The sequence below is a fragment of the Perca fluviatilis genome, chromosome 9, assembly GCF_010015445.1.
Source record: "Perca fluviatilis chromosome 9, GENO_Pfluv_1.0, whole genome shotgun sequence".
In the NCBI taxonomy this organism is placed as follows: domain Eukaryota; kingdom Metazoa; phylum Chordata; class Actinopteri; order Perciformes; family Percidae; genus Perca; species Perca fluviatilis.
In genome coordinates, this window is record NC_053120.1 from 18,847,733 (window position 1) to 19,136,090 (window position 288,358).

The 288,358-nt window shown below is 40.2% G+C and overlaps 9 protein-coding genes across 26 annotated transcripts; 5 read left to right on the forward strand and 4 right to left on the reverse strand.

Annotated features, from left to right (window-relative positions):
- Positions 1–504: 504 nt before the first annotated feature.
- On the forward strand, positions 505–10,162 carry LOC120566166 (profilin-2-like). 2 transcript variants are annotated; one of them, XM_039812453.1, is made up of 3 exons: positions 505–861; positions 5,675–5,867; positions 9,310–9,725. In XM_039812453.1, the coding sequence occupies exons 1-3, from the start codon at positions 733–735 to the stop codon at positions 9,405–9,407; spliced, it is 420 nt and encodes a 139-aa protein (XP_039668387.1). In that variant the 5' UTR covers positions 505–732; the 3' UTR covers positions 9,408–9,725. The 2 variants fall into 2 exon arrangements, with proteins under 2 accessions (XP_039668387.1, XP_039668386.1); XM_039812452.1 differs by lacking the exon at positions 9,310–9,725 and adding an exon at positions 9,732–10,162 and having other exon boundaries at positions 511–861.
- A 3,611-nt stretch (positions 10,163–13,773) lies between these two features.
- Positions 13,774–61,821, reverse strand: rnf13 (ring finger protein 13). Of its 2 annotated transcripts, none has more exons than XM_039812456.1 (10): positions 61,617–61,821; positions 56,370–56,523; positions 56,053–56,133; positions 44,331–44,453; positions 25,210–25,297; positions 23,976–24,066; positions 23,200–23,305; positions 22,520–22,613; positions 15,764–15,844; positions 13,774–14,204 (listed from the first exon to the last, which is right to left on the reverse strand). In XM_039812456.1, the coding sequence occupies exons 2-10, from the start codon at positions 56,481–56,483 to the stop codon at positions 13,834–13,836; spliced, it is 1,149 nt and encodes a 382-aa protein (XP_039668390.1). In that variant the 5' UTR covers positions 56,484–56,523; positions 61,617–61,821; the 3' UTR covers positions 13,774–13,833. The 2 variants fall into 2 exon arrangements, with proteins under 2 accessions (XP_039668390.1, XP_039668389.1); XM_039812455.1 differs by having other exon boundaries at positions 56,370–56,642.
- Positions 61,822–64,154: 2,333 nt separating this feature from the next.
- Positions 64,155–69,742, forward strand: LOC120565637 (protein ANKUB1-like). The gene is made up of 6 exons (XM_039811543.1): positions 64,155–64,260; positions 64,544–64,684; positions 67,492–67,708; positions 68,098–68,212; positions 68,330–69,196; positions 69,664–69,742. The coding sequence occupies exons 1-6, from the start codon at positions 64,171–64,173 to the stop codon at positions 69,740–69,742; spliced, it is 1,509 nt and encodes a 502-aa protein (XP_039667477.1). The 5' UTR covers positions 64,155–64,170.
- A 2,663-nt stretch (positions 69,743–72,405) lies between these two features.
- ppp1r2 (protein phosphatase 1, regulatory (inhibitor) subunit 2) lies at positions 72,406–98,082 on the forward strand. Its single transcript, XM_039812457.1, has 6 exons — positions 72,406–72,777; positions 86,619–86,726; positions 87,963–88,046; positions 91,013–91,116; positions 94,288–94,482; positions 95,426–98,082. The coding sequence occupies exons 1-6, from the start codon at positions 72,644–72,646 to the stop codon at positions 95,443–95,445; spliced, it is 645 nt and encodes a 214-aa protein (XP_039668391.1). The 5' UTR covers positions 72,406–72,643; the 3' UTR covers positions 95,446–98,082.
- A 4,385-nt stretch (positions 98,083–102,467) lies between these two features.
- LOC120565155 (arf-GAP with coiled-coil, ANK repeat and PH domain-containing protein 2-like) lies at positions 102,468–156,549 on the forward strand. Of its 9 annotated transcripts, none has more exons than XM_039810608.1 (26): positions 102,468–102,878; positions 119,953–120,010; positions 122,298–122,417; positions 123,036–123,089; positions 126,361–126,419; positions 127,638–127,821; positions 131,073–131,117; positions 131,199–131,294; positions 135,230–135,304; positions 136,950–136,961; positions 139,261–139,323; positions 142,551–142,663; positions 143,235–143,286; positions 144,065–144,165; positions 144,291–144,396; positions 144,696–144,904; positions 145,720–145,789; positions 145,919–146,013; positions 146,169–146,347; positions 147,315–147,416; positions 148,038–148,130; positions 150,129–150,361; positions 150,485–150,594; positions 150,692–150,802; positions 151,358–151,419; positions 155,358–156,549. In XM_039810608.1, the coding sequence occupies exons 1-26, from the start codon at positions 102,826–102,828 to the stop codon at positions 155,459–155,461; spliced, it is 2,559 nt and encodes an 852-aa protein (XP_039666542.1). In that variant the 5' UTR covers positions 102,468–102,825; the 3' UTR covers positions 155,462–156,549. The 9 variants fall into 9 exon arrangements, with proteins under 9 accessions (XP_039666542.1, XP_039666541.1, XP_039666547.1 ...); XM_039810607.1 differs by having other exon boundaries at positions 144,699–144,904; positions 146,169–146,356; XM_039810606.1 differs by having other exon boundaries at positions 102,826–102,878; positions 146,169–146,356.
- Positions 156,550–172,245: 15,696 nt separating this feature from the next.
- psmd1 (proteasome 26S subunit, non-ATPase 1) lies at positions 172,246–214,161 on the reverse strand. 2 transcript variants are annotated; one of them, XR_005640208.1, is made up of 26 exons: positions 213,980–214,161; positions 212,647–212,690; positions 212,301–212,374; positions 211,768–211,937; positions 210,355–210,563; positions 209,937–210,080; positions 208,610–208,836; positions 208,013–208,073; positions 207,762–207,890; positions 207,539–207,627; positions 207,350–207,428; positions 207,076–207,249; positions 206,695–206,806; positions 206,129–206,325; positions 205,617–205,712; positions 204,967–205,031; positions 189,416–189,530; positions 186,694–186,810; positions 184,974–185,076; positions 181,563–181,732; positions 179,384–179,476; positions 178,927–179,013; positions 176,532–176,732; positions 174,391–174,556; positions 174,234–174,294; positions 172,246–172,453 (listed from the first exon to the last, which is right to left on the reverse strand). XR_005640208.1 is itself a non-coding variant. In XM_039810838.1 (25 exons), exons 1-24 carry the CDS (start codon positions 213,993–213,995, stop codon positions 174,410–174,412), a joined length of 2,919 nt encoding a protein of 972 aa, XP_039666772.1. In that variant the 5' UTR covers positions 213,996–214,161; the 3' UTR covers positions 172,246–172,453; positions 174,391–174,409. The 2 variants fall into 2 exon arrangements, 1 of the variants encoding a protein (XP_039666772.1); XM_039810838.1 differs by lacking the exon at positions 174,234–174,294.
- On the forward strand, positions 196,278–204,236 carry htr2b (5-hydroxytryptamine (serotonin) receptor 2B, G protein-coupled). 5 transcript variants are annotated; one of them, XM_039810840.1, is made up of 5 exons: positions 196,278–196,760; positions 197,280–197,340; positions 197,441–197,817; positions 200,317–200,517; positions 201,597–204,236. In XM_039810840.1, exons 3-5 carry the CDS (start codon positions 197,556–197,558, stop codon positions 202,553–202,555), a joined length of 1,422 nt encoding a protein of 473 aa, XP_039666774.1. In that variant the 5' UTR covers positions 196,278–196,760; positions 197,280–197,340; positions 197,441–197,555; the 3' UTR covers positions 202,556–204,236. The 5 variants fall into 5 exon arrangements, with proteins under 5 accessions (XP_039666774.1, XP_039666776.1, XP_039666773.1 ...); XM_039810842.1 differs by having other exon boundaries at positions 197,280–197,310; XM_039810839.1 differs by having other exon boundaries at positions 196,278–196,590; positions 196,683–196,760; positions 197,280–197,817.
- A 981-nt stretch (positions 214,162–215,142) lies between the features above and the next one.
- On the reverse strand, positions 215,143–218,912 carry LOC120565857. Of its 3 annotated transcripts, XR_005640297.1 has the most exons (4): positions 218,057–218,912; positions 217,279–217,383; positions 216,201–216,275; positions 215,143–215,749 (listed from the first exon to the last, which is right to left on the reverse strand). XR_005640297.1 is itself a non-coding variant. In XM_039811915.1 (3 exons), the coding sequence occupies exons 1-3, from the start codon at positions 218,823–218,825 to the stop codon at positions 215,667–215,669; spliced, it is 957 nt and encodes a 318-aa protein (XP_039667849.1). In that variant the 5' UTR covers positions 218,826–218,912; the 3' UTR covers positions 215,143–215,666. The 3 variants fall into 3 exon arrangements, 2 of the variants coding, with proteins under 2 accessions (XP_039667849.1, XP_039667847.1); XM_039811915.1 differs by lacking the exon at positions 216,201–216,275; XM_039811913.1 differs by lacking the exons at positions 215,143–215,749; positions 216,201–216,275 and having other exon boundaries at positions 216,282–217,383.
- Positions 218,913–285,978: 67,066 nt separating this feature from the next.
- On the reverse strand, positions 285,979–287,577 carry her6 (hairy-related 6). The gene is made up of 4 exons (XM_039811916.1): positions 287,260–287,577; positions 286,990–287,085; positions 286,787–286,874; positions 285,979–286,614 (listed from the first exon to the last, which is right to left on the reverse strand). Exons 1-4 carry the CDS (start codon positions 287,365–287,367, stop codon positions 286,073–286,075), a joined length of 834 nt encoding a protein of 277 aa, XP_039667850.1. The 5' UTR covers positions 287,368–287,577; the 3' UTR covers positions 285,979–286,072.
- Between the last annotated feature and the right edge of the window lie 781 nt (positions 287,578–288,358).

A 288,358-nucleotide genomic window follows, 5' to 3' on the forward strand; every position in this document is an offset into this window, starting at 1 on the left:
AAAAAGAAAACATTCCAGCATAAATGGTATAGATTTGGGTAAGGCTGCTGATTGTGTCCATTTGCCCAGCAGATTAAAGTGGGGTATGAATCTTAAATTAACAGCTGGATAAAACTGCTGACATTAAGATATTGTAAATTACCAATGATTAAGTGCTTAACAAAAGGGGTTGGTAGCTAATGTGGCTTCTGTGATCATCATAAGTTAAAACAAACTAATGTGAATTATTCAACTATTTTTATTAAATTAATTTGTATTATACCTTGTAATGAAAGTAATTGCACCAGTTTACTTTGATATTTACATCAACCATGACATGACAGCTATTATATAGATTTAAATCTGTGTAAATGTACATTTTGATTGGTTTAACCTAAACAAAAAAAAGCTGAAACATATATTTGATGTAGAGGAGGAAAAATAGTCTGTCTTGCTTTTTGCCACCATATATTCATCCGCCGCGCAGCATATCATGCAATGAGGCAGTAGGGCGAACAACGACCTGGGCGGAGTGATTTTGTCAGGACTACACCCAAGCGCCTGTCCGATTGCAGCGGCTTCTCTTCGTTGTATAGACCAGAAGAAAGCCGGGACGTGACGGAGCCGGGGGGTTCTGCTTGCTGGAGACCACCAATAAATACAGCTTCTTCATTGCTTCTTCGTCGCTCAAGAGACGTTTGTGACCTAACTTGACCCTTCGTATTTTTTCATCTTAGAACTAATTTCACAAACATGTCCTGGCAAAGCTACGTGGACAACCTGATGGCTGATGGCAGCTGCCAGGACGCGGCCATTGTTGGTTACACGGACGCCAAATACGTCTGGGCATCGTTTGTCGGCGGTACTTTTGCCAACATTACGGTTAGTACGCTTTTTGTGTCAGCATCTAGGGTTACACGGAAGGAAAATGTACATTTTGCATACCGGTGCGTTTATCTGCAAAGCCAGGCCTGGTTGAATGAGGATAAGGCGAGCAGTGTGTGGTACACATGGTGTCCGGTGGTCACAATCAAGATGCTTTTCAACCTACCCCCAGTCTTTGTATCCATTTCCGGTAAATCTAACGCACTATGTGGTCACAGCGTTCATATTATTTTGTTTTTAGAAATAACGTTAGCCACCAGATCAGCGGAGGATAACCCCAGCCAGTGACCGGTACCGCGAACTCAAGCTAACGTTAAAAGAGCTAGCTAGCTAGCTAGCTAGCTTTAACTAGACGTGTTTGCTTGTGGTAACGTTACCGGTCAGATACAGATAAACAAGTCGGACAAGCATGGCCAATAATCTAATCCAAACCAGTAACGTTACCCAATAAAAAAATGGATTTTTTTCCTTTTGTGCTGCAAGGTAATGTCTTACTTATGTATTTAACACAGTTTATACCGCCACTACAGCTCGCGGTTAGCTCAAATCAGGCCGGTCATCCCCACTGGAAAATCATTATTAGCTAACGCTAATAGCGCAAAGTTGCCCATGCGTTCTCGACGCGCTGGCGTGCCGCTGGTCTTTTCGTTTTCCCCTATTCGGCATCTGTGAATCGCACTGCCGCTACCGCCCCTTATTTTTCCAAGATGGCGGATACACTCCCAGTTTCTTATGCTGCATTCAGTGCTGCTTTTCACGTCTAGGGAAGTCGGACTTTGGCGTGTTCATGAGTCGTAATGGTGGAAAAACGTGGACGCTACACAGATGTTCTAATGTATTGCTCAGATTGAATAAAGCGTTAATAGCAGTTTCCAGTAGTTATTTCCAGTTTGTAGCTTTATTTCAGTGCTTTTGTCCCAGACTTGTTGCTGGCCCATTACACTCCTAAAACCACTAAAATATTGCTTTACAAAACTTATCAGGGTTAATGCTAATAAATATGTTTTCGAACTGATCGAAGTCACTATACATAGACCGTAGCTAAGGTTGCAACCTAATACCATAGTACAAATTATGTGAGCAACAAATTGGTGTACTTGAACTAATAAAATGTCTTACCATTAACCCAACATTTATTTCAGTCTTTTAGACCTGAGTGCAGCGTTTATGTGAACCTAACTTGGCTAAACAATCCTCTCCGGTGCTTCTATGAGCCTCCATTTTGTCTGTTAAATAAATTATTAGTTCATTTTAAATACTTGTGTAACGTTAACGCTAGGTGTATGCATAGTGAGTCACAGTGTGACAAACGTTTCCTCGTCTTTACGAGCATGTTAGCTATGAAATGATAACCCATGCTACAGACCAGTGAAGTATGAACGAGTATGTGGCTCGGGCCAACGGGGCAGGGTGAAGTTATCTTTTGACGGCTTTAATTTAATAAACTGACACTATCGTGTTTCCTTGTCGGTGTGAAAAAGCTCATGTAAAGCTAGAGCTGCCTACTTGCCTGCTTAGCAACTTGCTACCACTGCTAGCCAGCCCGTTTTAGCACAGTGTTTTCTAGAATCCGCTGTATGAATGCAGAAAGCTGTCTTTAAACCAGAATATGTAAAAGTGCAGTGTAAGTTTGCGAAACCTAGCGTTGAACTCTCAATGGGGAAAGGCGGTGCATGTAATGAGCTGCCCGGGCCCCAACATGTAGCTAACTAGCCACGATGCTAACGCTAGCTGAGCCAGTAGAAATCCTTTGGAGTTTTCCTTTTTCTTCCTGAAGAGTTTCGTGTGTGCCATGACTGTGCAGTTCTGGAGTTACGGGGCGACGCCTTTTGTTCTGCATAATGGTTCAAAGAATAAACACGGTTTTATGAACATGTTTTAATAACTACAGTATTATGATGTACATTTTTGCACTTGTAAGCAATAGTGGTCACAAGAAGTGGAATTTTTGTTAATAGCCGGACCTTATTTATAATAGATTTCTCAGCATTAGGTTTCTGTCAGCTGCACTGGGCCTCTGTGATTTCAGGACTCGCCAGCCATAGTATAAGCTGTGTCTTAAAACAGTCGATGCACTTTTTGCATCTGTGGAGGGCTGGATATCCTTTTCTTAATACTGGAGTACAAACTACTGTCATTATCAACTTAGCACGGTGTAAAGTAAAAAAACAACAACAATGCTGTACTTTTCTGCTACAAATTCTTAGCCTGTCTGTCTTGTAACTCTTTATTTTATTGGCGTGGCTTATTCTGTTTATCGATTTTGAATTTTATGTATGGCTTAAATTGGTAGATGGCTAAGACGACAAATGGCATCCATTTTTGAAGTTTGAATTATTTTGGTAAATTTAAAGGCCAGTTTGTCAAACTAAAACTGAGAGAATCCTCAGTAATTAACCAGTATTGAATGGTAACCCGAGCCCTTAATTGTGAACAGTGCAGCCCAGTTTCTTAATTGAAATTCGTCATGCTGTACTTACCATCCTGGCCAGTTTCAGAAGCGGTCCCTTGCTGCGTTTTACAATAAGATATCCTTTCTAACTAAAAATGTAGTTAACTTCTTTTCTTGAATAATATTTGATTATATGAATGAGACTTCAAGGTCTTTTGTAATCAAAGATTTAATCATTTAGATTTGTGTTTCTAATTAGACCACTGTTGCTGCATATTCTATACTCAGACCCCATATGACTTGTGTAAATGTATATGTAAAAAAGGTTTTGGCTGACGTCAGCCTAGCCTCCCTCTCATCCACAGCTACTGTATACAGATGTGGCTGGCACTGATTTGACTAGATCTAAATGCTACGCTGTAAAGCTAGCACTAATGGATCTCAGTTTGCAGAGGGGCTGTACAGGACTCTCCCGGTGACCCCTGCAGGGACTGGCGCAGTGAGAAGCTGCTGCTGACGGGCACAGAGTGCTCAGCCTTCCGCTGGAGCCCTGTCCAGTGAACGTAGTCTGGATGGATGAAAAGTTATATTTAAATACGTTTTTGCTAATGTTAGATATTACGCGAACGTTGGCTTCTCTGTGTTGCCAGATCTCCCCTGAGTTTGGTCCTATACAGAAACTGGTCTCAAACTAAGTTAATTTTTTCTCCTGATGTGTAGGGTTGGGTATCGTTTGGTTTTTTTTCGGTTCCGGTGCTAAATCGATACTTTTAAAACGGTTCCGGTGCCTAAACGGTGCCTGAATCGGTACTTTTCAATAAAGTAAAAAAAAAAAATAAGGGTAGTAAACAACAGTCAGTGACTTGTTTATTGCTAAGGACATGGTCAAAATTAAAGATTTAATAATAATGTAATAACTATAACAATAACTTATTTCACCAGTAAATTGCTGTTGAACCCCAGATGGGAAAAGGGTGTTTTACAATTACTGTGAATGCACCACGAGGCTACCTGTTTTAAGTGAATGCACAGTCTGTGTTGTTTAATTCCAACGCGCCAAGTGAACGCACAGTCTGTGTTGTTTAATTCGACCATATAAACATACTGTATACTCTGGCGCACATGATAACGGTAGCCCGGCGCCTGCAGAGCAGACTGTTACATCCCGCTGTTGAAGTCCTCCACAGTGAAATACAGTCACACTTTACACTGTTTAACGTTAGCTGTCAGCATTTTACCGGTGTTTAATCCAGCTGCTAGCTAAAGGTAGGCCAACGTTACATGCTGTCAGGTGTAGTGTAAAGTCAAGCACCGAAATGAGGCACCGAAATTTTCGTTCTTATTCGGTCTCGTTACTACCGTTTACGTCGGCACCGGTTCCCTATTGGCACCGAGTTTCGGTACCCATCCCTACTGATGTGTCCTTCTGAAAAATGCCATTTTAGTGTCAGAATATTCTGAGATATGTTGCTTGCACTCAGGACCTGTCACTAGTCTCCTAAAGAGGCGTGGCCATGGCAGAGCCCATGTGACACAGATACAGGAAACTATTCTGAGTTGGGGCGTCTCAGTTCTAAACAGTCACAAAGTTTAACCACGTTACAATCGCTTTATTGGCATTGCCCTGACTCCCTGAAAAGCTGCAGAGGCTGCGTCGTTCTGCGCAGTCTTTCTGGCGATCCCCGTTCAATTTGAATCCAACATATAGACTGAAATGCATGTATTTTTAAAAACTGCATGGTTCTAAAACCCTTGATGCATCACCTCTTAAGGGCTCCTTAAAGTGGAGTTGTTTTATGCTGTGTAGGATTGTGGTCATGTGGTGACTATTGGGAGATTAACTAAGGGAACTGGCTCTGTTTACCTGGAAGTACAACTGGCTGTTCATGTTTTCATACTATTTAGTTTTTTTAGTTCTTTGATCATCAGTGTTTAAATCCTAACGGAACAGGAATCTGTTCATAAGAGCCTAAGATGTTTTTAATCAAAAATGATAATTATTTGAAATATTGTAAACATGTCTAATTTGGAAAATAGTTATTTAAAATATCTGTTGTGCCATACATTATGCAAAACTAAATACATTTTTATATATTTGTTGCATGAGTGATATTTAAATATTGATGTTAACCAGAAAATGCTGCATGTGCGTTACCCGCTTGCGTACAGGCATTTATTTTAAAGACAATTTCACAGCAAATTTAGTAGTTTGATTGGGGTGAAAAGTTTGTACTAACATGTCAACACTGCAAACAACTGCAAGTGTTAAGCCCTGACTAGGGTGTAATTACGCATAGTTATGAGCAATGAAAAATGCCCTCAAATCACCTCAAAGTAAAAACAGAAGGCTCAAAAGTCTGCCTGAATGAATGTACCCAAAGAGATGTACCTGACATTCTTGATTTTTGTGTCCCCCAGCCTGAAGAAATCGACGTGTTAATAGGAAAGGACCGGATGGCATTCTTCACCAGTGGGATGACCTTAGGCAATAAAAAGTGCTCCGTAATCAGAGACAGCCTCCTACTTGACGGCGACTGGACAATGGACATCCGGACAAAGAGTCAAGGAGGAGAACCAACATACAACATTTCTGTAGGCAAAGCCGGCAAAGGTGAGCACTACATCTAGTGTGAAACATTTTAGAGCTGCAGTGACAGTGTAGCCTGCTTTGATATAGTGACATTAGTTTAGCTACATTTATAAACTTCTGTGTTGTCTGTGCATGTGGGATAGATCTTGAATGCACCTTTCCTCAATATATGAAATACACAGGTATTAAAATGTATTGTGAGGAGAATGTCATTTGACTGGGATCTCTAGGAAATGCTCAGTTTAAGAGCTAAGGGGCAAGTTCATATCAGAGGTCCATTGGGTCAGGGTTAAACAGCAATTCCCTTAAAGTGCTCATATTGTGCATTTTTGGCTTTTTCCCTTTTATTGTTATATATATTTTTGTGCACATTATAGGTTTACAAAGTGAAAAAGCCCAAAGTCTACCCCAAAGGGACTTGGAAGTGTGATGTCTCACTCTGTAGCTAAAACGGAGAGCTCAACACACAGGGTGAAAAGAGGAGCTGCAGCAATGTGCAGTACAACATTTATTAAACCACATAAACCTATTCTGGTACAACCTCTAAATACAATTTATGAACCTGAAAATGAGCATAATATGAGCACTTTAAATTATGACCGTCGTCCATGCTAATAGTTCCGTCAATTATATCTGTATTGCAGTTTAATATAATTTGGATGATGTATATTTTGTTAGCATTGGTAAGGAAAACTAAACAGATTTACTAATAACAATCCTAAATTGATTACATGTTTCTCGCAGTTTCCCCTCTTTGGTATCTATTATGTGTAATATGTATTTATGTTGTAGGGGTGTGCATCTCTCCCTTATCAGACGATCCGATGCGTATCTAGGTACATGGGCTACGATACGATTCGGCGTCTATACATTTTAGCGATTCAGTTCGATGAATTGATTCAGTGTGATTTGATGAGATGCGATTTATTTCATATTTATCCATTTTAAAATAAGCCAATTCTATAAAAGCATTGCCAAACCTTCAAATTTATTTCGTAAAAAGGACCAGGCAATAGCAAAACTAGGACTTGATTATAGTATGCCTTTAACTTTAATTAGCTAGACACTTATAACCAAATAACATGCACATCTTAAATTCAACCCTCCTTGCTGCTGTAATCTTAGACAGTAACTCAAACCTACAGTACCAGTCAAAAGTTTGGACAGACTTTCTCAACTGGACTGTAGGTCCATGTTACAGTTCCATTGTGAGCATTCAAATGGTAGTCATACAGTATTACGAGAGTACACATGAGCACAACAATACTGTTGCGTGCCTTAGCATGCGGCTAGCGGACTTTAATGCTAATGTGGTATATTCTAGCTGAACATCTTAGAGCATATAAACGTCAATATAAACACACATCTATAGCTTTATACCAGTCTACTCATGTCACACCTGTCTCTCTCAGCGACATTGCACACAGCGCAGCAGCTTTTGTTGTCTTGACAGCAAAGCTTCAAATCGATTCGTGGAGTTGGGCTATCGGCCGGTTCTTGGTTCACTTAGATATCTGTGATAATACACCCCTGGTCTGTTGCCAAGAGGGATTTTGTTTGTCCTTGCTCCTGACCTATTCATTGCCCTCTTAGTCCAGATTTTCACTGAACGACCATGTATTAAAACAAGATCCATGATCAAACTTAAATTGAATTCCATTGTATCCTTACTTTGTGGAAAAGGTTGCACAATTAAAGTAGATGAAATTCCAATCCATATTGGGTAAACATGAATTATTTCATCCATCGAGTTCAGTCCAACTGAGGATCTATCAGTTGGCTGTAACTTCCACAAGCTAGATGCTTGTCAACCAGAAGAGCAGTCACAACTTAAAACAAATGTGTAAAATATTAACGTAATTAATGGGCAGTCATTGTTTATATGAAAACTCTGATGCATAAAATATGTGTAATCCTGAGAAGTAAAACCATAGACCTACAGATTTTACAACTGGCTTTAAATGCAATGTGACATTTTGGATGCGACAGTGCTTTACATTAGCAACGCTACATTTCCTAAATTGTTAAAAAAAAAAAATTGTATGATGCAAAACCGAAGTCAAGTTAAGCCCTTGTTTAGGGGCTTGCCTGAGAGTTGTGCCAGGTTTCATGTCCGCTGTATGGGCCCCAATGCCCTGTCCTCCCCACTGTTCCCAGACAGGTGAGACCAACTGGTTCCCATTCTCCACATGCTGGGCTAACTCTTTGGGCCAGGATTCACTAAAAACTGCATGCATCTTCCTCTTTCCTGGTTAACACACTCCTACCCTCAACCGTGTGAATCTGTTCCCCTGCTCATGTGCTTCCACTTGTTTCTGGTAAAATACTTATTCAGCCACTTCAGGGCTCTTAACATGTATTGAGGAGAGGTACCACAAGCATGCTGCTGTATCTGCACGTTAGTCATGGTTGTTAGTGTCCAGTAGAAGATTCACTTTCCTAGTCTTTGCTGCTGGCATGGTGTGTATTGATTACAGATGAAACGCAGCCTAGTTTCAAGTGGAGTGCAGGAAACTCGAGTACAGTCAGGGAGATGGAACACCAAGTCCCTTGCATTAATACCACACATTTAAACCATACCTGGTCGCTTATCTATTAAAAATGGCGATGAGAGGATTATACTCTGGCCATTGCTATTTCTTTTTATTTTATTTACTTTTTGAAAGATAATCTGTTATGAATCGATCAAACAAGATTTGGCTTAAACAGAATTTGATAAACTAACAGATTTTTCAGATGAGTAAAGACATTAATAAAAACTATTTTGCCCAGCTCTAGTGTACTACTTATGTATTTAATAAGGAAAAGAATACATTCATACAGTAGTTCACTTGATGCATGGTTGCTTTTTGGTTCAGGTTTTTCCAAAGAACTAGGATGCGGTGTTGGCTATCTAAACATCACCTTTACCAAATGTGTATAGCACAACTCCATTAGGTCGGGATCTATCAAACTATGACTCGGTTTGGCTCCAGTCCAGTACGGATTCTTACTGTGAGACCAGAGCATGATGTGGAAAATTTGCTCCTTTTTTTTTTTTTTTTTTTTTATCAATAGTTGATGACTGATCAAACATTGTTTTAAGTGTAAGTAGGTAGATGTTAAAGGAAAGTCTAAACGTAAACTACAGCGCTGAGCCTCTTTCAGCCTACACACTAGTGATGGTTAAGTAATCGGGCAAACAGCTTTGCATGCATCCTTCCCATTTACTCTCCCGCTGTACTCACTCTTGTCTTCCCAGTTGTAATGTGTGATGTCTTGTCTCACCACCAGCAGCACTGATAAGAAAATGAATGTTTAGGTTCGGTCCAGCCTTCAGACCAAAGCGCTGCCGTGGTTTTTGTGCCATTGTCCTCCTCTGTAGCTGTCGTGTCTGCCTGCTGCTTTTTGGCTCTGTGCTCTTCTCTTTTCACTGTGATCTCCACACCTTCTCTTAATGTCCCTTCTGTCTCTTTTCTTTCAGTCTTGGTCTTGGTAATGGGCAAAGAAGGGGTCCATGGAGGCGGATTGAATAAGAAGGCATACTCGATGGCAAAATACTTGAGGGATTCAGGGTTTTAGTTTTAACGTAGCTTATGTGGTGTAGTTGAGGGAGAGTAAAAAAAACTAACGAAAAGGAAAACAAAAAGCATAAAACTTTGAAAAAAAGACCAAAAAACCCCCCCAAAACAAATTACTGTCAAGCCCATGTTCCCCCCCCCCCTCAAAACAGCCCCATTAAACAAAATCCCAGGAGCTTTTCTAGCAAAGCGCAGGGTTCAGGCTCTGTCCTCAACAATGTAGCCCCACATTTAGCAAGGTGGCAATAAAAAGTGTGTTCTTTTCCAGTCCTGCTATCACCATGTCTGTTCATTTAATTTGTTGTTTTTCCTTTGTGTACTCCAGCATTGGTTTTTGTCATGGGGAAGGAAGGTGTCCACGGAGGACAGCTCAACAAGAAAGCATTTATGATGGCTGAATACCTGAGGAAGTCCGGATACTAAAGCAGCCTGTACCCAGCCACCTAGCAGCTCACCCTTGCCACCCTGTTGCTTTTCACACTACTTCCAGTCCTAGTTGGTAGTAACCTTTTTCTTTATTTTTTTTGCCTTCTCTCCTCCTCATTTGTTATCCCATATTTTGTTATCCTCTCAACTATCCTCAACACACTTTGTGCTGTGTACTCTTACCCCCTTAAGCACTATACGTTGATCCATAGCAATGATGAGCATGTTGCTTACATACAGGATGTCGTGACAAATCTGTAATTAACCAAGACCAGCAAAAGAATTCTGGCCAAACACTCGGGACAATAAAGGCTATAGTGTCAATTTGAAGTAGACCTTTCTTTCTTTTCCCTCTGTCATGGTGCCCATTACTTAATCCCTCCCAAACCCGATCTTACACACTCCCCTCCACAAGCAGCCGACGCCTTTTGGCGCACTTAAGCGGTAACCAAGCTCATCACGTCTTCCGGTTTAATTTCCCCCGTCATTTCCGGGAGGGGAGACCGTGTGCATATGTCGGTCCATTGCCCTTTGCCTCTCACACCCACCACTGTTCCCCCCCCCCCCCCTCCTGCCAAAATGTTCAGTTCCTCCCCTTTCCCTGTTTCCCCATCCTGTTTGCTCAAAGCAGGCGACACTACAAACCTCACAGGAGACTCATCTTCATCAAATGCTTGACACCAACCAACCAGTCCCCTAAACCCTCTCCTTTCAGATCCACTGCTCTGTCCTGAATACATTTTTATAAAATTTTTTTTTTTTCTTTTTTTTTCTCCTCCCCCCTTTTTCCCCCCCCCATCCCGATAAACCCCATGGACATTCCACCGTAACTATGGCTCAGGCACTTAATACTGTTTTTGTTTGCCAGCTCCTGTAATATATATTTTTTTCTTTTTTTTTTTTTTGAAAGGCTGCCATTTTCGGACAGTAGATATCCCAGCATATAACCATCTGGAGCTTGTCCAGTTTGATTTTTTTTTTTTTTTTTTATATAGGACCAAGTGTAGTCAAAGCTCTGGTGTTTATACAATTGCTCTAAATCATGTGAAGGATGACTGCTAACTTTTTCTGATGAAGGAAACACTAACCAGACAATAATGCTTACAATGGTTAAACATATGAAGCTACAGGGGAGGTAAGGGTGGGAGTATATGTAGAAAATTCTCACTGCATTGGTTTTTTTTTTTTTTTTTTTTTTTCTTTATTAAAAACAAACGACTGCATTTGTACAAACCCATGCTGTGTTGAACTACAAAACTGTGGAATGAATTGCCTTTTACTTTAGTCAGCTGAGCTCTGGGGGATAACACGGTCTGTCCACGCTCAGTACTGCTAACTGTAACGTCCAAATGACAAAAAACACTTTCAAAAAGTAGAAATGACACTCAATGGGAGGTGGGATTGGTTGGAACAAAGACTCTAATGGTTGTCTTGTTGAAATTGAACTGCAGAACCTGTGTATCCTGTGCCATAATAGAGAGATCTGTTGTAAGATGGATTTTACCCACTGTCCACTAAAGTCATTTTATTGGCACTTCTTTTTAGCTACAGCTCCACTGTTTAGGCCTTGTGGGATATGTGTACTCATAAAAAAACAGTTTCAAGTCCTGTTTGCTGATTTGTGTTAATTTCCTTTTTTCTCTCACTTTTTTTTTTTTTTTTCTTACATCTGGGATACAGTCTCTTTAATGCATCTGATTTCATATGCATAAAACCATGAAATGCCATAAATTGATTTATCACCTTGTTTACAGACAGATCAAATAAATTTATTCCAACCAGATATGTTTGCCGGTCCTCTTTATCACAGTGAACACTACCACACCTCTTTTAATTAGGGTTGGGCATTGTTTGGATATTAATGATTCTGATTCCAATATCGATTCTTTGAGTGTTGGAGTTGAAACGGGTCACATGCTTATTTCACAAATAACAGGAAAGTTCTATTTTGATTCAATGCAGATGGGGCTTTTTCAATGTAAAATAAAGCCACACTACAGCGCTGCTTACTGTGCTCCATGGCTGCTATGAAAACCAAAACTTGCAAATGTTAAATTTGGAACCCATGATCAGATTTGAAACCAAATCCTCCAAACGATTCCAATAAAGAAATTATTCCGATGGAATCCTAATTTTTTAAACCATTCCAAGTAGGAATCGGTTCTCGATGCCCAACCCTACTTTAAATGGAATACTTGCGTTCTTGCTAATAAGTCAGATGAAAAAATGGATACCACACTTACATAAAGTTACTGCTGGTTAGCTTAGCGTAAAGACTGTCTCTGTCCAAAAGGCAAGTCCTCTCGTGAAGTGGCTTTAGGCCTTTCATCAAATTAAAGAGAAAATGTTAAATTCCAGAAATTTGAGTTATTGGACAGGAAGTGTTGACATGATTTTGCACAGTAAAACCATGAACCATCTGAAATCTGGACTAAAAATGAACTGCAGTAAAGTTTTTTTTTTTTTTAGCCCATTCAGTAATCATGCTTCTTGAGACGGACCTTGGGACAAGAACATTTCTTATTCCTAAAGTTGCATTTCTTTAGTTCCGTTGTTTATTGCAGATTTAAGTACCAGTAATTGAAGTAGACTAACTGGTAGTGTTCTTTTTGAGAGTTTGATATAAAGGCCTTCGTATGGCATTTCAAATTCTTGACTTTAAACAGTAAACAATCTCAACCTAAGGGGTTATTCAGCAGCTGTTCTGAAGCTACCAATCATTTGTATCAGATAATCAGCTCAGTATGTGTAACAACTTTACTAGAGGAACTCGTATGTATGATTATTCCGACATCACATGAATGCAGCACACTTTCTTGCAATGTTAACGGAAGCGAAAAGTAATTTGTGTATCATCATTAACGTACATCATGAGTAAATTATACTTAGTGAACATGAAAAGTTGACTTGTAAAGTGTCATTTTACTTTTATTGAAGTGAATTCATATTAAGAGACATACATGAGCAGGAAAACACTAACAAGACAAAAAGCATCAACTGAAAAAGGCAACAGGTTTCATGAACAAAAAAAAAAAATAATCATGCCATGTTATGAAAAAAAAAAAAGCGCATTTACTATAAACTGTTTATTAAATGAGATAAAGTCAGTTAATGTGTATTACAAGGCCTATCAACCAATAACTGCTTGTGTTAAATGGAGCGATAGGTCTGGAGCAGCCACAAGAAGAATACCACAGGCAGCGCGGACATAGTGTCCAATAGAGTGTTTCTCCACACTGTATGCACACACGCGATGTAACGTTGCATCTTTGCTTCGAATGGGTTCCTCAAACTGCTTTGGCTTCAGTTTCTTTTAGTGTGAATCGTAACACAAACTGGCACAAAACAGGAGCACCTAGAAGGCTAGAAATAAATTGGCAAAACCACATTGCTGTGGCTTTAAATGTTTCTATACTTGCTGAATGTTAAGTTCCATTTTTTTTTTTACAAAAAGGATGCTGCATAGCGGTTGAAGGAGTGTCAGTGTAACTTGAACATGTATGTACAATAACGAAACTTTCCCATCATCTGAAACATGGAGGATAGAAGATAATTAAAGGGGAAAATGTAACTTATTGTGATCTATACTTTTATACACAGTACTTCTACTGAACAAGGGTGATCTTATGTGACTTCTGCATCTTATCTGTGTATCATCTTTTTTTTTTTTTTATAGTTTTATAGTTCATAGAGTACAGTATAAAACTCTACTGTACATCAGTGTCACCAGTCCTGTCAAATCTGCCAAGCGGCCCCTCAGATACGCTCACTGACTTCCTGTCACACAGTTGGAAACCATCGCTTTATCTGTAATAATCATGTTGAAAAATGAAATTTAGGATTTGTATTTGAACTTGTAGGGAGGATACATTACAATGTCTTGTAAGCGGTGACAGAAAAATTCGAAAGATGAATCTGTTTCGGGATTCCCTCCCCAACAAAAAAGTCTCTGCAGCTGTGAGGTTGGAGAGGGCGGGGGGGGTGGAGGGGTGGGGGGGTGCTCAAGCTCGGGGCAGGTCGTGCTCGTGGCCTTCAGAGCAGGGCTGCTGCATCTGCACCACCACAGTCTCTACGGTGACCTCTTCCTCGCTGTCGCTGCTGTCCAGCTCGTCGTCCTCGTAGTCCGAGGACTCCTGGTCCTGCTCGGAGCGCGACGCTCCTGACATGGTGCCAAAGGAGTGGGCGCTGGTGGAGGCCAGCGAGCGCAGCAGAGGGGTGCTCTCCGACACCTCCTCGTTCTCTTCAGGGCCGCTCTCCCCCTCCTCTGAGTCGGAGTCTGAGTCACCGTGCGAGGGGACCACTTTCTGCTTGCACACTGGACAGGTCTTCTTAGTTTTGGTCAGCCAGGGGTCCACACATTTACTGTGGTAGGCTACAGACAAGGGCACAATAAGCAGAAAAGGTTGATCATATTCTGATTGAACAGAAATTTAAGAACCCGTTTAAGCGTGAAAAGACCCCATGAAGGTCCCATGACATGGTGCTCTTTGGATGCTTTTATATAGACCTTAGTGGTCCCCTAATACTGTATCTGAAGTCTCTTTCCCAAAATTCAGCCTTGGTGCAGAATTACAGCCACTAGAGCCAGTCCCACAATGAGCAAGGTGGAGGGTGGGGGTGTGGCCTTGACCAACTGCCACTTTGCTCGTTTGAAAGCCATGATGTCTCTCTCTCATGGGTGGGCCAAATTCTCTGGGCGGGCAAAGCAGAGAAAGGGGAGGTAACCTTGCTCCTTATGACCTCATAAGGAGAAGATTCCAGCTCGGCCCATCTGAGCTTTCATTTTCTCAAAGGCAGAGCAGGATACCCAGGGCTCGGTTTACACCTATCGCCATTTCTACCCACTGGGGGACCATAGGCAGGCTGGGGGAACTCATATTAATGTTAAAAAACCTCATAAAGTGAAATTTTCATGCCATGGGACCTTTAATTTAATTTTCAACAAATCCAATGAAAGATCAAAACAATCAATTAATCTGACTACCAAATATTGCCTGTGTAGCCAAAGCCTGACGTAGCTTATTTCTCTGTACCACATGAGCACTCTAGTTTATTTTGAGTGGATCATAAACATACCATCTGTGGCTGAAAATAGTCCCCAAGAAATTCACTGTGCACTCCAGTTTGAGTTTGTTAACAACTTCAGTGACCAGCTGCTATGGAAAAAGATTGTTTTCCCCTAAACTAAAAATACATATCAGTGACCAGTTTTAAAAGATGCGTCTTAAGCACATACAGGGCCTTATCTTGCACTCGGCGCAGCGCAAATGCACGCGTGCCCATGGGCGTGCTGGTCTTACAGGGAGGTGTGTTCAGGTGAATACTTGGCGCATTGCTATCTTGAGGCAGCGGGAAGTGATCGCACCACTGACCAACAAAAACCTGGTCTAAAGTCAATAGTGCAGCATTTTGTTGTTATTTTAACGGCGCTTTAGTAAAATGTGCCTAGGCTCGTGCACATCGCGCGCAGACTATGCTTGTTGCACACACAGGGACGCGCAGCAGCACACAAACATGCAAAAGATAAAAAATAAAAATATTACGGTGTAAATCCGCCATCATAATAGCAATGCGCCATGGTACAAACGCGCCTGATGTTTAAAGGGAATGGGAGATGACACTGATTGGTTTGTTGCATGTTACGCCCAAAACACACCTATGATTAATTAAGACACTACAGTAAGTACAACCTTTTTGAACCACGCGCTCGGCGCACGGACCCTTTTTTCCGCCGTCAAACTAGCAAAAGTGGATTCGGACACGCCCTAAACGCACCTGCGCCGTGCCCTTAGATCGTTAAAATAGGGCCCATAGGCTTGTGGGATTTGGCATTTTCATGGGATTTATTGACAATGTCATGAAGGGAAAGCATTTCATCACTTTTGTCTTGGTGTGTCATGAGCCTAAAAGTGCAGAAGTGTTCAGACTCACCATGAGAACATGGCAGGACTCGGAGTTTATCACCTTCTTCATATTCGTCCAGGCAGATGGCGCACACATCATAGTTGTCCCCTGTGTCAAAAAGTAATTAAAAGTAATGCATGAAATGAGGGCTAATAACAGTAATTAGTTTCAGTAATTGCATGGCTCATCTTGGATTACATCACATTGTACTGTGTAGGTAAAAGTGAGAAGACAAGTGCCATAGGTTTGGGATATGAGGCCATTATTAGTCCACAGAAGATGAAATGGTTGTTTTTATGGTTTTCCTGAAGGTCAGTGGCATCAGGTCGGTCCATGACGTGTCAGGCAATTAGGAACTCCAGCTGCTTCATGGGTCTAATTTCCTTAAATTCTTTAAATTGTGTCACTTTTCCAAATATGTCCCGGCACTCACCCGTCCAATCCTCAGCCTGCAGGGAGAATAACTGCTAAACCGCCAGCACTGCATTTCTTGAACGTTGCAGGAGGTGCAAAGTCTTCCTGTGCACTAAAAGCTCAGGAATCTATCAACGCACTCCCTTTCAAATTCCTCAGCGTCCTTCTCATTTTCCTTCCCTTCCTCTTCCCTGCCCGGGCTGGAGGGAGGGGGGAGCAGGGCTGTGGGTCGGTGTGTTTATGTAAGCTCTAAATGAGCATGTTTTCCCCGACTGGGCTCTCTGTGTCTGTGCCAGGGCTGCATGTGACCGTATAAGGATGGGGAGTCACTCCACCTCGACCCCTCCCACCCCTGCTCCTCCTCTTCCTTTTCTCGGTGAGCGTCAGGAACTTCAACTCAAGGCGATGTTTATAACTTTGCTCCCTTTTCCTCTTCGCATCTTAAGCGCTGTTTCTTCCTCTCCCAAACATCTGCCTCGCTATCATCCCCATCTTTTTTTTTTACCGAACATTCATCCTTTTTTTTTTTTTATTTTTTTTTTTTCATAATCCAAAGCAAGGCTCCATATTTTCCTTTCTTCCTCACTCTCCCAGGCCAGTGCCGGACAGTCGGGGTGAGGGAGCGGGAACGTTTGTGCAGGCATGGATCCAGTATACACTCAGGAAATGCTGAACTGTGGCATTTACTGAGCTATTCTGAGTGAAGCAGACAGAAACGCGTCAGTGACTTTTTGAACCACAAACACCGTGAAAGATTATTATTTTTTTTCTTCTTACTGTTATAGTTCTGCCCACGATTTCTAAAAGGTAATAATAACACTGCCTGAATTAATACAGTAGGTGAGATCTGGCAATGCAGCAACATCACTACAAAAATAAATCAAAATAAATAGGAGCAAGAAACATGAGCGATCAGACCCCCAGGTTAGCCAAAGGTAATCTTTCCACACGGTCTTGTAAACAGCCATCACAGTTCACTGACTTTGGTTTAGTGTACTTGCAGCTCCCTGGGTCCAGGCCATTGTGTTGTGTAAAGCTTCAGGTTTGGATTTAGTTATTTTAAAACTTCATCTTTTCGAAAACCTCTCTCTTTCTCTCTCTCTGACTGTGCATCGGCGTCAATCACTGTGTTGCAAGAAGATACTCAATGTCCAGTGGGAAGAGCAAAGGAGAAAAGGTGTAGCCTGTGTTACATTAGCCTGGCGAGCTAACGCCAATAATACATGTGTACTTTCACTGAACCTGCCCAACAGGATGTTTGATAACTTCAACGTAATTCAAAAGATGTGTGCCTGTTGAGTGCGAAGCCTAAAAGAAAATGACTCAAACCAGCTCAGCGCTCTGTCCGGTGTCCAGTGAGAAACATGCAGCGCAGCGTTCTACAGCAGAACATAATTCACAGTCTGGTCCGCTTCTCATGGAACAAATTACACCATTCCTACTGATCAAAGAGCCGGCTGTGAACATTATCCACTCCTGATATTTAGAAGCTCCTACCAGAGATCAGCTTCAGTAATGTCATTACTGTGACCTGCACACGTGAGCTGAGATTCACTTTCATGAGTCTCACAGGTACAGAACATGTGTCAAGAGCAGCAAATGTTAAAAAAGAAAAACTGTCAGTTGACTGAATGCAATAATAATTAATAAAGTATGTTTTTTGTTTTTTTAGAGAGAATAAACCAAATATTGAAACCAGTATAAATTAAATGCATGCTCAGCAACAGCAGGACATACTGTATGTGAAAAAAATAAATAAAACCTTTTCTACCAAAGTGTTTGCAGAGGTGACAGAAACAAGTCTTAATATATTGTGTGCTTTTTTTGGTGTTTTGAGTTAAGTCCGCTTCGAAGAATTTCTCGAGGCCAATACAAAACATCATGTTTAGGCAATGTGTACACTTTTCAGATGCGGGGAATCCCTTACATTGACGTTTTGGGGCCAGTGTTACATCTTAAAAAAGGACTGGCGAGCCAGCGCAGCTCTTCTCCCCTCTTTTTTCATTAATAGGCCAGCCTGCCAGCATTCCTGGCTCTCGGAGAAACCACGCTGTCCTACTGAACTTCAGATGAGCAGTGAATGTGCGTAGCAGAGCGAGAGTGAGTGGGAGAATGAAGGAGAGCGTGACAGAAAATTGAGTATTAAAACTGCGCTTCTGCACAGTTCGACACTGGTTGAGCCAACCAGACAAGGGTTAGTACTGAGGCCAGTGAACTAAGAGACAGAAAGAGCTCCTCTGTACTGACATCAACATGCCTCACACACCGACCCTGAGACACTGCAGCTGCTCTGTTCTCTGTGTGTGTGTGTGTGTGTGTGTGTGTGTGTGTTTTTGTGTTGAAGGTGGAAGATGGAGGGAGGCATTAGAGGGATTCACACTGCAGTTAAGGGGTCAGAGGGAGAGTCCAGCATCTCTAATGAATGATCTAAAACAATCCCCCTCAGTTTCCTCAGCCTGTTTTAAGTTAACGGAGTGTGTGTGTGTGTGTGCGTTCACAGTTTGTGGCTTTAACGTCTGCTAGACGCCAGTTGCTGGCGAAACTCGCCACCCAGAGGGCCAAAACTCACTGTCAAACGTCAGGCTTTCAGCCTAAGTGGGGATGACGCAAGGCTCTGCAATAAAACCAGAGCGTAAGTCAAGTTAATGGCAGAGCGGCGCTGTATGCTGACAGCTGTGGCAGCTGGTATTACATAATCCTGTACATTGACACAGATCTTATTTTGCATGCTGCTGCTCAGACTGGTATTGTGTAAGAATTACACGGGTACCATGGTTTTCATTAAGGCATTGTGCACCATCCATAAAGACTGCCTTTGTGTTAGCTACTTTTCATTTCAGCCTGTGCACCCCCTTATCCATCCATGCAGGTCTGACATTATCCAATGCCTAATGCCTACCATCACCATCTCTGGCCCAAATGTATACAAGAACTGTCGGGTGGTTAAGTATTAAAGTTATAAATGAAATACATGCTCAACAACAGCAGAAGCAAGAAATATGTGAAAACAATGCGGAAAAAAAAACAACGCAATAAAAAAGCATGTCTGACCAAGTGTTTGCAGAGTTGATGGGTTTGATTGGTGGGCAGATACACTGCATTAGCAGATAGGCATCCTGCCAGCACACCAGCAGCCGAGGCAGTGGCAGATCAGCTGGTTAACATCTTCCTGAGGTGACATCACTGACTCAGAAAAGACATCACACCATGTTGCATTTATAAACTCTCCTGCCTCTAAAACGAACCTATGCAGTACAGGGGTATTCGAATGTTAGTTTGTAAAAAGAAGCACGAAAGTGATCTCGATTATGCCGCTTATTGGTTTCTGATCACGTTGTGATCTATGTTTTTGTATTGGCGGTTACTGCGCCCAGAAAACTAAAATTTAGACAAAGATGGCAGAGCCTTGGTGAAGCTGAGGAGGGACAAGCAAGCATCAATCAATACGGATGAGAGAAGCAAACTGAATTTTATTTTTATTTTTTTAAATGAAGCAGTACAGATATACATGACAAAAAGTGAAATAAGCTAATGAGTTCAGACATTTCAGACATTTGCACAACGGCTTCAACATGCAAAGTTGTGGATTGCAGCTTTAAAAGCAACACTAACACAGCATCACAGTGTTCCTGTTCACTATGGCTGCATCTGCTCAAAGCCCCCAGAGTCCAAGCTCAGCACTATCTGTTGCAGCAGAGTCCAGGGGCACTATTAGGCATACTTCCCACTCTGTACCGTACGCACGCACGCACGCACGCACGCATGCACGCACTCTGAACCCCATGTTCAGGCATGCTGCCCAAAAACTGGGGATGGGAATTATTATCATTATATATAACAGCAGCGAGTCTTAAGCGTTACAGTGACTTGTGTGGCACTGAGCGGCCTTAAACAAATGCTACAGCTAAAAAAATCCTTATGTGTCACAACATGGGGCGTATGAGGGGGGAAAAACAATCAGCATGCTGTTAACAATGACCACTATTCTAAAGAGCTACTGTAAGAGCAGCTTTGTGATTCTAGCTCTTCATTGTTAGCGTATATATGAACAGTGAGCCTCGGTTATATTATTGCCAGTCCATGTTTTGAAGAGGGATTTCGCTTCTATAACACTGTCGGACTCCAGATCAAGAGATATCATCTTTATTATTCGACACGTTCTTCTTCCTTGTCAAAACCTGGCGCCTACTTTACCCACAATGCAACGCAACCGCAAATGTTCAGACGCAGATTCGGGTGTGTTATGCTAGAGCCGCTAATGTAGCCTTGAGTCACTAGCTTTACGTAGAAATGTGGAGCAGGCTACAGAGGTCTGGTGAGCTCACTCCTTTCATTTATCATTTTTTAAACTTGTAGTCTTCAGACCCAGTTCATTTGATCAGACTTCGCGGCGCTACCTTACAAGGCTTTATGACTCTTTATTTCCACATATACAGTACTACTTCCTGAGACCTGTAAGCACTTACCCTTTAAGTGACTGTCGATGACCTTCTGGTATAAACACACAAAGTTATCAAAAACAAGTAATTGAAACCATGGTTATGTTTAGTAAAACCTTTTTGGCAACTAGTACATCAGCCATTATCCAGCTGTTGAGCTCATTTTTATGACACTGATTAAAAAAAAAAAAAAGAAGCTCTTCCTGTTATTAGAGGTCTTACTCTGACACTGTTGAACAATAAAGCGCATTGGACAACAGAGGCAGTGTCCCTACTGTTACAGCCCTCCCATGCTCAAACCTTTGCTAAGCTAGCCTTGCTCCAGAGTGCAGGGCTTAAAAGGTGATTAGGTAGAGATTTGGTGTCCCCTTCCTGTATCGCCAAGCACTCTGACTCAGCTACCGGGAGCGCAGACGCCGCCCCGGAGGCCGTTTCCTGGACATCTGAACTCCCTGTAGCGGCCAAGGTCGACTGTAGCGGTGCCTGGTGGAAACCCTGAGTCAGAGTGGGCACGGCCACCACAGCGCACAAACCACGGAGCCTGACGTGACAAAAAGATCTATCTGAGTAACACATGCTGCTTTTAGCTGGTGTGTTGCACGCGCATCTGTTTCTGCCAGGCGGGGAGGAGCAGCTTGACTCATAACCCCCTTAATTAGCAGCTTTGCAAGGGGTCTACTTATCATGCACCACCCGTAGTCTGTAAAGCTCCCCGGTGTTCCCCTGCACAGCTGATTGTAGTCACGGGCTTTCTAGTCTGCACAAAACAGCTGCCAGAGGAAACACAGCCAGCACAAAACCCTCTAAATACACAAACAAAACTTACTTGACCATAGCATAAAGCGGATTTGCATCGCAAAACAATGTTATAGCCTGTCTGACCCTTGTACCGAGACAGAGGGGAAGGCCAGAGGTAGAACTCTAAGAAAGCTTCAAAAGTTTCCACTTAAATGCTCAAATTCCCACAAAGATATAGTATTTACCTTATCTATCTTACTGTCCTTACATACCAGCAGCACATACTGTACATCCTCTCAACATGTCTGAGATAAAAAACAGAATACACCTAACTTTCATCCCCCGTCAGGCCTCTGGCATGACAGAGACTACATTCCAAACCTTCAGTCATGTGTCCAGTCACAACAGAGAGGAGCTCTAATCTGCCATGGAGGGCTTTGTGGAAAAATCAAGTCCATATTAATCCGATTAGCTCCAAGGTGCAGAGCTCCAGGGAGGAATGATGTGTCGTAATGTATTGATGACATCTCTCTTCTGGGCCAAATCATGTGAGAAAGACCAGCATGGTAGAGGAGGAAATAACAACCCTACAGACGCAAAGGTCAAAGTTGAGAGCCGAGATACAGCTGACAAAGACGAGGTGAACATTTTACTACTGAATTATTATAATTTTTTCCATATGTTGCTTCAGTTCAATGTGCCGTTTCAGGTTTGCTGTGGATGTGACTGAAGTGCGGATTTTCTTTTTGAAAGCCGGCGGGCAAAGTTTGCGCAGAAATGTAAGATTTTTCCCATCCTCACTGACCTTGTCATAAAACACATTTAAATGATCATACGATGCCTCCACGATGCTTTTTGTTTTGATGACGCATGCGGCGGTGTTACACTGGTGGCTGGTGTTGCCAGATTGGGTGTTTTTTCTGCTACATATTAAGACCTGTTTACGGTGTGCTTTAGCCGCGTTTTCACCTGAAAGGCTCTATAGAAATCTGGCACCCTATTGAACGAAGTTAAACTGAGAGAGCGTGCCGTTCACAGACACCATCACATTAACGTTCATCAGGCACTAATACGGTACGTTCAGTTCACGTTCGCCCAAAATATGAACAAGTTCATGAACTATCGTTCAATGAACGCATTCAGGCACAACACTGGTCACAGGTAATCAAGATGTTTGAGGATGCCTCCATACCTTTCTTGTACTTGTGGATGGGAAGTTTCTTTAGCTGATCTTTGCGCAGGCGGCTCCTCCGAGCCCGGTGTCGATCCTGGACAAACTTGGTGATCTAGGAACAACGGAAAAAGAATTTTAAAATCAGTACACAAAACACACAGACACACATACATCTTTCTTGTCCAGGTGCTGGGTTCGAAAAACTGTGACTGTGATTCCTGTCACATTTGGAAAAGTGTGATTTTTTTTTTGCCCAAATTGAATGCCAGATTTCAATCTGGTACCGGACGGAGAGCCAATCTAGACTCAAAATGTTTTCCTTTTGTAATTAAGTAGAAATGTTTTTTTTAAATTATTATTCTTTGGGCTTTTTTGGCCTTTATTTCATAGAAAAGCTGAAGACAGGAAAGGGGGAGAGACGGGGGGGAGGGGCTGACATGCAGCAAAGGGCCACGGGTCGGACTGGAACACGGGCTCTGCGGTAAGGGCTGAACCTTAGTACGTGGTGCGCACGCTCAACCAGGCGAGCTACCAGGGAGCCCCAAAAAGTAAAAAGCAGTGGTTGCAAGCCCTCAGGAGGAGGCAAAAATCCTTTAGAATACCAAGCCATGTTCAGTCATCAAATTTACATAATTACAATCAAGTAAAATGAAACTATGTGCCTTTAAATATGCTCTATAGTTCAAACGAAGATTTACCATAAAAACAACGATGAGGATGAGGCAGATTCCCACAATGATGAGAAAGGGGATCAGGTAATATTCCAGTGGCAGGCTGAAGTCTGGCATCAGGACCACATGTCCCCTAGAAAAACAAGCAGAGCCATTGTTGTTGGCATGTAATACAAACAGACACAGAGGCAGCATTTCATTACGGCTCATCATTTTGACTGCAACATTGTAGAGATTTATTTCATTGTTGTTCAAAAACTGCCGCGTGACATATAGAAGGTCCTCTATCAACATGATGCTGTTTCACAGTATTAGTTAATGGGGTCTGCTTCTTTTCACAGAACTCCCTCTACAGCAGAAATATCTCTGCACCAGTCAAATTTGTAACAGCCAACTTGGTCCACACTGACAAAACTCTGCCAATACCATGTTTGGTGTTCATTCCACTGCAAAAGACTTGGGAATAACACTCATGTATTTGGATGGTATCTGACAAGCGCACGCACACACACACACACACACACACACACACACAAAAAAAAAAAAAAACACACACACACACACACACACAAAAACACACACACACACACACACACACACACACACACACACACACACACACACACACACACACACAGCATTACTCTACAACATTATTAGATCAAACTCGTATGGGAGCAGCTGTACAGTTTTAGGTGAAAAAGCAGCCATCTCTTCACAATGTCACACTGAAAACCTGAGGAGAAAAACCTGCTTCTATTTATTATTGATGGGCAGAAAATGAGATTTGAGTTTAGACTTACCCCTTGTCATACGTGAAGTCTTCTTTCAGAGAGGTGGCAGTCACCTCGCTCACAAACATAGAGGGAATATCTATCTGCTTCATGACATCCACTAAAAAGGGAAACAAAAACAACTCTAAATACATTGTGTGACTGTATATTAATGCCTGAATCCGTTTCAAGCTGATTTTAAAAATCAAAGTCCTGTTAGAAAGACTTGTTTGTAGCACACTAAGAAACTAAAAGAACGTTCTTAAATTACCACTTACTTATAAGTTCCACTTACTTCCTTTCTTTGGAGGTTTAACCACATCAGTCTTCATTAACTGATAGAGTTTGCTTAAAGTTGTTTAACAAATGAAACTACCTGCAAATGAAGGCCATGAGATGTTTTTTATATGTTCTATAGCTGAAACAATTAGTCAAATAATCATTTGGTTGATCCAATAAAATTAATCAGCAACAATTGCCTAATCCTTAATTTTTTTTGCAAAAAATACCCCAAAAACCTCACTGGTTCCATGCGAGTATTTGCAGTTTTTTTTTAGTCTCTTACGTCATGTCAAAATAATAGTAATAAATAATATATTTGAGTTATTGACTATTGGTCAGTCAAAACAAGCTATTTTAAAATGTCAAATTGGGCTTTGGGAAAGGGTGATGGGCATTTTCTGACACAATATAGACCAAATAATGTAATCGGCAGATTTATTGATAATAAAATAATCCTTAGTTGTAGCCCTGGGTTGAACGCTCTAGGAGGTTAGTAACTGGACTGTGAGTTGACTTTTTGTTTTCCATTTCCAAAAGTCAAGTTTCACTCTTAAGTCTACCGATTACAAACATTTTGGCAATCTCAAAGAGTTTTAGTTGTTTCTGTCTGTAAAGCCCATGAGCTTCCAACCTAACTAATGATGCCGCTCATGTCCAACTTTGTGGAAGTATAAACATACTTTTAAGCTGAGAAGCTGTTTTACCATCGATTTCAGTTAAAGCATACTGACACCTTTAGTGAGCGGGAGAAATCCCTCGACAACTGGTATTACCCAGTGTATAAAACACCAGCGTGCGAGATCTACTCTTAAAAAACACTAACCAGGACAAGAAGCCTTGTGGATCATGTATGACTGTGGTGCACCCCAAAACAAAAGTACATCCTCTGTCAACAGAGACCAGGCATAACCAGGCAGCTATTCAAGATGCTTAATGCTTACATTATGTGTGACAGAAAAAAAAGAAAGAGGTGGTGACTTACGATCATTGGATCCCATGCTGATTAAGTCATCGGAGTCCACGTTGTGAACAATGGCTGCCTTGTACCCGGCTTTCTGGGCATTGAGGACCTGTGAGGAGACAAAACATTTACGCTACGATTATCAAATGGAGCCCCTTTGGTGCAAACACCTGGTGATTATTAGTAGAAACCGAAAAACAGCCTTAAGTGAAGGTGGTACGTGTGAAAACAGGGGTTGTGTGTCAGATAATGTGACCAAATCGGATTTCCACTATCTGACGGAGTGGCATCAAACCACATTAAACATGACATAGAAACCAGTTGTTGTTAGGAGGGAGAGCTCTCTCTATGATTCTGCTTGGAGGCTTTTAGTGATGGTTCAAATACACAAGTAAAGTCATCGTTGAAAAATCTGAAAGAAACAAGCTATTCATGAACATTAACCTTACAAATACCAGTACCACTTCCAGTTTAAGGATGCTCTCTACTGCCGATTGAACTAATTTATGACCTGTCCTTGCAAACTGAATGACAATAAATACTAGTTTTCTGCAGTAGCAGTCTGAAAGGACAGCAGAGACCACAGATAAAGGAATGGTAGCATTCAACATGTTTATAGCCTACAAAGTGTTTGCAAGAGACAAGATTGCATTTCACATATTATAGTAAGGTATGACAAATGCTGAAAGTCTGCACATTGGTTTGGCTCAATTAAAAATGAGCCATGTTGTTTTGTACATACAGTATATGTGGCTGTTTTAATGAGTATGATAATTTGATTTGAGGTATTTATAGGGGAAATAAGACACAAATCCAATATCAGAAGAATTGGAAGAAAAGTGTCAAAAAACTTTCAAGGACTAAGACAGCCAGCTGCAGTTACTGTAGACCATTTTCACCTAAACCTTTTAATCCGCAGCAGAGGGATCGTGTGCTGCATCATGGATGCACAGGAAACTGATGTAATGAGGATCTTCCATCTGCGAGGCTGTTTTTGTGGCTCTGACACAGCATAGAGGCTACAGTATCCTGTATAGCCATTGTTGTGGCTGATTTCTTACAACAGATGTGGTGGAGGAAATAGGATGTGACAATATAACCCTGGGATGAATCATTGTGGGCCCTATCTTGCACCCGGCGCAAAGCACGACTATTTTAAGACCAGAGCCCACGTCGTTTAAATCTTTGCGCCCGTGGGCGTGCTTGTCTTACAGGGACGTGTGTTCAGGTGAATTCTTGGTGTATTGCTGTAAAATGCGCCTAGACTCGTGAACAGCGCGAGCCTAGGCGCGCCCAAACAAGGACGCGCAGCAGCACACAAACATACAAAAGATAAAAAATGAAATTGTATTATTATATGATCTGCTCGCGCGCTTTCACGTCAAGCACGAGCAGATCAGTTTCTTCTCTCGTTCCTGCTCAGCAAATCCGCCATCATAATAGCAATGCGTCAAGGTACAAACGAGCCTGGCATTTAAAAGGGAATGGGAGATGACACTGATTGGTTTATTGCATGTTAAGCCCAAAACACACACAAAGTACAACTCTTTTGAACCACGCGCCCAGCACACGGACCCTTTTTTCCACTGTCAACTAGCAAAAGTGGATTTGGACACGCCCTAAACGCAAAATAGTTAAAATAGGGCCCTATGTGTTCTTACACACACAGAGATAGACTTTGGATAGTAAATGGTTCCTCTGAAATTGAGAGGGAAAACTATTTGCATCAGATCACGTTACTCATACTCATTACCAGAGCTGTATAGTAACAAAGTAGAACTACTTCACTACTCTACCTAAGTACTAAAAGGCTGTATCTGTACTCTACTGGAGTATTATTTTTTTCTCCTACTTCCACTTTTACTTGAGTACATATTTTCGATGAATGAAATACTTTTACTCCGATACATTTTTTATGTGCTGCATCGTTACTCGTTACTGTTGTGAATTCCTCACGTTACAGAGACTGTGTAGGTTACAGTGTGTGTAGTTACAGCTACGTTAGTTACGGCTACGTTAGTTACGTATGCTATTTACATAAGAAATCCCAGAGATCGCGTCATGTTTCTTTTCATTACGGTTGCCGTTCAGAAGTCAGAGACGATGTAAGTTTGTACTCTTTCTATTTAGCTGTTGTTGCAGCAGATTAATCTATTCCTGAGTTGTTTCAGTCTGCAGTGAGTCCTGAATGTTAACCGTTTGACCCTGTGATGTGAAGCTGCTAGTTTCTCTGGATGTGCTAGCTTGCTAACTTTCCTGTTCATCACACGTTACTAGCTAGTGTGCGATACGTTTTTTGGGGCTTTAATCGTTACTGTGCTGGAGAGGATGTTCATTTTACTTGCACAGTGTGATAATTGTACATTTTATTTCAGTATTTGTTCATATTTGTTATTTTAATATATTTAATATTCGTTAATTCCTTTGGCTACAGCCTTAGGCTAAACCTTTGAAATAATATAAACAATATGATATTCAAGGTTTTGACTGCTTTCTTTAATAACTAAATAACACAATACTTATACTTTTACTTTCAAGTACTTGAGTAGTAGATTTTAAAATAAACTACTTGCAATACTTAAGTACAAAAAATGTTGAATACTTTAGTACTTCTACTTAAGTGTGGTGCTTAAAGAGCACTTCTACTTAAGTCACTTTTTTGATAGAGCACTTGTACTTTTACTCAAGTATGGGTCTCTAGTACTTTATACACATCTGCTCATTACTAATAATACTTCTATCAAAGTTAGAAAAAAAACATATTCTAACTGTAATGCTGCCTACTGCAAAACTGAAACTAAACCATATTGTACTGTATATAATTACTGGATTTAATTTGTTAAAGACCGGTAAGAGTTCACACAACACGGCCAAATTAAAGAAAAATCAGCCCCAGATTTTAACATTGTACCTCACATTTATGGTGTATTTTATGGCCATAGCTAGAGAATATTAGCCTGTCAGACAGAAATGCTATTTTCTTTTACCTCATTATATTAGTGTCACATTGTGTTCATGATAGTCAATTTCTGTTAAAGAGAGGCCGTTACTTTAGTAGACTGCCGTCAATTTTCTGCCCCTATTTTTCTGGCTCCTCGCTACATCGCCATCCCATTCTTAAACCCACCTAGAAAGCTCTGACCGCCTCTTGGTCGTTTCTCCAACCAGGGAAACTTCTGTCAGCTAGCACAACACAAGACTTTTTTTGAATCGCTGAAAAGGATGCGGACAGTGTTTCAGACGTCTATAACCAGGCTAAGAGAACATGAAATGCAGTCAAGACACCGACCGTAAACATCACATTTGGGTTCCTCTGAATCAAAAAGCAATGGCTTCTTTTTAGAGCCGTCATTTGGCACCATTTCTGTAAAATGTTGAAAACTATTGGTGAAGCTGGTCAGGCAGCCTGAGATATTGTGGACACAAAAAAAACCAAAACAAACAGAAAACACTGAACATCACAGATTAATATTTAACAAAGTAAAGGAATCTATGATTTTCTTCCTTTAAACCACTTATACATGAAGCCACAGAGGAAATGCTGATGTTAATTATTACTCAGAGCATGTGCGGCCCTCCTGTGGTAAATTAACACCTGACCCAAAACCAGACAGTGAGACCATGATGAGAGGCAGTAAAGAGAATCAGACGAGCTTGGGTCTAGGGCTGGGCGATACGGAGAAAATCAAATATCACGATATTTTTGATCAAATACCTCGATATCGATACCTCGATATCGATACCTCAACGATATTGTAGTGTTGACTATTGGTGCTTTCACAAAATATTTACACAATGAGATTTTTGATAAATAATCATCAGTAATGTGGATATAATGACTAAATGGGTAAAGGCAAATAACAGAACAGTTACAACAGTCTGGTAAGTTCAGAAAATGACATAACTTTACGGTAATGCAGCCTTTAAAACCAGGAAAAGACACCACTTATGCCATATTACGATACTACGATATCCAAAATCTAAGACGATATCGATATATTATCGATATATTGCCCAGCTCTACTTGGGTGACACTCTGAAAGATATGAAAGTCATCTGCTGTTAAATAACAGAATGGGGACGCTCACACTAACCTGTGAAACCAGTGGTTATGTGAGTGCAGTGTGTGAGCCCTGCAGCTCGGCCACACCCATCTATAACAGCATTGTACTCTGTTGTGGTGCAAGGAAATCCAGTTAGACCTGTGATAGGTGACAATTCCATTTTGGCAAAAGGTGCTGTCGTGTGCATGACTATGTGTGCTTGTGTGTTACATGTGTTTAAACTGTTGCATGAACATGCCACCATGTCCACACTCTCATTAATCATAAACGTCCCCCAACCTCTTCAGAAAAAGTTAAGCCTTTCACTGCTGCATGTGATGGTTCAAATACACAAGTAAAGTCATCCTTGAAAAATCTGAAAGAAACAAGCTATTCACTAACATTAGCCTGACGAATACCAGTACCACTTCCAGTTTAAGGATGCTCTCTACTGCCGATTGAACTCATTTACGATCTGTCCTTGCAAACTGAATTCCCAGAAGGACAATAAATACTAGTTTTCTGCAGTAGCAGTCTGAAAGGACAGCAGAGACCACAGATAAAGGAATGGTAGCATTCAACATGTTTATAGCCTGTTTCCCTACAAAGTGTTTGCAAGAGACACGATGTTTGCATTTCACATATTATAGTGAGGTATGACAAATGCTGAAAGTCTGCACATTGGTTTGGCTCAATTAAAAATGAGCCATGTTGTTTTGGCACATACTTTCTTCTTTTTGGTTTGTAGCCAAATACTGGCTAATACTCACTCTTCCATTTTGGCAAAAGGTGTTGTCGTGTGCATGTCTACGAGTGCTTGTGTGTTAAATGTGTTTAAACTGTTGCATAAACATGCCACCATGTCCACACTCTCATTAATCATAGATGCCCCCCCCCCCAACCCTCTTCAGAAATAAAGTTAAGCCTTTCACTGCTGCATAAAAACAGATGCTACAGCTTCCACTGTAACCTGTGTGTGTGTGTGTGTGTGTGTGTGTGTGTGTGTGTGTGTGTGTGTGTGTGTGTGTGTGTGTGTGTGTGTGTGTGTGTATTGTGGCCTGCATGGTAGCTAATACAGAACAGCACTGTCTTTTGTCTGTTCCTTGTCATTGTGATTTTATGCACAGGCATACGTGAAGCAGCCGCAGCATTGTGATCCCATGTGTTTTCTTGTGAGGGTGTATTGTGTGGAGGTATCAATGGCTACTGTGTGCGTCTTGAAGCAGGCTGTCTGGATAAGTGACACACAAACACAAAATACTGGATCTGGATGTGTGTGTGTGTGTGTGTGTGTGTGTGTGTGTGTGTGTGTGTGTGTGTGTGTGTGTGTGTGTTTAAAGGAAGAAAAGTGAGCTACGTGTAGGAAGATCTGTGATTGTAAGACATCGTTAATGTGCATTCCACAAAGCAAACATACAATGTTACACTTAATCAATCAATCATTGTCACTTGAGCAAAATCAAACAGATCCTGACACTTAACACGTTGTGGTCAGTAAGTATAGTTAATAAATGGCGCCGTATCGGCCTACTAGGCCTTTGTTGTGTGACATGAAATACGATCTATGAAGTCCAATGAGAGTAACAGATGAATGCGTTTAAAGTCTTATCAGACCAAAAACCGGTTTGTAATTCTCACACACAATATTTTGACAGCAACTATTTTATCTTTCGTCACAACGATCACGAAGTAAAAGTAAAAATATGGCATTCACATTACAAAGTAATCTAGCGGGAATGTGTGCTTGCATGTGTGCGACTGGCCAACGCAGCGCCTAGGCGAATGCGGTCACATTGCAGCAAAAGTTGAGATTGGTTTAACTTTTTGCCAGAGCCCCCTGCATTGGCAGCCCCAAAACGCCCCCCGGACTGGCTCCATTTAAATAAATGAGAAGGCTGCGTTTTTTTCACGCAGGTTTCAAGTTGGTCTGAATGAGTACTTAGTCAACAACTTTGAAAATGAATATTTGATATGTTAAACCCCTCCATGTAGTATACATGGGATTTGGTATGTGCATGTAGTGTAGTTTGCTTCATATTCTGTCTCAACGTGATGGTCAGTCAGGTTGTTGGAACTCAAGTCATGCGAGTAGGAAACTACTGTAACAGCTGCCACAAGCCACATTTTGGCCAGCTGTGGATAACACGGGTCACTAGTGAACCAGTAAATTTCTCCTTCAACCAATCATGATTTGGAGGTCATGCTTTTCATAAAGATCTCCTACCCTACTGTTGTTAACTCTCAACAGACTGGCCTACAGTTTAGTTTAGTGTCTTTAATGGGGATTTTACAGTAAGCGTAAAGAGCCATTTTGGCTGTAGGCTATCTAGATACCAGTGTGTGGTGTGGTCTGTCTGCCTGGGATCTGCAGAGGAATTCAACCTCTACTGCTGGCTCACCCTTGTGTTTGCATGGGCAAAGATAAGGACATTCAATGCATTCCTGAGACTGAGAGTGAGGCAGAAAAAAAGAGACTGAGACAGAAAAAAAGCAAAAGCAGAAAGGGAATATGAGATGTGAAACCTCTAGAAAATAAAAATCAATCGAACACAAGCATGTGGCTATAGCACACGCAAGCTTACAACATGAACGCATTACTATGGGCTGCTCTTTTACCATCTGCAGACAATCATGCTGAGCTTTAAGTGCCATCCTCCATGTCAATTTAACAGCCTTCATTAAACCACTTAATTGTCGTTATCCCTGTGGGACCACACATAAAAAGCCTGCTGTTCTCCTTCAGCATCATATCCCTCTGTACACAGCCATTATGATGGTGTTATGAGAAAAATTGAAAAAAACATAAAAATTAAAAAAATTGTGTATTTTCTCTTGTATTTTTTCTTGGTTGAACCTCTAAACCTCTTTATTTACCAAAGAAAGTTGACAGAGCAACATTATGCTTCTCAGTACTTTTTTGTTTACATTTATACACATGGCAGCTGCCCTGTACAGCTATAGTGGAACAACACTGGATCAACTAGCGGCTAAGTGCTTTTCTCAAGCGCATCTGACTTCTTTTGTTGTTATGTGACGGCATAATTTGGCTCCAGAAACTTCTAGCTCTGTTTTCTCTTTTTCTGCCTTCCAAAGTCCACATCATTTCTCCCTTTTGTACCATCAGCCCTTGGATTCAAAACAAAGTGGAAGCATAATGACCATGTGATGCTCGTTTCTCTAGTAGCATCCTGTGGTGCGCTGGCCAAATTTTGACTTACATGCCTACAGCACAAACACTGTAAGTTTGAGGTTGACCAATTATGGATTCATAAAAAGGCAGATTGGACTCTACTGATTAGGCTGTTGTTTTTGGAGCCCTGCGAGTGAACTTGCTCCAGAAGCTTTTTGTCAGGGCGTTAAAAACAGTGTGACCTACAGTAAAAGCCCCAAGCAAAGGAAGAAAATTGCATCAAAATAATACTAACTGTGATATCATTTTTCTGGATAATGATAAAGAAATCAATATTGTGTCATAAAATGTCATGTCATGGTGTTTTTGTGAAGATACTTTAAAGCTATAGTGCGTAGTTTCTTTCTCCCCCATGAGGATTTCTAAGTAATGACAACAAAACTGTCGGTGCGTCCACATGATACGATCCTTCCGTGATTGTGCTATTTCATAAAAATTTAATTGACATTAGCATAGGCGCTTATTATTTCAGGTGAGGCAGGGCACCTCCACAATAAAACTTGATGTGGAAAATTATTTTTACATACTTTTCCCAATTCAACTAAGCATTACATTATAGGCAAAGTCACATCGTGGGGATGGTGAACACAAAAGTCAGCCAGTTTAGACAGTGACAGTGCACACTGCAGAAGCTTCTGATACAAACCTGCTGAACTCTGATTCTGCAATAAGTGCATTGAGGCCTTGAAGAGTTTGCCCTTCAGTAAGGAGGTTGCAGCTGTTTAAAAGGCCAACAGCGCTGCACTGTGTATCGAGCAGCTTCCTGTGTATGCGTGGGACTGAATGAATGTGAAGGAAGGTGTTGCTGAGAAAAAAAAAAACTTGTTCACTACCAACTGTATCGTTTTATTTTTTGTTTTTTTTAAAAGAGCATTTTAAAGTAGTTTTCCACTACAGGTCACTGAACTATTGATATTTGTGTGTGTGTGTGTGTGTGTGTGTGTGTGTGTGTGTGTGTGTGTGTGTGTGTGTGTGTGTGTGTGTGTGTGTGTGTGTGTGTGTCCTGACTCCTATTGGTCACAGTTGACTGGAGGTGTGTAAACGGTGCCACCTGGAGCTGCCAGACTCACTGGTGCTGTTTTTAACTATTTGATCCCAAAAAGAGTAGGACACGCTCTAAAAAGCGGTTTGCCATGAATATATTATGTTAAAAGCTTCTTACACAAACATGTTACACATAGATGACTTAAATAACAATTTGACATTATCTACCTAAAGAGATGATAAAAAATGTCTGCCTATGATGTTAAATATGCCTGCAGGTTATATCTGCCTTTTTACTCCTATACTTAATGTCTATGAGACTGGTGGTGTGGACAGAGTCTGCTGATAGAATCACTAATTATTGCTGCATCACCACTGTGTCTGTGTGTGTGTGTGTGTGCGCGCACACACTGCATCTTCACCCGTGTGTGTAACTGCTGCCAACACTGCACAGTCTCCTCATGCAGTGCTGCAGCTGAAACACATTGACTCGTCTTCTCTGCTTCTCCTCCTCTTACACCACCTGACATATTTTCGTCCACAAATCCTTATCGTTTTCTCTTCCTCTCATTTATCTATTGAAGCCACGGTCCTCTTTCCTCCTCCATCTTTTTTCCAATCTATTTTTCTTCCACACTCCTGCCCCGTGGAGCTCAGGCAGTATAAATGACCTGCTTGGAGCCTGTTGCAGTCACTGGCCTGCATTTGCATAGAGCAGACTTGACCTCCGCTTTGTGTAAATGAGTCAGAGTAGAACAGCACACCTTTATAGTTATAGCACACATTATAGTTGATGTTTTAAGTATATTGTGCGTTAGGATCATTGTTCCCATGTTTTGGCAAAAGTTTATCATTTTTTGGAATTTGGTTCACAGATATTACAATGATAACAAAATCATTATATGTTGACTTTCAATTATTTCTTTAAATTAGTCTTTTAAGCACATAAAGAAATTATTTTCGGAACTCCTTTCCATGACTTTACATTCGTTCTTAGGACATTATTATCATCGAGAACAAGTTGAAACAAATCAGTCTAATAAATCGTATTTATACTACCAAAACACACCTTCTGGGTCCTCATGGGAAAAAATTACAACACATGAGAAGCGCTTGAATTGCATATAGAAAAAAAGGCTGTTTGGAGGTCTGTAAAAGTACACCTCCACTGGTTCAAATTGCTCTAAACTGTATCAGATGTAGCTAAGCCCTGCTCTGCTCCTCTGCTGTTTGGACAGCAGCGCCCAATCAGGTCCTCATTTCCTCCTCTCTCCTCCTCCCTTAACTGTCTCTCTCTTCGGTCTCCCATTTTTTTCTCCCCTTATATTCACTTATTTCTCCTCCTATCTTCTCATTCAGCTTGATGTCTACTCATGTTCCTCTCTTCTCCCCCACCCCTTCTCTCTCTCTCTCTCCACAAGCTTTCTCCTCCCACCCTTTTTCCTTCTCTTGCCCCCCATCCTCTATTATTTCTTCTCCCCACTTTTCCTCTCCTCTCAGATCCCCTCCCTCCCAAACCTCCCCTTCTTTTGCTTCCTCTTCCCTAAGTACCTCTTCGCTAAATTTAACCTCTTCCTTCTCTCCTCTCTTTGCTCTGATTACCCTTGTTATATCAGCCCGACTGCCAACTTGTCCGCAATTCTGCCCAGCCCACTTCTTTAATATTTCCACCCTCCCGCCTTTATTCTTTCCCCTCCCCTCTTTGTCATCCATTCCCCCCTCCCTTCTCTCTCCTCAGTGTTTCAGAGGAATGCTGCACAGAGCAGAGCTGAGTTAGTTTCAAGGTCCAGACGGCTGATTAGATAGAGTTCAATAAAACTGCAAACTGCCGGGAGAGGCCATGTGTACTGATAACACTGTACAGCTGCAATTCATGAAACTCACTTCCCTGTGTGAGGGACTATATTTGCACAAAAGGTGTTATAAAGATTAACACATTTTAATGATGCTTCCCAGCGTCAATTTGTTATTCTTTAAAAAAAATTGTGTTACGTTTAAAAATGTATTCAAATGCTCTTTATTTTTATCATTTGTTGTGCTTTGGACAAAAGCATAAATGTTGTTTTGTAACTGTGAAGCACTTTGTAACCCTGGTTCTGGTACTGTATAAAGAAAGTTATACTTACTTAATTCCATGTGGAAGAATAGTATATGTAGCTAAATCAGCATTGTCTCTATGAGGCCGTTCTTCTTATATGGTCTTTTGATTTAAAAAAGAAAATGCCCAAAAGGTGAGGAAACATTTGTCCTCATGAGTAACTGGATAAACATTTTAAAGATACGTGTTTGGAGAAATTTACAAGAACAGAAACAATTTGATCTGTAATATAATAATGTATGTATGGGTATGCCCACTGTGTGTATTTGCCCTATAGGCCAAAGGGAGCAGGCTGAGCTGTTTGTTGCCACAACACATTGCAACAGACAGAACAGCTCAGAAAAACGACACAGCCACATGAGATATGGCTCTCTCTCTCTTTCTTTCTCTCTCTCTCTCTCACTCACACATACACACTCAAGCTAGTCATACATCCAGTCAGCCATAGTCATTCCCTGTCATAAGACTGAATGAGCGTGTGCAGGAAGCTAGATCATTGTTTGAATAAAGACGGAGGTGTGTGTGTGTGTGTGTGTGTGTGTGTGTGTGTGTGTGTGTGTGTGTGTGTGTGTGTGTGTGTGTGTGTGTGTGTGTGTGTGTGTGTGTGTGTGTGTGTGTGTGTGTGTGTGTCTTGGGGGCTGTGAGGTCACTGCAGCACAAACAGGCTGCACAATAAAATGCACTTACTGTAAGGCAGAGGTAGGAAGCAAGGTTAGATGGGAAATTACCGGCAACCACCAGAACAAACCCAGGCTGCAGCTGGTAAAAGCAAACTCACACTCAACCCTTTTACACTCACTCGGAAGCTGACTGGACAGATTATATTAGTACAGAGAAAACGAGGCCCTTATGACCCAACTAATCAAGATATTTTCAGACAATAGCTAGGATAAGCTGGGGGGACATTAAACTCAGTCTTTTTGCCACGTTTCTTTCTTCTTCCCTGGATCCCAGCAGCATTTCATTTGGAAGGATCGGCTGTCAATCAATGGCACTTTGTAGCCTGTCATGGACACAGATTACATCACTAAATGCACCATATTTTGCTTTCCACAGCCAATTTCCACTCAAGATGGGTGTAAACTGCACTGAAGAGAAAATTACAAAGATGAAGCAACTACAAACGTGATTAAAAGGCGTAAATATTAAAATATATGTTAGCAAGTCTGCCTAACCTGCCTGCTCAATGTCTGGACTCACAAGTCTGATTGACAGCCCGCCTCATGCTTGATTTTGATTTGAGGTTTTCTTCACCTCCTCCTGTTTGGAAAGATTAGCGACATATACCATGTCTGCATTTGTAGTAGAGATCCAGGTAACAATTAAAGAGGAAATCTCTTTTTTTTTTTTTTTTACAAGAATATATGTTCAAGTATACACGAGTAGTGTCCTTGGCCTTTATTACCTCACCTGAACCTGGCTTTTATTAGATACAAAAACTTATTTTGTTTCTAAGTATATTCTTTTATGGCTATGTTGTTATACTGACGGGGTTGATCATTTTACTGTTAATAATAAACTTCTCTGTGCTCTCTTTTACACTAAGTAATGACATCTCTGTTTTTTGATTATCTCAAACACATCATATGTAGTTTCTTGTTATATTGGCCTGGCTTGAGTCTGAATCACAACTGTACAGTGTTAAAGTAAATGTTTTTGAATGAGAGAATTGTTCAGTATGATCAGTATGATGCCTGATTTCTGCCCTGTCACATGAAGTTCACAGCTTCCTGAAAGGACAAAAAGCATTTATATCAGTCTGAACTGCCCTTGCCAGGCAATGTTTGGACTGTCTCGTAGCATGACCTACTGTAGGTTGCAGATGGGGAATTTTCCAGCAGCCAAAAAGCTGTCATCTCTACGAGCCACTGGGTGCTTTCACACAATACTCTGTTCACTACTAGCAGAAAACAAAACAGGGGGTGACCACTCCCTATATTGATTCATGCTCCTTTAAAGCTGCAATCAATATTTTTATAACAAGGTATCATAACAATGTGAATGGTGCCGCCTGTAGTGATAAACCTACAGAGAATTATCACCTGAATCTGCAGCTCCCCTTGGCTTCATGGAGCTTTATAGCCAGTTTCTGTTAATTGTTTAGATGTCCGTTTCACAACTTTACTATTTTGGTTCATTCTCATTGCAGCAGGCAGCTGTTTTCAGCGACAAAAAACTCTAAAAACCCACTGTACAATACCTGCTCTCTAAATACAGTACTGTAACTGAATCTAGACATTACCCGGAGGCGCTGTATGTGAAAACGCAAATGTCGAACCAGTTGGACCAGAAATTAGTACAAAGACATAGAGCAGCTCATTGTCTGGATAGCACGAGTGAGTACGTTGAAGGTGTTTCTATCATGCGGCTGGCGCGAAACCGGAAGAATACAAACATCTTAGGGTGAAGAAGAAGGGTGATTTACACAAAGACGCCAACGGAAATTTGTTACTGGAGAGACATCGAGATTCAGGAAGTTCTGTAAGTCAGGGCTGGCGCCGAAATCATCAGACAAACGGAAAGAGACTTGGTTGCTTATAGGGCTGAACGATTAATTGCATTTGCAATAATATCGCGATATGTTAAAAGGCAATTTCGTAATCGCAAACGCTGCGATTTGGTCACGTGACTCGCGAGAGCAAATCAGTCTGCACTCCGCAGAGAAAGCATCAACTTGGCACGCTAACGCCACCGTACCTTGAGCAGATTTCTGTCATTCAAACAACTCTGAGTTGTAGTTTAAAACTTTTACAGCCATTTTAATAAAATTAAGGGTTTTATTCGGTTTTGAGTCCATACATGCAGTTAATGGATACAGGCACGCAGAACTGAAGGCTCGGTTAGCAACAATTAGCCCCGATTAGCGGTGGCTCCAGTTAGCTAGCTCCGTTATAAAAATATGGAGTGGAGGAGACCGCTGCGGAGAGGGTAACGACCAGACTCTGATAAATGACGTTCAGGGAGCTTTCACAGCAGCGTGGCTGTGTTGTTTCAACGGTTATTAGTACAGTTAATCCCACGGCAAGACCAGCAGCAGCATGCTACTACTAACGTAACGATAGCCTCTCTGAGCAAGTGCAACGCTGACGCTGTCATGCACTTGGCACGCAACTTCATGAGGGGAGGGAGGGGCTTGAGGCAGCTCCTCTGTGTGCGCTGTAAAAAAAATTATAATAATACACCGTTGTATATACTATATTTTTACTGTCTAGTAAAGTTCAAAGACAGTGTTTAAAAAGTGCAATCCACATGTTTACATTTGTTTATTACAGTAAATAATAATTAAATAATCTAAATACTACCAAGTGTGGTAAAGCCACATATTTGTTTTTATATTTCTGCAATCTGCACATCAGTTTGTGTAATCTGTTTCTGACTTTCATATGAATGTTTACACCAGGATTGGTCAGTGCTCAATATACTACTGTGATTGAAGTAGTTAAATAAAAGATGTCATTCATATAAATTCATGCATCACCTAATTTCATCATCACATACAGGCCTGGCCTCCAGGTAAGAACAGTTTGTTTAATCTAATCTTGTGTTGTTCATACTATACAATGATTTATTGCTTGTATTTGTTGAATAATACAGAAGACATATTGAATCGCAATCGCTATATTTTTGAAAATAAATCGCAATTAGATTATTTTCAAAAATCGTTAAAGCCCTAGTTGCTTATGACCAAATTATGAAGCGGCTACGTGTAATCCACGTCATGTCCTGCCTTCTGCACGGTCTACCCAAGCGCAATAAGAGTATTTCCAGTTGGTGAAAATGCATCTGACACACACAATATCCTGTTGTGTGAAAGGGCAACTCATGTCCGGACCGGATTTTCCAGACATTGCCACATTAACATTGACATTGAGTTCACATGAGAAAACAGCTTTAAAAGGTAGATATTGCTGGGTACCAGCATTCATTGAGTCACTCTGATGACTTTATGACCCCTATCTATTTGTTTTTCTATATATGTTAGCATAAACAGGGCTTCTGCAGGTTTCAACAAGTCAAATTTAAGACTTTTTAAAGACCTTTTTTTAGACCTTTATGAATGAAATTTAAGACCTATATCACGACATTAAAGTACAAACAAAATGCAGAGTCACAAAAGTACTTGCAAAGTGAATAAATGTATTCAACTTGAATAAAAGCGACACGGAGTAATAATAATCTGTACATACGCAGCGAATTATATTTGGACTATCGAAAGAAAGAACTACACCACAAAATAAAAAAAGCATTTCAATTAACATTAGAGGAAGCGTAACATGGACGTAGGAAAATTAAGACCTGTTTAAAATGATTTAAGACCTAGAACACAATACTAATTTAAGACTTTTTAAGGCCTTTAGACTTTTTAAGACCCAGCAGAGAGACTTAATGAGTAATAGACAGCAACTATGTGAAAGAGAGGAACAATGTGGCTCCACAGAGCTCAACATATCTCAGTACATGTTACATAACTAGTACATTATGTCTGAATGTATATAGACCTGCAGAGTGAGTGAGAGAGAGAGTGTGTGTGTGTGTGTGTGTGTGTGTGTGTGTGTGTGTGTGTGTGTGTGTGTGTGTGTGTGTGTGTGTGTGTGTGTGTGTGTGTGTGTGTGTGTGTGTGTGTGTGTGTGTAAAATTGGAGGGCAGCAGCGGGACGGAGACATAGTCTGCAAAAAATCTTGCTTAGACGTAAGGGAGGCACGGGGGGTGTTCATGGGAGGGAGAGGGGAGGAAAAGGGTATCGAGTTTCCTGTCGTCGTCCCCCTTCTCCCAGAAAGGTCAGAAAGGTTACCAGTGAGCCCCCCCCACCACCACCTCAAAGATTCCCAGGGTACAGGAAGTGCAAACCCTGTCTCTCTGGAGATTTATTTTTTAAAAAGGAACAGCCATAGAGGAATGCTTTCCTCTTTCTTGCTCTCTCTCTCTCACACACACACACACACACACACACACACACACACACACACACACACACACACACACACACACACACACACACACACACACACACACACACACACACACACACACACAAAGAGTGAAGTGAGTGTGCCTATTAAGACCCCTTCACCCCTCCCCATCTCAAACACTCTCGACATTCGACCTTCTCTCTGTCATGGCTTATCACAATACACACACTACAGCTCTTACACACTCTCTCTCCCTCACACACACACACACACACACACACTCCACGGGTTTAGAAGCTAACACTTCACGGAAGGTTAAGTGGGTGAGTGTCCGTTTTATTGCCCATTACAGCCACAGATCCATTAAAACTCTGCGCTGTTGCACAGTGGATGCTAATGGCTAAATGCTATAGAGGAGGCTGCAGAGGGACAGAAAGAGATGGAAGGCAATGAAACAAAACAGCGAGCATGTTAGGGGGTGACAGCCCTGCAACACACACACACACACACACACACACACACACACGAGTGCGTCGTCTCAGTCTAGATGGAATCTATTATTCCTTTGTTTCCCCGCAGCTTCTGAAGGGAACTGACCCCGACTTAGAGGGAGGGAGGGAGGGAGTGCGTGAGAGAGAGGAATTCAAGGTAGACAGCTGAATGCTAGCGACAGTGTGCTAGCGACAGTGTGTGTGTGTGTGTGTGTGTGTGTGTGTGTGTGTGTGTGTGTGTGTGTGTGTGTGTGTGTGTGTGTGTGTGTGTGTGTGTGTGTGTGTGTGTGTGACAGAGAGAGAAAGAAAGACAAAAAGGGTTAAGCAACTGGAAGAGTGATGGAGGGACAACGACTGACAAATATAAGGGAGAAAGAGGGTAGGAAATCAAGGACAGGGAGTGAGGAGAGAGAGGGGGGAAAAAGTTGAGTTGAGAAATGAGTTAAAAGACATAAGAGAAGAGAGAAAGACACACTCCTCCTTAACACACAATCTTCAGTCAGTCTAGTTTCCAGCCTACTGTCAAACCCAGTTTATTGTAATACTTTTCAAAGTGTCTCTATTTAAAGCTAGTTTTTTTGCTATCATCACAACAAGTTTAAATATAGGCAGTAAACACATAGATAGGGAACCATATTTGCCACATTGAGTCAGCCCTGCTGCCAATATGTGCCGGTGGCCAACTGCAGTACTGCAACAAAAAAAAACTCCATGCAGGCCAAAAAGCATTATCCCTATAGATGGTCATTATAAAGACACACCTGTAAAACTGTTAAAAGGATACTTTTGTTTACAAACAAGGTGACACTTTACGTTGCCATTTTCTTTTGCCTTTGTCTGGATAGTCACAGTAGAGATATGGACAGGAAATGCAGGGAGAGAGGGGGGAGGGATGACAAACAAAACAGAGAAGAGGTGGAAGGTCGAGAAGGATCATTCTCTTTGCAACAGGAATCAACAGAGGACGTTAAACTATCATCCTGTTTTTTGTTTTTGCTTTAATTAGAAGTAGCTGTGAAACAACTCTACAACAATTACAGTAAAGTCTCAATCTAACCAGCAGCCGACTAATTAAATATTCAATGTGTGATTATATGAAAACAAAAAAAAACTAAAATCAATCTCTTTTTTTTTTTTTTTTATCTCTAAAGACGCAGATGTTTGGTATTTTTACTTGACAGCCAACTAACACAACTGATCAATTTGGCCTAAATGTCAAAACTTACTTTGAGGTGACGGTGATAAATCCATTATAGTGTTTATGTCCTTTTTATGACACAACTAGGGAAATGAGTGAAACAAGAAAACCAGAGTAAACTTGCTTAAAAACTGCTCCTTTGAGGGTTGCAAGAGGTTAAATGTCAAATCTGACATAGTTCAGAGAGACTGGTGTGTGTATTGTGTTTATGTCTGTCACACAGCTATGGAGTGGAGTCTGGTTACACTCAGCAAAGAGAACACCTCACTGCTCCTCTGTACTGACATCAACATGCCTCACACACCTACGGCTGAGACACTGCAGCTGCTCTGTTCTCTCTCTCTGTGTGTGTGTGTGTGTGTGTGTGTGTGTGTTTTTTTTTTTGTGTGTGTGTGTGTGTGTGTGTGTGTGTGTGTGTGTGTGTGTGTGTGTGTGTGTGTGTGTGTGTGTGTGTGTGTGTGTGTGTTACAGAAAGACCCTCTAAGGCTGTTAGACCAACAAAGAGAAAAAGCTAAGAAAACAGATTGAAATAGAGGGATTGACAGGAAATGTGAGAGTGAATGAATGGGGGGAGCAAGTACCAAGAAGGTACAGAGCAAAAAGGTAAGACTGAAAAGTATGAGAGTAAGAGGCGGAGAGAGAGATGCCAAGAGGCTGCATGCTTTCCTCTCTTTCACCCCATTATTCATTCTCGCTCTGTCTCTTAACCGTGGCTCTTTTCACCCCTCTCGCTCTACCTCAGTCCTTTCTATTCTTTCTGTTTTTTTACTCTGAATCTATGAAAAACTGGAGGTTTAAGATACATTTAGAAACCAATCTACCGCATGGGGTTTCCTGTATATAGACATTTTTATTTTCGTGCAAAAGTAAAAAAATTAAAGAGACCAAACAAAAAACTGGAAAAACTTAACTTTGAGTCATTATACTTCTGGCACAAATCATCCTTGGGAATTAGCAGAGGGTGCGGTATTAATAATAAAACTCAATAATTCACTAACCGCCAACTCTATTGCCAAATTTAGCAAGTGTTCAGACCAAAAGTGTGAAGTTTTTCTAATCACATGGGGAAAGGTAATGTGTTCGCTAACAATTCAGGAAGTCTGCATGTTGTGAAAAAAGTCTCTACAGTAAATTTCTTGAAATTCGGTAACAACAAATCATATCATCAAGGTCTACGAAAAAAAGAAAATATAAAATTTGCGCTTTATATTTTGTAGTCATCTTTAAGTTTGCTTACTTGGAACATGCAGGCACTGAAACTGCCTATGCCTCAGTTCTACTCAAAATCCTGGTTTAATTCACAGCCACTGTGGGCCACTTTGCATAAGTCAGTTAGGCTTTAACTAAGGTTAGATGCTTTAGTAGACTGCTTTTTTTATTGCCAGGTCAGATATACAGACACAACAATATTTTTACTCCATTTCTCCTTCATCTTCTCAACGTCTCTTCCTCTCTACTGTTGAACTTGGCTTACGCTGCCTTCACCATCCTCTGTGCACTGCACATGGCCCGATGATGCCTCACTTGAATAATGGAGATCAGCTCTCTCTCCATCTTTCAGCCGCTTATTTGGCAAACTGAACTTTTCAACTCCAAAACTGCAGCAGCAGAAGAGGAAGAAGAAAGAAACAAGTGGAGTGGGATAGATGCTCATGCAGGAAATTGTGTTTAGGGAAATGACCGCTTTCTGTTTTCCTTTCCCAACCAGACCTGATCTGATATTAACGTAGTGTGAGGCAACACATATTAGTACCTCACACACACTGTTTTGGCAACGTGCCCTTATAATTAAGAGCTGCTGAAATAAATTATGTTTCCAATTACTTCCAGGTGTTGCTGTGCACTAAATCAACAGCTTCCAAAAAAACTAGACTTTCACTAAACAAGCACTGGAAGCCTGTTAGTGAAATACATATAACACATTATTCACTGTAGTAAAAAAGATGTTTTGTTTTTTTTTAAAAAAAAAAAAAAAAAAAGAAAAAAAAAAAAAAAAAAAAAAAAAGGGGGGGGGGGGAGAAAGAGGGGGGGGGACCTAGTCAGGAAGGACTTCAATCTCTGACAATACCACACACACACACACACACACACACACACACACACACACACACACACACACACACACACACACACACACACACACACACACACACACACACACACACACACACACACACACACACACACACACACACACACACACACACACACACACACACACACACTACCTTGATGTCAAAGTTGCAGTCGAAGCGCTTGATGAGGACGATAAAGGCGCCAGTCAAGTTGTCCCTCGGAGGGGGCTCGATGGGCTCGCACGCATTTTCTGGTCGTGCCCCAATCAGGAAGCCCTGCAGGGAACGACATAATCAGACATGACATTGTGAGAGAAATACATAAGTGGCTTAAATCAAAGGTTTCCTCAGATGTCTAATAAGGAGTCATTTTCGAAAAGAAGATATTTATTATTTATAGAAAGCTCTTTCTAGCCCGCAGCTACACAGTTTTTCTGTGTACTGAAAAAACACACACAAAAAAAAGACCAGACATAATAATTACAAAAAAACAGTATATTGCTGACAAAGAAATTGCCTTGCTTCATTCATGACTTTTCTGCAGCTGCTCCTTCATCACTGCTTGTGTTCTCTAGTGTCAATAAATAAAAAGTGACACTGGGGCAGTCAGGGGTTACTGAAGGCCACTTTGACAGGGATTCATGTCCGCAGATTCAAAGCGACATAATGTTCACTTACTTTGTAACACCTCTGAGGTACCAATGGTCACATCGAAAGATCTGCTAGTTTTGTCAGTGTTTATGCTAATTTATGTTGACAGCTGTTGGACTGTAGGCAAGTCATGAGAATCTTTTTTTTTGTTCTTTCTTCAAATCACACGTTATGATGAGATAAATGACAGTGACTTAATAGCTATATGACAAGTCATCTGCACTGAGGAACAAGATCTTTTCTGTGTTTCTAAAAAAAACTTTTGCAAGCAAATCACAGTCCAAGATATGATCACACGGTTTTGTCAGATTTTAGAGACCGGCTTAGTGAGCCTGCATTCTGTTAAAATGGGCAAAACACAACACTTTAACATCCCAGGATCCAGTGTCAGCCCCCTGACCCAAAACCATGAGGAGCGCCATCTTTGTTCGCTGCTCCCAGATTAACAACATCTATCATAACCACAGATGAAAAATACACTTGAAAAAGATGCTGGGAAGCAGTTCTGCTGCCGCCCCAGATGTAACACTGGCAAATCAAACATAAATATAACATGGTAATGCATGCATAGTTAATACAGAACTTTCCAGTGCAGTGAAGAATATTACTGACACATAAAAATGATGTGTGTTTTTATAGGTCCATAGAAATCTGTGTGTTTTTGCATGGATCACATTAGCTTTTAAGATAGCTGGTGTTTTCAGTTTGTCAGGATCTCTCAGTTTGCCCTGAAAAACTCTGGCCCTTATATTTCCCCCTCTCTCTCTCTCTCTCTCTCTCTCTCTCTCTCTCTCTGTGGCTTCCTGTCTTAGTCCCATTAACAACAACAGCTTTTGAAGTCACTGATGAGACGGCGATAGTGAGAAGAGAGAGAACAAGAGAGAGCGTGAGAGAGAGCGTGAGAGAGAGAGAGGGTAAGAGAGAGGCTGACAGAGTGCTAAAGGGAAGGAGAACAAAGGCGGAAAACAGAAAAAGTTACAAATATGGAGGCAAAGTGAAACAGAGACCCGCCGAAATGCAGACAAATGAGGAAAGCCAGAAAAAAAAAACGGATGGAGAAAGACAAAAATAGAAAGGTGAAGGCAAAAAGAGGCAGATAAATATCAGCACAGACCCAGCGTAGATAAACAGAGAAGGGATGATGAAAGGAAAACACACAAGAGATGAGGAGGGAGGAACCAAATATGATGTACATTTCTAAACCTGCTTTTATGCAAGTGTAACTAACACCTGTCTGTCTGTCTGTCTGTCTGTCTGTCTCAGAGGCAAGGTGGTAGACAGGAAGTGTCGACGGCTATGGGACTCATGCCAGCCATTTTCAGCTCTTGCGCTCTTAAAGCCAACACTTAAAAAAACAGCTTGATATCAAGGAGAGTCAGCACTTTCTCTCACACACACATAAGGCGTGAGTGCATCTTTCCGGCTGCCACACTGACACGACTCTAAAACAGCAGCTGAGACACATATGGAAAATGACCACATTGACAAATCACATTTACTAACAAATCAGGCCACAACATAAGTGACAAAGTTGCTATTTGAATGCACTGCCCAGATGTAGTTCAACATTAATAAGACCGGACGTATGAAAGGTCAAGGGAAGTATGTGAAATGATCACATCAGGGAGGGGAAACGTGTGAGGAATCACCCATCACCCCCACCGCTGTTACCTCTGGGTGCCTCCTCCAGAGCCGCCCTGCCTTGCTACTAAATGACATCACTGTGCCACTGCCTCACATTCTTCCTCCTGACTTTAAAACCAGAGGCAAGAGCGCCCTCTGTTGAGTAGAAAAGAAATTACATTTAAAAAAAAAAGAGAGCATGGGAAAAACAGGAAATAAGTGGGGAAGGAGGGGAAATCCTGAAAACATAGACTGAAGGAGATGTATCTAAAATACTGCCTGTGCTCGGTTAGACTCCAAGCTGGGTGACATGGGGCTTTTTTGTCTTACAATATTCATATTTTTAATCATCCTGTAGTGCCCCATTTACTGTGAATAGGAGGTTCTACTGTCTGTATGCCAGGATGAATTCATGAATTTGAGAATTTTCTAAAACCAAAATCACTTGGACAAATTCCTGTGCATTCATTTTACTTGGGATATAAAGACCAAACTATAAACCAGATTCGCGAGAAGCCTTGCATTTAAAGATACCAAACTAAATTTAATTTTCCGTTGTTGCATTAGTCTTGCGCACAGAAAGGTGTCAACGTTTGGAGAAACACCTGGTGAGGAGAAATTACTCACCAAGCATGTTAAGTTGAATAGTGAAATATCATGGCACAATAGTGGTGTGCTGCGACACTTCAAACCGAATCTATGACTATAAAAGGCCCAGACACACCGACCAGACGGCCGACCCTCGGCAGAAAAGGCAGTTGGACTGATCAGTCTCCCCAAGTTGGTCAAAAAAGTACCTCGGAACACATCAAAGCGACGAGACGTAACAGCAGGCAGCACTAATCTGTATCGTCGCCCAAAAATGAAAACCGGCAGCTGATTGGACGAATGCATCACGTGGGTCTGGTTTCTCCGGAAATTCAAAGACAGACTGCCATGGCAGCTTGTTCAGAATATGATCTCATATTGTACTAAAATAGTTCACCAAAACATTTTTCTGAAAACATTTTAAGCGAGAAATAGGCCATGCAGTTGCTGAATCGGTCTTCATTTCAGATCGACAAAAGGTCAGTTTAAAAGATTTTCGCTCATTCCGCTCCCAGTTTCCGGATTAGCACTCTACCAATCAGATGGGTCATTTGAGTCCAACTGCTGGCAGTGCCCGCCCAGCCGATTATACATGTCAAATCAGCCAAAATGAAGGCCGACGGCCCCTCGGACGGACGACAGCACGGAATACATCGAACAGACTATTTTGAGATAAACAAAGTACTATAAATAAAATATTACAAGTTACTCCGATGTTAAGAAGTGGACACCACTAGAAAGCCTTGAGTGTAAAATCAAAGCTGGAGCTGGCTTTAGTTTGTCTTTTGGCTCTAATGGTTTAAGACTGGTATGGTGTAACTGCAGACTGAATTAGCTGTTAAAAGCTTAATGTTGGAGGAAACCATGTGGAAATCTCACTTGTTCTACTAATACAGTATGTGAGTGCTCAGAATCAACTCAGAGGGATTTTCTGTTGTTGGAGAATTTAAGAGTGAGGAGGGGGGGTGGGGACAATTCCAAATTACTGCACAGTGATCACACTTAATCCCATCACTAACAATCACACTATAGGGCTTGTTTGGGTTCAGATAGGGAGAAAAAACAACAACAGAGGAATTAATAACTGGCTCTAACCTGAGGCTAGGAGATTAAAGCTCATGTGACTCCACACTCACATTCATCGATGTTCAGATTACCTACTGTAACCTGTTTGAACCACTTCAACCCCTCTCCCCCTACCTTATGCACGACCACAACAGGAAGCAGGTGAAGCTACAGGCCTTGTTTTCAGACAGCACTTTTGCACACAGAATTCTATAATAATAATTATATTACATATGTGGGGTGTTTTTCTGGGTCACATTCTAGACTAGCCTGAACAAAATATGCCTGAAACTCCAACAGAACAGGAGACTGAGAGTAATGAATTAATGGACTCCATGCATGTCTACAGTGTTAACTAAACTCCATTAGCAGCGAATTTCGTGCAAAACACTACTTGCTTTTGAGACATCGCTACGTGTTTTACATATACATATATATATATACATATGCCGGAGGAAACCCAGCAGCTGATCCACTTTCGGGCTGAAAACGAGCAGTAATCATTTGTAATTCATTCCTGTTCATGTACCTGTACATTGTTGTTGGTTATGATACAGGACACTAATGAAAGAAATGGGGTTGGAGGGTTAAGGTTACTGGCCAACAGACATCAGACTGTGGTCTGGAATTTCAGTTTCAGTTTTTAGTTTGTGGTCTTGTGTGTCTTTTTAGTTTTATACATTTGAGTGCCTTTTTTATGTGTGTGTGACATGTATGTTATGGTTCTAATAGTTGATAATGGTTCTGTAATTTAATATATTTATTTTATATATTATTATAATATATTATATATTTATATAAATATTTTTGCCTGTTATGTTGATAACAGATTTTTGTTAACAAAGAAAGTGTTTCTGAACATCAATGAAATTCAAAAAAGTGATAACTGAAACAGATATACCACACACCATGCTGTGTGTATAGAAATATTTATTGCAAACCGACCTAAGTCTGTATGATGATGTAACCAAGTGGCGTCTCATTTCATAAGGGTATGTTTTCACCCCTACCCCTAGGGGTAAGACGAAGGGGTAGGGCTAAGGGGAAGGGGTAAGATGAGAAATGAGATTCAGCCTAAAGCAGCTACTTAGACACAATGACTTGCTGTAAGTTCATCACTGTAAACGTACAGCGAGTCATCTAGACACTGAGAGGAATTATCTGCTGTGAAACAGCTACGATTAGTTAATTACCATACATTTACCAGAGCCAGGCACAAGACACATGACTCATGCAGCTGCATTAAGTAACCCAGTAGTGCTTCATCTCCACAACCATTGATGAAACCTCATCTTCCTTTCAGAGTCAACATTTCAGCGCTTACGTGTTGACACAGCAGATGTGAGCATGTTTAAGCAGAGAACTGGCTTGATTATTATATAATCTTATATTTTACCAAAAGGATAAACAATGTTTGTTATTACACGTTTTGCCTAGAGCAAAACAGAAGTAGTTCTTAACATGGAGTCCGGGGACCTTCAATTTATTTCAATACATTTGAACATGGAAGTACATTCTTGACCTTGACAACAGTATGTTAGTAAAAAAAGTTTTATTTCCCATCTTGTTTTCTATTAATCATGGCATTTTATCCCTGTTTTTATGCTCATTCCATGTCTATTCTATTTCCTTTACTGTAAGGCACATTGTGCTGCATTTCTTGTGTGAATGGTGCTCAATAGCTAGCTCAACTAGCTGATGACGACCCATTACAAAGCTAAAAAAAATAAAAATAAAAAAATAACTTGTAAATCGACCTTTAAATTGAGATTGAGATTATTTTGTTACAATTTCATTCACTTAAATGTAAGCAGTAGGTTACACACAGACAGGCAGCCATTATCTCCCAATCACATCTTCAGGCAACTTTGAGTCCTCAGTTCACCTAAACTGTATGTGTTTGAATTGTGGGAGGAAACTGGAGCAAATGGAGCAAACAGGGGAAACAAGCAAAAATGTTTGATACATATAATTATCCACTCAATGTTCGCAGCCTCCTCAGTGCAACGTTTCCATATTTTGTTCAACGTGTAATAGTCGAGGCAAGATGTAACACGGGAGGGGGAGTGTTTCCTGTCACCTCTTTATACACCCACAATGTCAATCAAATGTATCTAGATTTCAATTAGAGGAAATAACTGTAGATGTTTGTGCAAAATTTTGCATTTCTCAACTGACAGGAGGAAGTCTATTCTGCTGCCTTAGTAAACTAACAAAATAAGTCAGCCACTCAGAAATATGTTGAAGCAGTTTTAGAAGTAGTGTTGTAGAAGTCCATATATTTTGTGATTTCTGGACAAGCACTAAGGTAGAAACCGGGCTTTAATGGTACACAAAAAGAAAACTTATGTTTTTATTTTTACATATTTTACAGGGCAAGTGTGTGCAATCAGAGACTTAACCACTGTTGCTGCTGCACCATCCAAACCACAAGTATTTCTTCTCAGACTAGAGCTCAGTCTATAATTGTGGAAGTGAAAGTGGGCATATAAATAGAATAAAAACAGAAAGCCTGAAAGCCAAGTTGTGTGTCGAGAGTTTGCTGAGAAAAGGTAACACGGCCATTTTAAGGGTATCGATTCTTGGCCATTCTTGTGACCAAGTTGTCATCAGTCGCCATTTGAAGTCAACAGTTTGATGTTGCCTAATTTATCACCAAACAATACTTCTTTACAGTGTCCATCCCATTCATTCAAATACTGACTGGGACATAAAGTGTAAAACCCTTTCTGTTTACTTAAATCTAAAGACACGGGGTGTAAAGTTTAATTTTAAACTGGAAAGTTGTGTTATGCTACTTTTGAACTCCACCTTGAGCTACAAAATCAAACTACTTACATCTGCACCTCATATATAAAACAAAAAATAGTTTCATACTGTGGGTGTACACAGGCTTGCACAAGCCTTGCTTTGAGACCCTGAGTTGACTGCAAACATTCCGGGCTGTGTAAGTGGAAACAGGGAGGGCTCTGTCTGAAGCCTCGTTTCCTGTGGGGAATCCTCAGAAGGGTAAACAGGCTCGTGCTGCCTTGTGATGCCAAAAGTTGCTCCAGGCATCATACATGTGCAGCGCTGCAAGGTCACATTTGAAGTGAATTTATCTTTTATAAATTACTTAGTTGTAAAATCGGCAGACATAATGAGGCCTTGCAGTTTTTCTTATGGCATATATGCAAATAGTAGGTGGAGACACATTACATGTATGTTAAAATAGGTTAATTATGTATTCCAATGATTTACTAAATGTCAACACAATCTGTGGGGGTCAATTCTTATCGGAACAACAGGTGCAAATAGTGCTTATATGTTTAAAAGGAGGTGGTTAAAAGAAAAAAAAAAGTGATTTCACTTTTGTTCTATAGATATCGTAATGGCATGAGACAAAGAGTGAGTGCACAAAAAAAAATATCTGAAGATATCTGCAGTGTATGCATTTCTGTGAATTTGTCAGTTACCAGAAAAGTATTATCGCTGTTTGACAAACACAGCAAAATCTTGTCCAGTAAGAAACAAGGGATGTTCTTCTCTAGTCCTTCTTAACCTGTGATGTGGATGGGTGTATTCTTACATTACAACCTTGTTGAGTGCCGCTTTAAATCACAGCTGATACAACTGTCTGCCGAGCTCACTCAGACCGACGCAGACATGGGCAGGGGAGAGGAGGGTAACTTTAAAATGGACAGACTGAGTTACGCCCCTAGGGACTAGGGCAGCATGTCTGCATGGGACACACCCACTCTGCCCCAGCTAGACAGCAGCTCTTGGCCCACCTTCCCGAAAAGCCCAGTCTGCACTGATTGGTCAGTTTGCCCACTCTGTTGTGATTGGTCAACCAAATTCAAACAAGTTACTGGGCGGGCTGTGCTTGTTCAGGCATCACTTATGGGCAGCACATGTGAAAAACTGTCCGGGCATTCTCAATCAGTGACATCACTAATTGAGGAATTTCAAACAGGAATGTGTGCGAGGCGTTTCAGGCAGTTGAGAAAAAGAGACACTAAGTCATTTTTCAGATTTCATAAAACAGAATCTTACATAAGATTGTGTTGAAACACACAGGGAGCACAGGACTGTCCGCCATAACCCCTTCTGTTCGCCTGGTGACACGTCATTCACAACAGCCTACCTATAGCAAGGCCCATATCAACCAATATGGATACATATACATGTAATACACTAAGTATGTCACAAAATGATTGCTTTTTTGTGCAAATGGGTATGTCTTGCTATAATTAACTTGAGTAAATTAATTAATTAATTAATTCTTGGAACCTCAAGTAACCTGTTGAAGTGTAAACCAGCCCACTTAAAACAAACCTCAAGAACAGCCTTTTTTCACCTTCGTAACATTGCCAAAATTAGGAACATCCTATCTCAAAACGATGCTGAAAAACTAGAGACTTAAGACTCTCCAGCTGATCTAGAACGCTGCAGCGCGTGTTCTGACAAGAACTAAGCAAAAAGATCATATTTCTCCTGTATTAGCTTCTCTGCATTGGCTTCCTGTAAAATCCAGGATTGAATTTAAAATCCTCCTCCTGACCTACAAGGCTATAAATGGTCAAGCACCATCGTATCTAGAAGAGCTCATAGTACCTTATTGCCCCACTAGAGCACTGCGCTCCCAGAATGCAGAGTTACTTGTGGTTCCGAGAGTCTCTAAAAGTAGAATGGGAGCCAGAGCCTTTAGCTATCAAGCTCCTCTCGAGTGGAACCAGTCTGGGTCCGGGGGGCAGACACCGTCACCACATTTAAAAGTAAACTTAAAACTCTCCTCTTTGATAAAGCTTATAGTTACGGAGTGAGGAGTTGCAGCGTTCGCCTAGACCAGTGGGGGAGGGTCTATAGCCGCAGACACGGCACCCCTTATCTTCTCTGCTTCTCTTCATAGTCGTTAGACTCATCTACCATATAATCAATGATATAATCAAAGTAGAGGGAGACAGGCCAGTACAGCCCAATCCGGTTGGGGAGAGTTCTAGCCAGACCAGGCTCCTCCAAATTTCGGTACCAGAGAGCGCGTAAGCGCAAGCTTATCTGTCCTCTCTGAAAAATGACAGAGAGCGGTGCTCTGACACAAACACACACACTCGCACACACGCAGAGCTGCAGACGACCCAAACTACGTCGGCTCTGCAGTTTTGTTGAAGTCAGTAAGTCACGGAAATGCCGATAAAGTGGTTTCAAGTGGGGTACAGTTTTTCATAACTTCACGCAGACAGCGTTTGCTGCGATATGATATTAATGGCAAGAAAAAAAGGGGTCGTGGTGCAGTTGACATTACACTTCCTCGGAGACGAGCAGCCAGGCACAACAGTGGTTTCTATGCCCTGGTGACTGACTGACAGGCTGAGGTTCTAAGGCAACTTTATTTCTACAGCACCTTTCAGCAACAAGGCAATTCAAAGTGCTTTACATGAAACATTAAAGAGCAATTAAAAACAGTCATGATGAAAATAAAACAGGCTAAAAAAAATATACAAATACAATAATAAACAAAATATTTTTTTTTTTTTACTGTCATGACAACGATGGGGCTGTCAGTTTACCTTATATGTTGCATCTTCAAAAGTGACACTGTAATTTCTGCATCTATTATTAAAGTATTTATTAGTAATACAGTGGAAATAAGTAGAAATGTGAATATTTGGTTAGCATGTTGATTTACGGTGTGTGCCCCTAAATTTTCTGGTTGTGCCCCTAAAATTTTCAGTTGGGGGCCACTGTGCTCCTAGTGAAAAAAGTTAGTCTGGAGCCCTGATCTGTGTGCTTCCATGTTCCAGAAATGCTTGTTACTAACCTAGCTCTGGGGAGCTTACGCCCCAGAGTCCATATGTATTCTTTACGCCAAGCAGGTTTCCTTGGATTAGGGTGGCCCCTAAATCATGGTTGCAGCCTGTCACCGTGGTCCTGCTGCGTGCCCTGCTACGTCCTGTGACGCCCTGCTATACCGTCCTACGTCCCGTGACACCCTGCAGTGCCCTGCTATGCCATGAACTACTACAACTACTATTTCTAGTCACTGATCCATTATCTTTATTGTGACTATTATTGCCACTGTTCATAACACCCCCAACCGGCACCGTCAGACACCGCCTACCAAGAGCCTGGGTCTGTCCGAGGTTTCGTCCTGAGAGGGAGTGTTACCTCGCCACTGTCGCACTGAATGCTTCCCCTTTACTGGGAATTACTGGAATTGTTGGGTCTTTGTAAATTATAGAGTGTGGTCTAGATCTACTCTATCTGTAAAGTGTCTTGAGATAACTCTTGTTATGAATTGATACTATAAATAAAATTTAATTAAAAGTGTGTTTTCTGGAATTCCAAAACTGTAAAATGACAGAATATATCTGATTGAAAAAACATTAACACTTCCCACGACTTTCTGTTTAGAATAGGAAGAAACACTTGAAGGGTGTGTTATTCTTAAGAGTCTTCAAACTTCATGTTGTGAGACCGATGCTACCTGTCATTTTAACCAGGGCCTTGATTCCTAAAATAACCCAGGGGATCATAACTCATGTGATGATGCCAAATGATGCTGTGGGACTGCCATGATGGTGTCATAATGCTAAACATAGCATCATTCAATTCAGATAAGTGGCAGTAATTATGAGTTTGCAAACATACAGTCCTTAACCTGCACATATACACAATCACAGAACAAGGCATGTGATATTTTGCCATCAGCTTGCTTCTGTGCCCTAAAAAGCCTTTGTACAACAACTGGGCTCTTGACTGTGGGAAACGCCACAAAGACCAGCTTAGAACGCAGACATGAATCATCCCTTCTGTTTGTGAGCTTTGTGGATCAAGCAGCGTGCGGGTTGCTGGGTTGCAAACTGAAACCTCACAACAACACACATTTAGTGTATTACAATCCTCAACACAGAGCAGTATGGTTTGGAAGCAATTTCATGACATGTTATTAAACTGGGATGGAGCTTCATTTAAGTCCAATTAGAGTGTAATTTGAATAATTACAATAATAACTACACTCTGTCATTTTAAAGTGTAGCTGACTGCTGAAACACATATGGCATTTGTATTGACTTGAAAACCATTTAGCATTTTTTTCAAAATTGACCGTGTTTTCTACTGTGTTCACAAACATTGTAACATGTAAATAAATCTTTAGCAGGCAGCATCCTGAAACAATAGTATTATCATAGTTAATTCCCATTGTTAGTCCATGTTAGAGCTGACCAATATATCAATATTATATTGAAATCGTGATATGATTTTAATCGTCCTAGATTTTGGATATCGTAGTATCGTAATATGGCATAAGTGGTGTCTTTTCCTGGTTTTAAAGGCTGCATTACAGTAAAGTGATGTAATTTTCTGAACTTACCAGACTGTCTACCTGTTCTATTATTTGCCTTTACCCATTTAGTCATTATATCCACATTATTGATGATTGTTTATCAAAAATGTCATTGTTTAAATATTTTGTGAAAGCACCAATAGTCAACACTAAAATATCGTTGCGGTATCGATATTGGTATTTGGTCAAAGATATCGTGATATTTGATTTTCTCCATATCGCCCAGCCCTAGTCCATGTATTTAAATAATCAATTTGGGAGTGATAACATTTCCAAACAAGTCTTTTTAATCTTAATAGTGAAGCTAACACTTTTGTTTACTTCTGGATACAGGCTGCGTAGCTTTGAAGTTGTTAATAACAATCATAAAGAGATCACATACACTTTTTTCTATTTATATTGCATGTTTTCCTATTTTTCTGCAAATTCTAACAGTAAAAAATGTTATGTTATTTGCTCACTTCCTGGTACATATATGATCTTTTCATCACACCAAAAATAGAGAGTCAGGAATATCTTTCTTTTTTTTCATGGTTAAACTTTAATTCAGTGAAGCTGTAAAGTGGAAACATGCTGATTACTAGCTTGTCAGACAAACACCTTTGAGCCTTGTGCACTTACCTTTAGTCCATTGCTGGGTAGCCGATAGCCAAACCGTGCAGGCAGGTCCTCAAAGTTCTCCGTTTTGTTGTCAAATGAGTACTGAAAGATGGAAAAAGTTCAGTTTAATTACTTTTGATTCAAGACATTTTATGGAGGCTGACACAGCATCAAATAAAGCTTCATTAACTGACTTTTGAGAATTAGGGGGCATAAAACACAAAACACAGGGCTGAAATATCTATCACTCGGTTATTGCTAATCTGGATTGGAGGTGTGTTTATATTATTGTTGTATGCTTCTTTGTATCGTCCTAGCTGCACTTAAGAGTTACTCACAGCTGCAATGTCGGCCTCCACGGGCAGCAGGTTGAGAAACGCAAAGAGCTGAACAGTGAAGATGGTGTAAATCTGCGTGGCCGACAGCATCAGCATTCCCAGGGACAGCAGCATCTTGGTATCACGTTACAACCTCCAGCCGCTATACCACTCACTCACACACACACACACACACACACACACACACACACACACACACACACACACACACACAAACACACACACAGACAGGTGACCTCGCACCCCGCTATACACCGTCTGTTGTCGTCACACCTAGAAAAGACATCAATGATTATATGTGAAGCCTTCACTCACATTTACTGATAAAATAATGTTGAAATGTCTCGATATACATTTAAATTTGAAATTAATGCAGGTGTGATGTCTTTATGTCTGTCATTGCTTGCATGTTAAGCATAAAACCATATAAAACCAAATTTGGCTCCTAACACTAATCCTAGCTATACTGTGATTGAGCTATAAGAGCGGTGGACTGTTTAATGCTATTTTCAGGTGTCTGGCTAGTGCCGATCGCTGCATCAGTGCACTGTCCAAGCCTTGGCCTATTCCAATCCCGAGTCTGGTCTTTCAATTATCGGACTACACACACGTGTATGCCCTGTGAAGGTTAATGTGAAGTGGAATTTAGTGGAATTTCCGCTTGCAGAACACACCACGCATCATACAGTACATTTCAATACTGAATTCAATCTTCTACAACAGTGTCAAAGCAGAGCTTTATATTGTGGATAACAGCTTGAACATAAAGTGTCAATGTTACCTCTCCCCACTCTCTTTTTTTATTGTTCTTATTTAATAAAGTTATACAGACCAACTAAGAAATGCTAGAAGTAGGCCTGTCGCAATATGCAATAAATCAATTAATCGCATGATAAATAAAAATTAGCGTGATCATTTTTAAACGGAAATGATCGCGGCCGGAAAGATTTCCATTTTATTTATTGATTTTGGTTGTGTTTGTTTTTTATTCAAGTGCATTTTTTGTTAACAGAGACTGAGAGTCCATTTTATTTATTGTTTTTGGTTGTTTTGTTCATATATTGTGGATATTGTCTTCCAGTTCCAGTGTTAAATATTCTTTAGAAATAAAAGTTTATTGATCTGTGAAAAGGTGTACCTGCATTATTATGCCATTATCATTAGATTAGATGAAAATGGTCTTAGAACGACAATATTATCGTTTTTCGCAATAATTTCAGGGACAATTTATCGTCCAGCAAAATTTGTTATCGTGACAGGCCTACAAGAAAGCTATATTTTGTATTCTGGACTCAGAGCATCTCTCTCTCTTGGATGGTGCTTCTCACTTGTCCTACTTTTTCATTTAAAGAAAATACCCAAGAGCAATGTACACTCTTTGGAGACCACAGAAGACCAAATCCAAACCATAGAGACCAAAGAAAAGCACTAAGCAGTTTGCAACAATTGTCCCCTAAATTTCCTTTACACTAGTGCTGTTTAGTGTCAGGACTATCTTACTGTTGGTTCCTGTGAGGCTTCCTGTTTGCGTCTGTTATGTTTCTTAGCCAGCCAGTTGCCTAAATGATTGAAGTGAGCTTCAGGCCTAATACCACATTATAATGGGTATGACTTCAAAAAGAGCAGGGCAGCATGTAATCAGGTCAGCAGAAGCCAACAGCCAGGCTTTAGGCTGCATTCACATACACTCAGGCGGTCGTCAGGTGGTCCGGCAAAAACGTCTTTCCATTCATTTTGAATGGGTGTAGTGCATTTAGGGTGTGGCACTAGCTTCCCTCCATCTCTTTTCTTTATCTCTTTCTCTATGAAATGAGGCTGCCTTCAAGTGCGAACAAATGTTGACATCTATATAAACGATCTGCGTTTAACAATAATTGTGAAATATAAAGTCTACTACATTGGGGGCTCCAAGAATACAACATGACGTCACACAAGTGGACCATTAAAGGGGTGATAGAATGATTATAAAGGGTATTTCACACTGTTCCTTAAGGTCTCCTAATAGGGTATTAACATTGGTTGGGCTGAAAATTGCACGAGTGCTATTCTATGGGCCCTTAACTACCCCGTGAATATGGCCCTATTTGTAACAAGAGCTTTTCTTCCAAATATGGTATGCTCATGAATATTTAGATGAGCTGCACGCTGATTGGTTGAGCCAACCACATACACATACATTGGAGACGAAACAGCAGGTCTCATAATTCAGACACTGCAAAGTTATACATTGTTTGTCTTCTATTTTGTTATTAAATTCACTTCGGAGACTTTTTTATGCGAGAAATCAACTATATGACTCATATAACTCAAACATGGGCAGTTTTACGAAAATTGATGGCTAATTGCAAATTTGGTACGACGTGTCAGACTTAAGGAGCTCCACACAGTCTGACGAGAAAGCGGCAGCCTGCTGGGCTCCATGTCCAAGGCAAAGTCACCGTTTCTGGGTTACTGGACTACTGGGGCTCCGTGGAGCTGGCCGGCTGCCGGCATAACTATAGTATATTTACACTTTGAATTTCATCACGGCATGTATATCACAGCTACCCTAAGGTCTTACAAAGCTTAGCTAACCGATCCGATTTCAATTTAATGCATTTTTGTGAATTTCAGCGGTCTAGGAGGATGCTAGCTAGCTCTAATTGATAGAGCTCCGTCCAGCTCACCGCTGGCTCTATCAATGAGACTCGCGGACAAGATGCGTTTCCCCGATCGTTTGTTTAAATAACTCAACACACATATCAATTATAAGATTAAGTGGAACCTGTGGTAAGAGATTGCGGGCGTAACAAGCTCGCTGACCGCACTCTCACTCACACACAGGACATTTAGCAGGAAGAGGGGAGGGAGAACAGTGAGCTACACATAGTTGATTTCTTGCATAAAAAAAGTCTCAGAAGTGAATTTAGTGATAAAATAGCAGATGAACAATGTATACAATTTCTGAGATCTGCGTGACCTATTCAGAAGACTACCTGATCTCAGATCAGTGGTGTAGCCTATGTAAATGTTGGTGCGTGACAAAGGTAGAGACTAGAGCCAAATAAGTTGACGTCAACTTGGTGGTTCGTTGAGATTTGCGCGCTTTCAGAGGCTGTTTCAAAGAGATTTGCAGAGGAAAGAGGTGTCAATGGGATTTTGATGTTCTATGTATGTCCTAGTTACCCACTAAACTGTCGTTATTCAACTATGACAAGCTAAAATCGGTTTTGCATTCTATCACCCCTTTAAAGTGACACTCCCACCACCGCGCAACCCAGCAGCAAATCCCCAGATCGCTTTTTCTAGTGTGAACGGGCCCCACTAAGCTGTGTTGTCAAGCTGCAATGTAGGGAAGTAGTGTTTGAGGATTACATGGTTTGTTGTGTACTTTTGAAGAAGACAAGGACTTTTTTTAATTGAATCAATACATCATGGATTTGTAAAATGCCACCATTTGTCTAGTTTATACATTGTATTGTAGTATAGCAGTAATGCTTTAAACAGATTGGGGACATAAAAAATACCGCTTTAGAACCTGTCCTAATTATTTCTAAACCAACACTGCATCTAAGCATCTGAAATCATTGAATTGCTTCAACTCAAGAGTAGAAACGTGTTAAGATTAATTTTGGCAAAAGCCTTTAAGACAAATTGTTCTTTTTTAAACAGGTACATCCTTGAAATGTATCCTTTAAGATCCTGACCGTCACACTGCTGACTCAAACCTTTTTTGTAAATATATTTTAGAAATTCACAGTTCGAAATTAACTTCACCCATTCAGATACTAGTTCCCATATTAATAAACAAATGACTGTACCAAAAATTAATAAGCCCACTGATATATATTTCAACACTAGTAAATACAAGCAATTCTAGTCTAGTCTATCTACTCATAAAATCACAACCTACTATCTGTCCAATCTGCACAATTCACTTAAAAATCACTAAGGTTGAATTCTAAGCCTTAATCACATCTGTGTAAAAAGGGACTGAGGCTTTGTTATGTAACTCTCCATCCCTAATGTCCTACTAATGCTGCTGCTGCAATTTCCCCTTAAACAAGGTCTACATACTAAGCACCTCCAGTAAAGCATGCTGCTCTGTGAGGGCATAGCCTGATTTCCTCAGTGTGGAGTGTGGTCTAGACCTATCTGCAAATTGTGATAACTTCTGTTATGATTTGACACTATAAATAAAACTGATTTGAATTTACCCATACAAAGATAACAACATGGACAAAATTAAAAATCATCATCGTCCCAACATTCATGGATTACAAGTGTATCAAAATTCACAAGATGTAACTCTTGATCATTTGAAGATCGAGAGACAGAAAATATTGAGGATTTTTTTTTTGTACATAAATTAACCTAATGGGAATGTTTGTTTTTGGCAGAAATGGCTGAATCCAAACAAAACGGTCCTGCCCACAGCAATATTACAGGTAGAGCTGTATGGTAGCCTTTATCACAAAATCTCAGTTGACAAATCTCTATATTTTCTTACAGTATACATTATCACATTGCCTAACCCTAATGTTTATTTGCACATGTCAGTGTCTTACAACATGTCATAAACATGTTACCAAAAGGCAGGTACGGTTTAACTTGCAGGGTGCCAGCTAGGTTCATTCTCGATTAAAACAGTAGCTTACATCTGTGACTTATATGTAAATTCAACAAATTATTATTACATCAGATGCACAAACTATGTGGCAGGACAGCCAGAGACTTTACACTAAAACTGTCTCAGAGACTGAGAGGGTCTTTTTAATAACAAATAACCAAAGGGGAAGTGAAAGCAACATCACTCATGACAACTGTGAACAGATGATGACTAAACATCAAATGACAACAATCACATTTTATTAAGAAAAGAACTCTATGAGGTCGTAATGAGACCGGTACATTTACAAACCAGTGTGATTAAAGGATGAAATAGTTAATGAAAACATGCTGTTAACATTCATTGACAAAAACAATAACCCGAAATTTAAACTTTAAACCCCAAATCTCAGCGACTAATGTTGGGTTACAGGTTCCACACCAAAGTGCTTTTACAAATATTAGTCAGTAGCGTAAAAGTAAATTTCAGAGAGCTAGCTACAGTTCTTAAGCGTATAGTTATACACTTAAATCAATCTGTGGTCTTGTGTGGACAGTCTTAGGTGTGCAGCTAACGTTAGCTACAAAAACAGAGCGTCCTGCACCCGCCTTAGCATGATGCTAACATAGGTAGCTCGCTGGCTTGTTGTGGGTGTTTACCTTTAGTTCTGTCTGGAGGTTAATCTTGTCCAGGAATTTAGCTGATGGCAGTGACATCGCTGTCCTTCGCTGTGCGTCGTGTCAAGCAACATATTCAACAGTGAAGATTTTGTATGGACTTCATCCCGTTTGAACGGTGGGTCAGAGAATAAACGTTACAGTTTAATCCCCTCCGCTCCGCTAGCGGCCAACTTCCGCCGCATTCAGCTTCTGATTGGACGAACCATCTGTCAATCATTCTATTCCGGAAGTGACTCCAGACGTAAACATATCCACGTGATGGCACTACATCCATGGCAGATACAACCATTTGCTGCAGTCAACAGTCGCATGAGCTGCCTGAAACCTGAAACGAGCAGCTAGCCAATATTTACAGCTGCATCATTGCATTACGATATTAACTGGCAGCAGAAGTGAATATTTAAAGAAACTATATATATTTTAAGCGGAAAAAAGTATATGCTCTTTTTGCATCAGCACAACTGTTGTCACCCTCCCCCCTCAAAAACTAGTCTTGGAAACAGTCTCTAGCACCCTCTATAGTAAATACGCTGTCTTCTATTTAGGAGATCCTTGTTTATGATCAGTGTTTATGGTTGCAGTCAAGAGGTGGAAAATAAATAAGTGTATTGTTAGAGTTCTAGTGTATTACAACTGTGGGGTTCTGCATGTAGATAGCAATTACTTTGCAGAATAACGCTTTACATTCATAACACAAAGTTACTAAAATCTGATATATATGTAGAAGTATGACCATAAGCATTAAAACTTTTACATCGTAAAGAGTAACACTCTTCCTAATGAGTGCTTTTAATTTAATTTTCATTGTATTTAAGCTGAAATTCATTTCACAAAGGATAAAACAAACCTTCAAACGTTAGCATAAATAACTACCTAAAAATAAGAAAAACTAGACTTGAAATTAAAATAATGAAAAACCAGACTTAAATAAAATAAAAAAAAATTGAAAAAAAAGGAGTGAGTAAAGCAAAAGGCTTTCTTTTATTTCACTTAATGGATTATACAACATGTATCTACATTTCTATATTTAGATTTAATTTGTGTTCTGATTCGTGCACAATAAAACAGAAATCATCACAACATGTAGGTCTTGAACCTTGAAAAAAACGAGTCACTGTTTGCTCCAAGCCTAGACTCAACACATAAACTTTGTGGACAGCTTCAGACTTTAATAAGGTCAAAATGCAAATTTGTCCCCTGTAAAACTTTCAAAGAACATTTGAAGTTACTGTAATGTTCGTCCAACACAGTGTGAAACCAGTGGCTAGTCCTTTTGTTTTCAAAAAAGCAGAGTGAAGAGCTGACGTCAGAGTGTGTTGGGGTTGTTTTCAACTAGAAGCTGTTTTCAACTGAGGGCTTGCATAAAACAGTTTATCGTATTGTAAGTTTTTGTTACAAAACCATGTTCAAATAGCATATTAAATAAGATTTCAATTTGAACCTGAGATTAATGTTCTAAGATTCTGATTCTTAAACCTTTTATGGTGGTCCTCTTTGCAAACATGCTCATGCAGGACAGTTGAGCAAGATAGAATAACAGATATGCCTGCTTCACACGGTAATGTAAGAACAGAATCAAGTAGCAGAAATACAATTATGATTCTGTATTCTGTTGTGAGTGATTACAACTTTTTGGAGTAGGTCAATTTACAACCTGCCCTGTATTGCTGTGTAATGTTTTCCTTGGATAATAAGTCTATAACTGCACCTGAACTTTGCGTGTTCAGGTCTTATTGCTGCTGTAAAAACAGAAGCAGATCAGGTGTACAGAAGACATGAGACTAAATCAAACTCCAGTTTTGTGACTCAATAACTGGCAATTGTCACATGCAATACAGCATTTTATTACATGTCTACAAATGCTTAGATATATTTCTTTTTCTTTTACAATTTACTCAATAGGCCTGTATCATTTTGTACTACAATTGGTTTTGTTTGTTTTTTCCTGTCTCTGTAAAGGCATTTGAGACTTATATGATAAAGAGCTATATGAATATCCTACTATCCTAACTGCAAGTCAGAGATAGAAAAATAGCCTTGCATATTTATAATGTAGGCTTATGTAGTGTAGGCAAAGTGTGTTGTTTTCAGTACAGACACCAACATCTTTCCACCCCTTTTAATCTATTTAATCTGCCTTTCTTGCACTTCAACATGTTCCTACATTTATTTGATTGGCATGCTTGTTTCTGGGGTGAGAAAATGTACCATCAAAGAAACCCTTTCAAAACCCAAATGGATAAAGTTTATAAGCTCCACATCACCAAGCCAAAAATGTATGTCAAGATTACTCAATTTCTGTTTCTGCATTTTAGAAACATTTTAACTATTTCATAATTTGGAAAGCATTGTCTTTTTTTGACTTCTTAGATCCCACTTTGCACAGTAGCGTGTCTTCCCAAACCCTACCCACCCAACTACTGCCCCCCTCCCTAGAATGACTTTGTGTCTGACAAACTCACCACACACTCTCCCCTGTCTGACTTAAGGCACAACAGAGTAGCAAAGCGGACAGAGGACGGATGTACTGGCCATGAAGGTCTTCATCTGCTTTGAGGGCTCCTGTGAGCCTTTTGAAGTCCCTCCAGATCAGACTGTGGGAGCCATGAAGCAGATGGTGAAGGTAATAAAAAACTACATGTTTTGAATGCATTTTGAATGGATTTATTAAATTTTTGGCACAATGTTGCTTGTAATGGTGAAATACTATGCATTGCAAGACTGTTATTAGTTTTCTTATATGTCAAGAAAAGCAAAATCTCTCCATCACAGGAGACATTTTTTATTCAGCTCACAAGGAAAGGCAAATGCAGCTCGGACGCTGAACACGGTCTATTAAGAAATGTATTTTCTTGGTCAGTACTCTATCACGGCTCCATACATTTCCACTCTGTCCCTTTCTGTAGGATAACGTTCTGGTGCAACTGTCAGATGGCAGGCAGCAGCAGTACCTGGAGCTGAGCTATGGTGGTGCAGCGCTGCAGGACAGCTGGGCTCTGTGTGACGTGGGCATCACAAGTGGTAGTGCCATCCGATGCCTGATAAAGGTATTAAAACATGAAAAAGGGTTTAGAGATGAGAGCTGAATTGGGATTTGAAGAACAATCAGTTTACAAAGATGCACATTGAGAGAGGATGCTGAAGTGAATCTATGCTTTAGGCCTACACTTCAAGGTCAAGGTTTCTTTATATGTCTCCCTTGGGAGAAATTTGTGTTGGACAAGGTAGAGTTGCTGTATGGACAATACAGAAACAGAGACAAAACATCAAACAAAAAACATTGGGGACAGTTAAACCACATGCAAAAACACCAAAACATAGACAATGTGCTAAACATCAATTCATGGACTGCTGCTTCTTAAAATACATACTAATTCTTCAAAGCGCATACACGCTGCTCATCCATACAGCTACCGGCCATATTCAGAAGCCTGTACAGATATGCTACTTGAATAAAAGAGCATTAATATAAAAGCAATTATATATATAAAAAAAGCATAAATGTAAGAACCTATTGCTCAGATTCTTCATATATCAGTGCAATACATAAATAAGTAAATAATCAGTTGTTGCAACTATGGTGTGGGTTTCCTGTGTTTCCGTTAATCCTCTATTATTTGCTCGTTAATAAGCTTAACTTAGCGAGGGAGGAATAAATGATTATAGCGATTATGTCTGCACAGTGGGACCCTTCACCCTGAGTTCAACAAAACAGTCATAGTGCAGTACATGAGAAGCATCAGATGAAATGCTATTGGCCTGCATGATAGTTGCCTTTTAAGTGGGGGTGGGCATTCCCATGATCTTGCCTGCTGTCTTGACCAGATTGAGGATCTGAGTAGGCCTGGACGATTAATCTAAAATGTATCGACATCGGAATTCTGAAGCTGTTATCAACATATTTTTCCCATTTTTATAAAACTAAAATGTGACTTTTTTCACAAGACATTTTCATTTCAAAATATTTGTGCTTTCATTTCAATTTTTATACATTTTCAATAAATAGCCATAATAGCTCCTGCTTTGTGTGTTTCCTTCAATTATTTCAAAATAACAAAAATAAGCACTTTTGAATTAGAACAAATATCTCACCTTCAATATGTGAGCTTATTTACAGTACAAACCTTGCCAATGAACTATGAGGACAGAAAAAAAAAAGAATTAAAAAGAAATTAAATTATCGTTCATTTATCGATATTGAGGTAAAATGTGCAATTAATCGTGATTTTGATTTTAGGTCATATTGTGCAGGCCTAGACCTGATGGGGTCGTTGTCCATACACACCTCAGAAGCTATTTTTTATTAAAATGCTTTACATAAACAGATGATTACAGTGCGGTTTTGGGCATTAAAATATAGGCTTTACAATATATTTTATTTGCAGAAAAACATGACTTTTGTATGCGAAAATTGGGCAAACCTGCTACAGCAACTTTAAAATCAGTTCAAATATTAAATAAGTTCAAATAATGTCACCTCTCTTACTTTCTAACTTACTGCAGACTCAGTTCTTTTTTGTGAGATTCTAACCCCAAAGAAAATGATTTGCTTTTATCAATTTCCAGGGAGATCAGAGGTCACATATACAACTTCTACTCCTGAAGCATTTGGTGCCTTGCTCAACAACACTTCAGTAGGGTTTATGCTTGCTGTCACTGGACCTATATATGTTGAGGGACCTGCAGTCCCCTCACTTACTATCACAGACATTTCACTTCAAAAACACATTATTCTTAATCTTTTCACTTTAGGGTTGATAAAATTAGTATCTTACTGCATACATATGCATTATTTAGGATTACTTCTCATCAAAGACATCCTTCTTACAGTGAGAGAATTTTATATCAGACTGGTGCACTAATAGGGAACAAGATGTTCCCATGAGAGAAATTAGTTTATGGCTGCCTGAGATCTTTAGTTTGTCCCCATTAGTCATTTTTAAGATTATTTTTGGGGGCATTTTTAGGCCTTTATTTTCAGGCCTAGATGAAGAGATGAAAGGGGAGAGAGAGGGGGGAATGACATGCAGCAAAGGGCCGCAGGTTGGAATCAAACCCGCGGCCCCTGCGTCGAGGAGTAAACCTCTATATATGTGCACCTGCTCTACCAACTGAGCTAACCCGGCCACCCCCATTAGTCAGTTTTAAGTATTTGGACACATTCCAGGCTCATCACCAGGCAACCTTGTGTAAAAGGTTGTGTAAAAACTGTGGTAAGCATGTGTGTGTCCCTTTGTCATCATCCTCTTATACAAATAGTTGTTTTCTACTGGCCTTACAGTGTTTTGATCTAATTTCTATCCCTATTCTTGTGTATGTCTTGGTCTGGGACACTTTTCTTTGACATTTCACATCTTTGTGTATTTTAAAAGATACATTTTTTACCCACTTTAATGGGTCACCCCATTTCCTCAAATGTGTACCTATTCAGTCAAAATCCTTTGCATGCAAGATGGCAAATCATGTAGAGAGCTTTTGCAAAAAGCATTCCAGGTTCTGAGTTTCAGACAATTCAGTACATACTGCATATTTCAATATTTTCAATAATATAAGGTGGCACTTCAATTCCATGTGATTGTAATGTCAACCACAGAGTGGCAGCAAACCCTTATATATAAAAATAAAAAATATAGATAATAGTAAAAAATGACAGGAATTGAATCAATACAATACAATTTAATCAACTTAAAAGTGAAAATTTGAAATGGCCTCATGTACTGCTGACTTGTAATTTACATTTTAAAGTTTGAGCTGATGTTTGAGGTTTTTCTTTTAGATAAACACAGGGTTTCATCTTGTGACTTTAGTTAATCTTTGTCTAATTAACTGCAAGGCCATTATAATTATCTTTCAGAGTGAACAAAGGCCTGTGATGCGTGTGTTCAATGCTGTGACAGGAGAAACCTTACCAATTATGGGAAGTGAAGCTCTCCTGCATATGTCCGTTGCTAGATTGAAAACTGTGGTGTCCATGCAAAGTGGCCTCCCTGTCAGCACCTTCAGACTGAGCACACCTGCTGGTGTGCAGCTCTATGACTGCAACCAACTGCAAGACTATGCCGTTGAAGTGGGTATGACCTGCTTTTGTTTATCTAGTTGACATACAGTATGTAACGTCATAGTGAATGCTGAGTAGCTCATTATTAAAAAAAAAAGAAGTGAATAGTCTAATAACATTTTAATTGATTCAGTTAGATATAATGCAGTTGCTCTGCATTTAAATGACTAAATTACTTTAAATTGTGTAATGTATGCAGCATCCAATCTGTGCTGAATGTTGGCTGGTATGAACTGGTATTAGGGTTTGAGAGATGTGTTGCACGTTCCAATGAGATTCTTAGTTTTCTGTCCTCCCGAAAGCCGTACACAGACATATTTGACGTTAAAATAGAATGAGAATTGAATGAATCTGATGTATTTTAAAATCTATACAGATTTTTTGTTTTGTTTTTAAATAAAGGCACTACTCTCCGTTTGGACACATGGGATGGGTGGGTGGAGTTCCTCCAGGGTTGCCTCCTGGGCCACAGAATGACAGTCCAGAGCTACCTATCGGAGAAGAAGCTGGTAATGAGGTCAGAAATTCTCTACATTAACAAAAGTGTGACTGAATCATTGTTGCAGCTCATACATAATGAGTCAGGGTGCAATCTTACTCACAAAAGTGAATCTTTCTTGTCCTTCTTTTCCAGGTTTCAGCTGCAGGTAGCGCTCTACATTGCTGCCTCTGTAGGCCACCTGGATCTGGCAGGCTGGCTGCTGGAGAGGGGGATGCATGCTGAGAAACCAGTAGGAGTCCATCCATACCGCCAGTGGTGCCACCAAACCGCCCACAGAGACACCGGAAAGTGCCCCATCCACATAGCTGCAGAGAGCAACCAGCTCCTAATCCTCAAACTTTTCATCACCAAGAACCTGTTGACCTTGGGTTGTCGGGACCCTGGAGGTCGGGACCCTTTGAAAGTTGCAATTCAGCATGGTCACAGGGATTGTGTCCGCTACTTAGCCAACAAGCTGTGCTCAGTAGTATCCCTGTCAAACATGTCCCTGCCCATGCGTATATACCTCCAGATAAAACGTTGGGTGAGTTTGGGGCAGAATAGTGCAGCCTCCAATCAATGCCACACCAGTGCTGTCTTCACAGCCAGAGTGGGGGATACATTGCTGGTGGATGGTTTCAACAAGCCAAACATGTCTTCCAAATCCAGGAAAGCTGTGACCAAACCAAGCAGAGAAATCAAGACCAAAGCTTTGCAGCCCTTACCTCCCATCAGCAATTTACTTTCAGTATCACACCTCCCCAGCCTGCAGTCTGGGAACCATGGTGACTTTAAAGAGGTGCAAAAAAAACAGAGACAAGATGTGAAAAGTAGAGAAGATGGCCTATTGGATAAAACCAGTAAAGATGACAGCAGCTTAAGCAAGTTTATATTGCCGCCAATCACCAGAGAAAGCATTCTAAGGCCAAATTCTTCCCATATTCTGTCTCCGGAGCTCTTCTCTCACCATTGTGGCCGAACACCAAGAGAAAATGCCATATACTGCTTGACTATAGCCAGGTCTCTATTATTTGTATGATATAACCTACTCTATGTTCATGTGCAATAAAAACACACTGTGATGGGTCTTATTAATGCCATCTTATTTAGGTTTGCAGCAAAGCATAGTTATATATCAGTGAGGCAACATCTGTTTTACCTGCAGTCAAATTATTTACACCACGCATATTTTTGCCTGTAATTCTGTCTGTTACTAGCTGCTAATTTAGGTTTTGTATAGATGTATTCACTGGCCACTTGAAAATATTTTGCCAAAGTTAACTCAAAGACACCGCATATACTTTAACATCAAGACATTTCTATAATTACTATAAGAGCTTTTGTAATGGGACATTAAACAGAGGCTATTGATTGCTTCGTTTTTTATGTGTACAGTTACAATTAATGATTACTTATGACTTTTAGATGTTATCCAAATGCTGTACATGAACGCAATAATTCACTGTGTGTATTGCATGTTTCTGCAGTACCTTTACAGAGAAGCCTTGGTTGAAACAGATGAGCATAGCACGGACCCTGATAAGAAAGCGTGTCCACATGGCCTGATACTCTCATCCAGATCTGTCATGCAACAGCCCAACTGCTCTCGTGGAACTCCCATTTTCCCGGCTGCCTGAATAACTGTGGACAATGAAGAATCCTTCAGAGTGACAACTGAGTGCATCTCAGGCTTTGTTTGTCATTGCAAACTAAACCTTTTATAACCTTTATGTGCTTAGCCAAGTTTATTTTTTATTTATTTTATTGGTTTATTTGATAGGGACCATGCATATTTATGAACATTGTTGTATAAAAAACATGTAAATATGCCAGAATTAGTTGAAATAACTACTTTCCATCTGCAGTCCCTAGGCATGTGACATAAGACTAACAGAGACAACCAGCAGTCATACAGCGCTCATTCACTATATATTAAAAGGTACACATAATAGTGACATTGACAAAACAAACAAGCAAAACAAAACCAAAATACATGATGCATGATACATGATACATGACAAAGACGTTATTCATCCACCTCTATACTGCATTCGATTTACCAGTGAAAGTGTATGAGTAAAGAAATGTGTGACTGTTAAAAGTGAGTGCATCTCTGGTTTTCTAGAAGCCACTGTTTTAAATGAGTTTTAAAAGTGTTGAATGTAGGACACTCTCTTATTGGGAGGGGCAAGCTATTCCAGAGTTTACCTCCTATTATTGACAATACGTTTTGTCCAAAAGTGGTGCGTCTAAATGGTATCACACAGTCCACCCGCTTCGAATGTTATCATTGGATTGAATGGGCGTTATCAGTGGTTATCAGCCTCATAGATAGAGGCCAGTGTACTGTACTTCCTCCACTTTCAAGTCTCCGAATGAAGCCATGCAGCGGAGGGGGGGGCAAGATTATATAATATAAGCATACCTGAAATGTTTAAAATTTTCAAAACTTAAAAATGTATGTCTCTCTAAGATATCGCAATGGTCAAATGACAATGCCTTTTTATCAAAAGTTTTTATGGCTTTCTTAAATAGAGATTCAGTGCTTTTAAGAGTAGTTATTCAATGCTTTTAAGAGTAGTTATGTTAGTTAGTGACCAGTTAGTAAAACAATACTCAATATGTGAAAGGATCATAGTATACAAAAACAACTTGGCAGCTTTGTTGTCAAGAAATGGCCTAACTTGTTTAAAATTCCCCAATTAAATGTAACTTTATTTGCCACATGACTTTTGAATGTTAGGGTGGAGTCATACATGACTCCTAGATACTTGAATTCATTAACAATATCAAGCTCCTGTCCTCTAAGGGATACATTAGAATGTGACACCTTCATGTTTTGTTTAGTAAATGCCATACAAACAGTTTTTTTGGTGTTTAGGTAGAGACATGACTTAGTGAGCCAGTCATCAATGTGAACAATAGCAGATGTAAGATGTAAGTATGTGCCTTTTGTTGCATTTTATAGTAAGAGAGAAAGACATTATGGTATAGACATATACAGATTTTTTTTTCAACTGTATACTTATTTACAGAAAGTGAAAAGATTAATTAATGCAATTTTCCGTTTGACAAAAGTCAAAGTAAGGACTAGCCTTGCAGTTGAAATGACTTCCCTTTGATTGAAATTCAAAGCTTAGAACACTAACATACGGCATCTTCTAATAAAGGTTAAAGATGAGTTGGCTTTTGAGGTTTTTACTAGAAGCAATTGTGAAACTGTGAAAGCCGTATTGGACAACAAATTCACAATTACAAATCAGAAAACGATGAGATTCCATAAACAAGGTTTGGACCAGTTTGACCACTGACATTTTGAAAAAATAGTGATGATTCTCAGAACACCACTGTGCAACCTTTCTCTCCTAACAGGACAAAGGTTGGTACAGATCTTCCTTATATAGTTCATGTGCTATATTATTCTTTCCCCCTGTCTGCTCTCACTCGTTCAGTTTTATGGTGCCTTTATGTGCTGTGGGAAATATAAAGACAAAGTGAGTGCAGATATATGACCCAACAAAATTTAACTGCAAGGTGGGAGGTTGTAGATATGACTTCTACATGCTGGTTTAAAAGCATGAAATGAAAGATGCTATACAATGGATGGATTGTAGTAAGCTATTGATGGCATATTTTCTATTGTTGTGTATCTTTGTTCTTTAAAGTGACAATTAAACGTTAAGAGAAAATTGCTTCTTATTTGGATGTATTTCTTGTTCAAGCAAGCTTTTTGTTGATGTACCGCAATGAGATATCAGTAAGGACAAAAAGGAAATACTATTTGATAGTATGGGGTTGGAAGTTAAAATATCTGTTGTGTTGATAGTTGTAGATAAACAGATATCCCAGAAAAGAAAAGCAATGGGATTTTGTTAAATAATACATTTTGCATCTCTATAAATCAACACTTTTTAGTTGAATTTTTCATATTTAAATGATAGGTTTAATGATTAGATTTATAAAACATAACCTATTTAGCGGAGGTAATTAAAACACCACATACCTTCATGCACATTTTATCCACCTCTTTTTTGGTTTGGGGTTCCTGCATTTATATTAATTTCTAAAATACAACATACCGCACAATACTACATTTGTTGCAGTCTATTATTATATAAGACAAATGGCATATAGACGCCTTTATGATGTCCGAGCACACAAAGGCAGCATTTGTAAATTGATGTGAAATCGCGTTTCAAAATCTCGCGATGTTGTGAGCCTAGTAGCCGACCCGCTAGTACTGTTGTGTTACCTTGCCCCACACCAGTCAGAGACGAGTAGACATGCTGAACCGCCAGTGTTGGTAGAATCCCGCACATGTTTCTCCTGAGTTTATGGAACAGCACTGAGTTATGACGGGGAGTATGTTTAAAACCGAACCAGTCTTTGGTAATTAGCTAAGTCGCAGAAATCACAGCATTAGAAAATCAGTTGAAGAGAAATAGTTGAGTCTGACAGTGTGTGGCGATGGCAACTCCCCGGCGGCCGATAAAAGGCATCCTGAAAAACAAGAACAGCGGGACAGAAGTCAAATCGCTGCCAGAAGACTTACCAGGAGACACTCCTGAACAAGCCCCTGTGCTCTCGGAAGATGACCCACAGTAAGTTGTCTACTTCGCTGTAGCTAGTGAGGCTAGCTAGTAGCCAGGTAACGTTAGCTAGCTATAGCTCATAGATATGTTAGCCTCTCTAACGTCACTCCCCTGTCAGTCTGACTAATGTTAACGTAAAAGCTGACTTTTTTGGCTGTTAATGTAAGTCAATAGCGTGTGTTGTCTGTGTGAAAACTTTCTGGTTCTTTCTAGCGACAATGAGATGGTATCTCTCCTTCCTGATAAAACATTTATGTTATGTGTAACGAAGAGCTAACGTTTACCGCTAGTCGTTTGTCTGGTTGTCTTGTTCGCTAGCCAGTGAAGTCAGAGCCACGACGGTAACGTTACTGTGGTTGTAGCTAGCTACCTGTTAACGCAGGTTCACATTGTTAGTTAGAGACGCCTAAACGCAAATCTCTTACAGACGACTTGCTTAACTTAGTGGTAATAGAGGAATATGGGAAACAATTATTGTTAAACGGTGACAACCCCCAGCCAACGTTGACTAACCTTATAATAGGGCAAATTAACACCAACATAAACAGAGGTAGCGCTCCAATATATTGTGCTAGTTAACGTTAGTAGCCTAATTGTTGTTTACCCCTGACTGTCTTGTCCTCCTCCTTTTTTTTTAGTCCCTTGGAATAATTTAACGTAACGTTAGATTTATGATAAAGATATTAGACATGTATTAAACATATTTGCAGATTCTAAATTGTATATTTGCTAGGTTAGAATGTAATCTATGAACTATTTTAGATTTAAAAAATGAAATATTTCTTGAACTATGAAGCCTTTTGTTAACAAAAAAAAGTGTATCCGTAAACTTTTCATGGACCCCCTGGCAGAGTGCCGTGGACCCATTTAAGAATCACTGCTGTTGCTTATCTCTTTGTATGTTAGTACTTTTTAAACACCCAGCATTATGTGAGCTTTCTGTAAATTACAAACACTAACTGAAAATGTTCTGCAAATGAAAAAGATAGACACTGATGGCATGAATTGTAAGACAAACAATACATTGCAATACATTGCCTGCTACAAGTTACATTAGACTAATCAATATCTATGCCAACTAAAAGCCACTGCTTAGGATATTTGTTAAGCTTTAAATAAAAAATAGTAAAATGTGTTACTCAAAGGCTTTGGGTAAACCAGTGGCTAGACAAAGCAGAGCTGGGTGTACCCCAAGTTATATTTCTAGCAACAAACACTTGATGTTGTATCTGACACTGAAAACTTTGTTACAGGCATGTGCTGTCACTGAAGCATCAGTCTGGGTCAAAAGAGGCAGTAATTTGTGTTAAATGAGCCTCTAAACAAACTGATTGGATAATACACCCACCTCCGCTTTAGTTCTCCCACAACCATATCAAGACTGCTGTAGAATGTTCCCCATCGTCAGCATAACTCCTGTCAAATCCCCTGCTCTCTGAACCCATCTCATGTGCCCTTTAGTCTAGGCACCTATTGGATGCTTTGTCAGAGGACATCTGACCTTGTTCTGTATAAATTCCATCCTCATATTGGCCAGGATAATATTTGGATCACTCCATACTCGCAGTAGCGGACCCCCGACTTACATATCAAGCGCATTGGATGGCAATGTAGACGCCTCAGAACAGCCGTAAGAACATTACAGGGGAAATAGGGGTATGCCAACAGTCTCACAGTTTAGGTAAGTAACTAGGCTCAATAATGATCTACCAATGTGCAGATTCTGAAAACTGTCTTGGGACTGCTAAATCAGCTTTTCTGTTGTCTAATAGGTGCTCAACCTCAGGGTCAGGAGTTGGAAATTGGTTTATTTTTCTGGAGCCTTGCCTTCTCGCATGCATCGATATCATTGACGCTGACACTTTCGCTGTGGCAGCTAGACATAACGCCTCAGATCACCAGTCCCTGTGAAGTAATTTCAGTGGCAGTGCTCACCCACAGCCACCTCTCACTCTCTTCTCTGCCCCCGGGAAACTCTGGACATGTAGTACCCTGTGTGATGTTGTTGCTATGTAAAGGAGATTTGCAGACATAAGGGAGCCTCTTTTGCCATGGCATGATTGGTAAAAAACAAAATACCCACAAAAATACATTATTTTGTATTAGCTGTGGCACTATGTAATTTAAATTAAAAAAAAACACATTTGATATTTATTATTAATTGAATGCTGTCTGAATTACACTCACACAGGGTGATGAACTGACACCACCCACCTGCCAAATGCTGCTAAATCTTCAATGTTAGTTGGAGATTCTGCCCAATGTAACAGTTTGCTTGGGCAGTATCATCAGTTGAATCTTTTAGTAGAATCATAATTAGATTTGAATCTAGGGCTGCACAATATATTGTTTTTTTTTATCGTCATCGTGATATCAACTGGCACAATAACCATATCTCGTAAGACTGTGACATATCGCAATAGACACTCAGAGGTTTTTTGTGTTAGTTGAAAGAAAATATCAGTAGAAAATTACATTTTTAAAATGTAACTGTCATTCTTTTTAAAGTGATGGTTCGGAGTAATTCACCCTAGGGTCCTTTGCACCATGACCTCGACCCAAACACCCCCCCCAGAAGCTTTTTTCACCTGGGTCGAACATTGGGAGAGTTAGCTAGAGTAGCGTTAGCCGCTGAATAGCTTAGCGCAGGGGCTAATGGACCCACGTTTGTATCTCGTAAGTTACCCCACTAATAATGCCCGAAATGATACCAAACGTTTACAAGTAGTACAAATAGGTTATGCTCTGAACAGAAGCCAGCAGGCAAGTGTTATTTACATAAATTTCTGGTGTACTTACAAACTTTCCAATCCATCGTTTTATGAGAGCATAAAACAATTTGTACTACTTGTAGACGTTTGGTATCATTTCGGGCATTATTAGTGGGGTCATTTACGAGATACAAACGTGGGTCCATTAGCCCCTGCGCTAAGCTATTCAGCTGACAACGCTACTCTACGCTAACTCTCCCAATGTTCGACCCAGGTGAAAAAAGCTTCTGGGGGGGTGTTTGGCTCGAGGTCATGGTGCAAAGGACCCTAGGGTGAATTACTCTGAACTATCACTTTAAGTGGTGCCTTTTTATATTAAACTCAATCTTCAATTTGTTTAATAAAAGAATGTTGGAAATAATCTTTTTTTTTTATTTTTATTTTTTTAAATTCAACAAGCAATTTGTTGTATTATAGCAGAATACTGAAAGCAGCAGAAATGCAGAACTGAATACCAGTGTTTCCTCTATGTTGATTTTGTAGTGGCTGCCCACCATAGAAAAATTTCTGCCACCACGGTATCAGAAATAGGGCTGTAAAAAAAAAAAAAATGTAGTCGCGGTTGCCTTTTAAATTATCCTGCCGACATAATGCTGCTCACATTGCAATTTAACAACAAGTAGAACTGTTTAGTTATTGGATGTGTCCAGTTGTTGTTCGGACAGACCTGCCCCCACCAGTGTTTGGAATAACGCCGTTTAAAAGAACGGCGTTATTTTTTCAGTAACGGGGTAATCTAACTAATTACCTTTCCCGTCGTTATAACGCCGTTAACGTTACTGGACGTTCAATGCGGTGCGTTACTAGGCATTGATTGAATAAACTGTGTAATCCAAACGCACCCCTGGCTCGCAGCTAGTGAGGAGGTGGGTTAATAACGAGGTAAGCGATTATGACTGGCTAAGGCAGAGTCATGTTTCATGGTATGTCAACGGGCCAGTGTTTTTACACACATGCCACGCCACGCCGCCGTACACAACAGCTAAACAGATTCAGCAGAGATGGCGAGTCAGGAGCAATCCGATGAAAAGTTGGCGTTTTCAAGGTGGAGATATAAGCACTACTTCTAATCCATTGTGGTCAAAGGCAAGAACGTGCATGTAATGTGTACATTATGTCCAGGAGCGAAGACTTTGTCGACATCCGTTGTAAGCAACTCTAATTTAATGAAGCATCTCACAACGACACACGCATCTACAAAGCTAGTGGCCAAAACCAGCGATACCTCCACCACAGATGATAGCTCGCTATCCACTAGCAAAGAAGGACTCAGAGCAAAGTCCTCCAAGCAGCAAAAGCTAGATCTGTCTGCCTCACAACAAAAACCTATGACACAGGCTGAAGTCAACCGTATGATAGGCAGGTATGTTGTTAAAGTATATGTGTCATATAAGTTTATATGGTGTAACTGTTTACTTTTCTTACCAAGATAATACTTGAAGTGCAGGATAAACCTCTTGCTGTCTGTTGACGTGCTATAAATATTGAAAGTTATGTACGTTAAACACCTGTCTGTTCTACTCATTTCAACCGACTTGTGAAAACTGCTAAAAAAAATCCAAATTCTTTGACATATAGCAACTTTTTTTTAAAGTAACGCAAATAGTTACTTTCCCTGGTAACGAGTTACTTTTATTATAGAGTAATTCAGTTACTAACTCAGTTACTTTTTTGAACAAGTAGTGAGTAACTATAACTAATTACTTTTTTAAAGTAACGTTCCCAACACTGGCCCCCACTGCTAAAAAAAATCCTAAAGGAAACACTGGAATACACTTCAATTTCTGTTTATTTATAAGTAAGCAAGTAATATCGTTATCGGGATATTCAACAACTTCATTGCATATCCCATATTTCCCTCATCGTGCAGCCCTATTTAAAACCCTTCTCAAATGAGATCTTTAGACAAATTAGGAGTCATTAGAAAAAATGTGCGGTTATAGTATGATGCTTCTGATCATTTAGATAAACGTGCATGCTACAATGCATAGTATATTATCAATAAATATGCATCAGCTTTATGATTTATATTATTCTTATTTCCTACCAGCTACTTTGGAAGGTAACCAGCCATTCTTTGGTTGGTTAAAGTTGAATGTGCCCCCTGCCTCTTTTTTGCCAGCAGGTCGAGACATTAATATTAGTCCCCTTTCAGCCGCACCGTGAGAAATTGGGCCATAGAAGCACGGCAGTTATTAGTGAATTCCAGTCCCAACAGTGAATCAATCTTTTTCTGTATTGATTCAAAAATAGTCTCACTTTGAGTGACGTGGAGGAAAAAGAGTTTTTGGAAGGATCCTGTGTGCGACCAAGCACCAAATCCACAGAGAAGAACGATGGCTGACCATGCCGTGCCACCCCTGTCACTCTTGTTTAGCTCCTTACATGCCAGGGCTCGACATTAAGGCTTGTCCGCTTGTCCGGGACAAGTGGATTTTTTGTAGGGCAAGTGGAAGAGAAATTTACTTGCCCCACTGGACAAGTTAAAACTCAAACAAAACAAAATGCCATGTTAGTTCACGTTATGTGCCACTCATTTCGTCAATGTTACAGAATTGAAACAAATACATATTTTACACCACAATCCCGGGCAGCGGGTCGGCGGGCCGCTAACGTTAGACCCAGCCCGCTGTTCAGCGCATTCTCCGAAAGCGAAGCAGCATGAAAGCACGGCGAGCTAGCCGGTGTTAGTTTGCTAACTCCACCTTAACGTTACCTCCTCGACACATTGTTCACAGAAAACGAGCTGAAAACAGAAGTCACTCGTGGCGATAGCAATGTGCTTTGTGTGGATGAAGCATTATATACGTTATTATGTGTCACTCATTCCGTTTATGTTACAGATTTTACTTTACCGATTTGAAACAAATACATTAACTAACGTTAGACCCAGCAGCAGCGGGAGAGCGGACCGCTGACGTTAGACCCAGCCCACTGTTCAGCTCCTTCTCTGTAAGCGATACAGCATGAAAGCACCGCGGAACCAACAAGCCAGGCAGCCGGTGTTAGTTAGCTAACGTTAGCATGCTAACTACGCTTTAACGTTACCCCGTCCCCACATCGTTCACAGAAAACGAGCCGAATAAAGCTGTCACTCGTGGCGATAGAAGTGTGCTTTGTGCGGATGAAGCATGAAGTTAATTTGACTCTTGCGTGGCGGCTGGCGCTTGCTTCGTAACGTAGCATTGTTACTAGCTGCTCCGCTACTTGTTTGTAGCGGATTAAATATCAGGTAATAATCAACTGTAAAGTAGCTACACCTTTTTAAAGGATCCCTTGGTAAGTGAAATTGTAGAAAGAAAAAAAAAACACGTTTAGTGGCAAAATCCATTGTTATGTCTACAAAATTATTTTAGATATAGTATAAGTTCAAGTCACCACTACCTCTGGTCAAAATATTGAATTAGTATCTCAATATATTGTCTCAGTATCTCAGAATATAAACAAAGAATATCAAAGTAATGAGAAACTATAAAATATTGACTTAATCTCAATATATTGGCTTAGTATCGTAATATATTGACTTAGTAACTCAACATATTGGTTCAGTATCTCAATATATTGACTTAGTAACTCAGAATATTGACTAAGAATCTCAAAGCAATGAGAACATTCAAAATATTGACTTACAATCTCAATATATTGACTCAATATCTCAAAATATCTCAATATATTGACATAGTAACTTAGAATATTGACTAGGAATCTGAAAGTAATGAGAAACTTTAAAATATTCACTTAGAATCTCAATATATTAACTTCTGCACACCGGCGTGCAACATATTACTTTGTATTATGAGTCTGGAGATCCTTTTTTCTTGTTGAAGGGGAAATCTATTGTTGGGACACATTTGTTTCTACTGTTTAAACTGAATTGTATTAATGTTGATAGGGTTTGGATGCTTTCAATGGTTTCTTCAAATTCTGCATTAGCAAAACACAATTTTTTTTTATAAAATGATGAATCTTTACCCGGACAAGTGACTTTTGTTCATGGACAAGTGAAACGTAAATGTACTTGTCCGAAGGACAAGTGCCTCAAAAAGTTAATGTCAAGCCCTGCATGCAATCTGACTGTGATTTATTTTTTTTATAAGCTCCATATCAGCACATAAGTCAGCATTTTATTGATAGAACAATGACCCTCCAAAGTCATCCCCTGTCCAGTATGCTCAAGTTTTGGCAGGTCTTCACTACTCTGGCATTGTGCATACTAAAGCGTTGGGTATACTTGAGCACGACACCGTGCGTGGGCTGCTACGCATGCACGCGTTGGGCCCTATTTTAACGATCTAAGCGCATGGCGCGGGTGCGTTTAGGGCGTGTCCAAATCCACTTTTGCTAGTTTGAAATAAAGGGTTGTAGTTAGCGTCTTCAATAATTTATAGGTGTGTTTTGGGCGTAACATGCAATAAATCAGAGTGTCATCTCCCATTCCCTTTTTAAAAGCCAGGTGCGTTTGTACCATGGCGCATTGCTATTATGATGGCGGATTTACACCATAATATTTTTATTTGTAATATTTTGCATGTTTGTGTACTGCTGCGCTTCCCTGTGTTTGTGTGTAACAAGCATAGTGTGCGCATGCTGTGCATAAGCCTAGGTGCATTTTAATAATGTGCCGTTAAAATAACAATGAAATGCTGTGCTATTGACTTCACACCAGGTTTTTGTTGGTCAATATCACTTCCCGCTGCCTCAAGATAGCAATACGCCAAGAATTCACCTGAACACACCTCCCTGTAAGACCAGCACGCCCATGGGCGCAAAGATGGGCGCATTTGCTATTTAAACGACGTGGGCCCTGGACGGTCTTAAAATAGCAAAGACACTTGCGTCAGGCTTTGCACCACGCTGTGCCGGGTGCAAGATAGGGCCCATTGTTCTTTTCGGTATTCTCCGAAACACCAAAGGGTTTACAGACAAAATAATCTGTAAATAACCAAAAAGTAGTAGAGAAGAAGAGACCAGAAGTAAAGAAAAGCCAAGGGGGTAAGCGAGCCTCCGCAGAGCGTACCTCCTATGGAGCCATTTTGTTGCTAATAAGCCATCACCTGCCCTTAGCATTCCATTGACTGCCATTCATTTGGACGTCCCTTTGACAGCAAATAACTTTACATCTGAAGCGTTTAAAGACTTTATTTGTCCATTGTTTATTTCTAAAGAACACGACAATGTATAAAAGGCTCCATTACCTTGTATCTCACGTTATGGCTCCGTAGCAGACGTTTTTGTAAAAATAGGCTAAAGAGGGTGTCATAACCATGCGACTTTCTGTCGCATAGTAGACAAATTACCGTATGGTCAGGAGAAGCTCGCTCTCAATTACTAATGTTAAAGGACAATTCCAGCGCAAAAGGAACCTAGTGGTTAATAACAGATGTGTACTCACTCTGTTGTTCTCTGGGACATGTTTTCATGCTAATCAAATGTGTTTGTAGCTTGGAACATGCTAGTGCGGACCACTGGGGCACAGGGACACTCAAATTAAATCGCTATTTAATACCACTAAAAGGCTCAAAATATCACCACACCTTAACGTTAGCCTAATCAGGGTCCCTAAATGTTAACCGAAGCATTGAGAATGTTGTAAGTGTACAGATAGTTTATTGAAAAGAGCGATTATAAAGACGCGTTCATGTTTAGGCGTCACTTTGTCCATTAATTTTACTGTCTAGGAGGAAAGCAGGCTGCCTGGCAACAGTAGTAAACACATCCATGTTAAATGCTGACGTGCCACAAAACATTACATTTGTCTACTCTAATAATTAACATGGCTGTTGTTTATCTCCGAATCGAAAGGACTCTGCTTGTAACACTGTTAAGAACACTCTTTCCATGAAGCCGTTCTTTTAGCTTTGACAAAACAATCTCATGTTTTTCCACACTTTCACAGTGTGCTGTCTCTCTCTGACCACATATTTAAGGCTGTTTGACTCCCTGTGGTCTGTATATGAAGAATCATACAGATGTTTGTACAGACAAACCTGCTCTTCCCAGCCGCCCGTTGAACCACTGTGTTCATAAATTATGCTTAAGGAGTTCTCTTCGAGTGGTCTTTTTAACACAAAAAAACAAATATATTGTCAAGCTTTATATATATATATAAATCTACTATTGTTGAGGACAGCAATGCTCACATTGAGCTTGACAACATCCCAAATATGTTTTCCTTGTTATCTGCTTTAATTGTGTGGATTATATCATATTGCCTTCCCAGGTCATTCAGTACCCAGAGGATTTCCTGAACAAGTCTACAAATACCAACCAACCAGCACTCATTTGGTCGAACACCTGTCCATGTTTAAACAATTCAGCTTCCCTCGATATATTTATAGTACGAACATGACCAGTTGTTGCTATTGGTTACAATCATAAGAGTACGGCTCCCTCGATACCTGTTAGAAATGTTTATCACCTCTTAGTTAGCAGAAATCAAATTAACTAAAGCCAAGATGGACCATTGAAACTACAAAATAATTGTGTGTAATTTGTACAAAAGATATAAAGATAAGAAATTAAGAAACCTTAAATGTGTTTATTTCTGTTGCAGCTCCAATTAATTTCCTTAAACTATGTTGGGATTGGCCACTTTTCTCTGACCAATTAGTAGGGTTCCTCATTTCGGTTCCACTTAATGTGTCAACTGAAATATTTTCTCCCTGTCGCTACGAAACGGACGTAGAAATATCACACTTTCTCTGTAGTCTACCATTAGCTAGCTACCGTAAATGTAGGCTACTTTTAAAATGACATAATTTCCCTCTGGGCTCACCAAAATGGACGTGAAAGCATAGTAACCATTCACTGCACGTGATCGCTAGTATACATATTACATCTTTGATGTAATTTTTCAGTTTTTCAAGAATCCGTTTAGTAAAACTCCAAACGATACCCTACCAATTAGAGACAGTCACTTTTGTTATCCCTTCAGTCACCCACTATTATTTAGTTAACAGTGATGTACGGGCCTCACACCCAGTCATATATAATTCATAGACGCTTCCATGAAATTTAATCTCTCCTTCGCTGTCTTGTGAGCCTCATCCTGACTTTGTGATGGACAGTTTGACTAACAGGTAGTGAATATCTGACTTTTTATAATGTGGACAGAAAAACACCACTTAGACCACACAGACAGTTTACCCTCCTGTGTGCAGGTCAGCTGAGGCCAACTGTGGGCACAGAAAATGAAGTCAGAATCAACAGGTGTCTAAACACCTCTTGTCTACAATGCTAAAAAAAGCAGTAACTGCTTTAGGACAAGGAAGTAAAACTGAGTAAACCTACTTAATTATCTCCAATTTTATTATGTTCTTGGTACAGGGATGTTAGATGTAGCCTAATTTTGTTAAAATGAAACATTTCATTTTTGAAATTATACATTGTTGTTGCTGCAGTTGTTTTGTTCTTTTGGCTCAATTCAATTACATTTTGATTCTCTTCACCAAACCTTGATTTTATCGGACAGCATAAATTCCACCAAAAAACCCCCCCCCTATATTTTTTTTTTTTTTTTTTGGACCTTTCTTTTTTTTTTTTCATTTTTTTTTTTTGTTTTTTTTTTTTTTTTTTTTTTTTTTTAAAACCTTTTTTTTTTTTTTTTTTTTTTTTTTTTTCGTCATAACATAACCTATTCATGTGGCCAAATTGCAATGTAAATGTGCAGTCCCTCCTCATTACTCTGATTCTGCACTGATGCACTTTGTAAGTCTGGGCAGATGATGACAGATGGGGCTTAAGAAACTGTTTTTAGTCCTAAATCTACTACTAGCTACTGCTGCCCGAGGAAGGAGCCAAAGGAGCACCGTCTCTACTGTAAAACGAGGGTGTGCTGCTGTTACTGTTAGTGGGTTCAGGCAGTAGTGGAGAGCCCAGGGCTGGACCTGTCCTCACTACTCTCTGACTATGCTACCTGATAGCACAGCTCAACTCTCAATGATGACTCACTCTGTTTAATGAGTTTTCCTGAAGCGTTTTGTCGCCAGCTATGGACCAACCTCAAGAGATAGTCGTCATCGCATAAAAGCTACAGCTCTATATTTAGTGTGTGCTAGTAGTTGTTTTTTTTCCTCTTGCAGTGGCAGGTGCATCATCATTGCGTTACAGTTGTTTGTGATGATTTGCTCTGAATGAGTGAGTGGACTGAGTGGATTAAACTGTAGAAATGGAACATGATTGGCTGCTTCTGGGATATGTTGTGTAACCACACACTCTATAGTGAAGCACTACAGACATATTAATGCCTAACACTGTAACACACACACACTTACTCAGAGCCCTTTGCTAAGAACATTTCTGGAGTGGTATTTATTATTATTATTATTATTATTATTTTCCTATCTTGTTTTCCAGGTAGCAGTGTATGAAACTATCATACTTTAACAAAACCATATTAATTGTATCACATATTCTTTTCTCTGAATCCAGATTCGGATAAAACGACTGTATTGCTGACTGTGTGTTGTAAATGCAGTCTCTTTGTGCTTCGTAGTTTTGTGTGTTCCAGTTACACAAACGCAGCCAACAAGCTAGCTAATTTAAAGAATGAGTGAGCATGTTCAGTGCACTGTAGGTCAAAGACATTTTATCAGGATGAACAACATTTGCCTCTTTGCTATCTGTTTATATAGTGGTTTCTCAAACCGCTAGGCCACCTTGCTGCTCATAAGTAGGGCTGGGCGATATGGAGAAAATCAAATATCGCGATATTTTTGACCAAATACCTTGATATCGATACCGCAACGATATTGTAGTGTTGACTATTGGTGTTTCACAAAATATCTCCACACTTAGATTTTAGATAAATAATCATCAGTAATGTGGACATAATGACTGAGTGGGTAAAGGCAAATAATAGAACAGCTAGAACGGTTCAGAAAATGAGCCTTTAAAACCAGGAAAAGACAACACTTATGCCATATCACGATATTATGATATCCAAAATCTAAGACGATATTGAGTCTCATATCACAATATCAATATAATATCGATATATTGCCCAGCTCTACTCATAAGCAGCTCAGCAGCTCATTATAGTACAAGTTCATGTCAACTTCTGTGCAAGAGTCTTGGCCAAAACCCTTTTAAGCTCAAATTAATTATTTGGCGCCAAAACCCATTTAATTTTTTTTATGTCAGTCTAGAGTTGCAAAATTCCTGCAATATTCAAGGCGAAAACTTCTAATGGAAATTAAAGAGAATTTATGGGAATTAACAAGAACAAAGTGGAAATAGGGGTTATTAGCTTAGGCTGTATTTATATATTATTTATGTAATTTGCAGATAGAAAGACACCTTTTATCATACCACAAGCAGACATCATTGTAAACCTTTCTAATAGAAATGGGAAAACATTTTAGTTGAGTTGACCTTTTAATTAAATAAGTTTATTCATTTAACATTGTATTAATCTTTCAATGAACAAAAAGAAAAACGTTAAAACTTCTAAAAACCCTAAAAACTTCTTTAATAATTAAAAAAATTTCTCCAATCATTTTCCTCTCAGGCCTTCACTATCCAAGCTGAATTCTTATTTAATGGGATACTGGCAAATGTTCTATACATGAGATGGAAGAGCTGAATGCAGTGCATGGTTACAATTCTGTTAAATGGGCATACCTTTAAACCAAAACATGCCATAAGGTCTAGTATAGTAACTAACACTAATTTCCAAACCTTCCTTGGAAAATGTCCAGAAATCTCCTGACCCCTTTGTAATCCTAGTCTAAAGAGCGGTTTGTTATTTAGCCTAGAGTCATTGATATAAATAGGGTGGACAAAATTACCAAACGGTTGAATCATCACCTCTAAAACAGAACAACACAACAAAACTGAACATAATAACCTTCATGAAGGTGGATTTATTGCAGAACTCTTATCTTAGACTGCATTAGTTTTAGAGAGGTGTACCAAACGAACTACAAACTGAGTCTACATTTTATCCACTTATTTAGCTCGCAAGGCATATGCCTGCTTGTTGAGTAAACCTTGTAAAACACCAAAACAAACTCCTGAGAATCAAAATCGGTGTAGCGTGCAGGCAAATTGACTTGGCTCAGCTTCCACAACCAAATTGATTGAACTACTGTCACTGTTTGCTGAAGTGGTGCAGGCCACTATACAGCCCTTTTCACCTGCATAAGAAGTTGATCTCAGTTGATTTCTGTAACTGTATGAAGTGCCAGAAACTCAAGGTTTGCCACATACGGGCATTAACAGGAAAGAATATGAAAATATACTTCCTCTGATTTGCAGATTATCTGGGGCCTTAGGAGTATTCGCCCTTCTTTAGTGCTTTGAGACAGAGAGAATGATGTGGTGTATTTGCAAATTCTGCGTGGCTCAGGTCTTTTTTTTGGAGTAAGAGACGTAAGGAAGCTCTGTCTGCAGGCTTGTTGCAGCAGGCTGTGGATTTAGAATCTCTCTCCTGTTTCCCACCCCCTGCCTGTGTCCCGTGATACCCAACCTTTTGTTCCATGAACAAGGTCAGGACTGATGCACAGTGTTTTGGCAGGAGAGGCTAGCGAGAGCAGAGGAGGTTTAGTTCAAGCCAGATAACTCTCAAAGCCACTGGTTTTATAGCTGTAGGTTTCAGCTTAGTTTGTTAGGAAATTAAAAGTTTGAAAAAGAAGTAAACAATGTGCTAATCAGAGAATGAGAACTGCACAGGCTTACAGTAAACTGAAAAGAGGAAAGAAAATGGAGAGTGGGGCTACAGAAACCAAATGACACGTAAAATACAATATAACAAAATTCATAACAAAAAAGAATATTGGCAGAGGAATGCATTTGAAAGTGGAAAAAAACAAATGTTTCCACTTCCTCTCTCTTGAACTATACGGGCAGGTGTCCTCTCTTTATGCTCTTAAACAAAATGTCTCATTCTGTGCTGATTTAGTCTTTGTTTCTTTTAATTTCCTCTAAGGATTTGAAAGTGCAGCAAGGATTAGAGTAATTCTGAACAAAAAGCCTGCAGGAATCTGTGGGTGGGTAGCTGGTGCACAGTGGTCCAAATGGATTGTCTGTCCATTTAGCCCTCGTTTTCACCTCACTGTATTTTCTTTGATCCTTTTACAGGAAGAAATCCCAGAAATGGGATGAGATGAACATCCTGGCCACGTACCATCCGGCTGACAAAGACTATGGCCTGATGAAGATAGATGAACCCAGCACACCTTACAACAGGTCAGAGCCTTCTGTCAACATTTCCCTTTGTCCGTTTCCATTGATAAAGTTTGATTCAGTTGATCCTGTACAGCACTATATAAATGTTAGTTATGATACAGTGAATAGGCTAAATGCACTGTAAATATTTTACTGTAATATATATATATATATTCTTTTTTCTTTTCTCACTTTCTTTTAAATTTTTTTTTCTTTCCTTTTTAAGTATTTAAAAAAACTATTTTTTCTGTATTTATGTTCATTTGTAAATGTGTTACATCATGTACAGCTGTCTTTAATTTCAATTTACAAGCCCTTAGGTTTTCTTTTTATTCTCACCTTTGCATTTTATTATGTTATTGTATATTTCTTCTTTTTTTTTTATATGCACAAATAAAGTCATAAAATAAAAAAAGAAATGTGTAACACCACAGAGTTTACCTTTTTAAAATGATCAGTTTAAACCCTTGTGTTGTCTTCCCGTCGACCGTGCACTTGTTGTCCTCCCGGGTCAGAATTAAAAATGACCACCTTTTTTGACGTTTTTTTTCCTGACATTTATATCCCTTTCTTCGACACTTTTGATGCTTTTTTCTGTTTTTGTCGCTTTTTTTTGGAATTCATGCACAATAATCCTCATTTGTAGGAAATTATACCTCATTTTTTAGTTAAAAAAGCAGAAATTATGAAATATTTAGACTAATATTAGAGGAACGTATGTTGATGGATAATCAGAGACTTCAAAGAGTCAAAGTTTAGTCAGAATACAGTTTTGAAACCATTTCAATTTTTTAACTACTAAAAGTTGAATAAAAACATCCAAAATTCAATAAAGGAAGTGATCATGAATTGTACGTGTGAAGAGCATTGTATGGAATCTAATTTTTTGGTAATTTTTATAAAAAAGAAAAAGAAAAATGCATATTTCTGATTTTGACATTTTGAAAACTGGTCAAATTGGACCGGAGGACAACATGAGGGTTAAAGCGCTAACCAGTGCCAGTGTAGGAGAGTTGAGTTGCTGTGTCTCAGCAGGTTTGTAATCCAATATGCCAGGGTTTTGCAGGGAAGGTCACCCTCACGGACCTTTCCTCTTTCTCCCCTCAGGGTCCTCTTTACTGTCTCCTTCCTCTCTACCCTTTAAACCCTCTACCAACTTGTCTGTTTGGTTCGTCTCTGTATTCCCTTTCCTTCTCAATCTTCCCTCCTTAACCTCATTTTGGGCTCATCCTTATTCAGTTGATTTCTCTCTTTCAGGATGGTGGGGGAAGACGAAGATGAAGGGGCGCTGAGTGACTCGGACGGCCACAGTGGACTCGCAGCTGATGACCTGGCATCAAAGTAAGAAGTGTGAATGAAGGGAGACAAGTACAAACCCAGTACAGAGGTAGAAATGGGAGAAATTCAAGCAATGAAAGGATAAGGTTGGCTGCTGTAACAGCTACCTGCTACCTTTTTTAGATTTTAATTGTTTTGTAGTTGCTGGTGCAGTGCGTAGCAGTTTACATTTTTAGTGAAGTAGAAATGTAACCTGGAAAAGGGCGAAAAATCTTTGTGCTCTCAGGTGTAGCCACACCTCAAAACACCAATGTCCTCCAACAAGAATGGGTTGTAACCGTAACTGATAAGAGTGTATTTACTGTATAGCCTCTGACGTCCTGAAGACACCTCTTTGACCTTTCAATGACCAGGGTTATCTGACCCGTGTTCAACTTTTGTTTTGTCATTTCAAGCCAAGCCAGTCAACATGGGTTGATCCCAGGTCATGACAATTCAGATATGACCTGGGTCACAACCTGGGAGGAATGTATACCAATTACATCAAGTGCTGGAAATGTGTTTACATGTCATATTCCGTGAACAGCTAACATTGTCACATATTCCAGTCCAGCAGTACACCACAGGACCTAGTGTTTTGTACTTGAATTCTTTATTGTACAGTCTCTCTCTCTCTCTCTCTCTCTCTCTCTCTCTCTCTCTCTCTCTCTCTCTCTCTCTGTCTCTGTCTCTGTCTCTGTCTGTCTATGTGTGAGAGAGAGATGACGCAAAGGAGCTGTGAATAAGAGAAATAAAAGTTATTGGATTGTTTCACAGCCATTATGTTGTAAAGCACAAATTACAACCAAACACTCGACAGATGATTTTGTGGAGACAGACGATTATATAGTGTCGTTCTCTTAATTATTTTTTTTTATAGTATATGTGCGCCTGCTCTACCCACTGACCTAAACCGGCCACGTTCTCCTCTTCATTTTTTGAATTGAAGCTGCAGCAGTAAGCAAAGAAGTAGGCTACTCTAATGATTTATGACCATTTTAGGACGAGGGGAGAATATTTCCCTGTGTCTAATAACATTAAAAGTAAAGTTAGGCTTTGTTGTCGGCCAGACAAGCGTACGGAGAGAAAAAGAGAGATTCAGCCGAGCCAGTGGCCACACTGAATTGCTGGCTAGTGCCACATCAAAAGACAGCAGTGCCAAAGAAGTTGCAATAGTATTGTCGTCAAAACATTGTCTTTCCCTGGAAACCTATGAAACAATTATTCCCTCGACTTCATTTTTTTGTTCCTATATTTCAAATGTATTCTATTTGCCACCTGGTGTATCCCAACCTTTTTATATTGCGTAGTGGCAGTGGGATGAAGGTAGTTATAACCTCCCAGTTAGTGGTGGTGTAATGCAACAGCTGCCCAGCTGCAGCCTCCAGGACAGATTTGTCCAGGCAGAAAGTTGTGCCATATAATTCACAGCATGCAGACACAGTAGGCATTACACTCACTCCCAGACTGCACTGCTGCATTTGACAGTGCTCCAGGCTGGGTTTTCTAAATGCATCTTGACAAACTTCTTCCTTTTTCCACTGAAAGAGAATTGAGCAGAGAGAACCTTGGTAAAGGTCAGCAGTATACATTTGGCCATTTTACCATGTCCTCAGACTGCTCAGACAGCAGTATTTTTCAGTTTTGCTGGTCTGTCGATACTTGGTTAGACAAATACTCATGGGGACGTGTCCTACTTTGTTCCAACCAAGAAAAATAGCTGTAAAAAAGCCTCTGTGTCTCCATTATGTGTTTGTATGTATGTATATAATTTTTTTTCAAACTTCTTTTACGGTCTTGCTTTATATACGGTATACTATATGCATGAAACTAATTTGGATGAAAAAGTAAACATGTCATCTCTTGGAGTTTTTAAAAGCGCAGATTCACAGAAACAGGAAATTGTGAACTAAAGCAAGTGAGAGCATATTGAAGCGGTTTCATCAAAAGAGTTAATCACATAGTAACTTGTAGATGAGCAGAAGCAAACTGAGATAAGCAGGGTGAATAACTTCACCGTGAAAAGTCTTCCTGTGTTAAGAAATGTGTATCTGCCAGACTGCCACTCCGAGCTGTCTTCTGAATGGTAATGGGAGTTTGAGAAGTGTATTTGCTGTGGGCCATCACACTTACGTAAGTGCATTGATGCTGTGATGATGGGGTGAGCTAGTTTGAGTGTGTGCACCACAAAGAGGATAGTGATTAGCTCCGGGCTTGCGAGTCAATTAGCCGCCTTTTCTTTGCTTCCATACAGAGTGCCTTCCATTGTTTTACACTAAACCCTCCAGATAGTACAACAGCTGCTCTTTTTCTCTGTCCTGTTGTTGTTTAATCTCTCCAACATCCTCTCCTACTCGCTTCTCTCATCCTACTTATCCAACTATGCTTTTCTAAAATCTACTTCCCTTGTCTCCAGTTCACTGCAGCACTTACACCTTCTCCCTTCTTTTCTTCATGTCTGTCTTCATCCGCCTCGGATGTCTGGTACCATTATTGGTGCATTTAGAAACTGTAGGGGAGGTCTTCTTTCTGGGTGAATCAGGCCAGTTTGTGGGACAGCAGTAGTATTGTAAATGGGAGCTTCCCCGGGGCCGTTGCACCGTCCATCCGCTGAGCCGTAAACCGTTATTCATTTTGTCCTCTGCTGTTAAAGCTCTTAGTGCGTGTGAGAGATAAGGATAGTAACTCTGGTTGTTTTCTGTCTCATGCTTGAGTACTTGTACACGCTCACATCTCTTCACTTTGACTCACTGTGCTTATTCTCTTTTCTCTCGCCTAATATCTCTCCATCTGTCTTCCTCCCATGTCTGTTTTCCTCAGTAAGTTTTTAAATCTCTCCTCAATGGCTTTTGGGGGAGCTATTGTTGATTTCCTGTTTCTATTCGGTCCCTTAATGTGGTTAAAACACTACAGAGCAAACTGGGAATGCAATTAATTGATAATTCTTATTAACTTATTTCTTGTCCCTTCCCGTTTTATCTTCTTTCAAGGCTGGTGGCAGCCGAGGGCTCAGAGCCTCGCTTTATGAAGGAAGAAGAAGAAGACGAAGAGAGCAGTGAGGAGGAGGCCGAGGACCTGACTCCTGAAGAACAAGGTATAACCTGTTTATTTTTACCCTCCATCTTAATACAACGTGTCCTCTGCAGCTGTGAGGGTGACCGTCCACAGTGAAGTGCTGGTGGAGAGGGATCGCTTTTGGAAAGAGCTCCGGTGTTCTGTGTGCTCTTTCAAGACACACACACACACACACACACACACACACACACACACACACATACCAACCGTGTCAGTATTCTACTGACCGTTCTCTGACCTTTTATGTTCACGTCTCTCTCTCCCTCTCCCAATTCAAAGGAGCTTTATTGGAATGAAAGTTTCAGACAGTACACTATAAACCGCAACAAACATTAACACAACATCAAGATTGATTTTTGTATTATTTTATATATATATATATATATATATATATATATATATATATAAATAAATAAATAAATAAATAAGATTTCACGACCTCACCAAAATTGGACAGTTAAAGACTGTAAAAATGTTGCCTGGTCTGAGGAGTCTCAATATCTGTTGAGACATTCAGATGATACATAACATAAACAGAATGAGAACATGGATCCGTCATGCCTTGTTACCACTGTGCAGGCTGCTGGTGGTGGTGTAATGGTGTGGGGGATGTTTTCTTGGCACACTCTAGGCCCCTTAGTACCTATTGGGCATTGTTTAAATGCCACAGCCTACCTGAGCATTGTTTCTGACCATGTCCATCCCTTTATGACCACCATGTACCCATCCTCTGATGGCAACTTCCTGCAGGATAATGCACCAAGTCACAAAGCTCGAATCATTTCAAATTGGTTTCTTGAACATGACAATGAGTTCACTGTACTAAAATGGCCCCCACAGTCACCAGATCTCAACCCAATAGAACATCTTTGGGATGTGGTGGTACAGGAGCTTCGTGCCCTGGATGTGCATCCCACAAATCTCCATCAACTGCAAGATGCTATCCTCTCAATATGAGCCAACATTTCTAAAGAATGCTTCCAGCACCTTGTTGAAGGTGCTGGAAGCCACGAAGAATTAAGGCAGTTCTGAAGGCGAAAGGGGGTGAAACACGGTATTATTAGGGTGTTCCTAATAATCCACACACACACACACACACACACACACACACACACACACACACACACACACACACACACACACTCACACTCACACTCACACACTGTCATGAACATTATTATCTCTCTCTGTCAGATTCAGAGATGTGAGTTGAGCTGTATAGCATATTTCTATTTTTCTTGCTTGTTGTTTCACATTCATATCTGAGCTATGCAGGTAAAAGCCAGAGAACAGTCTGGAAACTGCAAATCGATGTGATTCCACTGCAGAGCTGCGGCCTCAGCAGTTTTTGACATAGTTCTAGACGTGCCAACTTGTGCCACCTATAGGACAGTTTTAGCATAAGTCTAGAGCTGCAGGTGAAGATGTGCTGATTCAGGTTTAAGAGACTGTAGGAATGTTTTACATTACATATTTTCACATGTCACATACTTCTACTGTGAGGTCAACACAAAATACAAGACATATTCTGTGGGCAGATAATCTAGCTGGTCTATTATATACATTTCTTTAGAAAGTATTTTAGAAAGAACCCTTTTAAAACATACATATGTATATATAAAATGTGTGTGTGTGTGTGTGTATATATATATGTATGTGTGTGTATGTGTATGTATGTATATGTGTGTGTGTGAAAGAAAGAAAGAAAGAAACCATTTGTCTTTTGGAAGAGTTAATATTAGGGATGCACCGAAATGAAAATTCTTGGCCGAAACCGAAAAAGAGGAAACCAAGACCGAAACACCGAAAGAAATTAAGCCAATTATTAGTACCATTGCATTTATGGCTATGACTGTGTACTAACTTTACTAAAATCAAAGCATTGCAATTGTATAAATTAATATTAAAGTTTAATAAAAAAAATATCTAGCAGAAATATGGCTACAATCTGATAGTCACATACAGTATATAGTAGCCTAAGAACAGAATAGCTTACCTATTGTTATTATTATTATTATTATTATTATTATTATTATTATTTGAGGCACTTTCTTGCAGGATTTCACTGAACATGTCAGACAACGAAGGTGCATGCCCCTCATCTGGTGCAGAGAGACGAGTCTTTGTTTCTGCGCTCTGATCTCCTGCGCTGGGCGCTGCTCCGTGCGTGCTCCGTCTCCGTCTCCACGCGGGTTCTCCGCATCCATCGCGGCCTGGATCATTTCTCGTGCGCCCTGCTTTATTTCCGCATCCAAGTAATGGTCTTTATAACGCGGATCAAGTACAGTCGCGATGAAGTGCAGAGGATCCGAATAGATCTCGCCGAAACATGTGCTGACAGACTCTAACCTTTCCTTTTCATTGTTTTCACTCCGTGGTCCGTCTCAACCTCTTTTCTTAGGAGACGCTTTGCAGGTGGATCGGGTACTGACACACGTGCAGGTCGCGGTTTCTGTTTGCGTCATCACAACATTTTCGGCCGTATTGTTTCGGTCCGAATATTCGGTGCATCCCTAGTTAATATCCAAAGTAATTTAAAACTGTTAATGTCAACGTAAGGGACTTCATCGCTGCTTAAATATACCTCATTCCTACCTTTACTGCTTACTTTGCATCTCCACCTGTTACAAATGTGCACACATTAAAATCCTAGATATCCAAAATTGGTCAGTGGCACATCACACAGAAACAGAGCCCAGCATAGCCTTTCGTAGCCTCGCATGAAGGCTGTCACACCCTCCCTTTACCTTATTTATTGTAATTACCATCCATCTCAAGGTTGCAGCAAACGCTTGAAAGTTATTGAGTAACCCTTTACTTGAAGGTATCAACATGTCACTGTCATGAACGTTTATGGCATAACGCTTCTTTTAGTAAGTGCCATTCGGTTTTTGTCATGACAAGTTATGGTTCATGTGTCATGACAGTGTCATGTCACTCTCATGTAGATACCTTCAAGTAAAGTGTTAGCAGTTATTGTTTACTAAAATAAGCCTCACTGTGTCCCATTTGGCGTCTGACCCAGAAGAAGATTTTTACTGAGCAACTTCCATGCGTGAATGTGTGCATTCATCTTTCTGTCGATAATGATGAAATGGTTGAATGGTTGTTTTTAGAAGTAGAATCATAATATTAGTATAATTTACCACCCTAAATTGTGCATGCGATTTTAATGTGTCTTCCTCTGCAGCCAAAAAGACACATTTTCAGATGATGCGAAAGATGCACTACAACGAGGGCCTGAACATCAAGCTGGCCCGCCAGCTCATTGCCAGCGAGCTAGAAGAAGACGAGGATGAAGACGAAGAGATGAGAGACGACACAGAAGAGGCGAGGGAGGACACAGAGGAGACGGAGGAGATCAGTGTTGACCCGCCACAGGAAGGTAAGGAGAGGGAGACTGTGTCGCTGTGCACGTCCAGATGAGTCATTTGGACAGTTTCCAGTCAAACAGTTTTTCAGCATGTTTAAAGTGGTGTAGTACACCTTCAGAATACGGCTGAAGTGAAGAGGTTTAGAAATATTGGTTTTGTGTACTGATGCACGCTGAAGTGTGGATATGGTTAGATTAAACAGCTGGCTCCTGTTGTTTGTACAGCCCTGTGTTTCAGTTTTACCCACAAAGCTGTGCATCAGGAGAAGTGTTCAAGTGCAGTGTTTCTCAAATGGGGGTACTGGTACCCTTAGGGGTACTTTGGAGTACCACAGGGGGTACGTGAAATTTAAAAATATTGAAAAAAGTTTGAGAAACACTGTTCTAGTGGCATCATGGAGTTATGATAAAGGATTTGTCACATAACGATCACTTTGATCTGCCCTGATGCCAATATAGCAACCCTGTTTTGGAAATGCCTACTAATATTTCATTAAAAAAAAAGAGATTTAACTGGCTTGTGATGGCTAATAACTCTTCCGGCAGTGGTTAGTTCTTTGTTGAACTTAAAAAAAAAAAAATACAATGACTGCATTGTCAGTTTGTAAAATAATGTAAGAAAATAAAGTGAATGATCCCCAGAGGATGCATCAAAGGTAAAAAACAAAAAATTCTAGCTTGAGAATAAAACACTTGTACATCTAACTAACTTTCTGATACTAGTTGTACTGAAGATATGAAACAAGATGTCGTTCTTTTGTGGAAGAGATGTAACCCATGTTTAATGGGGAATTTGTTCAGTTTCCCCAAGCTACTCTATTTGGAGGATCAAAGTATAAAGAGAAGAAAAGAAATTGGGGAAATGTTACATTTCTATTTAGTTTTTCTCTCTATCTCAGCCTATCTTTCTTGTTCTCACGTTTGTCTGCCTGTTTGTCTCTTGTTTGTTCTCCAGCTGATTCTCTGGACTCGTAGATGAGGCTTCTCTCCCACCTTCAGCCCTGTATGTCGGCTCCAGATCCAGACAGACAATGCCACTGCACTCTGTGATTTTTAACGCTGGGCCGTACAGCAGACACCGCTTCACCACCGCTATAACAAACCCCAACAGCCATAACCTCCCGGTCACCTGTCTGTCTTCTACTGTTCATCAGAACTGTGCAATATAACCTTCAAACCCTCTGGATTTTAACTCCCAGAATCAGTTCGACACACAAGAGAAGACTGTTGCTCCCTTCTCCCCGCTCCTGTTGCCAAGAATTTCCTCTCCTACCTCCTCTGGACTGGCATCGCACTGAAGAATTTGTCATTCTGACCCTGAAAGGAGGATCAAGGCCATCTAAAAAAAATAAAAATAAAAAAAACGGTTGGATACCAGGACTCGCGTCTGGCCGCTCCACAGTCCTTCTGCAGGCCACAGAGCCAGTACGTCAGCCCTGGAGGAAGCCAGGGGAAACCCCACGGCCTCACTGAAGGCGTGTCTGAGACATGACGACAGCCCTCATGCTGGGTGCACGTCAGGCGGCTTCTATTTTTGTTTAGCTTTGTGACCCACCACTATGTTGCATTTTCTGTCGCCCTTCAGTACATGTTGTGGTAAAGTTGGACACCGTGATGACCAGTTAGGTCTTTCTTTTACCTGGTAATTCAGGTAAGCTATTCATATTGACATAAGAGTGTTCTGATCATTTAGGCGCCATGTATTAGTCTCTAATAGTACAAGACAACATGACCTACATAATCCAAATTTCATTATTAAAAAAAAAACATCCAAATTTGATACCATACAATCAACCATACATACTATTAATTGACACATGTATGCTGTGGTGTCTCACTTTGATGCTTGCAGTCAACTGTATGGCTTTTTGCTTCCAATCAAGTAAAACAACACAGATTATTAATATATTATTAGTAAGTATTATATATATATATACTGGCCCAGAACTTCTTATTTACGTTCTCTAATTACAAGCAAGAACATGAACCCCAAATGTCATTTAAAATACTGGCAATTGAAAAAAAAAAAAAACATGTATACCTCATAGAACCAGACTGTTTTCAATAAAAACTCAGCATTTAAATTGATTTGCGGAAGGAAAGATGGCAGGACAAGCTGGTAATAAACATTTCACAATGTTCAGTCAAGACTGAGTCAGGCCCCTTTGTTTTTCCTGGCCATAGCAGTAAGGTAAGGAAATTGGCATTTAACACATTTTATCTTTTTAAGATGGAAGGAGGGATGATGTCGAAGTCCCACATCAGAGTTCCAGCATTTGCCACTAATTAAACAGGACATTGTCCCATCTTTACCGAGTTACAGCTTTAAGCAGCAGGCTCTTATGTAGATCTGACAAAGAAGCTTCACAAGGCAGTTTGTGAGTAAATTATTTTGGGGAAGGTACAATCATCTAGTTTGTGTTATAATGTTTCACCGGTCTTCATTACACTTGTATTTAATGTTGTCGGATCTACTTAAGTGTCTTGTACGATGCAGCGTGGGAATGTCAAAGGAAGTTATCGATGCTACTGACTTTAGTTAACGCAGATGTTGGCAGTGAAGTTAACCACTAGGGCTTATTTGAGGTGTTTTTAAGGATTTTTGTAATGTCTGGGGTTTCTACAAATGTCAGTAAAGTTACTAACAAGTCTTAAAAAAAAATTGTTAGATTTGACAAAAGTATTATTGGAAAAAGACAATGATCCTGGTGCGTCCTAAATTGCACTCCTAAAGTAAATGACTGTCTTTCTTTCTAGGGAAGTATTCTGAGCTACACACTGTATGACTTCACTAGACAGTCGAATGAAGAACCCAACGGTCTGAGAGAAAAGTATGTAGGAACCCTGAGTACGTCTTGTGTTGTGGTCTCTTAATTTTCTTCTGACCCTTTAATTCTTCACTGTGATTGAAAAGGTTGAGCTCTGTATTATGGAAATACAAAAGATCATAGACAAACAATATGACTTCTGCAATCTCTTTGTAGTTTTTGTTCTTGTAGTTTTAGTATTTGGTGGTGTTTTTTTCTCCGTGATAGAGGTTAAAGTAACTTCCTTTCAGCCATTTCCACCAACCACCAAGCTCATACCAAGCAGTTCGTTATTGCACGATTATTGTAGAGAAACAGGAATATGTCTGGAAATACAGACTTTGACGATACAGTTGTCTTCTATTGTGTCCACTGAATTTGTGAACAGATAGAAAAGACAACTGCAGAGAAGCTGAGATGATTTGTTTATGTTCTCGCTTAAGACCGAAGGACCAAATCGTCCAAAACGTGACTGACATGATCCACCCCGTAGGTGGTCATTAACTGTCGAATGTGCCTCTTATGTATTTATGTACATGTGTGTAAAATGAACAGGCTAGGCTCCGTGTTACGGTTTCTTTTGCTTCACGTGTCCACTGTCTCGCTTTTTGTTATTGCACCACGTCTGCCCTGTTTGGTTTGTTTTCTAAGGATGACAGACTGTTGAACACTGTCTGTCTCAAAAATGACATGGATGTTAAATCCATGTGTTTTTGTATTTCCAGTTTGCATGTCTTTAATCATCAGATTGTATGTTCATTTTTGGGTTTGTCTCCTATCATTAAACAGAAGTTGTTAGAAACGATTAACTGTTGTGGTTTATGTTTGATCTGAAGAGTCCGATACCTAAAAGCTGATTAAATCCTCTAGAGCAGTGGTTCTCAACCTTTTCGAGTCACGACCCCCCCCCCACCACCTCCCCCCAGAATAATATGGTTGGTGTTTTCTCTCTCCCTGACCCATCTTCAGATTCCTTTGTGTTCATGAAATGTACCAAACTCGTACAGTAATGTAGAAACCATTACCCAGTCTAGAATACGTAATTTTTATTTTTTTTTCTCCCCAACTATCTTCGACCCCACAGAAATGATCTCGCAAACCCCTTGGGGGTCCCGACCCCCAGGTTGAGAACCACTGCTCTAGAGGCCTGGAGTTACAAACTTTTCCTCCTCCCAAACGACAAACCTTTTCTCTTTTGTACAGCTTTGATTTAGTTTCTATTCCTTTTCTCTAATTAGTCATGCATTGACAAAAATGATGAGCTACTATAAGTGAACCTGACCTCCACTCTGGGATCATCATATGCCAAAGGACAACAAAACAAAAATGCATATTTGTATCACAGTTTTATCTAACTAATCATCTCTCTTAGCAGTAATGCAAAAAGGACCTGTATTTTAATGGAAGTACCTTAACAACATTTAAATATGCTCTATTACAAATCTTCCTTTAGTTTGACTTAAACTCAAATGTGTTTTTGCAAGCTTCAGCCCTTTACAAAGCATGGGAATTAAATGGCAGAGATGTGAAACTTGCTAGTGTTCGGTAACCCATCACAACAAACTCCAGTCCGTCTTGTTGCACTGTTAATGTGTTGTTGTATCCTTTAAAGGTAGCATCATGCTAGTCACTGTTAGTGCAGTTTAATTATACAACAAACCTGTAACTTTACCATCAATAAATGCAGATAATTGTCCCAATGGTGGTCAGTGATGGGAGTAACGCCTTACAAAAGTAACGCAATTACAGTGTTGTATTCCTTTTTACTTTAACGCATTAAGAACTCATTACTAATAAAATGTCGGTAATATTCTACCAATTACAATCTCAGTAACGCGATTTACAACACATTTTAACCCGACATTTAGTGGCTTTTTTTTTTTTTTTTTTAGAATTCACCAACGCCGCGAAAACATTTCGGTACAGAAAAGAAAGTCCACGAGTGTTATTTCCTGTTGCTGTATTCAATGGTTGAGATGACTGCAGAGACAGATACATTTGCGAGATGGATATTATTTTCAGGAGTTTTTTACGCTGCGTGAGCTGTCCCGTCACCGTTCCCGTTCCCGTGGTCAGAGCCAGAACCAGAGACGGTAGCCTAGGGACATCTGGGTCCTGTCAGTGGCGACCGCAGTGTGTCCGAGCTGCTGACAGATAACATGTCGGGAATTCATGTTGAGGCTTGCTACAGAAGTAACTATATACCGTAGGCTACTTCGATTCAATTGTAAGGTGATTCTAATTGTCATTTTCTCCTACTTATTAGGCTACTTCTAGTCGACCACAACTCAGTCAAGAAGGCTATTGTACGATTTACTATACTATTTATTTTATAGCTTTAGTTACTTTGCAGATTCAGATTAATAATACAAAATAATATGAATAAATTATGATTTATATAGTGGATTAAAAATGTTACTTTATTGTTCCGGTGGTGAAATTCACAAGCTGCCTGCCAAGTCATACTTCTGCTTTTATTTTGGTGAAAGTAACTCAAAAGTAACGCAAAAGTAGTGTAAAGCATTACAATTCAGAGACAGTAATATTGTAATGTAACTAATTACTCTCAAATGACAGTAACTAGTAATCAATAATGTTTTACATTTTGGAAGTAACTTGCCCAACACTGATGATGGTTTATCTACTGTATGCTACACATAGACAGAAGAAGAAGAAAAAAATCTAAGGATATTTTGTGGTAATAAATAGAAATGAAGCAACATTGAAATGCTATAAAGAGCCATGTAGTCTCCCTCAGAATATAATTATAGGCTAAGTCAGTAAAAAAACTCCCTTTTTCCACCTCTGTTGTTGATGAAATACTGTCACAAACGTGGCCGGATGATGTGGGTAAAATGGAGGTTCATGCATAAAAAAAAAAAATACAATAAAAAGTTAAGTTTGTACATTACACAAAATGTAAACCGGTAGTTAAGGGTCTTAATAATTTGGATACACACGCTTTGAGGTAATCTCTGAAATGACCTCTCTAAACACCAGGCGGCGCTGTTATACAACATATCTTTCATTCCCGTTGGATTTCACTTAACTCTAAAAATATAACTCTAATAATATAAATACAACAGGGGAACTGTGTGTTCATACAAAGATTATCCTGCATGTTTGTTGAGTGGGTTTATAGACGCATCTTCTGCTGTTTCAGTACTGTCAACCCAAGAGGTCGAGAGATCTGGATAAAATGTCAAATGTTTTAACGTATTCGTCTTGTAAAATATTAGTACTTGTATAGTTTGTACTTGAGTAGTGATTACACAATATGTAATGAAATCGTCAGTAATGAGATCACGGTAAATAATGAGGAGGTCCTGACTATGCGCCCAGGCAGCGCCAACGGTAATTCCAATGGATCTGGAAGCGCCTGTCAACCGTCAACTGACACAAAGATCGTGTAGGAAAACACAGAGGCATCGCTCTTGCTTAGTTTTTGTCGCCGCGTTAATCTCTTTGACCAGAGTGGCCATTATTTTATACTTGGTGGCAAAGGCTATATAAGAGTGGACCAACAGATCCCGTTGCTCTGTACGGAGACCAGTGAAGGATATTATGCTGCGTTCCAGGCAGCCCGTAACTCGTGTTTTCACAACCTTCTACTCGTGAAAGAACCCTGGAACGGCAGTCAAACCTGTAACATACTACCCGTGAACTCGTACCAGATCGTTGTACTCCCAGTTACAGTTTTTGACGTCACACACACATAAACAACAATTTGATGCTGTACAGACGCCGTTTATTAACAGTGATAAGTAGAAATAAATAGACATAAATAGGCAACGTAAAGTAACCTAGATAGCTAATGTCAACTTTAGGTAGCCACTATCTAACGCTAGCTAGAAGGGTTTGTGGTGACTTTGCCTGGAACGCTACCAAGTCGTGAGTCGTGACTTGAAGTCGTAACTTACGGGCTAAAAACTATGTCTGGAACGCAGCATAAGAAGCACTTTTCCAGTGAGCGCTGAGCGTTACTGCGCAGCAACCTGTCTGAAAGTTGTAAGTCTTCTAGTAGCTGTGCCAAGAGAAATCTCAATCATTCCCAATCTTGCAGAGACGGAGAGCGTAGGTATATGTAAGGAGATAACATGGGCACAGGCTAATTATTGCTAACTAAAATGCTAGTTAACATTAGTAATTAAACCTAAACAGCTAATGTAAGTCGAAACTGCCTGCGAGCTTCTCCTGTAATATACGGTAATTGCTCTACTATGCGACAGTAAGTCGCTTGGTTATGACACAATCGTTAGCCTATTTTTACAAAAACGTCTGCTACGGAGCCATAACGTGAGGTACAAGGTAATGGAGCCTTTTATACATTGTTGTGTTTATTTAGAAATAAACAATGGACAAATAGAGTCTTTAAATGCTTCAGATGTAAAGTTATTCGCTATTAAAGTGACGTCAAAATGAATGGCAGTCAATGGAATGCTAACGGTAGGTGATCGCTTTGTAGCATCAAAATGGCGCCATAGGAGGTCCGAGTTATGAAGCGAAGCGAGTTATGGTATTAAGAGAGCTAATAATGTTGACTCAATGACACTTCTGTTTTGTTCATTTCTCAACAAAAATAACGCTTCAACTTCTACCTCAACTTTAACTTATCATTATTGTCCTTAAAAGGTAATGTGTCCTGCAAACAGATTAAGAAGGTGAAACAGTACCCAAACATAAATAAAAATGATATGCTAAAATCCACTGCACAATTTATGACAGTGACAGCACAACATAAATCCCACGTTGAGAACATGAGAATATCCAGCCATCAGCATCAAACCCAATCAGCCATGGTTAAAAAACCACCTGACTAGCGAGACATTTTGATACAAAATATTTAGTCCAAAAATCCTCCCTCTCATTCTCATTGGATTTAAGACATTTTTTAATGTCCTTAAATTGGAAAGAAAATAGACTCACGTTAAAGGGCTCTTCTAATAATTTTGGAAGATGTGGCCCACAAGGTACTTTCCTCATAACCCAGAATATCTGTTTTTCCCCTTTTTCTAATTTTATTTGTGTTATAAATATAATATTTTGTATTATGACTGTATATTGATTGTGACAACTACACTTTCTCTGTTAATGTTAGCTGTAAAACCCAATTAACAAAGGGTCTGGGGAAGCCGGGCACATGCGCGCTGTAGTAGTGATCCATCTTTTCCCAGTATAGAAGATCTTTGTGTGAGGCAGTAGTATCTGCGTTGAAGGAAAGCTCCGTCCTCTCCCACTGGCTGCTATGACCTAGCTACCGGACGATACTTTCTGCTTTCAAGACTGACCGCTGCGTTTGAAATAGTTTTGTTGTAGCGTTTTGGCAATCATACGTTCATACAGTTGTTTATGGTTGCGTTTCCGTGACTTTTTAATCGTAGCTGCTGGCCTCTGAGGCTAGCTGGCTAGCAGAGCAGTGACAGAGTGGAGCCAGCTGGTCGGACAGAGGTACAGTAACGTTAGCAAACAAGCTAATTAGCCGGAAAGACTGGATTACTGTCTTTAATCAAAGAGAGCGCAAGTCTGCGGTTTCACCCACTGCGGCAAAATGAAGATAACTGTGGACTTCGAGGAATGTTTGAAGGACTCCCCACGGTTCAGGTGAGTGATGACAACCAGGCTTTTGTACCGGTTAACAGTTAGTGCTTTTTTATTTATCACAGGGAAAAGTATCCACTTAGCTGCCTGCTAGCCCAAGCTAATCAGCAGTAACCAGCTAACGTTAGCTGTTTGCTGCCTGACACTTTTCTATTTTTGTCCCAGAAAGCTGTGGCCAGCCGGGGAGGCTGACTGCTGAGTAGGAAACCAAACATAAACTCACTGACCAGTGTGGCAAGCACATGAGCAGTAGCAAGCTGTTCTGGTGCTTTTTTTCTGTATATAAATTATGTAAAAATAGGAATGTATATTAAAAATGAACGCAGGAAGTCAGAGTCATGTGACAGTAGCCCTCATTTGCCATTGTTAAAATGTCAAGCATACAGTACGACTCTGTATGATTGTATAACACAATCAGATTTTATTTGTACACTTGGAGCACTTTTCATACATATAAAATTTAACACAAAGTGCTTCAAAGAATCCAAACAAGTCGAGAAATGGCGTTGTAATTAGTAAAATATTCAATAATAACAGCATTCACTAAAAATAAAATAAACAGGAGCGGAGGAAACGCTATCATAGATCTCATCAATTTACAGTGAGCAAATACCAGAATTGGATATAGATAAAAACTCCAACTTAGTATACTAACATACACCAAGAAGTAAAATAGGCTAAATGCGTGGATAAATAGACAGATAAATAGATCAAGTTAATTGAAAAGCCAGACTAAAAAGATCGGTCTTGAGTTTGCTTTTAAAAGTATCAACATTCTCTGCTGCCCTCAGGTCGTAGGGAAGGCTGTTCCAGATGCGTGCACCATATAGTAACAGAAGGATGCCATTATTGTGTGCAGTACATCACACTGTTAGCACACTTTCTTATTTAACTGGAATTAAATACTCTTGTCAGCTTGTATTGGCAGGACAAGACACTAGGGCTGCAACTAACAATTATTTTCATGATCTGTCAGTTATCTTCTTGATTAATCAATTAATTGTTTGGGCCGTGGTAAAAAAAATATGGCCATCACAATTTCCCGAAGTCCAAGGTGACATTCAGATAGACCAAAACCCCCAAATAAATAAGTTTAATATTGTAGAAGACAAAGAAGCCCAACAAATTTCACATTTTCACATTTAAGAACATTAAACCAGCGATTATTTTGTGTGCAATTGTTGCTTAAAAAAAGACTTTAGTTGCTAATTACTTTTCTGTGACCACTCAAATAATCGTTTTAAGCTGTACATGGCTCACACTTCTTCTCACACTAGACACATTAGGTGGTACATCTTAAAACTCCTCCATTTAATTGGTAAGTATTTGCAGGAAGTGAATAATGGTTGAGTACTCCCAAGAGCGTAAATGAGCTCTTCAGCAGTTTTGTCAGGTGGTGGGTGTTCACGTGATGTATTCCGGGCAGCAGTGTCACTTGTGACATCATCTCTCACAACTCCCCCCTCTCAATTCATCAAGCTTAAAAGCTGTGTAAAATAGGATTGTTCCCTCAACTTCCGCCTCTCTCACTTTGCGTTTTCCAGAGATTTGAGAAAGCGTCTCCCTGAGCTCCCTTTGCTGTTGCTGCAACATCCTCTCCCACAAAAACGAGGAACAGATGTTGACATTCAGAGGTTTTTAATAAAGGGAAACTTCCCAGTCAGCTGTGTTACTTGACGTTGGCCTGTCTAACACTCTAGTGACATACTCTCCTGTGTCTTACTGCGTGGGTATGAGGATCTCAGCCATTATTATTATTATTATTATTATTATTATTATTATTATTATTATTATTATTATACTTTTATAAATTTGTGTTCAGCCAAGCAATCTGATTAGTATTTCTTTAAGGCAAGGCATTTATTATGAATGCCAGTTCTAGTTGTAACTTTGAAGCTAGTCTTGGGAACTTTGTCTTTCCTGTTTTGCATCATGATCACCATCCTCATACTCACCATTGCTTGATTCCTGATAACAGAAGGCGCAGAGTCGCTGCTGACAGCTTGAAGTATTGTGTGTCAGTGATGTACAGTTTATCAAAACAAAGCTAGGGAACTACTTCAGCTGGACCGCAGTCAGAGGATGTGGTGAACTGTCATTGTTGGTCTGAAACTGAAACTTTTAACCAATAATAACCAGTCCACAATTGATACCCTTTTCCCAAATGAGTTTGTGTGTGTGTGTGTATGTGTAAAAGTATTATTCAAGAAAATAATTGGCAGGTTAGTTGATAATGACAATTTTTTTGCAGCCTTGAAAATAGTATCTCACCTTTTTGTTCCTGTAAATGTCATTTACTCCTCTAGTTTTCTTATCGTGTCACATGGTCAAATGTTTCCTGCCCTGTTCGATGAAGTGACATTTGAGTGACCTCTCCCATGTAGGCCTACTCTTAACACCTGTAACGCAAAAATAAACCCGTATCAGAGTCTCTGTAGTTTTAAGGATAAGAAACGTTAGACTTTTGCACCACCTGAATATCGAAATGATGGATCTCCTGGAGGGTTCAAAATTAGCACCATCTACTAGCAAAATGCTGGTCAAATATGCAAGTGGCGGTAGATTTGCTTCACTCTTCAGTAAGGCTGCACGATATGACTTAAAATCCAAATCACGTTTAATTGCACATTTAATGTCGATAACGATAATTAATCACATTCACGTAATCATCTTCTCTGAAGCCAAAATGTTTCCAGACGAGGGACACTGCGTTTTTTTGGGCACAAGTTGCACAGTTGACTCGGACTCTGTGTTTGAGTTATCCTCCATGATGCTTTCCATGCGGCTGACTGGTCCCGGTCAAAGTCATGTGACTACACACGTGGTAGAATGTTTGCAGGAGAAATCAACAGGAATAAATGATCTAAATTATTGTCATGGGAAAAAATATTGATAACGGCTTCAGAATTTCGATACATTTCTGATTAATGGTCCAGCCCTACTTTTCAGTCTCCAGCCTAAAAAACAATGGTAATCTATTGAATGGCTGGTAAAATTTGAACATTCACTAGCCATTTGGCTGGTGGACAAAAAGTTAATTTTGAACCGTGTTCTCCAGTCTGTGTTATCATGTAATGTGATAAGAAGCCACTTCCATGATCCTCTACAACCAGGAGTCCAGCTAAGCATATTACCACATCTCTATATTTTTAGTGCCCTTTGTCCTTTAGGAAAGTCATTTGCTCACAGTTTCCTGACTGCAAGTCCACCGTAGGTTCATCCTGATGGGTTGGGACTGAGCAGAGACTTTCACAGCGCAGTTTTCCACTGCGACCACCATCGTTTTACTCTTATTTTTCCACCCCCACTTGTTATGTTTGGCCAGAGAAGAGGACATAACGAGAGAGAAAGAGAGAGAGTGGATGAAAACCTATACACTAGTGTGGAGCAGCTCTCACTCACTCAACATCTGTTTCCATTTTGGTGTTTGCTTTCAACTCTGTGCCAGAGAATATGGAGCCCCCAAATGTGGAGAGGGTTGTTTTCAAGTGGTAATTTGGCACACCCCATTTTTTTTTTTTTTTTTGCTCTCATCCTCATTTTAGTTGGGAAGCTGTCTTTGGTCATAAACCATGCTTTCAGCCCGAAGGAGAGACTCACTAGTTCAAAAATTATGTATTTCTGGCAGTAAACCCTCGTATCCTAGTTTTCCACTTGAGAATAGACGTTAGACTCAGCCTTTTCTGGCTCCTCTTCAACTATGAGAGTCGAAAATTCCCTTCAGAGGGCTGTGGCTTCTCTCCCCACATGTATAGGAGTAAATGTTGTACATTTTGAATATGCCTTTATATCCCGCAAGGTCCCAAAGGAGGCTCAAATTTGCAATAATATTTTATTAAGTTAGCAGTTTGTTGTTTGTATTGGTAGTTTTAGAACAGTAATGATGACAGTTGGGTGACCAAAACTTTGAACATCTGTAGAGCTGAAATATTACAATATCCTATTAGGGCTGAAACGATTCCTCGAATAATTCGATTACAAAAAATCCTCGATACAAAATGACTTGCCTCGAAGCTTCGTTAAATCAATGTTACCAACGTTGTATCGCTGACGGACGTTTTTTTCCGCACGGAGCATTATTACTGTCGCACAGACGCGGCTTATATACTCTCTATGGGCTCAGTCTGCTGCTGGCGACACATGCTAGAGCGTAAATAGCGAGGGGCTAAGAGAAGAGACAGGCTGGAGAAAACGACAGAAAGTGTCCAAAGTTTGGAATCAGTTCAAACATAATTAAAACTAAAACTCTGTACCGTGTGTCTACTGCAAAATCAAACTAGCTTACCACGATAATAGCACGACGTCAGTGCTTTAGCATCTCAACAGAAAACATGGAGTCTAACTTAATCATCCATTCCACGAAGCGGACCCGACAAAAGTAAATAATAGTCATATGGACGATGGAACTACACCAAGCACAACAACTACCAAAATCAAAGACAAGAAAATACGTAGCTAGTGGTGACCACGATTTGATCTAAAGAGCTGACGCGTTGACTATCCCTTCGGAAAAACAGCTGATTGTTGCGCATCTCTCTCTCTCTCTCTCTCTACGGAGAAACAGCTGATCAACGATCTAATAGCATAAGTGTAACAGAGCTGTGTGACATTATAATCAAATATATAAATGAAAATAGGTTGAGTATAACTAATATTTACATATAGGCCTACTGTATATACAGATCAGTCTCAGGTTGAAACTTGTAGTTCTGAAAGTTAAGTTGCACAACTTAATGTAATGTTTATGTATGTTTAATGTATGCCTTAGTTTGAGGTTAATATCATTTGAAAAAAAAATTCTTTAAAAACAATGTAATATGGCACTTAAATGCTCTTAATATGTTTAGTTTTTTGAGAGATGATATTGTAAGCAATGTAGGCATACAAATGTTGCTTTTTTCCGAAAATGTTGCTTTTTTCCCTAGTTTGGGTTGTCTAAAAACACACAACAAAAAATATCCGATTAATCGATCAATAAAGTGCTAGATTAATCGATTACAAAAAGAATCGATAGCTGCAGCCCTATATCCTATATAGCCCACACAAGGAAGCATAAAGATACAGATTAAAAAATGAAACCTCACAAGAGTAAGATGGATATGTTTTTATACCTAGTCAACATAAACTGCCCAGAAGTGGGCTAATTTCTATACTTAGCAGCAATACAACCTTTTTCCCTGTCTTCACCCTCCTCTTAATCGTGATAACCTGATTGCTCGCTCCTGATTGTTTTTGCCGATTCTGAGCTCGGCCGAGTGCCATGATATGAAGTCATTGGTCGAACAGCCCCAGTTGCAATTTCCCCTGAGTCATTGACGGCAGCTGTAGAGCCAACAGATCACTGGCAGTCTTCTCCAATGCAGAACCCAGAGCCTGATGAGGAGTTCTCATACTGCAGTACTCCCTGAGTAGTTTCCCATCAGAGTCCAGCTGCAGGCTCGTTAGCATGATGGGCTTGTGTGTGATTTAATTGAGCTGCGGTTTGTTCGCTTTTAATGGTTATTAATAAAGGAAATTAACCGCTAATGAAATGTGAGGAGGACTAATTGTACTCCTGCTGTATTGGTGCTGCTAGACACAGTTGTATTTCAGTAAGTATGGGGCAGCATGGTAAATAAAACTCTTTGAAATGAAATAGAAAAAATATGCTGTAGATTAATCGATGATAAAAATAATGGTTAATTGCACCCCTAGTTTATAGCTGTCTGTTGTACATTTTTGATGATCACTCCTCAATCTTTAGAGTAGATTATGAAAATGCTGTAGTTATGACTATCCTCAGTCTGTGTTTTTCCTTCCTACAACTTGTCTAAGACAGAGGAAGTCTGAGGATGTACAATAAATTCAAAATTGGCCTAACTGTTTATTCCTAACAACTTCCCAAGAGCCTGTGTAACTGTTCATATTTAAGTAATGACCTCATCTTGTTGATGTTGTTGTTGAAGCTTGTGCGTCTAATGGTGGGTTTTTACCCCAGCGGGACGGGACCCTCTCCATATTGCCACTCCTCCGCTCTCTAACAATTACAGGATCTACGTCACAGCGCTGAAGCTCAACCTATTCTTCACATTTCCATCCACACTAACAGATTCAAAGTGTTGCATTGTTTGCCACCACCACTGTCATTTCAGTCCAGTGGAATACACTTTATTCATTCCCACTGGTCAAGATTAGATACAGAAAAGCAAACCTGTATGTAATCTTCTTTCTTTACATAAAAACATTAGTGAAAGCGGAAGCACCAGAGGGAAGAAGAGATGACAAACACAGCTGGACACTTTACAAAACATAATTGGAAAACATCAAAGAAACATTTTAATGCGGAGCTGTTCAACTGTCACACATATCTAAATTGGATAAGTTATAGTCATTTGGAACTGGAAGTAAGCCTGCTTTGAGCCAACTGTGGAGTTTGGAGCTGTGTTATGTAGGAAATTATAAATATGGGATTAGACTCTATTTTGGAAGATACTTAAGCATTAAATGACTCCGTTTGGAACTGGGGTTTTATGCCATTAGGGCTGCAATTGACAATTATTTAATCTGCCTATTACTATCTTGATGAATGGATTTATCGTTCAGTGTTTCCTCTAGGATTTTTTTTTAGCAGTGGGGGCAGATCTGTCGGAACCCCCACCTCCAGTCCCGCCCTGCCACCAAATGTTTTATGTATTAAACGGAACGGACACTTCGCTGCAACACAAACAAATATATTTATTAACCTCTATTCACACACAATGAGGCATATTTTGATTTCGTTTTGATTGAACTGTATTTTTGAGGAACGGTAGGTCTACAAAATGAATTTTACAAGAAATTCTTCATAGGAAAACCAAAGCCCAAAGTAGGCTATGGTATGAAACCATTCATAATGAAACTAGTTGCATATTTGCCTCAGTGGCAAAGTTGGCAGCCTTGCTGTGTGCATTTGATTTTTCTTTGCTTTTGGAAAAATAACTCCAAGGCCCTCGGTTATAGGGGAATTCAGAAAGAGGTGGCCCATCAATGCTGAGTAGCATACATGCTGCTAGATGCTACCCTGTGGCCTGGACGGTCATTATGACCGTTTTGAAATTGATATGTGTAATAACTTTGCTAAATAAAACAAATACAATCCTGCTGGTACCTGACTTTTCCTAAAATAGTCTGTATTTTCATTTAAAATAGTTTTTAGGCTATATACATTACACAAAAGGCAAAGAAAATACAATCACTTTTACCTATTTTGGCCATTTTCGCGGTTTTGTTTTTAATCTTTTGTGTGGTTGAAGATGCATCTTGGTTGCTTAGTAATAATCATAGTCTCTGTCAGAGAAACGTAACTAGCGGTCTCGAGTAACAAGTGTGGGCATTAAGGGCATTAAGGTGGTAGCCTAAGTGGGCAGAAGAGAGCTAGAGGAAGCAGACGTGTTGTAGGTGCAACCGGAGCAGAGTTAGTGGTTATTTTATAACGTCGGCCCTGGAGGTAACGAGTCTCCCCTGGTTTTCTGATCACGGTCAGAAATGAAGCGATCAGGAAAGGTTAACACATTGAACATTTAACAGCTTATTAACGTGCGCTTGTTTGCCCATGCACTGATGCGCTCATCTGTTGACATTTCCGAATGCCTTCCTACAGTTGCTTAATAAAAAAGGGCTTTCCACACAAACAAACGTAGTATACATGTGTCATTAGTATGAGGAAAAAAATTAGATTTTAACTGCACCGCAGCAGACACCAAAACAGAGGCAGTGCCAGTTAGGTTAGGTTATAAATGTTCAAATAACATAGCCTACTTTTAATTGTTATTTGGCTGGAATTATGTTGAATGAATTTCCCAATATGTTTCGGGACATGAATTTATGAAATAATCACGGTTTAGCCTACTATGCCATGATATGATATCAAGGGCGTTGTATTGAATCAACAGCCACATGTAATTTAGCTAGCAGGTGAAGGTGAAACAAAAAATGTGCAAGAACTATAGACTAATACAGGCTTAAATTAACTGACAATATAAGTTATACGACTTACAGTTCTCAAGGATGCACACATGCCATCTCAGCTGGGTTCTCCGGACAGCCTGTCTCTTTTTTTCTTTCTCCCTTTTCTCTGAGTGGCACGCGTGCCCACTCGCGATGTGAACACTGCGACTCTCTAACAGTCACTGCTGATAGACGTCTTTTTTTGATACCGTGGCGGGAGAAATCTAACCGTGGCGGACCACCACTTGCCAATCAACATAGAGGAAACAGTTGTTTGGTTGAGACAAAAGAAGAAAAATGCAGGTAGTGCAGATATTGTACAATGGAAACAGATTCCCAGTCAAACCAGCCTATCCTGCAGAACATCTGCATTAGAAAATATCTTTCAATTTGGAGAATTGTGAAAAATATGCGAAGAGCAGATGATTTTCGAGTGTCAGCTTATGTCTTTGAGTGCCGAGGTCTGTGCCCCAGGCCCACAGAAGGGTTGGCAGCGTGAACAACAAACCTGTTTAACTACCTCACTACTGCATGCAGCGTGTGCACAGCCTGCTGGCCTGCTGCCAACAGCCACACAGAGCCAGAGAGGCGGCACTCTTTGTTTTGCTTCATGGTCACTGAATCACTGCAAAAGAATTAGATGTCTTTGTTTTTATAGAATATGTTACTATGTAGTCAGAGCTGTTAGTAAGAGTCGGAGGGCAAGTAGCACAAAAATGATCTAAGGCTTTGTTTCTGTTGGTTGTTGGCAGTGTAATAATTTTAGTCACCCACTTTTATAAATAACACCGTTTTATGTACATATACATAATAACAATAACACAGATTTGAGTGGATTTCTGGGCAACCAAGTGTTGGTGCCGTTTCTACCCGTCATAATTTAAGGTAGTATTGTGCGCTGATCTATAGTACGTATAGGCTAGATCATACAGTGCCTATAAGTATTTTTTTTTCACTTTTTGGGTAATAGATTACAATTTAAGTAATTTATTAAGCAAAATCAACCAAACATTAGCTGGTACCAGCTTCTCCAATGTGAAAATGTGCTGCTTTTTCTTTTTTTATATAGTCTTATTGTAAATAGATTTGTTTTGGACTGTTGGTTAAAGAAAACAAGCAATTTGAAGATGTCACTTTGGGAAATTGTGAAGAGCATTTTGGATTTATGTTTTTGACAACTACACTAAAAGATTCTCTTAACTGCCAAAAAATCCTGATAGCTCTTTTAGGCTACTAGCTTACATGTATAGTAATGTAAATAAGGCAGAGTGACAGTTTAAGAGGTGTGGCCATAGTTTAATATTATGAGATATTGGTACTCATTCAAATACTGACCGCTAATTATATTAAATGGTACAATTTTATTTACCAGACCAATATAATCCAAAGTTTCTCTTCTAGGCGTACAGTATTGTGGACGTCTGTCGGCCATATACTGTGGATCAGTGGCCCTTTAGCGTAATCTTGGCCAATTTAAAGCGAAATAGGATCCAAACATTCCCTCAGTAATGCTGAATCGGCCTCTTTGTTACTGATGTGGTTTACAAGGCAGGCTTTTTTTCTTCTTATTTTTATGCACTGTAGTCTCCTTCATACCACACGTCTCTCTTTATTTAGCCCTAGCTTCACCCTCACACCCAAACGGCACTTAAACCAGGATGTCTTAGTTCCCCAATTTATATTGTTCCATTTAATGAAAAAGCTAGTCAGCTAATGATATGTTGCTGTTTCGTTATACTTTTCTGCTGGAAGTTACTCCTTTCACATTAGCTGTGTCACTCTCTTAGCTGTAAAGGTCAACAAATGTGGTGAATGTATAAAACCAGACAGTGTGTAGTCACAGCAAATATACTTAAAGCTGCTCACATGAACTCTGGAGCATTTACTTCTTTAATACAGTTTTATTTGACAGTGTATTAGGAGTTAGAAACAAGGAGTCTATTAAGTTGACAGAAAATGTGTCTACAACTACTTTGATAATAATCCAGTAGTTTGAAGTAATTTTTGAGGAAAATGGCCAAAATTCACTGGTTCCAACTTTCTTAAATAGTCATATTTTCAGGTTTTCTTAAGCAGGTTAAGACGGGAAGCAGGGTGTATTTTAAAAGGTGACACGATTGCATACAAAGTCAACGGAAAGGCGTTGTGTCCGTCAATAGTGGCGCAAACTGACACAAAGACAAAGTTGAAAGTGTTGGACTCAGAAAAAATTAAACCGCTCATTAAAATATCTATCCTGAACATCTGAATATCTATCCTGAACCTAACAATGTTTGGTCTGTAATCAGCAGCCTAGATAAATGAAATACAAAAACACAAAATATAGTGGACCAGAGTTGTATGTTTGATTATACAGTCAGGATTCAGAGATCCATTCCATGTTTCAGAACAAACTGCACTAATGTTTTTGCTGCAAAACAAGTGGGAATGAAGGTAGCCCCATGCATGTTGTCTGGTTTATTAAATTCCATGAGATGAGATTGTCCACTGATTACATCTTCACCAACTAAAGCCCTCCTTACTTGCCTGCTTTGGCTGCAGCTACTGCTTCTTTTTAGTTTACAGAAACCAGATCAGTTTGGTCAGAATCTCTTTGCACTGAGAGCAAAGTACCTGCATCACCCGGGCTGTCTGATTGTTATCACCCAGTCTACTTGATCACACAATGTGAGCTGTCGAGAGCTGCAAGCTTATTGACGCCATAATGCAATGTTGAGACGGTACACTGTATCACTATATTGTTTTCCTCGAACATTCTGTTCACTCTTTGACTTATATAAGAAATGGATCTTCTTGAAGTTAAGAAAATATATAATGGCTACATTTCTTATTTTGTAAGACCTTCAGATGTCTGAGAGTGTTCAGATAATCTCTTCCATGACTGAGAGATCATTACAATTATTCCTCATATCTTTCAGCTGACTGCTTTCTTCACCCCAAAAAATAGGGGGGTTGTGGTTCATTAGTTATGCTTTTTCTTTTCTATAGATTTTCTTTTTTTTTTTTTAATAAACACTCAACATTATTACTGATGTATTTTTCTTAATACACATTACCTACAAGTATGAGAAATATATTATTCGCTCCCCTGTCCAGTTAGTGTCAGTTTAGTGCACCTGCAGAGCTGTAGCCCACCAAACTCAACTCCTTTATCAGCCTACTGTAGTCTCATGTTTTACCTGTAAAACCCACATTTTTATGCCTTTTGATGTTTTCACAATCACGGAGCATCTCTCCTGTTGGGCTGTTACCAGCACAGTCAGCCGAGGAGACACTGGACGGCAGTAGAGGAGATTGTACCAGCGTCTGGTTCTAAAGTAGTTTAGCTGACATTCAGCACTGGAGTTGAGAGTACCAGAGCAGCCCCACTTTCCATTACCCTTCTCTACTTCCATCACAATTTTGTGGAGAGGTCATTTTAAGACTATGCTTGGTTTGTAAAGTTTATAGGCCGACAAAACGCAAGGCAAATTTAAGCGAATCAATGTGCAGCTTTTATTCTGGATTTTTCATTATTGACTAGGAGTGGGGGATCGATACAGCATAGTATTGCGATATTTTCCGTGGCAATACTGTAGCGATACACAGACGCCAAGTATCGATCTATTATTATATATGTGTAGGTCAGTCTGTCTGCTTGACAATCCCATTTTGCAGCAATAAAATTAAGTGAGATGAACAAACAGAAATTTATCTTTTTAGATAAAAAAAGATGTCGACAAAGTTTCCTTTTGGGGACATCATTTGAAACTGGGAAAAATCTGAAGTTGGAAAAAGGGTAATAAATTGCAATATATCGCAGAATATTGCAATATGTTTAAAATCGCAATAATATTGTATCGTGACATAAATATCGTGATGATATTGTAGAGTGAGGCCTCTGGTGATTCCCACATCTATTACTGACCAAAAATGTATTCAGTGCAGGTCATTGATGTTGCACTTATTTCTGTTGTATCAACAAAGATGTGTCCTCACAAATTATGTAGGTGCAACAAGCTATACTAAAATGTATACGACATAAACCATTTAGTTACACTCCTCTCAGAGCTACTTATGAACTGCCAACAAACTTCTAGAGCTTACACTCTTCAATATCATGTTTTGAGAATTTGGGATTAAGAGATTTAGGTTTGTATAAACTGTGTGATTTCCTTTTTAATTTTGCTTCATCACACAATGACTGAAGGACATTGTGTGACATTGGCTTTAGCTCTGTGTACCTTGGTGGGTAGAGTGGTGTGGCCCTTAAGGGCCCACTATTCTACCCAATAATAAAATCATATCGTCTGATTTTCTTATGCCAAGTAATTTATAGTTCATAAACTTGAGCAGCAGATCACAGGCTTCTTGGGTACTTCACTCTTCAAGATGCAGTTGCAAAGGTGTTATCTGTCTCTAGTAGGGCTGCAGCTATCAATTATTTTAGTAATCGAGTATTCTACCGATTATTCCATCGATTAATTGGGTAAGAAATACTTAGTAAACAGCAATAGTAAATATTTATTATTGCTGTTTACTAAAAAAAAGGAAAAATTTGTATTGCCAAATTCCAAGACCCTTCAAAAAAAAAAAAAACAGTACAATAGCACATTTTTGGTGGCCCAAATGTTAATATTTTTCACCTCCTTCCCCTTCTTGCCTCTGGCTCTTCGCACTGGATATGCAAAAGAGCTGTTCAGTAAAACCAGAGGGTAAATGTGACGGTACAAAGCTTACAGCAGGGCTATTCAACTACACTGTTCTGGGGGACACATTTTCAGAAGCCTAATACGCAGTGAGGAGAAAGAATAAAGAATGCAGACATCACCGGCATGATGACGTCATTCACGTGCATATTAAGTGGCCATGCTGGGGGGAGGAGCCGATTGGTCTCCGGCAGCAGCTAAGTTTCCAAAGATTAGTAGCAAACTAATAAACCGACAGCTTTCGTTTTAGCTTGTTGGTAAAACATCACTATTTGCAGAGTAGCATGCTGTAGGCTAGTTGCGTAAAACAGCGCGTTGGACGAGAGCAGCAGACGTTTATTTCCTTGTGTCGTGTTCGCTCCGTGGAATGGATGAGTACAATGGATGTTTGTTACAGAGATGATGTAGCAGCTTAAAATAATCCCAAACTTTCTGTCGTTTTGCTCGCCTGTCTCTTCTTTTAGACCCTCGCTATTTTCGTCTTCCTTCATTTGTAATCTGGGCCGTCAGTCTTGTGTCCACAGAAGCGCCAACCTCTTTGCGCTAGTAATAATCCTCCATGCGGAAACACAGTGAGCCGTACAACCTTAATTACATTGATTTAACGAAGCTTCGAGGCAAAGAATTTTGCTTTGAGGATTTTTTGTAATCGAATTATTCGAGTTATTCGAGGAATCGTTTCAGCCCTAGTCTCTAGATTCTCATAACTGCCATATGCCTGAAAGCTCTAGCAGTGTTAAAGGTATAATAAACTCTTGATCTACTCAAGCTATAAAGAAAATTGCCCTACTTGCTCTTTGTTCAGGCAATCCTGGGTGCCACTCTCATTATTTGAAATTTCAGATGAATCACTTTGACTTAAGTGTTGATTAGTGAGTTAAGAAAAAACTCTGATCCCAAATGGGACGTATGTAATGGACTATATGTTTTGCACAGTGTTACAACCCTACCACAATCCTAGGGCCCCATTTGGAAATCATTCACTAAAACCAAATACTCAGCCAGGTTGAGGCCAGATATGGTCACCAGTCAGTACATCAATATCAGTTGAATTTCCAGGCTCAGGACTGCTGATGGCTCTCTGAATTCACTTTGTCTTCTCTATCTCGATATATATATATATATATATATATATATATATATATATTTATAGTGTGTGTGTGTGTGTGTGTGTGTGTGTGTCACATGCTTTCTTCTTCTGCTTATTATCCAGACTCTCTGCTGGACATGCTCCAAGGTCAGAGCTGTGAGGCAATGGCCCAGATTTTCATTTTGCCAGGGCCCCTCCTTTTCTTATCCTCTGTCAGCACTTTCACAAGTTCTCAAATTACAAGATTAGAAGGAAATAGTTATGTTCTTGTGGCTGCATAGAAAGCGAAAGAGCGAGCACCTGTCGAAAATATTGAGTTTCCAAGGCTAATTTGTCTAAACAATTATTTTTTCAGGGAAAGATGGCTGAATGTGCCTAACCAAAAAGCCCAGTGTATAAATATAGAAAAATATAAGAATAGGCCAAATCCTCTTGCTGACAGACACCAGAGTCTGTCAGCAAAACAGTCATCATCTGGGTGATACATCAAAGAAATAGACTTTGCATGTAACTGAAATGCTAACATAGCTTTTGACCAGGATTAGTGCCTCTGTGAAAGAGCTCGTAATTGCTTTTGACCCTATTTTGCCCTCCTTCACTACTTTAACCTTTAGTTCATTCCACTGTTTGGGTTCACAAAATGTCATAAAACTCTACAATGATACAACTCTGTGACACTGTTCCCATGTTGCAAGCCTTTCTCTCAGGTTTGTTGAATTATAAAGTGCAGAATATATTATAAATTGATTAAACTGATGCCAGTTCATGCTATTAACGTTTACGCTTGTGTGTACACAAGATGAGTAAAGTTCTCTTTGACATACAGTACATCCTTTATGCAGTGTAGGTTTAGCCCTTAAGGGACCAGCACTAAACATATTTGACCGTATTGGGTTTATGTCAGTTTCTGCAGACGTAACAACATTTCAACGTGCTGAGCGAGTTGCTGCCTGTTCATGCTTTTCTGTTTAATTACACTTAGCTGCCACACCAAGTTATTTCCTTCTGGTAGAATAGCCAGCAAATGAATATCGTATATTTATTTTAAACATGGCAAGGTTTGAGCTCAGGTTCAGCAATAGACCACCACTCCTGAAGATAGTGAAGCTTAGAGTCTTGGTCGTGGACTAAAGGATTCTTGGCTCCATTCAGGCCAGACTCAGACAGGTTTTTTTTAATACCAATTTCAGCATTCTGCCTGATATTTCTCTTGGTTTCATTAAACATTTTGGTGTTCCTAAATTTGGAGAGCTCTAAAATGATTTGCTCAATCTCTGCTTAAATATACAGTATTCTGTTCCAAAGCATTGTTACTTGCTGATGAAGAACACATGTAAATAAGACAAATGCATTGGATATCAGATACAATATATTTCAGTCTGCACAAAGTATAAGAATTTGTCTTAATGACCTCAAGCAGTACTTTAAATTACTACCTTCTTCATATAAAAGACGACAACCTCCAAGCTGACTTAAGCTCAGAAGGTATGTGTTGATAGATATAAAAAGTTATTTAGGTGGATTTACTGTAAATGTAGTGACACAGTAAAATAAAATTTGTACTTATGTTGCTTAGGATTCTAGTGTTCCCTGCTTTGAAATAATGTTTTATTGTAGTAGGACTTGCTATTGTTAAAAATTATACAGACACCAATACAATGCCTAAGATTAATATTAAGTATAAAACACATTATACACATACAGTAAAAACACAGGAATCATTGATCCCACGTCTTGCTGAAAGCACTCAGTGAGCCTCTTGTTTTTCCCCCGACAGTGACCAGATGTTGGCAGCTGTAAGTGTGACACCATACGGAAGAACAAACAGCTGGAGGGGTTTTAGGAAATGCCACCCGCTGCTACTGCAGGGTGTCACTCTTAATCTCTATGCTTTATACTGGCACACGATACGGACACACTCTCACACGACATCTTGTGAGTTTTCCGTTGAATAAAAACAATGACATTTACATTCAAGCATTAAATAAATGTTCTCATCTCCAGTGAGTGGCGCTGAGGGCAACATCATAATAATCATCTAGATAATCAGTTTTAGAAGAAATTAACAGAAAGGGACAGAGTGCTCCAGCCTTTTTGCAGATATTACCACTAAACTGTTGTAAATGTGGAACATGCATCATCAAAAAGCCACAATTTAGCTGTATGATATAGCTGATGATATAAGACTTAACACCATACAAAGGTTAGTACTGTGTCATACGTTCAGTTTTTATAATGTGCAAACAAAGTCCAACAAGCATGCTCTTCTCTGGCTCTCCGTTAATCTTGCAATGGTGCCTATTGCTGCTTTGTGTTTGGATAGTAGGGTGATGAGCACAACCTGCCCTAGTGTTGTAATTATTAGGCACACCTGAGTTCACAGCAAGCACCGTGTATCCCTGAGTAGAGTAAACTATAAACGTATCTTCATAAAATTATTAGTGGTTTATTGTGTTTTACCCTTTGTTGTAAGTTTACTGTGTACAGTAGGAGAGACACTTATCAGACGCTTATGTACCTTTCCTACACTGGAGTAAGGTCACAGTAACATGTTAAATTGCATATATCCTAATAAAATATCTATCTATCTATCTATCTATCTATCTATCTATCTATCTATCTATCTATCTATCTATCTATCTATCTATCTATCTATCTCCTAGGCTACCTCTAATGGTGTGTGTTTCTCCACGTGGCTGTGTCAGTACTGTAAAAGTGTATAATATGATGTATTACAATTGTAGTTTTTAGAGGCTATAATTGTAGAATATGGGCGTTTGTTGAAATGTAATTGTTACATTTTGAACACTTGAAGTTCCCCCTGTATTTAAATCATTAGGATGTTGATATAAAATGCAACAGTTTGGCAAAAATGTATTGCATAATCAAAGAGCATGATGACAAAAAAATCTACCGAGGTAATCAAGACATGATGTCAGGAATACTTGTGCTGTTCTAAATGCTTATATGCATATGCTGTTATTTGCTTCCCTTCTACCCAAGATCAATAGAGAGTATTGTCATGTAGAACATTAAATGCCTTAGCTTTTGAAATAAGCTGACTTTATTTTATTTTAAAACATCCTTACTTCATTGTACTGTATACAGTGAACGCAGGACATATGATAAATAGGAAGATGATAATAATGTGGCAAAGACCATAAATCAAATTGGCACAGAGGGACTTCATGTTCTTCACACAAGGATTGTCCTGCAGTGTGTCTTTTATCTTCCCTTTACCACCTAGCATATAAATGCTTCTCAATGTTGGTAAAGTTGATAGTATTGAATCATGGTAACAGTTGATTTCAAATGCTTTTTTCTTTCCCCACAGAGCCACCATAGAGGAAGTGGAGGGGGATGTGTGCGAGTTGGAATCCAAGCTTGACAAAGTCAGTACCACCCATGAAAAACATTGCTCAATTGTTCATTTGTTCTACTGTGTGAGAGAGCAGCGACAGTGGCCATCCTGTAAGTGGAAAGTTGCAGGTTTGTCCCCGGTATATCCCCTGACAGATTGCCTTTGAGTAAGACTCATAACACTGCGCACCTGGCCAACAAAGATGTGGGTGTGTATATGAAGAAATGCACCCATTACTGTAGTATGTGCTGTAATTGGTCAGTTTACTTCCATGATTCCTAAAAACCATGACTCACTTAAGTGTTTCAAATGTAGAAGTTATTCTGAAGTTGGAGCAGATCACATCTCTGTTCATTGCCAACACTGTGGTATAGCTAGACTAAACTAATAAACCAACCAAGCAAACTAGTGTTAATGAGTAGATGTGTCCTGCCCTGAAAGCAAACCAATCCCTCTTCCCAATGGATCCCGCAGAGCTGAGAGTGTATTCACTAGCTGAGGGCGAGACCTCGAGCTTGGAAGATCCCAGTTCATTGTTTCTGTACTTAAACAGTCTTACACAGTCCCAGCCTCCTCCTCACCCCACCTCTGTGACTCAGCCCCAGCCTCACTTCCCCTCTTGCTCTGGAGAGGAAGGATCTGCTGGTGTGTGTGTGTGTGTGTGTGTGTGTGTGTGTGTGTGTGTGTGTGTGTGTGTGTGTGTGTGTGTGTGTGTGTGTGTGTGTGTGTGTGTGTGTGTGTGTGTGTGTGTGTGTGTGTGTGTGTGTGTGTGTGTGTGTGTGTGTGTGTGTGTGTGTCTGGTGTGTGTGTGTGTGTCTGAGTGTGTGTGTGTGTGTCTGTGTGTCTGTGTGTGTGTGTGTGTGTGTGTGTGTGTGTGTGTGTGTGTGTGTGTGTGTGTGTGTGTGGGTGGAGTCGAGAGACAAGGGGCTGAAGAGTCCATAGTTCAACTTTTTCTTTGAGCTTCCTACCTGCCATACATATACACACATAGCCATGTCACCAAAAATAAACAGACTTTTAACTGAGCCAATATTAAATCTGCTCATAAAAGGGCTATTTTCCTAATGGACTGGAGACTGTAACAGTGGCTAGCTGACGTCTTATTACGAGGCTTTGGATGTGCTTACAGGTTAGGTTGAGGTCAGATTTGATAGAACTGTGAGGGATGCTTTTATTTTAAAGAAATGTGATTTGTCCGCAGTTCCTTTTTATTTAAACTAATAAAATAGAACAAAATTTAAATGCAGTATGTACCTGAAATATTTCTGAACTACATTTTATTGAAAACGTAACTACTAATCAAACAAGCACACAAAAAAGTCATAAAAACAACAAGCTCATGCAAAAAAACAGCTCAAACATTCATTTGCCAGTTCATTAGAAACTAGACATTAGTTTTAGCTAGGTGTACCTATAAACTGGCAACTGAGTTTACACCCACATGGAACAGAGCATAGGTGCAGTGGAGAAAAGCAGTGGTAGTCAAGTCTTAATTTAAATTAGTGAACTTCATTAAGTATCAAAAAGGTTTTTAAAATGTTTAACCTCCACGTGAGAGAAAAAAATACAATAATAATTTGTCATGGTGGAAATGGTGGTCCAACAACAGAATGTGTGAGACAGAAAAATATGCAAAGGAGATCGTAGAGGAAATACAGACGACTATGATGGTTTGTTTAAGTGGCTGGGTGTTAGCATGTGCATGTGTGTTTATCAAGACCTGCTGATAAGTAATAATATAAAAAATCTGTATGTTGTGTTTTTAAATTGAAATTCCACATTTTGAGTGACGGCATGATTAAGATTAGTTTAATTTGTAACTAAAATAATTTACGTTTTATTTAATTTCTGATTCAAGTCCCTAATTTACTTGAGGCTTGATGCAAAATATCAGTCAATTGTTTAAATAGGGAGAAATAAGCGTTTAATATTGTATCAGCTTTTATGTATTTTTTTACTGTTGATAATGTACTAATTTGTTAAAGAAATTGCCTAAAGTTAGCATTTTTAGTTGAGTTATTTAGCTGCTTTGGCTGTAGATGCACATTCAGGCTCTGTGTCATGTCCTGTGTGGGAGTAGATGGAGAACGGCCAGCGTTTTGTTCTGAGTTTACATAATTTGGAATTATCTGCCCCCAATAAGTCAGAAAGGGAGAGGAGTGCCTGTTGTTAATTACCAAGAAACTGACTAAGCATCAGTGTTAGTCTTTAGCTCAGCAGCACCACATTCCAACAAAACTACGATTCCTTAATCTATTTCAAGCAAAAATGCAAATTTAATTTTAAAAAAAAAAAAACAAATTTTTCTCTCTCTCTAGTTGGTGAAGTTGTGTATTGGGATGATTGATGCTGGAAAAGCCTACAATGCAGCCAACAAGCAGTTTGTTAGCGGGATCCGGGAGCTAGCCCAGCAGTCCACCAAAGATGAGGTCATTGAGGTAAACAAAAAACAACCTTGCTTGATCTGAATCATAGAAAGTCACCAGCATTAGTACAGTGTGGGTTTGTTTTTTTGCATGTGTGGGGGCAGGCCTCTTTTGACAATGTATACAATTACTGTACCTTCTCTCTGTTTGCACGCACTACCTTATGTCTCTTTTGACTCAAGTGCTTTCATCCTTACATGACATTACCAGATTAAATCAACATTTTAAAACATGAGGCCTAGTAAAACCTTGTACTGTCCATTGGGTCTTGACGAGGTCAGATGTTTTGTTTTCCCACATGACATGGCGAGGCAAGCTTTTCCTCTGCCTTTGTGTATTTCCCTCAATGCCTCTCCCTTGGGTAGGAAGTTCACACACTGCATGGATTTGGACAGAGTAACTTCGCCAAAACAATTCTTTCCTAAAGTGTTATTGTGTCTCCAAAAAAGACCAAAGTTTCCTGTCTAACAGAAGAGTCTGTGTCTGTGCAGACATGTCTGTAATGTTGCATGCAGTAAAAATGTGCATCCTATTGTTTTAATACAGGCCTTGTTTTTTATTGTTATAAGAATACATGGTGATGTTCTTATTCTGCCTGCCTTCATGGCTGTCCTCCTTTTCTCTCCACAGTCCAGTCTCACAAAGTTTGCTGAGAGCCTGCAGGAGATGATCAACTATCACACGGTATGCACATCTATATATCACTGCCATGTGAAACCGGATGCATTGTCTTTTTCCTCCCCCCTAAACAGCTGTGTGATGACAAAACTCAGCTGGGCCAACAGTCTGGCAGCTCTTTAACTGTCAGAGTTTTTATTTACTGCTGGGAAGGACAGCAGCAGACTACAAGACAGAGACATTATGTCTGTGAGAGGATGGCCACTGGTTTGACAAAGGGAAGCGGAAACAAGAAATGCTTTATAGGGGATAAGCAGTTATGTAGGGGTGCCCTTAAGCAAGATGTTTAACCTTCAACTGCTTTTATGGTACAGAAGTAATTGGCATAGCTACATATAGAACACTATATCACAAAAATAACCAAGTTACTTCTGCTCCCAGCATATAAAGTCCTGGGTATAAAGAGAGGATTTTCCTGTCTCATAAAATCTATTCCCTGCCTTCCATGTTGTGGAATCTGTGGTATCTGGTAGAATAAATCATGCGTTACTGAGGTAAACATGGTCGTGGTCAATCTTTAAAGGGGTGATAGAATGCAAAACCGAGTTTATCATGTGGTTGTCCTCTTGGAGACCATTTTAGGCTTCAGTTAGAGTAATCTAAGTATTAATGCACTCCACTTTCAATCACTAGATCTTGGACAACAAATAAACATGAGGCCTTATTGTTTTATCCTCTCTTGTCCCCCACCAAACACTCCAAGGAGCCCAGTAGGACAGATCTGATTATGTGGCTGTTCTGTCCCCTTGTTAGCCTCCTCAGTTGTCAGTCTCTGGTAGGCATGACGATGATATTCAGAAATGGAGACACAACTTTCCTCTCTTCATTAAGAATTCCTTTAACACAGAAAGAATGTACAGGGCGAGCTAGAGGCTTTTGTTTTACAGTACAAGTTTTTTGCTTGATCTCTCCTGTCATGTCATGTTTCTATTAGCTCTGCATAATGTGTTCAGAGTGAGTTTCCAGCCAGCATCACACTGTCTGTGAGATGTTTGTTAGAATAAACAACTTTGCCAGAGGTGCTGCTACCGGGAATTGAACCTTTGCTATATTTGTGCTTGTATTGTTAAGATCAGGAACTTTAACATCTTGCATGTGAATGATCAACAGTCAAACGTCGATTAATAGGCTTTATTCATGAAGGACTTTTTGACCTGATCACTTTAACTAATAATATTTAAAAAATCCGCCGTTCTATTTAAGTGTCAAAAAGACCTGTTTTGCACACACCTAATTAATACTATTGCTGCTGCTGTAACAACTACCAACACCATTTTTAGTGGGCAAGAGCATGGTAAAATAAGTTAAAGGCACTTTTATTTAGATGCATTTATTTCAGGAATTGATTAGTTGATTGACAGAGATTCATCAGGTCCTATTTTGATAATCGATTAATCATTAGTAAGTTATCGTTAAAGCAAAATTGCAAACGTTTCAGCCTTGTAAATGTAAATTGTTTCTTGAAGTATAGTAAATCGAATGTCAAAACCCAAAATTATCTTTATACGTCACCTTGAAATCTAGAAAATTTGTGACCATATTTGTTTCACAATTTGTAGAGAAAACCATTAATTAATTAATTAATTAATTAAAGGTATAGTGGAGGATTTTCCCGAATTTTAGAAAAGATCCGCCCTCTCCACTTTTTGAAAAAATGCACATGCGCAACACTCTACCTGCTCCCGAGACGTAACGCCTATTAAGCGTGTGCACGAGAGTGCACTGTTTACAAGTTGCTGTCGGCATGGTTCATACAAGCTACTTTCAGAAAGAAGATTTGCACTTTTTCACAAATTGAGATGTTTACTGTGTCTGCGCGGTGCGTGACTTGTGCCAGGGCTAGCATCGCTAATCATAGCTTACATCAACTTTCACTAGCAGTGATTTTAAATGGATTTCTCCAAATAGCATGCCAAACTTTACCTGTCGAGTAGAAACTTCGCGACTGAGGCATCAGTGGAGAGCCCAACCCGTGCTTTTAGCGCACGCCAGCGTGTGAAACATTCTCCCAAAAACACTCCGGTCTGGTTTCTTTCTTCAGAGGCCTTTCTCTTCTTGTCATACCTTTCGTAAACACTCGTAGCTCACCACACATATACACCTGAAAGTATTCATGCGCAGAAAGCGAAAACTACCCTAGGGACGAGCACGTATGACGGCCTTACGTAAACATAGCGCCAGAATGATTGACAACTAGGAGGACCAATAGTCTTGATGATCCACCCGGAAAAAGAAAATCCTCCACAATACCTTTTAATTAATAAAAAAAAAAGCTGATTAATCAGTACTATAAGTACCATTTTTTTACCTTGTTTAAAACTGACTTAACACTATTCATATACAGCAGTTAAAGCTGAATGCAGCATTAAACTTTATCCTTTGGGTGAAGTGGAAAACAATACTTTATAGGTCAACTAAATCTCATATTTCATCACATCATTACATGTGAGGTTTTGGCTCGTTTTGTTCAGGTTTGATGGAATTGGGTCTTAGTTCCACCTTGAAGCCAGCCTGTAATATTGCCAGATTAAATAAGAAACTGTATGTGTCTTCATAACTAGTATCTCAAAAAGCTGCAGGCTGGGCAGTCTACCATTACTCAACAGCAGAGTATTTCTTCACCAAATCCTCTTATCAGCTTCCTTGACTAGACCCCTAAAAGCCTCCAGGAGCCACAGTGCAGGCCTGCAACTGTGACTCAACAGTGGAAACTTTGGTCACGTCAGCTGACTGTCAGAGAGGTTTTTGCCACTCTGCGATCTTTCAGCACATGATCCACTCAAACACAGTGCTCAATCTGTTTGTCATTGGTTGCCTCTCCCAGCCTCACTGCTCATATTGTCTTTTCTGGCCGTGAAATCGCACTGAAGCCCTGTTAAGAGAGACTTCTGCGTGTGTTGGGCCTTTTGTTTGGTAGCTCATTTTTTAAGAAGCATGCAGGTTAATGAGGGTATGAATCACCCCCAAGAATAGGCGAATAACGTCATTTCTCTTGTTTAAGTCATTATGAAGGGAGTTTACAAAGTCAGCGTGTTTGTTTAATTTTAGCTGCTTAATTGCACCCTGTGATGTTAACAAAAATCCTCCTAAACAGACGTGCCGAATGCTGACTTGCAAAACATCCCGTGGCCTGCAACGTGAATAAATTTGTCAGCTTTTTGCTGCTTTCTTAGAGAAGTGCCTTAAGATGTCCAATGCTTGATTTGTTCAACTAACTAGATAGAAGCTATTTTGCCAAACCGAAAGCAGCATTTACTCTTTCTTTCTTTCTTTACAGATATTATTTGATCAGGCCCAGAGATCAATCAAGATCCAGCTTCAAACATTTGTCAAAGAGTGAGTATTAATTAAATAAAGATGGATAAAGCTGGTTATATCTTTGAGCAATCCGAGCTTTTGAAGAATGGCCTCATTTTACATTGTGTGTCATCTGTCAGTGAGAGCAAGCTACAGCACATTTAGATTTTACTTATGCTTGTACCCAGATCAAATTAAAACGAGGAATACTGGACTTAATATACTTGTACTTTAATTCTGTGCTGGAGGAAAAGTGTAATGGATATTGAATACAGAAAGCCCACTTTGGAAATTGTGAATGTAAAACAGAAGCTGGAGGGATGTATCTGATGGGCGGATGATACAGAGACGGTGCACGTAAGGACACTAAGTTATATTAGTATATATTATAATGTTTTCTATTCATGTCTCCCTGTTCAAAAGCCTCATAATACAGCTCTGAATTCCAGACTGCTTGTGTAAGTGCAGGAAGCAGTGGGCCCTTCTGGTTTATTTCATTATAAGGATTAGCAGCTTTTGCCCCTGGCATACCAACACCCATATCAGAAGCACCCATGCTTCTCAGAGAAAGCTGGGAAATATGTTCCATCGTAATTACTCACTACCTTGCAGCACTTAAACATTAATCTCATTGAGGCAAAACACACCAAAGAACAAATGTGGGGTACCGAATTTGAGTACTTTGTCCTCCTCAAGAGAAGTGGTACTGCCCAGTCACTCACAGCACAAGACCTGGGTCAAATAGGTTTAGAAAATTATTTTGCTTGTTTTAACCTTCTTGGATTTCCAGCCGACCAAGACTTATGAAGTCACCTTTAACCCCTGTGTGTTCCTGTTGCGTGACCATGGTTGTGTTACTTCATATCCTGAGATAACTTTGTTTCCTTTAACATTCAATCTTCCCACTCACAAGATTGTTGACAACAAAGGGACATGTCCTATACCCCTTCAACTTTACTTCTAAATTGTGTGAAAATGTAGTACTTAAAATTGTTGTGGCACCATATAAGGGTTTACCACCCAGTTCAAGTAACAAGACATATTTTTAGTGCTCAAGATTAGTGATCAATGGCGAAAAAACTAATTTGTTGTCACATTGTAATAAATAAATTAGTATCTTAGATTTCATTTACAACTGATTATTTTCCTATTTCCTATTATTTGCTCCTACATACTAAAAATATTTGTACACTATGCACTATATTTAATGTGTTTTTCTGTCTTATTAAACCTTTATCCCCTCCCTTCCTTTGTCAGCGACATACGTAAGTTCAAAGAAGCCAAGAAGCAATTTGACAAAGTGAGCGAGGAAAAGGAGGCGGCATTGATCAAGAACGCCCAGGCTCCCCGGAACAAGCAGCATGAGGTGGAGGAGGCCACCAACATCCTCACTGCCACGCGCAAGTGCTTCCGACACATCGTCCTTGACTACGTCTTACAGGTACAATAACCCCTTTGGGGATTCAAATTGTAAAACTCTTTTAGTGACAGGTAATGAACAAAACTCAACATTTGTCAGAAGTCTTGCTTTGCACAAAATCTGTGGAAATTTCAAGTAGCAGTCGTATGGCAGTGTATTTGTTTATGCTTATACTATATATAAAAAATTATATATAAAATGATAGAAAAGCTGTGTCCATGTTACTGTATTTCAGTATCAGTGAAATAATCAGTAATCAGTGAATTCTGCTGAGGTTCAGCCTCATTTTTGTCCACACTTTGCAGCACTTTAAACATTACATTGGGTTCTCTAAAGTGATTTAGCAAGAGATTGCTGACATGCAGCCTAAAACAAAGAAGCCCAGCTACACAGTCATGTACAATATTTCTCTGTGCACCCTCGCCAATGTAGATTTGGATATGGAACTTAATATATGCTAAGTCAGGTTGAAAATGCCAAATTGGCACAGAGAGGAATGAACAGCAGCTCTGTTTGATTCTGTTACATCCGAACCTCATCCACCTGTCATGTTCCAGTTTACCACATCAGAGTTGATTTTGGCTCAAAAATAGTAGTAGCATATGCATCAGCAGGACACAGTGAGCAGCATTGGAATTAGTTGTAGTGGTGGCAACAGGAGTAGCAGAAGAAGAAGAAGGTAGTAGTAGTAGTAGTTTTTTCTTGTTGCAAACAGTGACCTGATAGCACATAGTGGCATGCTACATCTGTATCCATTTGCATAGATGCAATACTAAACCGTTAGATAATTAATAAACAAATGGATAAAATGCTGCTCTCTTCTCATGTTTATAACTAACCCTATTAAGGAGTTCATAGATATTTTCACATTAGGCCTCACATCAGCCTGATGTAAAATAAATGCAGAAAAAAACATTAAATGTTAAAGTTTGACAAGTTTTGGGTCAACAAAATATTAAGCCATCATGTTTGATGAAGCACTATGGTGGAGAAATTATTATTTTTAGGTAAGACAATTTGATAACAAGCAGAAGAGGAAGGGGGGAGGAGGTACACAAGAAAACAACTGAAAAGATTTTGTTTAAATGTATTTAAAAAAACTTTCAGGTCTAACTACTTTCAGGGAACTTAATATTGTGTTTTTAAATCAAATCTCCTTTTTTGCAAAAATGTTACTTTTTCTTGTACTTAAATCTGTTTAGATCTGTTAGACCTTTTTATGTCAAAGCCAAACAGATGTTTTGTACTGTACTCTGACCTATTGCAGTAAAAACTGCTAATGTAACATGGAATACATCAGCTGAGTCCTCGGTCTCTGCCTGTGGCCACAGTAGCACTGGTGAATGCTTCATGCTTTCTGATAAGGCAGCTGCCAGCCCTGTTATTAAATCTCACTCCAAAGAAACAGACAATGGGCACAGTTCACTCCAAAATTAGATTTTGAAAAGAAACTCAAAAGCACATTTCAGAATAGGTTTGGCAGCTTGCTTCATAGGCCCACTGCATAATCACTCTCTCATAGAATGAAGCCTGGCTGTAAGAAATTACTTTAGTTTTTGTTTTATCTTGCCTGTCTGCTTATTGGAAATCTATAAGCCCAGCAGCTAGCACAGCTAATTTAAATGGGTCTCCTTTAAAGTTTCACATTCGGTAGTGCTGTCAGCACTTTTAAAATGCTTTCTGCAGCTCTGCTTGCAGGAAAGATTTTAGCTTTATTTTTTGTTCTTTTAAGATTGTTTTTGTGGCATTTTTGCTTAATTATACAGTGTACAGTTTACAGTGACATGCAAGATGGTAGAGGGAGAGGAAAATATATGAGAGAGGTTGTAAGCCAGACTTGCATTCATGACATTTTAAGAATGGAGCATTTCTCTTTTACCCTGCTGTGCCACGTAAGAGCTAGATCTAAACTATAAACTTTGGGTTTGCTTTATTGTCTGTTGGTCAGGCCTAGAAAAAACATGTAAATGTAATGCAGCAAAACAGATAAAACAGCCACCTGACTTAATGCAGATGTAACTTATCACCCCTGATATACAAACCATTGCCTAAAATTACGCACATAACACAGAAAAGCAGAAGCACAGTTAACACTTAGTAGAGATAAACTTAACAAACGTGAAATTACCCGTCTAAATAGTGATAAGCTTAAATCTTGCTCAACCTTTGTGGGTGTGTGGAATTACCACAATTTACCAACAAAATGCTCTGAAATGTTGCCTGTGGCAGCTGTGTTTGTTTACACCATGATGCACTTTGCCGGTTAACAACCACTTAATAGGTGCCACTCCATTCAAAACTACTTATTGACCTTAATCGAGACAAGGGGACTTGTAAAAGTTGCAACGCATCAGCCACTGTGGCTAGGAGATGGAAAAATAAGCTTCCTCCCCTGGGTGGGAGTTAATCTGTATATAAAAACAAAGTGTGGTTAGTGTTACTAAGGAAAAGGGCCTCACAGCCTACAGCCAGATAAAAATATTGCTCGCCACAACAAGCATTTTATTATCGCATTTTCCCTGTTTTCATGACCACAAAAAAGCAAAACCATTGGACCAAAGTTCATCCAGGCAGAGTGGTAAAATTAATTCAGAAGTTGCCTCACCTTCCATAGTAGCCAAATACATCCACCATGCTCAGACTGTGGCTCTACTGTCACACACCAGTCATTAGTTCCTGTCAGTCACAATGCCAGCCAGCATCACCATCTGTATGTACAACCATCAGGTCGTAATTTATCTGTACTCTGCTAAATTAACCTCCACCTCACACAGCAGTACAGTGGTAATTAGCAAAAAAAAAAAAAAAAAAAAAAAAAAAAAAAAAAAAAAAAAAAAAAAAAAAAAAAAAAAAAAAAAAAGAGAGAGAGAGAGAGAGAGAGAGAGAGAGAGAGAGAGACTACAACAGCAGCATCCCTGAGCTAAACATGAGACACAGAGCTCCTCCTGGTGTCTGTACGAGGAACTACTGTCCAGTAATGGTTGGGGTGTTGTGTGATTTGTCTGCTTCAGTTTGACTCATTTCACGTTTGTCTGCTTTTTTTCATTTGTCCTTCATTTGTATCTTACCTCATTTCCCCTTCTGTCGTATGTTCTTCATTTCTTTCTTTCATCTGTTTCTCAGATGATTGTTTAGATTTTCTTTAGTTTGGCGGTTGCTCATGTACGTGTTGAGTTTTCCTCATTGTTATACCTTAAATCAGTATTTCTCAAAAGCATCAGTGATAAAAAAAACCTTACTACTTCTCACTGTTTTGTTTTTATTCATTACAGATCAATGTGCTACAATCAAAGAGAAGATCGGAAATCCTGAAATCAGTGAGTATACTTATCTTACACATCTAGTTATCCGTGCAGCATTCCGACTGGCTCTCTGAATATTCACCGTCTTCTCCTCAGATGTTGTCCTTCATGTACGCCCACCTGACATTCTTCCACCAAGGATATGACCTCTTCAGTGAACTACAACCTCTAATGAAACTGCTTGGAGGACAGGTAAAAGCTACAGTATACTGTACACCCACACACACACAAACCCATGTGTCTGTGCGCATTAAGAGGTTTGACAGTCCCTTAAAAAATAAAAAAATCTTATTCAATGTTACTCATTAGTCAACATTTTTACATCACTTATTATGCAAGGTAATAATGTATATCTTACATATACTATTACATTAATTTGTTGCCAGAAGGTATTGAACTCTGCCTTAATTAATTTGGATGTTTCAATTATTTCCTTTTAATTTAATACTTTGTGTAAAAATAAACACTAAGCTAGTCCTGGACAACACATGCAATGTTATTAGAACATACAGTATATGAACTCTTGCAACATAAGCAAACATGAGTCTATTTTGATATTTCAGCTCTGTGTGTGTCTGTGTGCATCCTCTGATAAACAGAGCCTTCCCTCTGAGCCACAGGATGGCCCAAATGTGACTTTAAGATGATAATCACAGTGGAGCTGATGTTAGAGTAAGCAGGAATGAGGAAGAAAGCAGCCAGAGGGCTGAGAAGGTTTTTCCCAGAGTCCGACTCATTGACAATCAGCTGAGTGAACACAGCAAAGAAACCCGAGAGTGATGCTGAAGGTTGTGGAATATAAACTCTGAGACTGAAGTCGTAGAAGAGCCGAATATGAGGATGATATTTCTCAACATTGGGTGGAAGAAAGGAGTCCATTGTCTGAGTGGGGAGCTGGAGAGGAGCAAGAGAAGAGGACACTTCTTAAGAGAAAAGAGTAGCCTGTAAACATGTTTTTCTGATGTTTGAACCAACAAACCGATGACAAAAAGGAACCAGACAGTGTTTTTGTATTTGAGAAACAGAAATAAGGACAATTTTGGAAGTGAGATCTGAAGAGTTGGGACAGTGGTCCTCTTAATTGGATTGGAGAGAAGAGTTGCGGTTTCTAACCCTCATGCTCTGAAGTTGGAACCATATGATAAAAAGATTGACAGACAGAACCAAAGAGGGCCAGGAAAAGAAAAGGAGGAAGACAGGACCCACTTTGAAAAGCAGATTTTTAGGAAGGGATAAGAGGCGGAATGTAATCTTCTCAAAGCAAAAAGTGATTGAAGTAGAATGGAAAGGCATGGACTTTAAGCCTTCAACACTCAAAAGACTGCAAGGATTGTGTGAGGAAAAAGGGAGAGAAGTGCAAAAGAGGGAGGGAAAGAGATAGAGGGTTGGTTACAGAAGTATAGCTGCGTTGTGTGGATTGTAAGCCTGTCGCACTGAATTTGGAACAGTGTGAAACTGAAAGGAGAGGAAGATCAGAGCCCGAGCTGTGGGAAGCAGTAACCAGGGGATTTTGGATAATTTCTTTTCTCCTCTCCATCATGAAGCTGAAGAAGGTGGAGAGACTGTGCAGGGAGGTGTGGAGGAGCTGTCAACAGGTCTGATAATATGACTTGATGCCTGTAGTCAATGAGAAATCAAGGGTGGGAAAATGTAACACTAGAGAGACCAACAAAATGCTAGTACATTCTGGCCTTTATCTATTCTATAAAGTTTGTTGAGAGGAAATGATTGAAGTGGAGGTAAACAAATAAAGCTTGTTTTCCAACCCAGCTTGGAGTAAATGTACACTACATTATAGGCGTTTAATTTTACATGATATTGCTGCTAGTGTTTTTTGCTTGGGAACAGAAGACTGGATATTTATATATTCAGTATTATAGAAGTATTATAAAAAAAGAAGGTTGTTTAAGTTACACATACAGTAGTTGCAGAAAACTGAGGAACTGTAAACGGTAACATTCCTTAGGTTGTTTTGGAATGAGTTACTGAGCTGGTATATAGATATTAGCTGAATAATTGATACAGAAGGTTACAGTAGGGGGGGGCATCAAGATATTTTGGCATCAAATATCTTGTTAACCATATACACTGCTGAAGTTATGTTTTCAATGTGTTTGAATGACCACTTTATGATTCATGTCAAATATGCCATTTTTCCACCCTTGCATTTGGAAACTGCTGGACTGCTTCTAAATATAAGATATTCTGCCAATAACCTCTTTCCATGACACAAAGCCTCAGGGTTGAACATGTGGGGATGAATATATTCATTCAAAAGGATGTTTTCTATCTTTTCCATGAATCATGCAGCTTGTCATCATAGTGTTACATGTCAAGACAGATTTTAGCAGAAGAAAGAGTGACCAAATTGTTTCAGTCGGGTGCTCTGGTGGGTAGGAGACAAACCGAAGCAGAATCAAACATGTGAGGCGATTGTCTCTGCTGATGTCGTCAGTGGTGGCTGCATAGTTGTCAGTGGGGGCTGCATAGTGAGATAGATAAGATGTTAAAGGTAAGGTGAGTCTGTCACAGAATATGTGGAGGTACACACACACACACACACACACACACACACACACACACCTGCCTTTGCAGATACAGATAGAAGCAGATTGACGGCATGGACTGGACTGGACTAGTTACTGTTGTGCGACAGGGGAAAACATTTCCCATCTGATGTTATCAGCCTGCCTTTTTGTCGTCCACCCATTTCCTCTCCAAACAAAACAAAAGATCCGGCTCCCTCAAATGCCGTCTTCTCTGAAATAAATGGATCACATTTTTGTCATATTTTCCACAAAAGTATAATTAAGTATAACATATATTTTATGGAAGAAAGAACTGTGAATTAGGCAGATAATAAACAAAATGTTGCTTTGCTGAAAATTTCAGCTGTTAAAAGCTATAATACAAAACTTTAGTGCCATCAGCAAGGAAGTAAATTGTTGGTTCCACCCTCTTCTATCTAATTTGGCACACTGACTTCTCTGTAACTCATTAGTATGAAATGTCATTTAGCTTGAAGTTGTGGTACAGTAACTGGTCTAACTGGTAACTGCTAACATGAACACAGCTAATGTGTAGTAAACATGCATCACTCATGTTTAAGACGCAGATAGTGATCACTTTGTGTTTGATGCTCGAGACACGATGATTTAGGTCAGGTTGCGGTTTAGGGCTGGGCGATAGGGAGAAAATCAGATATCATGATATTCTTGACCAAATACCTCGATATCGATATTGCGGCGATATTCTAGGGTTGACAATTGGTGCTTTAACAAAATATCTTCACACTTAGATTTTTGATAAATAATCATCAGTAATGTGGACATAATGTCTACGTGGGGAAAAGGCAAATAACAGAACAGCTACAACAGTCTGGTAAGTTCAGAAAATGACATCACTTTACTGTAATGCAGCCTTTAAAACCAGGAAAAGACACCACTTATGCCATATTACGATATCCAAAATCTAAGACGATATCTAGTCTCATATCACGATATCGATAAAATGTTGATATATTGCCCAGCACTATTGCGGTTACAGACTCATAAAGCACTGAGTAGAATCTGCTGTAAGGCAAAAGGGCACATTTTCGGCATCACCCTATGACCTCTAGCACTTCATTGAAGTCCTTTTTTTAATTTGTTGCCTTCTTCTCTTCTCAAAAGAATCCTTTATTTTCCTCTCTACACGCAATGGTTACTCGCGGGGATGAGGAGAATCAGTCATCCCCCCCATCCAATTTCACACATGATGAAGCCTCCACAGCGCAGTCCATTTTGTTTAGAGGAGAAGGCCTGTTTTGTCTCGATGTGGCCTGTGGAAAAGTTGTTTATTTGCTGGAATCATTTATGCGCTCAAGAATAGAAAGGAAAGCTTCTGTGCACACATGCTTGCCTTCACCTTTGAGGTGCAATCAAAAGAGAAGGTTTTGATTTGAATGGCCCATCTTTAGATTATCTGCAATTGTAATAACGATAATTGTATGGCGAGATAAATCAAAAGAAAGAGTGTGATAAGTTCATATTTTGTGTCTTAAGAGTTCCTGTATGTTGTTTTGAATCAAACACTCATTACCAGGTGGTTTGGTAAGCTTGACTAATCAGTTGTTCTGTCTCTTGCAGTTGGACCAGCTGGTGGTGGATGCTGCCAAAGAGAAGAGGGACATGGAGCAAAAACACTCCACCATCCAGCAAAAGGTACACACACTCACAATATGATCCCATTTTCTTTTACATTTAAAAACAAATGTACAAATGTACAAATTTAAACTAAACACACTTTCATAAATAAATAAAAAAACACTAACCACAATACAGCCAAATTAGGTGCACACTTGTGAATATAAATCATAAATGACAACTTTATTCTCATTTCCTCTGCTCACTTACTCTGTGTGCTCAACATGGCCAAGCTACTCTGAGCCTGGATTTCTCTTACATGTGTAGTGACTTTATGGCTGTTAGATCCCACAAAGCCTTTCTCATTGCACTCAAACCTCCTCCCATTAAAAGGAAAACCCACAGCACTCTGCTGGAATCTTGCGGGACTTATCTTTTACCCCACGGCCTCTTGTGCTCGTAGCCCTCTGATCACAACCTCCTTCACCGCTCACCTGCACTGAACTCTCTCTCTGAACACCATGCTGAAATATTATAAGCTTGTGGTACAGTAAAACGAATGAAAGCATTCACGTTTTTATTCAATTCATTCATTCAAATTCAATTATTAGAAATCTAAGGACAAATCACTTATTTGCAATTGAAAGAAATATTGCATATAAAATAATTTGCCCAAGGGAGCATTCACATACCAGAGCTACAGTATCCATTTCAGCCATTCACTGTACGTTTGTCATTTGAGTGAATGGAGGTAGTGCTCCTCCCTCAGGTGTAAGGTGATCCCTAAGGATGATCTCAGCCACACACCCATGCATTATTGACGAGTGACGGAAACCCTTTTTCGGACAAACAAGGTTGAGTTTCAGAATCCTCCCATCTCTGGTCAGCACACACGCCAACCCTAATATCCCCACTTAGGCACACTTGTGGATATATTAACTACAAGAAGGGTGCACCAGAAGTTTTGACCGTAAATTAAATGTAAAGAGACAATAGCTGAAATGTGATACTTAGAACTATCAGAGCTTCTTTTTTTTTTTGCCCCTAAAAGTGAAACATTTACTAGTTATTGAAAAAAAGTTTTGCCTTTTTGGCTTCTGATCATTTTGGACACTCTTCTCTTTTGAGCTCTATGAACCCTCAACAGAATAAAAGTTAAGCAGGATATGTGGATGTTATGTTATGTTACAGTATGGCGATGGTAAATTGCCCTTAGCTTTAGTTGTACATCACAGAGCATCATTAACTCCAGACAACATCTGCCAGCTCTGTACCCAGCTGTTGTCTGCTGGGCTTCTTTTAATTTGTCTGCCTATCAGTGACGTTCAGTTCAGTCTCCAACTGTGTGCAAGTAGTACAAATTCTGAGATGTCTTTCTTTTCTCACCTCCTCTGTTGTTCTTTCCTTCTGTCGCTTTGTTTGTTTTGTGTCTGCCTTCTCCATCTGTTTTTCTTTTGCCTCTTGTCCTCTCTCCCTCTCTCTCTCTCTTCCCTGTTGCTCAGTCAGTGATGGTACGTGCGCCAACTTCCGCCTGTCCTTGAGCACCTATCCTCCACCTCCCCTCCCTCAATTTATCTAGAAGCTATTTATATGTTCTCTCGCTCCCGACACTCGCTCTCTCTTGTCTAGCTGTTTATTCACAGACACTCCTAACCAACTGTCTTCCTTTTTTTCTTCTACTTCTGCTCTTTTTCCCCATCTCTTCTTCTTTTACTCACTTCAGGCTGCTCTGCAGGTAAGCTGTGTTACCCTTCTTTTTCCCCCCATTGTCATGCCTGCATGGTCGAATAGCTACTGTACACGCTGCTGTAACTGCTTGGACTCAACCTCTGCAGCTCACGTCATTTGTAGCAAGATGAGTGAGCTGGTTCATCACAAGATTAAACTGATGATATGATGCCCTCAAATTGAGACTGTTTTGACACCATTATGCCTTTTTGCACATGACTGTCCACATTGTACCATGCTGCTTGTTTTGTGCTTAGTTGAGTTCAGTTATTTGCAGATTCTAAACCAACTAAAGTATGTTTGGTATTGGCAAGAAGGATGATCTTTATTACATTTCTTTTTAGTTATCTCCAAAAGGTTTCCAGTTGAATGAAGTGAAGCATGTTAAGTGTAGTGGAAAAGAAATGTATTGTACTGGCATATTTACCTTGAAAACATTTCAAATTGAAACATTTGCTATTAAGATTATTTGGCAATACTTTACAGTGGCTTTACTCTGGTATATTAACCTGTGCTGTTTTTAATGAAATACACATTAGTATTTCCTCAGTCCTGCAGGTCAAAGTGCACACATGTTACTTATTATATTAGGCTGACACTCTTCCCCAGGCTGACTTTAAGTGAGTGACCAGGTTGAGTTATTTCCTGTTGTCAAAGACACGTCAGCAGGTTGTCTGTATATACTGTAGACTTGTACTCACTGTGGCAGGGATTGTATCTGTGGCCTGATAACGCAGGTTCTTTACCCATCAAGCTACATTACCACCTTGCAATAGAACATACAATGCTGATTTAATAAAGTATAATTAGTGTAAACTGATCTAATGATCTGTATCAGCCTTAGTCACTAGGGGCATTTGCACCAACATAAACAAAACAGACTACACATGTCTCTGACTCCTCCTCTTGCCTTTGTAGTTGCGTTGGTGATGCAGGTTGTTTACTCGTGGTGCTTTCCTCATCACTTAATGTTTGAAATATGCAAAGGTTGGGCACACTGGCAGTGTTGTGAAACTCCTCCTTTTATATCCGAGTATGAGCCAAGATAGTGAGTTTTAAAAGCCAGAAGTCTTGTAAAGGTGAGTTGTTAGTATTGAAAAACCTTTACTTATTGCCCCCTTTAGGGTAGTTTTCTTCCGTATTTTCAGTCCTATCCACACTGTCCACTTTATTCCTGCTTGCACACAAAACTTTCTCATTATCATTGTATTGATGAAACCTTTCATCCTCACGAGATTTGAAAGGGATCCTGAGGTTGTGTTTATTATGCTTCCTATCTCCCTCTGTGCAGAAGCAGCACTATGACCACAGGGCATGGGAGCGTCACAGTGGTGGTAACCCAGAGAGAGAGACAGGCTGCTGACTTAAAGATTTTCCTGTCTTGTCTCATAAAGAAAGAGAATACTCCTCATTGGTTTTGAAATGGCTGGTTTGATTGTTTTCCTGCAGGACTAAGCCAGAGTCTCTTAACTGTCATATACACTGATTGCTTTTTCAAGTCATTTTAGCATGGTTAAAGAAGTAGCTACTTTATCAACACACACTTCCGCGGCGCTGTGGAGATAGGTCTGGCAATGCGAAACTAAAACACACACACACACACACACACACACACACACACACACACACACACACACACACACACACACGAAGGGGATGAGAGCCTGTTAGTTCATTTAAAGTCAGTATAAATGTTTAATGCCCAAGATCCTCTGCACGGTCCACTTGATTATTCTAACCCAACAGTCACACCAGCAGTACACACACACACACACAGGTGACCTTCACTTAGGCCTCAGGAGGAGGAGCAGCAGAGGCAGTGACGAAAGTTTTGATAGACATACACAGCCACAGGAGAGGAGGAGGCGAGGGTTTGTAGAAGGGACAGGCCACGCTGCTTATAGTGACACACTGCCATTGAGATGCTACAAAGGTAGACTTTGAGATAGCGAAGACTCATTGGCCTCACAGGGAAACACACACACACAGAAAAGGGGGCTCACATTCTATAAAACCTGGTGAAAAATGAAGATTTTCAGCCGTTTTCACTACGTCTGGTATCTGGTGAGTGCACCTAAAGCAGGGAGATTGAGTTAGAGTATGTGTGTGTTCATGCATGCGACAGTATCTGTGGCTATTTATAGGAATAGTCTGTGTTTATGGTTTTTCAGTGTGATTGTTTTCTCTTGTGTTTACGCCGTTTTGTATTTTGACAAATCCATGATTTCTAATAATCCTGTGGTAGCATAAGAAATACATATTTATTTTCTCTGTGTGCCGTTCTCTTGCTGTGTGTGACATTTTAGGAGGTGACTCAGCCAAGGTCTTTACCAGACTGCCGCAACTTTTGCGCTTGGAGGTCGACCTCCGTACGTAGAGTCACCGCATCGATTTCCATCTGACTTCCGCTTTGTAACCCTACCTGCCCCCCTCTTTCATCTCCTCTCCTGCACACGCTAAGAGACTGCATTGCAGTGTTTGTATAGATGTTTGCACCTTTGTCTGTTTCCTCACTTTAGAGTGCTACACATACATTTGTGTTGATTTGTCTTGATTATGCAGCATGTTTTTTTTTTTTTTATGCCTCATTGTTGGTGCCGGTGTCTGCTACAGTGAACTCAGGTTGCTGGTTTGATGTCAGTGAGTGGTTTGTTGCTTTGCAGTCCATTGTCACTGGTTTGATCATTGGATAATAAATTAACGCATCTCTGTTGTCGGGTGAAAACCTTACATCTCTCAAATGTTTCATGAACTAAGAGCAACAGCCTTACTAGGTTGACCACTACCTGTTTTTGAAATGTATGTAACAGGGTTGAAAATTGTTTCCCAGACCCAAGCAGTGACAGAAATGTCTTAAAGGTCCCTTGGCATGAAAATTTCACTTTATGAGGTTTTTTAACATTAATATCGATTCCCCCAGCCTGCCTATGGTCCCCCAGTGGCTAGAAAAGGCGATAGGTGTAAACCGAGCCCTGGGTATCCTGCTCTGCCTTTTAAGAAAATTAAAGCTTAGATGGCTGATCTGGAATCTTGCTTCTTATGAGGTCATAAGGAGCAAGGTTACCTCCCCTTTCTCTGCTTTGCCCGCCCAGAGAATTTGGCCCACCCATGAGAGAGAGACATCATGGCTTTCAAACAAGCAAAATGGCAGTTGGTCAAGGCCACACCCCCACCCTCCACCTTGCCACCCCCTCTCTCCTCCTCAATAGCTACAGACACAGAAATGGCACATACTAAGGAAAGCTCATTGTGGGACTGGCTCTAGTGGCTGTAATTCTGCACCAAGGCTGAATTTCAGGAAAGAGATTTCAGATACAGTATTAGGGGACCACTAAGGTCTACAGAAAAGCACCCAAAGAGTACCATGTCATGGGACCTTTAACCTACCTACCAACCTATTGAAATTAGAGAACCAGAAAGGTTTTCACATGAAAGCAAAAGTGTTTTATTCTTCGGCTTCTGTCTTAATTAAGGTGTGTGTGTGTGTGTGTGTGTGTGTGTGTGTGTGTGTGTGTGTGTGTGTGTGTGTGTGTGTGTGTGTGTGTGTGTGTGTGTGTGTGTGTGTGTGTGTGTGTGTGTGTGTGTGTGTGTGTGTGTGTGTGTGTGTGTGTGTGTGTGTGTGTGTGTGTGTGTGTGTGTGTGTGGGTGTGGGGGTATCATAGGGCAGATGGGGTTTAACATAAGCTTTTGCTCAGGTTAAATTTACAGATCCAATTAATGAGAGACAAAGCAATGCACTACATCAAACACATGTGTATATAACTCTAGACTGTTGAGTGTCTTTGTGGGTGGAACTCTTGGGAGTCTGCAACATGTAGATTTTAGGTTGTTGTTGTTAGATCTGATCTGTACTCAAGAGCTCTTGCCAGACGGAAAGTTTAGCCGTATAGATTAGTGTAAATGTTTACACTTTATTGGAGAGTGCTTTTCATCCTCAATTCCACTGAAGTACTCTTTGTCTTAAAAGCGTTTAAAATAAAACACTTAAAATATGACATTGTAAGGAAAAACATCTAGAACAAAGACAGAATGCAGTTAACCTTTTATAACTCCTCCACTGAGAATAGTGTGTAGAATTTTTGTATATTTGTCCCTTCGTTATGTGCATGTTTAGCATGAATGCTTTCTAGGAAGTAAACAGGAAATGGTATTTGTCACAACCTGCTGAATGACTGAGGTCATTTTTACGCAGCACACAGAATTATCAATGTTGACATATTTTACTTACAGAGTTTACTATAGTAAGATTTGTCTGTGATATTTTTTTTGATGATGATTAGCACATTGATGATGATGATTAGCCCTCTCCTTTGAGTGGCTGTTTCAGAGCACCACGTCATAATTGGTTTCATAATGGAGGACAAGGTGACAGAAGGTGATTTCACAGCTCAGTACAGTAACGGACCTACAGCTGTTTGACGAGATGGTGACACTCGATATAAATTGACTCCACAAGGACGGACGGACACACGCACACACACACACACTCACTCACGCACGCATGCATCATGATGTCTAATGTCACTTGCTGAAGCTGAGAAAGCTAGGAGGGTTTATAGAAAGTGTGGCTGCAGCTCAGCTAGTTAAGGCTATACTTGCAACAGGGACAGTCCCATGACAACACACCAGATTGGGTTTCAGCAGCAACAGAGTCAGTGAAAGAAAGATGCATGCAAGCTCACTTTGCAACTTTACTCATTTTAGGACAATAACTAACCTAGCTAGCTGAATACTTAACTAATTAAAACCTTCTAAAGCAGAGCGCCCTGATAGCTCACCTGGTTGATCGTGCGCCCCATATACTGAGGTTTAGTCCTTACTGCAGTGGCCTCGGTTTGAGTCCAACCCATGGCCCTTTTCTACATGTTGTCCACCCTCTCTCCCTCCTTTCCTATGTTGGCTATCCTATCAAATAAACCCCAAAAAATAATCTTTAAAAAAACAATGTAGCCTCAGTCTTAATTCAGGTATTGTTTATGATGTGCAAGTATAAAGTAATGGAAAGCCTGGGCACGGTGGGTCTTTGCAAACTACTAGTATGTGATTTTAACTTATTCAAACTGAAAGTCTCAACTTTATTAATATAATTATTGTTAATAACTTTATTATATATTAACTGGATAAACCAGATAAGTTCTGGGATATGTTTTGTCCCCGTATTAGTTGGACTTGTCAAAGCATCTTCAGAGACAGAGGGAAATGTGGATGAAGGAAAAAGTTAAATATTCTGAAGCCTTGACACTGTGAAGACAAATGTTTTCCAGTATTTTGCTAGGTGTATTTTTAACCTCCCTTCTCAGGCAATACGTATAATCTATTTGAATAGATCATAACTGCAACCATCAGCTGTGTGTGTTGTTTCTATCTTGTTTGGTTCTTGGTGTTAAACATTCAGGTCAGTGTGAGAAGGTCTAAACAAGGTCACTTACTGTAACACAACTAAAACTGATGGCCCTCATTTGGGACTTTGGGAAAAGTGCTGATTCACTTCTTACCCTATTGGAAATGTAGGAAATGGTTTGTATTTTAACATGTTTGCTTACATTGTTTTGTTTTTGCTCTCTGTTTTTTTTCTTTTCTGACACTTAATGTTCAGGACTTCTCGAATGACGACACCAAGCTGGAGTACAATGTGGATGCAGACAACGGCATCGCAATGGAGGGTTATCTGTTTAAGAGGGCCAGCAATGCCTTCAAGACGTGGAATAGGTATGACAGACGCAGTTCAATTAGCATCTTTATGAATACATTTAGAATTTAATTGTATGATAAGGAATTGCTATAGTGGGCTGGTTGTGGATTGTGGAGGGCATGCATTGTCATCAAAATCTAGAATAGAGATATTAAAGGTGCTTTACATTTTAATACCTCAGCAAGTACTTAAGTTTCTTTATCACTGTCACACGAATATAATTGGGTTGGATGTAGAAGGAAGAGGTTAATACTGTATATTTAATTAATTGGATGTCAGTGAAATACTATTCCTGACAACTATACCACTGTCACCTCTTTCTTTCAAAGTTGACCCATATATCCAGCAAGCCTTTCAAAAACATGTACAAATGAGACTGTGGGTGGGATTTACAGTATGTTCCTCTCCTTCCTCTTTCTCTTTACTGTATTTAACTTCTAAGTAGAAGTATCTTATCATCAGCGCTCTCTCTCTAGACACTGCCATTGCTCTAATTCACACTAGAGTTATGTCAAAAAAACGTGTTATTTTAGGAGCATCACTGGCAACTGCATGTGACTGCTTGTTTTTCTCGTGATCTCCTTTCAGGCGTTGGTTCTCCATCCAGAACAATCAGCTAGTTTACCAGAAGAAATTTAAGGTATGTCAAGTGACTCCCTGCACACTGACCACAATCAAATATGCATGAGTTTGACTTCCTGCATCAATAATCCACCCAATGTATTTTTAACAGGAAGCCGTAGGCACCATTTAAGAGCTGTAGTACAGATGTTTAGTGTAGGATAAACCACAGCTGTATGTGAAGATACAATAAAAAATGTTTTTAGTGTATAACACTGAAGAGATGATTGTGTGTTGCACCAAAGCCAAATATTTTTGCAGCAGTTGGAAAAAACAATTGTTAGACACATTTAGCATTTTACTAAAGTGAAGCATGGAAAACATGTCTATGCAAAGCTGTTAGTAGTCATATATTGTAATATATATATATATATATATATATATATATATATATATATATATATATATACTAATAATATTAGTACAATTGGCCAGTTTATTCAGTTATGCCCCGTTTATACAGGGTGGGAATAACACGCTTTTGCTGTGCTGTGCTGTGATTTTTGCATTTTAGTTTACACCCTAACAGCAGGAAATAACCACACATGGTAACGTCACTGAAGTTTACCTGGAAACTACCTGTATGATTGAAATATTGCCAAACATTTAGATTTGGATATTTTTTGCACTTTCTTCATTTGTGAATCGATTTTAAATATTGCAATTGAAAAATAACTACTGATTTACGATTAAGTGAGCAACACCTTTACTGTGTTGTACAGAACATCTTAGGTGTTCAGCACTGTCGGTTTGTGTGTGTATTGTGTTTAACCAAAGCTGCTGTGCTGTCCCCTCAGGACAACCCAACAGTGGTGGTGGAAGATCTTAGGCTATGCACCGTCAAACACTGTGAGGACGTAGAGCGTCGCTTCTGTTTTGAAGTGGTGTCACCCACCAAGTAAGTTTGAGACCCTGAATATTTTACTAAAGGTGGGAAGGTGGAGTAGCGGTGTACCCACCTCCCACACATGCTCACACACATTCAGCAGACAGCAGTTGTGTGATGCTTGTCTGTCCCAACAGGAGCTGTATGATGCAGGCAGACTCAGAAAAGCTGCGACAGGCCTGGATCAAAGCCGTCCAGAACAGCATCGCCACCGCCTTCCGCGACAAGGGAGATGAAGGCGAGGTAAAAACCAAACACACTGAGAAACACTGTGTGGATAGTTCAAGGGATTCACATATACTTTAGATAAATAAATTGATAGATAAATCATGTGTTGAAACTTTAACTGTGTATATGTATGTAACACCAATTTCCCATACTTGAGTTTACATTCACTTTCCCTTTTCTAGACAGTGTTTGCTGTTACATTGCCCAAATTACACCACAGGGATAAAGTTTCATTTAGCATTCATCCTATCCCATCTTAATAAATCTTGACCATCATTCTGGACGTCTGGGCATTCCCCTGTCTCTCATGTCAGAAGCTGGATAGAAAGTCGTCCACGTCAACAGGGAGCCTGGACTCTGGTGGGGAGCCAAAGGAGAGATCACTGAAAGGAGAGAGTGCCCTGCAGAAGGTCCTGGCAATTCCAGGCAACACCTGCTGCTGCGACTGTGGGCAGCCAGACCCCCGTTGGGCCAGCATCAATCTGGGCATTACCCTCTGTATACAGTGCTCTGGTATCCACAGGTAAAGTACTTTAGTTTTGTGTAATTAATCCTTAAAATAGGTGTTTTAATATTGAGGTTATGAACAGCTAGTTAATGGCAGCAAAAGCAGGACTTGCAGTAACAAAGAGAAATGTAGGAGGATATAGATAAATAAAATACCAATCTAAAAGAAAATGATAAATCACAAAGGAAGAAACAAAGTCATCAAACTTTTAAATAACCAACTTATACTTTTAAGTGCTATGAAAAAGTAAAGATGTTTTTTCCAGAAAGGAGAGACTGAGGAACTAATAAACTATGGAAACTAATATCAGCACATTGTATTTATTTATCTCCTAATTTGCAGGAATACAGTTCATTTTGAGTTCATTTGGTGTAGTGAAAACTGGAAAGTATTAAAAAGTCATTGCATGTTTGCTTAGTTATGGAAAATCCTTTCCACCAATGCTTTGTACAAACTGTTGGTCTTTAGGGATTTATGAAATGTAAACCCACTCTTATGAACAGACAGCCTGCTTGGGATGTTGTGGCGACCTTTAATTACTTTAATTTCCAGGGTAAAATAGTTGATCATTATTCAGGCCAAATTTTAATTAGCATAAAAGCATCCAGGGATCTTCCTTACTACAACCTAAAACAAGTAATTGATCTTCATTGTGATTTCCTAACCAGAGTGGGTTCAGATGTTTCCATCATATAGATCCCATTTGTAGCCTTTGTAAATCTCTGGCACTTTGTCTCTATAGTAGTTAACTTGTAATTTTATGTTGCACACTGCAAACCGATTTCCCTTGTTCTAAGCACAATGACTATAAAGACCTATTCTATCTGCAGGAGTCTGGGAGTGCATTTCTCTAAGGTTCGGTCTTTGACTTTGGATACATGGGAGCCAGAACTTCTAAAGGTGAGGGAGGAAAAACTGATGAACATAAACAAATGTACACGGACATCCAGTTCAAACTGAATGTCTTACTTCAAATCAAGTGCTTTTAACAAATTACTTTTACATTTATTTGTATTGCACCTTTCACAGTTGATGTGTGAACTGGGAAACGGAGTGATCAACCAGATCTATGAGGCTCGGCGAGAGGAGCTAGGAGCCAGAAAACCACAGCCAGGAGATCCAAGGTACAGAACTGGTAGAAAGCATATTGGTATTTTCTGACTTTTTCTCCCTTGATTCATATTTTACTTAACTTATTTCCTGGTATATAGTGTTTTTCTGTATCTGACATAAAACTGAATATTCTCAAACAAAGCCTGATGCTTCTTGTTCCTAACAGACACGAGGTAGAGGCCTACATCAAAGCCAAATACGTGGACCGCCGGTTTGTACGCCGGCCGTCAGATGAGGAGCTTCGCAACAAAGTGGTTTCTCTGAGCAAACAGGAGAAAAGGCTGAGCAGCAGCTCTGAGCATCTGCCCCCAAGACCGCCACCGCCCACCCCAAAACTCCGACCCGGTCAGTCAGGTCAGTCGAATAATTAACTTAACATAACACACCTTTCGACCCAAGAGTTTGTGATTGCTGTAACCTTTCCCCTCCTTTTTTGAACTTAATGAATAACAAACTGACTACAAAACTAATTCAAAGGTGCTGATCCTAACCTGGATGGTGTCTGGCAATCGCACAAACGATTACCACTAAAACGTGCACGGAATTTTAGCTGGATGGATTTAAGACCACTAGGTCCAACAAGCTGTCTGGACTTAATACAGTATTTACCTGTAATGTTTAAAAATCTGCATTACTAGTAGTTTGGAACAAGTCATGGTACATTTTGAAAACTGATGTATTTAAAGTCAGTTGATGAGGGCTTGGACATTGGATCGGTACTTTTTGTCATCTCACCCATAATTCCAGTGATCGGCTACTTGGATGAGGAGCAGTGTTACATAAACTTCCAATTTTAAGTTGAAAGTTCAACACAGTCTTTATTTATTTATTTTTTTTACAAATTTCCCCCATCCTAAATTACCTGGATACTGAACTAATACAGGACTTTAGAGTTTTTGTTTTTGTTTTGCAGAACTTTCAGTGCCGCTTTAGAAACAAAATTGCTCTGCATCAAGAGGGCAGTGTCATTTGTGATTGTGGCCACCTTTTTTATTGTATGCACTGTGATTTTTGCAAGTGTTTACCCATCGGCATACTGTATGTTCTCTGTGAACAGCATATGCCTCAGCCTTTTTTGCCTCCCATTGCTTCTCGAAGTCTGTCTCCTCCAGTGTCGACCGAGCTGGTAGTCTAACTATCTATCACCCTGCCTTCCTCTCTCTCCTCTTCCTCAATCTTTCTTTCCTCCTTTCCTGTTCTGTACTTCTGGACTAACCCCTGCTCTCAATGCCTTCCCTATAACTCTCCACCCTGCCACTCAATGTACACCCTCCGCCTTCCAATTCCCAAACTGCCATTATCCCTAACGTAGCTGTTGCCAGTGGCATGGAGGCTCGCCGTGACTCTCTCTTCTGTCCTGACGAGCTTGACTCACTCTTCTCCTACTTTGACAACTCTGCCAAGCTCAGGAGCAGTAAGTACTGAATGCTTAGTGTTTAGCTTGCTTCTCCATCCCCTCTGTCCATTTGTATTCACTGCTTTGGGGCTGTGGACTAACAACCCTTCATCCACTCCTCTGTTCTTCCTTCATCCAGACCTTTTTAATGGACCATCCCATCATGTTAAGGGCATTGCAGAGCGTACCATGTTTTGTTTTTCCCGGGGCTGGGGAGTGTTTCTCTCACAAATGGTTTTGGTCAGTGTCTGGTATTTGCATTTGTATCTGTCTCATCATAGTTTTGGTATTTAGGGACCTGAAACATAAGGTGATGATGTGGATCTGTCCTCCAGTTCTTTTTCTGTTGATTTCAGCCGGGATCTTACTGTGTGTTACTGTACAAAATATAAGGACCACCTGCTGTTTCTGGTAATCAAACTGGAGAAAAAATAGCAGCTGTCAAAAGCCAGTAGATGTTCAAAAAATGTTTAGTTACCAAACAAAATCATATTTATCAAAAGGTCTCTGGTACATTAGGCTGCTGTGTGATGATGTGAAAACAATCAGCAGGAAGGTGTTCCTTTTATTTTATACACTCAGTGAATGACATCTGTGTGTTGTTCCACCAAGTTGTGATTCAGACTCTTTGTTTTACAGTAAAAAGTGCAGACAGCGGCATCCAGAACAGCGCTGATGGGAGCAGGGAGATGCTGGCCAACACCCCTTCTAATAACAGCCTGACAGATGCAGGTAAGACACAAACTCATACACTCACACACCGCTGTCATTACACAGACATCCATTTTTTTTTTTTATAAGATCAATTTTTTATGGTTTTTTACATTTTTGAACAGACAAACACAATTGAACAAGAACAAAAACACTCTCCCACCCCTCACCCTCTGCGGTCTCGAGGAAAGAAAAACAAATAAACAACAAAAAACAAAAAAGTGAAAAAATTGTAATGCTGAGGTCATTAGGACTGATACTTGTGCTGCTGCGTTTTTCCATAGATCTATAGTCAATGACTTGGCTTTGTTAATCCTTGCTGTAGAGAGCTCAAGCATAACTATGTCCAGAAAATACGCCAACCACTGTTTTATACAAAGCGAGTGGGGGGTGGGGGGAGCCAGCGCTGAGCTATCATTTTCTTGGTTGCGGTTGATCCAGCTAGCCAAGTTTTCCTCTGTCTCCCAAGCAGGTGTAATTTTAGAGTCGTCATTAAGTAACAAAACAATCGGGTCAGTAGGAATTCGACATCCTATCACATGAGATATTATCAGTGGCGGCGCCAGACATGTTCTTTTGCTGGTGCTCTGGGGTTGCTGGACGTTTCAGTGAGGGTGCTCTGAAATTTTGAGTTTCCCTTGACGCAAATAGGCTAACATTACACACACTCGCGCAGATGCCCACCCATCTCCGCCGCGGTTTACTAAACGAGCGAACAAGAGATTGATTTAAAGTTGCCGATACAACAGCACCATAGAACTCTAATTAGCCCACCAAACATATTTCAAATACCAGCCAACAAGCCGGGTTCAAACAATCATTACTGCAGCTCTCATACAGTGGCTCAGAAGAGTAATGCAGCAGGCCAAATACACCACACATAGCCAAGCACACACATAAACACACACGCACATGTATCCTCACACAGTTTTCGCACTTGGACGTATGGTCAAAATACTGTAGTCATATCTGTAGTTACTTAATATATCTAAATAAGCCACTGAGGGCGAACACGTTTCTGGGCTAAAAATAAACCGATGTCCAGTGCGCTGTATAACTTTAGATTCGGTGATCCATTTATTCACATTTCTGTAAAACACGTTTACTGTAATGTTCTTCTACGAGACAGAGATAAGAGTAAAGTTCTTGCATGGACCCCTATCAGCTCCCCCACTGTGGCCTGGCTGTGCGGTCCCCTGGTCTAATGTCATTTTCAGCAGGGTGACGTTAAGCATCCTCAGCAGCAATCACAGCCGTGGTCAGCTCATCTTCCTCTGGACGCTTTTCTTTGTCCCGGTTGGTGACAAGTTCACCATATCTCTCAGTCTCATTTACAGGTTTTGATAAAGTCTCTACACCTTGACGTTGAGGGAGTAAAAAACTATCCATTGCTGGCGTTAGACTCACTTCTCTAATCCTAACGGCTCCAAATATTGAGCTCTTCTTCTTCTTCTTCTTTGTGAATATGTCACTGCAGAAGTAAGGTCAAAAGTTCAATGTGTGCTGCACCCTTTGGCCGAATACGATCACCTGTATTTTTAGCCTAAAAATAATCGTTTTGTTTTATTAATGTATTTATTAATTTTTCAAATATAAATTATACTATTTACACATTAACGATTTTTTTTAATTTATTTATAAATCAACCAGAGCAATTTCTTGGGGGTGCTAAGGGGGTGCTATGGCAAACCTAGGGGTAGCTACAGCACCCCCTAGCCCCTCCCTGGTGCCGCCACTGGATATTATTGATGTTTTATTCCAAAACTCATACACCTGTTACATGCCTATTTAAACATCTTGGCCAAGCATCAAGAGGGTCAGTTGCAATTTGGCTTATCCACAAAACTTCAAACCCATTATCACAATAAGTGATGCCCTCATGTGCCATTGCTAAGATTAAAGAGAATGTTCGGTTAGTGTCATCGTACAAGCGTGTAGCAACAAGCAACCACTGGAAGACAACTGCACGTGAGCTAATGCACACGCCCTTAATTGTTTTTCTTTCTTCCCATTTTTCAGACGCTGCTGAGACTCCGCCCATGGCCATGCCGGCCACGCTGCCTCCTCCGTCACCCTGTAAAGCGGTGGTTTTCTATGAGCCCAAGGAGTACAGCTCGGGTCTGCAGCTCTACTGGGCTGCATGTGCCCGCAGCCTGCCGGACATGTCGGAGGCACTGGCCCACGGAGCCGAGGTCAACTGGGTCAACACGGAGGACGACAAGAGGACGCCGCTTATCATGGCGGTGCAGGGGGTGAGCATCATCAAAACAGAATAGCTGATCTTTAGATAATAATAATAATAATAACACTCACAATTTAAGTGTGTTTTGCCACTCGAAAGTAATAGAATGTGTTACATCAATGGTTCCTTTCAGGGTTCGCTGGTCACCTGTGAGTTTCTGCTCCAAAATGCAGCTAATGTGAACCAGCAGGACGCTCAGGGCCGAGGACCTCTGCACCATGCCACCATGCTGGGACACACAGGGTTTGTCTTACACATCTCATCGTCATTACTTTACCAAATGTTTATGATGCAATTCAGATCATGTATGACCCTAAAAATAACTTTCTCTCTATTTTAGGCAAGTGTGTTTATTCTTAAAAAGAGGAGCAAATCAAAATGCTGCAGACATTGATGAGAAAACACCCCTGACAATAGCCGTGGATGCGGCCAACGCAGACATTGTCACACTGTGAGTGTTCTCGTTATCATTGGTATTATTATTGTTTTTCTGTGGGAGTTGTCTGAGCTTTCACACTGTTAAACACAACCAACCAGCTCAACTTTCAACTACATGGAACTATTGGGGTTTTGGTGACTTGCTCAAGAAAACGTTGACCACACATAGTGATGTTTTGTCAAATGTTACGACTCCTACAATTGGTTTGGAAAGGGAGACTAATTATTTGGAGTATTTTTAATGGCATGAACGTTTTATGATTTTATTACAAGCTAAAAAAAAAAAAAAACTTACCCAGTTTAACTGTCATTTACCAAGAGTAACAACTTCCTCCACAAGGTGTCACTACTTTATCAGTTTACAGATCAACACAATGCAGTGGACATCTTTTCCCTCTAGGCGTAACACAGTGACCTGTAATAGTGCTGTTATTTATCAGAGCTGAGTATTTCTGCGAGAACGGTTATTAAAACCACCGACAACAGAGTGACAATTTGATTTGATTATTGACTGGATCTCTTAACTGTGGCTAATCTGTCACTTCCTGTTCCTTAACCTGCTCCCTAGGTTGCGATTGGCCAAGATGAACGAGGAGATGCGAGAGGCGGAGGGGCCCTACAGCCAGTCAGGTCAATATAACACCAACAGCCCCACCGAGATGCAGTACAGGAAGTGCATGCAGGAGTTTATTAGCCTGCAGTTGGACGAAACTTAACCGTTTGCTCTTGTTTAAAGACAGGGGCCACATACTGTAAAACCAGACTTATCAGAGGAAATGTAAAGCCCAGATTTCTGAGTTGGGGTCAGTTGACTGAAACACTCCAAGATAACCCAGACAATTCATTCTCAGTGGTTTGATTACAAATTGGAGGCCACATTTTTGTTAAGAGACCTTCAGGTGAGGGGAAATTTGATCAACTGATTAGAGTGAACTGAGTCCAACTCTGTCAGTTGGGCTCCTGTGTCCTGCTGTATTGTGAGTGCAACTATCATCTTAATGTCCCAGCTCCTGCCAGGTGCTGGGCCAGCTGCACCTTGGTGTGGTATAACGTTAGGTGCTATACTGTATTAATGTGACAGGGTTAAAGCCATCGACTCTCAGTTTTCCATTAAGTGACTATTACTACTACTTATTAATGTAAAATAATTGATAGCACAAAATTATTTTTTATGAGGTAGTCTGTACTTATTCCCTTTTAAATTTAAAATATATAACTTTTGCAGATTTCCTCTATACTGTATAAGAGGTGTTCAGTGATTCATAGCAGTTAATGAGAAATTAGTTTCTTTGGCTAAAATACTTTTCGTTTTTCAATTAGTGTTGTGTCTCTAGCTACCCAGTAACTGCCACCAGTATCCAGTGACCTCAAAGTGATAATCAGGCAATAATCGTGACTTTAGAATTTCTTTTTATTATCTGAACCATCTGGAGAGGCGTAGCGTGTGTCTATAAATCACAAAGTTTCATTTGAAATTGTCATGTCAGAAGTAATTTATGCACATTCCTATTAATGGTTATGCAACTACTGTACAATGTCCTGCAATTGTATGGTTCCTATTTGAAGTCTTAACCATTTTAAAGGTCTGTTTATTTATTTGAACTGTTCGTTGTCCAAACATAATGCATCTTGCTGTTGTGACATGCTTGGGCAGAAGTCTATTTTAGAAGTTTTCTTTTAGAACTGTAATTCTAGGAACTGTATAATAAGTATACTTACTGTACATGTTGTAAATGATGAGATTGACTAGTTGCACAGGCGTGAGTGCCATGAGGGGCTCTGTGTTAACATCCTTATTTATTTATTTATTGTTGATTGTATGGTATTTACTTCCTGTTATGACAATATTGTGTCTTGGCTATTAGTCGGTTAAGTGTGCTTGCTCATTGCCTGTAATCGTGGGAAATCCAGAATTGTAAGATGATGAAGGCCTTTTACTGTCATTGCGTTGATTGTATCGAATGTTAGTGGGGTTTTTACTCAGAGGGTGGTACATCGTCAAGCAACAAGTGCAATAGTGTAGAAAAATATCCACATGTAACCGTGTATATATTCTTATCACCTGCTGGTCCTAGCTTATATTTATCTTAATCATATGGGAGATTCGAAGCTCACTGGAGTTTTATTGATAGGTAAGGAATGATTGAAACGTACCCCACTTTCATCCCACGTCCTCTGCTCCATGCAGCCCCAAATCCTGGGAGGGCACAAAAGCACTTTGATTAAATGGTCATTTCTGATTGATGGAACAGCGCCCCCTGGTGCTGACAGAACAGTATGTGATGTTTTGAATGGCTGACTTGCGAGGGGGTGCTTTCAGTAGTTAGAATAGAGATTAGTGATTGTGTTCTTAGGTAAATGAAGTTCTTGTGTCCTTTAGAGTAGATGCTGATGGCGTTTCTTGAAAACTCTTAGATCGGAGGGTAAAGGGACTCGTGTATCTTTGTGTGTTGACCACAGGAGGGAGGGCTGCGCTCAGAAATGTCCACGAGTAAAGCATCGTATATCGAGGGCTAGATGTGCTGCTTTACGTAGCCATAATTATATATTATGCTATTAGCCTGAATGCTGCTTTTTAATTTAAATTTTTTTTTAAGCGGATATACTCCGTGGTCATTTTTTCACTTTTTAAAAATAAGTCGGGAATGTTTTGGACCTGAGTGATAAAGAATGAATTCTTCTTCTTTTTCTATAGTGTGCAATGCTTGTTGATAGGGAATGTTACCGAAACGATCGCCTGCTGTCGTTGCAATAAAAGTCAGCAGCAGACACATCAGCAATGACCATGAGAGGAACAGAAGTAGTTTTGTCTTGAGCAGATTAGAGTCTGAAGTATGTGCTTCCAGTCACTGAATGATCCTCAAGTTGTTTAGCTTTGCGAGGGGATTTGCCACGGCGCCGTCCTCTTTGATACCCGAAGGCTTCGTCATCAGCGCCTCCCATCAGTTGATGAATGATGGGATTGATTAGGAACATTCAGGGGTAATGAATGTGAGGGAGGACTAACCTCATCAATCCACTTCTCCCTTTTTATTAAAGTGACTGTTCCCTCGGCTCAAGTGTTTCTACCAGATTGAGTGTGTGGAAGAAGTAGGCTACAGAGCGGTGGTTCTCAGCCTACGGCTTGATTTTTGGGGGCATTTTAACATCAATGTACGAAATCCGGGGAAGTATGTATATTTTTTTAAACGTAATGATACTACTTTTAATATAAGTATATTTTTTTCTTTCATCAGTATTTGTCTCCTGTAGTCTTCTAAAAAAAATGTAAAAACCTGAAAAGAGAAGATTTACTCTTGAAACTCAAACAGATTGAGAACCGCTGCTCCGGGTGTAAGAGGAGGCACTCTCTCTCTTCTTTAACACACTCCTTTATTACTCTCATCTACTTCTCTCTCTCTCTCTCTCTCTCTCTCTCTCTCTCTCTCTCTCTCTCTCTCTCTCTGTAAATTCACTCTCTCGGTTCTGTATTTTGCTTTGCTTTTCTCACTCTCCTCCCCAGAGTTGTGTGCCTTTCTTCTGTTCTTTTTTTCTTTGGGGTGCTGAGGCAAACAACTGTATTTTTGTACATAAACTCCTGCACTTTAAACACAATACAGTTGGTAACAAAAATGAATCTATGTGGGCTTGTCTTTTCTTTCTGAGTCGATCTACAGTTGCTAAATTGAAAAGCTCTCTGGCTGTTTTTGCCTTTTGCTTCTACTGTTCTTTCCCATCTTTTCTGCCTCTGCATTGTTCTGTCTATATCTCGAGCCCCGCCGACACTATGACAGGTATGGCCGACTTTTCCTTTTTGATTCTTGTTCTGATGATACTGTCACTGTGCACGAGCTCTCCACTCAGCACAACACTGTTGATATTATATCCTCCTGCACGATGAGGCATTAATGGTTTTCTACATTATTTTGTTTGCGTCTCAGTTGCAACACAGTTTAATCTCTAAAATATTTCTAGTCTTAATGCAAATATTTTATTTTACAATATTTAATGGAACTTATTTGCAGCAGGTTGATGTAGTCAGGAGGGAGACAAGCTCAGACTTTGATGTGGTGCTGAAGGGATTGTTATTATATCATCATCTTACCTTTTCTTAGCCACAGTGCCACAAAGTGTTTCAAATTTCAGACTTTTCTGACTAGTTACAATTAAGGTATTACTCGTATGTGTTATTAAATGATACATTGTCTCCTTCTGGACAGAAAACAATCATGTTGTCTTGTGCCACGGCAGAGACATAGTTACTGATATGACGATTATGCAGCCCTGTTCTCTGTCTCAGTGGTTCCCAAACTTTTTGTGGCTCATTTTAAAATTAAGTAATGTCTACTGTGACCGCTCACCACAGGTTAGAAGGGCCTTAGTTGAAACATAAGTTGTGAGTCGTTCAACAAAAGAGATTTTTCCCTCTCAGATTGTGTAATTGGAAGGCCTGAAAAAAAGTCAGAAAAGATAATTGTGCATAACAAATGAATGGAACCAATGCTCTGTCTGACTTCTCTGTAATGTTTTGCCTTTGTTGTTGTTGTTGTTGTTGTTGTTGATATCTTGTGTTCTTGTTTCTCTTGCAGGAGATGAAACCTACCAGGACATTTTCCAGGATTTCACCCACATGGCCTCCAACGACCCGGACAAGCTGAACCGCTACCAGCAGTACGATCCGCAACGACCCTGACGCAACAGAAACACCGTCCACTAGCACTCAGAAACACTGTCTTCTCAACCCAAGACAGACAAAAAGATGTCCATGGAAAGACGTCGTCCACTTTCCCTCCAACATCATTCAGCATTAAAGCCGGTCAGTGCTGCTGCTGCTACAGCTGGACTCATGTTACGATATCTAATGTGGCCGAAGCGCCATTTCATCAAATTGTATTCTTGCAGCTGTGTTTACAGCCCTTGTTGAAGGCACTTCATTTAAGTGAAGGGGAACTGCTGTGAACAGCAAACCTCACCTTTTTTCTATTTTTAAACTGTGCTTCAAGTAGGACCACACTACGTGAATGGTACAGTGTTGAAGCCTTTGAAAGGATTTGCAAAGTCATGAAAAATCTAAATAATAATTGAACTCAGTCTGAATGTAGAGCTGCCATCAAGGTTATTTTAATCTTATGTCACACTTCCTAACAAAGTGTGTTTTTTACCAAAAAAGAGCTGTGTTGCATCACAGTTGTAAAGAGGCAAGTGCATGACAGACTGTTAAATACTTCATTTAAATGTTTAAGTGCTTCCTTCCTTTTCAGTAGCATTCTCTTTATGATCATAGGCATCTTTTTTTATATCAAAGTTTTGCTTTACTGAACTCTCAGCAGCGTATACACGACATTATGCTTTTACTTATTTGCACAAATCCCTTTGTCTTAAATCGCCACTGATGTTTACCAGTTTTGATGGTAAAACTTTGATTTGTTAAACAATGTACAGTGAAGTAAACATGTTATTGCTGGTCTGCAATGTTTAATAGATGATAGTTTATTTTTATTTTTAAATGGTAGTTATTTTTGAAACACTTTCCTCTGAATAATTTGTCCTGGCACCACATCAGTACCTGCAGTACATGCCAGTGAGCAATCAGCCCTTCAGAGTCCTGATTTTTGTGGAATTAAAATAGCTTCAGTCGTGTTGAGATGATTGTTAATTTGTAGATTCAGCCTCATGCTGATAGTAATAAGATGTAGATGTTAAGATGTAGAGTTAAAGGTCCTATGTAGGACATTCAGAACCATTAGATGTTGTACTAGAGCACCATCACACAGCCCCCTTTCATGTTCTCAGCAAGACAGAGAAAGCGGCCCCTGAACACAAATGACGAGATTAACGGAATAAAGTTAATCTTTTGTGAACAATGTCAAGTGGCGAGGTAAGTACACTAGGCACCAGGTCGCCTTCAGCTGAACCTTGAACTGCACTCTGCCAGCTCCCTTTTACAATGCTGTGTGGAAGGTCACTCTCTTGACACACCAACCCGATAATCGGCCGTCGGACAGTCTGGCGAGGTCGGTGACTCAAGTCTGTTTCAGTGAACTATTTTCGTAAAATACGAGATTGTATTTCGAACAAGCCGCCATTATCGGTCAGCTGGAGAAGCCAGACCCACGTGACGCTACGTCACCCGGATCGTTGGTCTGATTGGTCCAATTGCGCCCAGAGGCATTTGAGCGGCATCCGTTGGTGACGCCCCTTTGGAAATGGGCTGTGAATGAACTTTCCCCAGACCCACTCTGTTACCTCAGTCAACCAGGCTAACTCACAGAGGGAGTGTGACTTAATTCTCTGCTCAGGATGCCATTGCTCCACTATATCTTTACATAGCAAATAGTTATAATAGCAATATTATTGTTCAAAATCTCTTATATAGAACCTTTTAAAGAACTCTCCAATAATATCGACCTATATGGTATATATGGCCATTTTATTCCTGTTGATTCTAGAAATACTAGTAACCCTGTATTGTACAGGTTTGTAATTTTAAAACAATTTTATGGGACGTTTCCTGAAAATAACTAATTTGATGTTAATTATAGGAAATATAAGATTTTCCCTGAAAGAAGCTCCATTAAACCCAAGTAAATGTTCATTTAGTATTGGAAACTTAAAGTTAAAACTAAGTTACTACTTTAGATTTCAGTCCTGGTTGATCTGGCAGCACCCGTGGTTACCGTGGAAACAGCAAGTGCGGTTACTTTCTGTAGAAAGTAGCCGCTTTCTCTTTTTAGAGCGCAGCCAAACAAACTCACGTTGTTTTAATAAAGGAGTTAGTCAATGATCCATCATGCTTTGATACTTACTTCAAATTATAAACACTTATTCTGGATTATGTTACCTGTGAATTTCTAGGCAATTTGAATCCAGTGTGTTGAAGGCAGACCCTGCCACTAACAAAGAGGGATAATTACTGAATGTAAATACATTGAATGGCTATTGCTGAAAAAATGCTGAGCATAAATAATAAATAAAAAATTTGATTTCATGAAAAGTTTAAGGATTATAGCTTAAATTCTCCCTATAAGGTGAATTGTATGCCTGTTGACAAATTTCACATTTTCATGTTCAGCTGACCTGCTGTGCAATACAATACTCTGTTATGCAGGCCGATTATTAGTCAATAATTGGACGTGTAATTATTAAACCCTGTCTTTGTTTCCCTATAATAGCAGCAAATTACATCGACATTTCAAGTAAACTTTTCAGGAAATAATTTTGGAAATTACAGACCTATGAAGTAAAACTTTACAGAAATACCGTAGTCTGCAAAATGATATGTTAGGAAATATTACACTCTGTGGAAATTCTGTAAAGGTGTATGGCTTGAGTTGTAGAGCCACTAGCAGTTCATGTGATGCGTTGTTAAAGAAACATTTTCACTTAAAGAGTGTTTGATTTAGTTCAGACGACTGCACTGAAATTCCAGAAATAAATTCTGCAACTTTCCTGATGGATTTTATGTGTTCTGAGTAGGATCTGACTTTTTTTTTTTTTTTTTTAAACTGTAAAATCTTCTCTTTGACATTTTATAATAAGATATTATTAGAAGCGCAGAGGAAACCTTTGGCCAATGCAACATGGGATACATTTCTTGTACATTTTGTACAGTTGCTTTTTAACTCAGAATTGAAGTATAAAGTTAGTGGTACTTGAATCGTTAAATAAGCTTTTGTATATGCTGTTCTTTGTATCCTTCAGTAATTGTAGCCCATTTTATATTGCCTGTCTGTATACCAGTATACATGTACTGTATATTCTACCTGTAATATGTAAGAACTTCAATACATATGGACTGAGGATTCATCACCAAATGTGTATTCTTTTTTTTTTTTTTTTGCTTTATCTCAAGGTTTAATTACAACCGTAACAGGGATGTGTTTGTCAGCACAAAGTTGAATGCTGGTGCCATAGTCCACCAACAGGTATTTGAAATTGTTTAGGTTGTTTCGTTTAAGTTGCTCGTGTGAAAATAATGTCGTTCTGCTGCTCTCCTGGGCGGATTTCTTTGTTCAGTACTTTGTCATTAATTTGTTTTCAAATACTCATTAAAAACCTGAAGTATGTCCACACGAAGATGCAGTCAAACACATCTACATACATTTTAGTTTCTGTAAGGGCATTATCAAATGATACGCCAGAAGAAATAAAGAAAATAAATAGTGTCAATACACACAAGCGCACAAAATAATTCAAGGCAAAAAATGGTTTCTACAATTTTCTCCCTCAAAGGAGTCACAAGTCAAAGGCGGAGCATTTCCTCTTAATCAAGAGCAAGGCAGTAATTCATCATTGTGCACTTGGTCTACTAACATTATTACAAAATTGTCCCATTATGTTTTGCTTTTTATTAGAGATGGCCCAATACCATTTTTTGCTTCCCGATACCAATTCTGATACCTGGATTTGCGTATCGGCCGATACCGAGTACCGATCCGATACCAGTGTGTCATATATTTTATTATGTTTTAACAACTGTATACTGCTATCCCTGTATGGATGTGATATTATTTCTATCTTTGTTGTCGGTCTGGCTCGGGTTAAACTCTTTGTGAAACATGAACAAACACAAACAATGAATGCCACAGAACTTTCTTTTATTCTCCAGTTTGACAGTCAGAACGGAAAAAGAACATAAATAAACTACTTTAACGTAGATTTTCTTTAGGGCTTTATTACGTGGTATCGGATCAGTGCATAAACTACAGTACTCCCCGATACCGATACCAGCGTTTTAGGCAGTATCGGTATCGGACCATCTCTACTTTTTATAAACAAGATAATTATCCACTTCAGGCTCTTTTCATTATATTGTATTCAATATAATGAGAGGGTCTAAAAATACTTGTTTTCGACTGAGGCTCTGTCACTTCCACTTCTCTGCATTTGTTGCTCATAATGTGTAATTTCAGCTATTTTGTATCTTTGTACGTCATGCTGAATGAGAGTGTGAGTCAAAGACTAAACTTTAATGTGAGTCACAAACCCCAAGAATCAGGATCTTGATGATTTTTCCAACACTGGATTTTAGTTGCGGTTATTTGTCATAAAAATGTGTCGATAAGTACTGAAACAAGAGTTACATTTGCAGATGAACATCTTGTTAAAACTGTGCAAATGTCCTTCAGTACAGTGTCCCACAGGCAGAAAATATCCCATATTTATACCAGTACACATGCTTGTATGTGGTTTAGAGTAGAACGCCTAATTGTCCACCCTGTAGAGGCCTTTCGCTGAATATTTGGGGGTCACATTTTATAGTGTCTTCTTCCCTGACCTGTGTTACAAGTACAGGAGCTCTCATGCAAATTCATTTTGTTAGTGATGTTTTTATTTTTTTATTTTTTTTTCGACTTCATCACATTGTGTTTTCCTCGTTTGTTACTACTTCTGAGGCCTTTTACTGGGTTACGTTTTTAGAAAACAGCAGTGGAATCTGTCCAGCAGGGGGAGGGCTGCTTTCAGTCTTTAATATTTGGAGGCAAACTAATCTTGACCTATGCAGCCTGAAAATGCAGCTGAGGATCCTGAAAGGCAACTTCATGTAAGTCTGAGTTTGCTCAATTTATTCACTTTATTTGAGAAGTTGGTTTAAAGCCTCACATAAATCCTACTATAATTTTTTTTTTTCGGGATGTGTCTCTGCTCTGTGTTTATAGTTTTTAGCAGTTTATCATTTTTTATCGCTCCACCTGTTAAGTCGCAACAAATAAACTAAACCTACAAAGCTCTAATTTTAAACTCTGCTCAGACTTTGTTTAACCCTAAACTTCAATGGAAATTATTATTTTAAACAAAGAGGCTTCATTCATTAATGTACACTGGTGAGCTCATTAATTTCTCCCCGTGCCAATCTTGATACACATCTGTGGATATATTACCCAGTCCCATTCCACCTTTAATAATTACAGCGTGTTTATTTCTGCTGCTCTTTAAATGAGAGGCATGCGGGCCAGTAGTGCCCACCACTTCAAATGACTTATAGTCGTCTGTGTGTGTGTACAGCCGGCCAACGTGTGTGTTTAGTCTGCTTCAAACTAATGTTCCTGAAAACACATCTCTTTTTCAACAACGATAGCACGATCATAATTCATTTCAATACTACCGGACACGCTCATGTTAAACATGCAGAACAACCTTCTGAAACATAGAGGAGAGGGTCAGTGTGGTTTTCTTCTTCTTCTCCTCGCATCACATCTCGCAAAATGGTGTGTGTGAACTGTGATGTGACAAAGAAGGATGAAGCAGAGTGACACAAACTGCTATGCAGTACTGCTGTGGGTTTACTGTCAATGGCTGCCGGGTCAAAGGCAACAGACTTTCACTTTATTCCCACGGTGGCCATTTTGAAACTTGCATTTAACTCTAACTTTGAGAAGAAGTGTCTGCAGTTTTGATGCACAAAAACTATTATTTCAAACGTTTCTATCTAGAAGTTATATCAGAAACTCTGTGTAGGAATTGGAGCCTCAAATATACTGGACTATTGAGGCTGATATTGGTATTTGTCATGTTTTGTTCAAACCCTGTGCAGTAGTAAGAAAATAAATAAAAACTTGCAGAAACATAAAAAGCTAAATTCATTTTAGTACGTTAGAAAATAATTATCAAATAAAATGAGGTACTCCTCCTGCCTAGTTATTATTATAGCACAGTGCGTTTTTGCCACAGAGTCTCCACCAGATACCATCTATAAATGCCAGTTTATATCTGAGTTCAAAGGTCATCTGATGCCCGTCTGTGCCTGGCTCACAGGCTTTGCTTTGTGAATCGGCCACCAGGCCTTTTCCAGGAATTCTGCGGTCCGCTCGCCTGTGGAGAAATGAAGGGCCGCTGCTGGAGACGTTCCCCTCCATAAAAACACCATGTGAACAAACGCTGAGAGGGCCAAGCCCCATTAATGCCACTCTGACTGCCAGGGACCAAACTGCAGAACGTATTCATGTTAACAAGTCACCGAGTCCAATGGTGACTGAAGTCAGCTGAACTGAACGCCAGCTGGATGAGATCATTTCACTTACTTCCAATGCAAAAACCAAGTTTAAATATTTTTTGCTTCACTTCATTTACTGACACTATAGTTTCAGGAACATGTTAATAGTTACTGCAAGTAAAGTCACTGTTTATTTGACTAACTTGCTGACTCGTTGAAGATATTTTTTCCGGATTCATGTGCAGACCTGATTGGGGGAGATTCTTCGTTCTGCCTGATCGCTGCTGTTTGACCAAGATACTTAGGTGAGGAGTAGTGATGGTGATGAATTATACTAAATTGTATAGACGTGAACTATTTTTAAGAGGAAGATGAACTGTGAATTCATTTAGTCATCAGTTAATCAGTTAATGTTTGACTAAATAAAATAAATAACATTACCGTTAAAAAGTTGAATCTCTGCCACAAAAGGTCGATGACTGAGGGGACGGCTCTATATTTTTGAATGGTCTTTTATGCTCTTAGGGTGTAGAAAGACCTCTTTACAAATTGCTTTTATTTATGAAGGGTTTGCAAAAAATACATGTTTTGTACATGGATAACAATTCGCTGTACACGGGTTAAACCAGACTGACAATAGAAAGGGCAGAAAGAGTCAAAGATACCTCTAAGCAACAGTTGAATAAGAAGAGAAGACCTCACCAGTCATTGATTAAAGAAACTGGAAAATAGCATCAAAATGTTTTCAGATTTGAACAGAAACGGTTCCTGTTTCATTGTCAACTGCCCAATAAATCAGCCAATAATAAGCTGGAGTTAACAGGCTGTTGCTTCAGCAAAGTTATTCTTAAAACGTCACAACAGAAACCGAAGGTTAGCCTAGGGGTAGCACTATTGGAACTGGATCAGCTGAGTATACTATGGACTCGTGACGAATCCCAGTTTAAACATATTCAGTCTAACCACTGAGTAGACTGCAGAGGGCTCAAAGAAAAACAAAACTATTTAGAGCCTAATCGTTTTCAAATTCAAAATGGAATGGTATTTGAAAATGGTTATAGCAGTACTCTCTCCTGTCATCATTTCATTCTTCTTCACATTTCACATTTAAATAATACATTTATAGTCTGAAGCGTACTGTTTTAGCCACAATTGAAGTAAATAAGAAAAACATCAAAATAACAGGTGATTCTAAACTTTTGGGCAGTGTAGATGTTTTTGGTTCTGACTTTCTCATTCAATTAGATAATTTAAAGTGTTCGAGTAATAGATAACAAATCTGAGTCTCAATTGTGTGTGTGTGCAATAGCCGTAGCTCAGCAAAAGACAACAGTGGCTTATTTAAGTTGAAGTAGCAATGTAAAAAGACAAGTAAGAGTCCTGCATTGTAACTCCGGCTGTCAAATAAATGTAGAGTAAAAGTATGCCTATGTACTGTATATTTACCTATGAAACATAGTGGAGTAGAAGTATAAAGTAGATTAAAGTAGCAGTAGATTTGAGTACATTTGCTTTGCTTGCCACAGTTGGGTATTTGAAAGACATGGGAGGGCGTAGTGAGTCAGAACTTCATCGGTTCGAGCTCCATCTCTGCCTCTGAGAAAAGATTATATAAAAGAAAAAGCCTTCATCCAGGCAGAGACATTGCTCTGTTTAAGCATTTGTGCTCCACAGCACAGTCTTGGCCTCCAAATCTTCAGCCATAATTGCTAATATTTACTCCGACGTGTTCACACTGAACAGAAAGGTTCAGGTTTCACATTTTGGAGCGGCCTTGTGCTGGGAATCCAAACAGTTCAGCTTGTATTCTCTAAATGCTGATGAATGGACTGACGGCATGAATAGGCACAGTGTTATGAGCACACTTTCATTCCACAATATCCTCCACCACACTCACACTGACGAGGAGAGGAAAAAGGTGGTGGCGGCCGAGGTGTTAGACAATGCGGTGTACCATGCGCTACCCTCACCAGGCTGCAGATCTACGCTTCCTTCTCCAGAACTAGCGCTGGTTTAGTTTGTCTTTAGCAACCTGCGTATCCAGAATGGGCAGCCAGCAAATTTTTTTTTTTTATTCTTCCATTTCTGAGTGAAGCCTCCCCAGAGAGCAGTGCTCCACAGCATGGTGAGCGGTCAAGCGTCAGCATTTCCAGCAGGTCTCCCCAGCTGGGGAGGTCTGGTGTCCAGCTGTTCTGACACCGAGGATGGAAACCTCCTCTTAGACTGAGGGAGCATTCAGTGCTCCTCCAATCCAAAGAGTATTTGGGCAGTGGGAACCCTGCTGCATACATTTCCCAGACTTGGGAACATGAGGAAGAATTACCAACACTGTTCTCCCTAAACACCCAATGTGATGAGACATTTAAACAAGGAGTTTGGTGATATTGTAGATTTATCTTACTGTTAACAAATCCCATTTAAAGACCAAAACTAACTAACTAATGAATTGATCCTACGTGTTTGAGTGGAGAGGGACGTTGCATTCAGTCAAGATAACAAAATAAATTGATAAAGTAAAGTTGATTCAGGTTAATTGTACTTCAAAAGTAAGGTGCTCCTTTGTTAGCTCAGTTTTTGCTAAAAACTACTGTTCCCAGCTGTTTTAGGAAGTTGCTGAGCTTACTTCTTTTTTTTTTTTCTTTTTTTTTTTAAGTGATGCTATATGTTGGTGCTCTATTTTTCTTGTTTTTTAAATAAAGATTTCTTTAGGGAACCAAAGGGCTTGTGGCTGAGAGAAACATACAGGGTAACACAGTCCGAAAATGTTGAGAGATGGACAAAAAATATAGTTTGTTTTGGTCATTTTACTTGATTTATTTGAAATAAAAAATATGGAATTATAACTTATCATTATACTATATTATTATACTTATCCTTTAACCTAAAAATATTCAGACAGTAGGAATGTAAATGTCAAACAGGCTTGTAACCAGACAGCTGCAGGTTCAAATAACCCACACCAACTAGGAACATGTGAGAGAAGAGTACATTACCAACCCTCTCTTCCCTAAACATTTACTGTTGTGGCACACTTAAGCAAGGCACTTACTGTATAAGCCCCAGCGATTAATCGTGACCCATTACAATTACATTTTTACTTACAAAAATGACTGACGATCATTTGACTAATTGATGCTGTTGCTCAAAAAAAGGTAGCAATCTCAAGCCTCTTTATTTTTTTTTATAAACCAGTGGCAATGGTTGTGCAACACAATATTATGATTAGTGGTTAATTATTTGGGCGGACAAAGCTATAAATAAGCAAAATGTGGTTATTTTTTTATCTTAACTCTATATACCAGTTTGTTTCACTGGTACGTCAGCTTCTCTGACATTACTGCATTCTTTTTCTTCTCTACACAGTATTTGCTGTCGCTGGGGGAAGAGAAGGGAGTCCCATCTTTAAACTTTGAGTCTCAGGATAGTTCCTCGAGTCCATACAACTCTCATCAGCTGTGGAATTCAAGCACAGAGCTCAGAGGCTTCAAGAAGGTCATTCATTAATAAACTGTTGTTCAGGGATTAAATGCAGTGCTTAGACCTGCCACTTGTCCTGCCCAGCTGCTGCTGACGGATGCCAGTACCGACTCAGAGCATTACATAACTCTACAGACTGTTTTGACATCAGTCGCCCTATCTGGGTGCAGAAGGCCCGAGTAAATGTCAACACAGTAAACTTCAGACACCGAGGAAGGGCAGGGTTAGAGTAAACAGGCAGCCGCATGTGGCAGAGAGACAGGGAACTTGTACTTCCTGAAGCTGGTGGTGCGTCAGGAACTCTTCAGTGCTACTAAAGCTACTGAGGCATAATACATAATACATAATCAATACTGCTGCAGCCTTTCACCAACTGTACTTTCTCTGTGGCACAAATGTCATTAAACTAGGACCAACAAGTGCTTTTGGTGTAACCGCTGCAACTAGCAATTATCTATCTTTTGATTATCTATTTCAGTCATCTTTCTACTTATTAATGGTTACAGCTATAAAATCTCAGAACTCACTTCAAACTGCTTGTTTTAGCCAACCAGAGTTCACAGCTTTATCTTTTTATGATATTTCTTCAAGAAAAAATGCTAAACATTCTCCATTTCTAGCTTCTTAAAATTGACAACTTGCTGCTTTTCTCTGTTTTGTGTCACTGGAAATTAAATACATTTGTTGTTTGAACTGCTGGTCGGACAGAACAAGCATTTGGACTCCTGGGTCTGGGCAATACTGACATTTTCGGACATTTCTGTGGATCACATGATTATGTGATTGAGAAAATAACATGCAGATTAATCGATAAAATAAATAATCTTTAATATCCAAAGTTAAGGGATCCTTTCCAAAATGATATGTGTTTGTGTTAAAAGATGAATGTTGGCTAATATATTGTTATCAGACTTTTAAGACTCGTATGTATCAGCCTCAAAAATCCAGTGTCAGTCGACCTCTAATCCTCACATTTAAGAGGATGGAAAAAGCAAATATTTGGCATTTTTGCCTTTTTAATGAATCCATTTTTTTAAATAAAGAGAGTGGTTGATCAGATAATCCGTTGATTGACTAATTGTTTCAGCATTCATTCAGTGTCCTGTGACGTGTGTGTGCGTGCATGTGGACTGGTGACAGTCTGTGTATGTACTGTATGTATGTATGCACTACTGTATGTTATGCTGTACTTTCTAAACAGCAGATACTGTATGTGTCCAAGACAAATTTCCTTCGGGACAATAAAGTCTATCTTATTTTATCTTGAACTCCAACAGCTTAGCGGTCATTTCCATCTTTTTGGACACAGGTGAGGCAGTGTGAGAGTTCACAAAAAGTGAACCTGTGGCATATGAATTCTGGCCAAAAAGGAGTAAGCTAAGTAAGCATAATGGAACGGTTTATATTCACTCCATGCTGCTTCAAAGTCTGCTGCAGGAGGTCGCTATCTTTTCACCATCAGAGATAGAAGGAAACCTACGAGCTGGGGGCCGCTGAGTCCAACAACTCCACAACATCCTGACTTTCTCTATTCAGAAGAGACAGCACAGTCTGCTCAATCCAGAGCTCTATCATGGACCACCGGCGCATCACTCGCTGGTCCTTGAGTCCAGCCAAAAACTCTCCGAGACCTCGACCCTGTGTGCAGGCCACACACTCACTGACCTGACCATTGAGCTCTCTGGTGTGTCCGCTTGTTTGCTTAACCCTCCATCCTTTCGTCGACACAGTTATCACCACTGCATCCACAGACGGTGACTACATGCTCCGTCTGCTCACACAAAATCTTCTCCTCTTCCTCCTCCATTTCTTGATGTTTGGCTTGTCGGTTTACTGACAGACATAAGTCGCTGCTGGTTGGCTGCGTGCCTCCATGCAACCAAGGGATCCTTTTTGCCTTCTATGGTGCTTCGTAGTTGTACTCTTTAGGGAATTTAGAGCTGCAATCTTTCACACTTCCTAAAAAGCACAAGTCTAAGCTCAGAGGTAAGAGTCATGGATTTGTAAGCACAGGTTTGATTCCTACAAAGGCCAATAGTTGTCGAGATATTTCCGTTTGGACTGCCAAATTGGTGGATCGATTGATGTTGCCATAAATAGAGCCACGCAGCTAGCATGGCTTAAACAGGGCTCTGAATGAGTTTGCCTATAGCACCAAAACATCCAGGAGCACCATGTTAAATGTAGAAGTTCCACATGGACGGAACAAAGCTGCAAAACTATGCTTTGTCGCAAGTAAGGAAAACGTGAAGGTGTGAAAACGACTTCGAAAGGTTGTTTGGTGAATAACTGATTCTTATCGTGTGTCAGTTTACAATTCAAACAGAGATAGGAGGATGAAGTCCACTCCATCACAGAAATGTGAGAGTATGTCTGAGGTATGAGACAATGCTAAGAACAGAGGCAGACTTTCCACACAGACAAATCTACATAAACAGCCCACCCAAATCATAACACAAGTTATCTCAGGACACTTTTCTTACAGATAGAGTAGGTCTAGACCACACTCTATAATTTACAGAGAGCCAACAGTTGGGTGTTGGGGTTGCAGTGTGACTTAACATTCCCTCCTGTGGAGGCTACGTGGTGTTACAGCATCTCCAGGAATGTGATCCCATAATAGAAAGTTCGTACCTCAGCTGTTGACTCAACAATCTCTATATTTAGGATGTGTTGAATCTGACGTGGCGTTCTGCATCGTTAAAACAGCAGATGCTTCTTCCTCCATCTCACAGGATCACGTGCTGAGTGATAACGATGGTTAATGTGGTCGTTAAGGTCAAAGGAAAGATTCGGAGCGTCTGAGGAGTCGATAAAGTTGTTGAACAATCCTCCATGACCAAGTATCTGGGAATGTGAAGGGAGGAGTTGATTAGACTAAATGTCTGGCCATAATGTACACACGCTGGTTCACTGACCACTTTCTTCACAGCAAAGACGTTTTTCCACCAGTCTTACGCATTAAAAATCAAACGAGTGGCATTCCAATACATTTCATGCAGAAAAAAACTGCCTGTGTTATCATTTCCTGAACGCTTCCCAAACCACTTTTCCACATGAAGCTTAATTTACCAAATATAATCACACTTAGGTTGGGGAAACTGGCCACTTGAAGATGATAAACTTGATCTTGGGTTGAAGGCCAAAAACTACAAGAAAAAAAAAGCTGCTGCAGTATTGAGTACATTTACAAGTTGGATAGTTGGATTGAAGTCATTACTAATAGTACAAAAGGATTTTTTGGATGTATAATACTCAAACTGATATTCTTGCTCCAGTTTCTAATAAGCATATATTTGAATAATCTGCCATCCATTTCAATACTTTGATGTAACTTACATTTCAAAAACTTACATGCTTAGGAATGACAACTTGTAGAAAGAATTTAAAAAAAATTAGCAATTCCAGTGGATGATTTTTTTTATGACATACGATAACTTTTTTGACATACTAGACTATGACTTCTTTATGGCATACTATATTGTGACTTTTTTACGTTTTTATGACATACTATACTATGACTTTTTTGACATACTATACTATGACCCTTTATGATTTTCTATGACATACTAAGCTATGACATTTTTATGACATTTTATGACATACTGTATAATATGACATTTTTATGGCATACTACATTATGACTTTCTTATATTTTTATGACATACTATACTATGACGTTTTCTGAAATGTTTATGACATGCTATGACTTTTTTAACATACTATACTATGACATTTTTATATTTTTATGAGATACTATACTATGACTTTTTATGACATTTTATGACATGCTATTCTATGACTTTTTTATGATCTTTTACGACATACTTAGCTACGATTTTTATGACATATACTATGGCAATTTTATGACATTTTTTTATTTTTATGACATACTATACCATGAAATTTTATGACATACTATACTATGCCTTTTTGTTATGACATTTTCATGACATACTATGACTTTTTGTTGACATATTTGTGACATTTTTTAATGAAATTTTTATGACTTAGTAAACTATGATTTTTTATGACTTAGTAAACTATGATTTTTTATGACAAACTGTACTATAACTTTAATGACATTTTTATGACATACTATACTATGACATTTTCTGAAATGTTTATGACATGCTATGACTATTTTGACATTCTATACTATGACATTTTTATATTTTTATGACATACTATACTATGAGTTTTTATGACATGCTATTCTGTGACTTTTTTATGATTTTTTATGACATACTTAGCTATGATTTGTGATGATTTTTATGACATACTATGGCAATTTTATGACATGAGATTTTTTATTTTTATGACATACTATACTATGAAATTTTATGACATACTATACTATGCCTTTTTATGATTTTTTAAGACATAATAAACTATGACTTTTTGTTGACATTTTTGTGACATACTATACTATGACTTTTTCATGAAATTTTTATGACTTACTAAATTATGATTTTTTTATGAAATGTTTCGACATACTATACTATGATTTTTTTTATGAAATCTTTCAACACACTATACTATGACGTTTTTATGAAATGTTTCGCCATACTATACTATGATTTTTTAATACATTGTTTTGACATACTATACAATTACTTTTTAAGGAAATTTTTGTGGACATACTATACTATGACTTTTATGATTTTTCGACTATGACTGTTTATTCCACATTCTATTAATTCCATGTTTTATGAAGTCTGTACATTACTCTGCACTTGACTGCTTTTTGTACTTCTGGTTAGATGCTGAACTGCATTTCACTGTCTCAGGACATGTACTCTGTGCAATGACAATGAAGTTAAATGTAATCTTTTTTGTCTTTGTCTTTCAACATACTATACTATGACTTTTTAATGATTTTTTTCGACATACTATACTATGACTTTTTATGATTCTTTTTCGACATACTATACTATGACTTTTTTATGAATTTTTCCGACATACTATACTATGACTTTTTTATGAATTTGTTCGACATACTATACTATGACTTTTTTTATGAAATTATTCGACATACTATACTATGACTTTTTTATGAATTTGTTCGACATACTATACTATGACTTTTTTTATGAAATTATTCGACATACTAGACTTTTTTGAATTATTTCGACGTACTATACTATGACTTTTTATGACATTTTTACGACACACTATACTATGACTTTTTATGATTTTTTCGACATACTATACTATGACTTTTTTCGACATACTATGACTTCTTTATGAAATGTTTCGACATACTGTACTATGACTTTTTATGATTTTTTGACATACTATGACTTTTTTATGAAATTTTGCGACATACTATACTATAACTTTTTATTAATTTTTACGACACACTATACTATGACTTTTTATGATTTTTTCGACATACTATACTATGACTTCTTTATGAAATGTTTCGACATACTGTACTATGACTTTTTATGATTTTTTGACATACTATGACTTTTTTATGAAATTTTGCAACATACTGTACTATAATTTTTTTATGAAATAATTCGACATACTATACTATGACTTTTAATGATTTTTTTCCACATACTATACTATGACTTTATGATTTTTTCGACATACTATACTGTGACTTTTTATGAAATGTTTCGACACACTATACTGACTTTGACATTTTTCGACATACTAAACTATGACATTTTAATGAAATTTTGCGATATACTATACTATGACTTATTAATTTTTTCGACATACTATACTATGACTTTTTTCAACATTCTATACTATGACTTTTTTCGACATACTATACTATTTTTTTATGAAATGTTTCAACATACTATACTATGACTTTTTTATGACATTTTTCAACATACAGTACTATATACTATGACTTTTTATTAATGTTTTCGACACTATACTATGACTTTTTAATTTTTTTGACACTATACTATGACTTTTTTTATGAAATAATTCAACATACTACACTATGACTTTTTATGAAATAATTCGACATACTATACTATGACTTTTTATGATTTAACGATGCACTATACTATGACTTTTTATGATTTGTTTTGACACACTATACTATGACTTTTTTTAATATACTATACTATGACTTTTTATGATTTGTTTTGACACACTATAGTATGACATTTTTCAATATACTATACTATGACTTTTTATGATTTGTTTTGACACACTATAGTATGACATTTTTAATACATTTTGACATACAATACTTTTTTATGACTTTTTTTGACATACTATACATGACTTTTTGATTTTTTTCGACATACTATACTATGACTTTTATATGAAATTTTGCGACATACTATACTATGACTTTTTATAAATCTTTGACACTATACTATGACTTTTGACATATTATACTATGACTTTTTTATGAAATAATTCAACATACTATACCATGACTTTTAATGATTTTTTTCGACATACTATGACTGATTTTTTCACCATACTATGACTTTTTTCGACATACTATACTATGACTTTTTTATGAAATGTTTTGACATACTATACTAAGACTTTTTTATGAATTTTTGTGGACATACTATACTATGACTTTATGAAATTTTTCAACATACTATACTAAGACTTTTTGACATTTTTCGACATGCTATACTATGACTAATTTTTTGACACTATACTATGACTTTTTATGAAATAAGTCGACATAAAAATACTATGACTTTTTATGATTTGTTTTGACACACTATACTATGAAATTTTTACAACACACTATACTATGACTTTTTTATAAAAATTTTCTGACTGTTTGACATACTATAAAATGACTTTAATACATTTTGACATACTATACTTTATGAATTTTTTCGACATACTATACCATGACTTTTTTCGACACACTGACTCTTTTCAACACACTATACTAGGACTTTAATGACATTTTTATGACATACTATACTATGACATACTACAGAGACAAGAGTGCTGGGCGGTATGAAGCAGCTACTACAGAGTGTTGAAAATGTAAACCATGGGATTAGAAAAATTCCCTCAACGCACACCTGGTAAAATATCCACTCAAATAAACACACACAATGTCCAGCCTCCAATATATATCATTTTTTATTGTACGGACAGAAAATTATACAATTCGAAGATGTAAAACATTCCCTGTCTGGCAAATGAGAAGGCAGCACAGGAAAGAAACGTGTAAAAGAGGAAGTGAAGCAAGGAGGTGGATGAATAAATGGATGCACAAAGGGGACACGCTGGACCAACATGCTGAGATCTCACTTCTTCTGATGCCTGAGGAGAGAAAAACAAGGCGATTAGATATGATTAACTTAACTTTAATAATCCAAACATCAAAAACTAATATGCCACATTCATGTCATAAAGGAGGATGATAGAGATGGAAAAGATTCCCACATTTACAACTAACAAAAGTTCACAGAATTGGCAACAGTGTGAGGGTTAAGAATAGTGTGCATTGACAAAGCACTGTTGCACTTAATTTGATTTAACTGAACGACGGACTTTGGTTCATGAGGAATTCATGTTTGTTTGGTTTTCAGACACTTTTGCATTATAAAGTCTGAGATATTGGATCTTTGAGAAAAATGTCCCCTTTTAAAATTACAACTTGATGCTTTTTACAAACCAGACAGTTAAATACGAAATTACATGAAAGTAGCATAACATCACAGTTTACAGGTGCTGCGTGAAAGTTACAAACATAGTAAAAGCATTTGAATGATGATTAGCTACCAATGCATAGAATAATTTGTTTTATCTGATGGGTTGATGGGATTGTTGATCAAGTTAGAAAGTGATGGACAGCTATAATAGTATATGGTCTACTTATTCATCTAATGAAAATGTAAGGGATCTTCATTTTGATGGATGTTCTTCATTGAATGTCTTCAGATAGGTCTTTAGCTTAGATTTAAAAGAACTGAGAGTTGGAGCGGACCTACAGGTTTCTGGGAGTTTGTTCCAAATATGTGGAGCATAAAAACTGAACGCTGCTTCCCCCTGTAATATGCTGAGCCAGAACTCATTAGATCTCATCACAAAACAAAAAGGGGTGTGTATAATGTACTTTATGTACATGCTAAACAGTCCAGACAGATTTAAGTAATTCAAACGCAAGATGATGTTGCAACTGTCACTGGTTGACAACTTAACTGGTTATAGCAGGAAAAGCTCAGGTTGAACCAAGAACACTCACAATGCCAGGTACCTGGAATGTCGTCTTCCAGGCAGCTACGTTGGGGGCTTAAAACACCAAACGCCCATTCAAGTTGTGTTTGAGATGTTGAAGTGAACTACACATCAGCATAGTATTTGGCCTTTCGTGTATCTACAGGAGTCTCTACACACCAAAAAAAGTCCTGACAAGAGCTCTTATCAGGTACATTGAGTGAAAACACCTGCATGGGTGGAGCATGACTATTTAAGGGCTTACATACCAGAAAACAGTAAGTAAAACAGATCTGATCAAATGCACCGTGACTGAACACATTTCTTCAAACCTTTATATAACGACTGGGTCACTCTAACCGCTTGGCTGCCGTGCGGTCTCTAGCAAACACACAATCCTGCAGTGTTTACTCTGTCACACAGCACTTGGACCTCATTAAGAGATGACATAGTATGCACAGAGGCCCTAATTTGGTCATTGACACCTCATCGGTCTCATCACACGCAAAAGCGAGCTCCTACATGAGAGGCAGGCTGCAGCCGATCCAACACAAACACAACAAGCAGCCATGAATCATTATATTAAGCATCCAGCTTCATTGGCAAGTACAGTGAGAAGGTTTGCCCTCTGAGCTGGTGTTTAGAGATGGCAGTGGTGTTTACATTCCTCAGTCAGTGACGGGTTAAACTGGGTTAGACTTGGAAACAACAGCACAGACCTGCATTGTGTGTTATCGCATAATACTTCCAATTTAAAAACGGCGCGACAGCTATGTGTGTTAAAGCCAGAGAGGTGTCTGGAGATCAGCGACACAGTATTGTATGTGATTGTATCTTTACTTTCACGCTGCAGGCAGCCACGATCCAGTGATTTAATACTTACAAAGAGATACCAAAAGGTGACGTGAAAACCTGCAGACTACTGATTGGTCAGTGGGTAAGCGCTATAGCAGCAGACGGGGAAACAAGACCAGTGTGTTGAATATCAGCAGACGCTTTGCTTCAGTTATGAATGAATAACAAGGTTCAGGAATGCATACCTTTGCTGTGAGAGCATTTCTACTCGTCAATATACTCAAACGGCTCGGGTGGCTCTGGCTCCTGCTCTTCCTCCTCTATTTTGGGGCCGTGAGCTGAGACGGGCTCCACCAGCTCCTCCTCCTCCTCACTGGTGTCCTTCATGATGATGATCCCACCCGTGTGGAGCTGGTGACATTGAAAATAATCAATCGACAGTATTTAGCAAATGGATAGAGTATCAGGATAGTATTGATGTTTAAAGTTTCCCTGCTCAAAGTACACTGTGTTTGTTTACATCTCACTCTTCACTGTTGATAAGGAACCGTGCTGCTTATGTAACAGATGGTAGGAAACTGAACTCAGCAGTTAAGAGTGCTACAGTCTGGTTTAACTCCCAATGACCAAGCAGAAAGTAGCTGATATTTGTCATAACCATAAGAATTTCATCTTTAAGTAATCTAATCCTACTGAAACCACCTATCTTTTTTTGTTTTTTTTTATTCCCAGGGCCAGATAAATACACTAGGAGGCTCAGTGCAAAAAATTGTTAGAGAATGGAGAATTAGAATGAATTAAACCTGCCATTTCTCCCACTTTCTGTGCACTGTGTGTGCTTCAGTTAGTATATGAAATAAACAAAATAACTATTAAAGTCTTTAAACTTGGGGTGCCTATAATTTCAGATTGTATTGTGCTTTTAGTGGTGCATGCAGTATTACCAAACAAATTTGCAATCAGTCAAATTGCCACAAACACAACATGGTGAAGCTGGAGCATCCTCTGAAGGTCTGGGCCCCATGTGGTAATCTACCTTTGTTCACACACCCAGGAATTTATTTTAAAAATTCCAGCCAAGGCGCTCAGTCTTCCAAAGATACAAAATATGTCAAGCTAAACTACTGTCACAAGAAATGTTGATGCCCATCTACAATATTTCAATTGTGAGATAATGGTACAACCATAAATCAAAAGTTTGGACAAACAAGAAATTCTGAGGGAAAAACAGGATTTGGGAGAAAGTAAAGATCACAAATATGTGAACTGAGTGGTTCTGGTATTTGATTTACAATTTATTTGTGGAAGCATTCAGCTTCGATGAAGAATCAAAGACAGGAAATATTCATGTAAGTTGAACCACATAATAGGGTCCCGACACTGACCAGATTTCAAGATAAGTCTGTAAAACCTCTTCACTTCCTAACCCCGTCTTTGAATGTAAAAACAAACCCTTAAAAGGAAAGCAGCTTTATAAAACTTAACACACCCTTTAGGCACTTGATACAAGCATCTTACAATGTAATACTCAAAGCGTAGCTTGCTAGACACAAAATCAAACAGTACTTCCTCTTTACAGGACTAGGGTAAGTGCTCATTGGGTGACCTCACATCATCCTGCCATTTACTGCGGAAAACTGTCAACATTTACAGCAGGACTGCAGTCGTCTGGTTTATAGTCCTGAGCAGAGCTGAGTTTCTGGACTTGGGGATGTTCGACAGAGGTCAAAATGAACCGAAAATTTTGTCTATTCTGGCTGTAGTTTCTGTGGCGAACGTCCTCGATGATCGCCACGTGTCATTGTTACATGGTGATTCTTATAAGAAGCTTTTGCTCTTCGATGCAGAAGAACTAAAAACATTAACGGACATTTACTGTTGATGTTTAAGACCGCTGAAAATATCTTGTCGCTGTACCCCCTAACCCTTGACATTATATACCAACAAAATGGAGCCAGATATTAATAATAGTAATAGACATAGGGTGTTAGGGTATGTACATATGTAGACATTATATACCAACAAAATGGAGCCAGATATTAATAATAGTAATAGACATAGGGTGTTAGGGTATGTACATATGTACATAGGTATGTTAGGGTACGATGCTTACACACACATCGTGTGTGTAAGCATCGTACCCTAACATCGTACCACTCTTTTGTGCGTTTTGAACCAACTCTAATGTATTTGTCAGTTTGGTTCAGTTTGTTTAGATGGATGTGAAAGCTGTGAACTGAACTGAGACCAATTCAAAAGGTGGATTTCAGACCGCTTCTAAGTAAACTCTGGTGGAGTTTGTTGATTGTAAGGTCTCCTTTGAAGAACTCTTGGTAAGACTTTTTGCTAAAGCCTCTTGAATATATTTTCAGACAGACAGAGTTACCGGTTTGAAGGGCTGGTAGCGGCAGGTCTCGGGCATGTTGAGGACTTTGAGCTGAGCCGGCATTGCTCTGGCCGGGTTCTCCAGGAGCTGGAAATTTGGCTCAGCCTCTTTCTTCTTCTCTTTCTCCTTTTCTTCATCCTTCTTCTCCTTCTCCTTCTCCTTCTCCTGTTTCTCCTTCTCTTTCTCCGCCTCCTGGACCTCCTGTGACAGAGAAGCAGTATTTTCTGCATCAGGACTATGGTGATAACTTTTTTTCTATGTTCTTGTCCACATTAAATCTGCAGTTAGGTCTTCTTCCATTTCTGGGGTTTAACAGTTTATATAAATATTTACCTCTCTCTTTGGATGCATTTTATAATTGGCGTTTGATGCATAACTACATAAATTCATTTCAGATATTTTCAGAGAAAAAATTATAATTATCCACAATTAGTAAGTTTAAGTTTAAACCCACCATAATCACACCACAATCAGAATAAAAATTTTTTAGTATATGTTTGACATTATTTGACAGTTGGAGGAGTTATGAGAAATACATTCTGGTTTTCCTTCTTTCTGTTGTGATTCAGTCCTTTCCATCTCTGGCGCCCTTGATGGCCAGTGATTTGTTGGGCTATCAGGCAGACACTGGAGATCCATAAACAAGACATTGAAGGACAGAAGCTTGGTGCGTTTTGAACCAACTCTAATGTATTTGTCAGTTCGGTTCAGTTTGTTTAGATGGATGTGAAAGCTGTGAATTGAACTGAGACCAATTCAAAAAGGTGGATTTCAGACCTGTCCTGCAGATGTTCCCAAACAGTGAGACTGCCTTCTCTTCTCTGGGTCATTTTGTAATGGGAGGCTTCAGTTGTGAACTTTAGATGCCGTTGCAAATACTGATTAAATTTGAGTTTCCACTAGCCTGTTTGGCCCTTTTTTTTTTTTTTTTTTTTTTAAATCACCAGCAGCAGTAAGTTTCTCACTCACTGATTTTATTTGAATGTACTTATCCTCAGCCTTGTTACGATTAAATGTAAACACTCAAGTGGTATCTACCCAATTTAAAAATGCTAAAAAAAATATTTTAGGGCTGTAATTGTGTATAATACATCAGATTATATTGAAAAATACCATCAATTCTTTCCATGATGATTTCTTCATATTTTCTTCAAATTTGTTTTTATTAGAAATATGACTTAAATGATACTTTGATTATCAAAATAGCTGTTGAATAGTCCTAATGAATCGACTAATTGTATCATATTGCACATAACATACACTGTATTTATCAATACCCTGTTTACTGGCCCTGCCATTTCCATCTCAATCATTCCACTCAACATATTTTAGTGTTGATATATTTAGTGTCAAAATAAAAATAAAACACAGTGGAGGGAAAATAGATTAGTTAAAACATAAACAAAATGGTCAAACCGAAGTCAGCTCTATAAAACTGTCCAGTAAATGACAAGCAGACAATTCTGAACTGTCTGACCCCAGTGTGAGTGGATACCTTCCCTTCAACAGCCTTCTCAATAAGTTAAGCCAAATAAAATCAAAAACCCGAAATGTGAGCAGGCTGGACATTTCCAAGCTCGTCTCTCAGCACCAGAGCTGAGATGTAGCGTGGCAGAGCGGATCAAACACGCTGCTAACGCCCAGAGAAAATCCCAATGACAGTTATATTGGCTCCGGACTGACAGAGTCGGTCTATGTGAACACTGGGTGTGGGTGAGGGTAAAGATTAAGACCAACTTTGAGAAAAGAAATAAAAAGGTAGCAGTACGTGTATGGTGTCAAAGAGCAGAAGAGAATGTATACTGGGTGCATGGATCTGCCTCAGATACCCCAGGAAGTATCTGGATGTTTGTCATTTTATCAGCATACCAGGAGGTATTCAGTTAAGCGTTTACTAATGTTTTGCAGTCAGGAAAAGGCACATGTGGGATGTAAGGCTTAAACTAAAAGCACCACTACCAGGACACAAGCTGTGGCTGCATTGCCATGTGGTCGACCTGAAAGAAAGTACAGTTGTAAAAAGTAATCCAGGTATGATGCACTGCACAGTATACACCTGGATATTATATGGCATCTCCCTGCCTTCAAAGCAGTCCGGTAGGCCAAAAATGTAATACATTCTTGAAAACATTACTTAAAATAAATTGCAAGGGTCTAAATAAAAGAAGGAGACCACCTACAAATGAGTAAATTTATGGTAGATCTTTCTATTGCAATAGAACACTTCTTCCTCCACACCACTCATTCATTCTTGTAAAATAAACAAAAATAAATGAATAACTTTGCAATGTAGATATGTTGCTGTTAGTCCCGACTCCTTTTAAAATGGAAAGAGTGAAAACAACTAAGAAAATAAACGAGATTATTAGTAATGAGGGACTGCATTTCCACTCACCACTTCCATCTTCTCCTCCTCCTTTTCTTTCTTTTCCTTCTCCTTCTTCTTGGCTTTGGCTGTGATGGAGAGAACAGCAGTGGATACCTGCCATGCAGACAAAAGAAGAGAGAGAGAGAGAGAGAGGGAGAGAGAGATTTCCACAATGTAAGACAATACCATAGACACTCAGACCTTCTACAAACATGTACAAAACTAGTCAACCACAAAATAAACGCTGCTTGGTCTTTCATTACATTCTCCAAGAGCATCTAGGACTGTGAAATGAAGCAACTGAGAAAAATAGGCCAGAGATGCTGAAATAATAAATATAATGGACAAGGAAACGATGAGTCTGACAGGGAGGGTTCAAAATTATTCACAAATCAATATAAAGCGAGGTCAGCTTTCCTCAACTAATAATTTTAGAAAAAGGAAAGCAAAACAAGCGGATCTGTCGTGGCGCCTAATTTCTCACCTTCTCCTTCTCCTTCTCTTTGGGAACCTCCAGAGCTGGTGGGTAGGCGAAGGTGGAGGGCTTACAGTTAGAACGATACTGAACCTTGGGCATCTGAACAGGAAGCAGAAGAGATGATGTTTAGTAACTTCATACATAACCTCACAGTGATCAACCCGTCAGATCCACTTTAGGAGGGAAAATACGTCTAACATCCTTTCAGAAAGTCAAACAAAATCTACTCATGTAACACTTTGCCGTGTGGTGATTTTTAGCCATGCTAGCAGCGTTGTTGTTCCACCAATGAACTTTTAAAGTCAGCCAGAAAGACTTGTCTCTTGAGTTTTTTTGTTGAACCTAAAAACAGCTTTATTCAATGTTGAAAACAGCTGAGAGCTGAAGCACCGCCTCCTCTTCTAGTTATCATTTATTCCACTAACATTTTTAACGTATCAAGATTTCTTAGTTAAAACAATCAAGTGTTTAAAAGAGTCCAGTAGTAAACAGCCATTTATCTCTGGATATACACAGAAAACTCTGCGAACATGTTTTTTTTAGGAGAACTGATGACTCTTTGGTTAAACCTACTGAGTTACAGATGCTAGTGGGACACAGGCTACAAGGAGAGGGGGCAGGACTTCAGCTCTCTAGTATAGGAAGACAGATTCAGACTGAATAGTGAACTAAAGTAAAATGTGAATTGAGGATAAGCACAAGGCAAACAATGATAGACTGCGGTTCTTTTCGGTTTTCTGTGAGAGAAAATGTCATTTCAAAACCTTCTCTAAAATTTGGCAGCTTCATGTCGTCTGAAATGTCATACTTCAATACAGATTTTAGAGTCCAATGTAATTTGGGTTAAATATGAAAAAGTAGTTAACAGTAAAACTGTTTTACAGTCCTTTCATATTCATTCAGTTAGGTATCACCTGAGCCAGTGTTTACGGCCCTTTATTATGCGGTTACTGCAGATGACACATCACAATGCTTTTACTGAGAAGGAAGTGTTACAGGGTTAGATTTGTAGGGTTAGGGTTAGTGCTGTCACTGGAAATAGCTTGGCTTAGTTAGGTTTTAAAGTTACATTTATCTGGTTAGACAAAAGTAGAAGAAGAAGCTCTACTACAACCCCCTCCTTCACATATTAGCTGCGGGCTTAACCTTATGTAGAAATGAAAAAGTGCTCTGTCAACTTTGCCTAGACAAACATAAAAGAAGCTCTCCAGCCAGAGCAGCACCAGGTGCCTTCTGTTTAGTGTGAGCCTTCAAATTATAACAGTGTTCCCAAAACTAAAATGACTAAACAGTCCCAACAGAGCAGCACAAGGTGTGCCTGGGTGGGGGGGGCTTCTTATTTGTTTTCACCTCACAGTTCAGCTGTTTCACTGCAAGATAGAGGAGTAGGGCAGTGAAGGGACTAGTAAAGTGTGTATTTTCTTTTAAGCTAACCTACAGGTTTATTGCTAAAAAAGAACAACTTGTAAATGAAGACTATGTTCTTTGTCCAATGGTGAGAGGCAAAGTCTGTGAAGACTCGTGCTGCGTAGTTAAACAGGTGCTGACGAGCTTTGGCAGGGTGCAGCACAAAGTCTGTTAAACCCTGCTGTGCCGAATGCTCTGCACTCTAGCCATGGTGTATTATTTGGGGCTTTGCACTAAGTATATTCTCCAGTGCTTTGTAAAGCTGGAGATGCACAATCCACAAAAGTGTGCAAGTGTCCCTGGTGTCAGGTGCTGTTGATTCGGGTAGCAATAAAGAGATAATGCCCATCTAATGTCTGTTTAAAACCCCCATATGTCACAGCGATCCCTTGGCATCAGTGTGCAAGAACAGGCCCACATTCAGGAGGGCCTTGTTATGGATAGACTGCTGGTGACAGTTGTTACCAAGACAAGAAGCTAAATATTTTCAAACCCAACGCAGTGCCAAATACAAATTCAGCAGCCACACTCCTCCCCCCCGACCCACTTAATAATAATCCACTTTGATAGGATGCCAACTATTTACAGTTATTTCTACATTTCATGCCAATTTTGCTTGATGTTTTGAAGATCCGAAAGGAATCTTTATTTTCTTCAATTAATTGTTTTAGACCAGTGTTGGAAAAAAGGTCACGTTATACGGTTGCTTACACATACACATCATACACCCACATTCCTTCTGACACACCAATCACAGCAAGTGTAGCCACTTCAGTACCTTGAGGTCCTTGTTGAGGCCAATTATAGCGGTTGGTGTGAAGGCCAATGACAGGAAGTGGGAAAGAGGGAACCAGAACCAGAACTGAGTGAAGACCAGCAGGCCGACCAATGTTGGCATGTGAGTGTGACCCGTCCTGGACTGTAGAGAGATGGTCACATTACGTCCACCTGGACAACAGAGGGCAGAGGAGGTAAAGAGGGTTTCAGTATTATGGCACAGATCTACAGGATATTCATTCATTTACCAGATGACACTATTATAAACAAATGTTATACAAAGTATCTCTAATATGTCAATAATATATCTAATGCTTCATCACTATAGCAAAATTTGAAAATGTAATTTTAAAATGAATAAAACTAGTATTTTATTCACAGCTACAACTCTCATCCAGTGTTGCCTTGCTTTATTTGCACACATTTCCCTCCAGACATTTTTACTTTCTACATGAACATGCAGAGACAATATACAGTATACTAGATGTCAAACCGCTTGTAGTAACTGCTATTTGCTATTTAATTTTTTTTTTAAATAACATACTTGCTGCCGAATTATGTACCAACTGCATGCACGCTGAGCAAACCTCAAGCAAGCCTTACGCATCCCCAATACTATTGGTTGAACAAAAAGAGGACAATTTCATAATAGGTAGAGAATTTTGTTTGGTCACAACCAACCACTGCTATGAGAATGCATGATTAGCACCAATGTAACCTGGCAGTTAATAGATTACTGTGAGCAAATACAAAGAAGGTGCAACCTTGGAGGTCAACTACTCTCTGTACACTGAAAAAAAAAAAATGCAATTGTTAAAACATTTTGAATGTGAAGCAAACCGATGTCAACTTGGCACAAGAATGGTAAGATGAAGGAGTGGGAGGTTAATGAGGGTACAGACCAGGATGGTCACCACCCTGAAAAGGTCATCTTTTGGCTTCAATCTGTCTAATCTGTTGATCCCTTGGCAAAGATTTACATTACAGGGACAAACTGGCGAGCCAATAAAACCCAGAAGTGCATTGTGTAGAGCTTCCTGCAACTTTCCAAAATGTATTATCATTAGATGTGAAGATTAATAATTGATCTACATCACAAGAGGTGCGTCAGCTGTCCCAAAAATTACAGATGCCTTTTCCAGCTGCATAAAAAGTAGTTATAGATTGTATTAAAGGTTAAGGGTTTGATCCTCACTGTGGCTACTCATGGTGAAAGTGTGTGCTCTACCAAATAAAAATGTGAGTCAATTTCAGTTTGCCTGCGGAGCTGACCAAAAAGAAAATGAAGAACAGGGGTCAAGGGCAGTACCAAAAAGATAGAGCTCCCTTGGCCTTTCTGGGGCAACAGTAGGGAGGGACTGCAGAAAGGAAGACAAAGGGAGGGGGAGGGGGAGGAAGAGACGATAGGAGGCAACCAGGGTGAATCTGTCATTTCTATAGAGATGAAAAGAAAAACTGTCCTTTAAATAGGGTAAGTTACTAGGGAGTATCCCTTCCAACCAGAAATGTTATCTGCCCAGACAATACCAGTGAAATCATCTGCAGTTATGCTTTGAGCCCACTCTTTTCTGAGGCCACTCGGATGATTTAAAAAACGTGGCCTTATCTTGACATCTGAACCAGTGTTGAAACCATTCCAGTCCCACAGACTGAACGTTGGCCAGAATGAGTCACGAGGGCTGCTCGCTGCACCACAACTTGGTGCTTAAGAGTCTCTTAAAAAAATTGAGAAGAGGTTGAGAGCACTTGACTAGCGGGTGCCCCCTCCAACCGCTGTTTTTGCCAACTCTTAGTTTGGTGGGCCAATTTTCATTCCAAGGAGTTGTTGAGGGAGGCACGAGGATAGGAGTGATTCCTCAAAAAGGTGTTACATGACAATATCAACAATCAACCTGCTTGCTGTCGCTGTAAAAAGATGAAACAACTGAATCCAGTAAAACAGAAAGATAGGGCCTGTTTTGTTACATGAATGGGAGAGAAATCAATTACCAGAGAACCAATTAAAGCTAATTAATGAACTGCATCAATAAGTGAGAGAAAGCCTACAAATGGGGGCTGAACATGTAGGGTTGAGAGAATGAGCAAAAGAGACGGACATTTCCTGGGTAATGAGCACCAGTGATCATGAAACTGAGCTCTAAGCACTTCCGCCCGTCAAATTAAATACAATTACCCCTGCACCTCAAAAATGCCTAACCTCCTAGAAGAGCCAGAATACTAAAACATTCACACTGCACAAGCTTGAGCGTGTCTGACATTCAAACAGGAGTGGTGCGTTTCCTGCATGAATGTGTTTAAACTGTAAGATACAAACTGAATTGTACTGAAAACACAGGTTAAGCACTGAGAGCTGGAGTTTGGCATGAAGACCAGGAGGGAGAGTGGGGAGTGCGTCTGCTGTATGAAAAATGAAACCGGTGGTCAGGGTTTTGTCTGGATGGTCTCACGCAGGGTAATCTTGGCATGTTTGCTGAGTTTATTACGGTTAATGTGGCTGATTTGATATAGGATTAAGGTCCTGTCTGTCATCAAGATGGCTTATCTGCTCAAAACAAAATAACCATCAAAATGTGCTGCAGGAGAAACAGAGTTAATCAAGAGGCAATTTTATTACCGATGAAAAACTAAAAAACACATACGGTGCACTTATGCTTTCAACAGTGCAAATACTTGAGATAGGCTTCACTTTGTGTACGTTGCAACACCTGATAGTGTATTTAGACAGCAGTGTGTAAACAGAGCTGGTTTATTTCTGGCTAAGCACATAGGGTTTTATGTTAGTGCTAGAAAATAGATTTCTGCTCCTGCCTGCATTGACGGTTTGTGTATACATGTGAATATGAGTGTGCTCTATGTGTATGCAATTGTGTAGCTCTCCATGTGATGATGTGCAGCTCTCTGGGACCTCACACACACACAAACACATGCTGCATGCTTGTGTCCACAAACACCCACACAGACACACAAACACAAAGACCATCAGACAAACAGTAATCACCAGGGGGAGACCAACAGGCCATATGGCTGAGAGCAGAGCGCAGCTGAGGTGCTAATGCACCTTAGCATGATGTGTTCCAGAGACCGTGCACGGGTGGTCAAGCGAAAAGGGTTACTAGGAACTTAAATTACAACACACAGACACAAAACCACAAACCCACATTACAGTTAGATCAGCTCAGTTGTTTCACAGTGTAATTCAGAATTTGGGTCTTTTTGTACCCTCACAGGCACAGGGCACAGATGGGTGGGATCACATACCGGTTTGATCTCCTGCTCAGTAACAAACATGGATAAACCCATTGACTACTGATGAGATCAAGCTGGGGTCTTAACAGTTAACAGATTACATTTCCAACTACCAGCCTGTTCAAACATGTAAATATGTCTTGTGGACATCTGTTTGGAGACTCACCTGCATCGAGGATTCCCTGGGCCAGGATAGCTCCGAACTTGGCCATAACATCATCATGCTTGTCGTTGATCACCTTCGCATAAAGCTGCCTGAACTGGTTCACCTAAGTAGTGAGGGGAGGAAAACATGTAGAACCCATAATTGATGGTGGGACACCGGTGGCCAACCAAAAAAAATGTTTTTGTTTTATGATACTCTGGATCAATAACAGCTTCCCTTATTGAAACCGGTATACTATGCAGGATTTTCCAAAAAAAAAAAAAAATCCTGCAATAGACTCATACAAAAGTAATCCCTCTCAATCGTCACTTATGATCGGCTAGAAGTATGTGTCTGTGTCTGTATCTGCATAGACCCTTCCCTCTGCCTTAATGTTTTTATTTTCTTCTTAATTTGCTGCGTTGGGGATGTTTCTGGGCGTCACCCTTTGGGCAGTATGTGTGTAGCCCCCAGCCAATAACAGCGAGCAGGGTGTGAGGGCGGATTTAATAAAAAGGTAGCGACCAGGTTACATCGCCGTCTCTGTTGCTCTGCTTTGCTCTCTGTCTGTGTCATGGATGTATAAAGAGCTGCAAGTCTGTGTGTCTGTTTGACCGAGAACCAAGGCTCTCAATTTAAACAAAAATATTGCAACTCCATATTGCAGTCAAGTGCTTCTAAGGCACATGTTCTAGAGAAATACATCATTAAAAAAACAAGGTTATATGGCTGCTAACTAGCAAGGTTTCAATCTTAACAAAAACTACTGTGTTTCTACTGTGTTAGCTTTTCATTGTGACTTTATTTTTTGAATGCAATTAATGACTAAGGTTCCCCTCATGCTTTAAAATACTGCAGAAATGGTGTGTGGTTAGATTTTTTTTGCCAAGTCTGTGACTTCTTCTTAGAGGCTCTCCAAATTAAGTAAACATTTAACAAATTGTATTACAGCCTCTGACAGCCACATTAAAACTTGCACTCTGTCAGCACAATATTCACAACAAAGCCACATCACCATTGCCACGCCCATGATGATGGCATAGTACCTGTGGGAGTCCCGGCACGTACAGCATATCTCAATAACCGTGAAACATTGAGTAAACACTGTGCTGGGTTGTTAGCAGCCAATTTTGGCCAATTTACCACCCTAAACTAGAGACCTAAGACTTCGGTCTACAACTGTGAAGCAGAGCTGGAAATTACAAAGAGCGGGACTTTGAAATAAACAGTCATGGATGTAATACCTACAGACATTCCGCTGTTTGAAAAAAAAAAAAAAAAACTGCCTCTTGCACAATCCTGCATACTGCCTTGAGCTTTAAGGACTGTTGCTGTGCAGATGAGGAGCCTTTGAAAATGTGTCTGGCAAATCTTAACTGTCTATGACAAAGTATGAGGTGCTCCAAGGGTGAGTGCGTGCAGTTATGCCTGGACTAGTCACTCTCCAGTCTTCCATGACACAGATTTCTTTCCCTCCATCTTAAGTTTTGATGCTTTCTGTTTTTGGTCAAATGCTCTCCTTTCCCATTTTCTTTCTCTTCACGCTTTACTCAGTTACAGCTCTGGTCTGGAAAATGTCTCTGCTGTTTTAAAGATCTGCTTGACCTATGAAAGAGGTCTCTTAACAAACACTTTTGTGACTGTTATGACTGCTTGCTATAAACCCATTTCTTTAATGATAACTGATAAGCGATCAAACAAGTCTTGACAAAAAAGCAAGACACAAACATCTGGATCTTACCTTAGGACAGGTGACTTCAGACTGCTGGATCATGATGAGGGCAGAGGCAATGAGGGCACCCTGTCTCACATAATTTACTGGGTCATTGGTCATGGGCTCAAGCAGATTGATGGCTTCCTGTGGAGATAAAGGCACAGCAGAAAAGATGATACTGTTTAAAATCAGGGCTGCAACTAACAATTATTTTTTTTGTCAATTATATTCTTGATTACAGTAATCAATAAACTGTTAGAAAAAAAAAAGAAAAAATGTTGATCAGTGTTTCTCAAAGCTCAATACGACCACCTCAAAGTCTTGTTTTGTCCACAACTCAAAAGATATTCAGTTTACGGTTATAGAACAAATGGCGTGATAACTCCAACAAAAAAAAAGTGTGCTGCACAACCCTAATGGGGCTTGTTAATAATCATCAACTGGAATTGGTATCAATAAACGACGGATCGGTAGAAAAAGTTGCTTCGGATATAAAAAAAAAAAAAAAGAGGGGATCAAATGATTTTTCCATGTACGTATTTTAGGACCACTTGCCTGGGAACCAGACCAATCTGCAAGCTCATGTTTTATTTTCTGGCAGTTCAGATTTCAAGCCAGATTAGGCAACTTTACATTTAATTTACTTTTACTTTAACTGACTTTATAATTTAATATAAAACAGCAATTCATCTAGATCTTTGTTGAAGGTTTCGCACTAGAAACCACGTAAAAAAAAAAAACGGACACTTTTGTTTGGTTGAACACAGGAAAAGGGATTATCAACAGAGGCAACCAGACCACACACATTAATGAGATTAGTGTCATCCATATCTGGTTGCCCAGTAAACAGAGTAACAGTTATGACAAACCTCGCCTTCTTCAGTTTGCTCTCATAATCACTGTAAATGTAAAAATGAGGGAGGACCACCTCTTTCCTCCTTTTATTTCTGAACTCTCCTCAGCTTAGCAGTAATGGCTGTAACCCACACCACCAGAATCAGAGATGGGTGTCAGCTCCGCAGAGGAAAGAGAAACAAACCAGGATGATGACAGTGGAGGTAAAATAAACCATGTTTCATCAGTGCTCTGGGCTCAGCTGGCTGAGACAGCCATGTACTGGGATGATAAGTTAGAATGTAAAGCCAACACCAGTCGACCACATCCTGTTCCTGATAGGTTGTCGAGGGGTTTAATTGAGGGTATTTACTGTCAGCCCCAATCAGCAGAGCAGGACGACATTATATGGTTGCTTAAGATCCTCTTAATCCACATACAGTGGTGGACTGTTTTCTTCAGGCTTGTGCCTTAGCGTGAGTGACTTTAAATTAGATTTAATTCAGTGCTGCTAAAAACTGGCTAGAACCTTGTGTAAATAAATGAACAGCGAAGAACACACTTCACCTCAACGTAATTTCCATTTTTATGCATATTTATAAAAGTGTATCATATGACAGCATTCTGAAATGGTGGTTGGTTTTTGGTGAACAATGCTTCCATCCAATTTACTAAACAAACTGAACAGTATTTAAGATTTTAATTATGACACAAAATCAGCATAAACTAAACAGACTACAGAAAAGGTCAAAGCTTTCCTTTGCAGTTTTTTTCTCATCTGTAAAAGCAAAAAGTAAAAATCTCCAAAGCCCATGGTGTAAAATGATGGCAAAGGAATGTGCACCCTTCTAAATAGGTGACCCACTTCTCTTACCACAAAATCATTATTCTCACTAAGGACCTAATGTGTTCAAGGTCTTGTTCTGGAAAAAAAACAAGCAGTGGAGCTTTGGATCTGATCAGCTCTGTACTAGGCATCTGCCATATCTGGTTCAAAACATTCACTTCAGTGCTTCAAGGCTCAGGATGCAATGAGCCATGACTCCGTTTCGGCTATGCCACCTGAGACTGATCAGCCCACATAGTTAGACAACTCAAAAACTGGCAGCATCCCCAACACTGTCTTCTTCAATATTCTTTTCGGACTTCAATGAACCCAAACGCAATGACAGGGTACAGCCCGGTGACTGTGAGCCAATTTGGACCATTTCGAAAATTGAAGCAGATGAGGTTCAAAAGAAGATGACTTGTAAGATCATCTTAGGATAATAACAGCTTGTCTTTTGAGCAACAGCATTACACAATTCATTTTAGCAAAGCAACATTTGTTCTGGTGGCATTATTAACAACTGACAAGAGAAAAGTAATCTTTTGTCAGCAGCTACAGTAAGTGAGTAAGTGAGTCTGTATTCCCTCATCTAAGATGAGCCTCACCAAGGAGCCATCAATTGGCTGCTTTAAAGAAAACAATTTGTGCAGTGTAAATAGTCTTTGCATTACTGACGCACATGTTACACCAAGGCACATAGGATAAATGAGGGCAGCAGGTCCAAGGCTTCCCTTTTTGGGTAAAAAAAAAAAGCTAACTAAGCTTTTCTTGAGCACAGCCTTGCGAGGAATATTAATTCCAGTTGAACCTATTTGTGTGGTGATTTGATGCAAGGTTTGGTCAATCTGTTTTACCTAGCTCTATGTATAATATGTTTGATGTGAACTGGAAGTTGAGACATTGTAAAATCTCGCTGTGCCCCTTTCCGGTATATCAATGTTACACATTAAAATCCCCAAATCACTTCAGATGGCAACATTCCTATGTTTCCTGATAGGCTTTTATTTTGACACACTGTCTTGAGCTCTATTAACAGCAGTTCAACACCATGAGATCAAAGGAAAAATTAAGGGGGAAAGCACTCACCTTGTTGCCTGTACCAGCACAGCAGATTCCCAGGGCCATGGCAGCTCCACAACGCACGTGAGGGTTGTAGCTCTCTGACAAAAGAGACACTACACTGGGACACTGCTCAGGGGTCCTAAAGAGACAGAAAAATTATGAGCTAATAAGAGGCAGGTTAACCATTAAACAACAAAGAGTTGAGGACAAGAGCAAAGGTGTGAGCCTTCGTCTCACTTACAGTGATCATTATACAGAACAAAGAAAGATATATCCAACACCGATACCTTGGGTTATGATTAAAAAAATAATTTGTGCTTTTAAAGAAATATTACAGCAGTATATATAAATTTCTGATAACTCACAACTATTGTTTGGCTGTGGCACAATGTGTGCAGGAGGCTTTTTACAAACTGTGTCCAGAGTGCCCAGAAGAATATTAAGACTAAAAACTCCACTTGTTGATGGATGAGGTGATTTGTTCCATATAATCTAAGGCACTTTGAGGCCTTGAGCAAAAGAGCCACATGAACCATAACCATTGTAGTTATCTTGAAAGGACTTTGATGGGAAATGCTTATTTGGGCCATCTTCCAAAAAGCTAGTATTTGCTTCAATATGGTGCCATTTGTACAACATCGTCCAATGATTAAATAACATTAAGACATTCATTTTGATGCCACAGGTGCATTCACCCTCAGATCTATAGGCTCACTGTTATTAGACAAAGTGTAGAGAGTGGAGGAAAAAAGAAAAGTGAAAGAGCATGGGTATGAAATGCATGGCTTCGATGTATGCCTCCAAAAAATCCTCATTATAAAAGTCCTTATTAATTTTCTGCGATGGTGCCGTTAAATAGGGAGAATGGAAATCCCTTAGCCAAACCATTATTTATTTAGATAATTGAAAATGCTATGGCTCTACATGAAATCGTTCCACCTCTTGTACTGTATAAACGACTAACTTATGATTCAATTGAAATATTCAAGATTATGAGATTGTCTTAGTAAGAAAAAGCACTAAAACCACATACAGATATGAGTAACATTACAGCAAACTACCACTCTATGTACTGTTGACTTTATGACAAAAGTATTATGAGTCAACTCCAGTAAACTTGATAGGTTCTAATTGAGAGGCCTTAAGTAAGGGGAAAGCACTACGTCATATTTAAACTGTGCGGTTGTTTGCTCCCGAGTCACAATTAGATACCCTTTAATCAGTAAATGCCACATAGGTCTCAGCCTTGGGGACGAATGCTAATGTAGAGTCTCGTCGTATTAGATTTAGGTCACAAGGTGAAAATGCCAAGCATTACCATGTGGTGTTATCCTAATTTCAACAAAGACTTGCAAGATTTATGGTAAAGTTTTAGCCTAGAAATCTAGACGCACCCTAGCGCAGCAAATTTAATTTGCAGCAAGGGGGGCCTAGGCACTCTCGGTTGGCTTGCGAGCTGGAAAAACCCAACTCTAGTCAGGCCAATCACATCGTGTATAGAGTCGGTGGGCGGGCTTGCCCACAGTTCTGTGCTGGGAACAGCAGTCTTCTGGAAGACTTGGAGTTAAGCTTTTCTTTGAGAAAAGAACGGCACTGAAAACATTCTTAGAAAAGGAAGAGGTGTTCGGAGTTTTGCCGACCGGATACGGCAAAAGTTTAATCTATCAACTAGCTTCGCTACCTTCTTCGTTGCTCTGCCTGGTTGTAGCGCTATCCTATTGCGTGCAGAGGGAATTTGAAAGACAACCGTTTATCCTGCCCCTCGGATTGAGCCCCGTCAATGGTGAGTTCCCAGACCCAACATCTTGATGTGGGTCTGGCTTGTCAGGCTAGTAAAGTTTAGCATTGTGTCTTGAATTAGCTCAACAGAGATATCTATGTTGAAATAAAAAGGATTATAACCAAGAATGTTATCCGACAATCTGCTTTTGAACGCTGGTATTAATCCTTAAAAAAAAAAGAAAATAAGAACAAAGGGTCTTGTAGGTCCAGTCAAGAAGCCAGCATCATAATCTGCAGCACAAATCTCTGGGATCTGACTTTTCACAATCTTGTAAATGTCACATTTTATCAACTGTCCCAATTAATGAAACTAAAGAGGCTGCCATAGTTTCTTACACAGAACTACAACCTCATTGATCTGATAAAAGAAAGAGAAAAGGAAAAAGAAGACCAATCACCTAGCTGTTCTTGGCCCTCAGCTTCAAAAACAGCTTGTTTTAGTTTGTGTATTTTTGTATTAATGATACGTTAAGCAATTAAAAGATAAAACGAATACTAATAAAACAAAAACAGAATACTAAAATAATAAATAACTAATGTGCTTAATGCAGTTGTCAGTTCATAAGACAAATTAAAACACCTTTAGCATGACAGCTTTAGCAAAGACAACTGCTTTTACTAGCTCAGATTTTATTGGACTGAACACAGCAAGGTAACAAAACAGTAAAAACTAAATGAATTATTCCGAGAGCTACAGCTTTTTTATTGACCCCTCAATAGTGCATGAAAGTATGGAAGGTAGGGTTGTGAATCTTCACTGGTCTTACCATAATAAAAAAAAAAAAAAAAGAAAAAGCATGGATCGGAAAATCAACGAGCAACATCAATTGGCTATAATAATCAATTTTGGTCCGTCACTGCATCGATGCAGAATCGTCCATGTCTGCATTGTGATGCAGTGATTAATTTCAACAACCCTAATGGAAGGTGGCCAAGAGGTCCCTGTGTGTCCATTCAACACACCATTCATAACAGTACTGCCTAAATGTACAAAAAGGAGGGGAAACAGAAAATACTAGGATTTAGGTTAAGCCTCAATCGAGGCTATTTATTGGTTTCAATCAGATGGAGTACTGAAAATTATGTTTAAGTATGTATAAGCGTCCCTGGGTTTGGGGGTTTTGTCCTGTTCATCGATATACTGTAATGGCATGTTCTCAAAGTATAATCTCCAATGGTCTGTTTGGAATAGGAAGCTCAGCTCAAACACTACATGAGGATTATCAAGATCACAAATGCCAATCATTGGGAGATCTAGAACACCTTTCAATTTCACCTGCAGGGATAGAATTGATTCTATTCTTGTAGTCCGATGATGCCCTTAAATCCATACTTGCATGCAGACCAGATTGTAAACCCTCAGAGACAAATTTGTAATTTTGGGCGTTCTGTCTGTGCATTATAGGATGAAAAAGTATAAGCCATGCCATCAAAAGCTGATTTTTTTTTTTTTAAATGGCTAGACACAGACCTAATTTATGATAAGTTTTGAAATTTGGAGTACAGCAGCCTCAGGCACAATTTGACAAAAATGCTGTGTTTTTTTCAAATAGATTAATCTGAAGCCTTTTCAAAAGTAAATGATTAGCTAATTACCTTCAATAACTGGCAAAATGGAAGAACTGAGATGGAAAGAGGAACTCAATATCCAGCATTCAATTAGTCTGAAAAGGCAGTGAAGCAATGGCATCTGTATTTTAAGCCTAACTTATATCCTCACAATATGTGAGAAAACCTCAGAATGAACTTAAATAATTTTGAAAATCAAAGACCTGAGAAGACAAAACATAATAAAAACAGATTAGATGTCTTTGAAATACAGTATCTCATGAACCCCTCATCCGAGCTACTTCACACTTTGTATCCTGGGTACCCAATGAACTTGGGGTTTGGAATTTTGAGAAGTTTGGACAGCACTGGATATTTGATAAATAATAAACAACAACAACCACACAATAAAGGTCATGGATCGAATCTACCTCTTTCTCTCCCGTCTTTCACTGGTTGAAGCCTGAAAATACTGTAAACAAATTAATAACATAACTTATTACACTGGTCGGACTGTTGAGCTCTGTTTCAGACTGATAATTCCGGTTCAGACTGGTCCTCATCCTCAACACGTGCCTTTTTCAGTCGCGGAAAATACTTTTCAATACTCATCTGGATTGAAGCAGCAAACATTCAGTGTAAGAGTAAAAAAAAATGACATAACATTATTTATAATACGTTTATTTGATTCACAGCTGCTACATATAGTGTTTTGACCTCGACAACCCAACTGCATTTTACCACAAACTTTCTAAAGCAGGCACAATCGCTTGTTTGCTAAGAGTCGGGTCGGTGATTGTGAACGTGTGATTGTGTAAAGGTGTTCACGAGACAGATACCAACCTTTCGTGAACTTGTAAATTTCGCCAGCCGTCTTCTCTCGTTGATGGAGACAGATGGTGTGTGCACAGTGGGATCGATGGCGTTTTAAGCCCCCAATGTCGCCTTACAGGCACTAACCCTCACCATAACCTTAAACATAACCACTGCCGCGGTGCCTGGAAGGTGACGTTTGGGGGCTTAAAAAAAAACAACACTGCACGGTGTGTGTGTGTGTGTGTGTGTGTGTCACAGGTGACAGAGATGGAGGAGAGCAGGAAAAGGAAATGCAGAAGAATGTATTTTAAATAGCGTTTTAAAAAAAATTATAATAACGAAACGCAATGTGCGGCGGCCTGTGTTGATAGTGAGGCGGACCGCCACACAATAGTCTATGTGTGGGAAACACTGTAGTTAAACAAAAACTATTTAAATTGCATTACACCTTTTCTTCTGCCATGAATCTGCAACTCTCTCTGTCAGGTAAATGTAGTATTACAATGTCTTCCTCTGAAGTAGAAGTACACAATAAGTCAGTGGTAGGCTATACAGTTAGGCTGTATATTAAGTGCTTTGGATGCTTTTAGATTTCAGGGTACAATGGTTCTGGAGAAAGCTACTAGCAGCAATACCACAGACCAAGTAGTTGGCCCATTCAGGCACATTTTGAACAGGCACTGTACTAAACTAACAAAATCCAAAAAGGTTTTTTTTCTCCTTGGAAACAAATAAACATCTCATCCATGACGTGAAGACAATTAACCCTTCAGCAGGGCACAGAGTTGCTCCTGTACTCCGACCATTGTTAAAAATATATGCTTTAAGATGTTATTGGTCATACGAGCCAAATTTAAATGATTAACTTTAAAAAGGTTACAAAAATTCACAAGGGTTTTAAATTGACTGGTTAATAGACTGTATGATTATATGTGCATGTCTCACATTTATTATGGTGATTAACAGAGGCTGATACATTTGCAACATAATAACTCCTTGTCTATAGGTCCCAGGTGATTCCCTGGGAAGTATTACATACATTGAAATGTCAACAAAAGAAGCAGGAATACAGCTTAGCTAAACAAATGATAGACTTTGACACATGAAATGTGATTGCGGCAGTTATTAAATTCACTTACATTGTAAGAGAGCAGATCTCATTAGCTTGCTTCCTGTCTGTTACAACCAGTCACCCAAATACATTGTGAAAGTACCTGGACAATGTTGTATTAAGCTTTTATAGTCAACAATTACGGCGCTTTCACACCTATAGTTCGTTGGACTCGATTTAAGGGTGAAGTTGCAACATTGTTTGGTTCGGTTAGCTTTCACACTGCACTTTGAAAAACGCACCAAACACTGATGTCATGCGATCAAGACGGTTGCTTGTTTATTGGACAGAATATCTGAACCTCGCCAACACTTCTGGTCTCAGAAATAACGGAGCAACACCAAATTTATAACATCTTGGGATTTTTGGTTCAGCTTTAGTGCTTCTAATATTTTAGAACATGGATCTTCAACAGGGGGTCCGGGACCAAAATTAACATCACTAAACACAAATCCAACATATTATTAGCAAATATAAATCCCCACTGCTTACTGGCCTATAGGTAAGGTCCTCCTAAGGGTTCACTGTGCCACATGTACTTTATGTTTAACATTAAAACATGATTTATAAAACCATGCCAACAATTATTAGCCAATTTCAAAACTTAGTATTCTATGCAAAAAAAAAAGAAAAAAAGCTATGTATAGACCGCCCACACGTTATTGTAGGCCGAGTTTAATATGAAACTTCATTTTATACATAATATATAGTAGGGGGTCCCTGATCCGTCTCGCTTTCAGTTAAGGGGTCGTTGGCTTAAAAAACGTTGAAGACCCCTTTTTTAGAAGAAGGGGAACAATGAGTAGCTGAAAGACAGCGAGTGAAGGGGAGAGAGAGAGAGAGATGATGTGTGGTCACACAGAGGACCAGCGATGTGTGTTCAGAACAGCTTATGAATCTAAAAGTTATCATCTCTTAAATCATAAGTCCATAAATTGTGTGCAAGGTTGAAATTGCAGGCTAGTAAACGCTGTTTTTGGTTTAATTCCTGTATTTTGGTCGGATCGCGTTTTCACCTGAAGTGAACTGAACTCTAGTGCACTTGGAGGCGAAGCGAGACCCCCGTTTTTAAGCGGACCAAAGTTAGTTTGTTTGATCCGCACAAGAGTTCGGATGAGCTTTCACACCAGCCCAAACGGTGTATTTCACACATTTTCTTGTGAAGAACCATCATCTGGTTACTGTAAACTCCAGGGATCTTTAATTTCTACATCTTTTAACATCTTGCATCTGCTTTTATAAGCAAAACAATGGGTGCACACAGAGAAAACATTTTGACTTGTTAAGGCAGAAAGATCAAAAGGAAAAAACTAAAATGGTCTAAATTTCTAAAGTAAATAAATCATCTAGAAGAAAATAGGATAGGTATTTAAATGACGTCCTCAGCATGAAAATGGTAACTCACGGAGGATGAAATAAAAAAAGCTATGGGGTTACAAGTACCTTTTCAACAGGACTTCTCTCCATACACCACTACTAAATCCCCCACCACTGCTTACTTCGAATGGAGGAGAGAACAGAGAGTGACAAATATAAACAGTGGGACGGCTGTGTTGAGGGAAATTACCTCCCAGAACCACTGGCATACTGCCAGCACGAAGACATTCATCTGTTTTGTACAGAGTCTGACTCACGGGCAAGACGGATTGGAGGGAGGGGAAGAGTGAGAGAGCGGACAAGACGGGAGAGAGTGCGGGCTGATCACAGGCTGTGAACAAGAGGCAGTGAGTGGGAGAGAGGCAGATGAGCCACAACATCTGAAAGTTTTAAACCTGTGATCGCGGTTGGTGATGCGAAGAAAGACTGGGGGTTACTCCAACATGTGGAAGCAAAACAAATTCCACATCATGGACTGCTTCAGACAGAGACAGATTTAGGTTTTACCGCTGGGGGAGGGCATTATCTGTCATATTCTTATTTGGAGAGGATGGAAATATAAAAGGTAGGGGACTATTATTGAGATATTACACTAAGAGGTGTGCAAAAATTGAAATGCATTGGGCGTTAAGCTGCACTTTTCTGTGTTTACGCAAGTTGAGACGTAGCGGCTTGGAAAAAAATACTCGAGTTGAAACGTCAACAAGGATGTTAAATGTACACCTTCAGGAGCAGGTAAGAAACTTTAGCAAAATCACGATAATGCTAATTGACAGTTTTTTTTTTTTTATATTGATTAAGTTTAATTCTGTGTAATCCATTCCACATCCAGTTGTGTGTGCAGATGTATTAAGTACAGAGTGAGACAAGCAGTGGGTTTTTCATCTAAAGCCTTTTTTAAATATGTTGAATATCTTTTTAAAATTCTAAATCTCAAATTGAAATGTTATACACGACCATTTAAAACCTTTTATAAATGATTTCATAGTTAAAGTAAACTACAGAAACTTAAAAAAAAAAAAAAAAAAAAACCCTGCAAGGAATTTATCCTTTAAATTTTCCAACTTGTTTCCACAAGTTGTTTCCATGGAAAAGAAATTTCCGGTGTAGTTTTTCCCATTATGAGAAAGACCCTTCTCATCTGTTACTATACACTCTATTATTTATTATACCATCATTCAGACAAATAAAAGCAAACGGGGAACAAGGTATTGTCGCTTTAACAGACCTGTTTGTTCTTTTAAATGGACACAGTGGATGACAAGAGTATCAACTGCCTGGGAAAGTGAGGACCCCTGAGAATCTCATTGCGGAAGTACTAACCGTATTGGGATTATTGCCAGCATTGGAGTTTTTTTTTGTCCCCTCCAAGCAGTGGATTCTCTACTGATTTTGAGCTACTCTTGTTTGTACAGGGCACAAGGGATGAAGCATCCTGTGCATTGACCCTGAGCTTTCCTGCCCTACCCTGTGTCCTTGCCTGTGGGACGCAGTGACCATGCTAAGGCCTGCTGTAACATCTGCAGCACAATGTCTCAAGCTGTTGTGGCTCCACTCGAGGCTAACAACTCACAGTCAGGAGAAGCACCTGAGGCTCAGCTGAAATGGGCTGCCCTGCTCATTGTTATGGTCATCATTCCCACTATTGGAGGAAACATCCTGGTCATTCTTGCTGTGTCACTTGAAAGAAAGCTGCAAAACGCTACCAACTACTTCCTGATGTCGCTTGCTGTTGCTGATCTGTTGGTGGGACTCCTAGTAATGCCCATTGCCCTCGTCACTGTTCTCTACAGTAAGTTTAGCATGGGGCTTTGTGTTTAAAACGTTATATTTAAAATAAAATAAACATGTACAATACAAAAGCAATAAATACTTGATTTTATCGGGAGAAACGTATCCTTGCTCAATGCCCAAAACAATTCTTTGTTAACCTTAATGATAAATTACATTACCCTAAAATACCTGTAAAACTAAGCAAAGCATTAGTAAAAAAATAAAGTTAAAGACAACAAAGTTTTAAGGTGAATGTAATTGTGGCTGAGGTGAACCAGCTTCAAACATTTCACAAAGAAAGTCTTCCATTTCACTGGAATGTTAACCTTTCTTAGCCTTAATAATCTACAAAGAAAAACAGGCCAGCATACTTATGGGTGGCAAATGAGGATAAAAATAGTTTGAGATAAAGACTAGATACAATCTTGACCATCACTAAACAAATTATTCTAGAAGAGATAGTGGACAATAAACATCCTACTTCCTCTGGAAGTGCTATGGTAGCAGTTGCACAGCTTGGGCTGAACTACTGGTCTGAGGGATCATTTCCCACAGAAACAAAATCTGTTTTATTTTAATTCCAGTGACAGTGCTGTGTAAATATAGCTGCATATACAGAGCTATGGCTAAGCTATTATGCCCCATTAATTCAACTGGAGGATAATGAGCAAGATCATAATTAGGTCACTCACACATAAGAGTGGAGTATAGGGTGTGTGGTCCTGCCCGTCTCAAAAATCACGTTGGACTTGAGCAACCTTTCAGTGAAACACATCCTGTTCTCATGCAGAATTTATCACAGGTGCTGCTTTAATACTGTCCTAATACAGAGGCTACTTGAGTAAGGAACATGCATTGTGATTGATTACTTTACATTGCATCTATACTTGTGATAAATCTGTCTGTCTACATGGTGTCCACATTCGAATCTAAGGGTTTACCTCATGCCCTGATAAAAAGTCCTCATCATATAAAGGTTGAACACCTATGCAGTAAAGATGTGAAAGCATTAATAAATGCACAAGTGCATATCCCTGTGACTGAGAAAAGTACAGCTTTATTTAAAATGCATACATTTATTTTTGGGGGGTTGGTCAGATTTTTTTGTACTGCTATATGTGCTTTATGCTTATCAGACAATGAGTAAAAAAGCCACAATAACAAAGAAAATATATTTTTAAAAAAATTATATAATATATATATATATATATATATATATATATATATATATATATATATATATATATATATATATATATATATATATATATATATATATATATATATATATATATATATATATATAATAAAAAGAATGGGAATACCACAACATCCGTTTTTATCTCTGGTGAAGGTAAGAAACAGCTAATATGCATACTGTTTCTTTTATAATAAACTTGAACCCATGCCTTATAACAAGCCTACACCATCTGCAGCAATAAAGGGGAATTCCTATGCAAGGTATTGACCACAGCTTTGTGTAACCAGAAACTGCAGGACATCCATTACCCTCCAAAAAAAAAATGTATATAGTCTGGCATTTGAACAAGGACATTTTCAAAAGCAAACTCTTTTCATTCTTTACTGTATGTACATAAAATGTAAACCCAAATCCCTAGTGTTGGCTGATCCTTTACAAGGCTTTAAAAAGAGCTATGTATAGAAGGCTTTAGTAAAATTATACTTTTAACACAAAGACTATGAAAGCAATACAAACCCAGTTGCTCCCATGCAGAAGAAGTGAAATTTGTATGTGAAACAGACATTTGCAATTGCAGAGGGCTCACCACAGTTTACTCAAAGTTTCTTAATTCAATTAAACACAATAAAAATATGTTCCCTTGTACAGCTACTTGGACCTTGCAAGCTACACTGTTTATTGAATTTGGCATGGGACTTAACACGTACAGAGGATCTACTGTGAGAACGAGTGAAGTATTTGTCAATGAATAAGACTTCCAAATGAAACCTAATTAAAACTATGACTCAAAGTGTAGAAAGTGGTGCAAGAAGAACAGGCATATTAAGAGAAAATTATGTAAAGGAATATTTCCAACAACAGTCTTTTGCAATGTTAATGGATAACAGGGCAAAAGCTAGAACAATAACTTGCCAATTTTATGCCTGGAAATGAAAATAAACACTACTGTTAAGTATGGTCTTCGGCACGTCTACATAAAGAGCTTTTAGCTCCATAAACAGTCAGTGAACCTGCCTTTTTCCAGTAAAGTCTTTCCTCACAGAGATAAACAAACACCAATCTCTTGCATGAGTGCTACTTCTAATTCCATGCCATTGTGGTACATCTCTCATAACTGGTGGTGCGCAAGATCAAATTCTTTTTGGAATAAAAATTGGTTACACCACACAAGTACATTATAGGCAGTTACTGATTTTAGAAACACTAACACGGATAAGTGATTTAGTAAGTAAAAACAACAACTACTACTACTACTACTACTACCATGCAATTACTTATTGCCTTACTGAACTAATTTCCTTCTCATCTTCGCTCTAGACTCAGGCTGGCCTCTTCCGGATCCACTCTGCCCCATTTGGCTGTTCCTCGATGTGCTGTTTTCCACAGCATCTATCATGCACCTATGCGCCATTTCACTGGATCGCTACATTGCCATAAAGAAGCCAATCCAACACAGCCAGTACAAATCCAGAGCCAAAGCGATGGTGAAGATTGCACTGGTGTGGCTCATATCCATTTGTAAGCATATCAATTCAAATTTCCTTAACTCCTTATCCAACTCTGCAGTAGTTTTTACATTGATAAGTTCATTCTCAGGAACAGACTGATTACTTGACATAATACCCATGACAGACGTGATGTACAGACAAATATTTACCAAATGCAATAAAAGCAGATATTATATAAACAGCAACTTGCAGCTGCAGTGTATATGGGAAGGAGATGAGGTGGTTGAGGGGCTGGGACAGTAGCATTGGTCACAGTGAATCTTAAAGAGGTTACTGATGATGTCCTAAGGGGACAACCCAATTGTTTTCACGAGAAACTGAAGTTTGTCCAAAGGGCAATGTGGCTTGTACTGCCCCAGCAAGAGATGCACAATTATTGTGGCCAACTAGGTGCAGCTTGCACAGCTAATGAAATGGGACCCTGGGTGAAAACATGCTTTCCTGTTTTAAGAAGGCGCGTTTTAGTTTATAGAAAGCATTGATAGAGAGAGGTTGGTTTTGCTGCTTGCTAGTCCTTTTCAAGCAGCTAAACTAAGATTGTCCTACTGTGCTGCCTGTGCGTTTTTTAGAATCCTCTTTCTGCATTTGTCCTCCAAAGGTCTTGTACAAGTGTTAAGGATCATTGTTCAAGATCTGCTAATCATTTCAGCTTTACAGTAAGAAACTAAAAAGTAGCTTCTTGCTATTATGTTTAATACATCTGTAAAAATGTGGCCAAATTCACTGCGGCATTACTGCTCAATGCCCAGTACTCAGACCACTAAAAGCACTTGGTTTGGCTAAAGAAGATCAGATGGAATAAAGGGAACATCACTTAAACTGAGCATCAGGGTAAAAACTGTTCAATTAGAATATGCCTGTTTATTCCTAACACTATCCTTTAAACATTAATCTTTGGTCTACTACTACTACTACTACTACTACTACTACTACTACTACTACTACTACTACTACTACTACTACTACAACAAACAGAAATGTCTTTCCCTGAGATGATAAAAAAACACTACCGTAGTAAGCAAAGTAATTCATCAATATTACAAAGAAACTAGATAATTGCCAATACTTACTGTTCTTGTCATTTTCCAGGTATCGCAATCCCTATTCCAATTAAGGGGCTTAAAAACTACCATCTTCCCAACAACGTCACCTTCAACAGCAACCACACATGCATGCTGAAAACAGACACCTTTTGGGAGTTTATCATGTTTGGCTCCTTGGCGGCATTCTTCATCCCTCTGACCATCATGATGGTCATCTACCTACTTACTGTCCGGGTGTTGCGCAAAAAGGTTTATTTGCTCAGGTCAAAGGTGACTCAGCGCTTTAGCTACCCGACAGTCTCCACAGTTTTTCAAAGAGAACAGGCTGCGACTCCACCTCAAACTGATCAACTTAACATGCTGGACAGCACACTTCCCAGGATGCAAGAAAAACCATATGTAGGCACAACAAACTCTCCTACAGGAGATGAAATGTCCTTTCGGAGAATGTCAACAATGGGCAAGAAGTCAATGCAGACTCTGAGCAATGAGCAGCGTGCCTCAAAGGTGCTAGGCATCGTCTTCCTCCTGTTCGTAGTCATGTGGTGCCCTTTCTTCATCACTAATATCACCTCTGTGCTATGCACAAGCTGTGATGTTCATGTAATCGCCCGCCTGATGGAGATTTTTGTTTGGGTGGGTTATGTGTCATCAGGCATCAACCCGTTGGTCTACACCCTATTCAACAAAACTTTCAGGCAAGCGTTCACGCGTTACATCACCTGCAATTACGAAACCTCTGCTAGTCATGGGCCAGGAAGGCACTCAAGGGCATCAAATGCAGATCGGACCCTTACACGGATTTCATTCAGATCTTCCATGGCAGAAAACTCTAAACTGTTCATGAAGCGGGGAATGAAGAATGGCATTGGAGCAGTTGGCTACCAAAGTCCACTGAGGTGCCGACAAGCATCTGTACAGTCATCTGGTGGTGTTTTGTTAGACACAATGCTTCTGACTGAAAACGAAGCTGGTAAGCAGGCAGAACATGTTAGCTGTGTATAGAGATACCAGACAATTGAATCAAATAAAAAAATAAAAATAAATAAAAAATAAAAAAGGTAGCAATTGAAATGGATCAAAATCATGGTGCAAACTTTTTATCTCTTTAAAGATAAAGGCTAGCCCACAACAAATATTCAAAATGCATCATTCTGAATCAGCGGTTACTCTCAATTTGATTACCAAATAATTTAACGCCAGTGTCAACTGTACACTACATAACAACACAATGTAACCTGCTGCTGTCTGGTTTGTCGACATCAGTAAAGTTTTTTTTAACAAAAGCAAAATAAGGAAATATTTTCAATTATGCTCATTTTGGAAACACAAATTTAATCCATAAGTCAAACTCTATTATACCTGAATATATATTTCTCACTGGGTCTTTAAGACAGGCCATATTAATAATGTGAAGACAGTCAGTTCATAGTGTACCAGAAGAGAGTTTGAGTTTTCAAACGTTATAAAACCTTGAGATGACCTGTAACAGGTCGACTAAAAAAACAAAAGCGGATGTCCTCTACGAAAGGTCTAAAGTCGACAAAGTTCAAGCCACCAAACAAAAATGTAAGGAATGAAGACATAATGATAACCTGGAAACCCTCTGTGAATGCAGAATACAATATATTCCTATGCAGATTCTTTTAACTTGGGCTATCTTAATATGATGTAAACCATCTCAGACCACATGCTTATATTTTGTAAGACAAACACAACTCTACCTTTCAAATCTTTTCTGCAACGGACACATAAAATACATTGCACTCTTGAAATGATACTAATTGTATTTGCTGGACCTTTGAGAATCACTCCTCTTGTATGTGTATTGCAGCTTGATGTTTTTATTATAGAAAACTAAATGTGTTCAATAAAAAAAAAGAAAAAAAAGTTGGTTGCTGAACTGAAAACACTGCACTAGTTCAGAGTACATATGTTCTCTTACTGTCTACACCTTTATGCCACTTTGTCATCAGCAGGTAAAAAAAATTTTCTTCCCTTTTCATGAAACGGCGTTGACCGAAGCACAACAGGACAGCCAAATAAACTGTGTAAATTAGGCAGCCTCAAAAGATCAGCAAATACCAGAATAGTACAGTACGCTGTGTAAGCACTATTTCTTTTTACAGTCCCTTAATGCATACAACAGCTGTTTGTAGCATTGTACTACAGACATCCAAACACATAATAGTTTAATCAGTCTAAATTAAACCTAGTTAACAAAACATATGGAACAGTTTTCGATCAATGTGGCAACAAAAATGAGATCTGGATAAGGTTCCACGAGCTTGTAGGAGTTTGGAATGTGCCAGGGTTTTATTATTGCCTAGACCAACGCGGTCTCATTGTTAACGAACAGAAACTCTGTTGATTTTGTAAGAATAGTAAAGACTTAGGACATTTGAACTTAAAACGCTTCTTCTTGTGTGCTAGTGTACATGTTGGGGGAGTGAAGGGAGTTATTCTTGAACCATTAGGAAGTTGGAGAACAGGAGGACAACAGAATTGTTCTGGTTCAGCAGTTTTTCTAAACCCAGTGAAGATTTACACAAAGTGTATTTATTATTATTAAAGCTTAAAATGTACACCCTGATATCTGTGCACTGGCTAGGCACTCTGTTTTACACTGTTCTGGTCTCTAATGGGTAAATTCAGTTGGTCTGGGAGTGATGAATCCCTATAAATAGCCAGGGAAGAACATGTGAGTGACAGTAACAAGTATGTCCATCTTCCTCTGACACAGGAACACCTTCAATGAAGACCAGGAAGTCATTTTAAATTCCAGACAACAGTGCATCTAAATTCTCTTATTACACCATATAGAAGGTGTTAATGTCCAAATAAATCGTGTCAGCAGTAGCAAACTAAAAAAGGAGGGTGACCAGGGCAATAGAAGCAAGAATAAAAAAAATATGCTTCATTTTTTAAAATAACACCAGGGGATTGCAATGGTTCACACAAAAAGCAGTGCTGTGTCTACAATGTGCATACGTGCATGTATTATCACCATTTGTTTTAAACATGCCAATGGTTTTCTAGTCCTTGTCAAATAAGGACAACTTAGTTTGTTTAAGAGTTATATTTTGTATGGAAAGCAGGAAACAGTCAAATATTTCTGTTTCATATTTGCAATAAACAAATCAGACAAACGTAGAAGATGACACTAAATATTGTAAAATGGAGTCTATTTCAGAGGTAAATGTCTAATAAGGCTATAGTTATTTTTTTTTCTTCTATTCAACAAAATGAGCCAAATTACACAAATGCATTGTTGCATGTTTAATTTAGTCTTAAAGCAGTGTGTGTTAGTGTAGGGGCAGATAAATAAGTGGAATTTTGGCTGTGAGTCTACAAAGAGAAAGGCCTCTGGTGCATCTAAGGAAACTACAGCTCAAGTAAATCAGTCTGGTCCTTACCTGAACAAGATGAAGCCAATGGATTCGACAGCAGCCCTTCTCACGTCATCATTTACGTCACTCACCTTAATTAAGAGAAGCAAAGCAGTCAAATAACCAAAGCTGATACTAAGACTCATAAAATCCTACAATTAACTTTAATGATATAGCTCACAGTGTGAGGAATATGATCCACTGTTGCACCATATAATAATTGTAGCTTGGATAAGGTGCCACCTACAGGACAAACAAGGTGTTTACACCCCTGAAGTATGTTGCATTTGCACAATGAATTGGCATATGCATAAATTCAGTGTCATTTTATTATATTACTATTACAGTGTAAGTTTTTCCTTGTTAAAGTGTTGCAATGTTAGCCCCACAGTGAATTCAGGCACAAACGGGAAAACACTGATGTGCTATGTGAATGCTGATTCATATGGTTAAAGCATGGATGCAATATTTCTCTACCAATTGAACTTAGTATGGATTTTTTTTTAAACCATCATAACCACAGTATTAAACTAATTTGAATTATGATGCCAGCCACGGTTGTGCAGCCCTGACTGTTGGCATCGCTTCACTGCCAGAATGATAAACCTTCTCTTCTATTCAGTCTTCTCCTCTGTGAAATAGTGTGGTGTGAAGAGGACCAAACAAAAAACACTTACAGCAATGTGTAGCAGGCGTCGGATGGCCTTGTTGTTCCCGGAGCCGCAGTAGGCCATGCCCACTGTGTACATACCAGAGCGCCGCAGGATGGGGTCCTATCATAGACATTGAAGGAAAGCAGAGCTTTGAGACTTTGTATTTACCACATCTAGCTCTTACAGAAAGATTCTTGGCACAAAGTAAAGAGGAACAGCCTCACGTGTGACGTGAAACACACACACAACCCGAAGTTGTAGAAGTACAAACAGGACTCAATACTTCAAACACTGGAACTGCATGATACATTTGCAAGATTTATTAAGAGCAATGACCAAGTAAGCTACAAAGATTTTATACCCTCCCCACTTCATTCTCTCTTGATAATTACTCAAGCTTCTGTCATTTCATGTGTATGGTGTTACTATATGCATAAGCTGCACCAATGCCACAAAACAAAGATTTGTTTTTAATTAAAAATAAAACTCATCTCATGGTGTATGCAATATGCTTTCTGATGGCTTTCCAGCCTTACCTTGTCTCTGCAGAGGCTTTCAATGAGGGCATCAGCCTCCTCCATGCGTCCGTACATGACCATGGCAATTCCCACTGCCAGACCACGCAAGATCTTCTCGTGCTGCGTCTCCTGAGCATAGCCTACCATGTCCTCGATGGCCTGGGCCGACTTGGAGCCCAGCATGACCAGACCAAGGGCCAGGCCTGCAGCTTCACCTGAGGGGTTACATGATATTCTCAGCATGGCTTGTTGTTTTTCCCTTTCAAAATCTACGGATGTTTACTAGTGTACAGTACTGCATATCTGAGACCTTGGTAAAATTAATATTCATAATAGACAGTTTCTTGTTTATTGGTTTAGCCAAACATAATTCATTTGTTAAAAATATGCTTTGTTTTTTCTGTGCAACCCAAATCAAAATGTTATCCAAAATGATAAGATTATATAAGGTCAAGCAGGAAGTAAAAATACTAATAATGTCTTTTTGGTTAAAACGGTTATGTTTAGTAAGCAGAGCGGTGAGGACCATAAACTGGTTCGCCACCCTGCAATTCAGAAATTGACTTTCCCAAAAGCCTACATACCAGTAACAGCATCATCTTGGTACAAGTTGGACTTGAGGAGGTCGTAAACATCCTGTCTGGCTGTGCCCAACGCAGCCAAGCCAAGGCCAAGGGCGCCACCATGACGGACAATCTGTGAAACAGAAGAAGAAAATAGACCCTAAGAGATGGAACACTGAAACACAAATCAACCAACTGACAAGGTGACTTAATAGCTGCTGGTCTTGGCTACAAACTTCTAGCTGAACCATTTAATTCTAAAGCACTATACTTTTAGTAGAAATAAGTGATGACTTAGTGGATTCCTATATACTGCAATCATTTTGCAGGTCACATTCTAGTGTGTGTGTGTTTTTATTTATATATATTAAACAAAAAAAAAATTAAACAAAAAAAACTCACATCATTACTGGCGTTCTTGAGCTGACCAAGCAGGTAGTCAATGATGTCTCCACCATGGTTGGCATGAATGAGTCCAAGAGCGTACAAGCCTCCTCCCTCCTGGTAGGCCGAGCCAGGGGACGTGTCTTTGGGCAAGTAGGTGGCCATTAACTGGAGAGCCTCCTTTTCATGACCCTGAAAAACACAGCATGGTATGGTCAAAATTAAATCTAGAATAAAATTCATTAAGTTTTTTGATTTGCTTTACATTATCATCATAGTGACATAACTGTACCTTGTGGATGACACCCAGACTTGCTGTGGCTGTGAACTTTGCCCAGTTGGTGGCTCTTGCAAGCCATTCCAGGTTTTCTCTACAAGTTCAAACAAAAACTTTGGTCAACTGTTACTTTGAGTAACTAGGTTTCTCTACATCTCGGTGCAATCAATGAAATATTTGTTTCTGTTCTGCCAGCACAATTACCTGAGGAACTGGTCACTTGTGGTTCCCGTGTGCATGAAAGAGTTTGCGATTACTGTGGCTGTGTGGCACACCGAATTTCGGACTGCATCCTGAAGTTAAGGGGGAAAAAATAAATAACAGCTCAAGAGGAAGCTTTCACAGCAAATTGTCTGCACAATCTGCTGCTTAGTCATTTGTGTACTCTAAGCCATTCATGTTGTTGTTACCTTTGTTGTTACATTACCTTTGTGTTTTTGAGGATCATTAGATCTGTGTTGTTATTTCGGATTAGGAACTGCAAGTGCAGCTCAATGGCCATCTCCCCGCTAAGGATTTTGATCATCTTGGCATTCTGGTCTTTGGGCTCATCTTTCTACAAAAACACAGAGAAGCAATAGGATGAGCCATCAACCAAATTAAAATTGCTCTATTTAGACACAGAAAAATTACTAGGACCTGGTATGAAAAAAAGTGCTATAGTACAAAAGAGCGTACAGTTTCTACCGGCTTTCCAGCAGGGGAGCTACCCGGCTTATCATCTGTCTCCATTGCATCACTGTAACAAAAAACAACTTTCGATCAATATTCAACCGTTTCATCACAATTAATTCAACCCAAATAGGCCAATGTACAGTTTCAGTTAGTCGCCCCATGTCTCCCACATATTCAATGTACTTGGCCTGATGGGCAATACGATGTGCACGTATAATAGAGTTTATTTAAACTCTCATGTCTCAATGTATTTAGTTATTTCAACATATTATCAGTAGGTATAAGCAATGGTATAAAACCGATACACCAAAAACATAGCTTGCAGGCGTAAATATTCTGAATCTTGGAATCTGAACTTGTGTACTGAACCCTCCTACTGGTAAGTTCAATGTTCTGCATACTGGCCGACTTACAGACTTGGAAAATGTTGAGGTTTTTGTTACTTTCCTAGTAAATCATAGCCTTAAAGAAAGTCTAAACAGAGATTTTCTGAAGCTTAAATGAAAACTATTAGAAAAATCCCTAAGCCTTTGTGAACATGAGCCAAGACGGTCCTTCAGCCTAGGTATTAGTGTGTCCTTATTTTCTTCTCCTGCCCACCTGTCTTTGTCTGGTGTGGGCACAGTGCCTGTATTTGTAGAGCCAGGGACGGCAGGGATAGGTGTTCCAACAGTGCGCAAGTTCTGGATGACAGAGGAGAGGAACTGCTGGCTGGCACTTTCATACAGGTCAAAGCAGATCTGATAGGCCATCAACAGGTTATCCTCTTTCACTAGTTTCTCCAGGATGTCACTCACAGCCTGTGGGTCATCCAGGAATATCAGGCACTAGAGAGGAGAAAAAGATTATTAGTTAATTAATGGATTTTTAGGTTTTTGGAAAATCTAATTCTTTCAAAGTAGAGAAATGCATATGATCAGTATAGCATGGCTTCCAACTGTTGGAGCACATCAATAGTTGTCATGTATGTATGACTCAGTTATTTTATTCTTATTAGACTGCATTACTTAGTTACTAGTTAGTATTACCATGTGCTAGGGTTGCAAGATATTGACAAAATGTGATGTTGCGATAGATATTAATTTAGATATTTTTAAACATATGTAAATTTACAAAAGTTACGGGAAAACGCATCAAAATAGATTCATAACTAATTAAACAAGTTTTCTTACAACACAAGTTTTATTTCAACTGACTGTCATATTGGACTGGTACAACATGACACACGTGGTACGCGCCATACGGTTTGTCACGTAGTGGACCCGTGCGCTGACGTGCACTAACATGTGCAAGTAGCACAATGCAACATGATTATAGCATTTCAAGCGGGCTCTAAATCAAACACAACTAAGCCACACAGCCAATAGACCGGACGCAGCGCTCCACAAAATTTTCCATACTTATTGCGACACTTTCGATATACTGCGATAACGATACTAAGTCGATATATCTTGCACCCCTACTAGGCGAACCTAATTAAAAGGATTATGTATACTGTATTATGTGTCATATGGACCTGTGTCTGCAATAAAGCTTTATTTTTATGATATACACCGGTATGTATATTATAGCAGCATCAGCAGAATAAAATATCCAAACCTACATCAAACACTACAAGCAATCAAATAATTAAGTACAAAGTGTAAAAGAATATGTTAAAACAAATTAGGGCTGAATGACTGGTTCAAAAAGAACAAAAAATCTAAATATTGATAATTACAAATTCTAAAACACAAGGAAAAGGTGTCCAAAAAAGTATTCATACAAATTAGGGTTTGTGTTGGAGAAAATGTAAACCCAGTCAATCAATCTCAAATCTTATACTGAACAGAATTTATTAGAACCAAACATAGGACATATATTTATCACACTAAGGAGTTAGTCAAGGAGATGATGAATAATGTGCTATGGAGGATCTGATTGTTACCTGACAGACATTGATGAAATCTGGCTTGTCCAAGTTCATGTAGAGCTTGACCAGCACCCGCAGCACCTCGTTGCGAAACTTCTTGTTCTGCATCAGAGACATGCACACCTTCAGGCTGTAGGCAAGGAGGCCACTCACATCAGTCTGCATGAGAGGAGAAAGAAATAAGTACCAATTATTAACATGCATCATGACAAGGAAAACATGTATGTAGTGTAAAATCAGTCAATGTCACCAAGACAAACATTTACTTTTTATTTAAATAAAGCGATTCTCATAATCTTTGTTTTGAGGCATTGTCATGCAAGGTATGCTAGACTCTTGTACAAGACTTAGTGCTATTCTGCTAAGTAGTAAAACTAGCAGTAGATATTCAAATCTAATCGCAAGTCAACTTTGAATTGCAATAGTGGCTGACCGATTCTAAGATGGTCTTCTCAAACATGTCAAGCCGCCTCGTCTCCAGGGCGATGCCAATGGCCTGCTTGTACTTGTGATCGTCTAGGCAACGCAGGAACATCTTGTTGACAATGCCCTCAAGGCGGGGGTCAATGATTTTCTTCTCCTCATCCTCTGGTAGCTCAGCATTCTCCACCCGCAGCTTGGTGTAGTGGTCGATGCATTTGGCTAGCAGCAAACACAAAGAAAGGATGAAAAGAGGGGCTTCAGACAGAACAATCCAAGCGTACCAAAACGCGTCATTACAAGCCACGCAAGAACGTTCACTCCTCTACAGGAAGAAGGTCCCGTGTTCTGGACTAGTGCATATTTCTTGCATCTCCATGGTCAAACCAGCTTATTTCATTTAAATAATCAGACATTGTTTCAACTTTAGCGCCGGCTGGTTTGACTGCAGTCTATTTCTGTGAGAGAAACATTGCAAGCTGCTACTTTTTGCATGCTCTGCCGCATCGCAGATTGCAAAGCACACCTGACTACAGGAGCCATTTAGCTCTGACTTGCAGAGTACACAGCTGGTCAGATCACGTTCTCACCACAAATGAACCGCACAAGAGTTCGATAAAAAGTGTACCGAGACCACCTCATCAAGGAGGTCTCGGTACACTTGCTTGGTCTGCTTTTGGTGTGCATCCGAATGAGATTGCTGCATTCTAATTTCTAATTTCTTTATTTTTGAAAGGGGACAGTGAACATTAATCAACATTGAAACAATGTAAATGTTCCCGAGTTAGCTCAAAAGTGCTAATTGTCATTGGTAGTCCCCCAGCCAGATGTAAAACAGGCAGCCTTTAAAATAATGACAGGTATAAAATCACAAAATAAAATTACATGCAACACATTATGGTTAATAAATACAATTCCAGTAAAATACTTATATAACATTTAAATGCACAGAGATAACATTAGTGCCCACAAGTTTGGCTCTCTACCAGCCATTTTTTTGCATTTCTTTTTGAACGAAAAGAATGACAAAGACTCTCTAGTAGTTGCCGGCACTGTGTTCCATTGCTGAACTGCTCTTACAGAGAAGACAGCCTGACCAAAAGCTGTTTTTCTCCGTGGGATAATGCAGTCTTCCCTCACTGCCCCTCTATTCTCTATTCACACCTTCCCAAACGAACCACAAGGGGGAAAACAAGCTCTAGTGCGATTAAACAGGCAGGTGTGAAAGCACCCTTACTTCCAGAAAGTCCTGGTAGTTTTGTAAGCTGGAGGTAAGAAATTTGTTTTTCCTATTTAAGTTATTTACTTCACACTGCCAAAAATATCAGGGTCAGAGCAGTATTCAAACAACAGAAATGTCACATTATCACTAAAGAGGCAGGTACATCAGGTAAATGAGGTCAAATGCTTTTGTTTGAACACTCACCAATGATGGTCTCCACATATTCTGAGTCATCTGTGACATTGAAGAGATCTCCAGCACCGAGAGCATAGTTCAGAGATTCCTCAAAGGCTCCGAGGTGGTAGAAAACCTTAGAGGCCACCAAGGCAGCAAATGCTCTGCTCCGAAACGTCTCATCCTCATACAGGACCTCGCTGTGAGTAGACAACAGATGGTTACATAAAACAGAAAATTTGACCTGAAAGATATCTTTTTGTTTAACTATTAAATGTAAATTAGCACATTCAAATGATCTTTATCCGTCCCACAGAGAAGTTTCTAAGCAGCAAACTCTGAAACTAGGAATGATGCAGAGATCTGCTCAAAACATCTTCTACTCAATCATCCACACTGGAAGAATGTTCATTATGCTACTTGTGATTATGAGGCACATTGCACTGCTACATTTCGTCTGCATCTAGTGTGTCAATACTTTGAGTTAATGCTAATATTTTTCCTACTGCAGACATAGAAAGAATAAAACTAAAGGCTGTTTTATGCTCATCACAAGTACTTACATTTTATCTACTGATCCTGAAATCTCAGCCCAGAAGTCATTCACAATGGCATCTAGTTTCTGCAGAGCAAACTCCTGCAAGTGAAAGAGATGTTGCAGACACATAATTACCATACAATTTCTGAGTTTCTTTTGTCACACTGCATCATTATATGAGATCCAGCTTAGTTTACCCAATATCTTCCATAGTTTGGGCCAATAAGGGAAACCGTGTTAAAAGAGCAGTCAGTATCGAGCTTCAACTTTGGAGTTATCATTAGGTTAGAATGGCTTTAGACTTGTTATGACATTACATCATCTCTGAATGGGAGTTTGCCTTCTTCAGGCACTCTCCAACCAGTTATTACCTTGAGCTGTGGCTCCTCCTCATCAAGGAGTGAAATAATTCCAGCTAAAAAAAAAAAAGAGAAAAAGAAAATTGATTGAGGGGTTGCTTAATTCTTCATATACCCTCTTTTAATCCAAGTATGGATATTAAATATCGATTCTTTTTTACAAAATAAAATACCTGACATTCATTTTCAATGCAGTCTAGGGAATTACAAAACAAAAGCATATAACTTATTACACAACATCAGGGTTTTTTACTTTTCATCTTAGCAGTTCAAATTTGACCATGATACTTTTATCAGGGCTGCTCCCTCTTAGTCGATTAATCGGTCGTTTTGGTCTTAGTCAACTTAGATTTCTTTGATCGATTAGTCATGTTTTATGCTTTTTTCATGCTGAATGACTTATTTCCAAAAAACGTACGAGCACATCTCTGGTAAACACAAGAATTAAGAGTTGACATTTTACCTAATAGATATCACCGTGAAACCTACTTTGATTACTTTCATTAAGGCAATTATTTGTTGTATTACAAGTTTTCTGAAATGTTGTTTAAATATGCAAAGGAGGCCTTTTGCGTGACTCTTTGCAGAGAAACTCAGATTTACAGATCTGTCGATTAAATCAACTAATTGATTAGTCGATACAATTGAATCAGTGCTAGTCGACTAAGAATGTCTTCAATCGAACACAGCCCTACATTTTAGTATGTTTTACAAAAGTATGAAAGTTAATTATACAATTATGCACAGCTTTCTCTGCCCATCCAACCCCACGAATCCGCAGGTGTATTACATTAAAAATGAACCCATTACAAAATAAAGAGGAATTAACGTTATTCCAATACCGGGAGACACCAAATAACGTTATATTTAAATGTTACACAAGCAGATTATATATCCAGGAAGAACAGGGTCAATTGTGAAATCTGAAGCCGATTAGCAAAACTGGCTACAGTGGGGATGTAAAAAGAGACAAAAATAACATATAGGATGTAATGATTTTAAAAGGTTTCTTTGGGAAATATTTTCAAGACGGAAAACCATTCCTAAACAGTGTGTTGTTCACAGCGTGATAACTTGACTGCTAGCATTGACGTTAACGTTACATTAATAACTTATTACGAATTCCTTTAAAACAGCCTTGTAGTGATTAAAATCGTCGCGTAGTTATACCAAAGGTCTATTACAAAGGTTTCTTCCCTTGGTGGATGTATTAGCTGATCACTAACGTTAACGTTAAGACGACAACTGCTACATTAACGTTAGCTGTGTGACTCAGCTAAATCAATGGCAGCTAACGTTAGCTAAAGTTGCGGCTAGCAAAATAATAACACTTTCTACGACTTACCGGCGGATGTTATCATGATTGGCTCTTTATTCCCTCCTCAGCCCCACGATCCTGGTTCGACTGTGGTGTCCCGTGCGATTTCTCAGATAGATACAGAAAAGAAAAGATTTGTAGTGTCTGATATTATACAGTGGGAACAAACGCAGCCGCTGATATCTTCTTTTTGTCCAATACCGCAAGTCCCCTTCTAAAGGACCTCCAGGTTGGCTGGCCTCTTTTACGCCTGATTACAAAACACACATAGCCTACATGTTATCCATTGTATCCTCTTAGATCGGATCAATTCGTAGTACCTCTAGGATATAGAATAGTATCTTACAAGTTTTCACTGCATTTCAAAGCAATAATGGATATATAGTAATTGAAAGTATCCGATTTATGGACTGGCTTTTCTAAAGGTGGTCAATCGTGAATCAGTTTATTTTGCCTTTCTGTGCTGTTTGCAGTTTGCTGGTGTATTATATTAACGCTGGCATGCCAGTAATATAGCTAAATATGACAGTACAGTGTTGATTTATACTCAGTTGGTAACCGAATCTCCCAATGGCAATAAATGTCATAATGATACAAGATTACATTTTTATTTACATATTCATATGAATGTACAGACCAGTAAGCTACATAAATACATTAAAAGTAGTTTCACTTTCCACTTATATTGCAGATAATGCTTTTGCCAACAGCAGTTATCTAATAAATGAACAGAAAAAAAGCAGAAAAAAAAAATCATGATGATGAGATTATGTCTGTTAATGTTGTGCTTTGGGGTTGTATATTCCAGATGACACAATAACCCCTGGCTTTTTTAAACCACTGGAGTTATAGGGCCAGTTGGCAATCCAGCCCTGTATTTGACATCTATGTTAACCCTCCTGTTGTCCTTGGGTCAAATTTGACCCTTTACAAATCAATCAGAACTATGACAATTTTTATTTTTAAATGCTGAAAAAAGTGACCAAAAAACAAAAACAAAAAAACATCGCCAAAGGTGACGAAAACTTGTTAAAAAAGTGACAAAAAAATTGTGGGGCTAAATCGGAAAAGTGACAAAAAAAAACCATCATAAACATTGCCAAAGGTGACAAAAACATATTTAAAAAATTTGAAAAGCGACAAAAAAACATAATTAAAAAACACCATAAGTGAACAAAAAAATTGGAAAAACGTTGAGAAGTGTAAAAAAATAACAACAGAATGTTGAAATTTCGACCCAGAAAAACACAAAGTTGCATGGTCGACAGGAAGACAACACAAGGGTTAAAGGAGTACTTTTGCTGTAGCCTAGCCGTACTGCAGTTTAAACATGTAATAAAATAACAGACAAATCTATATCTAGGCCTAAAAAAAGGTGTTAAATGATTATGAATTAATGATACTTGTTATAACAGTTACTTGAATCAGCCCCAAACATACACAGTAAATCCCTTTATGAATAACCATTGTACATCAAAGACGTGTAATCACGTGTGTAATGTGTAAATCAGCAAGATGACAACGTATTTAGCAACATATTGCTTCAGGATAAAATCATGATGGCTCAGCAGTGGTAATATTGAACACTACGAAGAAACACGGTTACATGTAGTAAGGCTCTGAAGCACTACGAGGCACAACAACTTTTTCTTCACAGTTAAAACAGGATTTTCTGCAGAGATATGCCTGCAGCAACAGTTCATGTGTCATGGTATCAGCTGTCTCCACCATCCACATGAGGTCCAGCAGACAAGGAATTGGTTTTCAGAGGGATGCCTTCCTCTTTACTTGTGTCATCTGAAAAAACAACAACAATGGAAACATTGCTATTGTGCAATTGAGTTTAATGAAATTAATATGATACAAATTGTATGTGTGCAAAGTGTTGAAACAAGGTGTCTGTCATGGCTAAATAACTCTGTTGTGCAGAGGATCAATCTGATGGCTAATGCACTCCACAAGTTATTTTGTTGTAAGGGTTTCAATTTACTTTTTGCTGCTTCCATTTTCTTTTACCTGCCTTATCTGCTTCTTTTAGTCAGTGATTTCCTCTCTAATTTATTTTCATCTGTACATTACCACTTGAAGATGGGCGGACACAGCAAAACATTTCTTAAATTTCTGAAAAATGTAAGTCACTGTTTTACCAAAATGCTAAATATTTTGTGGCAACATTGCATTCTGGTATATTGAGGCTAAACTGGTCTCTTCTGCTTCTTGTTTATAAAGCACTAAATGGTTTACTTACTACTTATGCCACAGTATGAACCATCCAGACCTCTCAGGTCGTCTAGGACAGGTCTGCTGTCCTAGATGAGCAGACCTAGGACAGCAGGCAGAGGCAGAACTAAACAAGGAGAAGCAGCGTGTAGTTTTTATGCACCACATATATGGAACAAACACAGGTCTGCTGCAACTCTCAGTTCTTTTAAATCAAGTCTGAAGACTTTTCGGTTTCACGCTGCCTTTTATTAAATCAAATAATTTCTTACACAGCACTGTAACTTTTATTGTTGTATTTTATACCTGTCTTTTTCTGTTTTCTAGTTTTTTTGTTTTCTATTCTCTTTAATTACTCTTTTTTTTATTATGAAACAGGTCGAGATGCTATATAAAAACTGTGAAAGTATCAAAACGCTCAATCCACAGAAAGATGCACATAGCCTGTATTCAGAAAAGGTGCCTTTAAATGAGCTGTAATGTTGTGGTGTTACAACTATACTATACTTGTAGAACGTGCCAGGGGCGTAGCACAATTCTGGGCCCTGTAGAAAGGCATTCTCTATGGGCCCCTCCCCGCATCCACAGCTATTCATTCTAGCATCTCACATTCCGACACCCCTGGAACGTGCTGCTATACAATGCTGTTATAGTCATTCCCCTGCTGCAAAGACGTGCAAAGTCTCAGAGGGCGCAGATGCGGAAACGCTGACCAATCAGAGCAGACTGAGCTTTTTCGGGAGGGGGGCTTAAAGAGACAAGTGTTAAAAAGTAGCGTTTCAGACAGAGGAATAGAGGTATTCAGTCAGCCAGTATGAGGAAAATAATGTGTTTTTTGAACATTAAAGCCAAAGTACAAGTTTGAACCAGAAAATGAGCATAATATTGGACCCTTAATGTCTTTGTCTATCTGTTTGCCTGCAGCCAGACTGGTAGCCATGCCTTTTGCCCATGTAGTGCAATATGGGTTAGGCTCCAGTCTCCTGACAACCCTGAACATGACTAAGTTGGTGTATGGAAAGGATGAAGAAGAGTTGAAAGAATCCTGTCGGAATGGAAATGCCTGTATAGCTCAGTCAAACTGAACTTCAGGACGATGCTGCTACCTCTTTGCCTGCCAGTTGAAGAGTTGTTGGCCTGACCTCTTCTCTGGGCCCAGAACAAACATTGGAATGGCCAGCAAAGCGGGTTCCCTCTATCCCTGGTATTATCTGAAAGGCAATAATAAGTGTTTAACAATTTGGCAGCTTATCTAAGGGCCTGATTGTTTAATGAATGCTCCTTTTGTTCCTGGGCATTTGCAGCCAGGCCTGGGCAGAAAAAGATTTGTGCAGAAATGTGTGGTCTTGTGAATGTTGTGGATTGACCTACATAGGGAAATGTACTATGACAAATCAATACAGTCTTTGTCAAATATTTCCACAGGAACTCACACTGTGACAGTGCTCATTACTGAGTTTACAATTCTCTACCCATAAGTAAAAGGTATTTACCATAGTATCGTCATACTTGTTTTGTACTTCTATAGTTCTCTTAATTAACTTTTTTAATTTCCAAAGACAACACTATTTTCCAATCAGTAATTTTTGTAGATGAGTTGTAGGTTTGTGTAACATTTTGTAAAAGTGATTTTAAAAAGTGTCAAAATCTGTATTTCTTCTTGATTTTGGCACTCTAATATTTATGCACCATCAAATCTGCATTGTGCCAAGGTTAAACACACCACGGTTCAAATTTCATGTTGACAAATCCGCCCTGCTTACGTGTGCTTGACCAAAAACTTGTGGCAAAAATGGGTGTGGGCAAACGAGAAAAGCGGATTTGCATTATACTATTGATACGTGTAAAAACTACTTAAAATATGGACACTGTACGTTATTACACCTGCTGTTTGAGATGCGTGTATAACTTTGCAGGCGTTTTTCTTGATGCTGAGCATTTTGGCCTCCGTCTTCGGGATGAAACAGCCGACCCATATTGTCTCTGGTGATTGTTTGTGGAATACTGAGCTAATCAGACGCTCCAGGAGTTGCTCACACTGATGCGTCTCGGCGCTCTCCTGTCTGGTGCGTATTAATCCAATCAGAGCTGGTCGGGCGATTCTGGAACGTTTCGTGCGTGCCTTTACGTCCTTCAACGTCTCTTTTAAGCACAGTTGGTTGGAAGTTTTGCGGAGAAATGTCTGTCGGAAGATGAATATGATGATAGGAGAGTCTATAGATCGCTTTGCGCTGTTTGCCCTCCTCGTTGCTATTCTTTGAGCATTGGCATTGCGCGTTGGCCGCTTCTCCTTCTCCCAGTCCTCTTCCACCGGACAGGCTCTCAAATCCAAATCATTGGGCCGCGCTATTGGTGGTATTTCATTGCTTTTGACAGTCTCGGTCTTGCAGCAAATGGGGCTTTCACTTGCGGTATCGTTGTGACTGCTTAACGGAGAGGTTTGTCCGTTGTTGTCCATCGGGCTGCTGGTGTGAAACATGTCACGGATGAACTCCTGCAGTATTCCAGCGTCATCCCCGTCCACCTCTTTACTTTTACACGCATCACTCACCAAATAAATCCTGTCCTTACCGCCGATCAAAGCTATAATCTTCTGAAACTCCCTTTCTTCTTCGGGCAGCGTGTCCTCTAGGAAGGCTGCGTCTGCCATCATTGCGCAATTACGTCTGCGCGAATCCGTTTTATTTACAACTGGCTGTCAAGTCATTCACTACCACCTCCCTGAAAAACTTCCTCACGGTCATCAGGAACACCAGTAGGGAGGGTGGGGATAAAGACAGAGCGTCGATTTCTATTGGCTGGTCAGTTTGGTGGGCGGGACTGACATGACCGCATGCAACACATGGGCTTGTTTCAAGATAAGGAAATTCAACTTTAATGGATAACTAAACACCAAAACAGTGATTTGAAATGAAACTGACATTAATCAAGATCATATAACAGCAGTAACATGGGCTTCAAGAAGAAAGATTTGTTCAAAATGAATTTCTCTGAAATGATCCAAGAGATTGGGGTGGACTGTGGATGATGAAATCAGGGTGCGGAGGTCACTCGCTTTATTCCCACAATTCTCATCGAAAAGAGTCCTGCTTTCCCTCCAATGTTGTAGATTCCTGACTTCTCAAAGAAAATAATAGACAAAGAGAGGACAGTCATAAGCACATAATTCAACACAAGAGCTTTTACTTGTCTAACCTGCTTTTTCTACATAATTGTTTCGGCGATGCTTGACTTCCTTGTAAGATCAAAAATGCCTTTCACCCTTAAACTCCCCACAACATCAGCAGTCTGTTGAGCTCTTGAGACTCTAATCCTTTAATCCACCCATGCCTGTTCTTTAATTAAAAGGTGCTGTTAAATCTGAAATGCCACTTCATATTAAGTTCATGAATTTAAATGTAATAAATTCAAAATTAAATCACTTCAGCTGCTTAGTCTGTGTGGGATTGACTAATTGTTTACCGTTAAATGAATGATAAACAGTAAAGTCTGATCAGAGCAAATACAGAGGTTTTGGCCTTTGACCTTTAGACTGGCTGAACTTTGATCAGCTAGACATTGTGTTTGTTGTTTGACAGAATCTCCGTGCACTTGCTTCATCATGTCATTACAATCCAACTGACTGACGAGGGTAACTGCTTCCCTGTGTATTTCATGTCTTAAATGCAAAAAAACATTCATATTCATTTTAATATTTTTTCATCAATGATGATTTTATAATAATAACCAATAATCCTTCCAAACTACATAAGGAAGGAAGTTCCTCACTAAGGAAAAGCTGTCAAAGCTCTCACTGAAATCAAAATACATTTGACATTTTTTCACAATTTGAAGCACACAATTCACATATAAAGTTATTTAACTTACTGACCTCTTTGTTCAGGGAAAGAAGGAGCTGAGGGTCAGGAAGCTCACTTGGACCACTGAGAGAGACACGGAGACCTAAACAAACTGCAAAAAATAAGTTAAGTTCTCATGTGAATTGCATTATAGCGAGCCTTGGTGGCAACTGAAATTTGTTTCAATTGGCATGTTAAATAAAGGTTAAAAATAAAAAATAAAAATGTGCCAAAAAAAGGCACAAACAACTGTTTTGACTGCTTATTTTCAGACCTGGGCTAAATAATTGTTGCAATCTGGGTTATATTGGACTGACGTGTGATATTGGTCAAATATCAAGTATCCATTTGTCTCATTTTGTCTCTGGAATGCTGGACAATGTTCACTATTATTTCACGTTTCTATTGTCCGACTAATTCTTCAACAATATGTTCGTAAATAAATGAGTCTTTTAACTTGGCAATACTATCCCAGAGTTTTTCACTCTGCCTTATAGAGTCGAGTCAGAACACATTTCATACCCACAGCAACACAGTGTCCTTTCCCTCAAGAATACATCATTAGAATACAACAAAAGAAACACATAAGATCATTTCAATGGTTTTAGTGAAGAGTTTTAGTTTCCCATGATGGAGGGATGTGATAAACCTGCCAACGGCTGACCACACACTCTGCTTCGTTCTTCCTTTAGGGCCACAGTTTCTATCTTTAAAGTTTCTGTATACCTGTTCAACAACATTTTTCTCTGGTTAGGGTTTTTCATGCCAAAACTTTTAGTAGTTTTGGCATGAAACAACCAGGTTTAAAAATAAGCAAACACCCTGAAATGTATTCTTTTGCTGCCATCTTGTGGTTAACAATTGTGTCAGGATCATGGTCAGATTGCGCTGTCAGTTCCCACCACCGAAGGTTTTACTGTAGTGCAACCTACAGAGTGGTTTGTAAAATGTTTTTGATTCAGTGAGTTTCACAAACAAGTGCAGCTGACAAGTTTTTTAATTCCTGCTAGAGCTGATACAACCTAGATACTGCCTTCCTCGGTGGACTAAATGTTTTAAATAAACTCAAGGATGTAGACAAATACGAGTGCAGAATGAACTTTAAAAAAAATGCTACATAGTGCATTGACACAAGAGCTGAGCGAAACAAACAACTAAACAAAACTAAATATTTGCACACAGTACTTGGTCCAGGTCAACTTATCTTCAGTTGGGATAACATTTATTGATTTCATCATGCTGTTTTGAGTTGCGTGAGGAGGTGTGGTAAAATCTCACAACCTGTGATTTTCTTGTCTGACACCAGATCTCTGAGAGAACCAAGATGAGAGGCAGTCAGAAACGTTAGAGGCAAAACAGAGTCTTTAGTGTCAGCGGAGGGAGAGCTTCTTGTTCTTCGGACATTGTTTTCTGTTATGTTGGTGTCTTGTGGAGTCTGCAGTGGCATTGGCAAAACTGTGAATACATTAAGAATAAGACAGGACATTTAATTATGATTTTTGTTTTACAGTAATACGGTTAAAATGTAAAATCTAATGTTTGTGTTGATGGAATACGCTAAAATTAACTTGGCCTTGCTTCTTCTTCAGGCTAATAGACAGAAATGTAACCTGTAGTGAAGGAATGCTGTAAGAGATGATCCTCCAATGACCTGGAGGCGGCTCCTCTCCCCGACCCAGACTCCCCCAAAGAACCTGAGACATTTGTTTGGTGAAGTTTAAACCAACATAATACTACTACAGTATCTCTAATCCAACATTGGTATGGATTTTCATTGTTCAATGTAAACTGGCATGTTCGAAACATTAGAGATTTGGTAGAAAGAAGGTTCTTGATGTTAAGTCTATTTTAAGGTGACAGTAAGCAGCTTTTTTAAACAACTAAGCCTGCCCTACAAATACACCTGATATCATGATGTGATGTTCATTGTAGTCCACGAGTTTTAGTGCCATGAAATTAAGTTTTCACACTTTTCTATATCTTATCTTGTTTGCGTCACTTTTTTTGTGATTAACATTTCGAAGAACAACTTTCTTAAAGAAGAGAGATGTTAACTTTTTCTAATTTAGTCCAAGCTGGGTTTGGCCACAGATAGTTACGATTGGCAGTAATTGGGATGTGTTGATAACTGCTGTTATGCTCGTGTAAGCACAACACAACTTTTTATTGTTTGACCCAGAAATATATTTAAATTACAAATGGCTGTTGAGTATTTTTGAGTGGATTTTCTCTTTAACACTTTATGGTCATCATGGCACTTTTAAAAACTCTTTGATTGCATTATTGTCAAACATAGTGAGCAACAATGCAAATTAAATGTATAAAATAGATATTACAAAAAAATAACTGTACTGGTGTTAACAAAAAAAGTCAGTGTGGCACACAACACTGTTAAACAACAAAACAAAAGTTTGGAATTTTTTTGTAATTCATTTTACAGATTACAGTTCATTCTTATTTTAAAAGTTTAAATTGCTTACCAACAAATATGGTTCCAAGAAGTGGTAAGAAAAGCAAGCGACCAAAACCAGTTATGGTCCATCTTTTTGACTGCATCGCCCCACAACAAGCTGTCCTCTTTGTCATAGTAGAAAGCCAAATGCAGCACTGGAGAAGGATCATGACAATGCCCCAGTTTTAAACAATACACAATAGACCAGACATGAAATAATAGGTATTATATTTCAGAGAGGTTTTGTCTCTTCATAAAGGCTGGGGGAGTGGTGGTCCAATGTGGGGAAAGTAATACTGTAATACTTAATACAAAGAAAACGTCTCATGAAAAACAGAAAATAAAACCAGAGAACAAGATACAATGAAAACAAGCAACAACAATTGAAGAAAAAAAACAACCCATTCATTAAACACTTGGAAGAATAATATAATATGAAGCATAGCAACAACACCAGCTCAGATTCATTCCACTGACATTAAGGATAATGTTAACTTTATGCAGTAGATATATAAAATGTATACAGACTTTAAAATGTATTAGTTTTATTGCCTTGAGTCCAAAAAATAAAAATGCTGCTTGTAGCGGGAGTGAGTTTGCAGTTATTGTCACTGCGACGGTTGACGAATGAGCCTTTGTAAACTGGGGCAAGCTCATTACGCAGACAACAGAACAGGTTTCTTGAGTTGGTATGACTCTTCTAAACAAATCCCTGAAATAAGAACACCACACAGTGTGTTTACTGAGCAGTGTGTCTGGGTTTCAATTTTCTTTTCTTTTTTTACAACACGCTAATGCGACTATTATCTCAGTTTGTACTAGTCTTAAAACATATGAAATTATTCATGTCAAGTCAAATCAATTTTATTAATACAGCCCAATATCACAAATCACAAATTTGTCTCAAGATTATTTGGACCTACCTCAATTCAAAGTTAAAATAATGTTGCTTGAGGCTGCAGGGGAATAGCTTCATGATATGATGCATATGGTTGTGTGTTGCTCACTGTTTGTGAAAGATGAGCAATAGATTGTGGCTGTGTGATGTGCTTCAATCTGACTCCATATCACTTTTTTTTGTTTTTTTATCATAAGTATGTCATCTGTATGCTGATAAAACAATATGTCAAGTGTTATTTTTGAAACATTTTAACTCAAGGCAAATATCCCTCTGGGGATAATAAAGTATTGCTTGCAAAATGGTCCCTATGATATGTGAAAATTAAAACCTTGTCGTAGGACTATAGCAAACACATCGTTGGAAAGGTCTCAGCCTGGACAGTAACATATGTCAGTCTGAAGAGGATACATTATTCCTGCTTTGAAATATTGACATCTGAACCTTGAACCCAGTACATATTTGAAGGCTTGTCATTTAGCAACAGAAGGTGCTACACACATAAGACCAGCTGTTCTAGAAAGCTCTGGACCTCAGCTATCATGTAGATATGGTCACCAAAGTTTACCCACTGTAAACACTGTCAAATATGCTAATAAGCTATTTTCACCTGTTTAACGATTCGATTTTTAAAATCTGATGACACCAGTGTGTTCCCCATCCCAAAAAAACCCAGGGTGTATCGAAAATTCTACACTACCAACTTCTACATATGAGAAATATACCAATATATTTAAAAACTACAACTCCCACTATAGCCGCGGCCCATAATCTGTTACAAAGCTTGAGCACTTGTAGTTCTTTCGGGGTGGGTGGGCGGACGTGTTCGGCTCCTGTTTCTGCTGTCTGCCGTGAGTGGGCTTCGTTCCATTTCAGATTGATGCCGCCCGCCGGCCAGCTGAGCAAACAGTACATGAGACAAATACATGAAACTGTATTTTATTATTATTGCTATGTTTATTGTTTAACTCCTCAAATACAACGTTAGACAAAAACATCAATATTACGAATATTATGTATTTTTATCTTTTCTACCCGCCGAGCGGTAATTACGACGTCACTTCCGGAGTCTTCAGCTGATTTTTTTAAACGGTGCATAAGTTACTGGAACATAACTGAGCAACACGTTGTTGCTGGTGACAAACCACTGATTATATATATTATATTTATTACATGGCTTGCTTGAATTCTAATGTAGAATACGGTCTTTTATTTTCTTGATAACAGACCGTTGCTAAGTATAACACAACGTTGCCATGCATAGCATAGCGTTGCCATGGACGCAGTTCTGTTCCCTCTGGAGGAGAGCTATCAATCGATCCGCTGAAAGAAGATTGGCGTCGGGGTCCTGATCACCCTGCCGTTGTTGTATTCGCTATAACAACGCTCTACATGATCCCTAACGTACATTGAAGTGATACAGGCGTTAAAGACCCGCTGATCGCTGTCTGATTCTGTGAATGAATGCCCGCATTGCATCGTGGGAAATCGGCTTTGAATGCGCCCAGCTCGCTCATATCGTAACCTACTGTTCTGTCTTATTTACTGTAGCGTTATAGTTTTAAAAATATCAATAAACAACAAAGCAATCCAGCTTCCCTGGCCGAAATAGACCGACATAATAACATTAAAAGAAATACATATAAACCGTGATAAGATCTGGTGAATAAATGTTGATTAAAACAGCGGTTATTGGGCTAAAATTAGCCTACCAATAATATCAAAGCTGTATCCAGCTTCTATGCTGCAGCCCGACTGGCAGAAAGTTTCGTGCTGTGATTACGTAAGATGCTTCTCATTGAAATACATTAGTATAAAAAACGTGACCCCAACACGTAAATCTTCAAAATAACGTGAGGGTATCACGCTCTAATATATTTAATTTCGTAATGCCATCACGAACTGACGTGAGACCCTCAATTCAGATAAGGAAAAACTCCCCAAAAAACCCTCTGATTACATCAGATTCCTTGATATAATCTTGTTAATTCTTTGAATGATCTTGCTAATAACATTATTGCTATTATGTTTGTTACATTATGTGCTGTGATGAAGCTTAAAAAAACTTCTCTTTCAAAACTTTGGAGGAATGTACTCATTGTCAACAGGCAACATGAAAAAAATGTATCCATGTACAGGGTATATTGTTTAAAATGATGATAATGATTACTGCCACAGATAATCAGCACTGCGCTCCTACAGCTCACTTTATCTACTGTACTGTGTGTAATGATGTGATTGCACGTGCATGCAGTTAATGAGTTCTTCCACAAGAGGGCACTTCAGTATAAGAGGAATTATGGAGAGGGCCTATTCTGTTCCTTTTACCTTTTGAAAGTTATTATTTTCTGCTAATGTGTTCCTAATGCAACACTTTAAGTAGCTGTTGAATTAAGCTACTGTTCGGATAACTGTTGTGTAATTTACGCTTTTTCATGTGGATTCTGTATAGGCTACTAGATTTTTGTGTGTGTTCCAATGGGAACTTTCAGAATTGCTTCCAGAAAAAACCTTAGAGGATAATTAAGCACAGTCACAGATTAAGCCCCTTCATAAGTAATACAGGTAAATTGGCGAGTTAAAGCAAACAGTAAGAAATAGGCTGTGCTTTACAAAGAGTCAAATGTATTTTATATATCCCGCTAAATCACTGATGTTACTGAAATCATAATATGAATTGTTTAACAGTACCTCTGTGGGTTTAAATTCATGTTATAGAACATTTAATACAAATTACATTGACTTCACATCACTGCTTTTCCACACCTTGCTGTATTGTTTTGGGATTATAAATGCATTTTTCTCTCCAGAATAATCTGTCACAGTAAACAGAAATATTTGTCAAATTTACTTTTTCTTTGAGTGGTTACACAGTTAAAATAGGCTACACATTGATTTGAAACATCTGCATTTGGGATTTCTCCCCTGGTGATGACTATGTGTGTACACAAATAAGTTGTATTACTCATAAAGTGATGACATTTGATGACAGTTTTATTATGCTGTTTTACTTTGTGAGGTCAAAACCACAACTCACTGTCAGATTTTTCCATTCCTTGTCCAAAGTCGATAGTTTGACAAAATGGAAATGTTTTGTCTGCAACGTACTATACGGTATTTTTAGTCAATCATCCAATCACTTAAATACCCAGCAACAATCATCTGGTTTTCCTATTTAAAAACATGGTTTCTATGTGCATTTCTGTTTACCATTGTTTATGTAAAGGGAGGTTTTCATTACATTGATTACACAATACTATCACATACTTTAATGTCTTCCGTAAATGATTACACAGGATTACATCCTAGACTAAATCAAATGTTACCAAACGGTTTTAGAGTGAATAGCTGCAAGAAGTAGATCAGTGGGTAATGACTAAAATATTTATGTATCAAATGTTTTCCAGCCAAATGGTAGTTGCTCCTTCAGTTTCATCAATTTAACAAGCAGTTAAGTTACCTGTAGATGGCAGGATTGTATAATAATTACTGTATACTATATAGTTACTTGTCAGCAGTGGAAGCTTGAGCAGACCTTTGCCCACTAGGTGGCAGAATCCTCCTAATGAGAGTGATATTTTTACTTGGCTCCTCTGATACTCTGAGTCAAACCTTGCCTTGCCAAGTCCCTGGTACTGCCACCCAGGAAGCATCATGTCCTGCATGTTATTAAATACATCACCAACAAACAAAATATTCACTCACTATCAGCATGTCAAAACAAAACAAGCTCCTTTAGAAGAGGGAATAATGAATATGATGAATATGAGTATGTTGGATGCTCAGTGTCTGGGCCAACTCATCTTGTTTGCGGTGTCATTACTACAGGATGACACGTCACTCACAGAGAACGTCTTGGGTTTGTGTGGACACCACAGCCGCATCTGTTAAAGCTTTGGGACATGGTTTAGCTGGTTAAGTTGTTGATTTGTACACTGATCGTCAGAAATGATTCAAACCGCACAGAGGTCACCGAAATTCCCTTAAAAAAAGATGGCTCTTAATTTAACAGTCGACCTCGAGTGTCAGTCACACGTCGGCAGGCTGACACAGTGAATGTAGCGGCTGCTTGGGGAAACTTCAGGCATGCAAAAGACTAGAAAAGGAATGACAGTGGTGGATTTGCACTTGTACTTTTGCTGGTGCTGCTTCTCTAAATTCTGGGACCTTTGTCAAGATCATCCTATCCTCATCAGATGCACTTAGCCCAATGCGTCTAAGAACAGTCACCTCACGTGCAGAAGGCCCTGTCCCTCACACCACGAGCACCCCTGCTAACTTGGGAGAATGACCTAGGTGGGGGCTGCACACACACACATGCACACACGTAAGGTTTGGAAACCGCTATTGTTCGTGTTGTTCTGTTTAGATACACATGGAGTCAGAGGTCACTTGGTCACAAGTTAACTCGTAGGTGCAGAGAATCACAGCCCTCTGGAGCACTGTTAACTAAAAGGAAAAAGAAAAAGAGAAAGCATAGCATAGCACAAGTGTCCTCCAGGAGCCCTGCTACTCCTTTCTCCATCCTTTCTCCAGGGCTGAGACATTTACAAAGCCAAACAAACGGTCCACTGTAAGCAACTTTTCCAGCCCAGTGGGCCTGGACACAGAGGACTTGTCCACAGAGAGAGACGAGGGATGGGGGGGGGGGGCACAGATGGTAACACCTTGAATACGTCAGGCTAAACCCACAGTGCATGACAGGTCAGAGGGCACCAGAGTCGACAAGCTCCACAGACCCGAGTGGAAGATGAGGCAAGGTAATTAAGTTGGAATGGGCCTGTAAGATCTTTCTCGCAAAATCATCATCATCAACCTTTATTTAGTTCTCGGGAGTACAATTGAGGCAAGCCCTCATTTTCAATGTAGCCAAGATAACATAAAATATATACACAATATAATTTAGAACACAATTTACAAATGTAATGTGCACATATATAAATATTCAATGCAAAGACTGTAGAAATCATTAACAATTATGAGCAATCAACATACAGTATATACTAATAAATACAAACGCAAGGGAATCCAAATAAAATTAGCCTTTAAATAACTAAAAGCAATTACATCCAAAATCATGAGTATTTAAAACCAGTGCTCTAAACTGCCCATATGTTGGAAGATAACTTAATTAAAATGATTGTTGTAGCGTGTTCCAGGTGGTTGGTGCATTATAGAAGAATGCTGGTTCTTGTTTGATAAGGCCCTGAGTTCCACTCTAACAGAGCAGAAATATAAGGAGTGAGCTTACGTTAATTAAAATACTGCAAAACATGCTTGTTGCCACTAAGTAGGCTAGGATATGATCCGTAACGTTGCATGTTGCATGATAACCTTATATTTTGATCCGACAGCTGTTAAGAGATTGCTGGATAGCCATCTTAAAAAAAACAAGGATTTCTTCCATGAACAAGGATTTCTTCCAAGGAACTTCCAAACCGAGATGGCACTGCAAAAACAAAAAACAAAACGTCAGCACGTTTTAAGACGCCAGGCACGCGTTATGCTGCGTTCATGCCACCTCGGAATAACAGGCACCAGCCCCCTGGTTACGTTGTTTTTTCCGACTGGCAGCGTTCTGGTCGGGATGCGTGTTCTTCTTCTGTTATATTGGCGTTTGGCATAACAATTTTTTGCATGACTGCCACTGTGTGTGAAAACATGGAGGCCACAATAACCAAAGATTTGCTGCTGTTTTCTTATGCAAGCATCCAAACAGCACATGGACAGGTGTTTGTTTGTGTCATCTGCAGGACAACCAACGGGAAAAGACACAGATAATGTGTTGTTTTTTTATACATAGGCCTATTTATGAATAATTTTAAACATATTATGTCTGTGTATGTTTATTGGCAGAGGCATTTGTCCACAATAAACAGTTTATTATCATTGAAATATGTTCAGTGAACCAAAGTCGCCTCCATCAAATGTCAGTTGTCAACAACGCGTCACCAACTGAGAAACTCGGTTATCAAAATCCAGCCCGAGTTTCCCACCTCTGATTCCCACAGGACGTTACATGAATGGTGACGTTTTCACTTGGAAAAACGTTTTTCCGATGTCCATGAACGCACGGTTATTATCGATCCCACGTAACTTCTAGGCAAGTCCCGCCCTACGAAGCAGGCTGATTGGTTGCATAGACAGTATATAATGGACCAATAGACCCCGTTGCTCTGGACGGAGACCAGTGAAGGCTATTAGAAGCACTTTTCCAGTGATGGCCAGCTTTACTGCGCAGCCTCCAACTGAGAGAATGTGACGTGAGCAACGTGTCTGAAAGTTGGAAGTCTTCTGGTAGCTGTGCCAAGAGAAATCTCAATCATTCCCAATCTTACAGAGACGGAGAGTGTACGTATATGTAAGGAGATAACATGGGCACAGGCTAATTATTGCTAACGAAAATGCTAGTTAACATTAGTAATTAATCCTAAACAGCTCATGTAAGCCAAACTGCCTGCAAGCTTATCCTGTACTATACGGTAATTCCTCTACTATGTGACACAATCGTTAGCCTATTTTTACAAAAACGTCTGCTACGGAGCCATAACATGAGGTACAAGGTAATGGAGCCTTTAATACATTGTTGTGTTTCTTTAGAAATAAACAACGGACAAATAGAGGCTTTAAACGCTTCAGATGTAAAGTTATTCGCAGTCAAGTGACGTAAAAAAAAAAATGGCAGTCAGCGGAATGCTAACAGAAGGTGATGGCCAGGTAGCAACAAAATGGCGCCATAGATGGCTCGAGTTCTGAAGCGAAGCTTACCCCCTTGATTGGTTGGGGTTAGGCATTGACCTGAAGTGGTTAAGGTTAGGATAGCCGATTGGTCAGGGGATAGGACCTGAACAAATCGGATTATGTTACCTAGCGTAAGCATGGACGCCTGGCCAATAGTAATAGTGTGAATCCTATTGAAGGGCAGGTCTTGCTGCCAGCACGTCTTTAGGCACCAGCACGTCTTTAGACTTTTTTTTATATAATATAAAAAAACAAAAACACAACGGTACAGGGAGTATTTTTAATTTTTTTTTTAATTTTCCGTTCATAAAAACAAAATTAACCAACTTAAATCATGTGGCAACGTTGTCTATAGGGCTCCTCAGGAGATGAGAAGTCTTTAAAGTTTTGTTTTTAAGTACTTTCCTCATTGCCTTTGATTACCATGACAACCAAACAGACAACACAGAGAGCGGCCACCGTGCTTCCGAGGCGCAATCAAAAGACGTAAATAAACGCAAAAGGTGGAGAAGGTGGTCATAGCGACAAAAGAAGTAGTGTAATACATCCATGGGTAATACAGGGAATACACGAAGAAAATAAAATACAGGGAATACACGGGGGTTTGTGTTCTTTAACTTTAGTGTAGTTGTGTGCACAATACTGGCAATGTGTTCTGAACGGTTCCTGTCTTCGTCAAAGTATATTGTAATGATGTTTTGGGTGTGCATTTATGTTACCTGGGTTTTAGTGTTGTGGGGTTGATTTAGTGTTCAGGTTTATCTATGTATTGGTGTAACCATGACTGAGACTTGGGTGGGGATTGATGGCTTCTGGGCAGTGAGAGTGCATTCGCTGGTTTTCAGAAATGTGGGATTTATCCACAGATTGTCACAATACAGTTCCAAGGATAGCTGTATATCCACATTTGATAGATTTAGATAGTCAAATGTGAAATATTATCAGCTGTATAACTAAGAAACATCCTTATCTACCAGACCCTAAAAGCAAAAGTCATCTCCTGTCTTTATTCACTGTAATTTCAGGAAACGTTATACAGAACTGACAATCCCAACAGACTCTGCCTTTGTATTTTGTAATGAACTGGCATTGTGCAGTTATGACACATTTCCAAAAGATAACAATGGTGAGGTAACAAGTTAACGGCCTTGTTTAGAAGTGAATGAATATTATAGTTTCCCAGCTTAACATTTTAAAGCATAAAAACGTAAGAAGACCTTCAGTTGTGTGGTAGAGTTTTATGATGCAAATCTCTCAGACAAAAAGGACAGGTTTTGAAATGCAGGCCTTGGCAACGTTAATTTAATTATCTCTTCTAAACTGCAGGCAGGGAGACACATAAAGAATGGCGTCAGTGAGAAATAAGAAAAGGCAGTCCCCATGGCCAACCTTTCCATCAGCAACGCAATATTCAGTTTGTGTTTTCAGAGGTGCACAGTGGGATAAATAATGCCAAAGAAACGCAAAGAAATGATTGTACTGAGGCAGAACTGTTGACTGAAGAAGGTGCTGATTGCACAAGTCTTCAGCTGCTCTACTTCCAGTCCACCCACATCCCAGAGAGAGTGAGAAAGAAGTAGAGAATGCATGTAGCAACATTGCTAATTTAACAATTACTACCTCTAATTGTTGCCTCCTGAGGAGAGGTTAAGGAGACAAGTCAGCACCTCCCTGTGCACTGCTGACTGGCTCTCTGCCAAAATGTCATCCATCCTGGAGCCTAATCGAGTTATCATATCAACAAATCTCCCATCAGGGGCCCCACGGTTGACACTCCAAAAAAGACACCCAGAGGGGGACAACAAATTTCTAGCAGCGGGACACTAGGGAAAGGAGCAGGCCTGCCAGCCAATCATAAAAGCTACCTGCAGCTCGTGGTCAAGCTCCCCTCTGGGATGACACTCACACTGGACACTACAACTCCAGTCCTGCAGCCCTGGACATTCCCTGGAAGTAAGCATGAGAACTGGGGGACATAGAAGGCACATTATTTGGCGCAGCACACAATAGTCTAGAGGGAACACAATGTGGCATCTTGTGGAGTTTGAGGGGAGAGTGGGGACTGCGGACCCCCTGTGGTGCTGTGAGGGGACAGGGGGTCAGGGTTTAAGAGGCACGCTGGCCTCGCCTAGGGAGAGGGTTAATGTACTGTTATTCTGAGGTCAGAGATGCCCCTTCACACTAATACATCACCACCGACAGCACCAATCAGTGATGACTACCGGCATGAATCCTCTGTCATAAACACTGCACATTGGTGCTATAGCTAAAGGACTCTCTGTGTCCATCACTTTCTCTGTTGTGCAGCTTCCCTCATCCGGTGGATCCACTCAAGTGTGTTTACAACTGATAAAACCATTAGAACATTTTTAACTGCTAGGAAGAAATGGGTAAAAATAAAAACATTGAATGAAAGTGATCATCAGGAGACTAATTTAGGTGTTTGCAGCTTTTCAAAATTCTTGCAGCAATATAACCAGTCATGAAAGTTTAATATGGCCCCTTGTTAAATGGACGAGAGGGCTTTGTTGTATTTTCATGAATAACAATTTCACAGCCAGAGTTAAATATGTATATCCATCCATCCATCCATTAGCTATAGGCACTTATCCTTTGGAGGGCCGCGGGGGGAGGTCCCAGCTGACAAATAGGTATATTAACAGGCAAATTAATATATTAACATAAATAGCAGCCTACACAAATATATGGCAAGTGAATAGCTGTTGTTTAAGACTGTATAGGGGTTGCACTGCAAACTGGTTTAATATTGACAATGATGTTGCTGACGGGACGAAACTTAACAAAAACAGAAACGTAACGTTGTTTGTTCTGACATCTCCAAAAGAAAGGCGTGACTTAAAATAGAGTAACACCCAGCTATGAACGTCACAAACAATATGAAGATTACATTTTCAGGAACTCTAATTTCATACTCTAAAGTTAGTCAGCAGGACTGTCCAATAAGCAGAGCTGCCCGTTTGTGTTTGAAGTGCTGACGGTGCATGGAGGCATGAGAGCAAGCATTCCCTGGATGCACAGGGGTGTCAAGATAAGGCGATAGGGGCGGGATCTGGCTCAGCATAGATCCAAATGTTTGACATGCTCTTTCACCATCCTGTTGTCTCTAACACTTACTTACATATCCACACATGCACAGCCACAGTCACCTGCACACACACACACACACACACACACACACACACACACACGTACATACACCACCTTATGACTCACCCGCATCAACAATGCTGATAGCTGAGATGTCATCAAAAGGTTTTTGTTTTGAGTCTGCGATAAGATTTTTATCCTGCTGAAGTGCTGAGACGTGGCCTTGTAAACTGCAGAGAGGAGCCTTTGACCTGCCTTGCTCGTTATTCCCTCTCATGGGCCCATTAATTGAATTAGCTATTCATCTAAAAGTGGAGAGCGCACTGAATTAGTCTCTCCGCTCTGCTACCTCTCAATCTTAAAAGTCTCCTTAATAGTGTGTTGACTGTTTTCTATTGTAGCTGTGTCTCTGCAGGGCTATGAGAGTGGAAGGGGAGACAGGGCAGGGCAGGTATGGAGCAGCCCACAGGGGGGCTAACCTTTGACCCTGTTCTGGAGAGGAACTCGGGTCTATCCAGCAACACAATACTTCCAGCATACAGCCCTTGGTGGCTGCCTGCTGCTACCCACAATGAAGCCCATTGCCGGGGTCTGTCCGGGCAGAAAGGCCCCCTGGAGCGTTGACTGCCATCCGGAGGTCTTTCACCGCTTTCTCCCCTCTCTACCTCCAACCCTCGCCTAGAAAGAGGAAAAAAACTCAATAACAGAGAAGATACAAGGGGAACAATGGTCTTTAGAGTGCATCTTAACCCGCAACAAACAGTGTCAACATCTGTGGGGAGCGGGTAGATAGATAGACACTGTGTCCGCCATGGACAGAAAGAGCCCTTTCCTTGTGGGCAGTCACACTGAAAAAGGCTACAGTGTTGTTTTGTTGTGTATGAGAGGGATTTGGTCCCTGTTCCTTTCAGCTGCAGTTGAACCACACTGTGGTGCCGGCGAAGCGATTTTGTCTCGCTGGAGAGCCGGGGCAAAAGATGAAGCAAAGCCTCGAGAGCAGGGCCTTTCTTCCCATGGCCCGCTCTTTTGGAGGGGTGAAAAAGATTATTGTCGTACAACATTGAGTAAAAAATGCATCAAAGTCGGCGGGGAGTGTGGCCCGGATTGAGAGAGCGAAGGGTTGATGTTATGAGGAGGGGATGAACACAGACACATGTGGCGTGTAGCGTTTGTGTATGTGTGTGCGGCGGCCACACACAAGCCCAGACGTGTGGGAGTGTATTGGATTCTCATGGGCTGTCTGGGAAAGACACTGTCCCTCTCTCTCTTTTTCTATCTCATTCTCTCTCAAGCGTGTGGTCTCCTCTCATGTGAACACACTGCCAGTATAAAGGATCTCTTCATCTCTCTCTTTCGGCTCTCTTTTGCATCCTGATGTGAAAAGAGTTCATTCACTTGGGTCCTACAGTCTAACTCCCACTCATCCCAATTTATCAGTTAACGCCAATTGGGCCTAACTGGGAGCTTGTGGGAATCCAGGTGCTTATCATTAATGCTGCTTCATTGTGGTTTGTGAGGATATGCTGGAGGAACTGTGTCATGTTCCTGCATGTCTGCGACAGGCTTCGCCAAACCATGCTTCCCCTCTATATACTGCATCCAGACACACGCCCACACATGCAGTTACATATAAGAGGACATGCCTGTGTTGAAGCTTCTGCAGAATGTCCTTTGTCCTGCCAGAATGTACAGTAGCATATAAACTGAAATATATCAGGACTATTAAAGTTATAATGTCACTGCACGCTGATCCACCAGTCTCATACTTCTAACTGTCTCTCCACGACATATGTTTTTGGTCAGAATATCATAATATTGTGATATCATTAACTGCTTTCAACTTGGTGAGGATAAGTGTACAGTTTCACATCTGAATGCAAAAACACATAGCATTCGAAAACCATCAAAGAAAAAGAGCTAATGACAAACAAAGACAGTCTGTGGCTAACTGTATCATCTATGATCTAAATCCTCCAGAAAAACCACATCCCGAAAACTCACTGCCTCAACAAATGTATAACCCTGGTTGGACTTCCTGTCAGAAGTTTTAGAAGTGACACAAATAGACACATTCATACTGAGATCAAAGCAAACGTTCTGTGGGTGTCTGAGCAGAGAGACAGAGAGAGCTTATGTTTGGTTCGTACAGTCAGCATCTGTACTGTCAGAGACACTGGATGACTTTCTGTAGCCTAAATGATTTAAATATATGACAGATTTCACAGATGTTTGTGTCTCTGTCATTATTGCCCTCACACTAGAGTCTAGACAATAAGTTAAGAATGGTGTATCAAAGCGGTGTTAATGTAACTTATAAACTGTAAAATGTAATTTTTCATCTGATGATCATAAATGACCTGCAACAGCAAACGAGACTAACAGTGAAAAGAACGCTATTCTTATATAGCTTTTATTAATGCCTCTGCCCGGGTCCGATTTTTCCCACAAAGTCAAAAAATAATTTACGGCAGGTAGTCCGGCTCTACAGAGCACACATTATGATGGGTCACAGATTTCGATGTAACACCGGAAAAGCCAGTGTTAGTGAGTATCCAGCCAGGTAAAAGGTAGCAGGAGATTTCTTTATATAGGTGTTACCTATATAAAGTATTTTTATTTTATTTTAAAATTATCGGTTGTAGTTATGACTGATACTGGGGCAGGGCCATCACAGAAAAAAGGAAATTAAATGAAAAACATCTAAAGGCTAAAAGGGAGAGTGACAGATGTATATAATGTCTTTCATTCATAAAATAACTGTACAATGCGAGATGTGGTTGTAAGTCAGTAACCTACATGAAATTACGTCCCCCTTCCATTTAGCGCCCGGTTTATATTTCTTTTCAGTCCGTGTTTGTGTTGGCCTACTATTCGAAGTGTGCCCGGGTTTCATGAAATGCGTTATATTAAATCCAAGTTATTATTATTACGTTAGTTGCTACAACAATCTCTTAATGCTTTGGCTTGTGACACAGTGACAGTGATACCTGGTTTAGCTGACGATACATCCAAAGTAGGCTAAGTTACCGTATGCAACACTTGAAATGCAGCGATGCATCTGTAACATATTCTCTTATTGTAAATGAATGATTTTCTGTATGAGCAAAACATTTATCGCAACTATATGACCTCCCGGTAAGTTAACGCTAACTCAGTATACAGTGGTACAGCACTGTAAAGAAAAGACCTTTACGGCAGCAGGTGGGAAAACATTACCACTTTTGTCCAAAGAGGCCGCTAGAATCAACAAAAACTGAAAGTCTCAAATAGCCACTTTAATGATTATCCTGCTGAATTTGTTGCAAGGTGATGCCACTCAAAATAAAGGTAGATGGCCTCTCCTCATTGTGAACGTTGCTCCTAATACCGATCAGCATACTATTTACTCAGTGTCACAACAGGGCATCCACAACCCCTGCAAATGTCAGTTCAAATATATGATGTGGACACAGAGCGGACAGATCTCTAAAATGTCTTAATTTCACACTATGTAATTCATTGCCTTGTGTCTGTCCAATTTAAAGCTCTTAAGATGATAATGAATGTAATTTTACTGTATCATGTACTATTCACTTTCCTTCATAAGGGACACACTACTTCATGTACTGACACCAAACATTTGCACTGAATGGAAATCATATGCTGCACATTCATCCAATATGAACATATGTCCCAGGGACCCTGCCTGTTTTTTTTGTGATTAAAGTTCATATGAATTTCAGAATGTACCCTATATTATATTGCGAACTACGTGAATCCTAAATGGAATTCAATATAGGCTCTATATTTTTAGACACTAAAATTCTCATGTATAGTGGTTGACTTCATCAGCACATGACAAAACAGCCATAAAAAAAGAGAAAAAATGGTAAAAGCACATGCTTTTTCCTTTTCCTTGTCCTTGTCCCCTTTTCTTACTGTCACCTTCATACAGAGGAACATGTAGCTTGAGAACAGAAGATATGCAGTTAAACTGTTAAATTAGTCTCAGGTGAGTGAATGAAGTTTCTAAGAAGTATCTGATTTTAATAAATGTTTCTCCATTCACCTTTCTCTGTTCCCACAGAAAAAAAACATATCAGTGAGTGACACACACACACACACACACACACACACACACACACACACACACACACACACACACACACACACACACACACACACACACACACACACACACACACACAGTTAAGGTGGGACATCCCATTTCCTGTTACATGGGCGATAAGAGGATGGACACTCCAAACAGTGAAAGGCCTTTAAAAGAAAACACTTTCTTTGAGGATGTTCGTCCTCCTGAGAAACCACAAGGGGAGTGAATGCCAGCGGCGAGCATCTTTAGCTTTATTGAACCGGTCTGTAATGTTCATTAGCGGACCTGGAGAGAGAGTGGAGGACATGAATGGAGGGTACACCTTTGTTCTGTAACCCTGTGCCAGGAGAGGTCCAGTAACATTAGAGATGGCTGACCTGAAGTGAATGTTGGCCTCGCTGAGGCAAAGAGAATGCCATAGCAGGGGGTGAGTAGAGGAGGCGAAGCAGCACCCTCTAAACTAATAATCTCTTGTATTCCTTTCCCCATGGTGCTCCTTATTTCCAGCAACCCGCCCCTTTTCCTTCCCCTCGGTTAAGCTACTTATTGCCAAATTACAATTATTGCATTTGAAGGTCTCCCTCCAGTGCAGTCACACTAACAAACACTCACACTTCCTACCATCATGGGGAAAGGGTTTGCTGATGAGGTGCCCCTAATACAAATTTAATCAGTGTTTCATTGAATTCCTTCAACAGTGTTTCATTAAAGTGACTCACTGAGATTTTTTTTATTGTTGTTTAGTTCAGAGAATTAAGAGATTACAAAAACGTAAACATAATATAATAAAATCCTTATTTTTTGCATGACACAGCAACAAAACCCTCCCACTTTAATTCATCCAGGGACATCAGGGTGTGGACTTCCTCGAACCACAGCATGCATTAAACACTGCATTGTAAAAACATTGTCAATGCTCAGGCTGTAATACACAAGGGTTTGGGAAAAAAGGAGAAAAAAAGAGACAGCGCTGTAAAAGGTCACACAACAACACAAATTTGGTGGTCGTAATGACTGTAAACATCGGACTGTAAAACTCTGCCTAGCGTTGGGAAGAAAATCTATAAACGTGCCAGTTGTTTCTGGGGGTATTTTATATGCCACAACAAATGGCAATTTGAATGCCTGAGCATGACAACCAACCCAATCTCTCCTTCCTCTCCTCTCTTCCTCCCCTTCCAGGCAAGCAGCTAGCAGTTTAACACATGTTCACACAGGCTGAAAATACACTGCGTCTGACTCAATGCTAAACCGCAAAGAGCCCTCCTGTTAGGGCCGACCTTAATGAGGCAGGCGGTGTGTACGTGCATGTGTGTGTATGTGTGCTCAGGCAGAAGCTAACACCTGGACCAGCTGCTAGCTATAAAGCACCAGCGCTGTCAGGGACTATCAAAGCACCTTGCGGGCAGCCATTTTTCTTCCTTCCCCTAAATCTCCAGCGATGCCTCTAAAATCACTTAACAGCATCCTCCATTAATTGGCCTCTTACCTCCGACAGGCTTAAAGTGGGGGCATGCATTTGTACGTAGACATGCACATTTAGAAGAGCAGAATGCTCTTACACAGTACACACATTAAACCACAAACACACACGCCCTCAGGTGAGTCAAACACAGCAAACACAGATCTCTCTTTTTTCCATATTTGGTTTCTCACAGCAGAAGCAGGCGGGCGTCAGGACTGAATACCTGTAAGTGTGTGTGTGTGTGTGTGTGTGTGTGTGTGTGTGTGTGGGTGTGTGTGTGTGTGTGAGACAGTGTGTGGAAGTGTAGAGCAGGCTTATCTGGCTCAGCATCAGCTCTGGGACGATTTGCTCTCAGTCAGCGTTGTGCGGGTGCAGAGAGAGCGCCTTTGTCCTCCTGGCAGAGATCAGGCTGGGATCCTGCCTCAACAGCCACCGTCTCACAGTCATTTATATACCGAGAAAGACATGGAAGGAATTTATTTTGATTGTGTATGTGCAAAAGTCAGCTAATGGTGTACTGCAGTTCTGGTGATATCACACGTAAAGTCCTATTAACATAAGGTAGATGCACTGTAGAGGATTGGCTCAACAAAGACGGATGGGAAACACTGGCTGATTCATGTTTCATTAGTTTCCTCTTGACGGAAAGCGCCTCAGTTTTTATGTCATCATAAGGTATCTTTATGACAATTTCATAAGCACTTGTCAAGGCCAACAAATATTGACTATGGAAGAGAATTCAATCACACCATTATGCCCTTTTCAGACTGCCACTACACAATCTTTTTACATGGAAGAACAGGGGAAACTATAATGAGAACACGGTGCATAGATTTTGTTTTTGGAGTCAAAACAGCATACTATCAAAACAAATGAGAGCGATGTTTTGATAGAAGAGCACAAAAGGTGGAACACTTTATGTAAGCTATAGTTTTATGCTGTGCAGACAGCTGGCAGTTTACAACAATAAGCAAGATGTAACTGGACCTTAAAGTGATGGTTCGGAGTAATTCACCCTAGGGTCCTTTGCACCATGACCTCGAGCCAAACACCCCCCCAGAAGCTTTTTTCACCTGGGTCTAACATTGGGGAAGTTAGCGTAGTGGCGTTAGCGCTGAATAGCTTAGCGGGGCTAGAGACTATCCGCGTTTGTATCTCTTAAATGGCCCCAATAATAATAAGCCGAAATGATACCGAAAGGTCTAACTACAATATAAGGTTATGCACTCATAAAACGATGTATTGGAAAGTACACCAGAAGTTTATGTAAATAACACTTGCCTGCTGGCTTCTGCTCTCTGCTGTTGTTGTTGCTGCTGTGAGACGAGTGCTTAGGGACATCTACAAATTACAACACCGAAAAGAGATGCAACAAAAATATTTTTAATTTAACTTATTTTTTAAAGTAAGTGCTGTAATATAACTAGCAGGAGACAAGTAAAAATTGAGGTAAGTTTGGAGACATTACCTTATTTAATCATTAAATTAATAAATATTTTTGTTGTATCTCTTTTCGGTGTAGTAATTTATAGACGGCCCTAAGCACTCGTCTAACTGCAGGTAGCAGCAGCAGCAGCAGCAGCAGCAGCAACAGAGAGCAGAAGAGAGCAGGCAAGTGTTCATAAACTTCTGGTGTACTTACAAACTTTCCAATCCATCGTTTTATGAGTGCATAACCTATATATACTAGTGTAGACCTTTGGTATCATTTCGGGCATTATTAGTGGGGTAATTTAAGAGATACAAACGTGGGTCCATTAGCCCCGCGCTAAGCTACTCAGCGGCTAACGCTACTCTACGCTAACTCGCCCAGTGTTAGACCCAGGTGAAAAAAGCTTCTGGGGGGGTGTTTGGCTTGAGGTCATGGTGCAAAGGACCCTAGGGTAAATTACTCCGAAACATCACTTTAAAGAATACAATTAAAAAAGTGGCACTAGTAGTTACCCTGATGGTAAAGACTTACAGAGCTGGGGAATTTCAGGTCAGCAACATAGTCAGTGAAGGTCATTTTGGAAACAGTGTTTTCTAAATGATCAGCAAATGTGATTGTTCTACAATAAAGCAAAATTAAGCTGTATAATCCTGAAACATGTCACAGAAACAATGAGACCTCACAAACAGTACATTATTTAGTATATTTAGGTTGAAGACATGAAATAATATGAGTGCCAGAAAGTTAGGGTAACACAGGAAATAACTTAAAAATACAGTCAAAATACTTTTCTGCTGGTGTCAGACATTTGACCTTCCGTGAAATGTGGTAAAGCCTGTCCACCTGGCGCTCCATTAGGGAAAAACAAACACTGAGAATCATTTGCGAATGTTATTTGATTCTGATCTGCTCAGCAGCTCTGCTGGGTGTACGCCATCCACAAGTACATGTCAGCATGAGGAAGATTTACTGCCTCTGAGCCAGGGGCCCATTTAGCCTGGGAGTGAGAGGCTGAGGGGGGGGGGGGGGGGGGGGGGGGGGGGGGGGGGGGGGGGGGGGTGATTGAGGGGGGGGGGGGGTGTGTGTGGGTGTTGTTTACTTCTGGAAGTATGTGTGCACATACATGTATGCCCGTGACAGTGAACATGGGCAAGTGAGTGTGTGAGAGAGAGTCTGTGGGTGACGTTAGGTCTGTGTGTGCACTTGGACAACTGGTGTTTGTGCTGAAAAATGTCTTTCTCAGCAGACGATCGCATTCCTCTACGTGTAGGTGTGTGTGGGTGTGAGATGGTATATATTTGTGTTGTGTTGGAAGCCAGGCAGCAGGGATTACTGTGGTGCTTTGGACTGGAGCAGAGTTAACAGCTCATTAACACCAATTCATTACGGGCCATTTCTCCCTCCCTCACTGTGCTTTGCATTAAGACATAGCCAGCCGCCCTCTTTTACACACAATGTAAATCACTCAGGACAAACTCACAGGCACAGAGGGGGAGCCGGGCCAGCGAGCCTCCTGGTGAGAAATACTACCTGTGTGTTTGTGTTTTTTAAGTGCGAGTGTATGTGCACGTGCAGGGGCGCTGCTAGAGATTCTGGGCTGCTAGAAAGAGCTGTGATTGACAGCAAAAAATGGATTTTGATGTCATGGAAAGGGACAATGATTCCTACATACAAGATGTGGCTCCAAGACCTGGCCAGTACATTACATCTGGAAAGGATAAGATATGTAATCAAAGACAATTTAGCACATTACATTAAAACATGGCAGCCCTTGGTTTCTTACCTGTCACAATGAAAGTTATAAAATATATACTGTATTACGATATCTCTTGAGCGAGTTAGATGAGTAGAAGTAGTAGATTGGGGAATGGGTAGGGTATGGGGGAATGAGACTCTCTTGTATGCACTCTTTTATTTTATTTTTATTTCTATCGTAATTTCTTTATTAATTATTCTTTAGTTTTGCACTGTGTGCTTTAATTATATTTTTCCGTACCGAATTTTTTATGTATACAGATTAATAGTTGTAACTTTACTTTTACTGTTCTAAAACAGTGAGCGCTGATTTGACTAATTTACTGTCTGTACAATAATCTGTGGCTCAATAAAAACATTTTTGAAAAAGAGCTGTGAGTGGCCCAGAAGGTTGATTGAGGTATAAGACTGAAAATGGTTATGTGTCGGTATAAGACTAGAGATTTTTGGGGTTTGGCAAGGGTTTAGTGTATGTGTCTTAGTGTATGCCCTAACAAGCTACTACTGATAACCTAATACTCATACTAATAACCTAACCACCCAAACAGTTAGTTGTGTTTGTAGGCGTGAGACTGCTACAGACTGACAGCAGTCCTGTGTGAAAAAATGCAGCCTTCTCATTTATTTGAATGGAGTCAGTCCGTTGGCACAGTAGGGTGCCAAAGCAGGGGCCCCCCAAGCAAAATAATGGAGGGGCGTCAGGCAAAAACATTGAACCATTCTGGTAGATTACTTTAATGTAAACAACATATTTCTGTTTACCTTGCTATTGTCAGATGAAAGAAAAGATAGTTGTCCCTGTGATAACTTTCCTGAGTTGTAAAATCCTGTCTGTGAGTATTACAAACCGTTGTGCAATGTTTTAACATATGATAGGCCCTTAAACATATTACTCTGTTACTGGAATTCCTGGATCACATTTAATCGTCTCACCAGAACCTTAAACAACACACCCTCATTAAAACAGTCTTTTCTGTAGGGCTGTTTTTGGTCTGCTTAAGGTGTGTCAGAACAAATTTGGCTCCCCATACATTTTAAACAAGGGATGCAGTGAAACCTATCGACTTCTGGTCGCACATCTTTGCAAAGTTAACCTTTGGCTGGCAAAATCTCATCTGACAATGACTTGGTTAATTTATCGTCCTGTTTTTTGACTGCAGAACTAATCATTTTAGAATTAAGAAATTACTTACTCATTTCAGTTTCAGTTTTTGGATGGATAAGCAAAATTAATCTGGTTGCATGTAGCAACAATCTTCTTCAGACAAATCTCTTTCATCAAATGTTGTGCCCTGACCACACCAAAATAATATACATACCTACGGTTATACACATTTGCATACTCCATATTTAGACTTGATATGTCTTCCATAATGCCCACACAGCCACTGAACATAATTCATGGAAGTGATTACCTGTCAAAACATTATTGGCAAATCCAATTAGTATATAAACTTAATTTCTAGGAGACAGGGTTCTCTATGAAGAAAGAATAAGGCAACATCTATAAATTATATTATATATTATAAATTCAATCACATATTGAAATTGTCAATACTTAGTTTTTCTCTACTTACATTATTTCACACATTCAAGAGCGGAATAATCAAGGCTTTGTCATTGCCAAAAAAAATAAGAAAAAGTGATTTTAATATATGTGAAAGCCTTTAAATAAAGATAATACAGACAATTCTGCACTGAACAATCATGACGTTGAGGGGATTTGTGACACATCTGCAGCGTCTCTATAGACAAGTTCTAGTAAAGGATGAGTGACAGCCCTAAAACTCAGCTGCTGGAGGTGTGGAGAAGCACTGAAGGAATATCTTTATGTATTTGTATGTCAGCAGCCTGGCCCTTGATATTTAGACCCTCTCAGCACCTTCATTTGTAACACAGGACAGGTCCATGGAGAAGGAGCAGAGAATGGAGTTCAAAGAGGTAAAGAGGGGTATCAGATGCAAAGATACATACACTAAGACTACCACCCCTTACCTTACTAGACCCGTAATTTTTTTGTTAAATAAAGAGCAAAACTCCTAATTTGTCAGTTCAAATGTTTGATTAATAAGATCTAGGTGCATTTAAATTGTATGGTTACAATAATTGCTGTGTGGGGCATGCCAGTAAAAGAGAGTTCAAAGGTCAGGCTTCATTGCCCCTAGAGAGAACAGCCACTTGTCAAATAACCACATGTGCACACTTCTTACCCACAATGCACACAGGGCTTTGTATTACTGTCTCCCAGTTACTACAATGGTAGCTGATGCCACTCTATCATCTGCTCCTACTTCAAAAGATGTGCATTGTGGAGAGGGTGAAAAAGAAAGAGACACAATCCTCTTATTATCAATGAAATAAATAGCAGCATATGGACTTGCCGCTCACAATCCGTTCCCAGGCGCTTTATATTGGGCTTAGGGTGCAATTTCAGTGCAAAGCGTATTAAGAATTTAGCAGAAGAGTTGATGAGGTGAGGGATCGTTACTTCCTCAGGATTTTCTTTTGAAGGCTCTATTTCTCTGACCTCTAAAAATGGAAGAGAAGAAAAGCCATAAAACCTATTTTCCATTACGTCTCTTTAAAGTGGTGCCCGCAAGTGAAGGGATGGAGGGATGGAGAGAGAAAGAAAATTTGGCTTCTGGATATCGTTTACATCACTCACATGTCAATGCAAATAAGGTGACCTGGCTGCTCAGCACTGCGTTAGCCTCCCAAACACGGAGCAACAACAAAGTCCTTTGTATCTTAGATGGTCCGATGAATGTGTTTTTGCTCATATATCTCTTCTCCCTCTTAATTACAATATGTTGGTGCCATAATAGGATTGTCAACTACCAAGGAGTGACAGCTTAAAAGAAACGCTTTCCAGTTGAAATGTGCCTTTGAGGGCCGATTTTCCAGAGCTTTCTTGCTTCACTTTAAAGCTCCATCCAATTCAGCAGCCCTTTCAGTGTAGCTGGGATACAAATCCATGCCACTGCAGCTATCACAGGCCCAGAATGAGCATAAAAAGCTGCATTACATCTTGCTTCTTTTTTTTAAAGGTTCTTTTTGGCTTCTCATGTGCAGGGGCCCTCTATAGCACAAAGTGGCCCACTTTGGTCTGCCAAGTGTCTGTGTTACTGGGATCTGTCATAGGGAAGTCAAAGAATTGCTATAAAGACAATGCTAACGGCCACCATTTCATCGTAGCTCAGGCTCTCTACCTTATTTCAGAAACGCCATTGTCATTCTGCTGCCTGCCAAAATGCATACCCCAGGCCAGCTACCAATCAGCCATTTGCAGGGGTGTTTTTTTTTTAGTTCTTTCAAGGTGCTTTACTGTTACTCCATCTCTCCCTCCTATTTATTTTCCTGTTGCAGCTGACAGTTTGACAGATTCCAGGAGTGCTGGTGTTTCAGCCAGTGTGTCTTGGAGGCAGTGGCAGCGGATGTAAATGTTAGCCATCCCCAGCCAAAGCCTAATGCTGTGCCTTGAATCCCTTTGTGGGTGATTTTAAGGCACGCTCACGCCATACTGCACATCTGTCCTCCTAGAGCCTCTCCACAAAAGGGACACATTTTGCAACCTTCCCCTAAGGTGTTTCTACACTTTTGTTAAAGAAAAGGAGGGAAAAAAACAATTTGGTGCCGTCTTAAGCAAATCTGCTGATGATTTTCACTGGTTTAGATATACATTGGGTCAAAGCAGAGACAGATGTAGAGAGAAGAGGTAATAGGGCATACTAAAGATGCCCTGTGGTCTTTCCTGGTGCCGACCACAAAAGTACACACAAGTGTGGAGGATATCTCATCAAATTGTTATTCTTTTTCAAATCTGTAACTCTACTGCAACATCAGAAGACACTTAGCTAGACGAAAGAAGATGCATTAGTGCGTTTAGAGGACACCTTCCATTGCAGTTGCTTTATTTAATTTGACCCAGGCAAACTCCGGAAGGTTCAACAGCAAACTCAACCACCCCAGTACTCATTTTACCACATACACTCACTACAATAACAATGAAACAAATGCTTTCTATTTGGAATGTTTTCTTAAAATCAAAAGCCATAAACGTTATAAAACATAGTTTAACCTACCATTGAAAAACAAGAGAAGGCTATTAGCGTGGAATACTGTTTGAGAGACTTTACCATCCTGGCAAAAATCTAATTCAGGAAGAAAACAGTGCTGTGGGCATAATCTATAAGATGCACACTGAAACAAAACCCATATGACATATGTTTCAGGTTATGACTTTTTACCTAGTGCCTGCACAAACACAAAGAGGATTTGGGGAGAGAAAGTTCCCAGCACCTCATTCACCTCTCCTCACCTCTCACTCCCCTCCCTCTTCCCTGTCCACAGGTCTGATAAAACAGGGAGGCCCAGTGGCTGCACTGTGCTCCCCAACGAGCCAGACCTGGGAATGAGAGGGGAACTCGTAAAAGATAATCACGCTTTATGAGGGCCCCTCAAGAGGTCTGCTGAGGGAAAGGCCATTTTTGTCTTGCAGTTTTGCTCAAGTCTAATGGGAAGCAGAAGAGTAGAGTGCTCAGGCTACCGGAGATCACAGTCTAGTTTTTGTCACGCTTGTTGAGTTTATATAATCAGGTTGTTTATTGAACGAATGTTTCTTGGAATGGTATTCATATGTCAAGAGATAAAAGTAGTTTTTATATAACAATATTTATTTCAACCAAAACTAGATATCATAAAAAGCCATGTCACTGGTTTACCTGACTTTGCTGTTGAAATGTACAACACAGAGTAAACATTAGTCCTTTAAAATAATAAAATCAAACAAAATAAACAGAAATTAAACAAATCTTTCTTCATAGCTAATTTTACAGTTCATTATGTAAAAATCAAATCACATAGCAGACATTTTCCGTCTACTTTTTGGTGCAGTTGACATATTTCAAACTTCAGAAACTCTCAACAAGCCTGAAAAAAGCAAACTGGATTTAAAATAGATAAAACTTTCATTTGAACAAAAAATGCTATTAGCAGCACATAACTTCTATCAATCCAAGCGGCACCATTTGCATCTGAAATGGACTTTATACACGCCCAATCAAGAACGATAAAGGATAAAAGAGACAGGAGGGCAAAAATGAAAGGCAAGACGCTGAAAGAAAAGACAAGCAAATAGAGAGGAGTTAGAAGGGAGAAGTACATGAGGGAGCAGCAAACAAAGAGAGCAGCCCAAAAAGAGAGAGAGAGAGAGAAAAAAATTGACTGTGTGGGTGAGTTAGTGGTGGTGAAGAGGAGCCAAACCCTGCGGCCCTCACCTCAGCCACATCTTCATAAGCTGCAGCGCCTCCCTCTTCCCAGTCCAGCCGCTGGCCCTGCAATAAATACATTTTCAATTACAAGCACTAGGGAACAAAAAGGAAGAGGAGGAGGAGGAGACGAAGGAGGAGAGAGGAGGACCCCCAAGGAGTCTGAGTGGATCCCCTGGATGAAACAACGAGCCACAAGGCTCAGATGTGCTGCAGCGGTGGGCCCCATCATCGGGCCCCGGCACACGCATGCAGTCTAATCACTGGCTGGCCCTTTGTCAGCCATTTAAAGGAGCCAGGGTCTGAGTCCAGCAGTGCACCAGCCAGCACTTTGATGGAACACCTGCAGTGAAACGAGATCTTTACTGGACACGGTGCAACCTGAACCCCACAGATGGAGGGTTGTGGGACCCGCCACGGGGTCGGGGGCATGAGTGTGTGGTTGGACTCCAGACATACCACCATCAGTGCTTTTGAAGATTATTATAGGTTACTGTTGTCAAGGCCAATATAGGGTTTACGTCAGTGCCACTGGATGTAATGGTGATATTAGAGTCCACTGAAACCTCTGACACAGCCTCTGATATGCACCCCGGCCTGAGAATATTGAATATCTAAAGCCTTCAAAAGCCTGCTTTTCGCAATACAGTCTGGACTGACTACTGACACAGGTGCCTAAACAAAATGGCTGTGTGCATTAGTTTATCAACTTTCCGCTCAGTAAATGGCAAAATCTTAATTCATTTTGTCTTTGTGTATTGTTTGTCCATTCCCCATTTATGCACTACATTCACTTATTGTCTAATCTTGATGTTGTAAACTGTAAACTGTTAAGTTTGAATCATTTGATACAAATTATGGCATTTCATGTCATTTGATCCAAATATGAACTGGTCTTACTGGGTAGAAAAACAAGACATCAGCTAACACAAAAAACAGCCTTGCTTATTAAGTACTTGATGACACAGCAAAGATGTGAGATAGCTCTAACTGCTGGCGGTTCATAACTGGAGGCAAAAACAACAGAATATTTTCAGCCACATAGAGTGTACCCCTATATGTGGAATATACAGTACAAGGTCTACAAACGCCTACTGTACTGTTTGCTTTTGAATGACTTTGTACACAAAAATAATTGGAATTAAGTTCCATTAGACCAAGTTCAAAATGGTGACACACTGCATCTTGCATCACACACATAAAAATAAATTTCACAGATACTCTTTGCTACAATCACAAATGCAATCACAATACAACATTAGAAAATAATGCATCAGCAGGTACGTGACATTGTGAGTTTCTACAGTTGAAACCTCAGTAGTTCTGGACACATTTTCATAAAACCTGCTACACCAGCTTCATGATCAGCATTTAAAGTGTTTTCTTTTCTTCCTTGTGTTCGTCACTCATCAGCTATTGTGAGTCCATTGACCATCGTGCTTATATCGGACAGATTTGAAATAAATACGGCAGCCCTGACAGAGACTAGCTTGTTGAGGGTCCCTATTTTATCTGCATTAGATGCCAAACATCTGTAACAACCAACACCCCAAATAAGAATCCTTCCATAAAGGCAAATTGGGGATACATTGATTCAAACTTCTTGTAATATTTGCCTTTGATTGAAACATAAAGCAAGCAACTAAACGAAGGGGCTAGCTTAAATATTAAACGCAATCACTGGTGTGCCATCTTTATACAATGCATTCCAACACACTCCATGGGAATGTCGGGTATCCCTAATGCGACACAATACACCAGTTGGCAGGCATTAAAGCCACCAAATATGTTGCAAAGAAGTCAGTGATGAATTTGTCGGCAGGTTTGTTTTCGGCAGCACAAAACAGAGGGCTGCCTCAGTTACACGGGCTGTCACTGTGCACCGCCCAGGGTCACCGTCTCTGTTCTGAGCACCGTGACCGCTGCGGTAATTACCTAAATTGGTGAAGAAGAAAAAAAAGCTTCAGCATTCCAGGAGTGTCACAGGGGCTGGGTTTGTGTGGGCAGAATGTGAGCTGGATTCTCTGATTCCAGGGTGGATGTGAAGGGATTTAAGCACTCAGGGATTTTCCCCTCTCCTTATACTCTCCTGTCACCGTCCCACCCATCACCCCACCCACCCCTTGATCTGCCCCTGTTTTCCAACAGGGGAAGAGAAAGAAGGTGGGAGGGGAGCAACGCGCTGGAGGTCAAGAGAAGTATGTGGTCAGGCCTCCCTGGTCAGAATAGGTCAGTGGGTTGGGTGACCTCGAGGTCAGTGGATGTTGTCCTAGCTGCTGATACTGTAACAGGAGAATGAGGTGTCTGGGGTCAGATCAACTTATTAACTAGCTATTAAATAATTGGTTTTTGAAAATTTAATTTGCTTACAGCTGCCTCTGATTCAGTCCTTGGCCCCAGAGCTGGTTTCACCTTATCCTTTCCTTTCTCCTGGCAGTAGCAGTAGCAGCAGCCAAGCATGCTCCCCAGAGACGACCAGCTAGCTAGCGTCATCACAGCTAACGAGGACCACGCTTTTGCTGTTTCCACCAAGCCTGCCAACAGTTCCCAGACAGGGCCCCATTTCACGGCTGCCTGCACAAGGTGTGGGACCAAATACGGGGGCCCACGGTTGGTTGGGGGCTGTGGAAGAGAAACAATGTGTTTGGATTTGTGTGTATGTAACATGCATTTGTGTGTGCAAAAGTGTTCTGATTTATTAGACTGCTGTATCTATAGTTTTGGTGTGCATGAGAGGTAGTTGTATGGCTCATAGTGGAATTTCCATTTCATTTCCCTTTTATCCAATCAGCCAGCCTGGGGGCCTCCAGCCTAGTCAGGCAGGGGGTTGTGGGAAACGCGGTCTGACTGCGGGAGTTGATGTGATTTAGGCCTTGCTTGAAGGGAACACATGGCTATTTTGACAGACACTGGCCTCCTGCTCAGACTGAGGTCTGCAATTACACAGGACATAAACACGGTGCGCTGAGGCCAGGCTGGAGCTCCGAGGGCCCCTGGGAACGGAAAACGCTGTACAGCTTTGCGGAGGCAGCAGAGGCCTTGGCAGGCGCCCATAGACGGCCATCGCGTGACTGTGGGAGAGGGATGACTTGTGTGTAACGCCCGGGAACAACTCTGGGAGAGATTAGCTGTCTGAGAAACATCTAGAGAAACAAAAAATACATAAAAGGGATGTCTTGTGCAGTAATATAGGACATTGGTGTACACAGGGTGCGATTTGTGAAAAAAGCAGAGGGGGGATGTTTTTCGATCATGCACAACAAAACAAAACATGCAAGAATGAAATCCCCCTTTCAATACCATGAATATAGTGCCACTCGGCCAGCCATGCCAAAACACTTATTTCTGAACTTCAATATTCATTGTAAAATAATCTCAAAATGAAATAGCACAACGTGGTGTCAACATACATAAAACACAGCGCTTTCAAGCCGGAGTTCACAAACAAAATACTTTCACCCAGGAAATGCTTGTTCGTTCTTTGGGAGTGATTTAATCCAAACCGCCATCTTTTTCCTTTTGGTGCCTAAACTTAACTCATTTTTTCTGGCTTAACTCAACTACCATGGCCCCTGAAAGTGCCTGTAGCCGGCTCGCAGTCACCTGTTGGCGGCTAAACAACTGCCGCTGGCAACCGCCGTCCCGGGGCTCTGTAGCAGCTAAATACAACCAGCAACTGCCGCTCGGATTTCTATCGTACTATAGACTGTTCACGTTACAGCGCTTTACTTAGTTTAAAATACTTCTATTTTAGGTATATGATGGTCTATTGGTAAAGTAGATGATCACTTTGAGGGGGGGGAGAAATAATTCAGCATAGGCAGGGATATGTAGACCAGAAAGGGGGAAATCCCATGCATGCAAGTTGCACCCTGGGTGTAAATATAAAAGTGTACGCTATCACTCAAACATATAGAAACAAATAATAATCTTGCTGTCACATGCAGACGATTCCCACACAAGTTCTCTCTCATCTCAAACAGGCCACATACACTGTTGACCAACACAACTTTCTCTTTTGCTCTCCCAGCAGACCATATCAAGCCTCACCTTTCTCCCTGTAAAACAGCTTAAAGTCTTCTTTTCTCAAGCTGCATGCTTGTTCCTTCCCTCCTCCTCCCCCGGGGGTGAAGGGGGGGAGTGCACCAGGGTCAGTGTTCGGAGAGGAAGCTCCACTGGGCCTAAAACAATTACCCATTTAAGTGTTCTAAATCAACTTGCATTGCGGAAACAATGCGACGGCTGCCACTGTTATTTACTGTAATGAAGTGGGCCCCATTGTGAGCAAGCGCTCTTTGGGGACCTTTCATTGAGCCAGGCTGAATGCAACAAGCCCTGAATGGATGTCAGGCTACATAAAGGTTTTTGAGCAACAGTGAAAGTGTTGCCTGGTGGATAAAAAGAGTGGCGGTGAGATCATATTTACCCACTATTCAGCCTGCTTTATGTACGCCCATCGGCCACATCCTATTCGGATAAATCAGGGACAGAGGGAGCGGCCGGCAGACTAGAGTTTATTTTCCACAGTCAATTCAGACCGGGACCTGACACAAGCATGGGAAAGCAAATAACCCGGATTAGGCTTCTTCAAAGGCCTGGCCTTGTGAAAGATGGGAGCAGGAGAAGCAGACAAAGGTAGGAGTTAGTGGTGTACACACACACACACACACACACACACACACACACACACACACACACACACACACACACACACACACACACACACACACCACACACACACACACACACACACAAACACAGAAAGTTGAGATGGTGCATCCTGAGGTGTGGGTTTTCTGTTGTTTTTGAGTTTTTCTAAGATGGAGGATCAGGCACATGATGAAGAAGATAGCTGGGTGTGTGTGAGGGTTTGGGGGGGGCAAGATAGGGGTAGTGTGAGGCTTGCATGTTGTGGCATCTACACAGCAGGATCAGACTTCACCTCAATGCTTGGTGTGTGAATGTGATGCTCAGCCAAGCCAAGCCAAGCCAGTCTTGCCAGACTACCACTGCCAGGGTGTGTGTACACGTGCATTTGTGTGTGGAAACTTCTCATCCCATCTTTGAGTGCAACTAAAGTTCAACCGAGGATGTCTGTGTTTCATTAAAACCATAAGTGTATCTCAACTTGCAGACAAACACGGATCATTATGGAGCTAGTTTCCCCCAAAACGTGAGGGAATTTGACTGCTGCAGCTTTGAGGAGCTCAATGAGACTTTCCACAGCAATTTATAACATACACACGGTTTAGCAGCACACGCCATACATTACTCCACCAAACCACAACAATATTAATGGTGCAGCAGGCTAATTTCTCAGTGATGGGGTAGTTAAGATTGTCAGTGCTCCCCTGACATTAAATCATGTTACACACATGTGCTACATACCTCTGTACACAGTCTTTAGTGCTGACATGACTCAAAGACAACCCTATTCAACAGCAGGAATGTTCACAGTTTGTGTATGAGATGAGATGGGGGTTCAGAGTTATTTCCTCCCCTCTCCATGCTTCAGTCCATTTCTCCTTCCCTCACTTCCTATCTTTTTTTTTTTTTAAAGATAATTTTTTTGGCTTCTTTTATTGCCTTTATTGATAATACAGATTAAGTCAGGAAAGTGGGAGAGAGAGGGGGATGACATGCAGCAAAAGGCCGCAGGTCAGAACTGAACCTGCGGCTGCTGCTACGAGGACTGAGTACATTGGGCACACACTCAACCAGGTGAGCTAACCAGGCTTCCTATCTTTTCATATCAAAATGCTCACCATTTTTTTCCCAAAGGTCACGGTAGCCTCCCAAATGTACAAACACACACACACACACACACACACACACACACACACACACACACACACACACACACACACACACACACACACACACACACACACACACACACACACACACAGAGGCATGCAGAAGGCATAAATACACACACACACACACACACACACACACACACACACACACACACACTTACACATGCAGGCACACAGCACTCTCCCTCAGGCGGTCTGGCTGTAAGATGATACCTCGTCTCGGAGCATTTCGCACATGCCTTCCCGGACAGTTCCCACACTCCCGGCCGCCTCAGCCTGTCTGACCTTTGCCAAGCCCGCCACCCTCCCCACTGCCCCACCGAGCCTCCTTCCTCCTTCCCCATCCCTCCCTCCTCCCTCCCTCCTCCTCATCTTCTCCCAGGGCCTGCGGTTTGGACAGCTGCGGCCAAGCTGGCTGCTGGGCTTGTGGAAAACATCCGCCACACATGGAGGACTGCACTGATCCTTCTTGGCCTCTGCTGGCTGGGTGACTGGCTGGGTGACTGGCCGGGTGACTGGTCGCCTGTTTCCCAATCCCACAAACACATTATTTGAACTATCCACCACTACTTACGTCCCTACACCCCATCCATATCCAAGACATCGCCCACCGAAAATAATAACTTGAGAGCAGCAGGAAAGCAGTGGCGACAGTTGTAAAAGACGTAATGTGACTTAAAGTCGCTTTGTTGTCGCTGTGACATGGGTTGCCACTCATGTCACCAGGACCACCAGCATGACCCAGTATCCTTAAATTAACCTTTATTCATACAGTGAAAGATGTCAGATCACATTCATACTTTCCCAGACATTTACATTCACAGTATTTTTCTTAACGTTAAGTAGGCCTATATTAAGTATAAAACATCTGATTTCTGACATCTGACATGATTTTGACTTGTTTCAAAAGCAAAGTACTACCTTAAGGAGTTGTTTTATAATTAATTAATCATTCTTTTAATTTATTAAATTGTAGCAAACTCATGAAAACTTAATCTATATTGGACAATACCTTGCTCTCACACCTACTGAGAAACTTCTCTAGACTTGTTACAAGACTAAAAGTCTTATTAAAATGAATATTTTTTGCAGTGCAGGCCTAATCCCCTGCAGCATGGCTCCAATTTAAGGCCTCCCCACCGACATAGTGTGGTGCATAAACAGGCCCTGGTTACAGCCCCCCCCACCCCACCATCCCCCAATCTCCCTCAACACACACACACTCACAGCCTCCACACATGAGACTGATTTTGTTTTAGATCTGGACTCTGGCCACTGCTTGGAGCTTTTTTCCTTTCTATGCATGCACTTGTGTGTGATTTACACACACACACACACACACACACACACACACACACACACACACACACACACACTTCTGCTTACTGTAGTACATGCACGGGTGGTAGACTAAATCACACAGAGGAAACGTACAGTATAGTGATGGAGCTCTGGACAGGCTTACTCACAGACTGTATCTGCATTGGCAGATGCACACACACGCACAAACACACGCACACAAGCACGCATGCGCACACACACACACACACACACACACACACACATACACACACACACACACATACATTACACAGACACAAACTGTTTTCTGCTCTAACTCCCTCTCTGATTGTGTTGCTGGCGACATTCTCTTTGTTGCACATACAAACAAGTCTTTCCTCCAGTTTCCTCACCTTCCCTTCTTCTCACAGGGATGACAAATGAATTGTGATGAATAGAGGGAATGGTGTAAGATGGAGGATTACACCCCTGGCTGGAATTTTGAAGGGAGTAGCTTTACTGTAAAGACATAAAAATACAATCTTGATGGTGTTGCAGACACCTTGCATCACGTTTCCCCTCTGTTTGAGACAGGATTATGGTAGAGAACCAGAGTCTTTGCAGGGTGCTTGCAGCCTGACCTGAGAATCAGAGGATTCCTCTGTGTTGGTGGTTAAAATCAGCTGCGGTTTACACACAGTCTCTTAAACAAACACATGATAGTTTAACTGCTGCTAGTCTATCCACTCAATGTCACACCAAACAGAGGAGAGCAGGAAGAATTTTAGATAATTGTATTATTTTTAATCAGTTATCAGTTTGTGTATAGGCATGTGATGCTGCTGAGAGTTTGGGTAAATGTAAATGCTTTAAGATCTTGGGGGGGGGATGGAGTCTAAATATTCTCACCATCCCATACAGCAAAAACTGACCATAAAATATTGAAACATGCCATGTTGAGGAAAGCAAAGGAGAAGACAAAAAAGACAATAAAACCTTGCTGGAAAATGCCTCTGTACGTCCAAACTAATGAACTAAAAGCTATTTTTTTAACGACTTAATGTCTGTTAAGGTTGAATGCCAGCTATAGGCATTTGTCTTGACTAATGTGAGATTTCAATGCAACATGACACGACACAGGGCAACTAGCAGAGCTCCACAGAGGTGAAATAATATGTCCTGAACTGCAGGTGGGCGCATATGAGAAACTATAATAGATATCATGGAAAAACCATGAAACACGTCAAAATTACAACAGAGATATGACAGACATATTTAGTATGTTGGGGCTGCAAATCCTTCTAATTGGCTTTTAAATAAATACAAACATCTTTGTAGTGCATGTAATTCTGAATATATTTATATAATATATAATTTTGTCGGAATCCTTTAAATAAACCTCTTGGAGTGTAGAAGAAGAGGAAAGAATTGGTATTTAACCATGGTATCCCTCTGTATTTTTGGAAAATTAAATTCACGAGCTATCATTATGAATGGGATGATGTGGCAATAAAATTTAGGGGGAAACTGAAGACTTTTTTCATTTCAGTTGTGAAAACAAATTTAAATCACTGTGTTCAAACACGGGATTGGGGGTCTGGGGGCATTGACAGCAATAAAAAAAAAACACTGCACACCCACGTTTAGACTGCATCCCCACACACACACACACACTCTGCCCATCCTTTTGCCCTCCTCCTCCTCTTCTCTCCTTTTTTTTTTTTTTTTTTTTTTTTTTTTTCCTCCTCCTTTTTCCTCCTCCTCCTCACTACTTCCATCCATCCACCCGTCTCCCACGAGGAGCTCTTGCTCCAAGGCTGCGGTGCAAGCGCTCATAAAAAAAGAAAAGAGAATTGCTCGCCCTGATGATGGAAAAACCTACACCAAAAAAAAAAAAGCGAGAGAGAAGAAATGTAGTAGGAAAAAACAGTGTTAAGTTGAAAAGCGAGCATTTTCTCTCGCTCTGAGCTCTTGGTCCAGGCTCAGAGCATCCCTGGATGCCAGAGTCTTTCATCATTTGGCAGCCTGGCTCTGCAGTTCAGTTTTACCTCCTGGCTGGAGGCAGAGAAGCACCACTCGCTCTCTACACAGAAAGCAAGAAAGGAAAAGAGAGGGAGATAGAGACAAACAGAGAGAGAGAGAGAGAGAGAGAGAGAGAGAGAGAAAAGCATATTTCATGCAAAAACAACCTCTGGAGTCATCTATGGCCAAGCATGGGCCTTGGTCTTTTTATTCTGTGCTCTTCCCTCTGCTCCTCCATCTCTCTCCTCTGTTTGCTTCATTTTACTGATGTGTTTCGCTCCAGAAGTAAAATGCTTGTCATTATATAATCTGCAGCAGCGAATAGCTCCCAGTGATGGAGATGTTGAAAGCAAAGAGGGGGAGATGTGTGCTAGCGAGGCAGAACAGAGTGACCTCTGATGTCCTACTCTCCTTTTTGGATAAAGGCAGAGTCTTGCTGGTATCATCGCTGAAATATACCAAAAACAGCCGTTTTGTTCTCGGCCTGAAGACTGCGTCGCCTTCGTAGGCGTTTTCAAAGCACACCTGCCACCCTGTTTTGCCCGTTCTCTTCATGAGGCTCTCTGAAACCAAAACTCAACACCGATACTCCAGGCTGTTTTATCCCTCCTTACTTCAGTACTCTAGTATTTTTTTTATCTTAAGTTACAATACCCTCAAACTCTGCTCAAACCACTTGAGGAATGACAACAGATTTATAGCAAGCAAACACAGGTCCTATTAATACTTTATTTTAATACAATGATTGAGAAGTAAATAAAACAAATACTTAATTATGCTATTGCACACACAGGAGGGGAACCATGCACAGGGAAATAAGATCACAACCTCCCGCCAAGCGAGTAAACTGCACCAACAGCGCTGAACAGTCTTTATATGCTCTCCACTGCTGAGAGTGAACACAGGTTCCCACAGGGCTTTATAAAGCACCCCTACCACATTCTTTCAACATGGATATGCCACCATGAACAAGACACTTGGGCATGTCAGGTCAGGCTGAGAGGAAGACTGATGTGTCTCATCATTAGGGCCGATGGCCTTCCCCTGCAGCGAAATGTATGTTCCTACTGTGGTGGCCCAGCGGGACGTCACTGGCACCCTGCTAAGAGTTCTGGGAGCTAAGGCATCTGGTGGTACTCACACTCATGGAGACAAATAGGAAAACAAATAGGAAAACACACAGATACCAACGTGCGCGCACGCACACATATATATATTCTGAAGTATGTGTGCAGAGATGTTCATTTTAAAACACACACACATGTGCAGACACACACAAAAGCCTGGTGCAAAATGGGTGCAATCTGGCCCCTGGGGAGTCTGCCCGCTGCCCATGGCCCCTGCTGAGCTTTCCCAGTGGGAGCTCCAGGGCTAGCTGCTAGCTGCACAGCGGGGTGTCTGGGAGATGTGGTCCTGGAGACTATAAGGCTAGAAGTGGTGTGTCGACCACGAAGGCCTTGTCCCTCAGACAGGCCGCAAACACAGAACATTTCTCAGGCCCAGGCATATGCTCTTAGACAAGGACGATTGTGTCGATTCCTTTGCAATCGCTGTTCCCATGGCCTTAACCTGAAGGGTCCTGAGAAATTATTTCAGAGTGCTTAATCATCGTTTTCATTGTTAAAGGCCCAAGAAAAAAATTAATGAATATACTTTTTATGTGTCTGCTGCTGGACAGATGTGTCATCTCTGATGAGAGTTTAGATAATGCGCTTGAATTCACAGTGACATAGGCATTAAAAAACCATGAGTGCAAGGGTCAACCTAGTCTTGCATTGCCAGGCCTACCTCCACAGCGCTGCGGAGGAGGGACTGGCGAGTCCACACAGCATTCCGGAATGGGAGAAAAACATTCACTGGTTTATTGGCATTTCTTTAAACTAATCACAATCGTCATGGGTGGCGCTAAGCGCTGTATGGAGCAACGACGCCTTGGGAAGGAACTTGTTTTGGTGGAACATGTGTACGTTCAAAAGTTGTTTTAGTCATGCAACAGAAAACTCAGATTGGACAGATAGTCTAGCTAGCTGTCTGGATTTACCTTGCAGAGATTTGAGAAAAGGTTAACCATAGTCCTCATAAATCAACCAGAGTTTAAAATGCCAACACAAAGGAAGCCCAAAGCAACGGATATCCGGCCTAAATGAGTGAAATTTATATATATATATATATATATATATATATATATATATATATATATATATATACTGTATATTATATATATATATATATATATATATATATATATACTCTATATACTATATATATATATATATCATCATTGTGATTGATCAATCATTGATTGTGAAGATTATAATATTCTTAGTTGCCAAAACTGTCAAAATGTAAAACTAGGTTGACCCTAGTCTATATATATATACAGTATATACATATATATATATATTATAATATATATATAATATTATAATCTTCACAATCAATGAGAGCAGCCAATTAAAGCTGTTTCTTAAAACTTCAAAGATAATATATGAGCAGTTAGAGTTAGATAGACACATGACATTTATTTAGATTTTTTGTATACAAAGAAAACTAATAATATCTGTCTGCGATCATATTTGGCCATTACAAGTAAACTTACCTTTATACATAAGTTTTGTCTCTTTGATGTAAATATTTAAAGGTAACCATTCACAGTTTTGAACAGAGCAAATGCTTCAGTAGGTTTTAGTCGTTTTCCAAACAACCTGAGTTCCCACCTCTGTAGCAGTAGCCTGGAGCAGCTGTTAAGATGTGACCAGAAGATCGTTAGTTTCTATCTCTGGACTGTTTATGAAAAAGATGAGTGATTAAAGAAAACTCTTCTGTTTCTTATTAACTACCATCAGGATTTCCTTGGGAGCTTTACCCCCAGTTGCTGCTGAGTTACTACAAATAGTGGACAGTTGTTTTACTGGGCAGCTTCCACATGTGAATGTGTATAAAACAGCAACTTTATGTGTTAAATCAAACTTCCTGTAATATATAAAGACTAGTTTATGGGACATTTTAGCTCACTGCAAGTGTTTTTGGCAGCTCAATTTATTTTGTTTGGTCTGAACATGGAGATGTTTATCTGTGAAGCTTGTTAGAAGAAACTGAACTAATAAAACTGCATTGCAATACAAGCAGTTTGTTGAGTTGTTATGTCAGCCATTAAGTCAAATGGAACACAGTTCTGAATCAAACACAAATTGTGGTTTTACATTATTTTCTGTCTGAGATGATGTACAATGAGCTGTAGCAGCACAATCAAATTATCTGGAAGCCAGTCTTTGAAAAATATCATGTTCAGCTTAAAGCAATATTTCACCATTGGAAAGATTAATATATATTTAAATTGGGTCACTTATGTAGTAGAAATGTGAAATTATTTTAGAAATTGGAGGCTTCTAGGCCGAGAAAAGCCAGAAAATGTGGTTTTGGCTCATGTGGATGAAAGACACCAAATCCCAGAATGCACTTGCTTCACTGCTTTAGCGTCTACTCCCAAGCCACGCCTACCCTTTACAGACAGAGAGTGAGGTGATCAACTCAACAAGTATGTTTTATTGTCATTTCAACCATATACACGAAAAAAACTTACCGTACCGTGGCTCAAGTGGTGTTACACATTTAAAATATATACTTTTTTGCCACAGCTGATACATTATCTGGACTTCTTTCAGCGGATTGATTGATAGCTGTCCTCCAGAGTGAACAGAACTGTGTCCATGGCAACACTCTGTTATGCATGGCAACGGTGTGTTATCCTTAGCAGCGGTCTGTTATCAAGAAATAACAGACCGCATTCTACATTAGAATTCAACCAAGCCATGAAAGAAGGCTAACACATAGCTACTAGCATTAGCTCTTGGTGGGCTGTGGTATAAACATCGAGTATAAACACAGCCGTAAATTTGCGTGGGATGTAGAATGGTCGGCATTTTACAGTCACAAACTCCACCAGCAGTTAGCTAGCAGTTAGTTGGATACAAATCACCCCATTTCTGCAACAGGCAGTCCGTGTTAACACAGCCCACCTCCATTAGCTAGTCTTACCCGGTGACAGAGCAGCAGGCTGGATTGTCCACAGCAATATTTCCACAACAACAAAAACACAGCAGTCTCTGAACTCACGTTGGGAGTTTCGTTGAAGTTGGATGTAGTCCAGTTTGTTGTCTAATGAGCGGACACTTGCAAGTAGGATTGGTGGAACAGGTGGCCGGCTAGCGTTAGCTTTCCACCGGCACACTCGTTCAACGCTCCCCGCTGATGAGGTCTCTTTACCAGCCAGAGGCATTGAGCACCACCGCTGGTCTCCGTGCAGGCAAAGCTCACGTAGTGTGTCAAGTATTGCGTCTGTAATAAAGTGTCCTGCATATTCTCCGATGTATACCAATGTATCCCGGTGGTACACGTGTGCGGTAGTTTGAATGCACATAATTGTTGTTCTAAAATTTCCGTCGGGATGAACAGTTTCTGCTCCTGCTGAGAAGTTAAACGAGGATTCAAGATGGCTGACACTCGTTTTTTACTCGGCAATCTCCGGAAAAAGCCGACAGTCCAACCCCCTATGGGCTATGCGGAAGTGGCTCCTAATACTGGCTGTAGTCTTTTGCCTCTGGGCAAAAAAGCCTTGGATGACGCAAAAATCTTCATTTTATGTCATCTGAGGCTTTTTTCCAGACCCACAATACAGAGATCTCCCCTCTCAGAGGGACATGAAGGAGGGAAGCACGGTCATTCAAAAATACTACCGGGTTTCTACTGATACAAAGCTTAATGCTAAATCGGTGAAGTGTCCCTTTAATCTTAAGGCAGGTTTGGCCTGATGAAAATCAAAGGTCAGTCTATTTATGTCACATCATTGTGAGTAATAGATGGATCTGAAGAAGAGCAGGATGCTCGTAACGTCACCTTTATGGTAAAGTAAATAGTAAATATGCAAATAAATATGTCATGGGAGCATTATCTAGTTCAGTGTGCCGATGTGCTGCAATAGCAGCAATCAGCTAATGACTATTGTTTCTCATACTTATTCTTCATCTTCCGCCACATTTTTGTCCCGCTAAGGCTCACGAAGCGTTGCCAACACGCGCACACAAAATACATCAACACGTGTGTAATGCTCGGGAATGGTGTGCTATGACTTTTCTAAGAGATTTGCAGCAAGGTTTTCACGAAATCGGCAAAAAACGGTGCAAAATTTCCCATAGACTTTAATGGGCAAATCGACAAATCGCTTAACATTGCTCAAAACAAGGCCCCTTTGGGACCATGCTGTATCGCCATACTTTAATGTAGAAACAAAATTAAAAGTTTAAACCGAAGACAAGATTTTGGCGTTTACTGGGCTGAATGGGCATTCGGATATCAAGCACGGTTTCTACGAAATCACTGTTTACGTATCGTCCTCTTTTCAGACCGTTTCAGATTTTCCAATGTGTGTGTATGTGGACGGAATGTTGAGAGTTAGAGTGGGAGTCAGAGTGGGGAGCTGCAGTACGATTCTCTGAAATTTTTCCCAAAAATTGCTCTCCTTCCTACAGTTTTTACTCTTCATACATCATAGTTGGTCAAAATGTAGGAAATCTTGTCCCGGTCGCAGACATGTGACTATGGAATCCACCGGACCTAAACTTTTTGTTATTTTGAAACCAACTGTCGATAGAAACTGTAAAAAAAATGAAGCTGCAGTACTTCTTCAGACCGGTTGAGATTTTCCAATGTGTGTGTATGGGGGACAGAATGTTGAGAGCTAGAACGTGAAGCTGCATTATGATTCTCTGAAAGTTTTCCAAACAACTTGCTCTCTCCCATACAGTTTTCACTCTTCATACATCATTGTTGGTGAAAATGTAGGAAATTTTGTGGCGGTCGCAGACATGTAACAGAAACAGACAGAAACTATTCCCTAGACATTTGCTAGACAACCGTGATCTCCACCAATCAAAGACGTTGCTGTTACGCCTTGGATTGTGGGTAGTGTAGTACTTTAACACACACACACATTCTCACACACACACACACAGACATGCGCTCTCTCACACACACACACACACACACACACACACACACACACACACACACACACACACACACACACACACACACACAGAGATGCTCTCTCACACACACACACACAGACATGCTCTCTCTCACACACACACACACACACACACACACACACACACACACACAGACATGCTCTCTCTCTCTCACACACACACACACACACACACACACACACACACAGATCTCCACCAATTAGAAACGTAGTTACGCTTAGGATTGTGGGTTGTGGAGTACTTCTTTATGACATCCTGTCAAACATACATCTCCCTCCTCTAACACACACACGCACGCACACACACACACACACGCGCACACACGCATCACCATAGCAACAAGTTCTGACACACACACATATCATGGAGCCTTCTGGAAGGAAGGAAGGAAGGAAGGAAGGAAGGAAGGAAGGAAGGAAGGAAGGAAGGGAGGGAGGGAGAGGGAAGGAAGGAAGGAGAGGGAGGGAGGGAGGGAGGAGGAGAGGAGGGAAGGGAGGAGGAAGGAGAGAGGAGGAGAGAGGGAGAGGGGAGAGATAGGGAGGAGGAGGGAGGGAGGAGAGAGAGGGAGAGAGGGAGGGAGGGAGGGAGGGAGAGAGAGGGAGGGAAGGATAGAGATGGAGAGAATATGTTGGCTATATACACGCTAAAAGTGCTATTTTTTTAATGGAGTCTGGTGTGTTTAGCGCTAGCTACTTCATAGCTGTTTCTGGTAAACAGAAAGGTCTTAAATAGGTTTTAAAAAGGTATATCTCTAAAAGGTTAAGACACTTAACACTTCACCGTTAAAACAACACTGTATGTATTTAAAATTTAAGCAAAACTGTGGTATTACAATTTATATATATCGTATTGCTAAGGCTCACGTCACTATAACCCACCAGACTCCATGTAAATAAACAATCATTTTAGCATCATTAACCCACCAGACCACATGTAAATAAAAAGTACTTTAAGCATCCTGAACCCACCAGACTCCATGTAAATAAACAATACTTTAAGAATCCTACACCCACCAGACTCCATTTAAATAAACAGTACTTTAAGCATCCTGAACCCACCAGACTCCATGTAAATAAACAGTACTTTAAGCATCCTAAACCCACCAGACTCCATGTAAATAATCAGTACTTTAAGCATCCTGAACCCACCAGACTCTATGTAAATAAACAGTACTTTAAGCATCCTAAACCCACAAGACTCCATTTAAATAATAAAGTAATTTAAGCATTCTAAAGCCACCAGACTCCAACCAGTACTTTAAGCATCCGGAACCCACCAGACTCCATGTAAATAATCAGTAATTTAAGCATCCTAAACCCACCAGACTCCATGTAAATAATCAGTACTTTAAGCATCCTAAACCCACCAGACTCCATGTAAATAATCAGTACTTTAAGCATCCTAAATCCATCAGACTCCTATTCGTATTCTCTCTCTCTCTCTCTCTCTCTCTCTCTCTCTCTCTCTGTGACAGTGTGACATATGTATCTACTTAGCTAGTGTTATTCGGATGTGCACCAAGTAGTAGGCACACTGTCAGAATTTCTTCCGGAATTTTCTAGTTTGCTCTACTACTCTATTTCTTAAGGCTAATTAAGGGTTCTGCGGAGGCTCCACTCAGAGCTTTCGCCGTAGCCTGCGTAAGTGGCCTGAAGTTTATACTTTTGCGTTGGTGTGTGCGTCAATCTCTTTAAGAGAATAGCAGGGCTGGCATGTGTATGTGGGTAGGGAGTGTGTGGTAGAGCGAGTGAGAGAGTGACGGTGATTCGCTTCGGAACAAAGACTCTAGAGAGCCATAGTGGGAGAAACAAAGTGCCTCCCCTGTGCTTTCTGACCACGGTCGGAAATCTGAAAGTTAACCCTCTGCTTGATTTCATGTTGTTTATGGAGAAGGAGAACCAGGGGTTAGTGAGTAGAGGGAAATGCAACCCTACCAAGCCACGGCCGTGCAACGTGTAGTTACATTTTTTGAGTGGTGCATGTCAGGCTACGGTGTAGGGTCCGATATAGGGTCGGTACCTACGTACGTACCCACAGCGTTGATTTAACTCAGAAGCATAAATCAGCCTTTAGTCATCAATGGGGTTACCTCTGGAGAGAGGAACCAGAAATTGACTGGAATTTTGACAAAGCTAGAAAGAAGCAGAAAAGGTTTTTAGTGCACTAAAAGAGTTTTAATCCCACAAACTTTGCTGAACTTCTTCAACGTCCACCAACAAGCAGAAGATGATAAGTTTGTGATTGACCACATACTATTACTGATGTCTGTTTACCTCTGGGGTCCTTGTTGCTTGTGTCACATCACCATAGAGGTTTGGCTTGTGATTGATGATCCATCTCATCATGGCCACAGCTACCTGCCACAGCTCAGGGAGGACAAAACCTTTGGGCCGGGCCAGAACTAACTTAATTCTTGTCATCCGCCCCTTTGCAAGGTATGGGAAAATGGCCTGGACTGAAGAGTTTGGGAGATGAGAGAAGTGGGACTTGAATGGAGTCAAAATGAGAAAAGGACTGAAAGGAAATGGGAAATCTGTCAATGGGAAGGGGGCAGGAGAGGCTGAATGCACCATTCCGTGCTCTACAGTGTTGATATTTCCCTCAATGGTCTCTTCTAAAGTGAGTGTTTTAAGCCACCCCGACACACTAAATTTGCCTTTTGTGCACGGAGAGGCCCCTAGCTGTCGTGATGCAAGGTGAGGAGGCATTGGAGGCAGATGGAACCTGCTTGTCACCTCAATGGTCTCTATTCTCCCCCCTGTATGCTCTCCCTGGCCTGCCCCGCCCATCGCCACCATTCACCCAGCGCTCCAGTGGGAACGTCCAGGGACCCCGCACTTTGGGACGGCCCTGTATAATGAGCCCCTCTGGATGGCTTGAATGTGGTGCCATTGTTCTTTCCGGGGCCATTAAACCACCTCCTGGGCAAACAAGAGCGTCCCTCTTCCTTTATGGAGCCCAAGAAGGCAACAAAGAGAGGAGTCATTGAGACACAGAGGGGCTGCCCTTTGTTTGGTGTCCTTTTTGCTGCTCCTCAATGCCTAGGCTGGGAAGGGGAGGCTCCTGTTGGTCTTTAGCGCTCCACATATCGTCACAATCCCTTGTTTGGTCAAAGTGGAGATGTGAACTTAATTGACTTGAGTGGCCCTAGTGCACCGTGTAGCAAATAACCTGGAGGAGATACAGAGAAGGTATTGTGCATCTGAAAGTGTTTTTGGCTGTCCTAACTGTGGTGAAAACCTGTGACGAAGGTTTTACGACCCCTGCGATCCCAGCTAATGAAACCCTGGAGAATTTTAAACCATGTGAAATGTAGCTGAACTGTAGGTGATAACAGCATTGTAGAGAGATGACATGCTGAACAAGATCACAAGACTCATGTGCAGTGATCTGCTATTATTAATAATAGAGTGTTTGAATGATTTTCATATGTAATTACTGTGCATTCCTTCTACAGCGAGGTCAACAAGAAACTGTGCATCCTTTTACATACCAGTGGTAATGAAATCACTGAGGCCTACCTCACATGACAGACAATTACAACTGTAACCACTTACATTATACTGTAGACCTAAATGGAAAGTTTATTGAACGACTGGCTGCTTCTGCTCAGGATTTTTCAATGAAGGACACAGTGAGAGACACCTACGATGTTTCAGATGACTTCCCTGAGTGAAAGTCCTTTGGATGTCCTGAGGCTAAATGGCTGCAGGCCAATGTCCGCTTGCACCATTATTCACATCTAAACAGGCCCTGACCCCAACCTTTCCTCTGGCCACCACTCTGGGCAGTGAGGCTGATTAGCTGAGGGCAGGTGCTGAGCGCCGGGCTCCTGAGGAGAGGTTAAGGAGAGGAGTCAGCACCTCCCTGTGTGCTGCTGACTGGCTCGCTCCCACCATGTCATCCATCCGGTAGTCTAATCGAGTTATCATATCAACAAATCTCCCATCAGGGGCCCCACAACTGACACTCCCAGAAAGGAAACCCAGAGGGGGCCGACAAATTTCTAGCAGCAGGGCGCTGGGGAAAGGAGCCGGCCTGCCAGGCAGCAATGAAAAGTACCTGCAGCCTCAAGTAAAGCTCCCCTCTGGGGACGACACTCACGCTGGGCGCCACGCTGGGGCGGTTATTCGATTAGGCTGCGTGCTATGTGGGCAACTCCATTCTGCAGCCCCGTGGCTGAGTGAACCACCCACTGGGAAAACTGTTCGAGTTACCATGGGGAGAGAAAGAAAACAGATAAAAAACATCCAGTTGGTTAGAAAACCTACCATATGAAAGCTACGGCTGCTCTGGGTCAAAGATGTGCGGTGGGGGCCAAGGTCAAAATATAAATATGTCTTTCCGCTTTTATAGGAATCCTTGTTAACTCCAAACAAATCAAAACCAAATCTTAAATAGATTCAAATTTGTTTCTTGTGTGTCAAGGCAACTCTCACCCAAAATAAAGATCAGCTTAAAAGGTTTTTAAAACAGGACCACACTCACAATGTGCCAAATATGTAGTAGCATAGTTTGTTTTAAAGAAATATGAAAATGTGTGGGTTTCCATGAATTCCTCTCTTTTTTATCTCACACACACATGCACAATATTACGCTTTCACTCTTGCACACAAGAAACTCAGCAGGGGTCAGCAGGAGAAGGAGGTAGTTGTGTTGGCCCGAGAGTTGACCTGCCACTCCATTGCTACCTGCTGCTAGGCACAAAGGGGCCCCTTGGCGAGCTGCGTCAGGAAGAAAAGCCAGGCAGAGAATGAGTCAGCTCGAGCTCCACAGAGAAGAAGACCCTCGTCTATCCTCCATGACCACTCTGTCATCCATGAATACTATTTACGCCACGGGAAGTCTTTTCTCTAATAGACCCCCCCGGTTCCCTGTTCTTCACCTCACGCTCTCACCACATTCACAGGGACCCCTCTCTTGTCTTCTGTTTTCTGCCTCATCCTTTTCTCTCTCTTTCCCTTTTTTTACAGGCTAAATCAAGAGAGATGCTCGCCAAGCATTGCAAATTGATTATGGCGCTGAACATTTATTACATGATGGCTGGGGGTCTGCTTGGTGGAGATGTGAGAGAGTGAGCGTGCTGGGAGAGGAATGTGTGCTCATCCTCAGGGTCATCATTATGATCAGACACTTCGTCAGTGTCACGGGGGGACGACAACTACACACACGCTTCACAGGAGTTATAAAGATAACTGACTCACGTCTCATTAGGCGTACAGATTTGATTTCATTGCACTTGAGTGAAAACTTTGGATTTGGGGGATTTTCATGTTTTAAACTTCAACTGAAGGATTACAAAGTTTTCTGTGAGCTAAGAAAAAACTTGAATATACAATGTGACACCTTTTAAAAATCGAAACGGATGGCAAATGTAAGAGTTTAACACAATAACCGCAAAATCATATTGCAATTCAATACAACAGCCCTGCAATAAATAGTACCTTTGTGAAAAAATATAATGTTCCTTTTTTGTTAAAACTGCCTTAAAAAAGGCTTTTTTAGACTCTGTGATTACGTTTTGTGAATTGTTTGTAGTGGACTTATTTATGTTGTAATGTGTTCCTGTTGGTAAAAAAAACCAAACATCTACCCACCTGTGTTTTTGATCATATTGATCGTACTTGACCATATATTCTACAAACTGTCTTCTTGTTATCTCCCTAGTGAGTAGTTTGACTACAGCAAATGTAATAATGTCATCATGGGTTGTTTCACCTGATATTTTTTATCACGTCTCTGTGAGTCTCTGTAGAGAAACTAGAGACAGCGTGGGTGGAGAAGAGCAGTATTCTCCAGAGGGTTTCAAGTCACTTGGTTGTCTGAAGCCTCTGCACAGACACAGAAATGAGTCAGTGTTACTGCAATGTAATGCCGTTTATTTTTATGAAAATGCCACAGGATTATTACTTTAACACTCAATTAGAATCAGCTTTTGATGCAGTTTAACAAGCATGCACTGTGTGTACTGTACCCCTGGTCAATTGTGGCTAATGCATGCCGACACAGGTGAATCTATATACAGACACAAACATATGGGCATAGACACCCTTCCACATATACAGTATGCACTTTACAGTAGGAGTTCACAGTCAATGACAGACATATGCACACGGCTGCAGACACATTAACACAAACCAACCTGCTGATAAACAAACGCACACACCTTGGCTTGACTGTCTTTCAACCTGGGGGTCCAGGGCAAGCGAGCGATCACTTAACCACTCACCCTTTGTAAGTTAGGGTAATAAAATCACTTAAATGTTTTGTGACAAGCTGCTTGTAACAAAAAAGAGGAAGCTCACACAAACACACATATACCCATAAAAGTAATATCAGTAAAGTGATGAGTGTATGGGTGAGTGTGAAAAAGAAAAGTCAAAAGATAATGTTAAAATGAAGAGCTGGTGTCTCCGGGGTGGTGCGTGATGACGTGGGGAAAGAAGAGACCAGAGCACAGTTGGCAGCCATATTAAATCCATGTGAGCCAGGCTAAACAGGTGTGCCACATCTACTGACGGCCGTGGCCTTAACTCCGCCTAAAGGCACTCTGGAAGAAACACACACACCAAACCAACAACCACAGGGTCGTCAAAGTTTACATTAAATCCAGTGAAACACACAGAAACACAACCTCTCCACCCTATACCATCCATGTTCTCCCTACAGACACAGCAGAGAGAGCGAGGGATAGATTTTTGGGGTGACCTCTATTGTGGCTGGCTTTAATCCTGGCCGGGGCACCTTCCAGCAGGACAAAGGGATCGTGAGCGGCGGGAAGCCAGTCCTCAGTTCTCCCAATGCTCCACACAAAGCTGCTGCCGCCGGTTTATGATTAGAACATCAGTGTGGCCCGCGGAGCTCTTGCTGGGAAGGATGCAAGCTTAGACCCACGCCAAGCCAGGGCTCCACCAGCACTTTGAAGAATAGAGAGCGAGTGAAAGAGAGGGCCACAATGAATACCTAAAAAACCCCATTCAGGCAGACCTTGAGAAGCACAGGTCGCCTCTGTGGTCGGTCCTCCTCTGTTCTCCCTCTCCTTCTGTTCCCTTCTTCACCTTGTGCTGAGATTTGCTGAAGTCTGCGGGTTCTTCAGAGACCTCTTAGAAAGGGAAAGAAGGACGACAAGAAAGGGGGGCAGGACTTTTACACAATAGCTCTGTCAAAACTGGCGTGGCCCAGACCTGGCCCAAGATGCTCACACGGCTCTGCTAATAGCCCGCATCAGCAAAAAGACAAAAGGAACTCAGTAATTATTAGATTTAAGGGCAGCCTGCAATGAATGGGGAAGTCCAAATGAAGTCATTGTACGTTGATGGAAGAGTTGGGGGTTAGCTGAGGTTCAGCTCCAGACCAATACCAAGGCCTAGAATAATTAACCAGAGACAGCTATTAATCTTGACCAATGACAGTGCCTGAAACAATGGGAACTGACCAATCATTGATGGTAACATCCACTCTGGGGACCTCGGCTTACAGCTGTGGGACTATCTCTGACACTGGGAAGGAGGAGCCGTGGTATTTTAGCTACAATATATCAACTACACTGAGTACAGTGATGGATGAATTGCAGCTCTATGAGGAAAGCGATTGAAAAACAAATCTCACAAAGCCAATGAGAAAGACTTTACATCTCTACTTTTTGCTGACACTGCAATTTCCTTGTTTTTGTAAAACATGACAATAATCCAATGAATCACAGAAACACCAGTCCTTGAGGCTCAAAGTTAGCAAGCTTTCTATTCTGCCTGATTGTAATATTATATATATTTTTTCTCAATCTTCCAAATTAGGCCATTCAAATGAAAGCTACCTAGAAAAATAGAAAACCACTATTGTGCAGTTGCACAAAGTAAAGAAGCATAATACATTGGGTTTTGGCTAATGACAGTTGAGGTAACAAGCTGCACCAAAAGTTGCAGCCTGTTCTGGGTGGGATTCTGTTCTCAGAAAACCCCCAAAAATGACTTAAGATAAATAAATACACAAAAGGACAAAACTGTAAGGTCTCGCTAAAATGGACACTGTAGAAAAATAAGTTTGGGTTCAGGTCTCCGTGAGCTGCTCTGGTAAAGGAGGTTCAAAAAGTAAATAGAAAAGATGAGAATAAGAGAAACAGCAGCAGCAGCAGCAAGGGTGTCAAAATCCACTAGTGAGACATACAAGCTGCAGAAAATCTGCAGATGTAGCAACTCCATACCCTCAGTTTTGAGTTTATTCATTCACACACAATTATGAAAACATACGTCGGAATTTGCTGCTCTCTAATATCCATGCAAATAGCCTACAGCAAGTCATGAGAAGCCAGAATAGATAACGTGTTAACTACAGCACGGACAGAAAACCTTTTCACACATTCAGATCCAAACCACATAAATGTGAGGGAACCAGTCTGGTTTTATTTTAGTGTATTTATTGAAGAGAGTATGGTAGCTGATGATTCACTTTGTTCAAAAGGTATGACCACTGCAGTGTTTGCACAAGAGAGGGCAAACGTCGTATTGCTTATGTATTTTTAATTTTGCCTAACCTGCTTGATTAAAAACTGTACTCAAAAAAACTAAAAGAAAGATCTTTATATGTATTAATTTGTTAACATTTTGAATCAAGACTGATACAAGTAGACGTGTCAATCCTAACAAACAAGGCCACAATGCTGTACTACACAATTTCCGGGGTTTGTTTGGGCCTTATATAATCAGCATTTTGATGTAAACTTGGGATTTGACTGATTATCGTTAAAAGTAAAAAATGTAGCAAACCTTTCCTTTCTTTTCTGGCCTGGTTTTTACTGTCCAGATACTCATTAAAATACAATTTTTTCTCATCTATACATACAGTTGTATTTGAATGAGAAGTGGTAAGATATCAGTAAATGTAAGCAAACTACAGCCACATCTGCCACTGTTCTAACCATATGGCAGAGACTGAGGGAGGACATGGAGGGGGAATGGAGGTATCCTGAGAGACATGAGCCCATGGGAGGCAGTTGTGGGGGGGTGTGGAGGGTGGCGGGGTGCTGGTATAGTATGTGGCAGACCCCTGGCACACACGCCAGCTCTGCTTTCCACGCTGTTCACTCTCCTGACGCTAGGCTCCCCCGGTGCCCCTGCCCTCCTCCCAGCCCCGCTTTGTGTGCCCGCATAATCTCCCTGCAAAAGAGGCGACGCAGGTGGTCCCATCCAAGTGAAGGCTCTCTTTTTCTCTCACCCTCTGCCTGTTCTTGTCTCTCTCCCCTGGCTGCCTGCATCCTCTCCCTCTTCAGTCCCCGGCGTGGCGACACAAAGAGACACCTCCCTGGCAGAGATAAACCTATTTTAGAGATGCCGAGGGGGAACCTGACGCTCCACCGCCTCTCCTCCCCTTGTTACCTTCATCTCTCTCTCTCGCTCCCAGCACTGTGCTGCGCTGGGCTTCAAGCACCATTAGTGCCTCAGTGGTGTGTATTCTTGTGTTTAGGTGTGTTTGTCTTTGTGTGTGTGTGTGTGTGTGTGTGTGTGTGTGTGTGTGTGTGTGTGTGTGTGTGTGTGTGTGTGTGTGTGTGTGTGTGTGTGTTGAGGAGGTTCAAAGGTTCTGCCATAGTTCACCAGTCTACCTGATCCATTGGGGACAGAGGGGACAGGGAGGTGACAGCAAGGGACATGTTCAGGTTAGAACAGATGTTACCCCTCAACCTGCAGGATGGTCCCAAGCAGGTAAAACATGTTTGATCACAAAAGTTCTGAAGCATAAATCGTTTTAGGGGTATGAACATGTAAACCTCATCCTCAAAACTTATACATTGTAAGTCTCTCTATGTTCAAAGCAGTCTGGCAGTCCAGCAATGTACCAAATTCTTGAAAAATGTATGTCCAAATGTATTGCATTGTTTAAAAGTAGTTAATCTGTCTTAATTTAGGTAGGCCACTCGCAAAAAGGTGGATTGCTCAGTTAATTCAGTCAGCATATTCAATTAGAGGGCTACAGTCAAATCTGATCAAAGAGGCTGAATGCCTTCTGTAATAAAAGAGAAATTGGCACAGTGCATTTAAGCCACTTTCACACTTTTCTTCTTGTACCATCACACCTTGTTTCTCCGCCTCAAACAGTCTCACAGAACTCCTTTACAACAGAAAGGGAAACAAATGCTCCATCACTATGTGAGAAGTAATTACCTACTTCAAGATACAAGGACAAAGTCCATACCACTCAGTGGGAAAACACTAACATGGTTTCTCTTTTGCCCTGACATCATTGTTATCACACCCACCTTCCCTTCAAACAAATCTTACATGGAAAATTGTCTGGTATTCCCCCCTGGGCGCTCCCAATCACGGCATCAAAGGAATGACGCAAGGCCGGGGCCGGGACAAAATGGAAGCCATTATGGCTAATTAGCTGCTGCCCTTTAAAGCACAGGGACCTGCCTGCTGCCGGGGCTCTGAGTGTGTGTCACGGCAAACGCCACTGACAGCTCCCACGCTACAGAGGAGACGAAAGGAGAGAGGGAGGGAAGGGTTAGAGAAGAGACCGAGAGAGAAAGGGGGGGCAGATTGTTAGCTGGAAAGCACACATTCAATTTCTTTTTGGAAATATTTCCTGCTAATAATAGAGGAAGTGCGCAGGAAGAATAAAAGGGGAGGAGGGGGTTCAGGGTCATTGGAAGATGGAGCAGGAAAAATTAGGGTGGGGATTGGGGCACCGAGCTACTCGTGATGAAAGGAGCTTCTTCTTTCACTGCCAGGATCCACATGGGCATTCTTCAAGCTCACCCAAGCAGAACTACGCCACACACACACACACACACACATACACACACACACACACGCAACCATAAAATTCATGTATGCCCCTCCACATCCTCTCCAACTTTATCACACACCTGAAGGCCTGCCTGCCGCTCGATTACACAGCCTGCCCTCCCCTCCGCTTGTCTGTCATCATCCTCCTATGGTTACACCACACACACACACACACACACACACACACACACACACACACACACACACACACACACACACACACACACACACACACACAAACACACACACACACACACAGATAGAAATAGATAAGGAGTACACACATGGATACACACACAAACACACACAGTTAAACACTGCATGCCCCCCTGGACGGCAGATCAGCCCATCTCAGCTTTTATGTGAAGGAATTAGTGTGTAATTAATTCTCCATTTAGTTTCTTTATTCATTTTCTCACTGTTGATTCTAACCATCATATTCCTGTCACCTGTCCTGTAGAGTAAACTTGCATTTTAAGTTATTTCTTCTTATTTTGACATATGTACTAAGTGTGCAACCAAGTATAACATATAAAAGTTGCACTATATAAAACATGACCATGTAATAATATTACTTACAGAGCTAGTCAATGCACCATACAACACCAACTATCACCACCAAAATTGCAAACACATTACAAAGTGGTTCATCAGTATTGCAGCAATGGATAAAATGTGATTATGTGAAATAAGACTTTTCTTAAAATGTGCTGTAAAGATGGAAGGAATGCTTTTTGTAAAGAAGGTGGCTGCTGTGCACACCAGCCCCATTGCAGTTGATGAAAAAAACCACCAAGGTAAAGGAGAGTTTGTCTGCACTATAATGTTCAACATGGATAAAGACCTCGTAGGTGAAAACTTTGCATTAATAAAGTTTCTTGGGAGCTTGCCCAATATCATTCAGTGGCAGCAAGTCTTGTGATGCTGAAACTGTGCAGTAAGACCTACAGAAACCCACAAGATAATTGTGTTTTAATTTTCCTCAGTGGGTGGTGTATAAGAACGGCCATTCCCTTATTCTACAGCAGACTTTTACTTGAGTAATTTAGGCATCATTTTAAGAGGGATTCATCAACATGTTCTAGTAGAATCACTAACTGTATACTGTAAGTAAACTACAAACATACAGACCTTATCACATAGTGCTATACTCAACATACTAAATGTTCTTTCAGTTAAATTGGACGTCTGTACTTGCACAGGAGGTATTTTACCTGGACCTGAAATGAATCTGCCATGTTGATGATTAAGATAAAGTCTTATTTAATCTCATCTTTTGAATACTGCATGCCTGCTTTTCAACTACATACCAGTGGGTTTAATTGTTTATTCATTTCCTCCCAAGCACAGCCTTGAGCTCTCCAGTAACACTAAAGATACTAAGAAGAGAAGTGAAGGCCTCGTCCTCCACCCACGTATCCAATCTGTCCTTCCCAAACGAGCGGCGACAGACGATTTCCTGTGCGCTGGAATCCTTAACCTCTTATTCCCAGCTCCAAGGCTGGTGGGAGACATGGAGAGAGGTTAGAGGTCCAGCATCTTTTCACACATCTTTGCAGACATAAAGAGCAAACAAACCTCAGGGTCTTTATCACTGAAATCTAAACCCCTCTGCTGATTTCATGTCTGCGGGCTGAGGCTGGGGGACGCAACGATGACCACCTGTTCCCTGTTTCTCCTCGTAGTCGCTTTTGTCACGGGCTTTACATTCTTTCAAACCATTACAGGCCAACGGCGAAACTTAAGCTTTTGCCAATTTCTCCCTCGCTGCCCCATATATGAGAACCTATACAGTCTCCTTTCAAAGGCTGCTTATATGTCTGTCTTCGTGTGAGGGAAATTAAAACACAGAGAAAAGGGTTATCTTGTGGGTTTCTATGGGTCTTACAGTTTCAGCATGAGTATCACAAGACTCGCTGCCGCTGAATGATTTTTATTTTTTTTTTAAACAAAAGCATTGATTTACAGGGGGCTCTCCTTTGTGCCAGCCCATTGAAATAAACTGTGTCATGGAAGCATTTATTGAAGGACTTTGGGTTTTTTAACAGGAGACAGTGAAAAGGGCTCCTCATACATACAGATTCCATCTACCAGCTATAAAAACTGAGGGGAGAGTAGTCTCATTTATGGGGTAACATGGTTACATTTTACTGCTCTGTGGCATTGAGGCAGAGGAGGCAGAGAGGACGCCTCTTTTGTTTGCTGTACGGTTGCAGCAGACAATGATCGAGGCGTGTGGAGCGCAGGAATGTCCTTACTGTAGACACTCTCGGAAGTCGGGTGCGAGTGTGCGTCTGTCTGTTGCTTTGTCCTTGTGTCAGTGTGTGTCCATTTTCATGACAGATAGGACTGTGGGAAAAAGTGCCCTTACAAACGCTGTGTATTGTCTACCCTCCATTTATTTGCAGTGCGGTTCATTCCGCTGATAAGTGATGGAGAGAACCGTAGATGAAACAAATTCAATCCAATGCAGCATTGTGACTCGCTTACATGAATCACTTCTGATTAGCCTCAAGCTGGCATGGCCGAACCGTCAGCAAAACTGCACAATCACACAGAGGCCTCGCAAAAATCAGGAATCCCAGTCCCATTAAAGACCAGTCACTTCTTTGCCACGCTACAGAGGCGTTCAGAAACCACTGTCAGGCCTCACTGTCACTGTCGTCACATAGTCAGCCATAATGGGCTCTGACTATTATTAATACAGGGCCTGAAGCACTCCCAGCTACATCTAAGGGCTCGCCATAAAATATGTTAATCAAATCGGGCCCCTGGGGGCCCCTCAAAGGGAGCTTTAACACAAATTGAATATCACTGATGGCTTTGGAGGAGGGGTCTGTCTCGAAGGGGGGAGACCCTAACCCTGTTAGTCACACGGGTCAGGGCTCAATGATGCTGCATATTTCCAGTCACTGTCAATTACCCTGATATCGTCTGTGGAGGGTCGCATGCAGCCAGCACTTCAGGGGGAAAGAGAGAGCGTTCAGCAACTGGTGGCTAGATCTGTGGATCATGTGGGAAAATCCAAGTAGGTGTGTGTGTGTGTGTGTGTGTGTGTGTGTGTGTGTGTGTGTGTGTGTGTGTGTGTGTGTGTGTGCATTCGTCAGCATCGTCAGCCCCGGATGCCACACGCTAATCACACTAATGCCTATTGGCCGAGTTAAGGAGGATGTGAACATGCCAGCTTTATGATTAGTGGATCATGTAAATGATCTAATTCTGCAAATCTATGACAGCTCTTCCACTCAGTGCTCACAGAGACAGAGTCATTTTGATGTTTCTAAAAGTATCAAAAACGGGTCTATAGACAATATGTCTATTCTAAAAAAAGAAAGCAGCAGACCATAAGGGACCAATTAAGCACGGGACAAATAAAACTGAAAAAAATTAGATCTGGTTCAGTTAAATATCTCTTCCTGGTAGTAATGAAGCAGCTCTGAGGCTTAAACAGAGCAGAACCCCATCAGCTGAAAACATAGCCTAAATATAACACTGTACAAAATGGTAGAAGAGTAATAGTCTTTCAGAAGTGTCTTTGCATCTCCTTAGAATACAAAGAGTCTATTTATACTTTCAAGTTTATTGTGACTGAATATGCAGCTTGACTTTTTTCCCTCCCTAAATGTACAGAGGTTGTAAATTGCAGTGTTTGAACTTTGTCATCGTCACAATTAACAAAGAATAAACGCTGGTAGTCATACGGTTTATCACCGATCATAACAAAAAACAAAGTAAATAAAAATTTGGGGACTTTACAAAACACTCAAAGTACGGTACGATACGTAGGAAAACTAGTCACAATTACTTCACATAAAAGTGAAGCCAATTACTTTGTCATTTCATTTAGAAGAAGGGTTGAGCTTAAATTCTGTCAACACATTTCCCTGTTGCATTGCACCTGTGAGAAAACGAATGACCACAAGGTCAAGAGCAACCTCTGACAATTTTAACCTTTGAACTTTTGATTTAGGTCACGCCACACCTGCAGAAACGGTCTGCAAGAAGGAGCCCCTTGGACATTGGGGAGAAAAAGGAAAATTGTAACTCTAAAGCCAAGATACTAGGTATTAAAGTAGCACTGCATGAACAGAGCTATAAAAACTCCTCAAACTCCTGTCAACATTTTTGTCAAAATACAAGGACAGTGTCATAAGCTGTGTATGTATCCATATGTTGGTGAAAATATGTCCAGAACATACTGACCACAAAGTCTGGATGACAGCAGAGAAGTTGATTTCTCTACTTTTTTCTGCCCTGAAAAGTTTTCTCTTCCATTTAACTAGCTAATTAAAACAATTTTACAGCCACCTTTCAAGTTTACAGGAGTAAATGTTTCATACCCAAAAGATAAGATCCTTATAAGATAACAACAAAATGCTAGAAAGGTGCATTGATGTTGGATGATTTTGCATAACCATGATTACAGTCAATGACATTTGTTAACGTCCACTGGTAACTACGGTACGGTTCAAGTTAGGGAAAGATGGCAGCTAAGGCAAATAAAGTTTTGTTAAGTCTTCTGGACAACTAAAACAAGGTGGGAAATACTTGGGAAACATTGTGATTATGGTTAAACATGTTTGATTGTGATTGTGAAACAAATTAAAGGGCACAATACATCCTGCATTGGCACTGAATGTTGGCAGCAGAAGTCAGACAAGTTCTATAATGTATAGTTGCCATGTCTTACTCTGTCATCTTTTTCATTCATTGACTTATCTTAGCTTTCAGGGATGACACACTGCTGCTGCCCTTACAGCTTCTGCAACTGCGGAAAACAAAGAGAAACGGATGCTTTATGCATTTGACCACATAACACAATGCCATCAGAAACATGCCACGTATTTCTCTGAGGTCTCAGTTCCTCTGCCCACTCTAGGTGGCTACTTTACAGCTTCAGGGATAATCACATTGGACCCATTTTCCAGAGGAACCGGGGTTTACATGTCCATGACAAGCTTGTCAGTACCTCAACCCAACACACACCAACACACACAGGCTTTTGTCTCTGCAAACCGGAGCTGAGATAACAGGGTCCGGTGGGAGTGTTTGCGAACGTGTTCGGATGGCATATAAACAAGCAAAGACACACAAACACACTCGCTATCACACACTCAAAGTGACATAAACAAACTCTTTATTGTGCACACCCTCAAACAATTACACACTCACACACACGGCTTGCTTTGTGTCTACAGCGTCTCGTGGTCGTATCTCGGTGGCCAGCTCCTCTGCGGCTCCCGCCACTGGCTCCAAAAAGGGAAAGAGGATTAACTGCTGGTCCACGTCACAGTTTAGGCTGCTTTTGCGTGGACGGAGCAGAGGGAGGTGGGATAATGCCATTTCATGTCTCTGAGCACCGACATGATGCAATGTATCTCAGTGGTTTAACACTTAAGTCCAGGGGGAACAATTGCTGGCAATAAAACCAACTGAGAGAAACAAATAAGAAAACAGGACCTTTGGGTGAAATTGAGGAGGGAAGAATCTCTAAAAAGTTGCTGGTTTGAGGTGTGAATTTGTTGCATTACAAGAGACTACAGCTGTTCTGGATACACTGAATTGAATTGATTCCCCGAATCCTAAATAAAGGTTTGAATGAATGAATGAAAAATGGAAACTTGTGAATCAAAGCTGTGTGTAAAATAGCTGCTTGATGGATTAGTCAATTGACAGAAAATGTATTGGCGAATATTTTAAAGAACAATTAACAGTTTCAGACATTTTCTTCAAGAACAAAATGTCAAACAATTGGTGGTTCCAACTACAACTTGAGGATTTGATGATATGATAGTAAGTCCAGCAGTGAGTTTTACAATGTTGGTCAGAAATGTTTTAAATATTTCACTTTGGGAAATTAAAAAGTGCATTTTTCACTATTTACGGACATTTTATGGAAAAAATAATAATCCCTAGAACGGACACACACACTCTGGTAACAATTTATGCCAATTAAAGATACATAAATCCATGTTTGTTTATCTTTCCACATTTTAGTTTATAGTTAGTTTATATATTTCTGTGTAGACAGAAAGTTTGCAGTATATGTGCATGCTCTATATTTCTTCTACTTCAGTGTTGTCTCCCAATTATTTTCTAATGTATATATATGTATATATATATGTTGATAATTAATTAACTATAACTATATTTGATTATATTCAAAAATAATGTTACAGTGTGCATGTTGAGTCTAATGACCTGTGATTACATTTACATTGATCTGCAAGGAAATCCAATGTCAGCGCAATGTAAAAAGCAACAGTAGATGTAAATGATGACTGAATGATGAAAAAGTATGGAAACACAGTAGACTGTACAAACAGTCTGAAAGGCTGCACACACCCAACCCATCTCTGCAGAATTTCTCATGTATGGAGAAGTTTCTTCTTTCAGAGCACATTACCATCATTTCCTATGCTGAAGTGTGAGCCATTAAATCAAAGAACACAAACAGAACTGTTTGCACAGTCAAGACTTAATCCATCAGGTGCAGACACCTCCCTCCTCTGTGTTCCATGCTCCTGTGTGTGTGTGGCCTTGAAGTGAACATTACATCATAAACACCATCTTCATGACTTCACCACAACACCCAGTCTGTTGTTTCACTGACATCAAACTCGCTGACTCCATCCCAGCTCGATCAGAGTGAAAAAGAGCTGGACATCCGGACCTGTTTGATGTATTCAAGGGTCAAAAAATCTGGTTTCTCTTTCCCTTCATCTCAGAGGGGCCCAAGCATCCGCAGAGGGGCTGTTAAAAGCAGGAAAATAAAACCAGCCACGCGAGGGCAGAACTCGTAGATCATACAGCCAAACAGCGTGTAAGTTGAGTGTGTTAGGGGTGTGTTTCACCCTCCTGCTGGACTTCACAAGTCTCCCTAGACCACTCTAATTGATCTCAGCCTCGCTTGCATGTGCAAAGAGACACCCAAACCAAATGAAGATGTAGTGTGAAAGCAGTGGCTGGTAAGCTGCAAGCATGCTTACACATACCTAAAGATGAGCTCAGAGCAGTTATTGTAAACTCTCTCTCACAAACAGACACAGACGGCAGCACAATATGCTGTCGGAGTAAATCATCTCAACGTCTTGCCATATGAAAATACACATATGGGAACATAACTAGATTCAGACTGCTTGTTATTGTATGCACAAGAAACGATCATCATGGCAACACTGTCAACTGTAGCTGACCCTGACCTCTGACCTTCTTGTGGAGACAGGCGAGAGAAAAGGCAGCCATCCTTTTTGGTCACTGCAGCGTCATTGCTGTCCGGTGAAAAACCTGTATCCCCAAATTTGGTGAAGGAAGTATGAACTATTCCTTTATGGATTGAGCAAATTCTCCCACCTAGAAAAGCCTTGTCACAAAGCTGAAAACAGGGCTGTTTTTCTAGAAAGTGGAGAAACATGGTTTTCACAGCAGCGTTACGCTGTCATGGGGTGGATATCTTCACATCAGTTATTACGGCATAAGCTCCATGACTACCATATTTAGATATGCAGTTTTTAAATTTGGAAATACATATGCTTTATTAGTTTATTCATTCATTTAATTAAGACTCTTAAGGGCCCTCACTGTTGCCTTAAAATACACGTTACTGAACATACAGTATGTATTAAAAATATATTTGCAAAACGCTGAAGAACCAATCAATATGAAACAGCACGTTGAAACTACAGCAACATAGCAAACCGTGCTGAATTAGCTGAGCTTACCCTCTGAGCACACATTGAATAACTACCAAGAAACACATAATATAATAGTAATAATGTACACATTTCAAATTATTGTTGTTAAGTTTATTATAATCTTTCTGGGGTTTCGTTCTGGGGACAACTCTCGGGGGCCTTGACCTTGGCCTGAGGTTGGGAAAACTTGGCTTTGAATGATAAAAGCAAGGGGCTCAGAAGTGCTTCATGAAGACCCTCTTTGTGTGATATCAAAACCAACCAAACTGTCAGCGTTGGCAGTTGTTTGGACGTTGGTTTGGTGGGAACTTGTTTGCCTGGTCTATTTGTTTGTTGTGATGGTCTCTGAGGGGGGAAACCCTCCCACTTAATTGGCCTTGGGTTCCAGAGTAGCTGGAGGACAGGTCATACAAAGGCGCAGTGTGATGGGGTCATCACTGTCACAGCCCAGAGTTGTGGGATGTGCCAACTTTGTAACTGACGGCATCGTATGGTTGCCATGTCCTGCTCTCCTCAAGTCACCATGCCCTGAAACCATATACCAAAACCCCTCAAAAACATGTTTACCAACCAAAACTGGTTGTGGAGGATGGGCTATAGGGATGAAAAAGACTACTTCTAAAGGCTGGAGACTATAAAAGAAACAATCATCCAGCATCACAGGACCACCTTTGCTAGAGTTCTTGTTTTTGAGTGTGTGTGAGAGGCTGGGCTGGTGAGAAACACTGTGGATTTACATAGCAGTCCGCGACTTCAAACGAGGTGGCTGACATTTGAATGGGCTTGTGGTGGGAGCCTCTGGTGGGTTTTTTGTTGCCATGCAGGGTGAGCCAAGGAAAGTGGGCACGCACACTGTTGGGATTTGTGTGTAGACAGCTTGTCCTGTTTACTGGGCCCACAGGTTACCATAGGAGCCCCGCACAAAGAGAAAGATAGGGAAACCGGGAGACGGAAGCATAGGAAGGGTACACCATGTAGAGTTAGATGGGTACTGAGTCACTGGGTACACTGCTAAGAGAGGACAGAACAACTATGATGAGTAATACACTAATAATAGGGAAGTGAAGATTGGGTCCATAAAACCAAGATGCCCTTTTGTAAATACATAAGAATATAATAATAATTTCAAGCTCCCTGACTCCAGTCGCTTTAAGTGAGCCAAGTAGTACATTAACTTCATGCAAATGCACAAGTCTGCATTTTAGCATCAGGAACCACATCTATCCTCTATATATATATGAAAGATAAATTGAACTGTGAAATTCTGCTCTAGTCAATACAGCTTCGTTCCAGTGCTGGACTCTGATCTACAGCTACAACCTTATACATAGGGTGAAATGTCTTGTTTGCTGTGTGTTTTGCTCTTTTCTATGATTACTGCTTTTTTCCCCCTGTGAAAATACTGGATTCTTTCACCTCTTCAGATCTGTAAAAGTCCAACAATCAGCCAAGGAAAAACCACTTTTTGGTTGAACTGCTCACATCGTATTTCCAAACTAAGGCCATAACCAGTGATACGGTTCAGAAAGAGATATTGCTTAATTTTAAGGGGTCACAAGCCAAAAAAGGTTGGGAACCACTGCTCTACATAAGCTGTTATGTTCTTGAGCCAACTGACAGAAGCATGTGCATGTGTTGCACTTGGCTAATAAGTTAGCTGGCCTTCACTCTGTTATTAGTTGATCTCAACATGTCACGCTGATGCAGAACAATGAATAAATAAGATCCTAAAATACTCCTGGACAGCTGTAGCTAAACTTCTGACCATGTCCAACCATAACAGTGTCAATCTCAGGAGGAATAAATGTTAGTTCAGCACACAGGGAACCAAGGGGAAAACCCCTTTGCTCCTGACAAGGAACACCTGTCTGAGTGACTGTATACTCTGGAATGAGTGGAAGCCTCTGGGACAGAGGGAGGGAAGGTTTTGAGTGAGTGTATGCATGTGTATGTCTGAGTACAAAACCTGCACAAATACCCAGTCAGGATCATACATGAGTCTAAAGTAAACTCAAATTTCAGATTTAACTTTCTGTTGTATTGTATGCTTGGATCAGGATTCAGACTGCATATACACACTGATCCACTTCCGCCCACACAAATCAAACACTTCTCTCTCCCCTCCCACAGCTTTCCCTTTCCCTGCCTGGCTGCTCTGCTGGCTGGCTGATGAGCCATGCTGCCTGGCTCAGTGGCGGTTGCACTGTCTATCAGTCTATTTCCAGGCTCAGGGCCCAGCGCCGAGGCAGGCAGTCAGTCAGTCAGGCGGTGTGGTGGAGGGCAGAGGGGTTGATGCGTGTGTCAGAGAGGCGCTCTCCCACATTCCCCCGGCGGCTGGCAGCAGGCCGGGCCTGCAGAGGGGGGTTCGCCTCTTTCTCACGACCTCTCAGTCTGCGCTCTTCTGAGAAATTTTTCTTTTCTTCCAAAAAAAAATCCCCGTTTTTTTTCCTGCGCTCATCTGGGAGCTTTTTTTTTTTCCCCCAAAAACCCCCCCTTCCCCCCCCCCAGGAGGAGGGAGGGGTGAGGAGGGGAGGGAGAGGAGTTTGGCTTCAAAATGAGTCCAGGGCTTGGTACAGCAAGCCCTGGGCTTAAATCATAAAGCTCTCACTTGTCTGGGCTGCAATCAAAGACAGCCCCAGTGACGGGCCGAGAGAGAGAGAGGGGGATAGAGAGAGGAAGAGGAACCATGAGAGAGAGAGGGAGAGAGCGGACCATATGGTAGCACTTAGGGAGCCAAGGAGGAAGCAGAGGGGCTTTTTTTCCCTCCTTTCGCTCTCTGCATGCACGCGGAGTGTGGGAAAAGTTAATGGACACGCATGGCAGCTAACCCCCCGGTCGTGTTGTGACATGTGTGCGGTCACTCCGGCAGTTCGGCCACTGCACTGGGTAATTGGAGAGGCTCGTAAAGCTGTTCTCCAGAGGGGAAGAGACCACTGAAGATGTTGGTTTGTGGTGGGGGGGGGGAAGAGTGGAAAGGAGGAAAAGGGGGAAAGGCTGTGAGGTGGAGTGGGAGGGCTCAGCAGCTGGGTGTTGTCCGGGTCACACCACGTGCCTCCCAGACGTCCCATGTCCAGCTGTGGCCCCGGGGCTCAGAGCAGGAAGCTCGACACTGGTCCTAGCACAGCTGGAATGCTGTGGGAACGTTATGTGTATGTGTGACTGTGTCTGTTTGTGTGGAGAAGCTCTGGCTCACAGGAGGCCGACTGTTATCCTATGTGGTAGGCCTTTCCTTAAACCCCCCCCAGCTTAACTCCCCACTACCTCACTCATTGTGCCCTTTGGCCAGGCATGTCCTGCACAAACACACACACACACACACACACAAGACGTATGCACGCACAGGCACGAGCACACACATGGCTTCAATCAAACAGGGATGCAGGGCCCCCCGTAAAAAGGTGTGATGGAAATTCAAAATGATGGCACTTATCCACACTTTGTGCCTCTTAGCGCACTGATAATTGCAAACACCTGCACCCCCCTCCCCACACACACCCTTCAAAGAAGGGCCACACTCGGATAGCTTGCGGGGGCACAAACACCTGGGCAGAGCAGAGCACTACCACATGGCTCAGTGGCGAAGTGTTTAACGTGTCCTTCTGCTGTCAACCCCCGACCCCCAATCCCCTGGCATCAAGGAACTCCCTCAGCAGTGATTAAAGACACAGCCGGAGGCTCCTCTCTGCTCCATACTGTCAGGAGATTAATGCTGTTGGCAATGTTAAAGCTGACTGAACAGCGGAAATCCTCATAATGATGATTATCTAGCTTCTTTTTCTTTTTTTTTTAGCTTGAATACTTTAAATTGATGGTTGAATGTTAGTTTAATATGTAATTTCCAATTTAGATTTTTCTTTGAGTGGAAAGAGTCACAGCATTATTTGCACTGATAGCCATTTAGCTTTATGCCATAATGAAATATATTCACAAAAGATTCAAGTGACAGTTTTGATCAAATTCTGCAACAGCTGGTCTGACACAATAATTTTACTCAGAGATGCAACCTCTCGCCTCCCCAACAAAATGCTCTAGTGTCTTGAGTTCTAAAATAATATTACGAGTATTTTCATTTTTCCATTTACCATCTCTTAAATTAGACAGAGAGGCTGTGCTCTTTTTCATCTGAGATGCACATCCACAGCAGCCATTCATGCTCCACTCATTGATCAAACAAATACCAATCACATTGCAATGCACTTCTGCGCTGCTAGATGGCGTTAGTGACCTCTTTAAGACTCCAAAGTTTCAACCAGGAAGGTGAAACTGCTGGATTATCATCATAAGAAACAGCTCTAGATAGTCTCGCCCCTGTGCCTGGTTTATGTTAGAGCTACTGTCTCCTGCCTGACTCACTTATTTAGATAATAGAATATAAATTAACCAACGGTTCACGGACAGTCTGTCCAGTGTGACATACAGTGAGTGAGCGTGAACAACAGTGTTTTTGCTCATGGACACTTTAGAAAGTTGCATGCCACTTAATAAATAGCACCCCCATGTTTGCACAGATTGAACCTTGATTGAACATTACTGCAGAGGACAGTCTCCCACACCCAGCAATACTTACTTTTTATATTTGCAAAAAGTGACATTACAGCTGCAGGCTCAAAACTAAACATTTTTCTATCCATTCGTGAATCTTATTGCAATCAAACCAGTATTTTAAAAACACTTTTTGATTTCATGTAGCCCACTCTAAAGTGATTTCATCAAACAAGGATAATTGAAAATTTCTACCACTCCGTTTTGCTTTTACACACACACCGACAAGTACCTACTTTAGTTTAAGTACCAAATAAACTACATAAACAAGCGGAAGTGCAATATTCGCAGTTTTACGCAATAAGATCAGGTTTAGTTTTCCCAAAAAACAACACAAGCGCATGTTTTTTTTTTTGTATCTTTACAAATTTATTTGTCTTCCAAAACGAAGATCATCATAAGAGCATTGAACATATCTTTGGCATCACACAGTAAAAAAAGACAACTCAAATATATATATAAAAAAATGCAGTGAACGGACTTCCACAATACAAATCTCATTTCAATATGAACTTTACTCCCTTGTTAGCTGTACAAATATAGTGCATACTCTTTCAATTTTACGAGAAGAAAAAAAAAACAGATTCAAAACAACAGTCTACACTTTAACAAAGAGAAAACTATTAAGTGTCATTCTAAAGTCTGTATGGTCCTTTTCCACTTTTCACCAGGGTCGCCACACTGAGTCCGAGTTGCCTGACGGGGCTCCCGGGGAAACCGCAGCCGGTAGAGGGAGCGGTGTGCCGACGTTATTGGCGTAAACGGGGATAACGGGGCCGTTTGGAGCAAACGCTGCATTAGGTATGAGGAATGCAAACTGTCCGTCTGTGGCAGGCACGATCTGGAAACCGCCGTACACTTTGGTGGCGTCTGATGGTAAATTAGCAGGCGACGAGCCTCCTTTACAGGACACCGGGTTCATGGGCAGGACCTGTGGGGATGAGCTGGGGATCTGCACCATGGACTGGCCAAAGGAGGGGTGGGTTGGTCCGGCGGTGGAGGGGAGCTGGTGTTGGTGCTGATGCTGGCTGGGGTAGTTCATCGCGTTGATCTGGGTCATACAGCTGGCCAAGTGGCCGAGGAGCCGCGTCCTGACCTCGGTGTTGACACCTTCGCAGGTAGACAGGAACCGAGTGACTTCATTCATGCACTCGCTGAAACCGGCACGATATTTTCCCAAGACAGTGGGGTCGGTGTTCAGGGCAGCTGCAGAAAAAAAACAACCAGACAGGTATATTTAACGAAGGTTATTCATATGCACAAGTTGTTTCATCCGCAAAATGTAGATGTGGGTCTTGAAGCAGGATTGTTAGACCAGCCCAGATATGTTCTTAACCGCACAATCATGGGACAGATTAGTCCGGGAAATGCGACTTACCGGTCATTTGAGCCCTCTGGAGGTTCCGGAGATGCTTCACCGTCATCTCCAGGATGTCCGCCTTCTCCAGTTTAGAGTGTCTGGAGCTCTGAGGGGACGGGAAACACACATGGTTAAGATTACGCACACACTTTCTCACTGTTTGACAGGGGTAGTTCTGAAAGCTATTAATAACTAGGACGCTAAGTGAGTAGGCTACTTACATCTTTTTTGAGCGCATCCAGGATGAGAGTTTTCAGCTGCCCCAAGCTCTCGTTGATTCTGGCTCTTCTCCTCTTTTCCATAATTGGCTTGGATGACTAAATATAAAAAAAACAAAACAAATGCCATTAACTGTTAATTGCTTTCTTGTTTCGTGCGTAAAAGTGAAAATCCTCTGAACTTCTGCAACATTGTGTCCAAAATTAAATGTTTTAGGCTGATTGTTTTTTTGAATCAGGGGAAATGTTTTTCAATATAGGCTTTGTACCAACCTTTCTGTGCTCAGAGGCTGTCTTGGGTTTATCGGGAGTTGTGTTCATGCTTGCCGGGGTTGCAGCAACCGGAGAGGAGGAGGTTTTTTCCATCATATCGGCAGGCATTTTCTTATCGGAAATATCCCACAAAACCACAGCAAATTACGATCCACTCGTGTAGGGAAAAGGACGATGAATATTTTCAGCTTGCAATATTCAAAGTCCCCTCTCCCTCAAAAAAAATCCTGAGATATGGATCAAGTTAAAATCCGTTTGAGCGATGCGCAAGCAGCGACTATCACGAGCGGATGCAGTCTCTCTGTTGGGCTCTCTGCGTGTGGCTTGTATTTATATCTCGCACTGCACGCGAACGGCTCGTGTGAAACTTCCCAAACTTTCTTTCCCACAGTAACTTTCCACCAATCAGGGCGAGGGACACGCGGCCCGAGGGAGGACGGCTCGTGGTCGGCGCCCTCCCATTGGTTGTTTGGCCGCTGGAGCTGGCGGCCAATGGCGCGAGGCCCGGGTTCAGGGCACAGCCGGGGAAACTGCCTTCAGCCTTCAATCATCGTACCGTTTACATATTAACAGTGGAGCCGCAGACTGGGCACCGCCACAAGGAGCGGGCACAGGGACCTTTTAATGTCCCAGACAAGAGATAACAGCAGAAAATACTACAAAACTATAATAATAATAATAAACCGTTTATTCAGCCTTGAGCAGATTATGTTTTGGCATGTCTCCACAGACAAAGTTACCCTAACTTTTGTAGAATTGAGGTGTCCTAATTTAATTGGTAACTTCTTACAGTAGGCTAAATGAAAAAAAGAAAGTAAAACTTCGGTACCGTTTAAAAACCACCAGTGGGAAGTGGTAGCCTATCTGGCAATCTGAGTTTCAAACATGTGGCACGGAGGCACGGGGAGGCAGCAGTTCTGTTTTCTTTCCTACCAAACTTCACAGAAAGTTACTGTTATAATGACATTAGCAAAAGAAACAACTTTAGATGACAACTCAAAACCACAAGAGGAGACAAACTTAAATCCTCAGATACACGCACACACATAGCCTTAAACTCAACCATTATGTTCATGGAGTAACGTTAATTTAGCCTTCC

What these genes read in the sequence shown, in the direction of transcription:
- LOC120566166 (XM_039812453.1), top strand. Translation starts at nt 733, where the DNA reads ATGTCCTGGCAAAGCTACGTGGACAACCTGATGGCTGATGGCAGCTGC. An exon ending in GTACTTTTGCCAACATTACG is followed by an intron (nt 862 to 5,674) that starts GTTAGTACGCTT and finishes TGTGTCCCCCAG; the next exon opens with CCTGAAGAAATCGACGTGTT. An exon ending in TGTAGGCAAAGCCGGCAAAG is followed by an intron (nt 5,868 to 9,309) that starts GTGAGCACTACA and finishes CTTTTCTTTCAG; the next exon opens with TCTTGGTCTTGGTAATGGGC.
- rnf13 (XM_039812456.1), bottom strand. Translation starts at nt 56,483, where the DNA reads ATGCTGCTGTCCCTGGGAATGCTGATGCTGTCGGCCACGCAGATTTAC. An exon ending in CAGCATGGGATCCAATGATC is followed by an intron (nt 24,067 to 25,209) that starts GTAAGTCACCAC and finishes TTCCCTTTTTAG; the next exon opens with TGGATGTCATGAAGCAGATA. An exon ending in AGTCCTGCCATGTTCTCATG is followed by an intron (nt 14,205 to 15,763) that starts GTGAGTCTGAAC and finishes CCTTGTCTGTAG; the next exon opens with CCTACCACAGTAAATGTGTG.
- LOC120565637 (XM_039811543.1), top strand. Translation starts at nt 64,171, where the DNA reads ATGAAGGTCTTCATCTGCTTTGAGGGCTCCTGTGAGCCTTTTGAAGTC. An exon ending in AGACTATGCCGTTGAAGTGG is followed by an intron (nt 67,709 to 68,097) that starts GTATGACCTGCT and finishes TTTTAAATAAAG; the next exon opens with GCACTACTCTCCGTTTGGAC. An exon ending in GAGAAGAAGCTGGTAATGAG is followed by an intron (nt 68,213 to 68,329) that starts GTCAGAAATTCT and finishes CTTCTTTTCCAG; the next exon opens with GTTTCAGCTGCAGGTAGCGC.
- ppp1r2 (XM_039812457.1), top strand. Translation starts at nt 72,644, where the DNA reads ATGGCAACTCCCCGGCGGCCGATAAAAGGCATCCTGAAAAACAAGAAC. An exon ending in CCTGACTCCTGAAGAACAAG is followed by an intron (nt 91,117 to 94,287) that starts GTATAACCTGTT and finishes CTTCCTCTGCAG; the next exon opens with CCAAAAAGACACATTTTCAG. An exon ending in TGTTGACCCGCCACAGGAAG is followed by an intron (nt 94,483 to 95,425) that starts GTAAGGAGAGGG and finishes TTTGTTCTCCAG; the next exon opens with CTGATTCTCTGGACTCGTAG.
- LOC120565155 (XM_039810606.1), top strand. Translation starts at nt 102,826, where the DNA reads ATGAAGATAACTGTGGACTTCGAGGAATGTTTGAAGGACTCCCCACGG. An exon ending in TCCTTGACTACGTCTTACAG is followed by an intron (nt 127,822 to 131,072) that starts GTACAATAACCC and finishes TATTCATTACAG; the next exon opens with ATCAATGTGCTACAATCAAA. An exon ending in ACTCCGACCCGGTCAGTCAG is followed by an intron (nt 146,357 to 147,314) that starts GTCAGTCGAATA and finishes TCCCTAACGTAG; the next exon opens with CTGTTGCCAGTGGCATGGAG.
- htr2b (XM_039810840.1), top strand. Translation starts at nt 197,556, where the DNA reads ATGTCTCAAGCTGTTGTGGCTCCACTCGAGGCTAACAACTCACAGTCA. An exon ending in CCTCGTCACTGTTCTCTACA is followed by an intron (nt 197,818 to 200,316) that starts GTAAGTTTAGCA and finishes TCTTCGCTCTAG; the next exon opens with ACTCAGGCTGGCCTCTTCCG. An exon ending in GGTGTGGCTCATATCCATTT is followed by an intron (nt 200,518 to 201,596) that starts GTAAGCATATCA and finishes GTCATTTTCCAG; the next exon opens with GTATCGCAATCCCTATTCCA.
- psmd1 (XM_039810838.1), bottom strand. An exon ending in GTCTGGGTGTCATCCACAAG is followed by an intron (nt 207,250 to 207,349) that starts GTACAGTTATGT and finishes TGTGTTTTTCAG; the next exon opens with GGTCATGAAAAGGAGGCTCT. An exon ending in AAAGCCTCTGCAGAGACAAG is followed by an intron (nt 205,713 to 206,128) that starts GTAAGGCTGGAA and finishes TGTCTATGATAG; the next exon opens with GACCCCATCCTGCGGCGCTC.
- LOC120565857 (XM_039811913.1), bottom strand. Translation starts at nt 218,825, where the DNA reads ATGATGGCAGACGCAGCCTTCCTAGAGGACACGCTGCCCGAAGAAGAA. An exon ending in ACACGCATCTCAAACAGCAG is followed by an intron (nt 217,384 to 218,056) that starts GTGTAATAACGT and finishes ATTGCCTTTCAG; the next exon opens with ATAATACCAGGGATAGAGGG.
- her6 (XM_039811916.1), bottom strand. Translation starts at nt 287,367, where the DNA reads ATGCCTGCCGATATGATGGAAAAAACCTCCTCCTCTCCGGTTGCTGCA. An exon ending in CAGCCTCTGAGCACAGAAAG is followed by an intron (nt 287,086 to 287,259) that starts GTTGGTACAAAG and finishes TTTTATATTTAG; the next exon opens with TCATCCAAGCCAATTATGGA. An exon ending in CCAGAGGGCTCAAATGACCG is followed by an intron (nt 286,615 to 286,786) that starts GTAAGTCGCATT and finishes TTTTTTCTGCAG; the next exon opens with CTGCCCTGAACACCGACCCC.